This window comes from Bubalus bubalis, chromosome 3 (assembly GCF_019923935.1).
Source record: "Bubalus bubalis isolate 160015118507 breed Murrah chromosome 3, NDDB_SH_1, whole genome shotgun sequence".
NCBI lineage: Eukaryota > Metazoa > Chordata > Mammalia > Artiodactyla > Bovidae > Bubalus > Bubalus bubalis.
The window spans coordinates 156,324,417-156,612,774 of NC_059159.1; the positions used below are offsets into that span (position 1 = coordinate 156,324,417).

Below are 288,358 nucleotides of genomic sequence, written 5' to 3' on the forward strand. Positions count from 1 at the left end.
GGGAAAGATTGAGGGCAGGAGGAGAAGGGGACAACAGAGGATTAGATGGTTGGATGGCATCACCGACTTGATGGACATGGGTTTGGGTAGACTCTAGGAATTGGTGATGGACAGGGAGGCCTTGTATGCTGCAGTTCATAGGTTTGCAAAGAGTTGGACACGACTGAACAACTGAACTGAACTGAGGAATCATTCATAATAGCCAAAATATGGAAACAACCTAAATGTCCATCAACAGATGAAATGATAAAGAAAATGTGATGTATACATACAATGGAGTATTACAGAACCTTTTAAAAGAAGAAAGAAATCCTGCCTTTTGTAACAACACAAATGGATCTGGAGGATACTATGTTAAGTGAAATAAGCCAGACACAGAAAGACAAATACATAAAAGCAAAGAGTAAAATGATTGCTACCAGGAACTGCAGGAAGGAGGAAATGAGAATGTATCAATCAAATGGCATACAGTTTCAGTTACACAGAATTAACAAGTAATGGAGATCCACTATACAAAATAGGGCCTACAAGTAAAAATATTATCTTGTTGCTGCTTAGTCATTCAGTCATGTCTGACTCTTTTCAACCCCATGAACTGTATGTAGTCTGCCAGGTTCCTCTGTCCATGGGATTTCCCAGGCAAGAATAATGGAATGGGCTGTCATTTTCTTCTCCAGGGGATCTTCTAGACATAGAGATCAAACCCTTGTCTCCTGTTTGGCAGGCAGATTCTTTACCACTGAGCCACCTGGGAAGCCTGTTGAATACTAAAAGTTTTGCTGAATGGGTTAAAATTTGTGTTAAGTGCTCTTACCATAAAAGGAAAAAGGAAAAAAAGCCAAAAGGGGCAGAAGAAAACCGCAGGTGATGAATAAGTTTATGGTATTGATAGTGATGTTAGTTTTATGAGTATATACTGATTTCCAAACACATTAAGATGTACAAACTAAATATTTACAGCTTTTTATGTGTCAATCATACTTCACTAAAGCAGTTTAAAAAAAAAAGTTTTTAATTCTTAAAATCACCTTCAAAGTTATCCAAGATCTAGACCCTATACAACTCTTCAGCTTCATCTTTCAGCCAATTTTTACCTCTCCCCACTATTCTGCATCATGTGTTCTAGCAAAGCTACACTTCTTTTCATTTTTAAATTAAACTTCTTTTAAGTGATAGAACATTCTGTCTCTCTCTCCCCCTCCCTCTTACTCCCACCCTCTCTCCGTTCCTCTTTCCCTCATGATGAAGCTCTTTTTATATCAAAATCTAAGTGCTAGGACTCTAGGAAGTGTATTCTTTCATGATCCATTTTTGTTTGATTGGATTTTTTTTGGCTTTGGGTGATTAATAATTGATACAATTCTACTGCTAGAAAGAGTTGTACCTTGATTGGAGTCCGAGCTGAAAATCAGTTTCCAATTTCACACTAACATTCTACTTTGTGTTATACCACTGACACCCTCACTGATAAAAGAGATCACATCTATTTACAATGTAATAGTAAAATAAAACAAAAGATACACTATGTTTGCAAAACTAAAAGTTAGAATCATTTTACCATGCTGTCCAGTGGCAAGACAATTCCAAAAGATTTAAGAAATTTAAAAAGTGACATAGTGATAAGAATCTTGACTTGTGATTATATAAATCATATAAATTTTCTGACCAAGAAAAATGCTATCAAGTTTGTACCCTATATAAGAAAAATCTAAATGTCTCATAATTATAAAAATAAATGATAATATATGGTGACAAAGACTCAGGCTTTGAAATATCAACATGATTAGATAAAACTTGGTAACTCTTTGAGGCATTTAAATGAAAATAGATAAATGTAACATTGAGGAAAAAGCTAGTTCATTTTCTTCTTTTGAGGAAACAAGACAATATTTTGTGTGACTTACTAATTAAAAATTTCAAATATCAAAATTTATAAATTAAACAAAAAGACAAAGAATTGAAAGATTTTTCATCACAACACCAAGAAACTACTCTTTATTAAAGCAGTCTTCACAAAATTTCCTGAAATAGATTTTTTCCAATATTAAAAAATATTTTTTAAATCCAGGAAATCTGCCAAGTTAAACAAGACAACACTCTCATTGAAGCAAGAGCAGATGAATTTTTAAAATATCATTATGAAGTTCCTTAAACTTCTTTTAGGAAAGAAGTTATTCTATTTGAAAAGGAAAACTTTTAATAAATTGTTTATAACTAACAAGGGAGTAATGAAAAATACAATTTTATGGTCCCTTTTGAATTTAGCTTCCTACACTGAAAGGTTATCTTGATTTCATTGTTATTTCTGGGGGATAGGAAGAAAGAGAGAGGGAAGAAAGGAAAAGTATCATAAGACTTATCAAAATTAAACTCTAAGTAATGAGAAGAAAGTAATCAATAAACTTCTTTCACAAGATGTTTTCTGCTAACATCTTGCATCTGCTTTAAGCTAGTTAAGCAGGAACTACTGATTCCCTGTGCTGTGCTGTACTTAGTCACTCAGTCATGTCTGACTCTGTGATCCCATGGACTGTAGCCTGCCAGGCTCCTCTGTCCATGGGGATTCTCCAGGCAAGAACACTAGAGTGGGTTGCCATGCCCTCCTTCAGGGGATCTTCCCAACCCAGGGATCAAACCCAGGTCTCCCACATTGTAGCAGATTCTTTACCATCTGAGCCACTAGGGAAGCCCAATTGAACTGGGGTCTCTTGCATTGCCGGTGGACTCTTTACCAGCTGAGTTACCAGGGAAGCCCTGGAAGATTGTACAGACCATAACAATAAAATCTTCATTATTCTTACATCATTTTTCTACAATTTCATATTCAATACCCATAAAGCCACTATTGATAATGCCATCCTTCTACATTCACATGATAATCATCTATACAGACATATTTTGCTTTATTGTGCTTTGCTTTAATTCACTTTGTAGATATTACATTTCTTTTTACAAATTGAAGTTTTGTGGCAACCCTGTGCTAAGCAAGACTATTGGTGCCATTTTCCAGCATCATTTGTTCACACCATGTCTCTGTGTCACATTTTGGTAATTATTGCAATATTTTGAACTTTTTCATTATTATTATTCATTATAGTGATCAGCAATCCTTGATGCTACAATTGGAACTGTTTGGGGGCATCACAAAACATACTCATGTAAGGCAGCAAACTTAATTGATATATGTGTATACTCTAACTGCTCTATTGACAGGTTGTTTCCCTGTCTCTTTACCTCTCCTTTGGCATCCCTATTATCTGAGACACAATGATATCGAAATTAGGCCAACGAATAACTTTACACTGCCTTTAGTTTTGAAGTGAAAATTAGAAAACTAGCTTAAATCAATAGCTAGAAAAAATTAATTTTAGTGAAGAAGGCACGTCAAAAGCTGACAAAGGACAAAAGCTAGGCCCCTTGCACTAGTTAACCAAGCTGGGGATGCAAAGAAAAAATTCTTTAAGGCAATTAAACAAGCTACTCCAGTGAGCATACGAATGATAACACACTGGTGACATGAGGAAAGTTTCCTGTGGCCTGAACAGATCAAGCCCACAACATTCCTTTCAGCCAAAGCCTAATCCAGAGAAAGGCCCTAACTCTCCTTGATTCTATGAAGGCTAGGAGAGGTGAGGAAGATGCAGAAGAAAAGTTTGAAACTAGCAGAGGCTGTTTCATGAGGTTTAAGAAAGGAATCCATCTCCATAATACTAATTTTTTAAAAAGCTCAAAGTGAAACTGCAAGTGCTGATGTAAATACTGCAAGTTACCCAGAAGACCTAGCTAAGCTAATGAATGAAGGTGGCTGCATAAAAAACCGATTTTCAACACAGACAAAACACTCTTATAATGGAAGATACCATTTGCAGTATTCATAGGTAAAGAGAGGTCAATGCCTGTCTTCAAAGTTTCAAAAGACAAGTTGATTCTCTTATTAGCTGCTGCTGCTGCTGCTAAGTCGCTTCAGTCATGTCCGCCTCTGTGCGACCCCACAGACAGCAGCCCACCAGGCTCCTCTGTCCCTGGGATTCTCCAGGCAAGAATACTGGAGTGGGTTGCCATTTCCTTTTCCAGGGGATCTTTCCGACCCAGGAATCGAACCCTGGTCTCCTGCATTGCAGGCAGATTCTTTACCAACTGAGCTATGAGAAAAGCCCTCTACAATGATGCTTGAAGCCCTATGCAAATGGTGGCTGAGCCAATACTTATTTACAGTTTCAACAATCCTAGAGCCCTTAAGATTTATGCTAAATCTATTCTGCTTGTGTCCTATAAATGTAACAAAGCCTGGATGATAGCATATCTGTGTACAACATATTTACGAATATCTAAGACCACTGTTGAGACCTACTGTTCAGAAAAAGAGGTTCCTTTCAAAATATTAAAGATATACAATGAATTGAATGGTGTTTTCATGCCTGCTAACACAATATCCTGGAGAAGGAAATGGCAACCCACTCCAGTATTCTTGCCTGGAGAATCCCAGGGACAGAGGAGCCTGGTGGGCTGCCGTCTGTGGGGTCGCGCAGAGTCGGACATGACTGAAGCAACTTAGCAACACAACATCCAGTCTGCAGTCCATGGATCAAGGAATCACTTTAACTTTCGAGTTGTATTATTTAAGAAACACATTTCATAAGGCTATATCTGCTATGGATAGTGATTCCTCTGGTGTATCTGGGGAAAGTCAACTGAAAATCTTCTGGAACTGATTTGCTATTCTAGATGCCATTAAGAATATTCCTGATTCTTGGGAAGAGTTCAAAATCTAAAAATTAACAGGAGTTTGGAAAAGCTAATTCCAACCTTCATGGATGACTTTAAGGGGTTCAAGAATTCAGAAGAATAAGTAACTGCAGATGTGGTAGAAACAGCAAGAGAACTAGAATTAGAAGTGAGCTGGAAGATGTGACTGAATTGCTGCATTTTCATAATAAAACTCTAAAGGATAAGGAATTGCTTTTCAAGCATGAACAAAAAAAGTAGTTTCTTGACATGGAATCTACTTCTGGTGAAGATCTATAAAAACTATAGGTGTTTTTATAGGTGTTTAAGATATATAAAAACTATAAAAACAACCCACTCCAGCATTCTTGCCTGGAAAATCCCACAAACAGAGGAGCCTGGCAGGCTACAGTCCATTGGGTTTCAAGAGTTGTAAACGACTTAGCAACTAAACCACCCACCACCACATATTGATGTAACAGTAGAGTTTGTGCAGAATTAACATTATCTTTCAATAAGAATAATACTAATATAACCTGTCAGTATTTTCCCTTGACATCTATCTTCAGTTTTCAAAACAAAACACAGAATATTTTTGATGTGCTTTTTACAAGATAGCAAAGTAACAAATCCTAGACTATGTTCCATATAGTTGCAACAAAGATGCCTTTCTGCATTTTCTTTTGTGTGCATCATTCAGTCAACACTTTATGGTTTGGCAGGAACACTTACACTTCACATTTTTAAAACAAATAAAGAGTTTTTGTGCATGTGCTCAGTCATGTCCACTCTTTATGGAGTTGGCTTAAAGCTCAACATTCAGAAAACGAAGATCATGGCATCTGGTCCCATCACTTCATGGGAAATAGATGGGGAAACAGTGGAAACAGTGTCAGACTTTATTTTGGGGGGCTCCAAAATCACTGCAGATGGTGACTGCAGCCATGAAATTAAAAGATGCTTACTCCTTGGAAGGAAAGTTATGACCAACCTAGATAGCATATTCAAAAGCAGAGACATTACTTTGTCAACAAAGGTCCATCTAGTCAAGGCTATGGTTTTTCCTGTGGTCATGTATGGATGTGAGAGTTGGACTGTGAAGAAGGCTGAACGTCGAAGAATCGATGCTTTTGAACTGTGGTGTTGGAGAAGACTCTTGAGAGTCCCTTGGACTGCAAGGAGATCCAACCAGTCCATTCTGAAGGAGATCAGCCCTGGGATTTCTTTGGAAGGAATGATGCTAAACCTGAAACTCCAGTACTTTGGGCACCTCATGCGAAGAGTTGACTCATTGGAAAAGACTCTGATGCTGGGAGGGATTGAGGGCAGGAGGAGAAGGGGACGACAGAGGATGAGATGGCTAGATGGCATCACTGACTCGATGGACATGAGTCTGAGTGCACTCCGGGAGTTGGTGATGGACAGGGAGGCCTGGCATGCTGTGATTCATGGGGTTGCAAAGAGTCAGACACGACTGAGCGACTGAACTGAACTGAGCTGAACTTGCAGGACTGTTTGCAACCCCAAGGACTGTAGGCAAGGCTCCTCTGCCCATGGAAGTTTCCAGGTGAAACCTATCCAACCCAGGATCAAATCAGTCTCTTTTCCTGCACTGGCAGGTGGATTCTTTACCACTAGTGCCACCTGAGAAGCCCCATAAGAGATTTTGTACATGCATGCTAAGTTGCTTCAGTCATGTCCTACTCTTTGCGACCTTATGGATTGTAGCCTGCAAGGCTCCTCTTGATGAGATTCTCTAAGCAAGAATACTGGTGTGGGTTGCCATTTCCATCTTGAGGGTATCTTCCCAACCCAGGAATCAACTGATACTAAATAAATGAGTGCTAATATTTATAATAATAATGTAAAATATGTTAGCAGAGCTAGGACAATAATAAACATGGAAGTTGGTCTAAAAAGAAGTCATAATGTTTTCTACACAGCATTTATTTAGATTTTTAAAAAGGAAGCACAATCTGTTTTTAATAACAAATAATTCTATTTTATGAGTACTTATTATATGCATAAAGAATAAAATATAAATGTCATCAGCAAAATAGAATTCAAATGATAATGGAATCAAATCTTCAAATTACTGGAGCAAACTAACTGTAAACTGAAGTAACTAAATTATCTTTCAAGACTGAACATAAATTACTTTTTGGACAAAAAATGAGAGCTGTTTATCATTCAAAGAACATACTGAACGAACTATTAAACAATGTACCTAAGGAGGAAGTAAATTTAACCTAATGGAAAGAGTAGAATGAAAAAAGAAAGATAGCAAATAATCAGATCAGATCAGTCGCTCAGTCGTGTCCGACTCTTTGCGACCCCATGAATCGCAGCATGCCAGGCCTCCCTGTCCATCACCAACTCCCGGAGTGCACTCAGACTCATGTCCATCGAGTCAGTGATGCCATCCAGCCATCTCATCCTCTGTCGTCCCCTTCTCCTCCTGCCCTCAATCCCTCCCAGCATCAGAGTCTTTTCCAATGAGTCAACTCTTCGCATGAGGTGCCCAAAGTACTGGAGTTTCAGGTTTAGCATCATTCCTTCCAAAGAAATCCCAGGGCTGATCTCCTTCAGAATATACTGGTTGGATCTCCTTGCAGTCCAAGGAACTCTCAAGAGTCTTCTCCAACACCACAGTTCAAAAATAATAAACATTAACAAAAATAAATAAATAAATATATGAAGAAATATATAAAATTGCTTTTAGACAAAAATAAAGAAAAAAATCTTAATTATAAAAAGACTCAATCTTTGTGAAGACACTAAATAAAAACAGGTGATTTTAATACACACCTCTCTCAAACTAATCAGTATAGAAATGTGAAAATAGAAGATTTGATGTCTACAGTAAATAAGATTAATTAAAATATAAAAATACAAAAAGATATAGACAATAATACATAAAGTACATAATATGTAAAATCTATAAAATTTTATATTCAAACACTAAAGAATACATGTTTAAAATACAAGGAAAGTCTCACTAAATATTAAACAATTAAAATTACTTAAGCACAATTTCTAACTAAAACAACAGAATTCCAATAAAATCAGTTGATACAGGTTAAGTCTGAAAGGAAATTTATAAGTATAAATAAATAGATATTTCAGTCTTTATTTACAACATATATACATGTCATGGGCTTCCCTGGTGGCTCAGACAGTAAAGTATCTGCCTGCAATGAGGAAGACCTGGGTTTGATCCCTGGGTTGGGAAGATCCCCTGGAGGCGAGCATGACAACTCACTCCAATATTCTTGCCTGGAGAATCCCCATGGACAGAGAAGCCTGGCAGGCAATAGTCCATGGGGTCAAAAAGAGTCGGACATGACTGAGCAACTAAGCACAGCTCACACATGTCACACATATACATAATATGAAAATAAGAAAAATTGAATATTGATACTCTAAGCATTCAATTCAAACACTAAGAAAAAAACAAAGACAAGGAATTACTGAATAAATTGCTTGAAAAATTGCCAGGCCAAAACAATTCCCCTTGAAAAGTCTAATAAAATTTAAAGAATAGAAAAACTCTATTATATGCACTTATTTCAGAAAATATAAAAATCAGAAGAGCATCTCAAACTAATATTTTGAGCCTAGTATAAAGTGAAACAAAAACTGTATAAGAATAATAAAAAGAAAAATATGTCACTCTACTCTAAACATAAATATAAAAATACTAAATATTATCAAACATAATCCTGCAATATACTGAGTAATAACACCCGGTGTCTAAGTAGGAGTTATTCCAGGGAATCAAGAAAGTTTTAACATTAGAAAATGTGTTCATTTTCACACAATATTAATAATTCACAGTATCAATTTAAGAAGAAAAAAATAACCATTTTAATAAATGCAGGAAAACCATTTGATAAATTCAACATGCAATTATAATTTTTTTAATCTTGGCAAATTAGAACAGAAACAATCTTTTTCAACCTGATAAGATGTCCAGTCAAAATCCACAGCAAACATCATAGTTAATGATGAAATATTAAATATATTCATTTTAATGTTCAACATGAGATTTTAAATAACTGGGTTTGCTTCTTCTATAACACTGGACTAGAATCATATTTTAAAAAGAAGAAGAAATAAGATTAAGTATTACAAAGGCAGAAATGAAATTATCATTATCCCAGACAATATAATTATATACATAGAAAATGAAGAAAAAATATAAACAAATCATCTGGGTTAGTAATGGTTGCAAATAAAAGATAAATGGGCTTCTCTGATAGCTCAGTTGGTAAAGAATCTGCCTGTAATGCAAGAGACCTGGGTTTGAGACCTGGGTTCAATTCCTGGATTGGGAAGATCCCCTGGAGAAGGGAAAGGCTACCCACTCCAGTATTCTGGCCTGGAAAATTCTGTAGACTGTGTAGTCCATGGGGTTGGAAGAGTCAGACACAACTGAGCAATAACTCATTATTTTCTGGGTTAATAACTCATTATTATCTGGGTAAATCCTGACCATTATTTTCTAGCTTAATAATGGTTGCAAATCAAATATAGATATTCAATAATTGTGTTCCTGGTATCAGTCAAAAAGGTCAAAAAATTATCTTAAATATAATCTCATTCACAGTAACAACATATATGTAAAAATGCCTATGAATAAATCTAATCAAAAGAGTACAAGTACTTTATGAGAAAAAATTGTAAATCTTTACTTAAAAAAAAAAACAGACAAGAAAACCTGAGTAAACAGGAAGCTATATTTTCTGTATAGTCAGGAAATTAAAAAATATTTATCCCCAACAATCTCTCTATTAATGCAATTTCTTTTAAAAGTTAACAGAGTGAGGTTTTCTTTCCCCTCTCTAGATATTAAGCTAATCCTAAAATTTACATAAAGAATAAAAGACTAAGAATTACCATAAAAAAAAAACTGTAGGATGAAAATATTGCAAAATAAGAACAGTAATCACTATACCAGATCTAATGACTGGATACAAAGTTGTAGATATTTAAATAATATAGTATCAGTGAAGACAGAAAACAAAAGGATCAACAGAATAGGATAGAAAGTCTAAGAACATTCTAGACATCTATAAGAGTTTGATAACATGTATTCTCAGAGGGTTTGATGACTGATATGGCATTGTAAATCAGTACATATTAAAGGAACTATCTGATAAATTGTATCACGTTTATTCATGGGATTCCCTGGTGGCTCAGACAGTAAAGAATCCACTACAATGCTGGAGACCTGGATTCAATCCCTGGGTTGGGAAGATCCCCTGGAGGAGGTCATGGCAACCCACTCCAGTATTCTTGCCTGGAGAATCCTCATGGACAAAGGAGCCTGGCGGGCTACAGTCCATGGGGTCACAAAGCGTCAGACACAACCAAGCAACTAAGCATACAGCACACACATTGATTACTTGTATTGACAAAAATAGATAGCAATAGATGTCTACCTCATACTATACCACATGTAAATTTAGAAAGACTCAATAGCCAAGTTCTAAAAAGTTGAATTCTAGAACTTCTATAGAAAATTATAGAAAATATTACTATAGTATATGGGTAGGAATAGTATTTATTAAATAAGACACAAAACAAAAAGTAAGGGGACTTCCCTGGTGGTCCAGTGGTTAAGATTCCAGGCTCCCAATGCAGTGGCCAGGGTTTGATCCCTCATTAGGGAAGTAGATCCTGCATGCCACAACTAAGACCAGCACAGCCAAATTAAAAAAAAAAAAAAAAATCACCTATCCTCAGTTTAAAAAAAAAAAAAAAATAGAAAAGCGAAAAGAATGACAAAATTAGCCTCCTTAAAATTAAAAGTTCCATATAAGAAAAGACACCATTAATAAAGTTTAAACATTAGACATAAATGGCAGAATTTATCTGTAGTAAACACACACACACACACACACACACACACAAAGGTGGCTAGTACAGAATGTTTCTAAAAGTACAAGCTATCCAATAACAACTGTAAAGGAACCCCAATACCAACAAAAATATAAAAGTAATATCACAAGTTACCAAAGAAACAAAAAAAAAAAATTAAAAGACACTGCATACCCCCAAAATAGTTAAATAGTAAATTATAATAATAATATGGAGATAGATGGAGAAACAAAAAATCTAATTTATTGCCATGAGGAAAATGAATTGACATTCTGAAGAGCAAATAAGCAAGATCAGGCAAAATTAATCCCGTAATCCCACATCCAGATATGTATGCAAAGAAAGAATGAAGAAAAAAGCTAGTCTATGCCACCATCTAGTGGTCTCAGAATATAATAAAAAATACCATTGTTTCAGCAATGTTTGCAAAGGAATTCTGAAAGTACCTGCACAGGGATGCACCAACAACTTATAAACATGTAGAGCTCATATATGCAGTAACTTCCCTTACTGACCTATTGGGCCAGCATTGGACTCCACCTATCCTGCTTCCCTCTCCAGATCTGCATGAACCTAACCTTGTGACAGGGCCTCCCTCGTAGCTCAGTCAGTAAAGAATCTGCCTTCAATGCAGGAGACCTGGATTCAATTCCTGGGTCATGCAGATCCCCTGGAGAAGGAAATGGCACCCAACTTCAGTATTCATGCCTAGAGAATCCCATGGACAGAGGAAAATCACAGGCTACAGTCTATGGCTTAGCAACTAAACCATCACCAACCCTCTAACAAAACCAAGTAGAAATATGTTTCTTAATGTCTGTTGTTGTTGTCACTCAGTCATATCCAACTCATTTAGACTCCATGGACTGCATCATGTCAGGCTTTCCTGCCCTTCACAATCCCCCAGAGTTTGCTCAAATTCATGCCCATCGAGTCAGTGATGCCATGCAACCATCTCATCCTCTGTCGTGCCCTTCTCCTCCTGCCTTCAATCCTTCCCAGCATCAGAGTCTTTTCCAATAAGTCAGCTTTTCACACAGGTGGCCAAAGTATTGGATATTCAGCTTCAGCATTAGTCCTTCCAATGACTATTCAGGGTTGATTTCCTTTAGGATTGACTGGTTTGATCTCCTTGCAGTCCAAGGGACTCTCAAGAGTCTTCAGCATCACAGTTCGAAGGCATCAATTCTTCAGCATTCAGCATTTTTTATTGTCCAGCTCTCACAATGCACATGACTACTGGAAAAACCATAGCTTTGACTATATGGACCTTTCTTGGCAAAGTGATGTCTCTGCTTCTTTAATACGCTGTCTGGATTTGTCATTGCTTTTCTTCCAAGGAGCAAGTGTCTTTTAATTTCATGCCTGCAGTCACCATCTGCAGTGATTTTGGAGCTCAAGAAAATAAAGTCTCTCATTGTTTCCATTGTCTCCCCATCTATTTGCCATGAAGTGATAGGACCCAATGCCATGGTCTTAGTTTTTTGAATGTTGAGTTTTAAGCCAACTTTTTTACTCTCCTCTTTCACCTTCAACAAGAGGATCTTTAGTTCCTTTTTGCTTTCTGCCATAAGGGTGGTGTTATCTGCATATCTGAGGCTATTGATATTTCTCCCCCAAATCTTGATTCCAGCTTGTGCTTCATCCAACCTGGCATTTCACATGATGTACTTTGCATATAAGTTAAATAAGCAGGGTGACAATATACAGCCTTGACATACTCCTTTCCTAATTTGGAACAAGTCCATTGTTCCATGTCCAGTTCTAACTGCTGCTTCTTAAGACCTGCATACAGGTTTTGCAGGAGGGAGGTAAGGTAGTCTGGTATTCCCATCACTTTAAGAATTTCCCACAGTTTGTTGTGATCTACAAAGCCAAAGTAGTCAATGAAGCAGAAGTAGATGTTTTTCTGGAATTCTCTTGCTTTTTCTATGATCCAACAGGTTTTGGCAATTAGATCTCTGGCTCCTCTGCCTTTTCTAAATGCAGCCTGTATATCTGGAAGTTCTCGGTTCACATGCTGTTGAAATCTAGCTTAAAGAATTTTGAGCATTACTTTGCTAGCACATGAAAAGAGTGCAATTGTGCAGTAGTTTGAACATTCTTTGGCATTACCCTTCTTTGGAATTGGAATAAAAACTGACCTTTTCTAGTTTTCCTGTGGCTACTGCTGAATTTTTCAAATTTGCTGGCATATTGAGTGCAGCACTTTCACAGCATCATCTTTTAGGATTTGAAATAGCTCAGCTGGAATTCCATCACCTCCACTAGCTTTGTTCGTAGTGATGACCCACTTGATTTCACACTCCAAGATGTCTGGCTCTAGGTGAGTGATCACACCATCACTGTTATACAAAAATAAAATATTTTTTGTATAGTTCTTCTGTGTATTCTTGCCACCTCTTCTTAATATCGTCTGCTTCTGTTAGGTCCATACCATTTCTGTCCTTTATTGTGCCCATCTTTGCATGAAATGTTCCCTTGGTATCTCTAATTTTCTTGAAGAGATCTCTAGTCTTTCACATTCTATTGTTTTCCTCTATTTCTTTGTATTGTTCACTGAGGAAGGCTTTATTATCTCTCCTGGCTATTCTCTGGAACTCTGCATTCAGATGGGTATTCCTATCCTTACGTCTACCTTATATATTTCCAGCACCCTTCAAATGATATCTCTTGTTCTGTGAGGCTGAAAGAATGCTTCTCCAAAATAACAAGACTAGATTGTATTGAAAAGAATATTGTGCAAAAGGAGCCCTTATACACTTCTCTTAGGGTACAAATTTGGAAATTTAGTAAAGATGAATATATATCCCAAAAGCAAATGAAAATAAAAGAAACAATTTTAACTATTAAAATTAACCAAAAAATTACAAATAAAGGTGAATATGTATATAAACCATGACTCAGAAATTTCTCTCCTGGGTAGATTCTCTAGTCATAGTTCTTAATTCCAAAGGACATCTAAGAATTTAAAACTGTCAAACTCACAGAAGCAGAGAATAGAATGGTGGTTGCTACAGGTTGAGAAAAGTAAAGAGGAAGTTTGTTTTTTACTATAAAATGTCAGATATCTAAGATGGGTAAGCTCTCCAGATCTGCTGAACAAATTGTGCTATAGTTAACAATACTACGCTGTACGCTTAAAGTTTTTTATGCGGGGTTTATATTTCATGTTAGTTTTTAATCACAATAAAAACCAAAACAAGACCTTCCTGAAGCGGCCAAAAACATCCAGAAAATGAACAAGGGCAGTCAACTTTTATAAGAAGGAATGGCACTGTGTGAGTTTCCATGATTTTTAAGATAAGGGAAGGACAGTCACCACCACAAAGTGCCTAAAATTCAGAGAGAAAACTTCAGTCTTACTGACCCAAACAAACAGAGTGAGAGTCAATTTCTATGCAGGTTGATAAGAAGTCCAGGGGTCCCCAAGGAGAGAGGGGTCTGGAATTCTCAAGGAGGAAGAAAGGACAAATATTTTTTTCCTCTACATTCCTTAGCATTATATAACAATAATGTATCCTGCTTGAGGACCTTTTCTGGAAAAAAAACCTTCTGGCTAATCTTGTTATCTTAAAATGTAAATTATGGGAGTGGGTCTAGTAAGGTCTTTACAACCTCCCAGGCATTCTTTAGATTCACTGTAATAAGTAATTTAAAAGTATATAACTCCATTGCTAACACTAATGAGGGGGCACTCTTTCTGCCTCCTTCTGATGTTTATGTCAGAAGATTTCTCTATCCCTTTAATACTTTAATAGAACTCTATTACACAAAAGCTCTGAGTGATCAAACCTTATCTCTGGCCCCGGATTGAATTCTTCTCCTCCAGAGGCCAAGAATCATGGCATCTTTCATGGTTCAGCAACAACCTTTCATCTTGGAGGCTCATCCAGGATTCTTCAGCACAAGGTAAGGATGCTTGGAGCTCTAGTTCTTTGTTCTCTTAGCGAACACATTTTCTGCTGTACTTTACTAACCTTACAGAGTGCTTGTGTGAATGAATGCCATGCCCTGCACAAAGCAAGTGAGGAGCCCAGCTCTGCGGTTCCGCAGTGACCTCATACAGCTTATGGCAGAAACCTGTCAGGGGGTTATTCTGACCTGCCAATGCCAAGAGGAACCCAATGTCTCTCCCTTGGGGACCGACCAGAAATGGGCAAAGCGTGTGGACCGAACTCTCCTTTCTTGGTCAAACTTCCCAGTCTCTTTGACCATTTCCTAACTTCTTGGGAACTAGAACTACTAACCTATCTGTCAGATCATAGACTTTCAAGGGACTTGTGGTCTATGCTGTTACTGTGTACTGTTTGTTACTTAGGTCCCAAACTTGGATTGGTAGTCAGGAAGCACCTAGCCTCACTAGGAGTTGAAAGTTTGGAAGCTAGAGGGAGCTCTAGCTCCAAGAGCATTAGGTTAAAGGTTACTCAGATTGGAAGTGCAATGAGTTTCTTCCTTTCATAACACTAGCTCTTAGTGGACAAGAGGAGGCTTTCCAGTGGCTTTTGTCCCAATTCCTTAGATATTCTTTCTGTGGAATCTGTGGGAATAAACTGGAAGGACTGGCCCTAATAACTCGGGGACAAAAATCACTTTTTCCTCACTGGCCAGCCCTTCACCATCTCTTTTGCTATCACTTATACTGGTGTGGTGATGCTTGGAAGGAACATTTCAATTTTATGTTTGTATCGGTCTTATTGTGGTCAGGAATATACTCAGGGCCATGCACAGGCACTCAGGTGACGAAAGTTTCCCCCAGCGGTCTTAGCTTGGGAGACATTCTGGAAGGCTACTCTGATTGCACCCTGGGTGGCATCAGAGGCAACCAAGGTTTTAATGGTGAGAAACCGGACATCATTCTGTGATGCCATCAGGTCTACCCCTGGTGCATCTCCACCCCATCTCAGTGGTAGAACTGGGAGGGATGAGTATGGTGCCTGCATCAGTAAGGGACAGACAAGTCTGACCAGGGAAGGAAAGCTTTGGTGTAAAGTCTGTCTACACCCCCATCTAGAGCAGGGAGGGACACCTCTGATAGAAAGATAGTGCTTGTCGCTTTTTTTTTCCTTTCTTACAGATGTCGGCGAACAATTCCAGCCTCACACCTTTGAACTGTATCCTGAAAAACTAGGATAGATTTGATCCTCAAAGCTTAAAGAAGGCACTCCTGATCTTCAGTGATACTGAATGGCCACAGTATCCTTTAGAAGACAGGGAATGCTGACCTGTTAAAGGATCTCAATTATTACTGTTTTACAATTAGGCCAGTTCTGTAGAAAACAAGGGAAATGGGTAGAAGTAGCATATGTGTTGCCTTTTTTCTCTCTTGGAGGTATGCCAGACTTATGTCCTAAGGGTATAGATTTGGATGTGAAACCTTCAGCTCCCTCCTGTCCTCCTACTTTGCCCCTGTACTCGGGGCTCCAAACTGAGCAAACTGAAAGTCAGAGAACACCCCCAAGAGGGGTTGCCTTGGTCTCAGTAAAAACCCAAACTGAGATTCAAACTGCCCAAGTAGAGGTCCAAACAACTCCTCAATCAGTATGACCTCAGACAATCGAAGTAAGAGAAGCTCAGACAGCAAAAACTAAGGGTGAAATATAGGATGAGATGGAGGACAGGCAACAAAGAGATAAAGAAAAGCAGGTTTCTCCAATCTATCCCTGGGATTGTATGTGCAGAGCAGCCAGAGAGGCTGAGGAATAGCCACACAAGCTGTTGCCTCTTCATGAAGCACCCACCAGGAGAAATAATCAGTCTATGAGAGTTAATAAAACCTTTTCTTTTCAAGAAATACAAAGAATCAAGGAGGATCTGGGAGACTATTTAGAGGATGCAGAAAAATATATTAGAGCTTTTAAAGGTGTTACTCTGCTTTATGACCTTACTTGGAAGGATGTGTTGTATATCTTGGGACAAAAACTGACTCCCAACTCAAAAAGTCAAGTTTGGGGGAAACCTGTTGCTTATGGAGATGAATGGCTTGGTAATGAATCAGTAGGGAAGAGAGAGGATGAATAGCCACCCTCCCCACTGGGAATCAGGCAGTCCCAACTGTAGAACTAGACTGGGAGCATAATACGGCTAAAGGAAGAAGGGATCAGTCATTTTGTCAGATGTATTCTTGAAGGACTCAGGCAAGCACGTGCTAAGACTTTAAACTATGCCAAACTGGCACACATAGAACAGGAGGAGAAGGAAGCTCCTGCTAAATTCCTAGACAGACTGAGAGAAGCCCTTAGCAGATTCACTGAGATTGATCCTGAAAGTGAAGAGTGAAGAATGATCTTAAAAGATAGATTTCTTATTCAGTCAGCTCCAGATATCCACTGTAAGCTATTAAAACAGGCATATGGACCAAATCAGTCTTTAGATAATCTGTTCCAACTGGCTCAGTCTATTATGGTAGGGAATATGAGGAAAAGAAAGAAAGGCAGAAAAAGACAAGGGAACAGGCGGAAGCCCTTGCAATGGCTGTAAGAACCGTTCTTAAACAGCCTGAGAAAAATGCCCAGAGGTGAAAAGGGATGGGGCTGTGATTACTGTGGAAAGAAAGGACACCTCAAGCAGGATTGCCCTCAGGCATCTAAGCCACCCCCGGCTCCCTGTCTGCTCTGTAAGGGACCACAATGGAGGAGAGACTGCCCCCAGAGGCATAGGTTTCAGGAGTCAGACTCTCAAGACAATCAGGACTGAAGGTGCCCCGAGGTCCCCACACAGGTTCCCATACTAATTACACCTGAGGAACCCTGGGTATTAATAACTGTGAGGGGCCAATCCATCTATTTCTTTTTAGATACTGGGGCAACTTACTCTGTGCTTACTGAAGCCCCTGGCCCACTTTCTTCCTGATCCGCTTCCATAGTGGGACTGTCTGGACAAGCCAAAAGGTATTACTTCAGTTGTTCTTTAAGCTGTAACTGGGACTCTGTGCTATTTTCACATGAGTTTCTGATCATGCCAGAGTCCCCCTTACCCCTTTTGGGGAGGGATATACTGAGGAAGGTCCATGCCTCTGTTTTCATGAATATGGAGCCCTCCCTTTCTCTCCCTTTAATTGAACAAAATGTAAACCCCAGAGTGTGGGTTGATGGAAAATCTGTGGGTCAAGCACAAAATGCTATTCCTGTAGTTGTCAAGCTCAAAGACCCGCACTTAATCCCACATAAGAAGCAGTAGCCACTGAAACCTGAGGTTAAGGATGGGTTAAAACCTATCATTGAGAATTTAAAGGAGCAGGGATGGGAATAAAGTAGCGGAAGGTAATCAGCTGGCTGACTGTCAAGCCAGAAAAGCAGCACTTTATGAAACCCCTTCACTGCAGATGCCTTTGATCTGGACAGGTCCTATGGAACAGGAAAAACCACAATATACTGAGGAAGAATTAGAAAGATATGAGAAAAGAGGAGCAAAGATTACTGATAAAGGATGTTTACAGTCTGCGGATGAATGATTACTAATTCCTGAAAATCCTCAATGGAAAAGTTTTCCTAAAGCCTTGGAATTAACTAATTATGTTACTCAGCTCTCAGCTTTTCAACAGGCATTAATGGAATTCTGGGAGGTGACTCCTGACCCAGCCTCTGAGTCAAGCAAGCTTCTATTTGAGCCAGGAACCAAGGTCCTAATAAAAACATTGGGATCTGGGGGCCAATCCCTCAAGCCTCTCTGGGAAGGCCCTTACCAGGTTATTCTTTCTTCTTCCACAGCTGTCAAAGTGCCAGGAATTGATTTGTGGGTACATCACACTTGAGTTAAGAGATGGCACCCTGACCGAACTAAGTGACATCATTTTATGTCTTTACTTTCTGTGCTTTGACTTTATAATTTTCAGATGAGCCTGATAATCTATGTAAGCCTACTTCTGCTGACTCTAAAAGTCCTGGAGTCTTGACCCTCAAGACAATGCCTTCCTGTCCTGGGCTCATCCCTATGCCACATTCCACAATCAGTCTAATTGCAGGGTCTGCGGAGCACTCCCATCTTCATCATTTGAAGACTTCCCATGGTGGGTTTCTCCACTTTGAGGAAAGGACTTTCTTCAACTCTGTGATGATATCTAACAATCATAAGATGGACTGACATAACTATGGACATAATGTGACTTTTAATTTTGATTTTAACTTGGTTTAATGACTATTTTGCCTTACATCTGTAACTGTAAAACAGAGTTTGTATCTAGTCGCATGAAGGCTTTTAAGTTACAAATGGTTGTTCAGGCTCATATGAGTACCATAGCCTCCTCCAACTATTATTTGGGGTCCCTGGATCAGAGACTCTCAATATGAGGGCTAGGACAACATGTTGCCTCAACAATTTAGGGACCATGCCCCTCAACAGCAGGAAGTAGTTATGGAATGAAAACGACACACTTTTCCCTTGGCAACATAATTCTCCTAAAAGAAAAGGGGGGAGTGAGTCAATTCCTAGGCAGGTTGCTAAGAAGTCCAGGGGTCCCCAAAGAGAGAGGGGTCTAGAATTCTTAAGGAGGAAGGAAAGACAAACATTTTTTTTCCTCTACATTCCTTAGCATTATATAACAATAATGTATCCTGCTTGAGGACAGTCTCTGGAAAAAACCTTCTGGCTAATCCAGTTATCTTAAAACGTAAATTATGGGAGTGGGTCTAGTAAGGTCTTTACAACCTCCATTCTTTTGAGTCACTGTAATAGTAATTTAAAAGTATATAACTTCATTGCTAACACTGGTGAGGGAGCACTCTTTCTGCCCCCTCCTGATGTCTATGTCAGAACCTTTCTCTATCCCTTTTATACTTTAATAAAACTCTATTACACAAAAGCTCTGAGTGATCAAGCCTCATCTCTGGCCCCGGATTGAATTCTCCTCTGGAGGCCAAGAATCCTGGCATCTTTCGTGGTTCAGCAACAACCTTTCAGAAGTGTATGGCAGGATTAGGGGGCAGAAAATCAACAGAAGATAAGTGGAGTGAGCAAGGACAGTTGGGAAGCAATGGCAGGAGGGTGTTGAACATCCTTGAGGTTGTGTATCCACAATGTTGGTTATCACACCCTTATATCTGCTTCACCCCAAAAAAGAAAAATTGCCTCACACTGATATTCCATTCCATAAAACTGGCTTTGTGATACATTCTGACAATGAAAACCAGCTTTTACTCACACGAAATAAAATGAAGGGAATCTCTGACCTCAGTCTTCCAACTTTCAAAAAGAAAAAAAAAAAGTGAAAAGTTGCTGAGAATCCAGCAAAAAACTGTTTAGTCTCCATTCTTTTATGTTTTTGCTATTTATAATTTAAAGATATTATGAAATTGATTAAAATTACTTAGTAATATGATAGTGGGAAAATACATGCACTACATTGTTAATTATAAAAAAGCAGGTAGTAAATCAAGAAATACAGTGTGCTCTCAGGTATGTAAATATATATGGAAATATTAATATTTATCCTATAATTATGTATGACTTCCATTCCTCCCTTTGGTTTTCCTGAACTTATCAAATTTTCTATACTGAATATGTATTGTTTGTATAATCAGGGAAGCAAAAATTCAGAGAAGGAAAATTAGTATTAGTAATTTTGGTACAATTAGTTCTCCGAGATAGCAATCTTAATGCATCCGAAAGTTACAACTTTCTATATTATTTAAAAATTCAACTTTAAATCACTTCTGGGATTAGAGAGTCTCTTAGCAGAAAACAAAGGATTTAAATTGGCTACCAGAACCACTGTGGGGCCTCTGGAAATATTTAAGGCTCAGAGGTAGGAAAGTATTCATGTGACACATTAGTTTACTACTGCAAATTTATAACATGGCACTCTGTTTTGGCAGAAAGCTTTACTTTTTCCTTTCCTTTACCACTACGTATAGTTGTCTGTTACTGTGGTATACTTGGATGTGAGTCCCAGAGCATGCCTGTAGCTCTAGAAGGAACACTAAGACGTCATTCATTGAGGAGGAGCAGCAACTGTCACAAGAAGTTAGTGAAACCCTGATGGAAAAGAATGTTTTCCCTGTTTTGAAAACTGAAACCCCAAATAGCCATGCTATCTTTTATAACTGAAGAAGATGAGGATCCTATACTGAAGATTTAATACAGAACATTAGAACAAATTTAAGAAGAGATATTTCCAGAAAGGAAAAGATGAATGGAAACTAGGAATTATGAATAACTTATTTTATTTTTAAAGTGCTGAATACAGCAATGAAAAAAACTAAGGTAATCCTGGGTGAAGAAAATATCATGGATATATATGAACATAATTTAAATAAGTCACTTTTATCATGGAAAATGAAAGGATAGCAGCCTAGGGATACAGATAAAACTAACATCTATTGTGCACACAATCTATGTCAAGAACTTTCAGGTATGTTACATCAATCCTAAAAAAAAAAAAAAAAAGAAAAATACAAACCCTCTAGAAATAAGTACCATTACCCCCATTTTAAATGACACATCATGATGAGAGATTGTGTTTTGCCCAAGTTTATACAGCCAATACGCCAAGGAGCCAAGACTGAAGTTTAGGTCCTTCAAGCCAAGTGCTTTCATAATACATAGCTAAGGGGAAAATGGAGTAAGAGGATGGAGACACAACAGGCTTTCTGAGACACAGACCACTATACTCTAGCACAGCCCTAGAGATGGTCAGAGAATGAAGAACACAATCGCAGTAGTGAGTCCAGCTCACTGAATTTTCCAGCAACAAAGAAGTGTTCTTGGTTTCCACACAGAAATGTGAATGAGAAAACCCAACAAAATTCTCAAAACCATGTAGGAAAATGAGAAGATACTTTGTTCTGAATAGAGCACTATTGCCTATTATTAGCAACTTCGGGGCTCAGAAATTTGGACATGCACTCAAGATCTAGCACTAGTACTGTGTGATATCACAAAGAACACATTATTTTATAAGTAGAAGGAAAACGTAGCTGAAAGGAAAACGTAAGCAAGCAATACTTAGTACATTGGATTTCTTTCTGAAGAGAGTGGCACAGCTTGTTTCAAGAGGTTCCACGCATTAAAATCAGAAAGTCAGGTATGTACATGTGTTTTACAAACAACTACTACTTTCTTCTATCAGTAAACATAGCAAGAAGGGTGAATACTTCATGATCCAAGTCCTCAAGCAAAGTTTGCTTCCCTGCTGTAGGCAATGTCCAAAGATGAACATCAACCTAAAGTATGATCCTTCGGAGAGAGATGCACAAAACCAGAGAGCCAGAAAGCTGAAATTTTACCTCCTTTTGCCAGAGATAAAGAAGCCAAGGTAATAGCTCTCATGAATATCCCTCACACTCTCACCATGGATATCTCCTCTGCCTTATCTTTTTACTGTGTAATACAATTGGATGCCTCACAAAATGCACCCCATACTGCCAACCCAGGCCATTCTAAATAGCAGACTATTTTGGGGGGCTCCAAAATCACTGCAGATGGTGACTGCAGCCATGAAATTAAAAGACACTTACTCCTTGGAAGGAAAGTTATGACCAACCTAGACAGAATATTCAAAAGCAGAGACATTACTTTGCCAACAAAGGTCCGTCTAGTCAAGGCTAAGGCTTTTCCAGTGGTCTTGTATGGATGTGAGAGTTGGACTGTGAAGAAGGCTGAGCGCCGAAGAATTGATGCTTTTGAACTGTGGTGTTGGAGAAGACTCTTGAGAGTCCCTTGGACTGCAAGAAGATCCAACCAGTCCATTCTGAAGGAGATCAGCCCTGGGATTTCTTTGGAAGGAATGATGCTAAAGCTGAAACTCCAGTACTTTGGCCACCTCATGTGAAGAGTTGACTCATTGGAAAAGACTCTGATGCTGGGAGGGATTGGGGGCAGGAGGAGAAGGGGACGACAGAGGATGACATGGCTGGATGGCATCACTGACTCGATGGACGTGAGTCTGAGTGAACTCCGGGAGTTGGTGATGGACAGGGAGGCCTGGCGTGCTGCAAATGGGGTCGCAAAGAGTCGGACATGACTGAGCAACTGAACTGAGCTGAACTGAGAATTGTGTTCCAAGAATTAAGACTATGTCAGTGTGTCTGCTCAGGAGATAATTCTGTGAAGTGATTACCTGAAATCAAAACATTAAATGACATTATGTCAGTCTATATAATAAATCAACAAAAAAATTCTCCAATTTCCTTTCCATTAACTGTTTTTATCCTTTCTTGAGTGTTAATGAAAACTAGGGACAAGATTTGGCAAATCCTTGCCACTATTTCCTTCAAAGAAAAACTTTTTCATATTTCTTATGTTTACAGTCATAAAATATCCATTCCTTAAAGGGAATTTGGAGAATGAGAAAAAGTTAATAATAATTGTTATTATTATCCAAGTCCCACATGCTAGAAAAAACAAGTTAACATTTTGCTGTGACTTTTTTCAGCCACATGTACATAAATTGTGATCGTTTTATAGGTATGAAACTTCCATTTTAATACTATACCATGGCCATTTTCCTTTCTCTTTACTCTTCTCTAAGATTACAATTTTGTTTGTATGACATGTAAGGATGTGTCTTCTCACATGTGTTGCATGACCTACAGCCAACACAAACCAGAATTCCAGCGGCCTAGAGGGAAAAAAAAAAAAACAAAACTGTTTTAACTATTTAAATCATGATTGAACTTGAAACATGAAAGAACATGCAACATCATTATTTTTTCTTATTCTAGTCTATTGGATGGATCACTAAGGGGAAAAACTGTTAAGTAATAATAATAGTCTAATAACAATCTTTTGACTATTTTTATGCATATACTGCAGAGTTTCATAATTTTAAACTATGTGACCAAACAATTTTTTTAAAAGACAATCTTTATTATCTAAATTATGCATCCTCCTATAACTATATTAGTAAGAGATTTTCATTTTACCAAGAATGAGTACTGTATTTTATAAAATGCTTTTTGGCATCTTGTTATGTTTTGTTAGTTAACAAAATCATGTGTTTTGCTTTGGTTTTTACCTAGCTGTTTAGTACATTATATTAACAGATTTTCAAATATTAATTTGAAATTTCATGAATTCATGAAATAAATTATATCACTTTGGTATATAGCTTGGATATACTTACGATTCTTGCATATATATGCATAAGTAATGATGATTCCATAGTTTTAGTCTACCCCTGACAATTTAGAATAACAGACTAGTTTGAGAAAATGTTTTTGTAAAATATTCCATAATTTTTTCATATTGAAACATGCTATGTAGCACAGAAATTGTTTCTTAAAGGAACAAAATAACTCTCACAACATTCTGCATTCAGTACCCATTTTGAAAAACAAGACCTCACAATGGGATCCCTATTACCTACTACAGTCTATATGGCACAGTTTGAAATGAATAAATGATATAAAGTATGGAGTGTTGAGACAGTGCATACAAGGGGCATCCTCCTCACAACAGGAAGTGGGAAAGCTTTCCTTGAAAAGTTAATATCCAAGATAAGAGGGACGCTTCTAACAAGAAAACACTTTGAACAAAGCATAAAGAAGAAAGAGGGTAGTAGTAGGAGGAGACTGATAAGAAACTCAGCGTGGTCACTGCAGGACACTGAGGGTGACAGCAGCGCCTCCATAATTTGCACGTTAGAGGAATCTAGGAGTAACAATGTGACTGGATGAGGAGCTAGATCTTTGGTTGAAGTTGTATTATATGGCCAGCACAGTTTTTACATAGATATTTCTCTGTTAGAATATTTTGTGGGATTGCTGATGAAGATTATGGGGAAAAAATTTTTTTTCCTTAACAGTATCACAAGAGGAAAAATGGTGTATGTGAGAAAAAAGGTAACTGAAGAGGTCTGGATAAGCCTACGTGATGGATTGATTCAGTATTATTGGTGATGTTACTATTTCCATTTTCTCTGATTTTGACCTAAATTCTAAAAAATGGTGTCCTTCACCTGGAACCTTTTTTGAACAGAAAGAAAAGGAGATGTTCTTCCTTCACCTTTATATGTATATGGAAATACACATTTAATATTACTATATTACAAAAAGTAAACATAATTATATATCACATATATATGCCATGTTGGAACCATTACTTTTAGGTACTTAACAGATTTTTATCAACTTTAATTCTAATGACAACTTGACAAATAAGTATTGCTTTATCCTACTTTTCCATTTGAGACTTAAAAATTGAACAAATTACCAAACTTATATCTGGGTTAAATGATATGGTGATATATTTATACTCCTACATTTAAAAGTAGTTCCTCCAAAATCTTATCTGGCACTTTCCATAAGAACTCTTGGAACATTAGTAGCCTTGACCGTGCTGCTGTGTAGATCTAAGATGTTTTGGATTTCTTAAAGCCTTATATCTATCACCAATACAAGTAATATTAATATAATATCTCTGCTCTTTCTTATTCCTGTAAGTGTTCCAAGAGTCAAGCACATTGCTTCAGGATCTTGAGATGAAATCATCCTGGATTTAGACTGAGCCCTAAATCCAATGACTGAGGCCCTCATAAAAGAGACACACAGAGGTGAAGCTGCGTAAAGACAGAAGCAAAGGGACTTCCCTGGTGGTCCAGCGGCTAAGACTCTGTGCTCCCAGCATAAGGGGCCCAGGTTCGATCCCTGGTCAGGGATCTAGATCCCACATGCTGCAACCGAGTTTTCGTACTGCAACTACAGATCCTGCACTACAACTAAGACCTGGTGCAGCCAAAAAATTAAATAAATATTAAAAAAAAAAAAATACAGAAACAGAGACAGGAGAGATGTGGCCACAAGCTAAGGAACACCAGGCACCCCCAGAAGCTGGAAGGATCTTCCTCTCTAGCCATGGTAGGGAGCACGAGCCTGCCAACACCTTTATCTCAGACTTCTGGCCTCCAGACTGTGAGAGAATCCATTTCTTTTAAGCTACCAAGTTGGTGGTAATTTGGTTTGGCAGCACTAGGAAACTGATACAGTATGTCTGTGCTTCTATATGAAACATGGGATTTTTTTGTGTTCCCCTAATCCCTCTAATGGAGAAGGCAATGGCAACCCACTCCAGTACTCTTGCCTGGAAAATCCCATGGACGAAGGAGCCTGGTAGGCTGCAGTCCATGGGGTCGCAAAGAGTCGGACACGACTGAGCGACTTCACTTTCACTTTTTACTTTCATGCACTGGAGAAGGAAATGGCAACCCACTCCAGTGTTCTTGCCTGGAGAATCCCAAGGACGGGGGAGCCTGGTGGGCTTCCGTCCATGGGGTCACACAGAGTCGGACATGACTGAAGTGACTTAGCAGCAGCAGCAGCAGAGGGTGGTGTGGTCCCTGTCAAACATGCTCTTGAGACTTTTAAACAAACAAACAAAAAAACCAAGAGTCAGGCACAATACTGGAAGTGAAGATGTGCTGAAAATCTACATTATAAATGTAAATTTTCCTGAGTCATGTCCTTTTATAAACCATGAAGGTGAGTGACATGGACACAAAGAAATGGGAAATTACTCAGCTGTGACTGAATTCTTCCTGGTGGGGCTTTCCCAATACCCAGCACTCCAGTTTTGTCTGTTCATGCTCTGCCTCATCATGTACATGATCATCTTCCTAGAAATAGCCTCCTCATTTTCATCAGCATACTGGATTCTTGCCTCCACACTCCCATGTATTTCTCCCTTGGGAACCTCTCATTCTTAGACATCTGTTACACGTCATCATCCATCACCTCAATGCTCATTAAAAGCATTGGGTCTGAGAGAAAATCCATCTTTTTCATTGGCTGTGCTCTGCAGATGGTTGTCTCTCTTGGGTTAGGCTCCACTGACTGTGTCCCCCTGGCTGTGATGGCATATGATCAATACGTGGCCATCTGCAACCCCCTAAGGTACCCCATCATCATGAACATGGTGCTGTATGTGCACATGGCTACATGGTCTTGGATCATAGGTTGTCTGACTTCTCTATTACAGACAATTATAACAATGATATTGCCTTTCTGTGGTAATAATATCATTGATCATATGACCTGTGAGATCTTGGCCCTTCTTAAATTCATCTGTTTGGCTATTACCATCAATGTGATTATCGTAACAGTGACAAATATTGTTATACTGGTGATTCCTGTACTATTAATTTTCATCTCCTATGTTTTCATCCTCTCTTCCATCCTGAGAAGTAATTCTGCTGAAGGGAGAAAAAAAAAGTCTTTTCTATACTGTTCAGCCCACCTGACTGTGGTCATCTTATTCTATGGTTCAGCCCTTTTTATGTACATGAAGCCCAAGTCAAAGGACACAAACACTTCTGATAGATAATTGGACTGTCTCATGGAGTGGTAACCCCAATGTTGAACCCCATCATCTACATCTTGAGAAATAAGGAGGTGAAAGAAGCTGTGAAGAAAGTCTGAGTCAACACTTGCATCTATGGAAAATGTGAAAGGACACGAGGCATATTATATCCTCAGTATGGGACCAGATCAGGTCTTCTGTATTCTGAGATGATGTCATAGAACCTGGTGTCAAGAAAACTTACCAGCTTATAAGTCCAAAGATGAGATTCCCATTCTTTTAAACACAGAATGTTCATGTAAACCTTCTGAACACTGTCTTGTTGGCAGAGTTTTTAATTGTTTTCAGCTCAGGCAATTGGGCCCATATAAAGCACATGGCTTTTCTCTTCTCTCTCTTCCTTTCTCTGCTCTCTTTTCCCTATTTCCTCCTACTTCTTATCCTTTCCCCTCCTCCATCTACTTTCTTCCTCTCCCTTTCCTCCAGGAATGTTTACACTTCCCTACTTTCTGGTTTTCATTTGGTGGCTCAGTGGTAAAGAATCCACCAGCCAAAGCAGGAGACACAGGTTTTATCCCTGGGTCAAAAAGATCCCCTGGAGAAGGAAATAGCTGCCCACTCCAGGATTCTTGCCTGGGAAGTCCCATGGACAGAGAAGCCTGACGAGCTACAGTCCATGGGGTCACAAAAGAGTTGGACACAACTTAGCAACTAAACAACAACAACTTTTCTAAAATTTTCCATCATTCCTCTCTGATAATCTTTCATGCTTCTGTATTGCTTAAGCTGTCAATACACTTTGCCCACAAATAATAGACATAAACCACCCAAAGCTATTATAAACTATTGACTATATTCCTTATACTGTATACATCCCTATGACTTGTTTATTTTATAACTTGTACTTTATACCTCTTAATGGTTGTTGCTACTCTTATCACCAGGAATATCCTATTGAAGTCATTCTTATCTAATATAATATTGACTTCAATAAAAGAACAGACATAAAATCTCATAAATATCCATATTCAAAAGACCACTATGTTTAATACCTTTGCTTAGGCTTACAAATAATGTAAAGGGACTATGATCAGTAAGAAAAATAAACCAATATTAAATATTATTGCTCTTGGTATCTATTAGCTATTAACTTCACATGGGTCCTCATAAGTCCATTTTCCTATTTAGTTACTGCCCTGCTATAAGATTGATAGTGTTTATTTACTTCCTTCTTGCATGAGAATACACACTTCTCTCAATAAAAATGGATGGACACCTAACTCAAAGTGTACTCCTATATAGGATTCTTCCCAAAATGGTAAGTGAGTGAGCTCCCCCTCAAAACTAACTACAGCTTCTACTCTTACAACCACAGGAAAGAAATTCAGGAAGTTTTTAAAGACCAGCATTTCTTCACAAGCAATGATTTAGAAATACTGAAGTCTAATCCACAAGCACCTTGAGTGATATGTAACATTTGTGAAAATACATCAAACATGATCCTACTTTGTTCTCCTATAATTTATTCTCTGCACAGTAATTAGACTGTTGTTTCTAGAAAAGTATATACTGAAGTTCTGCTGCTGCTGCTGCTAAGTCGCTTCAGTCGTGTCTGACTCTGTGTGACCCCATAGATGGCAGCCCACCAGGCTCCCCAGTCCCTGGGATTCTCCAGGCTAGAACACACAAAATCAACCTATGGTATTTTAAAAATCAGAATAGTGGTTGCCAATGTGGGTGAGTGGATAAAGCAAGAATTAACTGGGTCAGAACATGAAGGAACTTTTCTGAGGCTATGTTTATGTTCTGTATTTTAATAGGAATTTGAGTGACACAGGTGTGCATCTGTTAAAACTATTAATATTATGTTAAGATTTGTGAATTTAATGTATGCAAATTTTAAATTAAAAGAAAAAATTGTGAACAAATATAACTTTAAACTCTAGTTAATAATATATATGCTGAAGTATTTAGGGGAAAGGGTAATGATTCCCACAGATTATTTTGAAATGCATCAAAAATCACATGGATTGAATGGAGGGACAGAGAGAGGAATAGACACACAGCATGAGATAAGCAAATCTAGTCAATATTTGTGGCACAATTTAGTTGGTGAGTATTTGATCCTCAGTGTAAAATATTTCAATTTTACTTCATGTTTGAAATTGTCCATAATATGTATGGTGTTGGGAAAAAATTATACAAACACTGTCAGGAATATAGCTCTTGACTAAATGTATCAATGAATAAAGCAAAGGCAGAAATTGGATCAAATATACTGTCATTGTAAACTCTCTTAATCAATTTAGGAAAAAGTTCCACTATTCTAAAAAGGAGAACTTTTTAACAGGTTATTTACAACGCTTACAAGAGGGAAATTAAAAATAAATGTTAATGGTCCCAGTGAAACTTAATTTACTACAGTGAACTCTTGTTAGAGTTCAGTTGCTATCCCTGGGGGATGGTGTAAGGAGAGGAGAAAGAAAAGAAATATATCAGAAGATTTACCAGAATTAGGTTAAAGGTAATAAGGAAAAAGAAAATAGCAAACTTTTTTGGCATGATGTGTTGTTTGCCATACTCCTTCATGTGCTCTTCAGTAATTTTGATTCCCCGAGAATATCAGATTGTACAGATCTTAACAAGAGAAAGCTCATTCTTTCTACAGCATTTATTCTGCAATTCCACAAAATTTTAGACGCCACTACCATATATTCACATGATAATCACTTAGTAACAGTGCTATTCTTAAAACAATCAATTTACATAATCATTCAGGACTTCCCTGGTGGCTCAGATGGTAAAGCGTCTGCCTACAGTGCGGGAGACCTGGGTTCAATCCCTGGGTCAGGAATATCCTCTGGAGAAGGAAATGGCAACCCACTCTAGTACTCTTGCCTGGAAAATCCAATGGACGAAGGAGCCTGGTAGGCTACAGTCCATGGGGTTGCAAACAGTCAGACACAACTGAGCAACTTCACTTTCACTTTCATTTTTCCCAGAAACGTTTTGGTCTAGAACTTGACTAAAAACTTAAGAAGTTTATGTTCATTCAAACACTGTAAATTGAGTAAATGATTTCTTTCCTATGCTATTAATTTTCCTATAACAGATGTGACACAAACAATGATTATAAATGTGAAGGCACTATAGGTTAAAGACAACATACATTAATAGTGGCTGTATTATAATAATGATTCAGGTGATTAGAGAATATAAGTTTTAATATGTATGCCAAAAGATTGTGGCTCAGGATGGCAAAAAATCTGCCTGCAGTGGGGGAGACCTGGGTTGGATCCCTTGGTTGGGAAGATCCTCTGAAGGAGGGCATGGCAACCCACTCCAGTATTCTTACCTGAAGAATCCCCATGGACAGAGGAGCCTGGTGGGCTGCAGTCCTTGGGGTCGCAAAGAGTCAGATACAACTGAGTGACTAAACACGCATGCAATATACACAATATTATATAAAAATGGAGAATGAAACATTACTTGATACAATGAACACTATTGGTATTCGTGATAAAGGACTATTAAAAATAAATCTTATGCCTGTGATCAAAAGGTTTGAATTTCAAAGCATTCTGAAAAATAAATGTACTTCTCAAAACTGAAGAACAAATGAAACAAACTATTGAAGTAAATCAATCAACAATTACATGACAAAGTCTATGCATCACACTGATCCTGTTTCAGATGGAAATAGTGTCTTCATAAGAAATAAATGCACACAGACTTGGATATCTATGTGTTTAATGTCTTAGATTTTTTTCATACAGTAGTGTAAAGTTCAAGAACATAAGCCACCCTCCCCCACCCCTCCCAACTTTCTGGCATAGGAAAAGAGACAAATATCAAAATAATTACATAAAGGCACAAGGCAAAACAGACTTTAAGAATCCTTGTGCTCTACATTTCTTAGCTTTGGGCTAGGCTAGGATAATTTATCACATTTTAAAACTAGTTGTCTTACTCTAATCATGAAATCATCTGAAGTCAAGAGAATGATTTGCAGAAGTTTAAAGTGTGTGCAAAACTGCATTGTTTCGATATGTATGCACAGCATTAGCATTTGCTTAAATCTCTTCTCAAAGATATCAAATTATGAAATACAAACTTACTTTCTTTACAGTATAAAAAGATACTGTGAAGAAGAGAATAGATAATCCCTTGAATAAGTTCTTGGTATTGCCAGGGTCCAGCCCCGGCTGATCCAGGGTATTCGAAGGAGAGACAGCGTAGGCGAGGATCAGGAAACAACTGCTTAATTAAATGTTAATTAAGGATATAAAGAGTAATAGAATGAGGATATCTCAGTGAAGAAATTCAGTGGAGAAAAGAGGCTGAAATAAGGATAGCTCAGTGAGGTCAGTGGAGAAAAGAGGCTGAATAATTGAGCCAGAAGGTGAGAGAAAGAACGACATGGGGAGACCAAATTTTGGTGAACAAGGCCCGCACTTTATTTTCCAAAGTAGTTTTTATACCTTAAGTTATGCGTAGAGGATAATGGGGGAAGGGGTAGAGTCATGCAGTAAGCCAGGCTTTCTTCCTGCAAACTTATCATATGCAAAAGTTTAGGTGATTTGCATCATCTTCTGGCCTGGAGGCCTGTTAACATTTTAAGACCCTTTCTTCAGAAAACTTTTTTTTCTCTAAAGGTGATTTAGTCAGGCGCCACCCTCCAAAAGCATTAAAGTTGCATTACTATAGGGCAAAGGTGTGGTGGGCTATAACAAGAAAAAGAATTAACTCAAGGGTCCAAGGTTACAAACATTAAAGCTACTACTTACACCAATTATATTAATCAATACACTGCCAGGGACACAGCAGGTAAGGGATATGGAGACTTAGCAGCAAACATTGGCCCAACAAGTGAAAAACCCTTCACCAATACAATTTCTAATCAATCTTTTAACTGCTCAAAGGACTCTGTATTTAGACAGTTTAGAACATCTCATGCCTCTCACAGTTGGGAGGCTCTGAGCAATCACATGTGGCCAGAAAAACCTATTCAGGCAGGCTAGAGGACTTCCAAAGGAGTTTGTAGATTGAAACACTATCACACCCAGGAATTATTAATTGGAGCTGTAAGTTAACTCTTTTTTCAGAGAGAGGTAGTGGGGGACAGCCCCCCTCCCCCCCCCGCCCCCCCGTAAAGTCAGAGGTGTAGGTAAGAGCACAAAGCAGAAAGTAGGCAGACTCTGGTTTTGGGGGTAGATGTTCGAGAATTTCCAGGGGGACTCCTGAGGCTTGGTCCCGCCTTTGCGTATGCCAAGCCTCCTTCCTCATGACCTTTGCCACGGGCGGAGTTCCTCATACTGGCTCCTGGCAGTGATAGACTTCCAGTTGAGCTATTCCAGATCCTGAAAGATGATGCTGTGGAAAGTGCTGCACTCAATATGCAATATGCAATATGCACTCAATATACAATATGCCGGCTCCCGACAGGTATAGATGCTACAGAAGATACTTTCCTCTTTGTTTTTTTGTACATAAAATACAGTTTAAGTTTTTACAGTATGATTTCGCTGGCACATTTAAATTTCAAAATCTAAAATTTGTAAAAAGTAGTTTTGATCAATGTTTGTAGAATATGTAATAATGTTTATAATAAAGGAAAGGTGATTACAGAATAACATATAATAAATGCATAAAAGCAAAGTGAAATCACTCAGTAGTGTCTGATTTTTTGCAACCCCATGGATCATACAGTCCATGGAATTCTCCAGACCAGAATACAAGAGTGAGTAGCCATTCCCTTCACCAGGGGATCTTCCCAACCCAGGTATTGAACCCAGGTCTCCCGTATTGCAGGTGGATTCTTTACCAGCTGAGCCACCAGGGAAGCCCATAATAAATGCATAAGCATGTTTATAATTAAACATAATGTAATAGCAAAATGAGGGTCTAAAAGGGTCCACAAAAGTTTATCTAAGAATGTCATGATGCTTTCCACATAGAATATTTATAGCAGTTTTTAAAAAAATGAAATAGTCTATTCTTAATAATGAATGATCTCATTATATTTTAATATCATGCAATATCATAGAGCATTTATTTTTCTCAAATGCTTCAAAATTGAGAGTAAAATGAAATGAGTGTAGATGCACCCCAATGTTTATAGCAGCACTATTTACAATAGCCAAGACATAGAAGCAACCTCAATGTTCATGGAGAGATAAGCAGATAAAGAAGATGTGGCATGTGCCCCCCACCCCACACACACACACTGGAATACTACTCAGCCATAAAAAAGAATGAAATAATGCCATTTACAGCAACATGGATGGACCCAGAGATTATCACACTAGGTGAAGTAAATCAGACAAAGAAAGACAAACACCAGACGATATGGATTATAAAATATTATATGGAATATAAAATATTATATGAATGAACTTACTTTAAAACAGAAACAGATTCACACACATAGAAAATAAACTTATGGTTACCAAAGGGCAAAGGGAGTGGGGGAGGGAGAAATTATGAGTTTGGGATTAGCAGATATAAGCTATTATATATAAAATAGGTAAATAACAAGGTCCTACAGTACAGCACATGGAATTATATTCAATATCATATAATAAACCATAGTGGGAAATTTTTAATGACATCAGTGAAAATAGAGGCCCAAAGTCAATGAAATAGTATGTTCAAATTGTTCAAGCAAAACCAAAAACCTAGAATTCTATACTAAATTTAACCATCTTTCAAGAGAAAAGACAAAATAAAGGCATTTTTATTTAAAAAATAAATAAATAAATAAAAGATTTTTCCATAAAGACAACTCTAGAAGGAAAGAAACTGTTTCTGGACAAAAGGAACAGAATGAAAAAGTAATAGTAAACAAAGAAATTAGTAAATATGTGAGTGGATCCAAACTGTCACTATATTAAATAGTAAGAGAGAGAGAGAATGCTCACAAATGGGGAACATAAAAACAAGATAAAAAATGAAACCTGAGATATAATGAGAGGGATTAGAAATAAGAGATAAACATGTTAAGGTCCTTGGTACTATTTAGGAGGATTGCTGAGGTATTAGAAATTGTGTTAAGTCAAGCATCTTAAAAAATTATGACAATCATACATGTATGTATATGTTTGTGTGTGTAACTTTGTACTTAAACTGTAAAGAATGTTTTCAAATCCAAAAAAATGTTATAAAACATATGCATTAGGAAAGAAAGTCTCAATAAATATCTAACAAGTAATATCATTCAAACCACAATCTATAGCCATAATGTAATATTAGGAATCAATATTGAAAAGAGAAACCCCCCAAATGTTTTTTAAACGTGGAAATTTTAAAACACATTTTATATGTTTAAAAAATGATGAAAATTTCAACATATTTACTACTTAATAGGACTATCAAAATTGATGAGATAAAAACATTTTATAATTTTAAATAAATATATTGGAAAATAAGAAATATTGAAAATTAATACACTAAGAATCCAACTCAAAGATTTATTAAAAGAAGAAATGAAAAAATCTAAAGACAGGTAAAGCCAAATCAGTAGTTTAAAACTTTAACCAGGCCCAACCCATTTCCCTAAGCCATTTCTATAAGCCTAAAATAACATTGAAATGGAAACTGAACAGGGACAATATGAGAAAGGAAAACTTAAGAGCCAATCTCACTTACAAACATAGACAGAAAAACTCTATACAAAATACTAGCAAACAGAATCTAACAACATTCAAAATAATATCTAACATCCAGGTAGGAGTTATACCTGGAAGGTAAGACTACCAAGGAAGTCTTAACATTATAAAAGTGTTACTGCAATTCACCATAATATCAATTAAAGAATAAAAACAAATGATTTCAACAAACTCAGGAAAAGTCTTGATAAAATTTAATGGGCATTCACAAATTTTTAAAAATTAAAAACTGAGCAAACTAAAAACAATAAAATTTCTTTAACTTAATAAAGAATATTTATTAAAAAATTTATAACTATCAAGTTCCCATGAAGTTCCAAAAAAACTCAACATTGCATAGAAATCCTACCCAGTTAGAGAGAGAGAGAGAAGGAAAGGAGAAAGGGAGGAAGCAAAGAAGGAAAGAAAGAAAAACTGGAAGGAAGCAGGAAGCAAGGGCAGGAGAGAGGGGAGGAAGAAGGGAAGGAAAAAGGGTATGAATATTGGAAAACAAGAAATAAATTTTTCATTATTTTATGAAAACAAAGTTTTCTCACTAGAAAAAAATCTATGAAAGGAAAATCTTAAAATTTAAATTAATAAGAAAATCTAGCAAGGCTGCTAAATACATGATCAATATACAAAGTTCAATAGTGTTCAGTGCAGCAGTTACAACTGGTTAGAAAATACACTTTGAAAAGCATCTTACAATACCAACAAAAGTAAAGTTCTCACAAATAAATCTATGAAAGCTATATAATAAATTTTTGAGGAAAAGCATTACTCTTCATTAAAGCACACAAAAGAACACCTCACACAAATTGTGAGCTTTATTTTGTTCCTGTTAAGAAATTTAAGAATAATTATGTCAATTTATCCCAAATTTCTCTATAAAGTTAGTAAAATTTCAATCAAAATGAAATTTAAAATTTTTTTATTTTCTGAAGTTTACCCCTAAATTCAACTTGAATAGTAAAGATCAAGAATAGCCAAGACAATGTAAGAATAAAAAATATAAATTTACTGTATTCGAATGTCAAGATGGATGATAAAGCTACAATAATTCAGATAGCTTAGCTTTAGTATAAGTAAAGAAAAATACATCAAAGAAACAGGGTACTCAAAAATGGCCTTGACAATGTGGAAGTTTATACCCTAAAAACATGGTATTTCTGTAGGGAATGAATGAAGTATTTAATAAATTATGCTTTGGTAATGGACTACTAATATCAAAGGGAAAAATAAAAATCAAATTAAACCTCCATCTCACACTGTGAGCAAAATACATTTGAGACAGATCAAATACCTAAACACCAAAGCAAAACTGTAAAGTATTATAGGAAAATGTCTTCATACACAGGGATAGGAAAAGTATATCTCAAATGAGTCCAAAAAAGCACTAAAACATAAGAAATGACTAATTAAGAAACATCTATATGGCAAAAATGCATCATCAAGAAGGTTTAAATACTAGCACAAATGGAAGATTGTGTCAGTAACAAATACACCAAGAGAGGATTAGTATGCAGACTTTTTTTTTCTTTGTTATCAAATTACTAAGATAAACAACATAACAGTAAATAGGGTAGAGGATATAAACAGGGACCCAAAAGAAAAGAAAATGGCATGACATACAAAATTATGAGAAGATGCTTAATTCACATGAAATCAGAAAAAAATGTAAATTAAATTAATGAGATATTTCTCAGCCAAAAGATACAAAAATATTAAACACTTAACAAGAACTGTCAAGAATATGGAGAAAGAGGAAATCCTATTCACTGCCAGTGAGAGTATAAATCAATTTAAAAATCAACAAAAAAATATGAAATTGACTCACTAATTCCACTTACAGGTATATGACCAAGGGGACTCATACAGTTATTTATTGAAGCATTCTTTATAAAATAAGCATGCCAATATGGGAAAGAATAAGTTACATATTCTATAACATGGGATTATGAGAGAGCAATTAAAATGGGTGAGCCATCTCTAAACTACTCATTCTGTTACCCCTTGGCAGTCACTTGGCTTCTTTGAGCTTCTTGTTTGCTATTTTTGTTTTACTCTAAAAATGGAAAATCAACCTCACTAGGTGAAATGAAAAAGAATAATTAAGAAAAAAATAAGTAAAAGATGTAATATAACAGCTCCTATGTAATATAAGGTCGGAGAAGGCAATGGCACCCCACTCCAGTACTCTTGCCTGGAAAATCCCATGGACGGAGGAGTCTGGTAGGCTGCAGTCCATGGGGTTGCTAAGAGTTGGACATGACTGAGAGACTTCACTCACTTTTCACTTTCATCATTGGAGAAGGAAATGGCAACCCACTCCAGTGTTCTTGCCTGGAGAATCCCAGGGATGGGGGAGCCTGGTGGGCTGTCATCTATGGGGTCGCACAGAGTCGGACACGACTGAAGTGACTTAGCAGCAGCAGCAGCATGTAATATAAGGTACATTAGAATCTAATGTTCTCTTGTCTGTGAAATAGGTATCACCAACATTCTTTGAAAGAAAGAGTGACAGGTATACAACATAAGATTTGAGAATAATCAATGTTCATTAAAATCTCCTTAAAAACAAGAAAGGGAGCTAGATAGGAAAGAGGGCCAACCAAATGAGGGCCTAGCTCTCACTGACAAGCTAATCACAAATGAGACTCTAGTCATATGAATCTACCAACAGACCCCATTCCAAATCACTTATAGGCTCAGGATTACTATTCAAAGGAAAACACTATGAAACAGGAATTATACTGAAGCAGCCTGTAAAGTTATGACTTTTCACTATTTTTAGTTTTGTGTGTGTATGTGTGTGTGTGCTGAATGGAAGTTTCTGAGACACCAAGGCAGTGGAGAAACTGGGAACACTATTTTTTAATATTCAGCATCTATATAAGATGAAAGTCATCTTGAATATGAAGCCAACTTCAGTAATATTATTAAGCTATCTTGAGAAGTCAAATTACATTTTTTTCAGGAAAAATTTTAATCCAAGTAGTGCTGATTTCCCATAAGCTATGAGTCTGTCAACTTTCGTAAGAGATAGAGGGACATTTGAGCTTCAATTATAAAGTGTGCTTGGGAAAATCTTAGACTGTATCCTGAAGGACTTGAAAAGGTGCAAAATAAAAAACAGGTCCCCTGGGTTTGGATATACCCTACAAGCCTCTTACATTAATGCTTTAGCCCTCAATACAATGTTGAGAATAACTTTTAAAAATAAAAAATTATAAAAATGCTGCAAAAGCAATTAAAGATAGTCAAGTAAAGCTAAAACAGATTAAAAAGTGTGTTGATTACTCAACTAGTAGGTGTCCATGACAATTTGCAAAGGTGAACAGAATTTCACTGGAGAGTGTCAGATAATGTATATTCATTTCAAAGAGGAATTTCTTGGGGAAAAATATGTGTCACAAACTAAGCACACTAGTGCCTAAAGATAACAGCTCAGAAGGTTGCAATGCAGGAACCCGGGTTTGATCCTTGCGTCAAAAAGATCCCCTGGAGAAAGAAATGACAACCTACTCCAGTACTGTTGCCTAGAGAATTCCATGGACAGAGGAGCCAGGCGGGCTACAGTACATAGGGTCACAAAAAAGTCAGACACGACTGAGCAACTAACACATACACAGGAAAGAAGTCACCCATATTTTGTAATAAAAATCCGAAACAAGTAGCAAAAGGTCCAGAAATACCTCCGCTTTACCAACTGCAGTTTTTCCCCCAACTGCAGTTGTGAGGCCCAAGGATTATTCAAAGCAATAGACTTGCAAAACCTATCTTAGGAAATAATTGCTTTTTTATTGAACGCTTTTAAAGGTCATTGGCACTAGAATTCACTTTCAAATGCAAAACTTAAAGTCAATTAAGGATTTCTAAAAAGGGATGTATATAATACATTAAACTCATGTTTACATGTTTTAGTAATAAAAACAATTTACTTTATTAATAGAAATAATGTTAAATAAATTCACATTATATGTAATTTTGAGCTTTCACAAGTCTTTCCTGCTGCTTAGTCTAAGAATGCTAACAGCAGAGAGACTGATACAGAAACATCAAGAAATTGACAAGCTCAAGAAAAGGCATCCAGTCTTCTTCCTTCTCCATAGCACTTAATTTAAAACTCAACACACAAGTGCTTAATACATATTCACCGATATGAACAGCATATTTGCTAACAAACACTAAATGAAAATTTGTTACTTTACTACCATTTATTTATATTTATAATAAAGCAACTCATAAAAGTTTTTAAAGTAATTCATCTTTACTGAAGGTGTTCTCTTCAGTGCATAATATCATATGACAAAAAAAGAACTGAGAGAACTCCACTCTAAATACCCATAAGTTAAGTTACAGGAACTCAAAAGTAACAAAAGTAGCTCACACTATGCAAGGCCTAAAGAAAGAAACCAGTTTATACCACCACCTAGTGACCACAGAATGCAGCACAAAGAAAGTACTTACCAGGGACATCACCAGAGTTAAGTAACTGGAGTTTACATGTAAAGCTACTGCCCACCTATGCAGCTGGGCTAGTGTTGAATCCACCTCTCCCACTTCCTTTTGCAGATGTGATGAGCCTGACCTTTGGACAAAACCAAGTACAGACATCATCAAGTGGACTGTTGCCTTTACCCACCTCATATAATTTTCTCCACCCTTTAACCAATAACTATTTGTTATGTACAGGGTAAATAATGCACTTTCACACTCACTGATCCAGATGAGCAATAATTAAAAGTGGTACTGGCTGGGCCACTTAGCACTTAGCAGCAATGACCCTGAGGAAATTATTTATCTCTCAAAATCTTACCATTTAGATAAAAGTTTAACTACAACACTTTGAGGATAATTAAAATCTGTGAGAAACTGAACAGGAGACTGTCTTAGGCCCCTAACAGTATTTAACAATGTTTATCTAATTCTAAGTTGTAGCCATAAATTTCACTCCTATCTTGTAAGCATTTTCCACTTGGAAATGTTGGAGATTTCCTCTATCTTGCTCTCAGTTAGATGCAGTTAATGATGACACTCTCAGTTCAGTTCAGTTCAGTCACTCAGTCGTGTCCGACTCTTTGAGACCCCATGAATCGCAGAACACCAGGCCTCCCTGTCCATCACCAACTCCCAGAGTTCACTCAAACTCATGTCCATTGAGTCGGTGATGCCATCCAGCCATCTCATCCTCTGTCGTCCCTTTCTCCTCCTGCCCCCAATCCTTCCCAGCATCAGAGTCTTTTCCAATGAGTCAACTCTTCGCATGAGGTGGCCAAAGTATTGGAGTTTCAGCTTTAGCATCATTCCTTCCAAAGAACACCCAGGGCTGATCTCCTTTAGAATGTACTGGTTGGATCTCCTTGCAGTCCAAGGGACTCTCAAGAGTCTTCTCCAACACCACAGCCTTGACTAGATGGACCTTTGTTGGCAAAAGACACTCTAGGGGATGGTCAAGCCACAGCATTGAAGATGTCTAGGTCCTTATGTATAGAAGAACTGCCTGCCATCTAAGTAAATGCACTGTTTGCTCATTTGAAAAAACAAAATTCATTAGTGTTTGAGTCACATTACACTTTTGGTGTCAATTTCTAACAGCAAATTAGCCTAGATTATATACATTATAATATATATGTAATATGTATTACAGCCTAAACTATTTATCTGTATATGTATGTGTATATATATATATATATATATATATATATATATATATATATCGGAGCAGGCAATGGCACCCCACTCCAGTACTCTTGCCTGGAAAATCCCATGGACTAAGGAGCCTGGTAGACTGCAGTCCATGGGGTCGCTAAGAGTCAGACACAACTGAGCGACTTCACTTTCTCTTTTCACTTTCATGCATTAGAGAAGGAAATGGCAACCCACTCCAGTGTTCCTGCCTGGAGAATCCCAGGGATGGGGAAGCCTGGTGGGCTACCATCTCTGGGGTCACACAGAGTCGGACATGACTGAAGAGATTTAGCATAGCATATATATATATATATATGGCACATATATTAGCCTATACAGTATACATTAGCATTATATATATATGTGTATATATAGTATATGTTCTTGAAGTGTGAATGAGTGATAGTCGCTCCATCGTGTCTATTTGTGACCCCATGGACTGTACCTCTTCTGTCCATGGAATTTTCCAGGCAAAGAATACTGGAGTGGATTGCCATTTCTTTCTCTAAAGATACTGCCAAATATCAAGATCTCTGGCCTTCTTCTCTTTTTAGCCTCAAGAACTTGACAACAAAGATTAGACCTCACAGGTCGGACACAAGAAGTTTCCTTGTAGAGAAAGTTGACAAGAAACAACTTATAGCTAATAACAGCTGGGGTGATGGATATCTAATGAAGGAAACTACCCAGTCAGATCACCCTACAGTAAAGCTCATGACTTGGCAAGACCCACCACACTCACAGAGCTTTCAAATTCTTTATAGTCCCACTTTTAAAAATGAGGTGACAGACAAATATAAAAACATTTCAGGAAAAACTTCAGTACCAGAGAGAGGAAAAAGAATAAAATATATGGAAAACAAAATAAAACTCAAATGAAGACTTGAAACCATTTTTAAGCCCCCAGAGAAATAGAAATATTAAACCAATGAAGCAAAAAGATGATAATACTTCTGAAGACAGTAGGGGAAAAAAGCATTCTGGGAAAAAAGAGATTAAAAAGAGCTTTTGGAAATAAACTGGACATTTAAATTAGACATTTAAAAGTTTATTAGGTGAGTTACAAAATAAATGTGGAACATTTCACGACCCCCCTCCCCCCAAAAAAAACCAAAAAAAAAAAAAAAAAAAGATTAAAAACTTAGTAGGAACAAAGAAAATTAGAGGATCAAGTTGGAGAAGGCAATGGCAACCCACTCCAGTACTCTTGCCTGGAAAATCCCATGGATGGAGGAGCCTGGTAGGCTGCAGTCCATGGGGTCTCGAAGAGTCGGACACAACTGAATGACTTCACTTTCACTTTTTACTTTCATGCATTGGAGAAGGAAATGGCAACCCACTCCAGTGTTCTTGCCTGGAGAATCCCAGGGACGAGGGAGCCTGGTGGGCTGCCATCTTTGGGGTCACACAGAGTCGGACACAACTGAAGCGACAGCAGCAGCAGCAGAGGATCAAGTGGAGGCATGATGCTTGAATAATAAAAATTCCATAGATAGAGGAGGAAGAAAAAAATCCAAGAAACATAACAAATTTCTCACAATTTAAGAGTTTCCAGATTTGGGGGTGGTAGTGTTGGGAGAAAGCAAATTAGCCAAGACGTTGTGGTTAGGCTCTCTCACCCCATGTTTTGTAAATAATGACTATGAAACAGTTGAGATCATTTATAGCACTACACATGCAGTCATGAGCTTTATATAACAGCTGAGATCATTTATGGCACTGCACATGCACATCATTCACTTGATCATGAGCTACTTTGTGCAGCACAGCTGTATAAGCTTCACCTGGAGAAGCCCTAAAGGTTGTGTGTGGTTATGTTGTGTTATGTTATGTCTGCTGCTAAGGCTGCTATGCCAGTCAGGAGAGGATAAACCCATCTGCAGTTCCTACAGTTCCTCACATTTTCTGCCAGCCTCCTAGCTCATGCTTTGCCTATCATGGGTTCATCAAGCAGTGTGCACAGGGAAATACAGTAAGACAATCGGCATCACAAACAGGATCAGCAAGACAGCTGATCAATTGAATGAGACACAATGGATGAAAAAAGATCTATCCCAAGGAATATCACTGTGAAATTTCAGAAATTTAGGAGTGAGAACATAAAAGCTTCCAGACAAGTCACACAGAAAGGACCAAGAATTAAAATGGGAAGAATGTCTCACCAGAAGCTATAAGGCAATGGAGCAGTACCTTAAAAAAAAAAAAAAGGGAAAAATTATTTCCAGTGTAGAAATTTACATCCACCCAAACTATAAATTAAGGAAGTTGACAAATTTTTAGAGCTGAAAGCCTCTAAAGTTTAATCCCCATATACCCTCTCCTAAAATTAAGAGGAAAAAAAAAAGATATAAGATCCTGGAAAAAGGATATCCTCTTGAAGGCCAATGAGATTTCCCAGGAGATGAGTGAAAGGAGATCCAAGAATTACTACAGGGCCACTTTAGAGAACATTTAGTCCACACTGGACCAAGAGACCAAAAGACTCCTTAAAGATAACTCTAGAAGAGAAAGCTTAAAAGCTGATTAACAGTTTCAACCATTTTGAGTTTGGGCAAAGAATTTGGTGATTAATAATTAAAAGGTAAAGAAGAGAAACAAATGAAAAAGAAATAAAAGAAACAATCACCTTTCTGTGATTAAGATCATAGGTGTATGCCACACCGCAGTGGCTTAAACTAGAAGATGAATTCTCTCCTAAAATAAGTCCAGAGACAGGCAGGCCAGGGCTCCTAGTATTCCATGGTGTCAGAACTTAGGCTGCTTCTTTTGTTGTTCTGCCATCTCCAGCACCTGGCTTCTACCTTAAAGTCCAAGAACTCATTATTTCCAAACTCCAGCAAGCAGAAATAAGAAAAAGAGTGAAACAACCCCTCCTACATTGTTTTAAGATAGCTTACAGAAGGTCATAAATGTGCTCAAATATCCCACTGGCTAGGACTTAGTCACATGGCTGCACCAAGATGCCTGGGTTCTATTGGTATTTTTTTAAGGGGATTTGGGAAAAGAATGACTATTGGGAAATAGCCAGCAGCCTCTGCTACCTCCCTCCAGCACTCTCTAGTCTCCCTAATCTACTGTTTTTCCTTGTTTTAATCTCTGATTTTTAATCCTTGTTTTAATCCCTGCTTTTTCCTTCATTTGTCTGCCTCCCCTAACCTGGAAGTTCCAAGGACACACAGACTTTGTGTTTTGTTCACCTGTGAACTCGTTTCTGGAAAAGTGATTCAGTCAGCATAGAGGAAATTTAATTAATACAGGTTGAATGAGGGAATGAATTGTTAATTCCAGCGTAGAGGAGGGAGGTCTAAGAAAATTAATTTAAACATAAAGATCCAGTCTGGGCACAGATAATGCTTTGTTTTGTAAAAGCATCCTTTCCTCTGAAGGAATGATTCAAGTCATTGCACAAGGCACAACTAACCCCACTAGTCCTGATAATATAAGAAATATTACACTAATGTTTGCAATAATGTAACTATTAGCAAGAATAACATCAACATTGAAAAGTGAAAGTGAAGTCGCTCAGCCTTCTCCGACTCTTTGCGACCCCATGGACTGCAGCCTACAACGCTCCTCCGTCCATGGGATTTTCCAGGCAAGAGTTCTGGAGTGGGTTGCCATTTCCTCCTCCAGAGAATCTTCCCAAAGAGGGATCGAACCTGGGTCTCCCGCATTGTAGGCAGATGCTTTACCGTCTGAGCCACCAGGGAAGTCTTAATATGATGTAAATGATGTAAATTAATGATGTAATCAGTTAATTGATTTTTTTCAGCGTGAACATTATTAGGTGCAGGAAGGGAAATTAGTTGGGGGGAGGGAGTGCTATATACTAGAGACGTAAATTCTCTTCTTCCATAGAGCGTCAAGAGATGCTATCTAAACAGAAAAGAAAAAAAAAAACAAAACAAAAACAGCAGAGTATGCCTATTATTTTAAAAGACAGAAACAGGCATTAGAAGACAAAGCTCGAAATGTTAGAAGGTAGTTATTCTGGTGAGCAATAATCAGGGATAGGGAAGACTAGACCAGAGGTTTTACTTTTAAGGGTTACAGAATTTTAACAATGTATGTTTATCTTTGAACTGTTCATAACTAGCTCGGTACCCCCATTCCTCTGAGCTCCTGAAAATTACAATGTAAATTATCTGAAGCCTTACAACTTCAGGCTGTGGGTACTGACGGGGAATGAAAATGCACTGAGAAAAGTGATGGCTCCCTGGTCACACAACTCACGTTCCACACGCGCGCTTTTACGAATTAATTGTACGCAGGCGCGCAAGGAGACGAGGTGATGGACCCAGACAAGTGGTATAGGAACGAGGACGTCAACATTCTGCTAATTCTAATATCACTTCTGACGCTGAGGATAAGAAGGTTTTAGAGAATAAACGGAGAGGGTCAGAGCTGACAAAAAACGCTTCCGACGCTCGGCTGGTGGAGGACGTGGGCTGACGGGGCGCTCAGCCCCACCCCCTACCCCCTCCCCCCTCTGGAGGAGGAGCCGACCCGCCCAGAGCCGGCCTCCCGCAGTTGTGCAGGAGCTGCTCCCTGCCAGTCAGGAAGACACAAGAGGAGGAATTTAAGGAAGAGTGCCGGCCGTTGCCCTTCTCAGCGCTCGAAGCCGCATCATGTTTGCCCTCCGAAGGAGCTTGACTAGGGCCCTGGCCGCTCCAACGATGGCGCCTCAGGTACTGGCCGCCGGGACTCGCCCAAAACGTTTCCTGGGGGAGGGGAGCAGAGGGCGTGGGCGTCTGCGGCGGTAGAGCGCGGGCCGCGCATGCGTCAGTGTCCCAGACCAGCCCGCGTGGTGCTGCACGAGAAGTTCTAGCAAGTCTCGGAATCCGGAGGCGGGGTCCCTGGGACGCGCGGAAGGACGAAGGGAGCCCTTAGGAGAAGACCCACTGCCAGGGTCGCCTAGCCTAGGTGCCCGTTGGTTGTGAGGACTCGCCTGAAGCGCCAGCTGCTGCGTCTTGGCGGACCCGCGAGGTTGCAGTTGCCGCATTGGGGCCTGTACTAGGCACTGGTCCAGAGGCCTCTCTTACTATGCTTTGACAAGCCCCTCCAGACTGAAGGAGCAACAGAACAATTCTCCCCCTTTTAAATGAAATACACAACCTCCCAGCATTTTGCAGGCAGAGAACCTTAAAGAGAGGGCCCAGGGTTCGGGTGGTGGAGCATTTGCCCAGCTGTCACTGTCTCCAGGGATTGGTGCCCGAGTCAGCCACTGTCAGGAACCTCGTAGCAAATATGATGATGACAACTTCATTTAATCTGGATGAGAAATGTACAAAATAGATTATTGTGATTCAGCTTTAACTGTCAGGGATTGGCCTATTCTGTGAATCTAACCTAGAGATTTTTCCTTTTGATGTTCAGGCTTTTACTTCCTTCTCAAACTGACTTTCTGGTAGAGACTAAAGAGAAACCACTGATGGCTCCTTCACCCGAGATTATCATTACAGCCTTTATCCTGATTCTCTCTACTGGGGCAGGATCAAGAATTATTCCTTAGAATTTTATTCTGTACTTTGACGTTATTAAATGTCAACCAGATGTTCTCTTATAAATGAATTGAAAGTCACTACTAAGGAGAATGAGCCCTAATTTAGAGAAAAGGAAGCACTCATGATTCCTCTCCCTGCAGTTCTAGTGGCCTTGCAACAAAAGTCACTTCATGACCTCTCACAAATCACATACTGTTAACCTTTCCCTGAGCTTTCCCTATTGTATATTTCTTCTGCCAGTGATAATAAAATGTGTGCCGTTGATCACATATTTTGATCTCCAAATATGAATTCCCTGAAAAGTTGTTACATCTACTCCATTGACCCATTTTCTGATATCTGATATATTTTATTTATAATATTTTTAAACTATAAGTAGTAGGCAGCTTTTATTTGCTTAACATTGGGTTAGTGAAGTTTGGTAAAATGGCACCAAAAGAACATCTGCCAAATGCAGGGCCAGCTGCACTTGTTTTTGATGGCAAGCGTAGTCAATTGGGCAATAAGAATATGACTCATCATAGACTTGGAATGACCTCAAAAGAGATTATAATTAAGCCTTATACACAGTTAAGTAAAATATATGTATTATTGTGTTTGGTAAATAAAATATATGTCACAGCATGAAGCGTACTGCTTTCTTTGACATATCAGGTAGTCAAAATAAGGCCAAAATTCATCAATAGCTTTATAAGTACCTAAACTATTTTAATAGATAATTCTGGTATAATCAACTTCAGGAAATGTGCACATGCTAACAAAACTTAAACAGGATGGATATGTAAACTAGAATATGAGTGTGTGTGTATATTTGTGTGTGTGTATATATATATATAGAGAGAGAGAGAGTATGTATTTGTATATACCTTTGTATACACACAAACACATACAATACACAAAGCATTTCCTACTGAAAGTTAAGTTCACTCAGAGAACCAAATTAGAAATTTACATTGTGAGCATATGACTATTACAGAAGTAACTAATGGTTCTTAACTGATATTTACATCAACCTGCTATAATTGGGTGGATTAAATGCCCTTCTGCAGATTGCATCTGTAATTAAAACCTAGTAACTATTCAGACAATTCTGACACTGATTTTTTTTTTCCCTAGGGTTTACACAGGGTATCACCATATTACAATACAATTGGCTAGATCATAGTTTCCTGTTACATTAGTTAAACTCCTGTCCTGTTTTTGACCAGTGGTCTACTTCATTGGATTTAAAAAATACTTTGATCTGACCAGGAATTTCCATTATTTTAAGAACCTTAAAAAAATGGATTTTTGCCAGTAAACACATTTTCATTGTGCTAGCCAAAATACCAGTATATTTAGAAATTGTTTTAAATGTTTCAACTCTAACATGTACACTATTCAATAAAGATGGAATATTGGATAAAAGGTAATAAACTATTTGTAAAGACTATTAGGATCCTAATTGTAGTCCTTTGGTAAAGAAAGTGCCCCAGTGCTTTCCTGTGAGCAACTTCTCATGAAAAAGTGACTAATGGTGGACTTCCTCCTAGGAAACAGTAAGCTATAGAATGTTTAAAATCGGGCATCTTTATTGACATATCTCTAAAATTCTATGGAGAGAAGACAACAGAAGTCCAAACAGATTATAAATTTAATGTGTGTCCCTTGTTTCCAGACTCAGATTTGGTTGTAACATAATATTATAAACCCTTATTTCCCAGAATATTTAAATTTTCCTTATCTTTCTTCAGGTGTGTTCATCTTTTGCTACAGGCCCCAGACAATACGATGGAACATTCTATGAATTTCGTACCTATTATCTTAAGCCCTCAAAGATGAATGAATTCCTGGAAAATGTTAAGAAAAACATTCATCTTCGGACAGTTCACTCTGAATTGGTTGGATACTGGAGTGTAGAATTTGGAGGCAGAATGAATAAAGTGTTTCATATTTGGAAGTATGGTATGAGTCAATAGCTTAAGCATTTAGTACAGATGTCCTTTCTGTTAGATATTACATGAGACTTAGTTCTTGGATCTATGTTACTTTAAATAACATACAGGTTAAGTAAAACTTTTAAAAAGCAATACCAAAAATAAATTCAGTGATTATTCTTCTCAACAGTACACCTAACAGCCATCACTAGAACCTTTATATTGTGAACTAAACTTTAATTCTAAAAAAAAAAACATTTAGAGTGACTTATTGTAAAGATTTTTTATGAAAAATTTAAAGCAGTGATTGCAAGAACCCAAGTGGGTTAGGGTCATAAAGAAAAGAATTATTTTTCTTTATATTGAAGCTATATCTGGATATTAATGTTTTAGCGAAAATCATTCACACATCTAGGGGACCTTAGGGAAATAGAAGTTGATAGTGGATTCCTGGATCCAGGAGATCCACTGGAGAAGGGATAGGCTACCCACTCCAGTATTCTTGGCTTCCCTGGTAGCTCAGATGGTAAAGAATCCACCCGTAATGCAGAAGATCTGGGTCCGATCCCTGGATTGGGAAGATTCTTTGGAGAAGGGGACAGCTACCCACTCCAGTATTCTGGCCTGGAGAATTCCATGGACTCTATGATAGTCTATGGGGTCACAACGAGTCGGACACAACTGAGCAACTTTCACTTTCAGGGGATGATAGTTAACTTCAAACCACTCATCCACCTGTAAGATTCAATAATTCTGTTGTTTTCAGGACCATGTTTGATTTTTTTGTGCCCCCAGAGTTTCAAGGAATTCACTGTCATTATACTAGTCTATGGAGGTAAAAGAAAAGGGACTGAGTGAGTTCTTCTGATACTGAAGCTGACCAACCACTGGTTTAGAAAAAGGAGAACGATTACAAGAATCCCCAGAATATTTATTGCTGCAGTATCAGATCTTTGTGAAGTCACATAAGGACTTGATGATACCTAAATAATTTTTGGAGAAGGAAATGGAGAAGGAATTCCCACTCCAGAATTCTTGCCTGGGAAACCCTATGGGCTACAGTCCATGAGGTCATAGAAGTCAGACACAACTTAATAATTTCATTTAATGTCTGGACATCAGTGTCCAAATAGTCATAAAGTAGTTTTATATGTAAAGGGCTTCCCAGGTGGTGCAGTGGTAAAGAATCCGCCTGCCAATGCAGGAAATGCAAGAGAATCGAGTTCCATCCCTGGGTCAGGAAGATCCCCTGGAGTAGGAAATGCCAACCCAATCCAGTATTATTGCCTGGAGAATTCCATGGACAGAGGAGATGGGCTGCAGTCCATGGAGTCACAAAGAGTCGGACACCACTGAGCATGCACTCTTACTCATTCTGTATTTAACGTGGCCATAATTTAGGGGCTCTCCCTGTTGTAATAGAACAAACCCCATTAAAACACAACTTATGTCTTTATGCACCACCAGTTGAATCATGTTCCACTAAGAAAATTACTAGTAACATCCTGTTATAACTTACATTAGCTCTAAGATAACTGTTATTCCTTATCTACACAGCATAAACCATAGAAGACTCTTTTACCATTAGTCTTAAAAAGTCCTATTACTAAATATAGTAGTTCTAGGCCTATATGTTAGTAACATGTAGGTAACAAACAGGAGAAATAGTATCGGGTAAAAAAGAATGGGTGACAAGTAAGAGAAGGAGCACTATTTCTTTAGAAGCTGTTCAGAGAGGCTGAAAAGCAAATCTTAACTTCATTTCATGTTAATTTAACTTCATGTTAAATTTAATTCAATTGTACATTGACCTGACCACTCTTCACCATCATCACTAACAAAGAAAAAGTGTTTTTCTAAACTGGCACTATAATTTAAATGCCTCAATAAAATTAGTAAGTATAGTTAACGTATATTGAGTACTCACTAGGCATCAAACACTCTGCTGTGCTGAGCTCATTTCATGTACTAATACATTTAATCCTCATGTCAGCCCTGGAATTAAACAGACACAGAAAGATTCAATAACTTACCTAACTCGCACAACTACCTATTAAGTGGATAGAGCATATAAAGCTCATTACTGTATGACATTATCATTAATTGATTACATTGCTGCTCCCGCTTAAGACCATGAACAATTGGGAACAATGTTGGTATTGCCAGTAATATAGCACAGTTCTTATGTGGCCTTGATGTATGTTTATAAAATTGAATGAAACCCAGAAAAAGTAGAGGTAGTTTTAAATCAAACATTTTTATTTTTCTTACTCCTTCCTACAGACAATTTTGCTCATCGAAGTGAAGTTCGGAAAGCCTTGGCCAAAGATAAGGAATGGCAAGAACAATTTCTCATTCCAAATTTGGCTCTTATTGATAAACAAGAGAGTGAAATCACTTATCTGGTGCCATGGTGCAAATTAGTAAAACCTCCAAAAGAAGGTAAGTGCTTCTGTCTTACTCACTTTGAACTTTGATGAAGAAACTACTTAAGATTTTAAACTATAAAAACTAAACTTCTGGTGGGAAAAATGAAGTTACTCTTTTGCTTAATATAGGAATATATGTTGATTGTTGAGATAAAAATAAATTGGAGCTCTTAATTTTAAAAATGAGCATTAAATAATGAACTATTTTTCCAAATTTGTATTGTACTGATGCTTAAAATTTAGCTGTATTATAGAACAAGTTGTCATGGTCACTAAAGGTTGAGAATTTGGGCCTTGGGAACAAGGAACACATGTGGATAAATGAGGGATAATGTATGATATTTTATCATAATTAAAAAAAAATATAAACTTCTAAAAGTATCTTCTATAAATCACTATCAATCTCAAATCATTAAGTATAAATTTGCTTATAAAGTTGACTGTTTGGGGGGAATGAATTAACTGAAACTGCCAAGCTATATTACTGTAGTCTAACGTTTGTGTCTTCCTCTTTCTTATTTCTCAGTTTGAAAATAATTCCTAAAGATTTGTCTTCTTCCTGATTTCACTTCTTGCTGACTTAAAGAAATTATTACCTCAATCCAGTTTTAACCAAAGGTCAGATTAGAAAAAGCATAAACTAATTTAAATGATATTTTATTCCCCCCATTATTCCCAATTCTGTAGTGCATTTTAGATTACAAGAGATTGAAAAGTCTTATTTAGATCCTTATCTGCCTAGATCCCCCTCAGCTTTTGGCACCATCTAAATGAACTGCTGGACTTCAAAGATAATATCAAGTCTTGGTTCTCTTCCTCTGTGTTACTCATGATTCTTCAGTAACTTGCATGTTTTTCCTCTACTTCTCAAATCTACCAGTCCTGTGGTTTCTTTTTGTCCATCCACTCTATACTTCTATCCAAAGGTAAAATTCTTTTCAAGTATTTACCTGGATATTTAGGAATAATAAAAAGCATCTCCTTTAGGGTTCATTTTCCCTCAAAAACTCTGAGGTCCATTGTTTGCCTGCTGTTGCTGGTAGAAATGCAAACCTATAGGAGGCAATTATATAAAGCAAAAAAGTAGTGAAAGTTGCAAAGAAGAGTAGAACTGTAAGAAAGTGGAAAATACTTTCTTATTCATTTCTATTATGAAAGTGTAGATGCAGGCAGCTAAAAAGTCCTATTCTATGTTCTATTTTATTAATTTTATAGGTTAAAAATATTTTAGATAATAACTTACCTGTATCTTCTAGTCCCTTTTTCTTTGTTCTGTACATTAAGCTAAAACAACTTGTCCTGAAACTGAAACAAAGACTTTCTAAACATAAAAGCACAGAAAAACAGTGCACATTATTAATAAATATGTCTACATAAACATGTATATATGTATGATCCTCCAAATCTATATATGTAGATTAGCTTTTCACCAGAACCAAACTAGACAGGACTACAAACTGTTTGAATGTGTTCTGTAAAATATTTTTCTCCCTATTCTAGGAGTCTATGAACTGGCTACTTTTCAGATGAAACCTGGTGGGCCAGCTCTGTGGGGTGACCCATTTAAAAGGGCAGTTCATACTCATGTCAATCAAGGCTACACAAAATTAGTTGGAGTGTTCCATGCAGAATACGGAGTACTCAACAGAGGTACAGTTGTCCATCTCCTCTATGAAATTACAAAGTATACTGTTGATCTACTGTTAAGCTCCTTGGGTCAGTTAGTTTCTGTTCTCATTATTGAGTGTATTTTACTTTTTATTGCCAAACTACTAGTTTTTTTGTAATTTTAAGAGTTAAGTAAACCTGTTTTCAATCTTATTTAGAATATCAATACCTTATGAAGCCTTTTTCAAATACTGACCTGCTCTTTTCTCTGATATATCAAAATGATAAAATTTTTAAAAACTGGAAAGAATCTCAAGAAATCACCTGTTCATCGTTTTCTTAATGTACTTTTACTATTTTTTTCTAGTTTTATTGCAATATAATTGACATATAATCTTCTATAAGTTTAAGGTGTAGAACATAATGATCTGACGTATGGATATATTGTGCAATGATTACCACGATAAATTTAGTTAACATCCATCATCTCACATAGTTACAAATTTTTTTTTCTTATGATGGAAACTTTTAAAATTAACTGTCTTAACAACTTATTTATTTTATACATGAAAGCTTGTACCTTTTGTGATTTTTTTTGAAAATACTATTATTTGACGTAGGGAGATTGTTTTGGGGTGAAAAGTAATATATAGTTATTATAATATTAAAAACACAGACAAACCCAAAGAAATAAATTAACCAATCTCTCACTACTTAGATACACATAGTATATATATCATACTGATTTATTTAATAAAAACATCTGTTTGGGATACTTAACTTTTAAAGTTGAAAGATACTCCAAACAGAATTTGAGTAGGTTTTTTTTTTGTGGCAAACTCAGAAAATGTTTATAAAGTTTATCTGAAATAATAACTGATTAAGGCTTTTAATATTTGAAAATCCATAATATCCAGTTGCTCATGTCTAATGGACATCTGAAACCTAACATATGCAAAAACTGACTTAATCATTCCCCAGAAATTCAGACTCTGTTAATATATTGTAAAAAAAGAAATAAAAAAGTTGGATTCTGCAAAAACACATGTTGGTCCCAGTTGAGAAATACAGAAGAAGAGAAAAATTATGATAATTATTAAATGGCCATTTCATACCATACACTAAAATAAAATCAAGGTGGATTATAGATCTCAGTTAAAAACTGAATTCATAGAATTATGGAAACAAAATATAGATAAATTTATTAATATGTGAAAACAACATTTGTAAGCCAAAAACAAATGAAGAAACTATGAAGAAAAAAATAATCAACTGATGATTTTATTATTCAAAGGCTCAAATTTTGTGCATTTATGTGTGTGTGTGTGTATATATGTGTGTGTGTGTGTTTATATATATATATAAATAAATCCAAAAGAAAAGCTTATGCCAAGATGACATAGGTGACTAATACATATTAAAGAAGATGCAAATTAAAACAATAATAAGATGCCATTTTTTACCTAATAAAAATGTATTAAAGATACAGTATTAGAGGGGCCAGGGAAAAACAAATACTGTTGTACTGCAAGGCTTAAGCTCGTCCCCCTCCAGTAATTTGGCAATATAAATAAAAAGCTTTACTATTTCAATTGTTTTTGCCTACATTCTAGGAAACATGAATGTTTTTACTTCTACGAGAAGGAAATTTGAAAGGACATAAAATATAGTCATATTTAAATGATCAGATTAAAGGTTTTTTAAATCCCTAATTTACTATAATGAATGTGTATACTTTTTTATTTAAAAAACTACTGAAATATGTGTACACACATCGTTTAATCTTAAATTCATGCTCAGTGTACTAGGAGTATGAAAATATAATATGCTGAGTATAAATCAGTACTTCACTTCTTGAGGATAGTGTATAATATGTACACTGTATATTTGTAAGTGTGTTCACTTCAGTTCAGTTCAGTCACTCAGTCGTGTCCGACTCTTTGCAACCCCATGAATCACAGCACACCAGGCCTCCCTGTCCATCACCAACTCCCGGAGTTCACTCAGACTCACGTCCATTGAGTCAATGATGCCATCCAGCCATCTCATCCTGTCGTCCCCTTCTCCTCCTGCCCCCAATCCCTCCCAGCATCAGAGTCTTTTCCAACGAGTCAACTCTTCGCATGAGGTGGCCAAAGTACTGGAGTTTCAGCTTTAGCATCATTCCTTCCAAAGAAATCCCAGGGCTGATCTCCTTCAGAATGGACTGGTTGGATCTCACTGCAGTCCAAGGGACTCTCAAGAGTCTCCTCCAACACCACAGTTCAAAAGCATCAATTCTTTGGCGCTCAGCCTTCTTCACAGTCCAACTCTCATATGCATACATGACCACAGGAAAAACCATAGCCTTGACTAGATGGACCTTTGTTGGCAAAGTAATGTCTCTGCTTTTGAATATGCTATCTAGGTTGGTCATAACTTTCCTTCCAAGGAGTAAGCGTCTTTTAATTTCATGGCTGCAGTCACCATCTGCAATGATTTTGGAGCCCAAAAAAATAAAGTTTGACACTGTTTCCACTGTTTCCCCATCTATTTCCCATGAAGTGATGGGACCGGATGCCATGATCTCCATTTTAGATACTTTTTGCTTCTCTCAGTTTAAATTCTAGTTTATATTAAGAAAATAATCAGATCCAGACTGCCTGGGTTTGAATCCCAGCTCTACCAATTAAAACTCTATGACCTTGAGTGAGTTACTTAACCTTATTGTGCCTTATTTTCCTCATCCAGAAGTGATAATAACCTGTACCTAAGGTTATTATGAAAACTAAATGAGTTAACACATGCAAAATTTAAACCAGGCCCAGCACCATAGCTAGCACCCAACAAATGTTAGTGGCAAATGTTCTTATCATAGATGTACATGTACTGCTGCTCTAATCAAGTTTATATCAGCATTGTTTATAGTAAGGAAATTTTGGAAACAATGTTGTATGACCTTCTTTATGTAATACACATGTGATACATAAATAGATATATAAATATGTGTCATATATAACTATAAAGATATATTCTTATACATGTTTATATGTATTGTTTAGTCGCTACGTCATGTCTGACTCTTTTGCAACTCCATGGACTGTAGCCCACCATGCCCCTATGTCCATGGGATTTCCCAGGCAAGAATACTGGAGTGGGTTGCCATTTCCTTCTCCAGGGGATCTTCCTGACCCAAGGATTGAACCTGCATCTCCTTCCTTGGCAGGCAGGTTCTTTATCACAAAGCCACCAGAGAAGCACGTGTGTGTCTGCGTGTGCGTGTGCGTGTGTGTGTGTAAACATAAACATGTATGCATACCTGTTATCATCGAGCCACTACAGAAGCCTGTGTGTGTGTGTATGTGTGTGTGTAAATACAAATATATATATGCATAACTGTGGACAGAGTTACACCAAGTATTAAAACAGTTTGTTCTGGGTGGTATAGAAATGCTTCGTACTTTCTCTTTCTCTGCATTTTCCTATATAGATAGTATATATTATAAAAATTTATGCACAAGAACATTATCCCAGTATTTCAAAGAATATTGAATTAGTGAAAATAATTTAATTGGCCAATAATAAGGGGTTGGGATGAAATGTTGTTACAAGAAGTAATTTCCATAGCCATTAAAAATTAATGTTATTTCCAGAGGAAGTACAAATTGTTGATTTTTAAAAATCTGTTACTAAGTATAATATACAGCAAGATCCTAATGTGATTTTACTCCCATTTTTTTAAAGCAAATGCACTTAATAGAATTTTTCCTTAGACACTTAATATCCTACTTTTTTTTCTTTCCATCACCCAAATATTCAATAGTAAGCACAACTTTTTTATAATCTTGCTTTTTTAAAATAAAGTTAACGTATTAGAAAGTCATACAATTTGGATCTTGGCCTAATTATGTCTTTAGCTGCATTATTTTACTTCTCTTTTCCAGCTTTTTCTTTCTTCATCTACAAAACTAGTTTGACTAATTATAAATTTCTCTCCCAAATCTCTGGCCCCTCTGGCATCTTATCAGTAACATACTTAGCATTACCTGTGATAATCACTATTTTGATTGAAAGAATAGGACTTTCAGTTTCTGGTTAATGTTTCTGTCTCTTATTGGTAGTAACACCACAGTCTTTAACATTTATTTCTGGTTTATTTCTGCAGTTCATGTTCTTTGGTGGAACGAGAGTGCAGACAGCCGTGCAGCTGGGAGACATCAGTCTCATGAGGATCCCAGGGTAGTGGCAGCTGGTAAGCTATTTCACTAGGAATGAGTTATTCTGACAACAAATCGGATTTAGTCAATAACTTTATATGCCTTCTTACAAATTTATTTCCAGTTCGGGAAAGTGTTAACTTCCTTGAGTCTCAGCAGAATATGCTTCTGATTCCTACATCATTTTCACCATTGAAATAGTTTTCCAGTGATATACAGAGCATTTCATGAACTGTCATAAGATGTATCTGCTATCGGTGCTTAAATTCTCCCAAGAGACTCTCACTTTATTTTGAAGGAGGTGGTAAGTTAATTTGCTGTGTCCTTTGCATATTTAAAAGCTACATCTGTCCATTGTCACTACCACTTCAGGAAACAGTCTGTTCATTTTCCCCTTGGCATTTTAGTGTCTGTCATATATTAAAAATACTTGCCTTTACTACCAGATCTTGATTTTTCATTTGTTTGAGAATATCTCTCATTCTCTCTTTTGATAACCCTCTGCTTTTGTAGCATTTTCTTACATTCAAATGATTATTACATTTCCATATCTATGATAATATCTTTAAATTATTTGTATACATTATTACCTTTTTCATCATGTCTGTTTTTCTGAAATTTTAAAAGTTTTTGTCCAGTCAGGTTTATTTTATAATATCAAATGGGGTTCATAAAAATATTAAACATATTTCTTTACTATGGAAGAGTACAATGTTATCTGTGTCATCTGTATTAATAATGTTTATCACATTAATTACTTACTTGGTTCTTAGGTCCTGGTATTAAACATCATTGATGAATCATTGGTTTATATGCTGCAGTATCTTCATTTATAGTCAGTTTCACTAATTTTTACTTCATTTTGGATCACTTTTAATAAAGATATTTGGTCATCTGTTTTAATGAGATATTTTTGCTTATGGAAATGTTTGCCCTAATAAAAGTCTACATATACAATCTGATTCTTTTTATTGTGTTTTATATGTGTATCCTCATTTCTGGAGCTGTTGTTGTATTGCCATAAGGTAATGAGACAATAATAATGTACTATCTTTATTGTAAATATTAAGTCACCTCAAGTAAATACCCTGCTAGTAACCTTAAAAGAATTTCTTCAGTACCATCACAGATAATATAATATCTTCCTGCAAACAAATTCAGTGTTTGAGTGCCTCAGCCTTCTTAAACTAGATTTGGTACTACCAAGCTCTCCTGGTAATCTGTACTTACAGCTATGTTATTTAATGTTTCTAACACATTGCAAAAAGAATATAGTAAATTATGAATTAGCTCTCCATGGGGAAACTGAAAAAACAGGGAGCTCAATCACCTCTCAGTTACCTGGTCCTCAGGAATTTGGAGGACAGATGAGTTTCCTAGTAAATCAAAGAACACCCTGACTCTGAAGTTTCAAATCCATCAAACATATTGGAGGCATTAGCTTTGAGTTTTAACTGAGAGTCTTCTACCTCAGCTTCTTTGAAAGGTTCTCAGGGAATGAGGTGGTAGTTGTATTAACTGCCATCCATGTGGACATATTTGCTCTGGTGTGAGATCAGCTCTGTTTTTAATGCCGTGTTTGGTGACATGAAAGTTTACAGCTCTGTTTACCTTTTCTTCTTTCGTTCATCTTTGGATACCTAGAACACTTCCTGCTGAAGGCCAGAGGCTCTTTTATTCATCCAATCTAGAGCCCTGATGGGGGTTTATGAAGTAGCATCAGATAGGTGGTCTTACCATGTCCCAGACAAATTTGGAGAGCCAGTCGATGACAGGCTTCACTCCAGTGATGAACTGCAGGTGCTTCACTTTGCTGATGAGCTTCTGGATTAGGAACACAACAAAGCTGGCTGGGAAGAAGGACGTTACAACAGTGACACAGATGGACATAAGCATGTCCACTGATGAGCTCTTCCTGCAAAGAGAAAGTTAATGAGGATCTGAGGGATCACTGATGCAATTGAGGACTCACTAGAGGCGGAAATACACATGCACACATGTCTATCTGAAGAATATCCCAGGGATATTCTAAAAACACCTGCTCAATAAGTAAAGTTATTTTATTCAGAGTTAAAACATCATTTTCAAGTCAAAAACCTGACAGCTTTGGCAAATGCAAAACTGATTTCTCTGAGTCCAGTACCAAAGTGAAACTATTGAAAGAAGTCTGAGAGGGAATTCCCTGGGGAGGGGGGAGGGTGGCGCCCAGGTTCCATCCCTGGTCTGGGAATGGCCTAGCCCAAAAGTGAATAAATAGATAAATAGAATAAAATTAAAAAGTTCAAGAGTTTCAAAACTAACAGGTTTGAACCACCAATGTCTAGTGATGGTTCCGTTTGGTTCACTATTTTTTACCTTCTAAGAGCAGTAAGTTGTAAATTCTCAGACACAAAGGACTGCTTTGGTTTGAAAATTTAAATGTAGAAATATTAGTGTGAAATTACCCAAATAAGTTAAATTCTTCTGGCTGTAAGTAAATTGGGAAGCAACAACGTATAGCATATTCAGTTCAGTTCAGTCACTCAGTCATGTCCAACTCTTTGCAACCCATGAACCGCAGCACGCCAGGCCTCCCTGTCCATCACCAACTCCCGGAGTTCACTCAGACTAAACGTCCATCGAGTCAGTGATGCCATCCAACCATCTCATCCTCTGTTGTCCCCTTCTCCTCCTGCCCTCAATCTTTCCCAGCATCAGGGTCTTTTCAAATGAGTCAGCTCTCCACATCAGGTGGCCAAAGTATTGGAGTTTCAGCTTCAACATCAGTCCCTCCAATGAACACCCAGGAGTGATCTCCTTTAGGAGGGACTGGTTGGATCTCCTTGCAGTCCAAGGGACTCTCAAGAGTCTTCTCCAACACCGCAGTTCAAAAGCATCAATTCTTCAGCACTCAGCTTTTTTTATAGCCCAACTCTAATCGAACAGAAACAAAAATTCTAACAGATGCCTGTTACAAGAACAGTCTTATACACCCATTATGCATGGTCATATAAAATTCCTAGTGACTACACTGATATTTTGTAGAAGATAAGCAGAAACAATAATTGCCATGCTCCATGAAGCAATATAGGATCTACACTTTCAGGTATTAACTAGAGCTCAGTCTGAACTGGTATAAGATCACTAAATGCCAGTGATGACTTTCTACCTAAAGTCTTAAATAATAAACTGTTAGGTGATCCTGTTTACCTGTCAGCTACTCACAATTACTGTTTACTCACTGAAACAATACTTATAAACATATGGAAACACTTAATGGGGAGAAATAACAGTTATGGTACATACGTCCCTTGATATTTCAAGGGATTGGTTTCAGGACCCTGGAAGATACCCAAATCTACAGTGATCAAGTCCTCTATAAAAGAGTATACTATTTGCATACAGTCTATGTACATCCTCCTTAGATTTCATCATCTCTAGATTACTGGCAATACCTACTAAAATACAAATGCTATGGAATTAGTTGTACATAAAATGTAAATGCCAGGTAAATAGTTGCCTGTGGGCAGCATATTCATGTTTCCTTTTTTGAACTTTCTGGAATTATTTTTAAATGTTTTTGATCCGCAGGTAGAGAACCTGGTAAAGTGGAACACGCCAATGCATACCAACTGTCTACTCCAACACTGGATTACTGGGGAGTATTAAAATGAATGGCCCATCTCTAAATGACTTCGTTACCTTTGGCTCTTAGCCTCTCTGAGTTTGTTGGTCGCTATTTTTGTTTTAATCTGTAAAATGGAAATATCAGCTTCACAAAGTGAAATGAAAGAGAACAAGAAAGAAGAAACTAAGTACAAGTCATTAATACACATGACAGCTCCTACATGAATTTGATGTACTCTTATCTGTGAAATAGGTATCACTGATGTTCTCTGAAATAGAAGAATAAGATATATGGTTTGAAAATAATGTTTAAAAAAGAATGTTTATTAGAAATTCTTAAAATAAGAAGGGCAGCTAAATAGAAATGATGAAAGAATTAACCATCCAAATTAGGGCCTAGCTCTCATTGAAGAGGTAATCACAAATGAAACTAGTCACATGAACCTACTAACAGACCTCATTCCACACCAACAGGCTCAGGACCCTTATTCAATGAGAAATACCATGAGATAGAATTTATATTGAGGCAGCCTGTAAAGTTATGACTTTTCCCTAACTATTTTCCATGTTTATTTGTGGTAAGTGTGAACTTCCAATGATTCCAAAAACTTGGGTAAATTGGGAACTATATTTTTTAATGTCCAGTGTCTATATAAGAATAAAATTATCTCAAATATAAAGACTACTTCAACTAATGCCATTAAGTTATCTTCAGAAGACAGCACACTGATTTTGAGGGAATTTTAATCTAAGTAGTGCTGCTTTGCTATAAACAATGTCTCTGCCAACCTTCACAAGAGATAGAAGGAACCCTCGGCAATATCCTGAAGGACATAACAAGGGGCAAAAGAGACAACGGGTCCCATGGGTTTGGATACATCCTATTGGCCCCTTGCATTATTAATACTCTGGTCCGCCATAAAATGTTGAGAATAATAAAGCATAACAAATTATAAAGATGCTGTAAAAACAATCCATGATGGTCAAGTAAAGATAAAACATTAACAAGTTAACTGATTACTCAAGTGATTTAAAATAAATGTAAACAACTAGGGTTTAAAATCTGGCCTTAAACCCTGGATGTGCCACTTAGCAGCAGTCAAAATGAGAAAATTACTGCTCTTTCAGAAATTCACTTTCTCACTTGGAGATAAAGCTTAACTCACAGGGTTTTGAGGATAATTAAAACCTGTGAGAAACAGAGGAAACTTTCTTAGCACTTAGCAGTGTTTTCCTTCTATAACTTGCAGTCATGGATTTTACTCCTCACTATCTGGTAAGTACTATCTCCTTGGAAATTCTCTCTTCTGCTGACTAGATGCAGTTGATGATGGGGCTCTAAGGATGGAAGAGTCACAGGGTAGAGAGTACTGGGTCATTAATTCACCATGTACAGAAGAGCTACCTGCCAACTAGGAAAACCCATTTTAGATCTTAAGGATCAAGAAATTAAATCCTGTTATGTTTGAGACATACATGTTGGTGTCTATTTATTATAGCAGTTTAGCATATCCTATTTAATACATTCTTGAAAGGTTGAACGACATTCCAGATTACCAGATATAATTTGACAGTGTCAAAACTAGTCTTAAGTAAATTATGTGAGTAATTATCAATCAAAGACCGAGATAGTCGGCATTCTACCTTCCTCAGCCATAGGAAATTGGCAGTAAGGCTTAGAACTCACAGATGGGACTCTGGAAGATTCCTCATGGGGGTAATTGGCTAGGCTAAGAGAAATGACTTACACATTGTAACAGTGAGGCCATTTCCCAAGCGCTGAAATGATCCAGTCAGAAAACCCTACAGTGAGGACCACTGTTTGACAGCCCCTTTCCTCCAGGTACTCAAAGAGCTCTCAGCTTTCTTTTTGTCACTGTCCAAAATGTGAACTGACTGGCAATCAAGGATCACAAACATAAAAATATTACAGGAAAAACCCAGTATCTAGAGAAAAGAAATCAGTGAGAAAATATAATAAAACTTGAAAGAAAAAGAAATACTGCAGGAAGAAGGCCTTAAAGCAATGACTAAAATAAATGCCTGTAATTAATGTCCAAGATACAGAAATATTTAAGCCATGAAAAAAATATTTTAAAAAAGAGAAAAATATTCTTGGGAATATCAAGAAAGACATTTAGAATTCAATAGACAGAAGATAAAATTTCAGTACTTAAAAAAGTAGAGATACAGTAGAAAAAGAAAAATGAGAAGATTAAGTGGAGGCAGAATGTTTCAATCAGAAGTTCCAGAGACTGGCAAGAGAAGGAAAAAACTCCAAGAAACACAAACATTTTGGGGACCTGTAGAGTGCCCAGATTAAGAGGGTACCCTGAGTGAAGGACAGTGGATCAGATCATAGGTTTAAACAACTAGAAAATGATTTCTCATGGAAAAAACAAGTACAGGGACAGGCAATACAGGGCTCCTAGTATGGTGTTCCATGATGTCAGAACCTAGGCTGCTTCATCATTCTGCCATCTTCAGCATATGGTTTCCCCTCATACTCCAAGAACTCAAGACATTACATCCAATTTCAGCAAGCAGAAATAAAGAGATGAAAAGGGCAACAACCAACACTGCTTTAAGATCAGTACAGTAGGTCATAAATGCATTAACATATCCCACTGGCCAGGACTTAGTCACATGGCTGCACTAAGCTGCATAAGTTCTGTTGCTAACTTTCAAAAAAGGTGGGTGTAAGAAGAATTGCCATTGAAAATAGGTACCAGTCTATGCTACCTCCTTTCAGCACTTTATATACTACTTGTTTTTTTCTCATATCCTACTTGTTTTTCCTCATCATATTTACTAATACCTTCCCTGGTTCACCTGGTAAAGAATCCACCTGCAATGTGGGAGACCTGTGTTTGATCACTGGGTTGGGAAGATCTCCTGGAGAGGGAACGGCTACCCACTCCAGTATTCCGGCCTGGAGATTTTTATGGACTGTATAGCCCATGGGGCCGCAAATAGTTGGACAGGACTGGGCCACTTTCACTTTCAACATATATTTCCTTCATTTGTTCACGTGTTTCCTCTAACCTGAGGAAACCAAGAGGACACCAACTTTGTCTTTTGTTCAACTTTGCACCCCAGTTTTTTGAAAAGTGCATGAAGAATAAAAGAATTTAAGTATACCGGTTGAATGAGAGAATTGAGACTTCTAGAGGGAAAAAGTCTAAGAAATTAAAGATCCAGTCCAGGTACAGATGACACTTTTTATCTTGTTTGATTAGATATGGATGCCTATCAACTAGAAAACTGACCCATCATCTTTGGGATTACTAATTTTAAAAGCCTCCCTTCTTCTGAACACAAGATTCAAAAGTCTTTGCAAATGCACAATCAATGCAACCACAGACCATAGCCCTGCAGTAATTCCTTAGCCTTAATAGTATAAGTAATATCACTTCAGTGTGTGCATAAATGTAATTATTGTGTAACTGGATTTAGTTATGTATTATGTGTCTAGTTATGTGTGAAACAAGGTAATGTAATAATAAAAGTATAAACATCAATACAGTATAAAAGTAATTATTCTTAATGTGATTAATCAGATGAGGGAAAGGAAGTATATTTGGGTGGAGTGGTATGTAACAGACCTAAATCAATTTCCAGCAATAGGAAATATGTATAACTGAAAATATCAAGAAGCACCAGGAAGTGTATATAATTCATAAAAAGGGAAAAGAGCATTGAAGAAACAGCTGAAAATTATGAAAGGGGTTACCCTGCAGACCAATAACAGGAATAAGGACAGCATCACAGGTCTGTTCCTTTTTTTTTTTTTTGGCTCCTGTTTTCAAAGCTTACAAACTACTTGATTTCAAAATATGAATGTATAAATTTAAATTTTCATTATCTAGTTCGGTGCCCCCATTCCTCTGAGTAACTGAGAAATCCTCTCTGTAATTAGTGCTGAATAAAGTTAGACTGGAGGTGGTGATATGGAGAGAGAATGCACTGAATGAAGAGTGAAGGCTCATTGATCTTTATCCACACATAAATCACCAGAGTAAAAATTAACCCTGGTTCGATGCATGATACAGGATGCTCGGGGCTGGTGCACTGGGATGACCCAGAGGGATGGTATGGGGAGGGAGGTGGGAGGGGGATTCAGGATGGGGAACACGTGTACACCTGTGGCGGATTCATGTTGATGTGTGGCAAAACCAATACAATATTGTAAAGTAAAAAAAAAAAATTAACCCTGGCAAACACGACCCATATTTTAAATGCAAAGTATAAAGAATGCTCAAACTACCTCACAATTGCACTCATCTCACACACTAGCAAAGTAATGGTCAAAATTCTCCAAGCCAGGCTTCAACAGTACATGAACCATGAACTTCCAGATGTTCAAGCTGGACTTAGAAAAGGCAGAGGAACCAGAGATCAAATTGCCAACATCCACTGGATCTTTGAAAAAGCAAGAGAGTTCCAGAAAAACATCTGCTTTATTGCCTATGCCAAAGCCTTTGACTGTGAGTATCACAACAAACTACAGAAAATTATTCAAGAGATGGGAATACCAGACCACCTGACCTGCCTCCTGAGAAATCTGTATACAGGTCAAGAAGCAACAGTTAGAACTGGACATGGAACAACAGACTGGTTCCAAATCGGGAAAGAGTACATCAAGGCTATATATTGTCACTCTGCTATTTAACTTATATGCAGAGTACATCATGAGAAATGCTGGACTGGAAGAAGCACAAGCTGGAATCAAGATTGCCAGGAGAAATATCAATAACCTCAGATATGCAGATGACACCACCCTTCTGGCAGAAAGTGAAGAACTAGAGCCTCTTGATGAAAGTGAAAGAAGAGAGTGAAAAGACTGGCTTAAAACTCATTATTCAGAAAACTAAGATCATGGCATCTGGTCCCATCACTTCATGGGAAATAGATGGGGTAACAGTGGAAACAGTGACAGACTTTATTTTGGGGTGGGGGGGGGCTCCAAAATCACTGCAGATGGTGACTGCAGCCATGAAATCAAAAGACATTTGCCCCTTGGAAGGAAAGTTATGACCAACCTAGATAGCATATTAAAAGCAGAGACATGACTTTGCCAACAAAGGTCCATCTAGTTAAGGCTATGGTTTTTCCAGTAGTCATGTATGGATGTGAGTTGGTCTATAAAGAAAGCTGAGTGACAAAGAATTGATACTTTTGAAGTGTGGTGTTGGAGAAGAGTCTTGAAAGCCCCTTGGACAGCAAGATTGAACTAGTCCATCCTAAAGGAAATCAGTCCTGAATATTCACTGGAAGGACTGATGCAGAAGCTGAAACTCCAATACTTTGGGCACCTGATGCAAAGAACTGATTCATTTGAAAAGATCCTGATGATGGGAAAGATTGAAGGCAGGAGGAGAAGGGGATGGCAGAGGATGAGATGGTTGGATGGCACCACCGACTCAAAGGACATGAGTTTGAGTAAACTCCGGGAGTTGGCGATGGACAGGGAGGCCTGGTGTGCCAGAGCAGGGGGTCGCAAAGAGTCCGACACGACTGAGCGATTGAACTGAACTGATGACACGCACAGGAATCCATACTGCCTTCCCAGTCATCTTACACACTTGCATTTTACACGAATTTTTACTAATTGTACACAGGTGTGCATGGAGATGTGAAATTCAGCTAACTCTAAAGTCACACAGTTGACACTGGGGGTAAGATCCGTCGAAGGAACAAAAGGACACCAAGGGTCAAGACCGACACCAAATTCCTGGCTCTGGGCCAGAGGCAGATGCCTCCCTGACTAGGCTGACCTGCCGCCCAGTCCCCACAGGACAAGCGGACCCTCCCCGAAGCTTCATCTACCCTGATGCAGGGAGCACCCTGCCAGCCGGAGGTCACAGGAGGAGGAACATGAGGGAGCATACCAGCCGCTGCCCTCCTCAGAGCTCGAAGCCTCAACATGCTTGCCCTCTAGAGAAGCCTGACTAGGGCTCTGGTCGCTCAGACACCGGCGCCTCAGGTACGTGCCGCGGGGACACCCACAGAGATTCCTGTGGGAGGGGAGGGGCCGGGAGAGTCTTCTGACGTAAGCGCACGGGCCGCGCATGCGCTTACGGGCCAGAGGCCAGACGTCTGCGAGTTCCATTCGGCCGTGCAACGTATAGTGCAAGTCTCAACCTTGGGGTTAGGGACCCCGGGACGCCTGGGATGAGGGAGGAAAGGGTGGCGTTAGAGGAAGACCCTCTGCCAGGATCGCCTCGGACCGGCTTGCAAACTGCCATGGACAAGAAGCTTTTCTAGCCTCGGTGCCCAGCGGCCCTGAGGACACCCCTGAAGGGGTAGCTGCTGCCTTCTTGCCACCCCTAGAGGTGGCTGTCGCCTCAGTGGCCTGAGACACGTTTTCATCCGGCCTCTTGACTTGTCTTTTGACAAGCCCCTCCAGACTGAAGGGGGAAGGAGAAAAAGGTCAGCCAGACGCCGGCAACAGAACTGGCCTCCCCGTTTTAAACGAATACACAACCTCCCAGCATTTTGCAGACGCAGAACTTTAAAGACGGGGCCGGGGGTATAGGAGATGGAGCATCTGCTCAGCTGCCCCTGTCTCCTGCGGTCAGTGCCCAAGTCAAGCAGGGCCAGGAACCTCACAGGACATAAGATGACAACCTCATTTAAACTTGAGAAATGTACAAAATACACAGCTTTAATTGTGGGGAATTGGACTAATGCGCGAATCTAACAGATTTTTCTCCTTTTGATGTTTAGGTGTGTAGTCCTTTCTCAAAGGATAGGGGAGGAAGGGGATTTACAAAGAGACAACCTTCTGTAAAAACTGAAGCAGAGCCATCATGGTCCCTTCACTTAAGATTTGCAATATAGTCTTTACCCTGAGTCTCTCTACTGGGGCAAAGCAAAAAAGTATCCCTCACAATGTTATTCTGAATTTGACTTTACTAAGTGTTGATCACATGCTATCTGACAGGTGACTTGGATGTTACTGCTGCTGAAAATGAGCCCCAACTTAATATAAGGGAACTTGAAGTACTCATGATTCTTCCTCCAGGACAGTTCTGGTTCCTGCTGTGCAACAAAAATCACCTCCAGGCAAGCACACAGACTTACCTCACAGCTGTTTAAGCTTTCCCTGGGCTCCCCCTGTTGAAAATAACAAAATTATGGGTGCCTTGTCCATATATTTGTTTTCAAATACAAATTCCTGAAAATCAACTGAAAAAGCAATAGTAACAAATAACCTACTAGCTCATTTTCTGATGTATTTTATTTATAATACCTGTTAAACTATTATACCGAGAAGTTGTTTATTTGTGTAACATTGTCTACTTTTATTTGGATAGAATGACACAGCAAACATGTCCACCAAATCAGGGAGTAGCTGCAGTTGTTTTTGGTGGGAACACCTCCTTTCATTGTAAGCTTAGGCTTACACTAGGAACTTAACTTGTAGCACTAGGGTACTAGGGCAGAGGAACTGGGCACTTGGGCACTAGGAACATAACTTGTAGCAGACAGAAGCAGAATGAACTCATATTATAAATAGGACATTATACATAATTAAATCACATACATAGGCAATTGGGTGTCAAAACCAAAAATATATCGGTGAAAGGAGCCTACTGGTTTAATCTGACATATCCCCTAGACAACATAAGCTCCAAATCATCCATAGCTTTGTTTGTACCAATACTTGTAATAGACAAATCTGATTAATCAGCTTCAGAAATTGGCACAGGATATCCGAAACAATCAGACTTATAACCACAAATGCCATATGAGTGTGTATATATACATATTATTTACACACACATAGGCATACATAGAGGATACTTTCTGGCAGGGCATTTCCTACCTAAAGTTAAGTTCACTAAGTCTCTGGATATTAAACAGAGCAAAGTTTATGTAGTAAGCATCCATCTAATACAAAAAGAATTAATTAAGGCAATGGCACCCCACTCCAGTACTCTTGCCTGGAAAATCCCATGGACAGAGGAGCCTGGTAGGCTGCAGTCCATGGGGTCGCTCAGAGTCGGACAGGACTGAGCGACTTCACTTTCACTTTTCACCTTCATGCATTGGAGAAGGAAATGGCAACCCACTCCAGTATTCTTGCCTGGAGAATCCCAGGGACAGGGGAGCCTGGTGGGCTGCTGTCTATGGGGTCGCACAGAGTCAGACATGACTGAAGCAACTTAGCAGCAGTATAATTGGATGGTTTAAATGTCCTTCATGTTGCATCTGTAATTAAACATAATAATAATAATGATTAGCAAGGAGAGATAAAGCCTTCCTAAGGGATAAATGTAAAGAAATAGAGAAAAAAAATAGAATGGGAAAGACTAGAGATCTCTTCAAGAAGATTAGAGATACCAAGGGAACACTTCATGTGAAGATGGGCTCAATAAAGGACAGAAATGATACGGACCTAACAGAAAGCAGAAGATATTAAGAAGAGGTGGCAAGAATACAAAGAAGAACTATACAAAAGAGATCTTAGTGACCCATAACCATGATGGTGTGATCACTCACCTGGAGCCAGACATCCTGGAATGTGAAGTCAAGTGGGCCTTAGAAAGCATCACTACGAACAAAGCTAGTGGAGGTGATGGAATTCCAGTTGAGCTATTTCAAATCCTAAAAGATGGTGCTGTGAAAGTGCTGCACTCAATATGCCAGCAAATTTGGAAAATTCAGCAGTGGCCACAGGACTGGAAAAAGTCAGTTTTCATTCCAATCCCAAAAAAAGGCAATGTCAAAGATTGTTCAAACTAATGCAAAATTGCACTCATCTTACTCACTAGCAAAGTAATGCTCAAAATTCTCCAAGCTAGGCTTCAACAGTATGTGAACTGAGAACTTCCTGATGTTCAAGCTGTATTTAGAAAAGGCAGAGGAACCAGAGAGCAAATTGCCAACATCCACTGGATCATAGAAAAAGCAAGAGAGTTCCAGAAATACTTCTTCTTCATTGGCATCCAGTCCCATCACTTCATGACAAATAGATGGGAAAACAATGGAAACAGTGACAGACTTTATTTTCTTGGGCTCCAAAATCACTGCAGACAGTGACTGCAGGCATGAAATTAAAAGACACTTGCTCCTTGAAAGAAAAGCTATGACAAACCTACACCACATATTAAAAAGCAGAGACATTACTTTGCCAACAAAGGTCCATCTAGTCAAAGCTGTGGTTTTCCCAGTAGTCATGTATGGATGTGAGAGCTGGATCGTAAAGAAGACTGAGAGCCAAAGAATTGATGCTTTTGAACTATTGAAGGTATTGAAGAAAACTGTTGAGAGTCCCTTGCACTGCAAGGAGATCCAACCAGTCCGTCCGAAAGGAAATCAGTCCTGAAATTCATTGAAAGGACTGATGCTGAAGCTGAAGCTCCAATACTTTGGCCACCTGATGTGAAGAACTGATTTCTTAAAAAAGATCCTGATACTGGGAAAGATTGAAGGCAGGAGGAAAAGGCGATGACAGAGGATGAGATGATTGGATGGCATCACCGATTTGATGGACATGAATTTGAGCAAGCTCTGGGAGTTGGTGATGGCCAAGGAAGCCTGGCATGCTGCAATCCATGGGGTTGCAGAGTCAGACATGACTGAGTGACTGAACTGAACCAGCTGTTTCATTGACTACAGTAAAGCCTTTGTGGATCACAACAAACCATGGAAAATTCTTAAAGAGATGGGAATACCAGACCACCTTACCTGCTTCCTGAGAAATCTGCATTGGCAGGTCAACCTGCCTGCCAATGCAGAAGACATAGATTCGAATCCTAGTCCCAGAAGATCTCATAGCTAAGCCCAGTTCAGTTCAGTTCAGTCGCTCAGTTATGTCCGACTCTTTGCGACCCCATGAATCTCAGCATGCCAGGCCTCCCTGTCCATCACCAACTGCCGGAGTTCACCCAGACTCATGTCCATCGAGTCAATGATGCCAAACTAAACCCAGGTGCCACAACTACTGAGCCTGTGCTCCAGAGCCCAGGAGCTGCAACTACTGAGCCCACGTGCCACAACAACTGAAACCCACATGCCCCAGAGCCCGTGCTGTGCGACAAGAGAAGCCACTGCAGTGAGAAGCCCGCGCAATGCAACAAGAGAGTAGCCCCCACTCACCACAACTAGAAAAAGCCAGCACAGCAACAAAGACCCAGCACAGCCAAAAATAAATAAAATTATTTTTTAAAGAAGATAATAATGAGATGCCATTTTCACCAAGTAAAGGTATCAGTTCAGTTCAGTCACTCAGTTGTGTCCAACTCTTTGCAACCCCATGGACTGTAGCACGCCTGGCTTCCCTGTCCATCACCAACTCCCAGAGTCCACAAAGAGTGTTCAGACATACTCATACATCATACATATCATGTATGTTATATAAGCATAAACATATATTCTGTGTGTAGATAAGTATATAAACATATAAAATATATACACATATACATAAATATCGGAGAAGGCAATGGCACCCCACTCCAGTACTCTTGCCTGGAAAATCCTATGGACGGAGGAGCCTGGTAGGCTGCAGTCCATGGGGTCACTAAGAGTCGGACACGACTGAGCGACTTCACTTTCACTTTTCACTTTCATGCATTGAAGAAGGAAATGGCAACCCACTCCAGTGTTCTTGCCTGGAGAATCCCAGGGACAGGGGAGCCTAGTGGGCTGCCATGTATGGGGTTGCAGAGAGTCCGACATGACTGAAGTGACTTAGCAGCAGCAGCAGCATACATAAATATGGAAAGTGAAAGTTGCTCAGTTGTATCCCTCTTTGTGACCCCACAGACTGTAGCCTGCCAGGCTCCTCTGTCAATGGAATCCTCCAGGCAAGAATACTGGAGTGGGTAGCCATTCCCTTCTCCAGGAGATCTTCCCAACCCAGGAATTGAACCCAGGTCTCCTGCATTGTGGGTGGATTCTTTACCATCTGAGCCACCAGGGAAACCCAAAATAGAAAAGTGGTAGGATTAATCCTGGGTGGTAGGATTAGAAACTATTCCTGCTTTCTCTTTTTGTTTATCTGCATTTTCCAAAATCTATACAAGTAACGCGTTATAAGTGTTTTTAACTTTTTAAGTAATTTAAGTACAAGAACATGTATTTCAATCTTCTTTAGAATACCACACTATTTTGAAGAGCACAAATAATAAACAATATGCAGTTGGCATAAAAAGATGTTATAATTATGAGAAGAAATTCAAACAAGTGCTAAAAACGAATATCATTGCCATAGAAAATTCTCATTGTTGACTCTTTAGAATCTATTACTAAATATAACAGCAAGACCTTTATTTTCTACTTCTTATCTTTACAAAGAAATACAATAAATATTAATACAGATTTTCCCTGGGAGGTTAAGTTTCGGCTACTTTTTAATTGCTTCTGGGCATCAGTCAAATATTCAGTAAATACAATTTTTTTTTTATAATCTCGCTTTTTAAAATAAAGTAAAAGCTTTCAGTTTCTTCATTTATAAAACCAGTTTGACTAATTCATTTACAAATTTCTCACCCAAATCTCTGACCCCTCTGAAATCTCATCACCAGCATACTTAGTGCTACCTTTTTGATATTCATTATTTTCATTGAAAGAATAGGACTTTCAGTTTTGGGTTAATGTTTCTGTCTTTCTTAGTGGTAGTAATGCCACAGTCTTTAGCATCTATTTCTGGTTTATTTCTGCAGTTCATGTTTCCAGTGGAACGAGAGTGCAGACAGCCATGCAGCTGGGAGACATCAGTCTCATGAGGACCCCAGAGCAGTGGCAGCTGGTAAGCTGTTTCACTAGGCACAAGTTATTCTTACAACAAATCAGATTTAGTCAATGACTTTATATGCCTTCTTATGAATTTCTTTTTCAGTTTGAGAAAGTGTCAATTACCTAGTGTCTCAGCAGAATATGCTTCTGATTCCTATGTCATACTCACCACTGAAATAGTTTTCCACTGATATAAGAAGCATTCGTTAACTGTCATGTGTCTGCTAATCTGCTTCAATTCTTCAAAGAGATTCTCACTTTTGTCTGAAGAAAGTAGTAAGTTAATTTGCTATGCCTCTACATTTTTAAAGCCAGCTCTGTCCTTTGTCCCTACCACCTGAGGATAGTTCTGTTCATTTTCCCCGAAGCATTTCAGTATCTATTATATATTAGAAATATGTAGTTGCCATTACTTCTTGATCATGATTTTCATTTGTTTCAGACTCTCTTATTTTAATAACCTTTTGTTCTATAGGATTTTCTTATATTCATATGATGATTTTACATTTCTGTGCCTGACAGTGTTTTTAAATTATATACAATGGCTATGGGTTTTTTTAATCATATCTGTGATATCTGAGCTTTTTAAAAAGATTTTTGCCCAGTAAAATTTATTTTATGATATCAAATGGGATCCAGAAGAATATTACATCAAATACACTTCTTTATCTTGGGAAAGTACAATATCACCTGTTTTAATTATGGTTTTCACATTATTTGTCACTTTCACTTGGAAAATAATTTTTTAAAAACTTCAGAAGACTTGTTTTATATCCTGAAATGCATTCATTTACAGTTTTATTAATTTTTGTTCATTTTGGATCATTGTTTAATGAAGATCTGTGGGACATCTCTTTGTTTTAAAGAAATCTTTATGTTTATGGGCTTCCCTGATAGCTCAGTTGGTAAAGAATCTGCCTGCAATGCGGGAGACCTGGGCTTGATCCCTGGGTTGGGAAGATCCCATGGAGAAGGAAAAGGCTACCCATTCCAGTATTCTGACCTGGAGAATTCTATGGACTGTATAGTCCATGGGGTCGCAAAGAGTCGAACATGACTGAGCAACTTTCACTTTCATGTTTATGGAAATGCTTGCTCTAATAAGAGCCTACATATCTGTTTTGTTTTTTCTTAATTTGCATTTTATGTTGATATTATCAACTCTGGAGCTTCTATTGTATTGCTATAGGATGGTGATGGGCTTCCCAGGTGGCACTAGTGGTAAAGAATCTGCCTGCCAATGCAGGAGACATAAGAGATGTGACTTTACATGCATTCACCCATAGGATGGTAACACAGTGATAATTTACTAACTTTATTGTAAATGTTAAGTTACATCAAGAAAATAGCAGATAGTAATCCCAGAAGGAGGGTTTCTTTAGTACTGCCACAGACATGCTAGTTTTCCTTGAAACACCTTTAATTTCCATTTTAGTTGTGTACCTCTGTCTTCTAAAACTTGGTTTGGTAAATCCAAGCTCTTTTGATAGTCTGTATTTATAGCTATATTATTTTAAATTTCTAAAACAGATTGTAAATATAAAATAGTATATAATGAATTAGCTAAGGGAAATTTGGAAAACAAGATACAGTGTGTTAGGCTCCTGATAGAAGAAATGTCTAAAGGATTAAAAAAAAAATGTCTAAAGGATTAAAAAAGGAAATGTCTAAAGGAAAGGTGAGATGGTGTTCAGGTGCTATCTATACTATAAGCAGACAAGAAAATAATCCAAAGAGTTTTGTAATCCAACTATTGTCATGTTTTCTGTTTCCCTTCAAAGAAAAACCTCCTTTAGAGTTGTGTATGCTCACCATCAGGCTTCCCTGGTGACTCACATGGTAAAGAATCTGCCTGCAATACAGGAGACTGGGGTTCAATCCCTGGATCGGGAAGATCCCCTGGAGAAGGGAATGGCTACCCACTCTAGTGTTCTTGCCTGGAGAATTCCATGGACAGAGGGATCTGGCAGGCTACAGTCCATAGAGTTGCAAAGAGCTATGACTGAGCAACCAACACTTCACTTCATACTCACCATCTTCCCATCCTTACCCCGTATTCTTTCTTGAACCAAATCCAATTAGGTCTGTATCTTTGTCAGTCTGCTGAAATGATTCTTCTGAAGATCACCAAAGACCTCTTTCTTGCCAAATTCAGTTGCCCTTACCTTGCTCATCTTCTCAGCAGTAGTGGACACAGTTGACCACTTCTGCCTTCTTGAAAGTATTTGATTCTGAGCTTCAATACATGGTATCTTCTGCAATGCTGGAGACCTGGGTTCGATCCCTGGGTTGGGAAGATCCCCTGGAGAAAGGAAAGGCTACCCACTCCAGTATTCTGGCCTAGAGAATTCCATGGACTGTATAGTCCATGGGGTCGCAAAGAGTTGGACACAACTGAACAACTCTCACTTCTTCACATCTTTCTCTCAGATTTTCCTCCTCTTCACTGGCCAGTCCCTCTGTTCTCTTTGCTGGCTTGTCTTCTAAATGTGGGTAGCATCTCAGACCTCAAGCATGTCCTCTTCCTTCTCTCCAGGTAAGCTCCTTCACTCCCAAGGCTTAATCATATATATGATTGACACATTTTTATCTTTTTTCCCATATTTGCCTCTGAGCTCCAGACTGAAATACCAACTGCCTAGTTTGACAAACTAGAAATCACTTTGATATCTCTCTTTCCCTCATCTCCTTCATGCAGCCTGTCAGCAGATCTTGTTGGCTGTATCTCTAAATAGATCCTCAGTGTTACCATCCCTCCCTCTGTCGCTATCATCCTGGTCCAAACCACCATCATCTCCTACTGAGCACTGCCCCCATCCCCCTACTGTCTTTTCTTCCCATATAACCAACAAAGTTCTTTCTGAAACAAAGATTGGATCAAACCACTACCTTGTTTAAAACTCGCCAGTGGCTCCTCATTGCACTCATAATAAAATCCAAGTACCTTAAAGACCTGGACGACGAGGCCCCACAAGTTCTGGGTCCTACCATCTCTGATTCCATCCCCTATAACTCGGGACACTAGAATTCTCTCCAACTCAGCAAGTTCTTTCCCACCTGTGGTTTTTGCACAGAGTGTTCTTTCTTCTGGGAGCATTCTTCCTCAGTTAACATTCTTCCTCAGTTCAGTTCAGTTGCTCAGTTGTGTCTGACTCTCTATGACCCCATGGACTGCAGCACACCAGGCTTCTCTGTCCATCACCATTTCTTGGAGTTTTCTCAAACTCATGTCCATTGAGTCAGTGATGCCATCCAACCATCTCATCCTACATTCTTCCTACACACCTTCCAATGTTGGCTCCTGTTTGTTTTGTTTACATTTGAACTTAAATGTCACTCCGCAGAAGCCTGACTCCTGTCACCACGCGATATTTTCTACTTAGCACTTAGTGCTATTACATTTATTTGCCCACACATCCATTGTGACTATAACTTCTTCAATGAAATTCAAGTCCATTAGAGCAGGAATTCTGTCTTCTTCAACACAGTATCCCCAGAACTGTAAGAGTATCTGGTGCATGATAATGTTCAGTAAATATTTGTTATGTTATTGCAGAATGAGACTGAAGTGATTTTACAAGGACAATTTTAACTGGATACCTAACTTCACCAAAAGAATCCTCTGCTAACTACTAGCGGTGTCACTCTGGACAAGTTCCTTATTCTCTGAGCCACAGTCTACTCCTATGTCAAATGGTACTACTTACCTCATAGGCCAGGTTCTGAGGATTAAATGAAATATCTGACAACACAGTAAAACACTTGAAAAGGGTAGCTAATCATCTCAAGGTTTTTCGTATTCAATGTGCACATTAGCATTCCAGTTTCCAGAGCTTTTTTGAATCTGTAAATGTTTATATACAAAGAGGGTACACCCACGACAGTCCTTGTACTTTTGGTTGAATAAACAAAAGCTCCGTTTTGCTGCCTTTGTGCTTCCTCAGTATCAAGGAAGCAATGAAATTTTTATTAAATGGCTTAGCTACAGAGTAATTGTGGAGATCTCTGCAGCTTCATGATCATTAAGCAGAATAAGTTTACCTAAAGCCTCTTAAACTGAATCATGAAAGTTCCAAACACCCTCTATTTTCAAGTAGTCCCCTTGATTCTCTTGTGATTAACAGGACTTTTAGTCTTTTCTAAATTTCTGCTTTTGATCCAAGTATCCTCCCTTCTCCAAGCAGACACTTCTTACTTCTGTAATGACTTTATAAGCTTTAACAGTAGGTGGTGCTATGAATGCACGAAAATAAATTAGTATAGACCACAATAGAACCATCACAGGTTTATTTCGTGACTTATAACAACATAGAAATATGCCTTTTTTTTAATACTTTCTATAAAGTTATTGACAATACAAAAATTTTTTTTCTTTTTTTCTTTTAATGAAAATGATTTAACTTAGAAATCTATTGTGAAACTTTTGTCTAGTTTTGCAATTCTCAGATATTCCAGTGCAAAAATAGATCCCATTACAGACAGCATAAAGTGCTTGGAATGAAGGGTCAATGATAAAGAAAAAGCACAAAAACATGGTTTAATCCTAGGGTATAAGAAGGGAGAACAGAATTCTTAAAACTTATGGAAGTATAAACATTCTATAAAAAGGGATGCAACAATTCTGAAGAGAATTAGAACAATATTTCTATAATACTATATTACTAGTAAATGGTAACAAGAGTAGAAATTAATATCTCAATGTCAAAGTGGTTCAATATAATATGACACATGGCTCTTTGGAAAAAAAAATTTACCTGATATATACAACCACAAGAAGAAAACAGACAAATCCCTTTAGTCAATGATTACTATACAGTGAATGCTGTGCAACATTTAATAGTCACAATGCATATGCCTTCAGTACAGATACTGAAATACAGTAGTTTGAGGTTTGGTTATTGGTTTTTTAACAATGACCTATGCCGGGTATCTGTATATAGAGGGCTTTGTTATTGTTTTCTTTTGTATTTTTTCATATTCACAGTTAATAAGGCTTCAGGTGTCCAAAAGAAGCAAAAGCAGAAATCTCTGAACACTTACAAAAAATTTTTTTTGTTAAACTCACATGGTTACATTTCCACAGGGATGATATAGAAATTTTACTTGACTGAGCAGAGAGTTGGTAAAAATCTCTACTATAATTAGGCTTACCCAGAAAAATTTTAAAGACTGCAATTTGGATATCTAATAACAGTACTAATGAAGTAGATGAGTAGCTGCAGATTGTTTCTAGCTTAAGATAGCCTTTAAATCCATATTGAAGTGTTGCATTTTTCAAAGTAGTTCACAGTATCTTTTGATTTTTTTTTAATATGGCCTTGAAGTAGAATTATCGAAAAAAAGGAGCTGTTCATGGTTTTAATACAATACAGATTTAGGACATGATTCTGCTGAAATGGGGAATCTAGCAGAAGCTTGATTTTGGAAAATACTAAACAAGGAGAAACAATCATTCTATGAATTTTATATCATTAAAGAGCATAAAATATGAGGTTAGGCCAATAATTATTGGGAAAATGTCTTTATTACTTGTTTATCATTTTAGAAAATATTGTCAATACTCTCTAACGGTCATTTTCTTTTCTCCAAGCAACAAGTTGCATGATAACATGCAGTAAATTTTAAAAGAAAAAAATGTATACTTGGAATAGATCTGAAATCTTGTACTTTAGAATTAATACCTAATTTTTTAAAAGGAAAAGACATTAGTAATGATATTAAAAGATCACTTTAACTTCAAACAGTATTTCTTTCATAATTTTGTTGTCTCAAGACAGATAACATTATTTTTAACAAGTATTTACTGACTATAAACAATTAAACTGACTTGGAAAAGTCTGAAATAATTTTCATGTTGGGGGGGCATTTGCTTTTTTTTTTCCCGGGATAGTGACTGAAGAGATAAAAAATTGAGATTGTCAGAATGGGGTATGTGAGATTTTCAAAGCCAATATTCAAAGGTACTAAATGCCATAAGCACAAGTTTTATGTTATTCAACAAGTTTTGAAGCTAATCTTGTGACCCTATGACATAAACTTTCTTGCCTTTTACACTGTTGTTATTTTCAAAAAGTGGGCTGCCCAATATTCTTTCAGTGGGTTCCCATAACCACAACAAAACCTGTATTTGTAAACCAGTTATCTGATGAACATGGCACAGGAAATCTACTGAAACTTAATTTCTCCCCACGCCATCCATCCATACTCACTCAGTTATAACATACACTCAAAGAATACTTGACTAATGAGCTTATACTAAAAGTATGCTTAATGATCTTAAAGATGCTTAAATATAATGTTGTCATGACATCTTGGCCATCATACTGTTTTCAAGTCACTAGGCATTAGTCAGATAATCCATCTGCAAACATACGTGAAAAATTAAAGCTAGTGAGGCAGTGTGGCCATACTCCTCTGTGCCACAGGGTTCTACAAAGAGGCCACTCTAAATTTTCAGAAGTCACTATTAGAACTTACAATTCCAAATAAGGTTAAAAGTACAAAGATTGTTCTCAAAATACAACTCCATCTTTTCATATTCTAGATTAATTCAAAAAGCCAGAAATAATACTATGCTTGTGTCAAAGGACAAGATCTTGAGATGCACTGTACCGTGTTAGTAGACAAGCAAGACAAATGGACACAGACTTCCCTTGATTCCAAATACATCATCTCTTTCATCACATGCCATGGCCTCCCCAGCTTGCAGCCCCAACAATGTGGTTGCTGATTCTTTGCTTCTCACCTGCATCTAAGTATACTTAGAGTCCCAGAAAGATAATCTTAGAGACTCATGGTTCCAAGCAAGGGACAACAATGAAACCAAGTTTTGCTTTTGCATGTCATCATGCAGTTTGCATGCCACCATCACCAGAGCAGCTCAAAGAGGGAATCAAAGCAGGACTTTCCCCACACATGGCACCATTTCATCACCTGGTATTTGATGATGTCAACAGACTGAGTAGCGCAGCTTTCACTAAAGTGTGCAAGGCATACCATGGTGCTTCAGGCCTTCTGAGAAACTTGGCACTAGTAATTCTGGCATACTCATTGCCAGCAGCGGCTATGTCACCGGGAAGCCAGTCTCTTGGCATGGCATGGCGTAATGAATGAGCATATGCATGCCTTTGATTTTGAAAAATAATCACTGGCCATGATTACTTGATGAATTATTGTTGCAACCCCAGTAAGAATATAAAGGAACAAAAAAAGTATGTCAAACTCATATGTCCACTGGGTTCCATACTAGAGTTTCACATGAGTATAAGGTAATAAACTAAATTCAAGTCTTTTTCACTCGAGAGCCATATGAGACATAGGCTACAAAGGCACTGCCCTTGTAATGGAATTTTGTTTTCATTGCATTGAATTGCATTGCATTGAATAGTATCAGTACAGTATCCAGTTTACTTCTTCCCACAAAATCTTCTAGCTCTTTCCTCTGGAACACTTCACATGGTACAAAGGAAGGTCTAGTTCCTCCTTTCTTCCAGCCAGCCTATATGGACAAGATTCTTCATACATAACTTTCTTTCACTTTCTCATCCTGCAGGAAAGATGTGAGGACTGCAACGTCCACTACTGTCTGGTTTTTGTGTAATGACAGGTCCTTTAAGTGGTCATCGTCACTTTGGTCCTTGGCGAAGTTTACAAATACCTGTCAAAATAAAGACAGACCATTATAAACACCTCTAACTTGCGCTCTCTTTATTCAAGTTGCACTTTTCCCCATGTGGAAATTAGGTCAAATAGAAGAATCTGAGATTGAATAAATAGATTAACTAGAAAACTTTGTGTAGGAGGGAGAAAGGAATGATTGAAAAAGCATTAATCATTAAAAAAGTAAAAAAGTGCCCTTATATATTGCCCCTCCAAATCAACCAACTGCTCAATCATCTATTTACTTTGACTCATACAGACTTGATTAAACAGAAGGGGGATGAAAACTAACATTTGCTGAATATCTACTAAGGGCCAGGATCTCTTTTGTACCTGATGTCATTTAATTTAAATGGGATGCTGTACTTGGCCTAATACCTGCCCATGGTAGATACTCAATAAATTGAAGTTTTTATGATCAGTATGACAATTAATTCTCATAATAACCCTATGAAATCAGTAGCATCATCTCCCTTTTCAGATTCAGGGAGGTTAGGTAAAAAGCATAACTAACAGTAGACAATCAGGAGTTCATGCTCAGATAATCTATACTGTTCTAGGGCCCATAATGAAGGGGGAGGAGTCCTCACCCTGAAAAGCAAATCTACTTTTGATACTCAAAGCTTACTTGGTCAAGTGTTGTCTGAGAGACAGAGTAGTCTTCTATGTGGAGTCGCTTTTTGCTCTGGGAAAGGATGCTGAAAATCCTGGCCAGGGAAGACAGTGAAGATGGAAGCTGGTACTGAAGCATGTTTCGGTGCTTCTCCTTCAGGACGCTTCCTGGAAAGGCGAGTTCAAAGAACTCCTGTACAGGCTTCAGGTCAGGGTTCGACCCTGCTATTCGAACAACTATTGTATAACCATCTCCAAACCTGAAAGCAGGAAAAAGAAAATCCTAAAAACAGGGAAAAAAATAATCCTGAAAGCAGGCAAAAGAAAATCAAATTGAAGACTCTGGGGAAACTTGTCAAAAGAATACTTAACTCTTGGGTCCTGAAAGAGAAAGTGGTCCCTGTCAGACCCAGAAATCAGTTTCAGAGAAAAGGAACCAGTTGTCATATACTGAATACCTATTCTATTTGAGCTGCCTTGCTGAGTGCTTTAGACATGACTTCATTTAATCCACACTTGGACCTGTGAAATGTTACAGAGAAACTGAAACCTAGAGAGTTGGTCACTTGCTCATGATACAAAACTCAGAAGTGGTAGGGCTGGGGTGTGGACCCAACACCAGTCAAACCAACTGGTGTGTTTGACTCCAAAGTCTATGCTCCAACCTTACTGGCATGTATAAATCTTCCCATTACATCTCGATAACAAAACCAGAAAGTAGCTATTCCTAGAATACTGACTCTCAGAGAGGTTAAATAACTTGCCCAAGTGCATACAACCAGTAAAAGGTAAAGAGAGAATTTGCACGCAGCTCTGTTAGACTTCAAAGTCCTCATTCTTTGCACTATACCATTTTGTTCAGTTTATTTCCCTTTGTTTTAGAACCACCATGTATACATTCACAAAAGAATAAATACACAATTTCTCATTATGTGGGATCCCAAAAAAATTGTCTTTGTTACCTATTTTTCAGATGTTGAACACTGCCAAGACACCTGAACCGCCCATTGACCATAATTGCCATCCTAGTGCAGAGAGCTTCACATTCTTCCATACTGTGGGGACACAGAATGAGGTTTAGTCTGAGAAAGATGCTCCTGTAACCATCAGAACATCACCATGACATCTGGCGTTTCAGAGAAACAGATTCTTAGCTTCCTAGAATATAACTGCATCCTGCTAGAAATTTCATGAAGATGTATGGGAAATAATGCTCACTGCCATGTTGTTTACAATTGTGAAAAAGCTGAGAATGATCCAAGTGTCTACACAAAAGAGGAACGGTTAGGTAAATTAGGGTATATGCTAATGGAATACTATTCACTAGTAGCTATAAGAAATGATGACACGTCTCAGACTTGGAACACTGTTCTCAATGTTGTTAAGTGAAAAAGAATTTGGTATATATGCCAAAGCTTGCATTTTTGTTTGTAAAAAACATATACACTGTGTATAGATTTGCAGAGGAAAACTTTGCAAAGATATATTGCCCAGTGATAATAACAGTTGTCTCCTGGTGATACATCAGGGGACCATAATTTTTTTTTTCTTTGCCTTTCTGTGTTTTCTGTTCTTACACAGTGATCATATATACTACTTGGAAAAGCTAAAAATTATACAACAACGAAGTCAAGCCAACTCTTCACTACAGACCTGTGAGAGGTAAGCACTACTGATCTCCCTTCCTTGATGATACTTAGGGCACAATTCCACAGGAAGCGCCGGGCTTTAGGGTCCATGCCTGTGGTTGGTTCATCCTGTGAACAGAACAGAATAAGTCTTATTATGTGTTGGAAAAAAATCAAAGATAGGTTTGGTCTTAAATGCAGAAGTATTTTAGAAATAGCCTAAGGTTTAACTTACCATTCTATTTATTTCCTGATGGATCAAAAAACCAGACCTTACATAAAAGAATATTTCATACTTGTTTTTAACCAGTTCACTTTTATAACTGTCACTGAAGTAGAAAACTCAAATTTGATTTTTGTGAAATTAAATTTCTCCAAATAAACAGAAAGGAAAAGGGAAAAGTCATTTAGTTTCAATCATCTTTTCATGACTGACAAGCATATACTAAAAATTATTTTTGTCTGAAATGCTACTGAAGTCAGTTCAAAAATTGAATAAATTTATTTTTTTTTCTTTATTCTAGTTCACTCTGGCTTAGCCTGTTATACTCTATTGCTGGTCTTCAGTTCCGTTCAGTTCAGTCACTATTTGTGTCTGACTCTTTGCAACCCCATGGAATGCAGCACGCCAGGCTTCCCTGTTCATCACCAACGCCCGGAGCTTGCTCAAACTCATGCCCATTGAGTTGGTGATGCCATCCAAAGATCTCATCCTCTGTCGTCCTCTTCTCCTCCTGTCTTCAATCTTTCCTAGCATCAGGGTATTTTCTAGAGTCACTTCTTCACATCAGGTGACCAAAGTATTGGAGTTTCAGCTTCAGCATCAGTTCTTCCAATGAATATTCAGGACTGATTTCCTTTACGATTGACTGGTTTGATCTCCTTGCAGTCCAAGGGACTCTCAAGAGTCTTCTCCAACACCACAGTTCAGAAGCATCCATTCTTTGGCACTCAGTTTTGTTTATAGTCCAACTCTCACATTCATACATGACTACTGGAAAAACCATAGCTTTGACTAGATGGACTTTTGTCAGCAAAGTAATGTCTCTGCTTTTTAATATGCTGTCTAGGTTGGTCATAGATTTTCTTCCAAGGAGCAAGAATCTTTTAATTTCATGGCTGCAGTCACCATCTGCAGTGATTTTGGAGCCCCCCCCCCAAAAGTCTGTCAGTATTTCCATTGTTTCCCCATCTATTTGCCATGAAGTGATGGGATTGGATGTCATGATCTTAGACTTGCTGCTCTTAGAGAAACAAATTCTAAATCTAAACACTCTGGATAACTTTAAAGCCTCAGTCCAAGGCTTCTTCCTGTAATAACTTCAGTGCCCTTCTCCTCTACAGAAGAAAAAGGTCAAAGGCCACTGTTGGTCTGATCTTCTGTTTTCCATTTATCCATATGTAAGGAACTATGACCCAAAGGTGCTACTTAGGAATCCTGAAGCTGTAACAACATTCTCCATCTCCAGAGGATGAACACATAGATGGCATTCAGAATGGTCCAAAGAAAGTTAAATCCTACACCCAGCCTCAGTAACAGTTGTTGGGATTCTCCATGCTGGAGAAACAAGGTCCCTGGAGAATCTCCCCCTCTGGAACATCTGAGGGTAAGGCAGATACACCCCATGTGTGTTATGAAGAGGGATGGGGAGCTTCCCTCTGGTTCTCTGAGGCTATTCCTCATTGGGTGAGGTGGGGCTTGCCATTGCCGAGCCAGTCATGCACATCCTGGACATCCAGGACTTTAGAATAGAGATGCTTTCCATTCAGGCCAGAACAGGGTTTTCCATTCAGTCACACTCACCAGAAACACCACTGGAGGCCCACCAATCAAAGCCATGGCTGTTGAGAGCTTGCGCTTATTGCCTCCACTGTAGTTCCCAGCATATTTTTCTCCATACTTCACAAGGCCCAGTTTCCGAATCGCCCACTCACCAACCTAAGAATGACAAAAAAGCGCCATTTGGGGATTTTATCATGCTTTCTTACACTTGTGTGTGAGAACTCTTTCACTGAGTAGGACCAGATTCTACACGATCATGACCTGGACAGTGTCTGCAGCACAGGGAGCAGCACTCCCTCTCTGCCCTCCAGAGTGAGCCTGATCTCCCATCCCTACCCCACCGCCGCAACTTCCCTCTTTGAAAGTAGCTGCAAAGAGCCAGCACTTCCTGTCGCTGCATCCATAAGCAAGACCAGCCTGAAGCCAACAGCCATGTGTGAAGGTCACAGCCAAAAGGCAGGCTGTCAGGATGCCAAAGGAGGCAGGCTGGCTTTCCGGTGCCCACAGTACCTTGCCTACTTCTTTCTCCGGGACTCCTCTCAAAAGGGCAAAGAACTCCACGTGTTCTCTTCCAGTCAGCAGCTCTGTGATGGCATCAAACTGAGGGCAATAGCCCATGTTCTGATGGACTTCGTGGATGTCTGATAAGATACTGCAAAGAAAAGCAAAACTGGTCAGGCTTTTAAGCATTTTGGTACTCTGGTCAGACCATCTTGCCTAACTTTCTATACAGTGTGCTTGTGCGTGACGAACAGACCAGTGAGCACACTTGCTTACAGCTTCAAGGAACAGCCTTTCTGCCCTCAGGATGCCAGCCCCTCCTGGAAGTCAGGGTTCCTGCCTCCATCCTGCCTAGTCCTTGCCCCTGATTCCCCCAACACCTCAATCTGCAGGCTTGGTCCCATTTCAGAATTCCCAAGTCCACCCCAACTGTGGCGCTATCTATATCAACAATCTTAGTCACGCTATCCAGGGGCTTTAACAGGAAGTGTCCATTCCTGATTTGATTCTGTGACCCAGTCATATGCACCATGTGCTCTGCTGCGTCACTTAAGCCAGAGGAGGCCCAGCAATTTGGGTGACTTCCCTCTGCTTTTTGCTGCCTATACACTGACTTGGCCACAGCATGATCCAAACCCCATAGTCCTGCTAAATATTCAATGCAGAAACTCCCCTGGTTTTGAAGGTTTTCATGATGAGAACCTGATGATAACAAAAAATGTAACTACAGACACAATTTTACATATACTGGTGGGGGCAGCTTTTAGGCCCCATGAAGCCAATCTAGGGTTAAGGATCCCTGATGTAGGAGGAAGCTCAGTGTCACATCCAGTCTGATAGCTGCACTTCAGTCACCTCTGGGGAGCCATGGGTTCAGCCTGTCAGCAGTATTCATTCCTCTCTGCACATCAGTTAGTAGGCCCAGGTCCAGTGTTTTCCAGAATTGAAGTGCTCACAGACCCTTTACCTAGGCCTCACAGCTACACTGCTCATACCAGTCTTCAGAACCAGGCAATGTGATGAACCTTAGTTTGGACCAGTTATTGCTACTATTGCTATATACCCCAGGAGCCTGGTACTAGAAACAAACCTGGGGAAGCATGTATGTAGCCTCAGGCCTGCTATTCTAGAAATTCTGTTCTCTTAAACCGCCTTTACACTGTTACTAAAACAAATGTAAGATGAAGAGAAAAGTCATGAGTACATTAAGTTCCTTGATGTTTTCAATTTTACTGGCTAGTAGCCCTTTGTCCAAATTGTGAGTCATCCCCCATTTGTACATTATAAAATAAATTGAGTGGGTCACAACTAGTATTATTAAAACGGCATGGCAGAGAGTGGAGTAAGAAATATTGAATGCACTACAAGCAGTAAGAGTAGGTAGTATTTTACAAAATTATTTAAGCTGTATGCCTGTTTACATGTTTTTGTGCATTTACTTGACTGAGAGGTAAAATGTATTTGCTATTATGGGACATGATCAAAAAGTTTGAAAGCCACAGATTTGTACCATTTCTCCATATAAAAAGCCCAGAGAAGTTCCACATATTTAGAATGCTCGAGGGTTTCACTTTCAAAGTTGCCTAGCAGGACTGTACTGTAGGCATACTGTACTCCTTAAGATCAGACTGCTCAGTGATCTCTGCATTCTCAAATAATAGCCCAGTGGTGATATCCATTGTTGCTATAAACTTTAGCGGGCAGTTTCAGAAGTATATAACCTTTTATCTTGATGAAACAATCAAAATGAATACAAGGACATATTTAGTGAAAAACAGAAACAAATATCCAACAATTAAGGAACTGGTGAAATACATGTCCAACAATAAGGAAATAGTGAAATAAACTACAGGTACATGTACATAGAGGCATTTTATGCAGCGATGTAAAATTCTACATCTTAGAATATGTAACCCATTGGGAAATAGTCATCATACAGTCATTAGCAAGAAAAAACTAATTTAAAAATCTAGATCTAATATAATCTCAATTTTATAATATATTTATATGTGTATATAAAATAGAGATTTGGGTTGATGGGAATGTTGTAAAGTTGTATTGTGATAACGGTTGTACAACTCTGCATATTGCCTAAAAGTCACTGAATTGAACTCTTAAAACAAGCAAACTGTATGGTACGTAACTTACACCTGAATAAATCTGTTAAAAAAAATAAAGTGAGACTAAAAGGAAATGTAAATAGTCGTTATCTGTAGGTACTGGAATTATGGATTTTTATTTTCTTTATAGTTTACTATATTTTAACATTTTTACAAACTATACAGTGCTGTTATATCAACAAAATCACAATATATTCATTTAAATAAAGTTTAAAAAAGTCTTATGGCAAAATACAGACTTGTTTTCTCACCTATTTTTGTTAAGGAAAGCATCTCCTCTGGTAACAGTGGTATCTCCCGTTAACATCTTGAAAGTTGATGATTTCCCAGCTCCATTAACACCCAGAAGTCCAAAGCACTGAAAATGATTGGGTCAGTAATATTAGCAAACTACTAAAAATCTGAATATAAATGACTCATAGTCACTTCAGCTTCATTTTTATGTAACATGATCCTAAAATGTCACTCTTAATGAAGAGTAAAATATTTTCTAGGTTTTCAGAAGTCATATGGATGTTTAATCATATATTTTATAATGGAACCATTTTAAATGTGGATGTATTTGTAAATATTCTTTGAGTTGTTGGGTTAAAGCCAAAGTTAATGAGTAAAAAAGAGTAATGAAAGCCAACAAGTCAAATTTCACCATCAAATCTAGCTAAAGGGCATATAAGAATACAAACATAAATAAAGAGAAAATCTTTTTTAAAATCTATTTGAATTTCATCATCATCTTGAATGGATCACAAAATCACTTTCTAGATGAACATACTTTTCTTAAATTGTCTGAGATTATACAAAATTGTTGATACACGAGGCCACTAGTTTTGATGTATGCGTGCATGCGTGCTTAATCACTTCAGTCACATCCGACTCTCTGCAACCCCATGGACCATGGCCCGCCAGGCTCCTCTGTCCATGGGGTTCTCCTGGCAAGAATACTGGAGTGGGTTACCATTTCCTTCTCCATTTGATATATGGGGCCCTCAAACTTTCAATGACTAACTGCTCAGATCAGATCAGGTCAATCGCTCAGTCATGTCCGACTCTTTGCGACCCCATTAATTGCAGCATGCCAGGCCTCCCTGTCCATCACCAACTCCTGGAGTTCACTCAGACTCACGTCCATCAAGTCAGTGATGCCATCCAGCCATCTCATCCTCTGTCGTCCCCTTCTCCTGCCCCCAATCCCTCCCAGCATCAAGGTCTTTTCCAATGAATTAAATGGAGTAGCCTTTTTAAATCACTTTTGACTTCTTACAGATGTTGTTGCTTGACTGGAGTAGAGACAGTCTGAATTAATAGGGGCAAACACAATGTAGATAAAGTGCCTTTACCTCACCAGGAGGAATGCCAACGCAGATCCTGTCAACAGCGGGTTTCCTCTTTCTCCTGTATACCTGCAACCAGCACAATGCAAAGAGTCATGGGCTGCAGTGACTCACGGCTAGCCCAGGCAACTGTGGAAGAGGGAATGGTGACCTAAACACACCACGAAATTCGACTCATTGGTAAGACCAAGTCAGATACTTGATGTGCCAAAGCCTTGGTCTGTCTCTGTGGCAACTGGCTTTTGAATAACCCTGATGCTCAAAATATAAATGAATTTCTTTGTATTTTTTTAATCAAATATCAGACTTTAAAAAATATATTTGTCATTAACATCTACATAATTTTTATTTAATATAAAGACATTGCAGATATTTTTAAAATTAAATTCTATGGGATAAAAATTTGTTATCAAAACATTGCAAATATTGAACATATTACAAAAAAGTGAATTGTTGTTATGGCACCAAAAAGAGTGGAAATAGATCCTCCTCTTAATCAATGGGGATTTACCAAATTTTTTGAAATTCAAAATCAATCATTTATTCTCCCAACTTCAGCTTTGACTCGATATACAATATTAGATGTTTTAATAACTAACACATAAATGTAAGCATGAAAAACAAACATACTCAAGAATGAGAATTCACTTTACAATTATTCTCGGTAGGATTTCTTTAATTAGAGAAGTCTCCATGGTGTATTTTAAGTAAAATTAAATTGACAGAAACTTGGTATAGATGTACATTTTAGGAAGCATGCTCCTTTTATTAAGTGAGTCAGCAAAATGCTAGTTTCTAACATATAAAGCTGAAAAAACTGAAGGCAAGTTGTAGCCTGTCTTCACTGTCTCACCTTAGTCAACTCCTTGATTTCCAAGATGTCATTCTGTCCTCCACCATCAAGAATTCTCTGTCTTTCCCTCTTCACATCTTCATCCTCATCATTCAGAGGAGGAAGCTTTGCCTTTACAGGTCTTAGGGGGAAGAAAATTAAGAAGAAAAAAAAAATCAACCTTTCAAGTTATTTTCTAAGTCCAAGACCCAGTTTCTACATCAGTCCTATAAAATCCTCACTCCAGCATTGTCAGTACTGTTGGTCAGGGGATGCCCACATTGGGAGAATCAGTTTGATTATCTGCTTTGAGTTCAAGTCAACCCAACCACCAGTGAGTGTTTCCCTGTGCTCCGTCCGCTGTGACCCTCAACCAGGTGCTCAGTGAGTTCTGCAAGAAAGCTCACCTGGGCCTGATGAAGAATCGGTACTGGATCAGCACAGTGATGAGGAAGAACACCACTCCTTCCACAGCCATGGCGAAGAGATTTCGTCCCACTAAGTCCCAAGACAGTGGTGAGACAAAGCGGTTCTCCCCTGGACACAGTGCAGAGATCCAATCAGAATGGAGGCACCAAAGACCAAAGCCCTTGCTCAAATTCAGGCTCAAATTTACCTATGTTTTGAATCCAGGTCTCCCGCATTGCAAGTGGATTCTTTACGAGCTGACCCACAAGGGATGCCCAAGAATACTGGAGTGGATAGCCTATCCCTTCTCCAGCGGATCTTCCCAACCCAGGAATTGAACCAGGGTCTTCTGTATTGCAGGCAGGTTCTTTACCAACCGAGCTACCAGGGAAGCCTGTTTCTACAGGTTTATCACCCAAGATAGGGATCTGGTCATGGCACACATGGTAAAGAAACCACCTGCAAATGCAGGAGATGTAAGAAACACAGGTTCAATCCCTGGGTCAGGAAGATCCCCTGGAGAAGGGCATGGTAACCCACTCCAGTATTCTTGCCTGGAGAATCCCATGGACAGAGGAGCCTTGCAGGCTATAGTCCATAGGCATGCAAGGAGTCAGACATGACTAAAGTCACTTGGTACATCACCCATGATAAGGACAAAAAAATAAAGGAGTCACCAGTTTCCAAGTCTGACTTAGGGTACGATTTTAGGGAAGCGTACTGCAATGCAATATCAATCAGAATTTCAAAGTCAACATGTATTAGATCTATAACTTCATCCAAGAAATCTAATGCTTCCTTTTGAATGAGACATGCCAAAAATTCTTTGTGAAAAGGCAAGCAATCCAGGGTAATTTTTAGGGTCAGTATTTTAACAAATTATTAGCTTCACTAAGAAAGATTAGAAAGCACATTAAAAGATGCTCGTTTCAGTAGCATATAATGTAATCTAGGGGTTTCCCTGGCGGCTCAGATGGTAAAGAATAGCCTGCAATGCAGAAGACCTGGATTTGCCCCTGGGTTGGGAAGATCGCCTGGAGGAGGACATGGCAACCTACTCCAGTATTCTTGCCTGGAGAATCCCCATGGACAGAGGAGCCTGGTGGGCTACTGTCCATGGGGTCTCAAAGAGTCAGACAGGACTGAGCGACTAAGCACAGCACAATGTAAGCTAGTAACTCAATTCACCTCGTTTTATATAGATATTCCTTAAATTCCTTATATATCTCCTTTGTACCTCCAAGCTTAAAAAAATAGTCCCTCTTCTATGCCCATTAAATAACATGGCCCACCTAACTATATGAGCAAGTCGATAAAGAATAGTAATGTGGGCACAGGAGAGAGATTTTTAAAGACTCTAAAGGTAGAAAGAGCTGCAGTAAATTATCTTTTTATAGACTGTATAAAAGGTAATATATGACCCCATCTGCAGGTCCATGATTTTCCTAATAGAGCCAAAGTTTGCATCTTTCCTTTTGATTCTCTGGCCTGTACCTAATTCTCAGAGCTGTGGTTTGATTTTTCCAGTGACTTTGACAAACCCCACCAGTGGTACCAGGCACTAGGTGCAAGCTAAAACCAGTATTTTCCCTACCTCCAAAACCATGTTCTCACCTTTCAGACAAATGGCTGTGTCAGACAAGACCCAAGCCACAGCCAACTGTGCCGACACGAGCCCTATCAGCAGAGGGAAGTCCTAGGCCCAGTCACCAGCCTTTTTCCAAAATAAAGGCCAAAGTATCAAGACCCACACAAACTCCCATCCCTATTAAAGCATCCTGTAGCCACAGCCGTCACTCACCAAACCTTTCCAAGGCGTCAGCCATTGCCTGGTTTTTCACCATGTCAATGAGCCCCCGTCCCAGGCAAAAATGTGGGAAGATCAAGAACACGGACTTCAGGATATCATTGATGTTATTCAGCTTCTAAAAAAAATAAGAGACAGACTGTATGTCTTTTGTGACTCAGGCTAAAAATTGACCAAGGTCTAAAACATAAGAGTGAAGAAAAAGTTTGATTCCTTGAGGTCAAACTGAATCTTTGATTCAGATACCAATAAACAGCAGCAGCCGTAACTAATGATATATAATGTAGCAAAATTTTTGCTCTTTAGAAAATCTGGAATAATGCTACAAGTATGGGAGGAAAATGAGCAAAGTTTAGAAATATGATTGCATTTAATCAAAGGCAAATCCAACACAAAACATTTGCTTAGCATTTTAAAAGCAAACTGCTCATGTTTGGGTCAATATATTTCAGTTTCAGGATTTTGTTGGAATTTAAATAATTCTTCTCAAATACATCAATCCAGCAATGGCCAAATACCTAACAACTAAGTAAGCTGCTAAGTGCTGGATGCACTGGGCTAGGGTATAGGAGAGATAAAGATGAATAAAAAACAGTCTCTACTCTGAAGAAAAGAAATATGGAAACAGGAAATTACTACATAACTGGATGTGTTGTCCTGGAGGTATGAACTGTGTGAGCTTTGGAAGCACAGAGAAGAGAGAGTACCTGCTATACGGCAGGTAAGCAAAACTTCAGGTTGAAGCTTAGTTTTGACAGAATTGGGTGGTAGCTCACATTGTTGGTGAAGAGCTCCAACAACAGAGTGGCCACACTGCCACTGCCACTGATGAAGAGGTCACACTGATGAGGACCATGTGGGCTGGGCTGGGGATCCTGAAACAGGCCTATGGGACTACGGAGGGTTTAAGGAACCATTCATAGGAACCAGTCGAAGCCTACCATGTTGGGAAAGGGTGTGGTGGGGACTGTCCAGGAAGGATTATACACCTCTGAAAGGCCTTGTGGGTTAAGTTAAGGTGTCTGGACAAAAGCAATGACAACAGGAGTGGACAGGAAACCTTGTTTGAGAGAATCTGTAATTGAAGGAACTGGCAAGGTCACCAACTGAATGTGGGATAAATAAGCAAAAGCAAAGCATATAAATAGCTCTAATACTGCCAGCTGGGGTGACTGGGGAGATGGTAATGCCATCCAGTGTGATAGGAATGGCAAGAGAAAGGCTGGGTTCTGAGGGGAAGATGACTGGGATGTGACCAGTCTACAGTATCTTTCAGTTAATCTAAACAGAGCCACCCACTGGGCAAGTGAGACTGTGGGGCGAGAGTTCAATGGAAGAGTCAGGGCTTAAGGCACAGATCTGAGAGAGAACAATGTGAGACACTGAGAGGTGGTGGTAAAAGCTTCCAGAATGAACAGCATCACCCAGAGACAGTACCTACAGTGGAAAACAAGGTGGCAGAGGACCGAATATTAGAGAAAGCAACATTTAAACAGAAAGGAGTATAAAAAAACTTGTCAAAAGAAACAGAAAGATTTGATCAGAGACATATGAGGAAAGGAGAAGCAAGAGATGCTATGCAAACCCAGGAAAGACAGACTGCAAAAGTTCAGACTGGTCCATGCGGTCAACGCCACAGGCAAGAAGAATACAATCATGATAAACACTATCCTCTGGCTCCAGATATGGTCATCCCAGCATCTCTTTCCCCCGAACTCACATTGTTGGTGAAGAGCTCCAGCACAAATGTGGCCACACTGCCATTGATGCCGATGAAGAGGTTCACGCTGGTGAGGACCACGTAGGCTGTGCTGGGGATCTTGAACACGAAGGAGGCTGGGTACATGAGAGGTGTGATGGACCACCTGGTGAGGCACAAAGACACATGTTGGGTGTCCTCCACCTTCTTTCTGACAGAGGATTCCATATGCCCCATCCAGAGGTGCCTTACCCATACAGCAAAAGTAGAAGAGCGAGCACAGGCAGGTTGGTGGAGGACACATAGGACTTCTGCTGGAAGCAGATGAAGATGATAATGACCAGCGTGGCAGGAACCACATAGTTGCACTAAAGGTGAAACAAGGAAACCAAGGTCACCCCTAAGTCAAAGACACAGCACATCTCAAGTCTTCACCATCACTGGACAAGAAAGGGCAGATAAACATATTGAAGAATAACTCTGAATTAATGAAGCCACAAAAACTATTAATCAAAATACTGGACAGCACATTTTGACAAGCCTTTTACCCCCGGCTGATTTTATAAACTGCATGTCCTTTCTGTCTTTCCAACAGATAAGCCAAGGTGTCACGCTCAGTAAACTTACTGAAGGATGGATTTGCAGTCAGAGTAATTTCAATTTCACAGGCAGCAAGTAAGCTGCCATTACTCTTCCCGAAGATGATTGTGTCTGTTTCATCATTAATGCTATATTACAGTCTGCCCAAGTTCAAGCTCTCTTGTAATCTATTTATGAGGTAAGCACTTATAACATCAATGTCAGGACAGTTTCATCACACCAAGACTAATTTTAAAGTCTGTCCTGACAGTGTCTCAAGCATTAAAATGCAGAAATAAAGACTTGGCCACAAGACAATTACAGGAATTCACAGCTGGCAGAACAGAGCACAGGCAGGGAGGTAGCCCTGGGCTTGCCAGCTGTTAGGAGAATTTGTAGCTTCAGACTGCAGGGCTCTGTGCCTCAGTCCCATCCTACTCAACTGTGTTTTTCAACAACTTAGATGAAGACACGCTTGCAGCAAATTTCAGAGGCTCTACAGCAGGGAGAGATGGATAATATACAGGAAGATAATAGTGTTCCTGAGTCAGGGACTTGATCTTTCATCTCTGAATCTGTGATGCCTGGCAGAGTTAGATATAGTGAGCAGTCAGTATGTATGTGCTTACTCAATAAAACAATCATTGGATTAAGACAAAAAAAAACAAAACAAATGGACATCCCGTAAAATTCAGTTTAACAGGGAAAAAGTTTTATATGTGCTTTAAAAAACCTTTATGTTTATAAATAAAGCTATATATAAAGGTTGAAAAAAGTCAACTGCATTAGTAAACAGTGAAAAAGACCCCATTTAACAATACCTATGAAGCAGAGGTTTCAGTTCTCTACAAGTTGCCAATAAGACCACACTACTTCCAAAATGCAATATCCTTGGGCTGAGGAAGAGGAGTACAGGATAAAGATCAATTACCTCTAGACCCGTAACCATTTGGATGACAGACTGATTATAAGGCTAATTCTAGGCTTTGTTCTTCAAAGAGCACATTAACACTATGAAGTATGGGCCACAGAGAGGCAATCAGGTCAGAAGAGTGACAAGTCTGAGAGGCTTGCTATAACCAACACAGACATCATCATCATCACTCACACTTCTACAGTGCTTTAGAGATTACAAAGTGTGTTCTCATATCATCTTATCTGGGAAGATTTAGGTTAAATGATAGGTGTCTTCAAATATTTGAAGGTATATCCAATGGGAGAAGAATTAAATTTTCTGTGTGGCCTACAATTAATGGAACTCATAGGGAGATACATTTCAACTCTGCTTTATAAAAATAATTTGAACTTCAGAATTCTTTGACATCCTCCATATTGGCTCAAACAGAAGCATTATATTACAGCTGACATGAAAACAGATTTGCAATGGATGGATCAGCTTCCAGTAAAACAGAAGATGTTTTCAAATGACAGATTGAATTCCTGGTAAGACAAAGAATATCCTGACTCTGGAGGTTAAAAATCTATCAGACAAGTTAGAGGCACTGACTTAGAGTTCTGACTGAGAGTGTTCCACCTCAGTTCTTTAAAAGGTTGTCACTTAGGGAATGAGGTGGTGGTGGTATCAGTTGCAGTCCCTTTGAACTGATTTTCTCTGGTGTAAGATCAGCTGTGTGCTGAAGGTCATGTTTGGTGACATGAAAGTGTACAACTGTGCCTGCCTTATCCTCTTTCATTCATCTTTGATTAGCTAGAACATTTCCTGGTGAAGGCCAGAAGCCCTTCCATCCATCCAATCTAGAGCCCTGATGGAGGTTTTTGAAGCAGCAGCAGACAGGTGGTCTTACCATGTCCCAGACAAAATTGGAGAGCCAGTAGATGACAGGCTTCACTCCGCTGATGAACTGCAGGTGCTTCGCTTTGCTGACGCGCTCCTGGATCAGGAACACGACAAAGCTGGCCGGGACGAAGGACATCGCGAAGATGACACAGATGGACACAAGGACGTCCACGGATGTGGTCATCCTGAAAAAGACAGTGCAGCTGAGGGCACAATCAGAGCACACACACACACGCACATGCACGAGCACACACGTGCAAGCACACACACACACACAAGAATGTCTGAAGCATACCCCAGGGAAAAAGATCTGTTCACTACATATATTTAATTCAGGGGTAAAGATGATTATTTTCAAGCAAAAAAAAAAAAACTTGATAATTCAAATGCAAAACTGCTTCTACTGAGGTCAAAGAGAGTCCACAGCCAAAACAAAACTATTGAAGGAAGTCTAAGAGTGGCCTAACATCATTCACTTTATTCTACTATTCTTGATCTTTTATGACAAACAAGCTGTAAATTTTCACACATAAGGGAGTAGTGTAGCTTGAAAACTAAATAAAGCAGAAATATTAGTGTGAAACTATTCAAACAACAATTTCTGGCTGTAAATGAGTTTGACAACAAAAGAGCATGGCGTATCAATCTAACACAAAAATTCCATCAGATTCTTATTATAAGAACAATAGCCTTATAAGCCCATTAAATGGGATACAATATAAATTATTTCTTTATATAAATTGCATATAAGCTTGGTATAAAGATCCTAGTGACATACATTGATATTCCATACAAGTGAACCAGAAACTATAACTGTGCCATAGTCCATAAACAAGAAAGGAACCTAACATGTATTGAATATCAACCTTGTGCTGAAGGCCGGACTTGTCCATTTACATGAAATGCCTCACTTAATACCATATATCTAGAAAGTTTAAAAAACCAGATTCAAACCCAGATGTCTATGATTTCAAAAGCTATACACTCTGAACTAGATCATTCTGGCTTTAACTCCATACACACAATACACACACTTACACACGCACACATGCTGTCTGTCTCTCTCCCGCTCCAGAAATTAATAAACACACAAGCTGATAAAAGTGTGTTTCACTAAGTTTAAAAATAGTTGTTTTGAAACAAATGAAATTGATTTTTTAATTAAACATTAAGAGTGAGTTAAAATATTTTAGAATCATATTAACAATTTAATTTACTTTAAATGAATTCACTAAATGTACGAATGGCTTTAATATATCAGAGGCATCTATCTTGTGTAGTTTAATCTCTACCCAGCCAACTCATAAACTGATCATTTTTTGTCCAGAGCCTGGACCAACCCAGACATACATAACGTACCTACTTCCCCAGCTGTTACTCTACAACCAGCTTCACACTTCTTTCCCCTGCACCACAATTCCCCCAACACCCTCCCCTCTCCCAAATCAGACACAGCAACACTTACAGAGCCACTTCCGAGAGCTGCTGCTTGGTGAGGTTCAGCGGGTGATTGAAAGCAGTAATCCCATACTGGCTGGGGTTTGCTCCCTTCTGCAGGTTGGCCCGGAGAATGGCATTGTTGATGACATTCAAGAAAGAGCTGATGGCGTGCCAGCCCTTGTTGTTGAACCACACCTGAAATAAAACATACCGGCTGCAAAGTACTGCTCCTAACCCCTGTTCCCAAAGGCAGGTGCACACACACAAAACATGCACATAAACTCCAGAAATTTCCGTCACAGCTGAAGACAAAACATGATCAGAGAACATGGTAAAGAGGCAGGGTGTGCCCAGCACTGACCGTGAGGTCAGGCAATATGCTGACTTTCTTTAATGTATTTAATCTTCACCAAAGCTTTGAGGTAGACATGGTTATTGCCTCCATTTTATAGATTAGGAAACTGAGGCTTAAACAGGTTAAGTATCTCAGTCATGTTCAAAATGGTTCCCCTGGTGTGACTGGCAGCAAGTTCTTTTTACAGCCTTACCGATAAAGTTACTAGACTTTTCTGTCATGAATCAACATTATCATGAGCTGACACTTCAGGGCAACACAGGAATTATTGTTCATCAAGCCACTGGAACAAAGAGCTTTACCTTGACGTTATTTTTTGTGTCCAGTCCTGTCATGAACCTTCCCAAGCTGCTGAGAAATCGGTCTGCAGAACTATCCTGTAAACAACAAAAAGCTGCCTGAGCTGGGATGGTTCACAGGGGAGGAGCAACAGGAAGTCTGGAGTCTGTGGACAATGGGACAACCTTGTGAAGGGAAACACGGCTACTGCCTCATTCACTGAAATGCAACTTGAACCCTCTAAATAATAACTGGCTCCTGAAAAATAAGTGACTGGAAATCTAAAGCACTGATGTTGCCACGAGTCATAGGTCTTAAAGGAACCAGAGGGAAACCCTGTGATTCAAAGTCCCAAGAGGCAAATGTCAGTCTGTAACTGGTGGTAAGGGCTCTTCACCGTGTTCCCTTGACATCATCCGAAAGCCCCCCGCTACAATTAACATGTAGATGCATCAGATATGGGGTCTGTGCCTCAGGGGAGAGATTCTAGGACAATCCCTGCTGTCTGTGACCCTGGAATTCATATCATCTGACCCCCAATTCCAACTTAGAAATGGGAAACTTGGGATACAGATAAAGAAAGTGAATGTTTATCAAGTCCTAAAACTAGCTGCCAGTTTAAAGAAAGTGATTCATTTCCTGTTTAACCAATGACTGTTTTAGAAAAGTATGTTTGATGCCCAGTTTCTCTGTTCACTGGCTATACTTAAGTTATTCTGAGAGATCTAAAATCTCTGAACTTGCTTTTTTTCTCAAGCATTTTTTTTGTTTGTTTGTTTTGGCTGCATTGGGTCTTACTTCCCTGACCAGGGATTGAACCCAGGCACCCTGCATTGGAAGTGCAGAGTCTTAACTACTGGACCACCAGGGAAGTCCCTGCACTTTCAAATAGTAAGTACACACTGAGTGACTCAGTCTCGGCTGACCCGCGATCTCTATGATCGGTTATGGCTTTGTACTTGAAAATCTTAAACAATAAGCTACCAGGTAATCAGATCTACCTGTCAACTACTCCCATGTACCAGCAACTCATTTTCTGTCTGACATGTCTTAGGATGCGCACTGTACCTTGACCACCTTCAAGTGTTTCTTCATTCGCTTGATGGCATCATTAACTTCTTCACTCGGAGGAAGTGACTGAGAATTACTGGCACCCAGGGAAAATCCACCATACCTAAAAGAATAGCCTGACATTAAAACACAGGCAGTGTGGGGCCCACTGTCACTCAGCAGCAGACACTGCCTGAGGATGTAATGTTCAATTAGAGGAACTGTATGTTTAAAGTAGGACCAAAATAGGACTCAGAGAAAGTTTCACCTTGGTCTTCTCTAATGGATCCTGGCAATCTCTTAACTCTTATACAGCTTCTGCCCAAGTTGGAAGGACCTGGGTCTGATTATACACAGAATGAGACATCTGAGATGTTGTGGAAAGAATGCTCATTCATCTCACAGATGCTCCTCCCACCCCTGGTGGCTCAGGCCTGAACATGGGTCTCAAGGCAAGCAGATGGGGAGTCATGATGAGCAGGGAAGACACTGGCCAGAGAGGCCAGGGAGGGCTTATAGATGGGCTGTGACCCTTTCATATCAGGAGAACCACAGAAGGTTCTGCATCCACTCTACTCAGTTATTCAGTAGGTCCTGGCTCTTGGGGAAAAAGGCAAAGAAGAAAGGTGAGACATAGGGTCAAAAAACAAAGTTCTGAAGCAGTCATGTAAGGCATCTCATTTGTCATGAGTAATAATGGGCTTCAAGGATGCTTCCTTTGTTTTTTTTCCCCAGTCCCATCTGCTTCTTCAACACTCAGAGGGATACAGGCAGGGGTGGTGGTGTAGAGTGGAGAGGAGAGAGCCTGACTGCAGAAGAGGAGAAAATGATTCTTACTCTCCTGATGGAATTCTGGTCTTATTTCCTAACAGAAACATTGTTATTTTAAAAAACTCAGAAGGATAAATGAGTTTAAATGCAATGAACATAGATGGTTTTGAAGCCTATTTCATCTAAGACCTTCTTGGTTATTACAAAGACCTGAAAAATAGTTCTTGAGCCCCTAGGTCTCCTAGGAATCTGATTTGATAATTTTAATTAGCATAAGTTTTCCCCTCACATTGTGCTTCCTGTCAAATCCCTAGAGACCCACAAGGAACTTCTAAATCTCCTCAAGGAGATCAATATGCGAAAATTCCAAAGGCCTCTGAAGTGGCAGCTGGGCACTGAGCTAAGGGCAAAACCATCCCTAAACCAACAGCCTCCCAGGGTCCAAGAAAACTGCATCAAAATCATCCTCATGAGCTTTAGGAGTCAAGGAAACAAAACGAAAAGCACAGAGGAGTCAACTTACCTAAACTCATTCACCCAGATCTTGTTCTTTAAGCTGTAGTGAGGACCAAAGACAAGGAAACCAGAAATCAGTCCAAAGAAACATTGATCCTTTTCCTGACCATACAAAAGTTAGAAATATCTACCTGGGGATACAACAAAGGGACAGAAATAACTCTACAATCAGGCTGGTGTGGTAGGGTTTTGCCAATGGAAAGAAGGCCTAATCAGCATGTCTTTTCTTCTCCCCATATTAAAACCTTATTATTTTTATGAAGGTCATGCCTTATATTAAAACAATTAAAAAACCAACAAAGATGTGATCAAACTACAAAGTTTTTAAATTCAAAAATAATAGTTCAATTATGGCTAACATATGGAGAGATTATGCTTCTTTCTTGGAAACTAACAGTAACTGTCATTCAAGCATACCCTTGTTATTAAAAGTCACTAGAACTCCCAACTTAGGGGACCAAATATAACCAAGCTGATGGGAAGGAAGCTAGAACAAACTTTTTCTGGGCATCAGCTAAGTACAGTACAGCAGTCCCCTCCTTAATTGGAGGGGACACACTCCAACACCCCCCAATGGATGCCTAAAACTACAGATAATACCAACCCCATGTATACTATTTTTTCCTATCACCTGTCATTTTCTTTGAAGGTCAATAGGGCCACTATCATGTAAAGTAAGTTACTTGGAAATAAGTTCTGTAATACTGTGACAGTCCATCTGATCACCAAAAGGGCCAGGGCAAGGAGCATTTACGGTGTGTGGATACGCTGGACAGTGGGATGACTCCCATCCCAGGAGGGACACAGTGGGATGATTCCCATCACACCACTCAGAGAAGCATGCCATTTAAAACCTATGAATTGTTTGTTACTGGAATTTTCCATTTAGTATTTTCTGACCACAGCTGATGATGGGTAACTGAAACTGAGGGAAGCAAAACTGCAAATAATGGGGGAGCGGATGCACTCAGGACTATGCAGTGATGCCCCAGGAAGCTACATGGCTCTTCTAAGGCTCCACAGAGAAGTCCTGAGAACTCAGGGCTCTCTTGATAATGCCACGTATTTATTACTCATTCCATCCATGACAGCTACTTTACATGTATCATTTCATTTAATCCTTACAACAAACTACTGAGAGCAACATTATTATCACATTATATACAGCCTAAGGCTTTAAAAGGATAACTGGTCGCCATGGTCAAACAGCTAATAAGTGGCAGAATTAGAATTTAAATCCAGATTTATTTTCATTCTGGAGCCAGGAAACCTCAGTCTTCAAACTGAATATTCATAATACTTCCCATTACCTTTTCTAATCTGAAAGAATACCCTAAACTTCAAAAGGACAACATCAAGCCAAACTGTGATGTTTCCCACCACTACTCAATCTCCGATTTTTTAGGACTTTAATTCCTCTGATCAGTAACAGCTAAGCAGGGGCCAAGGATTGTAAATGATGACCTTTTGGCTATGATCTGCACGTATGTCTTCACCAGATAATCCGAAATGTTTCTTCCCGTGAGGTTTTGAAGGATGTCGGCAGTATTCTGTTTTCTCTGTCATCAGAAAAACCAAGCACGTGTGTCTTTATGGGCCACAATTGGAACAGAAAACAAATCAAGAACAAAAATGACACATGTTTCTCAAACATGTGCCACAGTGCAAGCAGACCCTGCCCACAGGGCCTGGACACTGTCATCAGCCCATCACCAAGGCCTGGTCCATTCTGCCCTTTATGCCAAGTCAAGGTGATTCCCAGCAAATTACTCTGAACAGCTAAGCAATAGACCATGAAGTATCATTCTTCACCGTTACAACAGATTTCTAGGGAGCAGCACCATTGACTAAGCCTAGTGAATTTTCTTCATTGGAGTTACACTGATGAAGAGATGAAGTGCTATTTTAAGGAGCAGTAACCACTAAGGACTACTTTTTCAACACTATTTAAAATTCCTTGTCCTCATCCTACAACCTGGATGCTGATAAAGCGGCAGAGAGGCATCACAAGCAAGCCTCTTCCTGAAATTCTCAGAAAAAAATGATTCAGAATTGCTTCTCTCATTCATAGTCTCAGAGGATTGTCAGAGTTATAACCCTCAAAGAAGTTTTACGGGCCAGCCTCCCTAATTCAGCAGTGAGGAAACAGGCCCAGGGACTCAGAGTGACCCATCCAAGGTCACCAGCTCCGCTAGGGCAGAGGTGGAGATGAAGCTGCGTCTGTCAGTCTGTCCTGGGACACCACCACTGCAGGAGAGGCTGCAGCGTGACTTCCACAGACCACTGATCGGGAGTGTTGTCTCTGGCTGTATCTCAAACAAGGACCTAGGCTGACTTCAAAATATGTCATCCATTCCCTCTTCCCAGTCCACCCTATACCTCACTTACTCAGTCACACCCTGAAAGGACTCACTTGAGGAGGAGGCAGCCCCCCTGCCCCCAGGGGGCACACAGGCAGCATCTTCTTGATTTTGTCGCTGCTACACTGGCAGGTGGGGGAGGGGTTCTCCATTGTCCAGTTTCCATTTCGGAAGAGGTCCGTGATGGTCTGGGGGACTGGGGCAGTGGTCCACTTCTCCTCTCCCACCAAGCAGGGCCTTTCTCTGCAAAGGGACACCAAGGATAGGCTCACCCAAGAGGGTCTGGCCTCTCCTATTGCCTCAGAGCACAGGACCAATCAATAACAACTGCAAATACACATATATCCCCTCACCACCTGGTTACTGATCCGTCCCACAGACTTGTCAGCTACAGACTCATTTTACAGTTAAATACCATGGAACACAAAGAAGGCCTAAGTGCTCATACACTGAACTCAAGTCAACCCAATCACCAGCATTCAATCACTCACCCGCAGGTTCACTCAACAAACATTCACTGAGCATCTACTATGTGCCAGACACTGTCCTACATATTTGAGAATCTGGGGTGAAAAGACACAGTCTCTGCCATCATGGAGTTTGAGTTCCCAGGAAAGATTAATTAACAAATAATATAATCTTTGATGGCCAAAATGGAAGCAAAATAAAGGGAGAATGACTGGTGAGAAAGGACCACCTGAAGAGGTCATATATTTCAGCCAAAACCTAAATGATGACAGAGAACAAGCCAGGCAGGGATTGGGGGGAAGAACATTGCAAGCAGAAGCAACAGAGCGCAGGGGAAAAGGTCCCCAGTGTTCTACGAATAAGGAACAACAGGAAGGCAGCGGGGCTGGAATGTGATGTATGAGGAAGAGTGATGGGAGATGAGGAGAAGAGGGAGGCAGGAGTCAGAAGACATATGTTTTATGCTGAAAATCTGGGGAAGAATGTCAAGATTCACTTTTACATGTCTTAAAACAAGTAAAGAATTTGGGGGAGTGAACCAAGGTGAGAGTTGTTGGCTCACAAAGAGCTAGGTTGTTTGCGAGCATCCCAGCTGACAAGTCAGGCATTTATGTCTGAGTTCTGAACTACCGTGAGACCATCAAGTCACTTGCCCTCTTGGAGCCTATTTTCTCCACAAAACTGTAAAATGACTTATTTCAATAGGTCACATTTCAACAAGGCATTTCTAATATCCCTCACACTTCTAAAACTCTATGATCTGAAGCCAAGCCACAGCGTTTAGATAATTCTTACATCAAATAAACAGTTTTGTGGATTGCTCTCTGCTTCCAAGTGGAATCTCATCACAAGTCTTATGAAAGTTGTCCTTCTCCACCTTGGTCATCTTGTTCTTTAGGAACTGATATTAACCATCAGGATTACACTTATTAAGTCCAGGCAAGAGTACTGGAGTGGGGTGCCATTGCCTTCTCTGTATTAAGTACTAAATACTAGCAAATGTTCAGTAAGTATCCAGAGTTAATTAGAGCCAACAAGTATACAACAGCTATATGTTTAACGAGCACACATTAAAACTTGCACACCCAGGTGGTATGCTCACTGGTCTGTCACCTGCAGGCTCACTATCTTCCCTCTAAAACCTGGAATTCAAGTTTGCCCTTCTCCAGGCAACCCACTCTAGTACTCTTGCCTGGAAAATCCCATGGACAGAGGAGCCTGGTAGGCCGCAGTCCATGGGATCGCTAAGAGTCGGACACAACTGAGCGACTTCACTTTCACTTTTCACTTTCATGCATTGGAGAAGGAAATGGCAACCCACTCCAGTGTTCCTGCCTGGAGAATCCCAGGGACAGAGGAGCTTGGTGGGCTGCCGTCTATGGAGTCGCATAGAGTCAGACACGACTGAAGCGACTTAGCAGCAGCAGCAGCAGCAGTCTTCCTAAACTTTCCCACGTTCTCCATAATCCTTGAATCTGTGGTTAACAACCTCAAGTGCAAATTCTACCCAAGCCTGGAAACCTGAACCCGCTTCTACCTTCACTGAGCTCTCAGAAGCTCCTCATCACTCTTCACTGTTTTTACTCACAGAGGTATCTGGACATGCCTTCTCCCCATATACAATGACAGTCAAATGAGTATTTCACTGAATTTATTTATATGCTACCTACTTTTTTTTAAAGGACTTTGAAGGAGAATATGACAAAAATATGCAACTCTGAAAGAAGAAAATGTCCATTTTTATAAAAATTATGTCAACTTTTCAGGCTTTTAGAGTGAAGAAACTGATTAGCAAAACTGCAAATTATACGTAATAGGAGCCTATCTCTGCAGTCAGGTATAGGAGCTGGGGGAAAGGGATCATTATGAAGTACTATCTAAATTAAATATTAATGTCTAAAGCAGAAAACCAAGGTCTATAGTCATTTTCCTGGCAGGATGCTAGAAGAGTCTACTGGTCTGTTACGTTTGTTCCTAGATGCTAGGGTTAAATCACTACATTAGCTCCTTTAAAATAAAAACTGTTTCAACGGGTAAATGATGGTCATCACCAGGTGGCATACAAGTGGCAAAAGCAGTGCAGAGATAAAACCAGGTGACAAGCACGAGAAGCCAGCTGTGGAGCGGCTCACAGCTCAAGTGGCACTCACGGGATCGGGTTTCCTTCCATACATCGGGTCCCAAAGCCAGGCATTCTGGTGAGAGCATTTAAGAGTTCCTGGGTGCTCACATCCTCAGGTGCATCATTACTGTAGATACATGAGAGGCAGCCAGCTTAGCAACTCATTTAAACCATGAATGGGAGAAGAAAAGGCACTTCTTTTTTTTTTTCAAATTTAACACTTTATTAAGTACTTCCCGTGTGCCAAATCTGCCAAGCTCTTAAAATAGAAACACAGAACCCACCTACAAGTAACTCAGCCTCTGGTTGTTTATTTGGTGTCAAAATAACATACAGCACTCCAAAGTGGAACTTGTGTAAATAAGTGATAGATATGGAGGGGTGCATACATGCACCCACATACATTTACATATATCTATTTTAGTGGGAAGTACATGAATTCATTACCTGTGGCGGATTCATTTTGATATTTGGCAAAACTAATACAGTTATGTAAAGTTTAAAAATAAAATAAAATTAAAAAAAAATCAGTATTTCAAAAGTACTTTCACAATTAATCATTAGGCATAGACAAGAGGGGTTTTCTAGGAAAAGGAAGGCAGATTTTATGGGCTTAACATTTGCGTGGACAACTGGAAAGCACAAATAATGATGGGCAGAAGTTATAAACACAAAACAAGCCCATGCTCCACGGCCCTGGGCAACACAAGGTCAGCAGCTGGGAAAGAAAAGAAGGAGGTAAACCTGCACAAAATAGGAAGAAAGCACAGAATCAGGGAACAGGAAGCTGATTTGCATGCTTATGTTTCTTTTTTCTTTTTAAAGCTTCCCTGAAGCTTCCCTTGGACATCACTGGCACACTTCTCCATAGAAAGGTTTGCAAATACTATGGGACTGAGGAAAACTCCTGCATAAGGAGATGGAGAAATTCCTTTGTTCTTTTGTTTGAAGCACTGGATTGTCACAGAATAGCTGTATTTTTGTCTAAAAAAAACAGGAGCTATTATATGTAACCTAAAGATGAAATACTCTTGCCTGGAAAATCCCATGGATGGAGGAGCCTGGTAGGCTGCAGTCCATGGGGTCACGAAGAGTCAGACACGAGTGAGCGGCTTCCCTTTCACTTTTCACTTTCATGCATTGGAGAAGGAAATGGCAACCCACTCCAGTGTTCCTGCCTGAGGAATTCCAGGGACAGGGGAGCCTGGTGGGCTGCCGTCTATGGGGTCGCACAGAGTCGGACACGACTGAAGTGACTTAGCAAAGATGAAATAATAAATATGTGAACTGCACCATGCAGAAAACAAGAACTTGGAGGTGTGAGGGTCTGAGTGTATGGAAACCCTGTGTTCAACTGCAAAATAAAGACTTAGTATAAAAATCCAAGTATATTATAGTTCAAGAAGATTCTTCTGCATTGGCAGATTATTTACATAAGGCATGTATGTTCCTGACAACAACGAATAGAGAGGAAAGGAGTTCAAAGCCCTGCTACTTCAGGTTTGGTTCACTGCTGTTCTCGCATTTAGCATGAGCTTGTGTGAGGGCTGTAGCCACAGCTGATCAATTCGTGACCTTGAATAACCGAGTCCCCCTCCCCTTGGCCCTCAGCATAGTAAACACTCTGGTCAGCCTGAGCCCTCCTCTCCCCCTGGATGCAGAAGGCAAATGCATACCTGACAAATGTGTACTGTTCATTGTACATCCAGGGCTGAAGTTCCAGGCTGGGGTACTTGCCAAAGGGCGGCACAATCAAGCTGAACACCAGGGCGATGCAGACAAACACAGCTGGCAGGACAATCTATAACCAGGAGGCAAGGAGGGAGAATTGCCAGAGAAGGACAAAGGTTAGAAAGAAGACCACTTCGAGTCCAGGTAGCCTCAGACCAACCAGCACTGGGGTGTGTGCAGGGCCTAGTTCCATCAAGACATTCTTGGCAGGTTGGAAGCAGTAGAGGCTAAAATCTAAACCCCTTCTCTTGGGTGAATTTCTGGAAGCTGGCAATACAAGGCCTGAGCTTGTGGCCACCTGGCAGGGGCACCAAGCTGAGGACTTCACAGAGTAAACAGTAGTCACATGTCAGGGTGACTCAGAACACTGGGTCCCTCTTCTCCCTGAAAACCCGAGGAAGACCACAGTGGCCATGAGCCCAGCTCAGCTCCAAGGAAAATCGAGAGCCCAAGCATGGACCAGAAGCCAGAAGAACTGCAGCTTCATTCTGTCTCTCCTTCTTTCTGTCTCTCTCGTGTATCCATGTGAAGTCACAACCCCTATGGCCTCAGTCTTCTTGTCTGTAATCTGCAGACACACTAGGTTACCCATTCAGCTCCCATACTCTGAGAAAATCACTATAGAGCACTGCCTCCATGGAAAGGGAACAGCTGCCATGTCTTTATCTGATGGCCTCAAAAAGCACAATTAATCCTTACTAAACCACCTTAAGGGGGTTTCCCAAGTGGTGCTAGTGGTAAAGAACCCGCCTGCCAAGGCAGGAGACATAAGAGATGCGGATTTGATCCCTGAATCGGGAAGATCCTCTGGAGGAGGGCATGGCAACCCACTCTACTATTCCTACGTGGAGAATCCCATGGACAGAGGAGACTGGCAGGCTGCAGGCTACAGTCTATGGGTCACAAACAGTCGGACACGATGGAAGTGACTTAGCACTTGAACAACCTTAAACTTTGTGCCTTTTCTGAAAACAACTTGTACATATTTTATAAGCAAACTCTAAGCTCCTTCCATTTATTCCTGAGAGATTTACCCTTAAAAAAAAAAAAAAAGATTCAAATAATGCTCCTGGTTCTACTGTTCTCAAGTTTCAATGGAGAAAATTAATCATTATGTGATTAATTCCATGGGAAAATACTGTATGAGCATTATCTCATTTAAATATCACTACAACCCTAACTAGTAATATAATTATCACCAATCAAAAAACAAGGTAATTTGGGTTCAGAAAGACTAAGCAACTTGCCCAAGGCCACACAGCCAAGAAGTAGCAAAACCAGAATTCACACATAAATCTATATGCTCCAAACTCATATTCTTTGCATTACCCACATAACCTGTGGGAAAGAATCTCTGTAACTTCTTTATACTTCTTGATTTTATAGACTGGAATAATTTAATCCTCCCAACACAGGTTAGCATGCAAACAGAGTATAATGAGTCTTTTCTGTTTACCATTTTTTTTCTGACCCCTAGTTATCTTTTCTATCAGTTTGCAGTTAAACATCAACTTAGAGAAAAATCAAGTCCCCAATAAGTTCATATGTTGAGTGTATCTGGGCATACCATCTCTGAAGTTTTAAAAGTTTAATTTGCTCATCCAGTTTTTCTAAACTTTGTCCTTGTTACACTCTCCTCTAAGAGAAAATTAACACACACAGAAATTTCTAATTTGAGACCCATTCCAAGTACTTACTCATAACATATCATAGGTACTATTATCATCCCCATTTTATGGATAAGGAGATTGAGGCTCAGAGAAGTAATCTGTCAACAGATATATAAGTACAAGAAGCAAACTGGGATTGAAATACAGATAATCTGGCTCCAGTGTCCATCTTATAACAACGATGCTACCCTGCTTTCACTAGTTGGGAGCCTGTAGTCCACCAAGGAAGCCTGAGTCCTTGGCCAGGAACACACTTCTCACCTGAGCAAAGAATCCTTTCCGACTCCGTCTGGCAATCAGCAGTCTCTTCCACAAAAGGGCCACAAACTGCTGCTGTGTGAGCTTCCAGCCCTTCACCTGGTAGGAACCTTTACCATCCATCCCACTGAGCAGGTCTGTTTCTCTGGATTCTGCAAAAAGCCATCACTGAAGGTCATAGATTATATCAGGCATTTTTGACATCCCCAACCTCCTCGCTCCAGCATTGTTGGCAACCACCTTGGAGGCTTGTGTTTGGAGGTAGAAGTAAAGGAATGAAAGGCTTTTATGACACATTCACGTCCATGGAAAAGGTATGACCCCAAATGTACCACACTAGCAGGCTATGCCTTTGGTTCTTGTCTGATGAGCACAGAAAAATGAAGGTGCCTTGAGACAACTGAAGAGATGTGTGCACACATAATAGTTACATCAAGCCATTCAAATGAATCAAGTCATCCTCAATTTCTTACAGAATAGTCTGTAAAACAGGCCATGTCTGTAGGCTGACATACTTTGAGAACACATAACAGCAACTTATCTCCTGCCTATTATATCTCTGCCTAAAAGGTGGACCCATTCAGGTGATCTAAGTGCTAACAACATATGAAGTTACGGAGAACACGAGTTGCACATTCAACGTGGCACAGGGATGGGAGAGCCAGGAAGGTTTCTGTTCAGAACAGTTTTATAGAAATCCTCATCTTATACAAATGATTTCTCACTGCAGTGACCTGACGTCTCACCAATATTTGCTTGATTTCTTGTCTCTCCTTCTCCATCCCAAACACACAGGGATACAGTCTTCGAAAACAGCTAAGTTGAAGGGTACAATCAACTCTAGTAGCAAGTTCACCTGACTCTTTCAAAATCATCCACCCATTCAAAGAACATTTATTCCAAAATTAAACACCTAATGAATGTGAGAAAACTGGGACTCTATGGAAAAGATAATAAATGGATTCAGAGGAATAAAGGGCTGTCTTTTGATGTGTATCTCGAGTGAGAGGTCTCAGTGCAGTGCAGGAAGTGGGGAGGACAGGCTCTTTCAGGTCTGATCATATGCACAGCACCAGAAGGGGAAAGTGGCTTTTCTCATTCTCTCTCTTCTCTTTAGACCCTGTAGGCATCTATCATCCTGGTTCAAGGGCCTTGAAAGATAACACCAGAGAACACAAGAGGGAAATTCACTTTCAAGCAACAAAACACAGATCTCGCCCAAACGGACCTGGATCTATGTCAGAATCATTTGGATCCATAGCATCGTCTTCAGTAAAAGGGCGAAGACAGCTCTGCTTGTCCCCAAAGACTCGTCTGTTTCGTCTTGCTGGTAAGGTGCCATCTGGGGACAAAAGGAAGGAACCCCACGTTTTATTTGTAATAAAAAAAAATTATCTAAATCTTTAAAAGTCTATACAGTAAAAGTAAGAATGCCATAAAACAATTTGAAGGGAAAGGCAAAACCCTGGTGAGTTAAGAGAGCCTACAGGTGGCACAGCCCAGAGGGCATACAGTCCCTTTGGAGGGTTACCTGAGGTCTCGGCATCCACTCCACTCTCTTCAGCCACTTTGAGAAATATCTGAAAAGTGAGAATGAGAGGATTATAATAAGCACCACAGTATGAGAGCAACTGTCATGGTTATTACATGACTGAACACGCTAGCCCCTAAAGACATAATGTAAAAGCTTCATTTATTGATAACACTTTGTCAGAGTCACTTGGGAGAGAAGCCATTTATTTATACCAGAGAACATTTCCCCAGTGGTGAGAGCTATCAATTCAGAAAGTCATTTTCAAATTAAAGTTATGACATCAGGACACTGCATAAGGCGGAATTTGTTCTGAACCTACAGGGAATGAGCCAAGTGGCTTCAAGTCTTTGGCCCGAAATCTTTGAGCAGGCAAGCACCAAAATAGGCTATCCAAGACAGGATGATCAGGAGAAGAGGCGTTCCCTATCACTAGAAATGTTATGGCAGGGTTTCCAACATCAGAAGGCAACCTGAACTAGACAGGTGATTCCCAAACTCTGATCTACAGATGCTGCCCAGGAAGCATGCAATAAAAGCACAGACATTAAGGTCTTACCTCCAGGAATTCTGATTCAAAGACCCTGGAGTTGAGCCTTGACATTTTTAGAATATTCTCAGAAGATTCTGCTGCACAGGCTAACTTGGGGACTACTGGGACAGACAACTTTTATATCCCTTCCAACCCTCAAGGTTTCTCTAAAGAGAGGCACTGCTTACACAGTAATAGAGTATGGGCTTTGGAGCTCAAAACCCCTGATCTGAATCCGCTCAGCATCCCTTCATGTCCATTTTCTCATCTTGTTATGAGGATTAAATGAGTTACAATGACTGAAAACAACAAAACACACCCAGGTTAGCCCAAGGCATAAGTAGGTTTTCCATAAATGTTGGACTTTTCCTAGGCATGGTCATGCCTGGTCACACCAGGATCAATCCTCTTATTTCTTTCCTACCATCTCCCACTGAAATCTTAAAGGTTTAACTGGGACCAACACTGTCCAGATGCCAACGACCTAAGGGCTCAGTGCCTAGGTCCATGGTGATCCTACTCCCAGTGGGCATGCAGGCTGCCTGTCTGGCCCCAGGATTGTGGGCCCTGCTCAATTCTGACATTTAGTCACTGAACTTACTTCTTCCAGAGTAGTCTCTGAGATGCCGTAACTGGAGATGCCTAGGTCTGAGAGCCGGTCGTCAATTTCGTGGAAGAGTTCCACAAAGGCTCCCTCTCTGGCAGCCTCGTAGGGCAGCACGTAGGTCAGCTCATGCCCAATGTCTTCCACCAGCCGGGCCTCAGCCACATGCTTCCTGATGAGGTTGGAGATCGCAGAGACATCTGTAGGAACCACAGCACAGATATGATACGGCTTGGCCAGCTCAGAGGCCCCCTTCCTTCACCCTCTGCCTGCTCCTCAGAAGCCCACTGCCTGCACACCACAGCTGGCCCAGATACTGAAATCATTCCACAGGTTCATCTCTGGCCCAAAGGTTCCTGGGGACATGGACTGGGTCTTATTCACCTTTGCATCACCAAAGCCGGGCACCGTGTAGGCCCTCAGTTTATGGTGGGTAGGTGGGAGGTGGCTGGCTGAATGACTTTCTGAGGTTGAAAGCCTAGTGTCTATTGCCAAAAAGCTAGGATTCTTCATTGGAAAACTTGACTAAAGGAACCTTAAGAGGTTCTTCATCTTTCTCTTAATCTATTCAAGGAGGCTCCTCTATTTATCTCAATAGAGGGTTAATCAAACAGTTTATGGAAAGAGAGGTCTTCCTGGGAAGAGCCAGTTGTTAGGGCAGAGAAGACTTGGCCAAGGTAAAGGCTTCCATTCCATATGTGTCACTGGGGACATTGGACATCTAGACATCCCTCCTGAGCGAGGTGTCCAGTGTCCAGCCAGACCCATTCATCTCAGCTGAACGGGTGGGGAACAGCCACCCCCTACCCCAATCATCTCAGCTATCCGGGACACTGCCCTGCTGGCTCCCAGACCAAGCCCCAGGCTCCCAGGCAAGCGTTAGGCCAACCCGCCACTAAGCTGCGCCTGCTCCCGCAGCCACCCAGCCCCAGCCCAGCAGCAAACCTTGAGTCAGCGCCACCAGCCTCTGCACCTCTCCTCCTGTGCCTCCACTCTGCCCAGCTGGGGGAAGCTCAGACACCACCTGAATAAGAAACCCCAGAGTCCTTACCGATGGTCAGCGTGTCACTTTCATGGTCGCTGCCCAGGCCAGCATCAGAACTGCTCTGAGAAACACTGTCCTCCTGATGGCAAAGAAGGAGGTGAGAATGGGTCAGGGACCAAGCAAGGTACAGCCACCACCACCTTCACCAGGGCGGGGCTTCCGAGAGGTTTCTGTGTGTGAGAACTGGAGCAAAAAGTTTCTCCTGAGGGGCATGCAGCCAGGCAGTCTTGGCTTCTGAAGCCACTGTCTGATCTAACATGTGTGTGTTGTGTGCACAGGAAGCAGCGCTCTCAAAAGAACTCTGGCCTGCTGATGCATACTGTAAGGACCTCCCTGATGGTTCAGTGGTTAAGACTCTGTGCTTCCACTGCAGGGGGCATGGGTTCAATCCCTGGTCAAGGGATTAGATTCCATAAGCCATGTAGCATGGCCAAAAAACCCCCCACAAACCTATGAGGGCTGTAACCAGGCCCTCGCCAACAGTCTTGGGCATGGGATTTACCTGCCTGGTTGTGTTGTTCAGAGCTTCTCAAACTTTAATTTGTGTCTCTTCACCATAGGACCTTGTTAAAATGCAGATTCTGATTTAGCAAGTCTGATTTTGGCCCATGTTTCTGCATTTCTCACAAGTTCCCAAGTGATCCCAATGCCACTGGCCTCAGACTAGACTTTGACTCACCAGATACTAGTTAAAAGGTAAATAAGTGGACAGGAGGTCAAGGATGGGATAAGTATTTTGAGTGCCACTGTTGGAATACACAAATAAATCTCAGGCATGTACTGCAGTACAGGGGAGAATGTACCTTGTTATTGGGTTCTGGTCCCTCCTCTGTAATGCACTTGTTGGATGACCTTGAATGAACTAAATCCCTACAAGCCTCACTTCCATCATCTAAGATAATAAGTGCAGTACCTTCTTCCCAGGGTTGCTTTGTACTCTGAGACGATGTTTTAAAAAAAAAAAAAAGATAGGCCTACAAACGATAACAATGCTACAAATATTATCATGATTTTTTTTTATGTCCAGAGTCTGCTAGATTGAGTGTTTGGCATGAAATCAGTGCTCGATAAATATTTGCTGTTTTGTAGTTTAAAAGTTTAGGTCAAGAAGATTTAAAGGTAATGAGCAGACTCAGCAGGGCATTCTGCAGCCAAGGCTCTTAACTCTTGGCAAACCTCTCTTCTTCAACAACATTAAGTCCTCTAAGGACCTTCTCCTACACTCACTGTGTCTCCATTAGAAAAAGGAAATGGGATTCAGCAGAGCTAACACGATGGGAACAGAAGTCTCTGTAGCTTTCCATGTAGGAGGTACATGACTCCACAGGGCACAGAGCAGAGAGCCGGTGGCCTCAAGGTGGCAGACTGGGGCAGGTATGGACAAGCCAGTCATAGCCAAAGAGTCCTGATTCCCCGGACGCACTGAGACTGCAACTCACCTTCTTCAGGTATGACACAGTGCTACTGCTATTTCTGCATGAGCTGAGGGAAGACTCCACGTCCTTCTTGACGAGGGTCAGGTAGTAGCCTGTCCCCAGCTGGTTCTTCAGGAACAGGGAGGAGCCCACGCAGCAGAGCTTCCCGTGGGAAATGATGGCGATCCTGTCCCCCAGGATGTCTGCCTCATCCATGTGGTGCGTGGAGAGGATAATGGTGCGGCCTGCGAGGCACAAACACAGGGACATAGCACAGGTGAGGCTGGCCATCCTCACTGCTCACAGGGGCCGAAGCTACAGAAATAAGAGCAGGGGGGACTCCTGGGAAAAAGATCCCAAGGCTGTGTGCTTGTGACCCCCAGGCTGGTAATGTGAGGACAGCTCTGCATCCTCATAGAACAAAGGGCAGGAATGTTTATCTGGGAACTAGCTTCAGGCCAGCAGTGTGCTAGGTGGTCTATGTGTTAGTGTGCTAGGCCTCATTTAACTAAATCCTTCATAAGGTGGGCTTCCCCAGTGGCTCAGTTGGTAAAGATTCCACCTGCAATGTAGGAGACCTGGGTTCGATCCCTGGGTTGGGAAGATCCCCTGGAGAAGGGAATAGCTACCCACTCCTGTATCCTTGCCTGGAGAATTCTATGGACAGAGGAGCCTGGCAGGCTACAGTCCAGGGGGTCGCAAAGAGTCAGACACAACTGAGCGACTTCCACTTTTTATAAGGTTATTAACCACCATTATAGATAAAGACACTGAGGCAAGTTTAATGGCTTTTCCAAAGTCTTGGGCCAACTTGAGCTGACTCCAAACCTGTGCCCCTTGTACCACACAGTCCTATGTATCTTCTACCCTGGTGGCTCAGCGGTAAAGAATCCACCTGTAATGCAGGAGCCCCAGGGAGATGCGGATTCAAGCCCTGGGTTGGAAAGATCCGCTGGAGGAGTGCATGGCAACCCACTCCAGTATTCTTGCCTGGAGAATCCCACAGATAGAGGAGCCTGGCAGGCTACAGTCCATGGGGTCACACAAACTGACTGCAACTCTCCCATCCACTCAAGTGTTCCTCTACTTTGTCAACATGCAAGCATAGTGCACCACGTGGGGACAGAGATATAGGTCGACACAGCCTCGGCTCTCAGGAATCTGTCTGCAGGGGACCATGATTATACTAGGCAAGTGACAGTTCTATGTTGGAGGGGGCCCAGGGAGCTCACAGAGGACACCCTTTGTCCCCATTTCCCTCCTCCATGCAGGCCCCTAGGGATTGAAGTGCAAACTTGAAGTGTCTTGTAAACCAGGCCTCCTACTTGCAGACCAGGGCTGAGCTCAGAGTTCAGCTCCATATTCTCCTTGAGAAGCAATTCTGGTGCTCTAGCAGGAACAGCCCTGAGATACAGCCAGTCTTTGAGAGCCCCTCCCTCCCCCCTTCCTCCCCTCTCCCAGCCCAGAAGACAGAGTAAATACACATCAGTGACCTTGTCGGTACTTCAGCAGCAGCTCCCATATCCCCCTGCGGGAGTAAGGGTCCACACCGGCTGTGGGCTCATCCAGAATGACAACCTTGGATCCCCCAACAAAGGCCAAGGCCACAGACAGCTTTCTCTGCATTCCACCTACGGCGAAAGGAGACAGCCCCCAGACCAGCCCAGTGAATGACGGCAGAGAGGGAACAGACAAGTGGAGGCATCCCCCTGGGGACAAGTCCGGGATATGTTTCTGACCCACCCTTCCCCTCCCTCGAAGCAGGGGACCCTAGGGCAGCCATATTTTGTGTGTGTGTGTGTGTGTGTGTGCATGTGTGTGTGTGTAGAAGGGGAGGTGGAGGAGGAAGGCAGCTCTGGGCCTCACCTGACAGCTGACTTGTTTTGCTTTTCAGTTTGCTGGGCGGCAACCCAACATCCAAGGCCATCTGCTCCATCTCAGCTTTCACGTGCTTCTCGGAGAGCCCTTTCAGGCGGGCATAGAACCAAATGTGCTCCTCGACAGTCAGCCTGGGGACAGGGGGGCAGGTCACTCTGGGCCCCAGGACACACAGAACACAGTGCCTCCTCACCCAGAACATGACAGGCACGTTTTTCTTTCCCCACTTTTTTATTTTTAACTGTATTCATTTTTGTAAGATAATCTCCAGGAAGGATTCAAGGCAGAATCCACAGTAAGCAGCCACATGAGCCGCTCAAGAAACAACACCAAAATTGTGACAGGTCACATCCACTCTATTCCCCATGGGCCTGATGGCCACCCATCAGGCAGCAGCAGGTCCTCAGAGAACCTTTCTCCATGGCCCACCAACCAAGGAGCTGCCCCAGCCTTAGCCTGGAGCAACTCCCTTGAACCTCAAAGGACCTCAGCCCTGACAGAAGAAGGACCCCTGTAGAGGACACAAGCCTGAGCTCCTCACTTAGATAAGAGAAAACCGGAGCCCAGAAGGGGGTGCCCTTGCCCAAGGTCACAGAGCTCAAGTCTCTGTCTGCTCACCACAGGGGCTCCCTGATTGCTGATGGGCAAGCTGAATGGGAGTGAAGTTCTGAGCAGGAAACATGGAGCCCACATACTGAGGGCCCTGGGGTGCCATGAGGTGAAAGCTGCGGCAGCCTCAGGGAGGGTGTGTGGGGAGAGAGGCTTCCTTACTCTAGAAGGACAGTGATAGACAGCACCATTTCCCCAGCCCCCATCCACCGGCTGGACCAATGTAACACCTCCCACCCCACAACTCACTTTTCCAAAACTGAAGGACAACCAGGTCTCAACATGTCCAGGAAGGTGAGGCCTGCCACCCCTAAAGGTGGTAAAAACGCTTAAGTCCAACTCTGCCCATCACTCCTGACACACCTCCATAGAGGAGCTGCTGGTACTCACATGTCAAACAGCACGTTATGCTGGGGACAGACCCCCAGGTTCTGCCGGATGGTGCTCATCTCGGAGCGTATATCTTTCCCTAGGATGTAGGCAGTGCCCGAGGTGGGAGGGAACAACCCAGTCAGGATGGACCTGAGGAAAAAATGTGAAAGTACAAGAGTCAGTGTTAGCCCTCCTGCCCTGGAGACGATCCATTCTAGGCTGCAGAGCCCAGGCGGAAAGCAGAAGCAGCAACCCCCCACCCTCTTTCCTTCCTAAGAGACCCCAAGGGACACCCATACAGCAAAGGACTCTTTGCCTCAGTGAACAGATAGGGGTGGGCCTATGTGTTGGAAATGACAATTTTAGCACACACATTTTTTAAATAAAGATTCCAATTTGCAATGGGAAGTACACTTTAAAACACACATTTTGTATGCCTAAAATCATGTTCAAGTCAAATGGACAAAGTAGACCCAATTATTTAAAGATGAAAATAATTTGTGTGTTAGGATTTTTTAGATTTTAAAGATTTTTAAAGATTTTCTACAATTTTTGCAATACATTAATTGTACACTTAAAAAATATGTAACAGGAAAAAGAGGTTACCTCCCCCACCACCAACATATCCTCTGAAATGGTTGATGGGCTACACTGAAAGCCACTGAGGGTAACTCTGGTGTGTTTATGGCCCGTGTTCCCTTCTGAAACTGCTCATTATTAAGGTTCTTATAGGTCCCAGAGAAGGCAGTCTTACAGCCAGCTGCCCAGCTGTTCCTCACATCTGCTTAGAGACAGAGTTTCCAGAAATTGCCTCCTCCCTCCAACACAGCCTATCTTCCTTTTCACATTCTTGCCTCCCAATCCTGACCAAACCAGCCCCAAATAAACCCTTTCTCAGATCTGTCACAACCTCAGGTTCTAAAACACTGCAGAATTTTGAGAACCAAATGGGAAAGGTCATCAAAAGGCCCTAGCCTATTTTAACCCGAAGATAGGAAAATCCAGCATTTGGAAAGCATTCTCGTGATTAGGTGATATTTTTATACTCATCGACTCCTCATGCACTCTGCCCTTGCCTGGGTAAGCAACGCAATGTCCTTAGGTATGAGTTTCTGACTATAGGAAAGACCCTTCCTGCAGCTGATTCTCAGAGAGCCACATCCTCTTCTTACATGGTGGTGGTCTTGCCAGCTCCATTGTGGCCCAGGAAGGAGGTGATCTGCCCCTCGTAGAAATTCAAGGCCAGGCCATCAACCGCCACCTTCATGCCATCCCGGTAAACCTTCATCAGGTTCTGAATGGACACACCCAGTTTCAGATGGGTGGGTTCCTCCTCCATGCAGACTGTGAGAAGACAGGACACAAATGAGCCCACAGAAGACACTAACAAGTGGGAGGTCAAGACGCAGGGTCTTGTAATTTTACAACTGTCCTTTCTCCATGGCTATTTCTGGTTTCTCAGGCAAGCAGGCAACAAATCTTTAATTAGGGCCTAACTGGGCACTAGTGTTGGTGATGGAAATACAGTAAGAAAGGTGCAGAGAGGCTGGGGAAGAAGAGGAGGGATGGCAGGAGGAGCAGCTGGATCAGCAGGCAGGGGCAGGTGGTAAGGGATCTTGTAAGCCATACCAAGGATGTCACACATCACCACTGGCGAGTGGGGTCAGGGCAGAGAAGAGATCAGCAGAGGAGGGACTTCTGAATGATTTAGGAAGCCACACTGGGCACAAAGTATGTGTATATGTGTGTGAGGGACAGGTGGAGGTGAAGGGAGAGATCAAAAGTCACTTTTTTTTTTTTTAATGAAGCCAAGAAAGCAAAAGAAATGTTCCTTAGCAACTCAGAGAACAACTCCCCCAGAAGTCAACAGCACTGGACACAAACACAGTCAAGAATTTGGAAAGGGGCACCTCATGTGATGTCTCTGCCCCCAAGGTGGCTTTAGACTTTTCAGGGAGGAAGCCACTCCTTGCCCCCTCAAGGAGGACCAGGAGGGGCAGTAGCACGGCAGTCAGGGGGATGCAGGTCAGCAAAACTCACTTTCCGATGCTCCCTTCTGGCTGGAACCAGGGTGGCTCTTCTCATCACTTTCCTCACCAAACCAGTAAGACTTAGTGCAAGGGAAATACCAGGGCCTGGGGATTCCATACTGGCCTGAAATCCAAGCACAGATGTGAAACAAACTCTATAATGCCCCAGCAACCCCCAGGTATCCCAGCCAGGTATCCCAGACACAGCTTCCTTGATGTCTCCCCCTGACACAGCTGTTGGGAGACAGGACAGAATGGAATGGAGGTGGGGGAGGAGGGGCTAACATTTGCTGAGCTCTACTATGTATGACAAACACCCTGCACTTCTCTGAATCTTTCCAGCAACCCCATGAGGCGGGTTATCATTCCCACTTTAGAGATGAGGAGACTGAGGGATCAGTGGCCCACTCAAGATCACTCAGCCAGTGAAGTGAAGGACTCAGAATCTGAATCCAGATCTGTACAATACAAAATTGCACATGCAGTGTGGGACATTCAAGTAGTCCAAGTAGGGATGGGTAATCAATATCCCATGGCCACTCCTTTGGAGAAAAATCAGAAAGTGAACCAGAAAGGGTTAAACCTCACTCTCTCAGAATTTGATCTTCTATGAAAATATACCCAAGGGAGGTCTCAGTCAAGAAGATTTATTAGGGAAGTATAAAAATGAACTTTTATGACTTTTGATTAAAACACAGGCAAGGGCTTAGCACCAATATGTATCTTGTTATTCACAAGCTGTACTCAGGAAACAGAACCTCTGCTGGTGGTAACTCGGGGGAAACAGAATTCGAGACCTGGTTCAGCTTGAGAGGACTCTCCTGGGCAAGCTGACTCAGTGTAACTCACTTGGGTTCACCTCCCAGCACCTACTTTTACCAGTTATGTGGCCACAGGTAAGTTATTTAACTTCTTTGCATCATACTTCTCTCATTCGCAAAAACTGGGCAGAACAGCAACTCCCTCACAGCAGTCTTATGAGTATTAAATTGAACCAAAGCATCATTTATAAGACACTGTGCAGGTGCCTGGCACACAGTGCTCAAGAAATAAGAGTTAGGTCAGTAGTAAAAGCTGTACTTTTAGCATCAGTAGCTTCTTCTTAGACATAATTTGTTTGCCATAGGTCTAAAGCCCTAACCACTTTCCAAGGAGACCTGGGCCCTGCAGAAATTCCAGCACAAAGTGAGGAAAATGACACGGTTAGAAATTTCTTTTTCCTGGATGAAGACAAAAGCAGTGTGGAAGTCCAGTGTACCTGGAAACACAGCCTCGATGTACCACGTCATCACCCCATAGAGAAAGGTGTCAAACAGCATCATGGAGACGGAGGTGGTGAGGTTGAAGCCATCTTCCTTTGTGGGGCTCTCAAAGAGGTTGTCCCACTGTACCCCAATGCCCTGCTCCTCGAAAAGGGCGAAGTACTCACAGCCGAACCCAAAAGCCACAGGAGACATCAGGCTCTGTACAAAAGAGGCAAAATTCATTCATCCATCTCCTTGTCTCTCATTTTCCTATCACTGCTAATGTAAATGCCACCTGGAGAAATGTGAATTTGCAAAATGGATCAATTACAAGATATGGAAATATTCATCTACAGAGTCCCTTCAGGGGAGTGGGCTCCTTGACAGCATATAAAGTGATTCTATTTATAAGCACTCATTATGCACACACAGTTCAGAAATGCATATATGATGGCATATAAAACTTTTAGAATTTTATGCTTCTAAAGATGCCTCAAGGGCTCAGCAACTGTACCTTATACACACATACACACACACACAGGCATTTTTCAGGGTCCTCTCAAGCTCCCGGCTCGGTCAGCAATGGGCTCAGTGTCACAGGAAGCTGTCTGGGGCTGCTGATGCCTAATGGGTCCAGACAGAAACACTTGGAGCATCTTATAGAAAACTCAGAAAACAACTCGCTCTTACTGGGACTTGCATACTTTCAAAGGTCTCTCCTCCTCTGTACAGGGAAGGGAGTAAAGGCAGAGATTTGTGGGGAGATGGGGCACCTGTTCCTCAGTCTTGAAGTTTAGAAAATGTTACTCAAGTTAAACTCCATACTGGACACAAGGAAGATAAAGGTCCAGAACGAGCCAGCTCTGACCTCAAGAACTTTCAGTTCTATCTGTGACTGTGACTTTGTGTTGAGCTTAACATGGCCAACAGAGCTGAGAGATAAAAGGCAGATAAAAGGGAATGCTCTAAAGTCATTCCCCAGGGCCATTTACCCCCAGCTGGCCCATGGTGCAGTCTGGCTCCCTCAAAATTATCATTCGATTCAATTCAACCAGTGTGCACTCAGAGGATTAAAGATAAACTACTGAGTAAGACACAGTCCCTGCCTTCAAGGAGCATACAATCTAGAATTGAGGTTTAAGTCCCCGTGGAAAGAGAATCTTCTGTTCTCAGCTTGGACTACAAAGCAGAGGTGAAATACCAGGGGTGGCTGCGACTGCAGGTATTGCCGAAGGGCCAGAGGGACTCACCATGAAGATCTTGAGGGTAAAACCCACGTAGTCTTGCCATGCCACGCACAGGACGTAGGGCAGGTATAGCATGAAGTAAATGATGCCCCCACAGGCGGCCGCCAGGTTGGCTCTGGAGAAGAGCGTGCTGATCAGGAAGCACTGCAGGATGGTCACCGTGGCAAACACAGACAGAAAGACAAACACCACGCTGGGGTCGCTGTAGGGAAGCAGGTTTCCTAACTGGGAAGAAAGAGACCAAGTAAGACTCTCAATAAGCAGTGATCCGTGGGAAGCAGACAGGGCTTATTATAGTCATCTTAAAAGACAATATAGAGAAACAGCTCTGTTCATTTTTCTGGTGAGTGAAATGAAGTCTACAGAAGGGAAATGACCAGCCCAAGACCACACAGCAAACCAACAGTAGAGTCAGAAACAGAACAAAGTCCAGGCTTGATATTCACCAAGGTTCATCTCAATAGACAATTCTGTTCATTGTTTCTCCAAGAAATAATATCACCTTTTATAAGGACTATGAGCACCAAGAAAGAATTGCAGGAGATAGCATCCTACTTGACCTCTCTCTCTGAAAGCCAAGGAAAATGGCCAGGCCACCTTAACATCCCCTGTGAGAATGTGCCATGGGTTCTGGAGCCACATAACCATCCAAACTCTGTGGACCTGTCAAGTTTCTCCCAAGTAGTTGGTTTTGTTTCACAAGGACCTACCAGCACACAACTGGAAGAGCAGCTCACACCCACCAGCCACAAGACCCCCATCCTGGCCACAGAGCTCAGGCCTGGCAGTCAGATATCAAAGCATGAGGGGGGCTTGATTTCAGCAAGAACAGCTCTGCCATACTGCCAGGTGACCTCAATGAAGTCCTTAACCTTCCTTGGCCTCATTTCCTTGTATGTTAAATGGGTTCCTTAGTGAGGACGTCATAAGACAGCATGCTGCTGCTGCTGCTGCTGCTAAGTCGCTTCAGTCATGTCCAACTCTGTGCGACCCCATAGACGGCAGCGCACTAGGCTCCTCTGTCCCTGGGATTCTCCAGGCAAGAACACTGGAGTGGGTTGCCATTTCCTTCTCCAATGCATGAAAGTGAAAAGTGAAAGTGAAATCGCTCAGTTGTGCCCAACTCTTAGCGACCCCATGGACTGCATGCAGCCCACCAGGCTCCTCCATCCATGGGATTTTCCAGGCAAGAGTACTGGAGTGGGTTGCCGTTGCCTTCTCCTAAGACAGCATACGCATGTGTTTTAAATAGTGTTTGGCAATCAGTAAGTGCTCACTTGTAATGATTAGTAGCTAGTTTTCAATTGTTAGTTCCTTTTCCTTGGTACCCCTCTGCTTTTATTTTATTTTATTTTATTTTATTTTTAAACCTGAAACACTGTATTAGTTTTGCCAGACATCAAAACGAATCTGCCACAGGTATACATACGCTCCCCATCCTGAACCCTCCTCCCTCCTCCCTCCCCATTCCATCCCTCTAGGTCGTCCCAGTGCACCAGCCCCAAGCATCCAGTATCATGCATTGAACCTGGACTGGCAACTCGTTTCATACATGATATTACACATGTTTCAATGCCATTCTCCCAAATCTTCCCACCCTCTCCCTCTCCAACAGAGCCCATAAGACTGTTCTATACATCAGTGTCTCTTTTGCTGTCTCGTACACAGGGTTATTGTTACCATCTTTCTAAATTCCATATATATGTGTTAGTATACTGTATTGGTGTTTTTCTTTCTGGCTTACTTCACTCTGTATAATAGGCTCCAGTTTCACCCACCTCATTAGAACTGATTCAAATGTGTTCTTTTTAATGGCTGAGTAGTACTCCATTGTGTATATGTACCACAGCTTTAAACATTTATTTTTAAAAGATGTATTCTTTAATGAAACAATTGAGAGAAAATTGGCACGTACGTCTATTAAAGTAAGGGGTGGACACAGAACCGCACTGTACAGAGTCCCCTTCATGGAAAGGCTTGCTGACTGGCTGTCAGTGGACAGCCTCAGGCAGCAACTGCTCTGGGTTTGTCCCAGCTGCAGAATGCTGCCCGGCCCTGGGGCACATCTTTCCAGTTACTAATTGAGGGACCTGGGACAATGGATTGTCAGAGAGGGAGGCCGTGGGGTAACCTAAAGGGCTGGACATTTCAACTCCATGGCCAGAGTGCCCAGGGGCTTAGCCATGCACCACAGTTAAACTCCTGTCTGTGCTCAATCCTGCATTCTCTCTATTCCTTGTATATACATCCCTAAGAAATAAACATACACCAAACTCTATCTCAGGCTCTGCTTCCAGAAAATCTTAACCTACAACAGTATCTATCCTTCTGATTATGGTTTTTAGAAATTCTGGCAGAATCATCAACCAGTACATACACCTAGGAAAATGAGTAACTCTCAGATACTGTCACAAGCCATTGCCAAGCAGACAGCACGGTGTAGTTAAGCACATGCTCACCTAGGACATGAGGCTCCTAGGTTCAGTCCAGCCTAGCTATACTAACCAACTGGGTTGACACTGGGCAAGTTGCTGCCCTTCTCAGGGTCTCTTCAAGTTTCATCACTTTTCCCAATTATAAAATGAAGGAATTACAGGAACTGCACCTCTGACCCTATCCCTCCCAAACAATCTGTGCTTTTCTTCTGATCCGGTAGCCCGGGGGGGACAGGGAGGAGCCAATGAAGCAGTCTTACTTTCAGGATGACCACCAGTAGGCCGGCGCTCACGAGCAGAGGGATGAGGCTGCTGATGAACCAGCTGAACCAGAGGATACTGTTGTCCAGGCCCATGATGCGCATGGTCTCCTTCAGCCGGGCCTCCTTCTCGTACACAATGCCCTTGATGATCACAGCCACTGAGTAGATCCAGGCCAGCGTCATGAAGAGAGGCATGGACCGGCTCATGACCCGCAGGAAGCTGGAAGGGTAGGGGAGGATTAAAGGCCAAGAGTGAGCCAGGCTCCTGGGCCAACAACTCTGGGCCGGCATGCAAGAGAAATCACCAGGACCAAGCCCAAGATGGGCAGACCTGTGCACCCTGACAGGAATGCTTCGTGAGTGGGGCAATGCAGTGATTACAAACTATTAACAAAGTGATGCCAAAGTTCTTTGAGGGCTTGCTTTAGTAGCTAGATAACTATCAGAGGTCATTAAACTAAATGTGATTTTAAAGTACTAAAACAAAGCCAACAAAACCAAAAACCCAACTCATTGTCTCATGAAAGTTCAACATCTTCAAAGCCATCTCACTATCAGCTTGCCTTGCACAAAAGTTCAACATCTTCAAGGTCATCTCACTATCAGCTTGCCTTGCACAACTGTTACGACAGATGGTGCAGAAACACACTTTATGCAGCTCCTGTCAGTAACATTTCAGATTTCAGATTCCAAACTAGAAAACGAAATGCAGCGAAGTCAAAGGGACACAGAATCTAGACTCTAAAACTCAAGGTTCAAGTCTCAGCTTTACCACTTATGCACTTACAGGGTATGTGACAACAGGCGTGTCCCCATCTTAGTATGTCCTTTCTAGAGTAAAGCTTTGCTTAGGGGCGTCATTGGAAAATACTGGCTAATCTTTCTGAAAGTGAAAAACAAGATAAATCCAGGTGACCTGGAAAAGCTAGAATGAACCCTGCAAGCAAAAGGGTGGTTCAATTAGAAGCTAGGAGAGATACAAGGAGAGTAACCCTGCTACTTCTGCACTCTGATCTCTACACACACACACACACACACACACACTCTCACCCTCACACAACAGAGAATGAAAGAGTTTCCAGAATTTGGAAGAGACATGACATACTTCAGATGCCTGCAATAACTACATCTCTGCCCCATTCTTGCTCTCTCACAAGAAATCATGAGCCATAGAACCACAGTCCCCACTTGGCAGCACAGTGACTAAGCACTCAAAGGTTATCTAAAAAGTCTAAGATAAAATGGACTTGTTCAGTTTTATTTGCATTGTTTGAAAATGTGGCTTACCACTTTCTGAGAGAAGAAGAAAAACTGATGTGAAGTTAGCTTTTCAAGGTCCATAACACCATGCCTCTGTATTTGGGGGACATGTGGATGTGTGAATATATTTGGCATGTGCTCGTCCTGACACATTTTAAACTTGGAGATTGGGCCAATTTTGACCAAAAGGATAGGGTATGAAAAATAAAAGTTCTAGTAACCGTAGACCAGAAAGGAGCGAGGATTACTGGTGTGTGGTGTGTGTTCATGTGTGCCTGTGCCTCAAACTGTCAACTACCTACATCTAGCATCTTATTTCCTGAAATCTCCACACAACTTCAAAAACAGCTGCTTTGCAGTAGCCATAGTCTTGTTTTCATCAATTTTCTGACCAGTATCAACACACATATAAAATAAATTTAACCAAAGCATTCTGTTTCCTCTCTTGGCGTGTGTGTGTGTGTGCATGTGTGTGTGTGTGTGTGTACACACCCCACCTGGGGACAGTGCTAGCCAGTTAAGTAAAGGTGGCAGCTTACTGGTAACTTACATGTCATCAACATAACAAGGGTAAGGCATCTGCTGCATGTACACGCCAGTTTTCTTCTCTGTGCCCGTCAGCACCCTGATGATTGCCTGCTCCACCACATCCTGCAAGTAAGCGAAGCCTCCCCAGACATACCGCATATCTTCAAAGGGGTCAGCCCGAGGACCAGGGTCCCAGTACCTTAAATCAAGCCACAGATGATTGAACATTCCTTAGAACCACACAACAAAAAATTCAATCACCCACAAGCCTACAGAGCCACTGTTTTTATTTCTGCATCGTACTTTGTGGTCTCAGTGACGCATGCGTGCACACTAAATTGCTTCAGTCTTGTCCGACTCTTAGGGATGCTATGGACTGTAGCTCCTCTGTCCATGGGATTCTCTAGGCAAGAATACTGGAATGGGTTGCCGTGCCCTCCTCTAGAGGATCTTCCCAACCCAGGGATTGAACCTGTGTCTCTTACGTCTCCTGTACTGGCACGTGGGTTATTTACCACTAGCACCACCTGGGGAACCCTCAGTGATGTGTACATGTTTTTAAATAGATATAATCGGAATGAGCAAACCACTAGCTGGTTTGGTTTTTTTCCCTCCTCCATTGCTTCCTAACATTACTACAAGTGGATGTGTCAAAATTCACTTTATCATTTTTTATCTTGGTTATTTGCCCCCTTTTATAGAAATGGATAGCATTAGCACAGGGAACCTAATGTCTTTTCCCTTCTTTCTTTGTTCCAGTTGATTTAATTCCTTAGGACTAATTCCCTTGAATGGAAATGCAAAAGGAAAAGACAAGGTTATTTTACGACCTTTGAAACAGCTGTCTCCACCATGAATGTGCCAGTTACACCAAAATCATGCCGCTGATTTATCTTTGTTTGAAATTTTTACAAAATTATTAAAGTATCTCCAATCACATTAGCTGCTCTTGACTTCTCTAAGACTGGCTGGTACAATGCGATTCCACTTACCCGTCTTTGATCTTATTCGTCCTCTCCACATTGTCAATGTCCATCCGGATCTTGTACTTGACATGATGCGGTAACTCGACACTGCCGGGAGCAATTCCAGTGAACACGACCCCAGCCCAGAACTTGCGCTCATCCAAGAGCTCCATGGACTTGTTGATGAGCAGAACCTCTGTTGCTACTGGTTCGAGCTTGTTCAGGTTGACGCACTGAAGGAAGAACAGCCATCATGAGAATGCTGACGGCCAGGAAAACAAGCCGTGGCCAAGGCAGCGTCTATGCTAAGAGAGAAGCGCTAACTGCATGTCTTATTTAATCTTCATCCTCTCACATCATTCTCCAATATTCAATTGAAAATGGATTATTTGGGTTTTCACCTTAGCAATTTAAGAGAAATGTTGAATGTATTTTAGAGATAAGTTACTCACTGATTTTTGTGGAGGGAAAGGGATTTAAACAATGATCAGGCCTCATTTTCTTCTGCTTTCTTCGTAATTTGGAGTCATAACAACTAATCAAACAGACCAAAAAAACTTGCATTTGTCCCTATTAAGTCACATCATTTTTAGGACTCAAATTTTTTTAATGTAATCAGTCCTATTAGATTGTATGTAAGTTTCATAAGTATTTTTTAAGGGACTGCTTTGTTGCCATTAGGTAGTTGGATATCAAAACATAGGAAAAAATAGAAGACAATGGACAGAGATATTCTTGAGTCAGACAGAATAAAGCTAGAAGTTAGTTCTGTGTCTGTCTTATTCATTCAACTAACATTTTTTTTGAGTGCTTTTTCATATACCACCTGTATTTTTAAGTGTCTTTTCATACACAACATGTATTAGGTTGGAGGGATGCTACTGTAAATAAGATTACACAAAATTTCTAAACTTTACTCCAGTCTGAATCATATTGCATCATCTCAGAGAAAGAAGCCAAAGCCTTTTCTAAATGGTCCATGGAACAGTTCCTCACCTCCATGAAACGAGAGATGGTCTGGATTGCCTGGTTGGTCTCATTGAAGGCTTCTCTCCAGGTGTACACAGAGCCGTTGGTGGACTGCACATCCTCTGGGTGCTTGGCCAGAAATGCCATGATATCTTTGGCCGTCCAGTCTGAGCCTTCCAGTCGCTGTTCCCAAAAGTCATCATTGCCTCTGCTGTCCAACAGTGTCTGCCATTCCAATGACAAAGTACAACTAAGTCTTGATGAGCACTATATGATTTACAAAACCCTTTCACATGCATTGTCATTTTTATATCTTTATAAAAACTGTGAGGTAGGTAACAGTGTTTCCATTTTATAGGTGAGACCACTGAGGCTGAAAAAAATAACTTTTTACCAAGGATGAATCATACACTAATAGGCATGGAGTTGACCAGTCAATATCAGTCCAGTCTGAATCTAGTTTCCAGTATAGCTTAACAGTAAATGCTATTAACTACAGTAACAACAATAATCATACTTATAATCTATACAATTACTGTTGGATTAAACACTTCACCTCATACAACATCATAAGTAAGGTATGTCTAATAGTTTCCATTTCACAGATGAGAAAACAGGTTCATAGAAGTTAAGTCCCTAACCATAAGGTCACACAGCTAATATGTAACAAAGTCAGGATATGAGACACGGGCTCTCAAATTCTATTGCACCTTCCCCCTGCATTATATCATCTTCTTCTTTTGAGACCCAGGCTGATAACTCCTCATAAAGACCTTAATTTCTAGACTAAATTAAGACAAACCTGTTTAGCTTAGGGAAAGAATGCTGCTGTTAAACCAAGTGAAACCTGATCTTTCCCAATTACAGGATGCATGGGTCATGATGAAAAGGAGGCCTGTCTTCCATTTCTTTTTCCTTAGCTGGCTGGCTCTCCACATGGGTCAACATGGAAGAGCAGGAAAATCAATCAGGTGCTCAACCAGCAGGTGCAGAGGACCGGGGCAGAGGCCTGCAAAGATATGCTGCCAGAAAAATGGGTCTGTTTCAACCTCAGCTGATGGAAAAGAGAATCAGCCACAACTCCTGTCATACCTTCAAGAAGGCAGATGAAACTTTGACTCTACTGAAATGGAATCTCTAAAGGCCAAACTCTGCTATTCTTAAAATCAGTCTCATTTCTACTAACATTATAAGCTTTTCCCCATGTGGCTTCATATTTATTATCTTAATGGGAGCATAATAGTTTTTATAGGGTATATAAACTATAATTTCATTAACTATTCCCATACTGCAAAACATTTAGTCTATTTCTAATTTTTCACAAAAAACAATTATTATAGCAATAACATTCTGTTTTGTAGGGTGACTTCTTTCTTTAAAATTATTTCTGTATGGGATACATCCCTGAGGGTGTGTGGAATGGAAGTACATGGGATAACACACTTTTTATGGTTCTTACAATTTTCATTCCAAATTGCTTTCCTACAGGGAATAACAAATTATATTGTCATCAGTTAGGATATGTATTTTTATTAACATAATAGATACAAAATTGTATCTCACAAAGGTGCACAGGGGGATGGGTTAGCGATTCTGAAATGATTTTATTTGAGACTTGAACTGAACAAATAAAACCTGAGTGAAGACATGCGGTATTTGAGGTGAGGTCTGCCCTGCCCAGTGCGGCTTCTGAGCAATACAGCCAAGGAGAGCAGCAAGGCCTGAGAGACGTGCCCAGTGGGATCACTGACTACATGATTCTAGGGTATGAAGATCACCCTCAGGAGCAGTGTCCATGCAGAAAGCAGAGGCTGAAGGTGAAGGAAACAAATAGCAGCTCAGAAAGAACAATTGAGTATCAGTGGGTTCCATGACCCAACAAAGAAGTGCCTCCAGATCTGTGGGTGCCTCTGGATAGAACAGGTGCAGACAGAGCCAGACACAGCAGAAGATAAGAGCTATCACAGAGTAGAGGGGTGGTTGCCAGGGGGCTGGGGAAACACAGAGGTCAAAGGGTATGACATTCCCATTATTAGATCTGAGGATCTAATGTATAGCATGGTGACCATAGTTAGTGATACCATCCTGTATACTTGACACTTGTTAAGAGGTAACCAGGTGAAGGAAGGGACATGTTACTTAGCTCCAATGCGGTGATCATTTCACAGTGCAAACATATATTAAAACACCAAGTTGTATACGTTAAATACATACACTTTTAATTTGTCAATTGTACCTCAATAAAGTTGAAAAAAAGAAAGAGCTACCCCAACAGAACCAGAAGTCTCAGGCACTGCCTCATGTACCAGATGTGAGGCTGCAGGGGTTGCAGAGGACTGAGAAGCCCAAGCTTGTGGAGTGAAGTAAACACTCCTTAGTAGAGAAAAGAAAGCAGGTGGAGGAAGCTCCTTCGACTTCCACCCACAGGCTGATGAGTCCCTAACTGGTGTCTCCAGCCTAACCAACCAGTTACACTCCAAGCCCTAGTATCCACTGACTTGTTGGACATCCCTACCATCCATCAGCTAGAAATTAAGAATCACCCCAAAACTTCCCTCTCTTTCACCCCTTCACAACCAATCAGTCACCAGGCTTTACCCCACCAGGGTAGCCTCTGCCCTGGTCTCTGCCTTCCATCTTTCCTCTCTTCAACCCACCTGTCAAACCAGAGTAATGTATACATTGCCGAAAACCCTTCCATAGGTTTGGTAATGGTGTGTCAGAGCTTAAAGTAAAGTCCTTGGCTTGACACCCAAGGCCCTCTCAACCACACACTGCACCTTTCTCCCCAGCCACAGCTCCTACATTTCCTACTGCACATCCTGGGTTCTCCAGCAGGATCTCCAATGAATGCCACGGCCATGTTGACAAGGGCCTCATCCCACAAGAACTGACAGCCTGTGACCTTCTGGAGCATCCAAGTCAAACTCCCTATTTAAAAGCAGGGGAAGCATCTATCTGCCTACAAACTAAAATTCATGGAGTTCCTTCAACATGGCCCCTCATCACCCTCTGAGACTCAGAAGGAGAGAAGTCCAACAAGTAGGAATGTAGATTCCAAGGAGATGACCAGAAGAAGACGCCTGAGACCACACCAAGATCTATGACACTGTTTGTGGCTGAACCACATGAATCCCTTTTGGAGGAGAGACTGGAGCTCAACAGAAACCATCCTTGATAGGTATAAGTTGTTGTTGTTATTATTAGACAGGAATTATTCACTGGATCCATACAAATTATTGTTCATGCTTCCCTGACTAAAGTCCCTTGGTTTTTAAAGGCTCCCAATTTAAGAATTAAATTGCAGGACCAGTGCAACAAAGATGACTCAGCTTTCCCATCACTGGAAGGTCCCCCAGGGTATGGTCCCTCCTAGGGCATCTCGGGAGGGTCCTCAGCCTGTGAGAGGACCTCTCTGGGTAGATATGCCACCTGTAACACCCAGCTGCCTTTCTGATCAATGACGTGTCAAGACAAGAAACCTGGCAAAATCCATTCGTGCTTAATAGCAGCAGGAACAAAAGGAAGAGGCCTCTCTCACCATGGAGACAGGAAATAGTCTAATGATTCTCTGATTCAGCCCAAGGCAGGATGATGTGATTAAATGGCACTCAGGCTCAAGCAAAGGAGACATTTCATTCTTGCTCAGGCTCCTCTGCTTCTGAATCCAATTGTCTTCAGAGCACTTATCCCTTTTCAAGTGGTTCTGAAGCACTAAGTGAAATTCCCCTCCACGTAGTAACAGCGGCTCCTCACTCACACAGCGCCTTGGGGAGCAAGTATCTGTGATGAGTCTGCAGAACAGGCTTTTCCTCGCACACCTCTGTCCAAGACCTACCAGGACACAGTAGGGCTGAGTAAGGTGCTGTGGCTCTACAGCCAGAAAATAATTAAGGTCTTGTAATCACCAAATTCTTCCTCCAAACACCAGTCCTAAGTTTCTTGGAACTCTGATTTTGACTATCAGATGCCTTGATGCTGATGTGCATGAGACGGTGTAATCTGTGCACCATCACCTGTACCTCTGCCAAGTGACAGCCCTGGGGCTTGAGCTGTGCTTAGTCCCTCTGTACTGGGTTCAATGTAAATAACTCTCCTCTCAGTCACTTCTTGGGAAGTAAAGAGCATCAAGCAGGCATACAATAATCAGAGGGACACTCACCCGGACAAGGTCCATTTCTGAGCTGCTCTCCATAAAGGTCCAGATCTTGGGGCTGAGCTCTTGCCACATGCCTTCTAGATCATGAAACACAGCCAGTTCCTGGAAGGTCTTATTCACCTGGAGTCAACCAGGAAGCCAGGAGCAGCAAAAAATAAAAGAGGGGCAGACACATGAGAAACTCAGCTACTCCCTGAAAAGACACTTCATCATAGAAGCCCTTTTCCTGTCCTTCCCATCCCCAAGAAGTGCCTGCCTGCAGCAGGGATTCAAACACCCAAGACTGGAGAGCTGGCCCTCAACAGTCAGCTGGGGCCTAGGTCAGACTGGAGGTCCTCATTCTTGGAAATCCCAGAAAAGTATACTCAATACACTCCATCTGAAGCCACCTTTATATTTTTGTTCTTAATTCTAGGAAGAGTTTGTTGAGGGTTTCTTGGGCCCAGGTGGCTTACCTCAGTCATAAGCTGCCTTGTGACTGGAGTATCAGGTGTATACAGGATCTTTCCAACAAGCAGGGGCTTGAGAGCTTTCCATATGATGCGAGAAAGAGGACTGGACTCCAGATTCTTCATCAAATCATTGCAATAAGGAGCTGTGAAAAGGATGAAAGGCAAATATTTGTATGCATGGTCATATATTTGTAGAAACTAACAAAAGCTTTAGAACCAGCTGGTCAGTCATAGGTTTAAATCTCAGCTCTGCCACTTAATGGTTATGTAACAACTTCAGATTTGTGCCTCAGTTGACTCCTCTGTAAAATTAAAGTTAATGACATCTACTTAGGAGAGACATGGAGAGGATTAACTGAGACGATACCTAGAACAATGCTGGATAAATAATCAAAGTTTATTATAACACTGATGATGTCACAACTGAGACAATATAGAAAAATACTTTTTACTATGCACAAGCCTACAGTTGTAACTCTAGATGACTTAACGCCAGCCTGCAACACTTTGCTTCCACTGGAAACAGAGGGTTGAATTTCAGACTTTAGTTTTCAAGCAGAAATAAAAAATCTCCCTTCAATTACTAAGTCTCATAACAAGTACCTGTAATAAATGTAATGAACATCCCAAAGTGAAAAATACGAAGTCATAATAGATAATAAGGTTTGATTATCCAGAAAGATTCCCAAATTTTTAAAAAATTTCACTGTGGGTTCTTTTAGATTCCAAGTATCCTCTACATGCTGCAAAGACAGTATTTAAAAACAAAAACAAAAAAGAGGACTTGCTCACAGTTGTAGCTGTTGTGAAAATGAAGGCTCCCTCAGGTTGACTTACAAAGAGAGGGAGCAGAGGGGATGGCATTTCAGAAAACTGCCTACAGCGCCCTTCCCTTCAGGCTCACAAAGCAACCTGCCACGGCTGGAGTGCTTCACTCCAGAGAAGAATAAAAGGTTCTTATGTTACAGTAATGCACTAAAAGCCACCTCACTCAGTGTCTGAAAGACACACCTGCGGTTAGAAATGGAGAAAGGCTCACTCGCATCATGTTTTCAAGGAAAACAATGCCATTGTCTACAGCTGTAACACAGGCTCCTCGCTGCCACAGGCACAGGACGCACATCACCACAAAACTGCCCAAGCGTGGGGAGCAGATAGGGTGTAACAAGGTTCTCTAATGACACCTTGTAGCTAAGAACCGAAAACAAACAGCAGATCAAATGCCTGAGTCTGATGGCACACACGCCACCATGAACAGGTATTCTGGAGGTCATGTGTTTAGGGACAAAAAGCATGGAGCCAGGCAGACCGGGTTTCATCCGGGTTCTTGTGAATTAACAACAGTGTGACTTTGACCAACTCACTGAACCTCTCCAAGCCTACAAAATGTGGGGCTATAAAACCTTCCTTGCAAGGAATTCCCTGACAGAGGTCAAGGTTCCATCCCTGGTTAGGGAACTAAGATCCCACAAGCTGTGATCCCGCACAGCCAAAAAAAAAAAAAAAAAAAAAAAAAAACACAAAAAACCTTCCTTGCAGGGTTACCATAAGGGTTAAATGAGTTAACTTAAAAAAAAAAATGCAAAGGACATAGGAAATGTTCCCTAAATGCTATCTTTCATTATTGTTGTTATTGTTAAGTTTTTATTATAAAGCATATCTCAAGGAGAGCAGGGGGGAAAGGGAAGGGAGATGGGGAGAATGAGAAGAACCTTGAGCACTCTGGGAACCACCTTCAGACATACCCCAGAAAACTGGAGAGAGTGACGTTCAATCATTCATTCACTTGATAAAAACACTGTATGCCTGGGACGTGCCAAGTCCCCTTTCACACAAGTGGGGATAGTTCGCTGATTAGGAGAAGATTCCCTCTTCTAGGAGCTCTGTCTGGATGGCAAATAGACATGTAAACAAGTACCCACTGCTGCTATGTAGGACGAGGGTAAGCAGGAGAGAGGGGGCCCACAGGGCTGAGTCTGGGACAGAGGTGGTGCCAGGGCCTGGCTGCGTAGACACTCACATGTAGAGTTGTCATAGACGGTGCCAGCATCGTCCTCCGTGCCGTTGCCCCCGAAGAGGGCCTTGTAGTTGTTGTCCTCGTACCAGTTCAGGGACTTGATCTTCAGGCCCCCGCCCTCGGGATGGCCGCAGATGATGCGGGACACGGCCTGGTAGATTTGGGTGGAGGAGCTGGAGCTGTTCACGTTGGTCAGAAACATCACCTCCTGCCGCATGTCACTCCAGCTCCTCATGCTGAACAGCTAGGGGAGGGAGCAGGCAGAAGAGGAAAGGAAAGAGGGGGGAAGATTGAAGACACAGAAGACAAAGAAACAGGTTAGTTCCTTCACCTCTATAAAGCCTTATCGCAGAACATAACTTGTCTGACGTCGCCTCTCAGAAGCCTGGTGATGGGACCGCCAGAGCCATGCTAGCCTCTGTGGTAGAGGTACTGCTGTCATCTGAGAGACTGTTTGAGATGCAGATTCTGGTCTATCTAGAGTTCAAATCCACTTTGTCACCAGGTGCCCAGGTGATTCCCATACACATTAAAGACTGAAGTACAGCCTAGAAGTTGGTGGAGCCCCTGGTGATGGGCTTTATCTCATTCAGACTATCATCAGGTTTATAGAAAAGGATGCTTTCCCTGAAGAATTATGTGTTCACATGTGTACATCAGGAACCGCTCACATCCTCGGTCATGGCCTCATTTCTAAAACACCTCAAACTCCAGTGTGGAAACTGAGGTACCCTCTGCCCCTTGGCAGAAAAGGCAATGTGTGTGAAATCCCCACCCTCGTCTCAGCTAAGTGCCAGGCACTGGGAAGGAACACATGATGGGAGCTCGACTTTGAATCTCAGCCACGTCCTCACTGCCTCACAACCTTCGGAAAGTCACTTTTCTGAGGGACCCACCTCTCATCAAGACGATGAAGCTAAAACAGAGCGTGGCAAGAACATCACACAATATCCACTCTCCAAGAGGGCCCTGCACAGAACAGCCGCTGCCTGGAAGAGGCAGAGGCCCCAGGCAGCCGGGGGCTGAGTTTGGGACTTACGTGTGACCAGCTCTTTGTCTCACACACAAATGTACTCCAGCACCCTGTGGACTTCTTGGCCCAGTGGCTCTTATGATTAACTATTCACAGAGCACTTTGTATTTCCACACATTTCACAATAAATCATTAATATACCCTTCCATTCCTTGCCCTGTCACTGTGTGTCCAGGCTGAGGTGTGGCAAGCAGAGGAGAGGGGTTGCGGGACGCCACTCTTGCTCTGGAGGCAGTCTAGGCTGACTCCACGACCCAGTTTTCTGTCTCACAGAGCCCGCTGATCCCTGTGAGTGAGAAGGTCCTGGGTGCCACAGACCCTGCCTTTGCCTTCAGCCTGCAAAGCGGAACCAGGTGCTCCGGGGGTGGTCAGAGGTCACAAAGATTCTTCCCTCTAGAGAGGTAGGCTTTGACACCGAGAAAACACAATTAGGTGGCCAGCTTTTCCTGACTTTATCTTCTGAGGTATACAGACAGGGAGGGGGATAGGCAGTCAGACCATCTTTCCTTTTGCTGGTGGGTGCAACAGCCCTAGAGATTTTTGAAGGACAGCACAAAAGCCACTCACTTGTCTTTCTGGCCACCACCATCCTGCCATCCCCCGATCGAAAGGACAAATCTCTTCCAACATAAAGTCAGCACATCTTTGATAGAAGCACTGTAAGCAACTGAGTTCTTCCAAATTCTTGGCTCTTCCCAGAACCTGCCTTAGGGGCAGACTCCTACTTGTTCTAACTTCAGCTCCTGCCCCATACCTCCCCATGAAGCACCTCCCACCACAGGGAAGGCAGCCGCTCAGCCTCCAACCCACAGACGGTGGCATCTGATCATCGTCTACGGAGTGAATGAACTACTGAGGCTTTCTCAATTCACTGCCATGGCTTTCTCCTGCCCTTGCCCCATCACAGTCTCTTCTCAGCCTAACATTGGAATAGTAAACAACTCTCATCCTCTCAGTCACACCAGACACCCCTGATCCAGACCCTCCATGGCCTCCCATCTTACTCAGTGTAAATCCAGCCTTTCCAGGGCTGCACAGCACTCACCTCCTGCTCTAACCTAATCTCGGACTCCCCTCTCACTTGCTCTCTTTGTTCTGGCCACACCGGCCTCCTCCCTGGTCTTTACATCTCTTGATCATGCCCTACGTCAGTATATTTGGATCTACGGTTCCTCCTGCTTGCAGTATCATTTCCTCCATGTTCAGATGGCACCTGACTAGACAGGACTTCATGAATCACCCTCCCCTTTAAAAATACCACCTCAACCCCGCCACCCCTCTTACCCAGCTTCGTTTTCCTTCACTGCAAGCATCCCTGCTGTCCCATTATACACGGAAGGGCTTATTTCTATCTCCTGCCCCACTGCAGTCCCACAGCAACAGAGAAGTTAGTGTGCTCACTGCTGAGTCCCTAGCACCCAGCTGTGCCAGGGTCCTAGTGGGTGTGGACAGATAACCAAACACTGCTCCCTGCCCTGCCTCCCCAGGCTCACCTTCCAGAAGTGAAGCTCATGCCCACTTTCATCCCTCTGGCTCTGAAAGTCCCCCTTCCCTCACAACTGCCAGCCCTGTTAGTCCAGTTTCTTTCTCTGAATAGTCTTCTTCCAACTCTATTCCACTTACCACGAGGGGGTTCAGACAAAAAAGTGCTAAAGCTGCAGGAATGTGGGCTTTAGAGGCCAACCATCCTGGGTTCAAATCCCAGTCTTGCCAATTAACCTACTAGGTGACTGTGGGCAAACAGCCTAGCTTTTCTGAGCCTCGGGGTCACCTGTGCAATAGGCATAGGAGGCCTCATCACATTTGTCGTGTGGATCACACCGGGAAACCGGGGGAAGCTACAGGAAACATGGCAGCTTACCCCCCGTTCCTTTCAAGGGTTGTGGTTTAGTCAAAACAACCAACTTTCTTTCCAAACACTGAGCAGATCAACAAGTGCACTTATGTATTTATCTTCTCTCATTTGTCCCAGAGAAACCCTTAGATAATGAGTCACTGGTGGCAAAAGTGACTTGACTTTGTGTTCCACTGAGAGAAGTGGGTGGCCCTTGCTGCCCAGGGCCAGGGAATAAGCAGGACACAAGGAAGCAGCTGCCAAGAGAAATGTATATTGTTCAGCTGGAGAGTTTCTACCATGTGAGCAACAGAACATCACATGCTTTCAATTATTTTTTAACCCTAGACAAAAGGCAGGCCAGTGATGTAAGAGGAAACAGCTATAACCAGACTGTGAGTTTAGAGGCAGCTTCAAATGTTAGATCCCTGCTCTGCCTTTTCTAGGGCTGGCAGAGAGCACAGGGCAAGTCACTGTCAGCTAACGGGACTCAAGAGAGATGGCAATGGACTTGCAGGGCAGTTTCTGTTTCTCATTCTGCCTCCTGGAAGAACCCCAGGAGACCCAACTTCTCCACCTACAGAGAGGTTACCAGCATTCATAACCAGAGTAACAGATGGCATCCTGGAAGAGGGCTTCTCCTCCTGAAAGGAACCTGAAAGCCAGTCCTCTTCAGTCAGACACACAGCAGCAGGATTGGCAAAAAAAAGGATCGAAACTGACACGCTAGGTAACATGTTGACAGAGCTGAACCTTGGTGTTTTCTGTACTTCCCAAACATTCTGCTTTCTCCTTTGTGAACATGCAATACTTTATTCTTGCTGTTGTTGTTCCGTCGCTAAGTCATGTCCAACTCTTTGCAACCCCATGAACTCCAGCAGGCCAGGCTTTTCTGTCCATCACTATCTCCCTGAGTTTGTTCAAACTCATGTCCATTGAGTCAGTGATGCCATCCAACCATCTCATCCTCTGCCGCCCCCTTCTCCTGCTACCCTCAATCTTTCCCAGCATCAGGGTCTTTTCCAATGAGCCAGCTCTTTACATTAGGTAGCCAAAGTATTCTAAGTATTTATTCTTAGAAGACATAAAGTGAGCTTTGATATTTGAGAAAAACCATAAAAACACCAAAAAATGAGTTAAAGAAGCAGTTCATAATAAGTCTGGACCAAATCTGAGAAAATTTTGCCACAAATTATTCCCAATGTTTTATACATAAGGCCTGTGTGGTTTCTGACCATCACTCCCTGGCTCAGCTCTCTACACCATGGGCTCCAGACCATTGGTTCCTCTTTTCCAGTCTACTCTGAAACAAGGCTGGGTGTCAGAAAGGCAAGCACATGCTGACTGGGAGGCAGAGAAGTGCTTAACTGCTAATTTTGTAAGTCAGGCCCTCTGATCTTATGACAAAGGTGATTCTGTTAAGTAGGAAGTTAGGTAATTCTAATACACTTGTAAACATGTGGACCTGAAAGGCAAATTCAACATTTATCAGGAGACTCTATTCCCAAAGTTGAACTCAGGGGCCAGACGTTCACAAGGCAAAGATCCAAATTAGGGGTACCAGCTTCTCCCCTTCAGTTAGTAAACAAACATTCTGGTAAAAAGACTGTCCAGCTTTATTACCAAAGAAGAAATAAGGAGAAGTTGCTGTAAGACAAACACAGTATGTGGAGGACGAGGAGGAATCATCTCCTCTACTAATGAGTCATTAACTCGGGACCAAGAGTAACAATTGGAGAAAGTCCTAGGCTAGACATCGGGCCTTTAGCTACTAGCTAATTAACCCTGAGACATCCATGAGTCTTGGTTTCTTCATCTTTAAAGTAAGGAGATCAAACCAAGTAATTTTAAGGTCATAGATGCTTCTAAAGTTGATTTTACATTTTTTATGAAATTCATATCAAGTGGACTCTCTGAATCAAATTCAGGGTGTAAAAAAGTCATAATGGATGATCTGCCCCCTCAGACTGAAAAGATAAGACTTACCTCTTGGGCCAGATTCCCAAGACTATCCAACAAAGCTTTTGTGGCTTCACCCAGCTCCTCGGTTGGGAAGAGAGATGTAGAGTTTAGTTTTGTCTGCAACGAGAAATAAATAATCTCTATTTAAAAATAAATAAGTTGATTAAAACTATTCACAATCTTCAATTTGAAACACAAGAAACCCACTCTTAACCAAAATAAGACACTAAAATTATTCTAACTGTATGTTTATAGGTTATTCATCTCAGATAAGAATTACTAATTTTTTGATGAATGCTTTTAAATGGTGTAGGAATTTGTATTTCAAACTAGTTGATTACATAATAGATAAAAATGTCTGATGTGTATGTGTCCAGTGTAAAGCTGACCATAAATTCCCAACTCTGTCTATGGTTTTGCTAGAAAGACAACATGGGAATGGCCTTGAGAAACAAGTTTGTGATGGTTCACAAGAAAGGAAGAAAGGATAACATTTAAAACTGCCAAAAGCGTGGGAAGAAGGAATTCTTTTATTCTACTCGTCAGCACTGTCTCTAACACTGTAAATTTACTTACTTCTAAATATATTAAAACTCATTTTAATATATTAAAATGTATTGTTTTCATATATATTAAAATTAATTTAAAATAATTTTCAAATATCTGCTTTATGTTTAGTTTGAGTCAAATCACTATATTTACTCATTGACATACTGCCATTATATGCCACTTAGCTGCATAGCCAATATAAGAAAATAATTAATTTAAGCCCAAGGTAAGATAGGTTAGGACAGAAAGTCTAAGCTAGAGAAGAAAAAGAAAAATGATGCACAGACTCTGAGGCCAGAATTGGTTTTGAAGTTTTCAGGCTTCCAAAGAAAAAAAAGGGTCAGTTTCATCACTCTTGTTTGTCCAATAGGAAAAAAAAAGAAAAATCTCAGGGAAAAGCCCATCCTTTTTTGGCAATTCTATAAGCATCATTTTTCTCAATACCAGATCCTTGGATATCCAGAGAAAACTGAACTATATTAATACTTGTCTCTTATCTCAGAGATTGCTGTGAAATCCTATGGCAGATGACACAGAAGACGGCTGAAAGTATGAATAGATGGAGTTCATCATTAGCTCTGGGAAACAGCAGATGCAGAAGACTAAGTATCATGATCATCATAATATCCTAGCATAACCCCAAATGTTCGTTTCTGATAAAATCTGTCTAAAAGTTCTATGGATAATTTTGTCCAGCACGATTAGTGAGCTCTCCTACAACAGCTCACTCACCAGAGACCAGCCTTCCCACACTCCCAGCCCTCTGATGGGCCCAGCCTTTCCTATAAATGACACACTCCAGTAGGTCTCTGTGACACAGCTCACAGGCTGTGTTAATGTTCATTCCTTCCATGAAGCAATCATGAGCAAAACCAGGTGGGGGGCTTTTTGTTTGCTTTGCCTTTCTCTCTTAAAGTTCACATTATATCTAAAGGCTACCACACTAAAAGCTGAACCTACACAGAGACCTTGGTAAGGAAAACTTACAAACTGAGAGGTCTTAATTGGGAGACATAGGAGGTAAAAACTATTTCCTTTCACTTTTGGGGGCTTGGATGCTATAAAATACAGAGAGGAGACTGATGTAAATCAGATTTAATATTACAAATTAATAAGGAAAGATAGGCTATTCAACCGGAGAAGGCGATGGCACCCCACTCCAGTACTCTTGCCTGGAAAATCCCATGGACGGAGGAGCCTGGTAGGCTGCAGTCCATGTCACGAAGAGTCGGACATGACTGAGCACCTGCACTTTCACTTTTCACTTTCATGCATTGGAGAAGGAAATGGCAACCCACTCCAGTGTTCTTGCCTGGAGAATCCCAGGGATGCGGGAGCCTGGTGGGCTGCCGTCTATGGGGTCGCACAGAGTCGGACATGACTGAAGCGACTTAGCAGCAGCAGCAGGCTATTCAACCAGTGTTGCTGAGACAAGTAGTTACTCATCTAAGAGAGTAATTTTTCCATCTCACACCACTATATGAAATTAAATTCTTGGTAGATTGAACAGCTAAAACTAAAAATGAAAGTTAAAAGATATATGGGAAAAAATGTATTTATGAACTTGGGGTAAGGAAGGTCTTCTTAAAATACAGAAGTCCAAATCAAAAATGGGAATTAAACTTCTGAAAGTAAAAACTACGCACCAAAGACACCATCAACAAAGTGAAAAAACAAGCCAAAGACTAGAAGAATGGATTTTTTTTTTAATTTTAGAATTAAAAATGGAATACCAAGCATCAGTTAAAATTAACCAGATGCCACATTTAACAACATACATAAATCTCAAAAACATAACATTGGGTGAAAAAGACAAGCTGCAGATCAGCATGCACACATATATAATGTGAACAGATGCAAACCAATCCAGTATATTGTTATTAACTGAATGTGAATATATAACAGTTGGATAAAAATATGCAACTCCAAGATACCAGCTATCTTTGAGGAAAGAGGGGAATATACAGATGACAGCAACTATATCTGTAGTGTCTTATTTCTTGAAAGGAACTATTTCATAATTTTCTTTTTAATTCAAGGAAAAATAAGAAAAAAGGAAGAGGGAAGGAGATTGGCAGGAATGAAGGATAGGAATATAGGTTAGGTTGAATACATGTCAGATTCGAAAGATGTCTAACTTCCTTGAACAAAATTAACCCCAGGCAATATGCCTTGAAACGAGGCCACACAATGAAATCTGAGAACCAAGTGCCTGCACCAACTATTAACTGTGGTCTCTTGCTCATATTTACTTGACAAAGGCAGACAGAGCTTGCCAATAGTACTTCCAAAGAGCTCCAGTAAGCCATTCATAGTTTGGAATTTCTACTACTATTTTTCATAACCAAAAGCATTCCTTTGGCTATAAATTCATAGAGGTCCCCATTGAGATCTCCCGCACAGGAGGCAAGATTTTCTTGTATGAAGGAAAACAGGGAAAAGGGGAAAAATTAAATCTTTAGTGAAGACTGTACATTCTGTGTTACACTAACAGGAATTCATGTATTATTCAATATTTTTAGATCATAACTAAATACTATAATAGCATTATAAGAAGAACAGACAACAGTATTATATTACCCAAAGCCCCAACCCATTTCTGTAATATGTGTTAATCACAACATTGCAACATTTCCCAAAACCATGACATTCTGGAGCACTGGCTCCATAATGACAAAAGTCATTATGCCATCCTTTCTGGGTCTAATAGATGACTTCTTTATATTCTTTTTATCCTCCCTAAGTTTTTCCTTCCACATGAATTCTCTTTTTCTTTTCTAAAATTGAGGTAACAACAGTTTATAACATTATATGACTTTCATGTGTTCAACATTATATTTCTATTTCTGTGTATGCTGCAGCATGTGCCCCACCAAAAATTCAGTTTACATTGTAAAAGACTGAATTTTTTTTTAAAAGGCAATAACTTATCAAAGGCAATTTGATTTTAATTTCTGAGTTGGTGTTTTATTTCAACTCACTGTCCAGCACAGTCCCTGGCACATAATAACTAGGCACCCAAGAAATGCAGAAGAAAAGTAAAAAGCAAAGGAAAGACCACATTAGGAGGGTGAGAAATGGACTAGTGTGAGTCTTGCTTCAAAGATCATTCAAATTCACAAATATACCGTTTCTTATTCACCTCATCAAGTCACTCACATCTGCAGCCTTAATTAAGGTGGCTCCCCTTGCTCCAAGGATGAGGCCCAATAGCCTACAAAGGCTAAATGAACATTTCCCTCAGCACCTCTATAGTGTCATGTCTTACCATTCCTCTCCCCATCAAACTCCCCGTAGCTACATCTGATCCACTCTGAACTACTCAATCATGCACAGTTCCTCTAAATGCCACCTTCTCTTGCCTCTTTCCTCTGGGCCCCATGCATACATCATGTCCTCTGCATGGAAGATTCTTCTGTCTTTACCTGGCTAACCTCTACTCTTTAGGTTCCAACTTAGAGGATGTTTCTTTCCTAATCGTCAAAGACTAGGTTAGGACACCCCATCAGAGGTCTCCTGATGCACAGCACCCAGCAGAGGCTATCACTTTGAACAGCATCTCTTCCTTTCTTTGTCCCTCCTCTCCCCAACAGCAGGGAACACAGATCTGTACCTTGTTTACCACTGTCTCCCTGACCCAGTGTGTGGGGATTTCCTGAAAAAATGAAGTGTTTGTTTATAGATGATAGCTGTACAAAGGAACAAGTGGGAGAGATGACTATTAATGCATTAGAAGTGGTAGCCAGATAGAAATACAAGACAGAGCATCTGTGAAATTAAAATGTAATTGGAAATCCTTTTAAGTTTAAAAAAATCTTATCCACACTCAAAATTTTACAGGGACTCCACTACTACAATGAGATGTGCTTGTACATATATTTGAATAGTATTCTCAATATAAGACACAATTTTGTTTCCTCCCTGCAAATGCATGTTTTAATGTGTTCATTGTACATTTCAAACTTCCCTGAAATACTCTCATAAAGTAGACTACAATCTCTGCTTCATTTTGCCCATATTCAGAAAAGCCAACTCAGGGCTAGGATGTATATGTTTTACTTCAAATTGAAAATAAGTAAGCCACATACCAGGTACAAAGACTATTATCACCCAAAGCAATTACTGTCTCTTTACAGTCATTTACATGACAATAAAAATTGTCCTTTGAGGAACATTTTAATAATTTTTATTGAAGTAGGGAATTATAACTCATGTCTAAGGACAGCACTAATCTTTTAAAAGCAATTCAACAATTTAAATAATAAATTTTAAATTATATGTGATTAACACATTAAAATATTTCATTTTTGCTATTTCTAAACTAGTTAAATATATCTACTACCACATAATTCAGGATCAAAAGTCAAGCCTTTATCTTAGACATGGCAAGAAAGAAATTATACTATTTCAAGTAAACTAATTATACTATTTCAAGGAAAAAATAGTATATTTGAGGCAAAAACATCTGTCTATTTGGAGTTGAGTCATTATATTAACACACTGCTTAGTTCAGTAATTTATCCCCAGTTCTGTGCTTCCCTTGTTCTCCCAGGAATTAGGTGAACAGAGTCTAAAACAGTAAATCCCTGAGACATGTCATTCTACAATTTACCAAATGATAGCAATTGCAATTGCTTGTCAGGCAAAAGCACATGTTGTAAACAGGTGGGCAGTAAAATTATACAAAACCAAACAAAACCTGATACTTCCCACAAGAATCTGTGTTCCAGGCAGGAGGAGAGGGAAAACCAAGTGTTTTCTCCTGCAAAACATTGTCACTGCATGTGACAAACTGAGAAATACCTAATCCCCAAAACCTATGCGCCAAGCTGAGTCCTTATCAAAGGGTCTAGAAGACGCTAAACAAAACCCTTCAAGATAAGAATAACTGTTCACTCCTCTTATGCCTGCTCCTTCTATCCCTGCACAGTCCAGCTGTGAGCTCACTAGTCCTCTGGGCACTTCAGGGCACCACTCACCTTACCTCCTTTGTCCCATGAACAGAGTTCCACCTTTGCAAAAGCAGACTACACACATCAGAAGATACAGAAACAGAACACTTTGTTCCATGGAGACAGAACTTTTCTGTTTTGGGGTGAAGGTACCACCAGAAGTCAAGACAATCTAGTCACACGGTTGTGCGATGTCTAAGTTGTTCCTGAAATAAAGGTCAGTCTGTATGCCTGTCCTTGCTAACTCAAATCAGACACCGTTTCCCTTACCACAAGGACCAGACACCATCTTCACATCACTGAGACAGGACTAGAGCCCAGGTCTACTTAACCACACAGACTTTCACTGGGGATCACGATGTTCCATGTTGAACAAGACTGTTGTCAGGGAGCTGCTGGGAAGGGCAGCCCTCACTTTACAGAACCCAGAACCTGTGAAGAATTCCTCAAATTCCCATTCTCAGCCTTAAAGTCGGTTCTCAGTGTCCACGGGAATGAAAGTACCATGTGGACCTTGTCTGCCTTGTTCATGGCTGAAACGTCAATGCCTTCAACCAGTAACTGGTACAAAGCAGACAGACAGTAAATATGTGTTCGTTTTGTTGTTTAATATCTCATACCTTGCTTAGAGATGCTCTGTTTCTACCGATCTATTCAGTTATGCATGACAAACTTTAATGAGTAGTGTTTACTGTGCTTTAGAGTCACTCTCAGAATACAAGCAAGAAAGTACACAGGGCTGGAACAGGACTAATAAAAAAAGCCAAGGACACTGAACAAACACTTCAAAGACTTAATGAAATATTGTTCCAATGTATGTTCCAATCCAAAGGCAGTTATGGCAGAATGAACACTCTCCCTGAAGCTGTCCACATGCTAATCTCTAGAATATGTCTATCAGTTATATCATACGATAAAATGTACTTTCAATTCAGTTCAGTCATCCAGTCATGTCCGACTCTTTGCGACCCCGTGGACTGCAGAACTCCAGGCTTCCCTGTCCATCACCAACTCCCAGAGCTTGCTCAAACTCATGTCCACCAAGTCGGTGATGCCATCCAACCATCTCATCCTGCCATCCCCTTCTCCTCCTACCTTCAATCTTGCCTAGCATCAGGTCTTTTCCACTGAGTCAGTTCTTTGTATCAATCAGGTGGCCAAAGTATTGGAGTTTCAGCTTCAACGTCAGTCCTTCCAATGAATATTCAAGACTTATTTCCCTTAGGATGGACTGGTTGGATCTCCTTGCAGTCCAAGGGACTCTCAAGAGTCTTCTCCAACATCACATTTCAAAAGCATCAATTCTTCAGTGATCAGCTTTCTTTGTAGTCCAACTCTCACAACCATCCATACATGACTACTGGAAAAACCATAGCTTTGACTAGATAGACTTTGTCAGCAAAGTAATGCCTCTGCTTTTTAATATGCTGTCTAGGTTTGTCATAGCTTTTCTTCCAAGGAGCAAGCATCTTTTAATTTCATGGCTGCAGTCACCATCTGCAGTGATTTTGGAGCCCTCCAAAATAAAGTCTCTCATTGTTTCCCCATCTATTTGCCGTGAAGTGATGAGACTAGATGCCATGATCTTCATTTTTTGAATGTTGAGTTTTAAGCCAACTTTTTCACTCTCTCTTTCACTTTTATCAAGAGGCTCTTTAGTTCTTCTTTGCTTTCTGCCATAAGGGCGGTATCCAAATGTAAAAAGTAATGAACATTAATGACTGATTCCTAGCACTGATTTATAGAAGAATGTGTCTACATTACCAGCCACTGTTTTCAAGCACATAATTTATATTACTCCCATAAATTAAATTATTAACTTCTTTTTATTGAGCATCTAATGTGTACTAGCCCTATGCCAGGCTCTTCATATATGTGATCAATAATCACAGCAAAGGGCAAACTACATTATCACTATGTGAAAGAATAGGAACCTGAGGCTTAATTTATCTAAGGTAGCACAAGTGGTAAAATGCTGAGGCAGTATTTGAACCCAGAAACAGCTGACCCCAAGCCTATACCCTTTCTCCCCTGCCACACTTCCCCACTGTTGTCAAAATACTGTAGTCCCAGTGGTCATCAAAGGACTGAAGGAGAACCAGGAGAAAGAATCAGAATATCTTGACTCAAAAACAGAGAAATAGCCACACCAAAAAACAGAGACAGAGAGAGAGAACAGAAATGTTTCAAAGCATGTCTCTCCTCGAAATCCACTTTTGGTGCAGAAATACATATTAACAGAATAGTTTCTGTCTCTCCCACCCCTAATGTTGGTTGCTGCTCCTATTGTATTTCTTGGCACAGTTTAACTGTCTGTGTCCAAGGAGGTCTCACAACACACCCATTAACCATCACCAATACCAAAATTCCAACCAAATGGCAGAAGCAAAAGGCTGCTTAATATAAATCAAACATCAATCCCAGTGATCCAATTAAGGCACTGTTATAAGAGTCACATTTCAAAATGTTTGGAAGTCATTTCATCCCAATGGTATCTCCTAAAACATCTTTTACACATCCTGGCCACTCACCATGTTCTAATTCAAGAGCCCCATTTTCTGATTTTAGGAAGAGAGATCTCACAATAACAGCTGACAGGCAGGAGCAGAACCTGAAATGCTCCTACGCCCAAGAGACGTGCAGGAAGCATATGGCAGCCGCCCTAATCAACACCTGCCGTGAACCAACTGGTCCACAAGGCTCCACCACAACACGACAGGGTGGGCTGTGAGGTAGCTGAGAGTTCTGACAGCACATTTCCACGCTCCCAGTCACACTAATTTTCCCAACTAGGGAGAGATTTTTCAAGTCAAACCCTAAGCTGTTGACTGTCAGATTATGAAGGCTTTGCTGTCTTTCTACTCAGAGCGTAATTCAGAAATGACATAATTGGAGGGATTTTACTGGGCTGTACACACAATAGGTGTTTAATGAGTAAACAGAAATGAAACAATGAATGGGCACCAGAATAAATTTATTTTGTCTTCTAAAAACACCCATCTTTCCAAAGTTCAAATCATCCCAGCTGAAAGGGTGAACATTTCTGTCTTGTAGCGAAGCAAAGCAAAACAACCAAAATAGTCCAAGGAAATGGGCTCGTATTTACAACAACCTTTCATCCCAGCTGAAAGGGTGAACATTTCTGTCTTGTAGCGAAGCAAAGCAAAACAACCAAAATAGCCCAAGGAAATGGGCTCGTATTTACAACAACCTTTGACTCATGATGCAGAAAGTGCCAACAGGCTGCAAGTGTCTTCACAGGTGAGCTTATCTGACTATTTAGGCCAGTTATCTGGGGCTGCAAACATCTCTGTAAATTATACTACAGAATCACAGACCACTGGAAAAAAACAACTCAGTACATTTTTTAAAACACTGAAATTAGAAAATACTATTTCTGGAAGGGAACAAAAACAGATCTTAAGTATTGCGGCTAAGCCCTTCACACTGATAGGGGCCACAATAAAACCTGCCATGGAAGCAGCAGAATTCAGTTTTACTACTACCTTCACTTCAGGCAGAGAATCAAACAGGATACAAGGACTCTTCGATGGTCAGTCAAGAGTGTAAACTCTGGGATGTGTTTCTAAGGAACATTCTAGAAGATGATCCAGGTACAGGGTCTAGAAACCGAACCTTCTTAGTACCCCCAGGAGGGCCCATCTTTCTCTAGAGAAATCATGGTGTGCAAAGTCCCAGAAGTTTCCAATGTCTTTCTATTATAACAAGGAACATCTCTTTCCAGGCATGTTCTTCTTCCAGGGCTTTTCTCCTGGTTTTAAAACAGCCTACTGACAATCAGGGAGCTGTCTGGTAAGCAGGAAACCTGAACGCTGGATGGATGCTAAAGGATGTTGTTCATAAGGCATTTTACCAGAGCTCCCAGAAAACCTAAAGAAAGATACTTAATCTGGAACTAGGCACAGCACTGACAACCAGAATGCTCAGACTTAGTCCTATTCTTGGATTAGAAATGAATGTGTATTCTCATGGACTGCTTCTTTGAACGAGTGATTCCCAACTGATAATCAGACTTTGTTGGTATTTTTTAACCTCTGAAAGCAATTTTGTCATTTTTTAAGTTACTTATTACATGTGCTCCCATTCAATCCCAGGGTTTTCCCACTGAGACATCTCAGTGTTTCCTTTCTGATAGGCTTTTTTAAATGGACATCCATCTTCCCATTAATGGTTTTGAGACTTTTTTTTTTTAATCTAGAGAACTCCTTCTTCAAATGAACCCTTACAGCATTAAAAACCATAAAAAAGTAGGTCTTCTCTGAAACAGACTTGCACTCAGAGCCACACCCAACTCACTCTTCCCTTACTGACTCTTGGGGAGATGGCTCAGAATCTGAGCCAATACCACAGAGCCAATCACATCTCCACTTCCAGCCAGCCCTATGTTTCTACAAAAACAAAGTCCTGCTGTCCAGGGAAAAATGTCACATTCTAAAAGCATTAGTACTCAAAGCTTCCCTACACAGCAAGCCTACTCACCAGGACTGGCTTCAGGATATCCAGGTTGGAACGAAGCACCTGTTCTGCTGCATTCAGCTTCTCCCTTGGCAGGCTGCAAAACCTAGAAACTTCTTGGTCACCAAGTCGAATCACCTCTCCCAATTTTGATCCATTGCACAGGTTGCTCAAATGTAACTGGTAGCCTTGCAAAAACACCTATAAACATTTCATGCAAACAGAGAGAAGTAAAACTGGATTACACTGATGGGAAGCACGGTCCTTGAAGCCTCTTGGGGGAACTTCATATCAATATTGCTTTGAGGAATGGACACTACTATACCCTGTCCAGAGCACTGGATCTCTACCAAACTTCAGGATGAAGCAAGGCATGATGCTACCAGAATGTGGCATTCGACTCATCACCTTCACACTCTTCTCCTTGGGAAGGGAAATCCTGAGTCCAATTCTTTTTCTCAAAAGTGCGACACATGACTCAGCAAATAGGAATCTGGAGTCTGAACTCCCCAAACCACTCTTATTAGAGAAAATAGAAAGTTCTCATTATTTTGAAATAAATGATATTTTAAACTGGGGTTGGGCTAAATTGCGGGGGGAAAAGTATTTATACTATTTATTTGTAGATAAAGATATTTAACTAATGCAAATAACTATGTTCAAACAATTTCAGAATGTGGAACTCTTCCTTTTACTTGTATCAAAGCAGAGTACTAGAAAGTCAAGCCTCTTATCTCATTGACAGATAAGAATGACTTAGAACTGGCCTATACATTATAGCAAAGAACTTCTCCTTGGCCATATCTTATGTAACTAGCTTTACTGGATCTAAATAAACACTTCCTCACATATGGCCCTTACTGTCCGTTAGGCAAAAGTCAATAAGATGAGAGACCTTGTTTTTTCATGTTCCTTTTGTGTCCTCAGTGCTGGAACATGTGGACAATAAATATTTGTGGAACAAATGAATGAACGATTCAGACTCTATTACCCTGTTACAACATTCTCTGTTTGTTTCAATTAAGGCAGCCTGACCTGCTGGTGGTACAACCTCCTGGGAGTGATGGACCAGAAGCTTCTCAGGACCCATGCAGCTTTCTAACACTGCAGAGCACTTGGTCTGTCATGGTTTCCATTAGGTTTCCACCTACTGCCAGATACTCAAGTACACACTGCTTTTCCTCTTTTCTCTGACTAGCCCTTGCTGCCAGCCGACCTTTAGTATTTGTGTTTAAGACAGTGATAACAGTGACTACAGAGACTAATTACCTTGAATGGACCACTTCCATATTTAGGATGCCCCTTATTTTAAACTAGTGGGATGTGATAGATAAGAAATTGGCAGGGGGCAATGGAAATCATGCTAATGATTTTTATAAGCCTGCTGCCTTTGGCCCATCTCCCAACCGCACAATTAGTAAACACAGGCATATTTTCCTAGTTTCATAAGGGCAAGCAGTAAGCACATTTTTCTAATTTAAAAAATTCTATATCATGTAAAGCAAAGATTTTATTTTGGTACATAAACAGTTCCACTACTTCTGCTTATGGCAAAGTCAAGCTAGTATGTAAACATGAGACAGGGTAAGGAAGCAGTTCCCATTTCTGCCAGAGAATAAGCTTGAGAAGGTCCTCTGGAAATCAATAACTATGCAATCTGGGCCTGCTGCCCACTGCATAGGAGCCGGATGATTATCTAATAATGCCGGAGGAAGGTTCTTTAAAATCTAAGGTTAAAATCTTACATAAACACTAATATTACTTCCTGATTTTATAAATTGATAAAAAAATTAATCATATTCTTCTTAATAATAGATACTTTCTATTTTATTTATTTAATTTTAAATATTTTTACTTATTTATTTTTATTTAATTTCTATTTATTTATTATTTCTATTCTATATTTTCTAGATATCTTTCTCATCTATCTTTAAAAGAAACGTTACAAATAGATAGCCAGTGGGGATTTGCTATTCTGATGCAGGGAGCTCAAATCTGGTGCTCTGTGGCAATATAGATGGGTGGGAAGGAGTGGGAGGTAGGAAGAAGGTTCAAGAGGGAGGGGACATATGTATACCTATGGCAGATTCATGTTGATATATGGCAGAAACCAACACAATATTATAAAGAGTTATCTCCAATTAAAAGGAAATAAATTTAAATTTTAAAAAAGAAAGCACTACATTTTTAAAATCTGTTTTAGATTTTATAGACAAGAGACACTTTAGGTAACAATCCTCAACCCAAGTTATTGTTTCAGAACTGTGAGGTTTTTTTTTTTAATTCATCTTAAATTCATCTTCCCTTTAGGAAGACATTATCAACACATGCCTGGGCTTCCCTTGTGGCTCAGCTGGTGAAGAATCCACCTGCAGGAGACCTGGGTTCGATCCCTGGGTTGGGAAGATACCCTGAAGAAGGGAAAGGCTACCCACTCCAGTATTCTGGCCTAGAGAATTCCATGGACTGTATTCCATGGGGTCTCAAAGAGTCGGACACGACTGAGCGACTTCCACAAGCAAACAAAATAAAAAAACAAAATCAACACATGCCAACTGACAGACAGGCAGGAAATCAGTTTTATTTCAACCAGTTGGCCCATGATGCGAGGCTGCACCTTCCACTCTGTGGATGGTGTGGCAGGGCCAGCCCGAGCAGGGAGGTAAAAATAGGTGACGCTGCACTGGAGCCACCAACCTCCTTCAGCACTGTTACAAAGACAGGAGTTTATTCATTTCCTTCCAGGTGCTCTTGTATAATGTCATTGCCACGAGCCCCACCAGGGAAGGTGAAGATTGCAGCTTACCTTGCGGAGACTGACATCAGCCCCTAGCATCTTGTCCACAGTTGGCTTTGGCAGGGAGAGGTTGTGATGCAGGAATCCAGAGAAGGTTTCATTGTCTACCAGGAAGTCCTGAAGTTTCAAGCCTGCAGGAGAAATAGTGTTTCATTTTCATTTCATGAGTAACTAAAAAGAAAAAAAAAAAAAGCACAATGGAGCAAAATATCCTAATATTGCCTCGTTTTAAACCAATTGAGCACACAGAGAAATGAGGTTCAGGGAGTTTTGCCTTAACATCAGAGACATGAAAAGAGTGCTTTCTGAAGCTGTGAAGTGCGGCACTGCTGTACACATACACATAACCTTTTCTCGCTTTACCAAGAATAAGTAAACAAATCTGAGATTTGTGACCCTGACCCCACAGCTCCTATCTCCCCAATGCCATCTCAGACAGCTAAACTCAGAGATATTTAAAACCTTATTCCTACAAGCCCAAAGGGCTGGTTTCTTCTTGATGCAAAACAGTGGTTCTGAAACTTGAAGAGGCATCAGAATCACCTGCAGGGCTTGTGAAAACTGGTCCCCTACCCCCCAGAGTTTCTGATTCAGCGGCCTGGGGTGAGGCTGGATAATTTGCATTTCTAACAAGCTTCCAGGAGATGCTGTCACCCGCTGGTCTGGGGCCCACCTTTAGAGAACCACGGGTGCAGAGCATTATGCATATCAAAGTGCTTTCACAGGCCTGATTTCATTTCAGTTCCAGACGTGGAACACGTGATACAGAGCTCCCACACCCAGGCCGGCCCCTGCTTTAAGAAAATATGTACGCATACATTTAAAAAAATCAACACTACTGAATGATTGTATTGCTGCAGGGTTTCCTACAGAATCACTTTAAATAATAAGCCCTCCAGGTATATTTAGAAAAGGTTCCAATCCAGTGTAGTGAAGCATAAAAAGCACTAGCCGGAAATCCAACTTTAGTCCCTAGAGTTGGAGGCTGTGCCTGAGTGGTATCACTTGGATATTTCATATCATCTTTCCAAATTTCAGCTTCTTTATCTCCAAACAGTGAGGTGACCAGATGCTTTGTGGGTCCCCCTTACTGAAATGCTCTCATTTTCTCTGCCATATTTCATTTGAGTGTCCACTTCTCCTTCTGCCCCTCTCTCACAATAACCCAACATCAGGACCTCACGACTCGCCAGGCATCACTGAGAGACTGCAGCGCACAGGCCCTGGCATGAACTGACCTCTAGGGGGCAAACCTAGCAAACTCAAATCACTTCACTGATGAGAAACAGACGTCTGATCTGAAAACAGGGCTGTGAGGTGAGGCTTAAAAAGAGGACAGGAGTTAATCCTGGGAGCTAAGGGGGTGATGTGCAGAGATAAAGTAGAAGGAGGTCTCAAAATCCAGCTAGACTCTCATCTGTGCTGTCTGATTCAGGTATGGTCTGCTAAAGTAAACTTTTAATAATCTCAGTTGGTAAAGAATCTGCCTGCAACACAAGAGACCAGGGTTCAATCCCTGGGTCAGGAAGATCCCCTGGAGAAGGAAATGGCAACTCATTCCAGTATTGTTGGCTGGGAAATCCCATGGACAGAGGAGCCTGGTGGGCTACAGTCCATGGGGTTACAAGAGCTGGACACGATTTAGCTACTAAACCACCACCACAGAAGGGTACACAGAGCATGACTCACATCTCTAGAGAAACAGTTCTCTGGCTACACCTTATTTGGCTAACTCCCAGTTATTCCCCATGACACATTTTAAGAAGTGGTCCTGGCCAAGTGAGTGTCCCTCCTGAGAAAAGATGCTCCTGCAGGCTGCCACCTGCCTGGTGCTCCCCATAACATATGATACTGCCTTCTCACTATTGCATTCACTTCTGTAGCTGCCAAACCTCAGAGCATTGAAGATTCACCTAGGGACATGCTAAAATGTAATTTCTTGGGCTGGATTCCCAGAGATCCTGAAATAGTAGCTCCAGAGTGGGGCCTAAGAATCTACATTTTAATAAGCATCTTCTGTATTTCTAATGCAAGGGTTCTGAGGACCATCCTTTTAGGACTGTTGTTTTATTTGCATATTATCTCCCCTAGACTATGCCTCTGGGACACAGAATATGTCTTTTATCCTTGCATCCCAGTGCCCAGATCAAGCAAAGAATTACTGATCAATGAATGATGACTGGAAAATAAGTACCAGGAGATGGGATCAAGGCTGGGAAGATTTCAGAAGTATCTGAGAAGCATCAAAGATTTCCTTTCAGCTTTACAGGTCCAAGAATGGCTTGCAGATATTGGGGCGACCCCCAGGCTGCACCCCAAGATAAACAGGGCCCCTGGTCACTAGAACTGCATTCCCAGAGACACAAAGTGACACCCTAGGTGTCCCAGTATCCCAAAGGTAGAGGTACACAGGAAGAAGACAGGATACTTAGTGGCTTCAACTGCAGTCTGACCTGGAAAGCCTGACACTGACTGTTGTGGAACAATGAAAAAACTACCACACTGAGGGTGAGAAAACTTGGGCTCCGCATCCATTTACTTGCCAGGTCATCTCACCTAGCTGTGTCTCCACTGCCTCATCTGTAAAGGCAAGGGTGGGAAAAAAAACTTCCCTGAGACCCGGGCAGAACAGAATATGCACGTGAGCTAACCTGGTCTATGACCAGGCAGGCCACTCCTGAGAGTGAAAAGCCAGAGCAGGAATCGACACTGTGCTAGACAAATTCAGAATAACCTCCTTCCCCCAGAGCAAGGCTGCTGAAGGGTGGAAGGCTGACTCCACTGCACATGCGATGGGTCTAGGTCACAAGCAACATGCTTTAGTCAACGGAGCATGCGCAGTGCGTTTACGCGACGTTTCAGCTAAGTCAACAGGCTCTGCTGATGAGAACATCTGGATGTGATCAAACCCCAACCACCTCTCAGTGAATCCTCTGGATGAGGCAGAAAAGCCAAGAGGCCGATTAAACAGTCAACAACCTTTAGCAGCGCACATGCACAGGGTGGTGAGGTAGCTATACGGGGGGGGGGGGGGGGGGGGGGGGGGGGGGGGCGGGGGCAGCAGAATGCCAAAGATCCCTGGATACGAAGAACCCGCATTCTGGTCACACGGATACCACACACGTGGATTCAGATTTGCATGCCACCAACACCAAGCTGCAGCCAGCATGGGCGCAGGAAGGCAGTGCAGTGCGCACTGTTTCTCAACCTCAGTCCCCATGAGACTCCTGAGGGGGCTTTGCAAAAATCCCAATGCCCAGGCCACACCCCCTAACAACTTCTGCGTGATCAGAACTTTTGGGGCTAAGACACAGGCATCAGAATTTTATCCACCATGATGATTCCAACCAAGTTTGGGAAACATTAGTGAAATGAAAAGTTCAGGGGTATGGGGACAGAATAACTTAACTTTGATGCTGGACTCTGCTGTTTATGAATTGCATGGCTTTGAGAAATTCATTTTGCCTTCCAGAGCCCAAGATTTCTGACCTAGGAGGTAAGGGTAACAGTACCCACTTTTCAAAGGTATGAGGATTAGAGATATTTGCATGTAACGCATGAATGCTTCCCTGGTGGCTCAGATGGTAAAGAATCTGCCTGCAATATAGGACACCTGGGTTCGATCCTTGGGTTGGGAAGATTCCCTGGAGGACATGGCAACCCACTCCAGTATGCTTACCTGGAGAATCCCATAGACAGAGGAGCCTGGGGGCTACAGTCCATGAGGTCACAAAGAGTTGGACATGACTGAGAGACTTTCACTAACACTAGCTAATGCATGAATAGTGAGCAAGGGGTTCATGGTAGTTGCTCAAAAAATGATAATAATCTTGTGATTATTGAGAAGGGTTTACTTCACTCACCTTGACCAGTGTACCACAATGATGTACAGAGAAAAGGCAGGGACACAGACATTTCCCTCAAGGAACGCCCAAGGATGATAAGGGTGATGAAAAGGCAAATCAATAGAAAAAGCAGAGCGAAGGATGACAGAGCCAAAGGAAGGCAACTCATGGAAGCATTTGACCCAGATGAGGCTTATCTGTTCCAAGGGGGGAGTCAGGCTGAACAGACTGAAGCCAGGTTCTGGAAAAGAACAGAGAGCCAGAAATCTCTAGAGGTTGTGGCTGATGAGGAGAGGGTAAGGAAGACCTCCCATGATGCAGGGACCAGGACACCCTGTAGACATAGTGCTATGTACACATGGTTTTCAATGTTTCTGAGTGAATAAACAAACACACAAGCAGATAAGCATAGAAGAGCTTCCTCAGAACCTAAGATGTGGGGAGTAGGATGGGAAAAGGAAGAGGATGAGGTACAATGTGAGGCCAGAGTACGGTGATTTTGTACCTGTGGTCTCAAGTTTTCTCCACTTTTTTTCTTGGCAGGAAAATGAGTGGAGAAGCCAATAATATCAAGAAAGCCCAATATCTGAAATGGCCCTTCTCCTCTTGCCCTAGCTGATTCCTACCCTTCTTTAAGATTTGGGCCATGAGTCATCTCCTCCAGGAAGCCTGTCCCGATGCCCTCAAGCTGGGTCAGGTGGCCATTCCTCCATACCCTAATAGCCTTTTATGCATGCTTCCCCCGAGCTACAGTTGTCTGAGACCACGTCATTTTTTCCAGAAGAACAGAAGTGCTTGAGGGCCAGGACTTACTCAAAAGGACAGCAGTGCCTGGCACTGAGGAGGCATCCCGTCAGTGGTGGATGAACACATAAGAGTGAATCACGTAATGAATTGAGATGACCTGCTGTGGGTAGGGACGGGTGAAACAAGACATGCGTGTGAGACGAACCAGGTCAAGACAGTGAACCTCCTCAGCTGCATCAGCCCAGGGTCAGGAAGACAGTCAGGCATGTGGGAGCTGGAAGCAGGACATGAGAAGTGTCCATAACAGGATAAATGAGGATGACAAGCATCCACCTCACTGCACTGAGCTGAGGGTTAAAAGAGAAATGTACCTGAAGTCGCAGCATAAAGCCTAGAACCAAGGAAAGTCCTCAATAAAGATGGCTAATACCGTCATCACTTTCAGGAAAGACACCTCATTAGCTTCAACGCTAGTCTGATCCTAAAGTATATGCTTTCAGAATAGATAAGAACAGAAGTGACTTTGCCAACCAAGTCAATATTGAATTTATGATCCAAGGTATATGTGTGTGTGTATGTGTGCATTATGTATTTGCCTGGCTGAGTTCCTGAGTCAGAGAGAATTATGAATTCTTTCTGCTGACACGTTATAAGGTGAAGAAAAGGTTGAAGCTGACTGGTTTGCCTAATCAGAACTTAAGAAAAGAATAAGGAAATCTAGCATTTTACAGAGAATCAATGGGAATAATCACCTCTACAACATCACTGCAGGGATGGCATAGATAGAAGATGACTAGTAAGAAAAACCAGTCATTGGACGCTAGATAGAAAACACTTAATGGAAAAGACAGCTACTTACTTGGCCATTTAACTCTTTCCACGCTAGCTGACATGACCTCAATTTTCCTATCTGTAATGTGTGGGTTATAGAAGATCTCAGGGATCGTCTTATTGTTGGTACTAAAAGGTACACTTGGGATTAAACTAAATCGGCATTAGACTTGGCATTAGAAAATCTAAATTCAGGTCCCAGCTCAGCTGTTTCCTAACTGTGCAATTGTGAACCTCACTTTTCTCCGTTTCTGAATCTCTCTGGGTCTCAGTTTTCTTAGATGTAAGATGGGCTAGTAACATTCATAGGTTGTTGTGAAAACAAAGATCAAGAAAGTGAAAGTAGTCTTTTGGAGGGAAAGAGCCTCAGGAGTTTACAAGGGTAACTGAGAGGCTATAAATACTGTCACAGAATATGGTCATCAGGGAACTGGACCGGTCACTAAATTAAATATGGGTCCCTGCTGCCCAAAGAGAAGATTGAAAGTCACCATCCAGCAAAAGGCCCCAAGAGCTCTCCTGTTGCCATATCTCCAATGTGGACCAAAATACTTGATCAGCTGAAATCAGCCTCCTTGGTTTTGCCTGGAGAAGCCAGCAGTGGTCTGTCCTTTTCCAGAGAGCTTTGCTTTGTATGCAGGGAGGTAGGGCAAAGAAAAGGAGGGGAAAAAAAAAAAAAAAGAAACCAATTCAGGAGCTTGGAGTCCAAAGAACAAAACAAGTGAAATGTGTGTTTGTGGGCTGAGGACAAACAGGACAGAATCCTCAGGTCCTTGCCAGTCCTCAGGGCCGGGCCTCTCTGAGCAGGCTAAGGAAACACTTTCATGGCAGGGGAGAAGGGTGTGGCGGGGAGGATCACTGCACCGGGGGGATACATGGGGTGGGCGTGGGGGGATGCTTTCATGGCCACTTAGTGTTCCTTCTGCTTCTTCCCAGCCTGCCTGAGCAGAGCAGAGAAGCAGGGAGGAGGGAGGGCAGCAGCCCAGGAAGGCGGAGGAGGGCAGTCCTCAGCAGAGCCTGCAGCGGGGTTACTCCCGGTCAGTGCCCTCCCGTCCCCGGCTCCAGTTTCAAGATCGCTGTAGTCTCTTTTGTTTAACATGAAAAGAAACCACAGCGATCAGCTGCTTGAGAAGTGGGTGGAAGAGGCAAATAAAAAAGAGAGAGAGAGAGAGAGACAAGTAGAGAAAGATCATGTCAGCTTCCAAGGCCCAGATACTCTTCTTAAAAGGACCCAAGGAGGGTCTCCCAGCCCTGACCCTATTCCAGGGGCAATGACCTAGAGAAACTGCGGCCAGATTCTCACTCCTGGCTTTATTCGTCTTAAGCAGGACCTTGTATAAACACGACTGCGAAACATCTCTCTGCCAGAAAAGAGCTGGGAACAAACATACTCAGGTGTCTTCTGGGGTATTTTTTGTTATTTCAGTTTGTTTTCCTGATGCTAGGGCTCCACTTTCTTCTTCAAGGATAGCCCCCGCCTGCTTCACTGAGACAGCTGGACCCTCCCCAGGAAAACCAGGGCTTCCCTAGGAAGTTCAGGGTTCTGGAGAAGGGGGTAAGACAGGGTGACCTGGCTGCTCCCTGGGGTGACTCCTTAGAGCAGATGAGAGGAGGCTGGGAGCCGGGGTGCACACAGCTTCGGGAACTCCTGCTGTTCATCTGGGCCAGGGTTCCCAACCCAGAAGTTTCCTTCTCTACAGTGAGGGCTTGCCAAGGATACTGATACACTCTTGAAAGATCCCAAGTTCTAGAGTCTGGCTAACCTGATTCCTATCTCAGTTCCAGAATTTTCCAGTTATGTGCCCTTGGAGGCTTAAACTCTCCAACCCTACATTTTTCTGTAAATAGAGATCAGCTATACTAGGGGGTGGATTAGGTAAACAGTATAGAATGCCCTGAATACTGACTCACACATACTGCAAGAGAATATTTGTTGTTGTTCAGTTGCTCAGCCATATCCAACTCTCTGTGACCCCATGGACTGCAGCAAGCCAGGCTTTCCTGTCCTTCACAATCTCCTGGAATTTGCCCAAACAGAAAATACAAGTGGAGAAATTAAACAAGTTCAAAACAAAACAAATGTTGATAAAATCGTAGATGACACAAGTGAAGAGTTCCTTAGAGAAACTACAATATTTAGGGTTGTGCTTCCTGATCCCTGCAAGTTCTGGGAAAGTCAGAGTCTTCTGAGACCCACGGGACCATCACAGCTCCAGGAACTACATAGTCCTTACTCTACATAGAATGGAATTTGATTAATTTGATTAATTAATTAATCAACAAATTTCTAGACAGCTACTGAAGTCAAAACACTAGAGCTGTAGTTCCAAGTAGTAATATTTCTCAGTGCTCCTTGAAGGCAGGAATCTGTAATAAAAGAGATGCTGTACAAAGACAGGATCCCTGCCCTTGCCTTCCAAGAAGACAGGGACAGAAGGTCAGAACAGAGCTGTGAACCTCCCAGCCCGCTCTGCCACTACAGAATCGTTCAACACTGAAATCAGGGGATGGGAAGAGACCTGACACATCTTTCCTGGATCCATCTGCTAAGGCAACGGCATACCTGTCTTACTGAGAAGGGGTCAAGGTGGAAGAAGTGGTCAGGAGCCCCTGGAACAAGGATTCATGACAGCTGATAAGAAGCTGAATGGTAAGCAGGCCCCCAAACAGCCAGTGGAGACTGTGGCCCCAGAGGGAGAGAGTGGGCGAGCTGTTCACACTGGTCAGGAGCTCTGTAAATGCAGCGGGCCTGGGAGGTATAGTCAGGCTGGCTTGGGAGGCCCAGAAGGAAAAGAAAGATAACACTGAAGAGGTAGCATTAGTCCCAGGGAGTTCTAGACCTAAAGAGAAAGAGAAGAGACAAGAAGCCATCATCAGACAAAGCAAAAAAACAGCTGGGTGACCACCGCATGGAGGCCCCTTTGAAGGCCAGGGAGGTAGAAAGGAAGGGGAGGATGCCCGGAAAAGGCAAGGAACAGAGAGAAGGTGAGATCAAAATAGGAGGAAACATAGTCCAGAAACAGAAAGACCAAATCAAACAGAATGGGCCAACAGAAAATGATCTGGGAAGAAAGAGAAGAGTTGGAGGAATTGAGGTGTTTTGCTTAAAAATGAGGCCAGAGGCTCTTAGCACCATGAGTGAGGGAGGGATCAGAATCAGCCTGCAGGGCCCTGAGAAGCCAGGGAACAGAGGAAAGGAAGATAAGTTTATGAATTAGGGGCTGAGAATGGGTTCTTTCCAGGCCTGGATTAGGAAGAATTGTTCACATATAAGGTATAAATTGTTTAAGTTTCTCTTATTTTTAAAATTAATAATACGTCTTAAGGGACATGGTAGTGCTATGTTGGCAGCAAAAGGGGATCAACATGTACTGAGCATCAGACACATTGTATGTATTATTTTCTACAATCCTTAAAACAAGCTTATGGGAAAGGTATTATTTTTCCCATTTTTCAAATAAGGAAACAGACCCAGAGATGTTAACATCCTGCTCAAGGCCACAGAGCAAGCAAGTGGTAAATTTGAACCCAATCAGCTCTGGCTTACACACCTTTAGCTCTTTCAACTATATAGGAATTAAGTAAATCATTTTATTCTTTTAAAATGCTTTATAATGATTTTGCCATCAAAAGCTGGCCATGCTACTCGTGGAATAAGGCAATGTGGCAACATGAGATGGTGCAAAGATGCTGCACCTGGAGATCAGACAGACACTGATTCAATTCACGGCTTTACTCAGTCACCTTGGGCAAAAGACGTAACCTGTGAGTCTCAGTTTCCTCATCGATAAAATGGGGATAATAATACCAAGGCGTTGTAAGACTTGAATGTAATAACATATTTAAATGTAAAATGGCATCATTACCTGGTACAACTTAGTCTGTTGGACAAAGTGTCACTCTAAGATCGCCCCTCTATACCTAAACGCAACAGTGATTAGAGTGCCAGAAATGGAAAGGTTTCAAGGAGAAACAAACTGGAGTTCCATATTGCTCTTTGCCACTCACAGAGTAAATAAACCTCATACTGGAAAAGCAAGAGACATGAAACACTATTCTTGATGTTAACAATCCAAACTCTCTAAAGGCAGTCTGATACAGTGTGGTACATGCCGTCCAGTAGTCGAGTACAATTGTGCTTTCTATTCTTGTCTGGGCAGAGCTGACCTTTGATTCAATTTAGTTTGAGCAATATTTCCATACAGCAGTACAGCACTGCATCCCCCTGATGGCAGCCCAAGCTGGGGCCAGACCCTGCCCTGGATGGCAACCAACAGGCTGGGTTTTGAGATGCTGCCTGGCTTTGACAGGTCTAGGGAACTTCCACATTGTGAAACTCTAAGGTCTCAAGTCAGAACTTCTGATAAGTGCATATGGATGTGAATTGCAATCAGCCAAAAATTTCAAGGATTTCCAGTTTGATGATATAATGTTGACACACGGGTCATCTGATCTCCCAAGATGACCCATAAGGGGCCCCACAAAGTTTGAGGCTGCAGCCTCTACTTCAGCAGCTTCTCATATGGAAGGAAAGGGGTTAGGCAGGGAAGGAGAAGTGGCTGTGAGTCACAGGATGTTCTTTCTACACGGGCCTTGGGGAACGTTCCACCCATGTCTATTACCATGAAGTCTGGCATTTCTCTCGGAAGCCCTCTTGTCTCCGCTCTGATCCCAGTCCATCCATGCCCAGTATCCTGCGACCTGAGAAATTTTCTGGCTACCCTTGGCTGCTCTCTATAGACTGTAATAACGTACTAGCAGGGAGTCAAAGTCTGGAGTTCTAGTCCTCTTCTTGCCCTTTGCCAGCTGTGCTTCCTTAGGCAAATAACTTAGCCTCTCTGAACTTTAGCTCCTTTGTGTACACAAAGAGGAACAAAATTCCCTATCTCACATGATGGTCATATAATGAACTGAAGTATAAATAAGGTGCTTATGATGTGACAAATATTGTGCTAAATGCTTTATGCTTATTAGCTCATGATTCCCCATGATAGCCCTAAGGGAGGACTGTTACCTCCATTTGAGAAAACTGAGACACAAAGACAGAATTATCCAAGGTCACACAGTCACTAAGCAAAGCCGGGATCTGGACCAAGGCAGTCTGGCTGCCAAGTGTATGTTTACAAGATGATAATTTTACAACCTCCTTCCGTCAACTCCCTGCCACAGCCAGCTACCTTGCCATGTCACTAAAGCCTGTCCTGCCCTCAGGGGATCAGGTCTTTCTGACTTTCAAAGATTAAAGTAGAATTAAAGGTCCATGCAGTGAGTTTTCAGTATTACCTGTAAACCCAACAGCCAGAAAGTTATGATTCATTTCCCTAAGTAAACGCCAGCATAACCCTCAGGACTTATTTCACAAAACTCTTAGTCAGAGCCACATCAAAAAAGCCAAACAAGCCAGATTTGTAACATGAATACATAGCAAATAACAGCCAGACCACTGACACTCAAAAGTCTTGCTGAAGGGATGGACAGACTCAAGAGCCAGGTCAGGATCAGTGCTGCCCCAGGCCTCCCCTCCAGTCCTTCCCTCTTCTGACCCTTGACCTCAACAATATGGGATGTCTTCCAAAGGGACATCGCCAGTGCAGCGACAGAGTGCCCAAAGTTCTTCCTTGCTCTTCTTTCCTGGCAAAGTTCTCATGAGCTTCAGAGGATGCTGTGTTCTGGAGAGAAGGCATTACAGAAGCCCTTGAATCAGGAGCTGTGGGGAGACAGTTGTAAACCTGGTCCTCATCAGGGGAAGCTGAGCTAAGGCGCCCAACTTCATGGAGCACTGTTCTCATGGGAAGTGTCATTCACACAGACTGCAGTATACATGGCATCCTCAGAAACGTGTGACCTGGCAGCCTAAGTAAAGCCTGAAAGACCTCCCTTAACTGTCCCCACCTACCTCACTTGGTCCAATTCAGCAGGTCCAGAAAAGTGATCTTCTGAAGTTCCACATAGCACCTACTGAGTGAGTGAGCAAAAGTGCTCAGTCGTGTCTGACTCTTTGCTACCCCATGGACTATATAGTCTATGGAATTCTCTAGGCCAGAACACTGGAGAGGGTAGCCTTTCCCTTCTCCAGGGGATATTCCCAACCTAGGGATCGAACCCAGGTCTCCCACATTGCAGGTGGATTCTTCACCAGCTGAGCCACAAAGGAAGCCCTAGTACCTACTGGGCTTCTGTTAAAAGGACTGCTATGGCTATAATGTGAGACAGGGCCAGACACATAGAGACCTAAGATCTTGCCTGAGAATGAAAGCTGCTGAATCTCATGCACAGGGGAGACTAGGGTCTGGCCCTCCAGCTACAGGACAGAAGCCAGAGCCCTGTCCACTGCACCAGGCCACAGTGGATAATGATAGAGAAACAACAGTGCCTCCTCAAGCCAAGAAGGAGAAGACTCTTGAGAGTTCCTTGGACTGCAAGGAGATCAAACCAGTCAATCCTAAAGGAAATCAACCCTGAATATTCACTGGAAGGACTGACGCTGAAGCTGAAGCTCCAATACTTTGGCCACCTGATGTAAAGAACTGACTCTTTAGAAAAGCCCCTGATGCTGGGAAAGATTACAGGCATGAGGAGAAAGGGTCGACAGAGGATGAGATGGTTGGATGGCATCACCAACTCAATAGACATGAGTTTGAGCAAATTCTGGAAAATAGTGAAGGATAGGAAAGCCTGGCATGCTGCAGTCCATGGGGTCACAAAGAGTCGGACACGACTGAGCGACTGAACAACAACTTCACACCAAGGAATTGTCCCTGGACCAGCATAAGAAATGGGGAGGCTGAGGGAGCATCCAGGGTTAAGAGACAAGGGACAAGAGCCCAGGAGACAATAGCCCAGCTACCTACGAAAATGAGAGACAGTGGCGAGCTGGGGAACTTCTTGCAGGAGATGTGAGGGTGGCCCACCCCAGGAGGTGCGCCTCCCAACTTCCAGCCAAGTAGGAAGTATTGACCACTGAAGTGAAGTGAAGTGAAGTCGCTCAGTCGTGTCCGACTCTTTGTGACCCCATGGACACCAGGCTCCTTCATCCATGGGATTTTCTAGGCAAGAGTACTGGAGTGGGTTGCCATTTCCTTCTCCAGGGAACTTCCTGACTCAGGGATCGAACCCAGGTCTCCCACATTGTAGACAGATGCTTTACCATCTGAGCCACCAGGGAAGTCATTAACCACTACATATGGTATAAACTCGAGAGGGTCCAAGCCCATGTTGCCATAGAGATGAAGGAAAGTTGTAGTCCAGATGCCAGGATTCGAGAAAGGAGCAAGGCACTGGAGCAAAATCAATGTTTGAGCAGAAACATCCAGCAGGAAGTAAGCTAATGAGTCCATTAGGTATCAGTGAGCAACTCATTTTAAATAGTCCTAAAGGAAATAAGGACTTCCCTCGTGGCTCAGATGGTAAAGAATCTGCCCACAATGCGAAAGACCTGGGTTTGATCCCTGGGTTGGAAAGATCCCCTGGAGGAGGGCAACCCACTCCAGTATTCTTGCCTAGAGAATCCCCATGGACAGAGGAGCCTGGCCGGCTATACTCCATGGGGTCACAAAGAGTTGCACACAACTGAGCAACTAAGCACAGCACAGCACAAAGGAAATAAACAGTAAAAGGCGAAGAAGAAAGCAAAGGGACACCTCCGTCCCCAGCCCAGTCCTGATCTGAGCAGCTCTGGCCCCGTCAAAAAGGCCTTAGTTCTGGCCAGCCTGCTGGTCATTCCATTGGAAAATGCCAGCTTCCCAAGAGGAGGCAGTGGACTGGATTGGTGCACAAGCCTGGAGGGCGGTGTGGAGGAAGAGGCCAAGGAAGAAGACAGTCCTTTCCATCCCCTAAGGTCTCTGGAGGGGCAGATGCTGCTGTGTGAAGCCTGAGGCTGACACAGTTTAGAGGGCTCTCTTTAAGAAAAACAGTATTTTTTAAACATCCTACTTCGGCAAGTTTTGATTGCTGAGATCCCTACCAGGACCTTGGAAAGGGGTTCTGAAAGTGAAATTCCTTTAGCTTCTCAGTAAATCCACTTCAATCCACTTCAAGACTCATAGCAGGCTTTCCAGGAAATGGTAACTCACTCCAGTATTCTTGCCTGGAAAAATCCCATGGACAGAGGAGTCCATGGGATCCCAGTCAGACACAACTGAGCGACTTCACTTTTTCTGGAAAGTAAACCTTGTAGAAGAAAGCAAGCCAAGACTGTTCTTAAGACTTTTTTGTCATTATTATCAATTGAAACCCCTGGGGACCTGGGTTCACACGATGGATCAACTTGAAAATGACATGTGCTGGGATTTTATACTTTTCAAGGTGCTTTCATTTGACCCTCAAAATACTCTGTGAAGGAGAAAGGACAGGTATCATCCCTCACCTTCATTCCGCAAAGATTCACTGGCTGCTTGCCTTGTGCCTGATTGTACTGTGCTATCTTGCTGATGCTTGGGACAGAGTTACAAACAAGGCCCAACCCTGCCCTCCAGGGGCCACAAGCAGGGGCCAGCCCACAGCACTACTCAGTCCCAGGTGATCCCTCACCCAGGTACCAAGTTTCCAAGAGGCAATATGTTCAGGTTATTTCACCGAAGTCCCAATTTCAAGGCAAGGGAAGCTGAGGCCCAAATAAGATTAACAAACTGGCAAAGCCAAACAGGTAGCCAGAAACAGATGGGGAGGTAAACTGACTCAGATTAATTCCATGTCAGCTGTGTGCTATGACCTCGCTATCAGTCATCCATCCACACAATGTCATCTGATGTAATGTTCAACAACCCACAGGGCTTCCCTGGTGGCTCAGATAGTAAAGAATCCTCCCGCAAGGCGGGAAAAATGGTTTCAATCCCTGGTTTGGGAGGATCCCCTGGAGGAGGGCATGGCAACCCACTCCAGTATTCTTGCCTGGAGAATCCCCATGGACAGAGGAGCCTGGCAGGCTACAGTCCAAAGAATCGGACACGACTGAGCAACTAAACACAACCCACAGAATACCTGATCTCCATTTTTCAGGTAAACTGAGGGTCAGAATAAATCAAAGCATGCCCAAGTTTCACACTTAATGAGGGACAGAGCCTGATTTTGTTCCCCAAAGGATTCTTTTTGTGGGGGGAGCAAAGTCAGCAAAGACCTATTTTTACCATCTTGGTGACATCACACCTCCCAAACAAATCTTAATACAAAACCCAAAATGCTTTCTTTTACAGCAGCAATTTCCAATCTCCCATCTCTACAAAACTACTCACACAAGTTTCACCACACCCACATAAAATGGTATTGTCTTTAAATTAACTTTAAGTAAATTTTCCCTATTTAACAGCCTCCTAAGCAATAATACTGTGAAATTATTTTGAGGTGAGTTAAAATTAAAAGTTGTCATCTGTGTACTGCTCAAAACCATCTCAGATATCATACAAGATTCACTTAAAGAAACGCTCTTTCTTGCCAGACTACATCTCACAGAGACAGAATCTAGACCTGTCACTTTTTCTAGAGCTTTTGAGAACTTGTGCAACTTTTACATTTCCACTGGGTTGGAGTCATGACGGGGACTTAAGAAGAGTGAATGCTCCTCACCTAGACTCCCAAACGTAATTTAATCCCTGTCCAACCGGGACGGATATACATTTAGGAAGAAAATAAAATGTCCAAAAAGTTCCAGTGATGAGAAAACTGAGTGAGGCCCGTCTGTAAAGCTTCCTGCATGTGCTTATAAGGATGGTTTCAAGGATATGACAGCTTGACTATGACTTAACTCTTGAACTGGAGATCTTCCCAGGTGGGAGATTAATGGAACAGCTAGAACAGAACGAGAGAGCACTGTAGAAAGAGCACTGCATGGAGCAGCAGAGGTTTAGCTGTATTCCATTCCCGGAATATCCCTCCGGTAGCTATGCAAATTTGGGAAAGTCCCTCCCCCACCCCTGGCTGGATCACAGTCTTTTTTCTAGAATAGAAGTTCCATATGGACAGGGGCCATATTTGTTCTGTACACCTCTATGTCTCAGCACCTAGAACACTGGTTGGGACATACTAGTGTTCAATAAATACTGGCTGAACATTTGATTCAATCAACCCATTTGTCTATAAATGAACTAACAGACATCTAAGGTCTAATCCAACAAGTGGAAATAAAACAATGCCCTAGCCCAGCAAACCATGGGACTAGAAAAAAGTATTTGAGCAGACATCCCCCTATCCACAAATAATCCGTGGATGTATCAATGGAGTTAGCAGGTGAAGTGAAAAGGAAGAACAAGACAAGTCCTCTAACCAGATCACAGGAGCCTGGTGGCCAGCACAAAGACAACATGGGTTGGTAGGTCTGTAACAGCCTGAATGGCACTGTCCAAAAGGGCTGATAGTCTCCAGTAGACTGATCCAAACCTCCAACGCTGGTCCCACAACCACCAACGACTTGGATGAGAACACAGAGAGCTATTTATCAAATTTCTACATGGCAGGGAACAAGCAGCACTAGTAAATATAATACACGGCAAAAACAGAATCTGAAGCAGTTTGAGTAGGAAGAGATGACATAAGGAATCTAAAAATGTAATTCAGAAAAGAGATAGATATTCTCCCTTTAGGTTCAAAAAGCCAACAGCACAATTCAGAAATGGAGAACAAGTAACTTGCGATACTCTGAATTTAAAAGGCTCTGCAGCTCAGGTTGACTGCACGTGGAGAATGAGTCAACTGTGTGACGTGGATGCCAAAAAGCCTCATGCAATCCAAGGCTACATTACAGAAATATGGTGCTCAGAGCAAGAGAGTGAAAGTCCCTTCCTGCTCTGTGCTGGAAGACTGTTGTAATTTCTGATAAATTTCAAGAAAGACAAAGAAACACTGAAACACAACCAACTGCCTCCTCTGAGAGGCAGAAATCAGGAAGTGGGGGTTGTGGTAGACATTCCAGAAGAGGAATGGAGGACTTTTAGCCTAAAAAGACAACAGATTTCAGGAAGAGAGGGAAAGAAACACAAGAGTTGTCTATAAACACTTCAAGGGAAATAGGTTAGCCTCTTTCTCTGGAAGGTACAGAAGACCAGTGAATATATTCTGATAATTAGAATACCAATATTCTAATATTGGGAATTGTGCCAATACCCAAAATGAGCTGCCGTGGGAGAGGCAGGTCCCTGCCACCTGCCACCCCTGGGGTAGGCAGAGAAAGTTGATGAGGGCAGGACTCCAACCAAAGATCCTTTCCATCTGCAGTGTGACAGCACAAGAGAGCTGAGCCCATCATGCTCTGAGTAGGCTTTCACTGCAGAGAAACAGAGGTCTCCAAGTCAGGATCTACACTGATATACCCCAGCCTTGGACTCTCTGAAATGTAGTGCATGCATGTGTGCGTGCTAAGTCACTTCAGTCGTGTCTGATTCTTTGTGACCCTATGGACTATAGCCCTCCAGGCCCCTCCAGGCTCCTCTGTCCATGGGATTTTCCCGGCAAGAATACTGGAGTGGGTTGCTATGCCCTCTTCCAGTGGATCTTCCTGACCCAAGGATCAAACCCACGTCTCTTACATCTCCTGCATTGGCAGGTAGGTTCTTTACCACTAGTGCCACCTGGGAAACCCCTCTGAAATCTAGAGTGTTATTCAAATTAAGCAAAAAGTTACTGATTCCACCTAGGAAGAAGCAACATTTCTCTACATCTCCCTCTGGACTGAGGCTGGGCTCAGTGCTACAAGAGAGCCAAGAAAGGTGGAAGCTGTGGGGCAGAAGTGGCCCCAAGAAGTAGCTGCAGGGCAGACAAGGGTGAGGAGAGATAAGCTGTGACAGGAGACAACCATAATCAGAGATCTCTCTTCAGAGCTGTGGAGAGAAAGTTGTTTGAATGCACGTTTGGCTTCCTTTCTCAACCCTGACTCATGTCTCTAGTTTATATGTGTCTTAGGAAGCACCCACCAAGATGAAACTACTCCCCGCCCTGTCCCCCATTCACAGTCCCTTTCTCCAGCCATGCAGTGGAAGGCAGAAGAGCAAGGCCAGGTGCTCAGAAATACATCACTGATGCACAGAAGTAAAATCGGCTCCAGTTTATTGAACATCTACTATGCGCCAGACACTGAGGTTCCCAGTTCACACTGCAAGTTACCTATTATTCATAGCTGAAGAAATTCGGGCTTGGAGAGGTTAAACAGCCTGGCCAAGATAGCACTCCAAAATCATCCTAGCTCATATTCATCAAGTGTTTCCTTGGCTCTAGATGCAGTTTTTAAGCAGTTAAATGTTTCAACTCCTCTACTCCTCACAACAATCCTATGAGCTAAAGTTCTCCCACTGGCTCCATTTTACAGCTGAGAAGTGTGGCCCCAAAAAGCCCGAAAGGACTTATTCACAAAGTCACCAAGCTACCAAATAATACACTGTAGCACTCTTTCCTCTGGGTCACACTGCCTCTGCAGGAGAAGAAATAACCCTGACTGTCTCTGGTCCACCAGGCACGGGGCCCCCAGCAGATCAGGAAAGACAAATGCCTTGACTGGTGGTGGTTGTTTCTCTGCGTCCTGTGCTGGGACAGACAGGTGTGCAGGATGGGGACCTACAGGGCAAGGCAATGGCATCCAGATGGCCTGGCTGTGCACCTAGGAGCAGAGCAGCTGCGAGCTCCTCAGAGCTGACCCGGAGCCCAGGCATGGTCACACCTGTTTTTCTTGTGAAATGACACCTCCCGCTCACCACTTCCCATACAGTTTGTCTCCAGGTAAAGCACAGTCCAGCCACCCAAGATAAAGCTCTTTATCAAGCCTGGTTTAAACTCTAGCACTTTACACTATTTCTGTTTTCACCAAGTGGACAGCAAACTGGGAGGCCTCTCAGCAAAAGCCAGACCACCTATTCCTCCCAAACACTGAACTAAGAAAAGAGCACTTTCCTGGAGCAGTGGTGGCAGCTGACTGGTGATGGGGTAACTTATCACTCAACACTGTTTAGAACCACCAGTGCATGCAGATGATAAAAAGCGACTGACTCTTAGTCAGCTCCATTACCGCTTTTGAATTCTTTACAGACCACGCAGGCCATCACAACCTGCACCTGGGGGCATGCTCCCACCAACCCTGTCCCCCTGTTGGCCGCTGCCTGGGAGGCTGCTCCATGGTGACTTCTGCAGCCAGCACCTCAGCCGGCAAGCTGCCTGCTCTCAGCCACTTCCTAGATGGCAATAAACTGCCCAGGCCCTCACCAGATCAGAGATAAGGATGTCACTTTTTAGAGAACAGAGGTTCAAATGCTCATTGACTAAATCAAATGACTAGGGGGATGATGAACTGAGTTTTTCTTTTAGAAGTGAATGCTTAACTTTCACTTATCCATATCAAGTTGCAACTTCATCTGCTCTTATATGCACAGAAGCATCCCCTGTCTACACATCCACCCATTCACGGCAACCATATGGCCAACTCCATAAAATGAGGTTGGCAGCAACCTGCACCCCTAACTGTCCGTAAGCCAGGCCAGTGCCATTCCTCTCTAGGGGGTTTCTTTTATGTCCCCAGAGGAGGCCAGGGCACTCATAATCTCTGTATTTTCTTCTCAAATACATCCTGCAGAGAGGCCTTACAGCCTAGCCACTGAGGAGGAAAACCCCACAGGGAAGAGCTAAAAGGAACAAGTGCCAGGACACGTCAGCTGCTGTCTCTCCCTGGTGCAGGTTCATTTCCAATTATGATCCGATTCACAGACGGTTTTTGCTTACGTGAGCTGAAACGCTCGATCTGGTACAACGTCTTCAAAACTTTGCGTATGTCCTTCATGCTGGTGTCTCTGTGGCTGTACAAGAGAAGCCGCCGAGCGTCTGAGAACAGGCGAGACACACTGCAGGGGGAGCAAGAAAAGCAGAAACGTCCTGGTTAGACCAGCTGTCTCTTCAGTTTGAACAAAGTACCTGCCAGGAACACCCAGCTTGGCTGCAGGGACCCTGTAGGCCACCCCTGACCCACTCCAGCTGCCCCCTCACCCAGCCTCTGAGATGCTATGCTCCCACCCACCCATCCACCCACCCACCCTGCCCCAAACACTCATCCTCATGTATCCGCACAACCAAACTTTACCAGCCTTCAAGGCCCAGTCCGCATGCTGCCTCTGCAGGAAGCACTCCCTCACATGCACAGGCGTGCACACACACACACACACACACAGGCCCCCAGGACCAACTTATCCACGAAACACAGCAGACACAGTGCCTAAGGCCCAGGATACACTTAGGGGTCCACAACATTTTTAAATTTCTTTTAAAATCAGGAAAAAATTTCTGAATGAATGCATATCATTAATTTAGCCCGGAATATACTCATCTTTATATACCCAACACAGTTAAAAAATAAAATTTTTAATGCTGTTTCACGGAAAAAGGGGCTCATGAAAGTCACGAAGCCTAAGGCCTATGCACGCTGTGATGGGGCCCTGCCTGCCTGGTGCAGTCTCCTCAGAACTGTCCTGCTGCGTCTCCTGCGGCCTTTAGTCCTTTCTAACTCCTGCCATGGTTCTGTGTCTTCCAAGAATCTTCAATGGCTCATTTGGCAAACACTTATTCAGCCCTACCTATGTCTGTTGTTGAAACCATGAGCCAGGAATACAAAAGTGATGAAAGATGCCCTTCAGGGAGCTTACACCCAGGGCCAAGAAAGACCTGTAGACAGAAGGACGGACACTGCAGTGTGACAGGGCACCCATGAAGAAAGAAAGGAGATCCGAGAGCAGAAAGGACCAAGCTCCCCTAGCTTTGGCTGTGAGCTCCCTGAGGACAGGCCACATCCTCTGCACACCTCTATATCCCAACTTCTGGACCAGTTGTCTCCCACACACAATAAACGTTTGCTAAATAAGTGTTTGCTCACTAATGCATGAGGCTGACGTGCGTGTCTCCCTTCTCTACTTACCTGCCAGGGTTTTTTTTTTCTTTTTTTTTAATTAATTTATTTTTTTATTGAAGGATAATTGCTTTACAGAATTTTGCTGTTTTCTGTCAAACCTCAACATGAATCAACCATAAGTATACATATATCCCCTCCCTTTTGAAGCTCCCTCCCATCTCCCTCCCCACCCCACCCCTCCAGGTTGATACAGAGCTCCTGTTCAAGTTTCCTGAACCATACAGCAAATTCCCATTGGCTAACTATTTTACATATGGTAATGTAAGCTTCCATGTTACTCTTTCCTTACATCTCACCCTCTCCTCCCCTCTCCCTACCTCTCTACCTGCCAGTTTTTTAAGGAAAGGCCCCCAACCACAGAACTGTCAGCTATATAAAAAATGTACCAAAATGAGCTTACAAGGTTTTAAATTTTGGCAGCAATTCTCCCTGGTCTCATTCTTTGGACTTTATCACACAAACCTTCACAAAAGCACCTTCACTCAAACCCAACCATTTAAAATTCCCCGGAGTCTGAGAAAGGAAAGAAGAAGTATTAACGGACAAGTTTGGGAAAGAAAACCTGATCCGGTACTTACATGGACTTGTTAAAGTTTCCAACAATTCCCGGAGCCTCACCAGGAGTTGGATAACGGAAACAGGGGTTATTGGCATTACAGATAATCCCCTGAACCCAAGGAAGTGTTCCTGCAGAGGGCATGGCTTTGTTTGGAAAGTGGCCTGTTGAAATTGAGGAAGAGAAAAACACAAGGAGAAACATTAATGCTTTGAAGGATTTGGGATTTGATAGCAATCTTTTTCTCTTTTGGTTCCACCCAAACATTGTTCCATCCCAAACTTGTCCCATTCTCTGAATCCCAGAAATCTGCCACCATCGACTGATCATAAGTTGGAAATGTGGCATCAGATAGCAGTTCCTAATCTACCTGACATCATCTGTAGGGTTGGATTCATGACACCAGCTTTGGGGAAGTGACCAGATCATACACAGAAGGTGCCTGGAGGGCAGCAAGTATGAGATCCTCATCCCTTCACCTTTCGCCACCCACTTCACCCTTTCGAGACACAGAGAGGCCCTGGTGATGACTTAATCCTCTTCCTTCATATTTGAAAGAAGAAACCATGGTGAGAAAAAGTGGCTGATGAAGAACACTCAGGGACTCAGTGGGCAGGACCAGGGGTAGAACCCATGCTTCTGTGATCTCAGTCATGTTCCTTCCCTTACACCTGTGGCCTCCTTTAAAACTCAATATTAAAAAACAAAAAACCTAAGATCATGGCATCTAGTCCCATCACTTTATGGCAAATAGAAGGGGAAACAATGGAAGCAGTGACAGATTTTATTTTCTTGGGCTCCAAAATCACTGTGGATGGTGACTGCAGCCATGAAATTAAAAGATGCTTGCTCCTTGGAAGAAAAGCTACGACAAACCTAGACATTATATTAGAAAGTAGAGACATCATTTTGCTGACAAAGGTCCATATAGTCAGAGCTATGGTTTTCCCAATAATCATGGATGTGAGAGCTGGACCATAAAGAAGGCTGAGCACCAAAGAATTGATGCTTTCAAACTGTGATGCTGGAGAAGACTCCTAAGAGTCCCCTGGACAGCAAGGAGATCAAACCAGTCAATCCTAAAGGAAATCAACCCTGAATATTCATTGGAAGGATTGATGCTGAAGTTGAAGCTCTAATACTCTGACCACCTGATGCAAAGAGCTGACTCATTGCAAAAGACCCTGATCCTGGGAAAGATTGAGGGCAGGAGGAGAAGGAGCAACAGAGGATGAGATGGTTGGATGGCATCACCGACTTAATGGACATGAATTTGAGTAAATTCCGGGAGACAGTGAAGGACAGAGGAGCCTGGTGTGCTGCAATCCATGGAGTCACAACGAGTGGGACATGACTTAGCAACTGAACAACTCCCTTATCTGTTGGCTCTTCTCAACACTCCCATTACTGTCCCCTGTGGACCTCTGTTCACCTTCTCCACTAGTTCCCAAGCTCCTCAAAGGCACTCGATGAAGGTGCTGACTTAGGATCAAATGTCATCTGTGAAGCTACATTAGTTGCTGTTGCTGCTTCTCTATCCACCAAAACAACAAGCCCCCTCTTGCAGGCCATCTCCTCTCTTTCCTTTCCCTTCACTACAGAGGAGCTTCTTACAAACAGCAGGACTGCATGTACAGGGACTGGTGAGAGGCATCAAAATACAGTTTGGTTCATGGACATGAGCCATGGAGCTGCTTAAGCAGATCAAGATAAATGTGCTCTGGAACCTGGGTCTCTTAACTTGAGACCAAGCATGTGTGGATTCCTGTGACAGAAAGGCCGAGGCTCCAGCACTCATCATATTCTCAGGATAACCTGTGACCCCCAAAGAGTTGACAATCATTAAGAACCAAGGCTGTAGGTGGTGAAGAGCCATAGAGCTTCACAGGGTTTAGGGTTAGACCAACAGTCTCTGCAACTTGCTAAATAGTGACTTTGGTCAAGTCAGTGACCCCTTAAAGCCTCAATTTCTTCATCTATAAAATGATGATAACAATAGAATCCATTTCACAGAGCCATAGTAAGTATTACATGAGTTTTTATAGGCAAAGTATGAGTCCCTGGCACAGGGTAAGGATCAGCGAATGGGCCCATTAGAGTTACTGCAGCGCTTGGTGGCCAGCCTACAACAGTACTTCCTCAGCTCCTGCCCAGCTAGGAGCACTCCTTCCATCTCACAGCCCCCACCTCCCTCTAAGGCATAAACCCATTTTTTTCAGTTTACATTTCCATGCAAATGGGCTAACAGAGTCTCCCCAGAAGTTCACCCATAGCCAGAACTTTCGACATTTTGCATTTCAATACTGGGGTCCTTTTATCTGTCTTTTTCTTCTGTCCACATACCAACCAGAGAAGCAACATCCAAAACAAGGATGAAACAAGATCTGGTCCTCTGCAGGGACTCTGGCCTCTTGAGCATTTACTCAGTTAATCCCCTTATCTCCCTGTTAATAGTTCAAGGAAAACCAAACAAGGTCCCTTGCCTAAGTCAGCGGCTCCTCATTCAGGGGAGATTTATGTAACCCAACCAAATACTCGAAGGACCAAGGGATTGTCCCCTTTTAACCTCCAGGAAATGCTGGCACCAAAGCCAGGGTGGTGCTGGTCCAGCACACTGACAAGGTGCTTCAGCCCACAGCCCAGTGAGTGGGCACACCCTTCCCCGTGTGCCATGTCCCATCTGATTTCCAGACAAAACCAGGATGAGGATTTGGCATCAGGTACACAGGATGATGGACTCTCATGATCCAGGGAAGTGATGAGGATCTTCATGGGTCTGGGTCAAACTGGGAAAGATTAATGGGGAAGAATTACATACCAACCCCTTGCTCCCAGAGACAAGACACCTCTGCAAGCATCAGCTTAACTCTCTGCCCTTCCAGCCAGGTCCCTAGAAAGTGCTGAGAACAAGAAGTAAAGCTGCAAGAACTGCATTGAGGGAGGGCAAAAGTCTTATCCCAATAAACTGTGGAAAATTCTGAAAGAGATGGGAATACCAGACCACCTGACCTGCCTCTTGAGAAACCTATATGCAGGTCAGGAAGCAACAGTTAGAACTGGACATGGAACAACAGACTGGTTCCAAATAGGAAAAGGAGTACGTCAAGGCTATATATTGTCATCCTGCTTATTTAACTTCTATGCAGAGTACATCATGAGAAACACTGGACTGGAAGAAGCACAAGCTGGAATCAAAATGTCAATAACCTCAGATATGCAGATGACACGACCCTTATGGCAGAAAGTGAAGAGGAACTAAAAAGCCTCTTGATGACGGTGAAAGAGGAGAGTGAGAAAGTTGGCTTAAAGCTCAACATTCAGAAAATGAAGATCATGGCATCTGGTCCCATCACTTCATGGGAAATAGAAGGGGAAACAGCGGAAACAGTGTCAGACTTTATTTTTTTGGGCTCCAAAATCACTGCAGATGGTGACTGCAGCCATGAAATTAAAAGACGCTTGCTCCTTGGAAGGAAAGTTATGACCAACCTAGATAGCATATTCAAAAGCAGAGACATGACTTTGCCAACAAAGGTCCGTCTAGTCAAGGCTATGGTTTTTCCTGTGGTCATGTATGGATTTGAGAGTTGGACTATGAAGAAAGTTGAGCACCGAAGAATTAATGCTTTTGAACTGTGGTGTTGGAGAAGACTCTTGAGACTCCCTTGGACTGCAAGGAGATCCAACCAGTCCATTCTAAAAGAGATTGGCCCTGGGTGTTCTTTGGAAGGAATGATGCTGAAGCTGAAACTCCAGTACTTTGGCCACCTCATGTGAAGAGTTGACTCATTGGAAAAGACTCTGATGCTGGGAGGGACTGGGGACAGGAGGAGAAGGGGACGACAGAGGATGAGATGGTTGGATGGCATCACCGACTCGATGGATGTGAGTTTGAGTGAACTCTGGGAGATGGTGATGCACAGGGAGGCCTGGCGTGCTGCGATTCATGGGGTTGCAAAGAGTTGGACACAACTGAGCGACTGAAATGAACTGAACTGAACTGAACTGAAAAGTCTTATCTTAGGTATAGGAATTTCACAACATTTCTGAGAATCGATGGTCTGGATTCAAAGAGATCTGCGTCAAAATTCAACAACTTGCCCAAGATCACAACTTCAGCAAGTGGCAGAGCCAGGAAGTGGGATCCAAACAAATCCCAACTTTTCTGATTCTAAACTCAGTGTGATTTCCACTACACTGCCTTCCTCGCTTGTGATAATTCCAGAGAGAGACTAGACTAACAGATGAAAAAGCTGAGTTTTCCCTAAAATGGTTACATCAGCAGGGCTTAGGGTAACATTTATATAAAATCAAATATGCATTTGCTCATCAACCTTTGAGGTTCCAAACAAAAAAGCAGAATTACCTCCCAGGCCCATAAATAGAGTGTATATTTCATTGTATGTGCTTTTCCTTTTTGGTAAAATCAGAAAATCACATCTGGTAGAATGTTTTCAGGTGTTTGTTTTTTTTTAACTTGAATATGTATAATGTGTACTAGCAAATTAGCAGATGAATAACTGTGAGTATGTGCCCTGAAAGACATGGGATCAGATTAGGAACACAATTCAAATGTGACCCCAGCTCCACCACTTCCCTGAAGAACTGTATCCTGTACACCTATGGGGCTGGTTCTTTACCAGCTGAGCTACTAGAGAAGCTGCTTGCTCCTTGGAAGAAAAGCTATGACCAACCTAGACAGAATAATAAAAAGCAGAGATATTACTTTGCTGACAAAGGTCCATCTATTCAAAGCTATGGTTTTCCAGTAGTCATGTATAAATGTGAGACTATAAAGAATGCTGAGCACCAAAGAATTGATGCTTTTGAACTGTGGCATTAGAGAAGACTCTCGAGAGTCCCTTGGACTTCAAGGAGATCAAACCAATCTATCCTAAAGGAAATCAGTCCTGAATATTCATAGGAAGGACTGATCCTGAGGCTGAAGCTCCAATACTTTGGCTACCTGATGTGAAGAACTGATTCATTGGAAAAGACCCTGATGCTGGGAAAGATTGAAGGCGGGAGGAGAAGAGGATGACAGAGGATGAGATTGTTGGATGGCATCACCGACTCGATGGACATGAGTTTGAGCAAGCTCTGGGAGTTGGTGATGGACAGGGAAGCCTGGAGAGCTGCAGTCTATGAGGTCACAAAAAGCTGGACACGACTGAGAGACTGAACTGAACTGAACTGATGGGGCTGATGGGCTGTGGATGGAGCTGGATAATGACAGGAAAAGTCACTGGGGCCATGGAATAAAGGTCCCAGCTAAACTCCCCCACAAATGCTGATCTTTCAGATTGGGGCATTTTTGCAGTGTTAATCCATCTAGCAAGCTCAACCAGGAGAGAAAGATTGAGACTGTGGGATAACACTCACAACCACCATGAAAAAATAAAATGAAAGTGTTAGTCGCTTCTTTGCAATCCCATGGACTGTAGCCTACCAGGCTCCACTGTTCATGGAATTCTCTAGGCAAGAATACTGGAGTGGGTAACCATTCCCTTCTGGGAATCTTCCCGACCCAGGGATGAACCCAGGTCTCCTGTGTTGCAGGCAGATTCCTTACTGTCTGAGCCACCAGGGAAGCCCCACAACAAACATATGGGGTAAGCATTATTCCCCTTTTATAAAAAGAACTTACGTCACTTGCCCAAGGTGACCTGTGTTGAAGCCAAGAGTCAAACCAGGTAACCTGACATCTAGAGCATGTGTTCTTAGCCACTATTGTATTCTCTATGCTCATTGAAAAGGCCGTCATCCAAACATATAATTGGGAGTCAGATGACCTGAGTTTTATTGCATCACTGTCACTTAATAGATATACCTCAGGCAAGCCCCTGAACTTTTCTGAGTTCCTAGTTACTTATTAAGAAATTAAAGCAAATGATCACAATGATAAAGTCCATTATATGAGGTTGTTATGAGAATCAAATGGAATAATATTAGTCGATCTGAGATATTCTACACAAATGCTGCTTAAAATTATGGGTCCCATGATTTACAACTGTGTGATAAAAACATAATGTATGTGAAAAAGCCTGGCAGGGACCAGATGACAGTGATGTTAAGGTATTGCCTTAGGGAGCTTTTTTAATCACCCCTCTCTGAGCTATCAGTAAGACTATTTTATTTTCATGATTGAAAATGTATGAAACAGATGTCGGCTATTATTATAACTACTATTATCACCATTCACTAGGGCTGAAAATGGTTTCCTGAGTTGATGGCTTATCAAATAATCGGAAGCCTAGCTGTTCTGTTCCAAACCATTTTCCGTGTTTCCTAAAGATAGAGTTATGGGAAAGGTCACATTTAGTCCCTGCCCTTTGCCTGAATTTCAGTTGCCAGTGGTAAGCCTCAGGCGGGATGCTCAGATACTCACATTCATGTTGTTCATAGGGTGGATAGCTCAGCCTCACGGAGATCAGAATCAGGAAGATGAATAGAGGCCAGGCCACTTCAAGAAACAGCTGACACTGAGTAGGAAACAAGACAAAGCACTGTGAATTAAACAAACATGGATGCCGAACACTATTGAGCATTGGGAAATCCATGAAAAGATTAATTAAACAATGAACCTACTTATCCGGCCTCTCTTACCACACTCTAAGCTTTAATGATATTGAACTGTTTATAGTTCTCACCTAATACACCTTACTATTATTCCATACCTCTGTGTTTTCCCTAAGAAAGGGAAGATGCCTCCCATCCTGCTTCATCTGGCTCACTTCCACTCACCCTTCAAGACTCAACCAGGCACAATTTCCTTTACTAAAATCTCAGGCAGAGCGGGAAGCCCTTCTGCTGTGCTCCCAGAGTAACCCATGAATCCTCCTCCCATAACAGTTTCCCTGAGCCCCTGAAATCGTGTTTTTGTTACTGGCTTCCTCACTACAATATGAGCACCCTGAAAGCCAGCACTGGATCAACTCATCTTTGCACCTCCACAGCCTTAGCACAGTGTCAGGTATGTTATGACCATTTGGTGAAAGAAGACTTTGCAAACTGCTGTGCTAAATACCCACCAGCTCAGCTCTAAAGGAACAAATGAAGTTGCCCCCTGTGGGGCTGAGAAGAAGGCTCCAAAGGACAATGGAAAGTCACACTCAGTTCCATGTTGACCTGTGTGCCATCAGGGCTGGAAATATCTGGGAAGAGTGCAAAGTCCTTCCCCATCCGTCAAAATCCAGTCACCATCTTCTCCAATGGGTTAGATGACCACTGAACGTAAGTAAGTGTTATTCACCGGTTAAAGCAGTGGGGTTTCTCTAAAGGAAATCTGCTTCAGTGAGCTACCAGGGATAAATAAGCACAGGGACAGGATAGAAATCATGAGACATAATCTAACTGAACCTGTGGTGTTCAGACAACTAGTTCCACTGTTGAAGCCTCACTTCTATCATTCCTTTCAGCTCTAGACTCCGATGTTCTAATTAGGAAGAACACCAAAAGCCCAGGAGAGTCTCAGGCCCTTGTGGGTGAGGGTAACTACAACTATGTCTTCAGAGACATAAAGCCAAGAGAACACAGATATGAAATCTTTCCTTTTATTTAAATAGATTTTTTTTTGATCCCCAAGTCCATATATTTTTATTGTGGAAAATTTGAAATTAAAAAAATACAGAAAAGTAGACAAAAATAAATATAAATCACTGTTAATCCTACTTCCTGGAGATAATCCCTAGTAAATTAAGCTAATAATGGTTCTCCATTAATATTTCTGTCTTTCTTTTCTATTCATACATAAATAATATTTTTTCTCTATAAAATTAAGATTATACAGCATATATAATCTTGTATTTTGCTTTTTCATTGAATATCATACTGGGAGTGTTCCCCATGACATAAAATATTCTCTTAAAATATAGATTTTAATGGCCACTTGATACTCCACACTATGAATAGATCATAATTAATTTAACCTTGCTTCAGCTTGGTTTCATCTTTTGTTTATTTGTTGTTGGATTTCTGGTATTTTAGATTCCAAAGACCTTTGATATGGTTATACATTAAATTCTTTTTTAAATCTTCTTTATAGAAGGAAATACATGGATGAGAGCAGTGGATGTCCTAGGATGGTAAGAACATGCATGGGTGATTTTTTTTAAAAACACTTTCCTGTGTTTTCTAAATTTTCCATAATGAGCATGTATTACTTTTTTTGTAGAACAAAAAACACTGCTACCATATAACTATGAAGAATAATTTGCTCTAGATAGCACATCAGGAAAAAACAGACACATAGGTCCTTCTTTGGAAGAAAGCATGCTATCTATGGGATTTCCAAGACCAAAGATGGGCTGGTCTTGCTAAGTATTTCTGTAAATAATCCCAAAGAAGCAACACTCAGTGTTGCTTTCAAATGACATTCTACCAACTGAGCTGCAGGTCCCTTCTCCAGCTCCCCAGGTACCCTGAGCCTCTATCAGCACTTGGCACAGCAGGAGTTTCTCCCCTAGTGTCACCTTCTTCTCTCTAAGCCTGCCTCAAGATAAGGGCTTTAAAATGTATGTTGAGTGAGAGAATGAACTGAAGTTTACAAAACAATAAGCTGGAAATGTAAGTCAGTTGAGCCCTTTAGGAAAGCAACTTAGCCATATGTATTCAAAAGATATGTTTATCCCCTTTGACCAAAGAATATTCCTAGAAATTCATCCCACAGAACTAAGTTTAAAATGTCAAAAAGCTACATATATTGTTATTCGTTCATTTAGACAGTATAATTGGAAAATATTGGAAACAATTGCACAGCAATAGGGAAATGATTAAATTATGGCACATCTACTTAACTTTATACAGTTATTACAACAATGTTTATGAAACACAGATACTATTAACCATATAACAGTAAGTGAACGAAGCAGAACACAAAATTGTATGCATTCCAAGCTTACAGCTAAATAAAATCACTTACAAATATTAACAAAAGGGAGTACAAGTTTTAAAAAGCAGTTTAACTGTGAATAAATTCAGAAAAGAACTTCAAAAAGTAAAACCAAAATTAAATAAAGAGTATGAGTAAGATAGTCATCAACCTAGAAGCTCTGAAACTGCCATGCACACTTTGGGGATAAATAGTAGCTACCACTTATTTAGAGTCCAGTGTGTAACAAGCACCTTATAAATGGATCATTTCATTTAATCCTGCAAACAACCCTGAGAAGCATAATCATCTCCATTTTATATGTGACAAAACTAAAGCTCAAAGGGTAAGTCACAGAGACAGTCAGTGGCAGGGTTGAGAGGAACAGCTAGTTTTGCCCAACTTTGGAAACCAGTGGCTCAGCTGAGAAATAACCCCACTAAGTCATGATCAAAGCATATCAACAGGTTCCACAAAGGTAAAATGAGCTCATGGCCTACAGATTTATAATAGTGACAGTCAATATTGAGCACCTACTCTGTACAGGGGATTTTATATACACCTCGTCTCTAATATTTAATTTTCACAATAACTCTGTGAGGTAGCTGGTATCATTAGATTGGGGCAGGTTCTGAGCCATAGCCTGGTAAGAGAGCACACAAGAGTTTGAACCCAGATCTACTGACTCCTACATGCTTTTGCACCCCTCATGCTGCCTCTCATAGAGCTATGTTTGGGACATATACCTTTCAAGACAGCCACTTAAAAGGAGTCCGGTGTTCACCAGCCCTCCTAGGCACTGATCTGACTCACTGAATCAAGTCTTAGGTTCCTGGACATCTCTGCAGTCCCACATCTAGAACACTGCAGGGGAACCGATGCTCAAAATATGTTGATTGACCGGGAAAAAAAAAAAAAAAAGTGGATCTTTCCCATGGTACTGACAGCAAAGAGTACAAAGTATATCTTGCAAATCATTCCCAGCAACTGGGTGTAAGCAGATTAGGCAAAGAGGTAAGAACGAGACCGACAATAATGATAGCTAATACTTAAATAGGTCTAACCATGATGCATCAGTGCAGGGCTTCCCAGGTGGTGCTAGCGGTAAAGAACCTGCTTGCCAATGCAAGAGATGTTAAGAAAGGTGGGTTCGATACCTGGGTTGGGAAAATCCCCTGGAGCAGGGCGTGGCAACCCACTCCAGTATTCTTCTCTGGAGAATCCCATGGACAGAGGAGCCTGGCGGGCTACTGTCCATAAGGTCACCAAGAGTCAGAGACAACTGAAGTGACTTAGAATTCATGCATCAGTGTTCTCAGTGCTTTACATATATAAACTCAGTTAATCATCAAACAACCCTGTTAATACTATCATAAATCCCATTTCACAGATGAGGTTCAAGGAGTTAATAAATGTGGATACAAATTCAGTAAATAGTGCCAGAATTCAAAACCAGTCCAGCTCAAGGGTGTTTTAAACCACTATGTACCCCAATCTCCTTATCCCCTGCCCCATTACCAGAGTATCTAGATTTTTGATCCTTATAAGCCTTACTGAGCTGAGACAGTAACATGTATTAATGAAGAGACTGTCTCCAAGAGACACTCAAACCAGAGAACTAATAAAAGACACAGTTCTACCCATGCGCTTTTACTCTGAACTTCTAAAATGATTTCTGTCACCGAACACAGAATTTGCCTTCTAAACTCAGGGAGATGTTCCAGGTTTTTCTTTACCAATAGCTTCCCTCTTGAAACTTAATTTGACTTCTGGTTCCACATATGGAAAGCCATTTTGGTTGCACTTATTATCAAAATCAGATTTCATCCCCCATCTCTAAACAGCATTTTTACTTCAAGTAGGCCTTCATAAATAGCTTGGAAATAAGACAGATACTTTATGGTTTAGTTCAGTTCAGTTCAATCATTCAGTCGTGTCCGACTCTTTGTGACCCCGTGGACTGCAGCACACCAGGCTTCTGCAACTCCCAGAGCTTACTCAAACATGTCTGTTGAGTCGGTGATACCATCCAACCATCTCATCCTCTGTCGTCCCCTTCTCCTCCTGCCCTCAATCTTTCCCAGCATCAGGGTCTTTTCAAATGAGTCAGTGCTTTGCATCAGGTGGCCAAAGTATTGGAGTTTCAGCTTCAGCATCAGTCCATCCAGTGAATATTCAGGACTGATTTCCTCTAGGATTGACTGGTTGAATCTCCTTGCTGTCCAATGGACTTAAGCATCTTCTCCAATACCACAGTTCAAAAGGATCAATTCTTCAGCATTCAGCTTTCTTTATAGTCCAACTCTCACATCCACACATGACTACCGGAAAAACCATAGCTTTGACTAGACAGACCTTTGTTGGCAAAGTAATGTCTCTGCTTTTGAATATGTTTTCTAGGTTAGTCATAGCTTTTCTTCCAAGGAGCAAGCGTCTTTTAATTTCATGGCTGCAGTCACCATCTGCAGGGATTTTGGAGCCCAAGAAAATAAAGTCTGTCACTGTATCCATTGTTTCCCCATCTATTTCCCATGAAGTGTTGGGACCAGATGCCATGATCTTAGTTTTCTGAATGTTGAATTTTAAGCCAACTTTTTCACTCTCCTCTTGCACTTTCATCAAGAGGCTTTTCAGTTTCTCCTTCACTTTCTGCCATAAGGGTGGTGTCATCTGCATATCTGAGGTTATTGATATTTCTCCCGGCAATCTTGATTCCAGCTTGTGCTTCTTCCAGCCCAGCGTTTCTCATGATGTACTCTGCATATAAGCTAAATAAGCAGGGTAACAATATACAGCCTTGACATACTCCTTTCTTGATTTGGAGCCAGTCTGCTATTCCATGTACAGTTCTAACTATTACTTCTTGACCTGCATACAGATTTCTCAAGAGACAGATCAGGTAGTCTGGTATTCCCATCTCTTTCAGAATTTTCCACAGTTTGTTGTGATCCACACAGTCAAAGGCTTTGGCATAGTCAATAAAGCAGATGTTTTTCTGGAACTTTCTTGTTTTTTCAATGATCCAACAGATGTTGGCAATTTGATCTCTGGTTCCTCTGCCTTTTCTTAAATCCAGCTTGAACATCTGGAAGTTCATGGTTCATGTACTGTTGAAGCCTGCCTTGGAGAATTTTTGAGCATTATTTTGCTAGCATATGAAATGAGTACAATTGTGTAGTAGTTTGAGCATTCTTTGGCACTGCCTTTCTTTGGAACTGGAACGCAAACTGACCTTTTCCAGTCCTGTGGCCACTGCTGAGTTTTCCAAATTTGCTGGAATATTGAGTGCAGCTCTTTCATAGCATCATCTTTTAGGATTTGAAATAACTCAGCTGGAATTCCATCACCTCCACTAGCTTTGTTCGTAGTGATGCTTTCTAAGGCCCACATGACTTCACATTCTAGGATGTCTGGCTCTAGGTGAGTGATCACACCATCATGACTATCTGGGTCATGAAGATCTTTTTTGTATAGTTCTTCTGTGTATTCTTGCCAACTCTTCTTAATATCTTCTGCTTCTGTTAGGTCCATACCATTTCTGTCCTTTATTGAGCCAATCTTGCATGAAATGTTCCCTTGCTGTCTCTAATTTTCTTGAAGAGATCTCTAGTCTTTTCCATTCTATTGTTTTCCTCTATTTCTTTGCATTGATCGCTGAGGAAGGCTTTCTTATCTCTCCTGCTATTCTCTGGAACTCTGCATTCAGATGCTTATATCTTTCCTTTTCTCCTTTGTTTTTTGCTTGTTTTCTTTTCACAGCTATTTTTAAGGCCTCCTCAGACAGCCATTTTGTGTTTTTGTATTTCTTTTTCTTGGGGATGGTCTTGATCCTTGTTTCCTGTACAAGGTCATGAACCTCCGTCCATAGTTCATCAGGCACTCTGTCTATCAGATCTAGTCCCTTAAATTTATTTCCCACTTCCACTGTATAATTGTAAGGGATTTGATTTAGGTCATACCTGAATGGTCTAGTGGTTTTCCCCACTTTCTTCAATTTAAGTCTGAATTTGGCAATAAGGAGTTCATGATCTGAGCCACAGTCAACTCCTGCTCTTTTTTTTGTTGACTGTATAGAGCTTCTGCATCTTTGGCTGCAAAGAATATAATCAATCTGATTTTGGTATTGACCATCTGGTGATGTCCATGTGTAGAGTCTTCTCTTGTGTTGTTGGAAGAGAGTGTTTGCTATGACCAGTGCGTTCTCTTGGCAAAACTCTATTAGCCTTTGCCCTGCTTCATTCTGTACTGCAAGGCCAAATTTGCCTGTTACTCCAAGTATGTCTTGACTTTCTTCTTTTGCATTCCAGTCCCCTATAATGAAAAGGACATCTTTTTTGGGTGTTAGTTCTAGAAGGTCATATAGGTCTTCATAGAACCATTCAACTTCAGCTTCTTCAGCATTACTGATTGAGACATGGACTTGGAGTACTGTGATTTTGAATGGTTTGCCTTGGAAATGAACAGAGATCATTCTGTCATTTTTGAGACTGCATCCAAGTACTGCATTTAGGACTCTTTTGTTGATTATGATGGCTACTCCATTTCTTCTAAGGGATTCCTGCCCACAGTAGTAGATATAATGGTCACCTGAGTTAAATTCACCCACACTTTTGTTACACACACTCTATGGTTACACACTTTTGAATCTTACTCTATTATGAATTCACCTCCCTCCATGCCTGCCTCTACCACAGAGTGGAAGAAATGGAGAGGAACACTGTTTTTGTAAAGGTGCTTCTTAACAAAGTCAGAAACTCAGAAACCCTATTTCAGATTGGTATTAAAATTAAACTTCTGATGATTAAGTAAATAGCTACACTGAGCTGCTCTGGGGACTTGCCCTCTCCTTACTCCTCAGCAACAACATGGGGATACAATGCACAAGCATTTCTAGAGCAGGGTTCTTCTCAACTCTTGACACAGGGGGGCCAGATAATGGTTTTGAGGGGCTCTCCTATGAATGGTAGAATGTTTCCTCCATCCCTGGCCTCTACCAGTGGACATCAACCACCCCTACCCAGGACTGTAACAACCAAACAATGTCTCTAGACATTATCCAATGTCCCTGGGACATTAAAATACCACTAGGCTACTTTTAGAATTTGATAAGGTAACAGGATTCAATGGGGAAAAGAAACTGATGAAAATATGGAAGACTATTCTGAGAGGTAAAGAAGTGAACATGAAACAGTGAACTTCCCAAGATAACAGAAAATTCATCAAAGCAATGGCACACTCTAGGCTCTGTCAGCATCACAGTGAACACTTATCAACATACACTTCAATTAAATTAAACTGAAATCTTGAAAGATCAAATCAGAGGAATGCCAAAGGGAAAAACAAATATGAAAGCCAGGCCTACCCTCCCGGAACTGTAAAGCCTCATGCAGTGACAGTGGATTTTTCAACCGGTTTGATCTTTGGAAGGACATCTGACCATATATGTCAAGGGCCACTTCCCTTTGACCTAGTAATCATACTCCTGAGATTCTGGCCTAAGGAAATAATATAAAAATAAGAAAAGGCTATATGTATAAAATCTTTATAGTAACTTACTTATAATGGCAAACACAAGAAATATCTCAATGTTGGCAATAATGCATGAGGTTATAAAATGAAAACTGCATGGATCCCTGTATTGCTACCAGGAATGTCACTGGCATTATCCCATGGTAGATTTGGGGTCAAAACTTCCAGTCCCTCCTCTTAATGATGTACTAATTAATTTACAATACTTCCTTCATCTATGAAACCGAAATTGTAATGAATATCTCTCAGGATTTCTGTGAAAATCAAGAAGATAACAGGTACAAGAGTACTTTCAAAAGTATAAAACACAACCTACACATCAAGAATCATAATTATTATAATATGAAGATTATTTGGAAACACACACATACATGCCATGCTAAGATGCTTCAGTCATGTCTGACTCTTCGCGACCCCATGGACCATAGCCACTCAGACTCCTCTGTCCATGGAATTTTCCAGGCAAGAATATGTGCCCTCCTCCAGGAGATCTTCCCAACCCAAGGATCAAACCTGAGTCTCTTATATCTCCTGTACTGGCATGTGGGTTTTTTATGGTGAGGCCACCTGGGAAGCCCAAAAACAGAGCACAAAATGGTACATGTGTATGCTTAGGCTGTCATCCTTCAAGTCCCCTCAATGCCAAGGACCACACAATCTGACCCTCTTCATCATGACCCACCTACCTCAGGGACTCCTTTTGCACATTATATAAAATTCAACTGTCCTTCGCCAGCTCCATGACCTGACCCTGCCGACTCCCAACTCACCCGCAGCCAGTCTTCCTTCAGTGCCACTGGTGCCCCAGTCCCTTGGCTCCAGGACATGCATTAGGCACGTGGCCTTCACACCCTGTCTCTCTGCCAGGAAGCCAGTGCCTGGATGGCTGAGCTCCTGATCTTTCCCTAGCTAACTGCTGCTTAAACATCAAGGCTCTCAGCTTAAATGTCATGACCTTTCATTCTAAATTAAGTCCCTACCCACAGCCTAGTGGTAACTGACATAGTAGGATGGGTTTTTTTTTTTTTTTTTTCCTTCATAGCACTTACCACAGCTATGATATTTCTACTTATGTGACAACATGCTTCATATCTGCTTTCCTGGCTGAACTGTAAGCTCTATGAGAGCAGGGATCCTGCCTGTCTGCTTCACCACTGTATACCCAGGACACTGTCTTACATGCAGTAGATGTTTAGTAAATATTTATTCAAAGGAAACAATAAAGGGCTATATGTGCTAATTGTCTTCATTCCATAGAAGGGGAAACTAAAAATCAGGGAAAATGAGTTTCCCTAAGCCATTAAGGCAGATAGTGGCCAAGCTGGAATTAGAATTGAATTAAAATCAGATAGTAATTAGAATTATTAGCTGGATTTGAACCAGCACTGCCAGGCCAGAACTAAGGACAGGGAAGAAATGTATCAGGTGAAACTGGAAGCTGGGAGAGAATGCTGAAAGTTTGCATCTACACTGTAAAATTCTCCAGTGGCTCTTAAATGAGGACTCAATTTATATTTATTTGATTGCTTATTCCTTGTCACTGAACATTGCCCAAATATTGGTACTCTAAAATATGCAGAAATTAAAATTATCTATTTCCTCAGCCACATGGCTAAACAGATCTAAGTGAGAAAATTAATAGCAAAGGCAAAAAAGAAAGGCCATACAGCCACATTCTGTCCCATCTGTTCCACAGGGACCTTGGTCTTTGGCTCAGCCTAAAACCAGATGGGGATCCGGAGAACTCCAAAGCCCCTCGCCTTTCCTGTCCCAAGCCCTGTTTGTGCTCACTGACCACCACCCACACAAGTTAACTGTTACTTTGGACCCAAACTGAGCTTTGCACCCCACTTACGCAACTCATTTTCAATGTATTCTTTGCCTAACAGGAGCAGCAGGAGCAGCAGAAAGCTACCCCTGGCTGATGGTCCCCATGAGTCTGCAATGGGGGCACAAGAAAAGAGGTCCCCCAAATTCATTAGCAAATGAGGACACAGAGTGAACGAGCAAATGGCCACCTTTCAAGAAGGTGGCTCTGGGGTCTACTGTTCAGCACCCAGCTCCTACATCTTCCTGTCTCCCTGCACATGCGGCCCCTCTAGCAGGGGCGCCTCCTCAAGATCTAAAAACTAATGGTCCATTTAACACATTCACCCCTCACTGAGCAAATGCCTGTTAAGCATATCCCCAGTGCCAGGCTATGGAGCCAAGCGAGTACATCCAGGATCTCTGAAGGGGGAAATTAAGCAAGGATTCTGTACACTGTAGGTGAGAACTGTCATGGAGCTACTAACTCCTTCCCCTGCCTACAGGGCAGGACATGTCCTGAGCTAACAATGTGGAACCAAGACCCTAAACAGGTTTCACTGTCTACAATCAATATATCTATAGATCCAAGCTATTTGGACTGGGAAATAGCTACGGACAGCACTTGAGATCCATGGGTATTAAACCTCCTGTGCAGATAAGGCAAAGCCTGCTCAAAAGAACTTGTGCCTCTAGGGCCATCAGGAAATTGAATCTGGTGCTACTTCCATGACTGATCCACTCTGGACCCCCTGCCCCACACCTGAAACCCCATTTCCATCAACTGTACAAGGGTCAGGTCAGATCTTTCCAACCCTGACAACCTAAACTTCTGCAACCTGAAATAAACCACCTTTTTTTTTTCTAGTTCGGCAAAACACATTTCCTGTAGACATCAGGAAGGGAGGTAAGGCAGACAAGCTAGCAGATCATAGGTGCATGTCTAAAAAAGTCCTTCTGTGTCAGGATGCTATGTCTTACTTCCCCTTCAATAAGAACTCTGCCACAGGGCCAAAAATTGCCTTTTATGAAGCCTGCCTATCTCTCTAATTGTGGCTCTTTTTAAACAGATAAGCAATATTGAGCAAGAAGCAGCAAGACTAACACACACTAGCCCAGTCTGGATGGCCCAATCCCAAGTTCTGTTCTGGGACCCTGTGCTCTGGATTCCTTAGTTGACCGTGGGGAAATCCCTTCCCTGCTTTATCTGTAAAATGACAGGTTTGGGCTTGAGACCTTGCCTTACTAAGATGATACAGTTCTTTCCACTACTCACTGGCTAACAGACACAGCACAGCAAAGACAGTTCACCATCACATGGGCTGCTGCCAACATGATAAGAAGAGACAGGGGACCTGGACCACAGAGTAGCTAAGAAATGAGATTAGGAAATGAATACACCAGGGCCTGGGCACAGCTGTGGGAGGCAGGGACAAAGGTAAGGAAGAGGTCAGAAACTTCAAGATGTTGAGACTGAAGGTAGAAAAAATAATAATACCACTGAAGAGCAATCTGACATAGTGATTTAGAGAACCAACTCTAGAGTCAGATTATTTAGAACTGAACACTACATATGCCCCTGATTAGCAGTATGAACCTCAGACAAATTACTTATATTCTCTCTGTGATTTAAGTTCCCCAGTTATAACACAATAGCATTCTGTGTTATAAGGAAACAACAGTACTTTGTGGATCTTAAAAGGATTAATCTAGTTAACAATTCACTTTAGTGGCTAGTACATGGAAGTGCAATCTAAGTGTTTGCTTTTATTATATTTATACTATATATATATTATATATTGTTATATTTTAATATCATTATTATTATTATCAAGAGAGATAGGATGCATAAATTCTAGTTCCTACTGTCTCATTAAGTGACCTTGGGATTCAGCTCCCTACATATACTATAAGGGACTGAAAAGTCAGTGTTTCTCAAACTAGTATATATATACAAATAATATATATAATTTCATGAGGGATTATATGAGTTCTCTGTCAGAATTTTAAACATTTTGTGTTTTCATTTCAATGGTCATCTAAGGAAATATGAATAAACATACCTGGATTTTCTGAATGCCTACTTTACAACCAAGTTCTGGCACAAGATCACGAGTCTAAGTTTCTATTTGTGTTTGCCATTGTGTTAGCACCAATATTCCCTGGTGGCTCAGATGGTAAACACGTCTGCCTACAATGCGGGAGACCCGGGTTCGATCCCTGGGTTGGGAAGATCCCCTGGAGAAGAAAATGGCAACCCACTCCAGAACTCTTGCCTGGAAAATCCCATGGACGGAGGAGCCTCATAGGTTACAGTCCATGGGGTTGCAAAGAGTCGGACACGACTGAGCGACTTCACTTTAGCACCAATATAATTGCAGTAGACCAATGAGAAAGGCACAGATGTAGAAGCAATTTGTGAATGATGAGACTGGACCAAATGAAAGCAAATGATATCCAATGAAAGTCGCTGGAAAAATTGGAAAGTCATTGGAAAACTGACTTGGAAAAATTCCAAAGTCATTGGAAAAGTGCATGGTAATATACTGTCCAAACTCAAACAAATAAGTGTTCACTACCATAGTCACACTGTTGCCTTTAAACAGTGTCAAATATGGCTTCAAACAGCGTCAGTCGCCTTACTACATTAACAGTGTTAATTTGAACTGTACTGGTTCTGCAATTTTGTTTGCACTTAGTTTATAAGTCTGTATAGGTCATATGTTTGCATGGCAGTCTATAAGAATAAAGGGCTTATATCTAGTTTCACATACGTACATATTCACGTAACATTATAATAAAAAATGTTTAGTGAACATGAGGGGACTTTGACATATTTGTTCTTTTAAAGAAGGGCCAGCATTAGTCTAGTTTCAGAAACAGTGAATTAAGTTATCTCCAAGATCCCTTATGGCTCTTTGAGTCTAAAGAGGATGGTCATTTCTGTTGCAGCTTCATGAGGACAGCCAAAAGGGGATGTAGGCTTAGAATTCAGGAAAAAATGCAGGGCAGGAAACAGACATTTAGAAGTCAACTATAGAGAGGTGCAGCTAAACGCAGGAGACCAGACAGGATCTCTAGGGGTGTTTAGGGAGGGAGAAGCCAAGAGCTGATATCGGAGCTTCACAGAAATCTCCAGGCCTTATAGTTTGTACCTTCTCACAGAAAAATATCATTTACCGAGTGTTAAAGATGGTATTGGAGAAGGCAATGGCACCCCACTCCAGTACTCTTGCCTGGAAAATCCCATGGATGGAAGAGCCTGGTAGGCTGCAGTCCATGGGGTCGCGAAGAGTCAGACACAACTAAGCGGCTTCACTTTCACTTTTCACTTTCATGCACTGGAGAAGGAAATGGCAACCCACTCCAGTGTTCTTGCCTGAAGAATCCCAGGGACGGGGAAGCCTGGTGGGCTGCCGTCTCAGGGGTCGCACAGGGTCGGACACGACTGAAGCGACTTAGCAGCAGCAGCAGCAAAGTCTCAGGGTTCTTGAAAGGATCACTGTCTCATCCAGAAGTGAATGGCATAGTACCCTCCACAGAAATAAAACAAATCCGTTTTGTATTCCTCCAGGCTCGCAGTCCAAGCTGAAAGGGGGAAGTCCATACTAAAAGATTCAGTCTCTGACCTCTAAGAGCTGGGCCATGAACTCACTTCAGCTGCACCACCCAGACCATTAGGAGCTCTTGAAGAGCCAAGCAGCCCCCAGGGCTGCAGCAAAAGTTAGGAGTAAGATGGCCAAGGGGCATGTGTGCCAGGTTCCAGCGGTCTGAACTTAGGCCTGGGCACTAGCACAAACCAAAGCTATGATCGCCACCTGGTTGCAAATCTGCCTCCTATGATGAGACAGGGCTAGCTAAATCAGGACCCCACACAGTTGGGTCCACCAGGGCCAGACACATTCCATCACCTTAAGAAAACCAAGAAGAACAATACTGTAAAGGAATTATCGTCCAATTAAAATAAGTAAATTAAAAAAAAACACACACAAGAAGAATCTTTTTTCCGCCCCCTTCTTCACTCCCAACTCAAAATCCGGAAGAAAAGCACGGGAGAACCCCCAGAGAAACCCGGGCTTACTGTCTGTCTTCTTCTGAAAGTGAGGTTCTTCCACAGCAGCAATCTCAGCTGAGGCCAATAAGCCATGTTCCCTCAGCCAGCACCACAGCAGCCTGCGCGAGGCTCGGGGCCCGGGAAGGAAGTGGCTGGAGCTCACAGCAGGGACGCTGTGGCTGGTCATTAACTGAAAGATAAAGCAAGAGGGGATGTTAGTTTTTGCTGCAAAGCCATACGCTAGTGAGGGCTGTTGCACCAGCCCCCTCACCTGAGCCCTCAACACCCAGTTCTGTCTCGTGACTGCCTCTCCATAAAGCATGAGTCCCCGGCTTCCAGCCTTGGGTCTCTGGTAAACAGGGATGCTGGAGCTTTTCTGGCGTTAGCCTGTGAGTAAGTCATTATTATCCAAATCACTTGAGCTCCACTGATGTGACCACTAGGAATGAAAACTTGAAAACAATGAAAAATTGAAGGCAGACCTAAGTGATCAATCTTATGTGCCCAAAACACCAGAGCTGCAAACGGCATACTGGAATCCCAGAGACCTGCCTCCCTTCTCTAAGAAAATGCTCTCCTTCTCAGAAAATGTCAGCAGCATTTATAAATTTTGCCTTGAACCTGGAGTGACTTAACACTATTGTCTGAAATTTGCTGCAGACTACATTTTCATCTCACCACAAAGTTGAGTCCTTCCAATGATAAATGGCACCACTGATAGAGAGCTTCCTAATCTGAAACATCACAGCGTGTCTTAGATGACTGTGAGTACACACCAAGGAAATCCCACAGACACCCGGCTCCTAAGTGAGGAGGACAACCCCTAGTGTTCTATGTGTGTGGAGAGAAAACAATATCCCATGGAGTAAAACAAGGCAGCCAAGGCAGGCAGAGAGCATCACCCGTGCAACTGACAAGTTCCCACTGTCTGGACATATGCACACTCCTGGCCTTGCTCCACCTGTACCTGCACACAGGGCCCACCTAGTCCTCGTCAGGTGTCACAGATGCCTCCTTGGAGGACTGTTTTGCCATGCTGGGGGAAGGGGAGGCTCTCATATACAGGGGATACAACCTTCTGTGTGTCCCAGCTGCCCCTCAACAGCAGTACTTCTTTAATGCTGGAGTAATCCCAGTAGTCACAGTAAAATTAAAGCTAGGGAAAAGGCAGAAAATAAAAACTGGAAGAAGGGAGGGATACATAGGTCAAAGCTAAGCCCTGATACCACTTCACAGCCAGGAACTCTTAGCAGAAATAAGAAACCAACTTTACCTCTAAAATGCTTCATTTAATCATTGTGGTCTCTGGAGGAATGGAGGTGGGGATGGGAGATTAGGCAGGAGGAACAAACAGCAGAAAGGGCTAAGAGTGTAGTGTCCGCTTGTGGATACAAAATTAAGTACTGGACTAAAAGTCTGTGAGTCCAAACGGACCTCAATGCAAAGGTCAACCTCTAGCAGGACTTTACCCTCTTGGCCCCCACACCACAAGGACTTGGATTAAAAACTTCTACAAAAGAAAAGGGAATGTAAGCAGTCTACAGTGTCTGAAAAGAATCACTGACTCTACTATTATATATTTTAATTCACTCATTGATAAGCCAACAAATCAGGGATTCCTCTGAAAGAGTCAAGCCTTAGGACCTTTCTTTTATCACTTGCTCAGCAAACCTGTAGATGGACACAGATGCCCCTCCCCCAAAAAATTCTCACTGAAAATAATTAAACCAGCACTGTATCCATCCACAATTTGTTATTTAAAGATGGCCACTGGTCTCTCTGAGCGCTGAGAGCCAGAATTTGGTTGTGAGCTTCGTGCTTGTAATCCTAAATCATTTTGTAAGTGGCCTGGGACAGGGCTTGCATTCCAGAAACACTGAAATAAATAATTAGCTAGATTTTCCGGATGCAAAAGGTGCTCTCCAGGAATCACTTAGTTGATTTAGAAGCTACACGCATCTTTTCAGGTCCCCAAGGTAACAATGAGGAGGTTGGAACATAAGTCTATAATTTAAAAAAGAAAGACAGCTTAGACAGGAATTAGGCCCAGCTTCTCAACTACATGCCCTTGGCCAAAACTTTATGCCCTCGGAGCATCAATTTCCTCAGTGTAAAATGGGGGTGACAATACCTACCTTGCAGGATATTCAATGGATATTCAATTGTCAATGAGACAATATAAATAAATATATAAGTTCTCCAGCAAAGTACACAGCACACTGTAAGTGGCAAAGAAATGAGCTCCCTCCTCCGCACTTTTCTTTCTCTGGTCCATCCCTACCTCTTACAGAGAAATGGTTATCTCCTGTCCAAACATTCTTTTCTACTCCATTATTTTTAGCAACAGCAGCATTTTTTAGCAAACCCATCATGGGTTTCTGACAAGGTAGGAGGGGCGAAGTAGGGTGGTGGCACTCCTGGGCCTGTGGTAACCGATTTCTCAAGCTTGATTAACTGATGAAGGCAAGTTGTCCGCAGGGAGGGGGCTCTATGATCACCACACACTGGGGACAGCCGCGAGGGTTGCTGGTGACTCCTGGGATATCCAGGAAAGTGGCACTGAATCTAGGCTGAAATCAGAATGGCCTAGTGTTAAAGACCCTCAAGCTCAAACCAGGACACAGAATCCCCTAAATCTGAGTGGAGAATCTCAGAAGAAAAGAAGACACACCTCTGCAGAATGTGCGTGAGACAAGAACGGCAGGGAGGAAGCTTTCTGGAGAGTGTTTTCCTAAAGCGGGGTTTCTGCATTTCCAGACACGGATCCTGGCTTCAAAGACCCTCCAGGAGACACGCAGAGACTTCAGCAAAAGTAGCCTATGCAGCGGTAGAAGGTATTGCTCCGGCTTCGCTGGGTACTTGCCCCACTTTCCTACCCACCTTGGCATAGCCCTGGGCCTCTTGCATAATTCCCTCCTCCCACCTCAGAACATGGTGACCACTGCTGGGAGCAATTTTATCCAAAGAGGAGGTTTTGGCAATGCCCAAATCCTCTGCTCAGGTAACTGGGGCCAAAGGGACATTTCTACATCAGTTTTCCAAGGAAGCAAACAAACAAACCAAAACCAAAAAGAAGGCCGTACTATGTATTGACCAGATTTCTCAATGCTTCAAAGCTAGTAGCACACTCATTTCTGCCCCTGTGCACATTTCCAGTTACTGGTTGGAAAGCATCCCACTTCACAGTCATGGCCAGTCAATAGGCCACCCTCTTCCGGCTCCTGACGACCACAACAGCCACTTCCCTGAACTCCCTGCCTCCAGTCTTGCCCCCTCCATCCATTTATCACAGAGAAACCAAAGTGATGCCACTAAACCAAAGCTCCAAACAAGCCACTCTCCCACTTAAAACTGCCTTTGTCAGCGCCCCACTGCCCTGGGGATAAAGTGCAGTCCTCACCTTGGTTTAGCTGGTCTCCCCAATGACTCCAGCCTCCTCTCTCACCACTCCCCACTTTCTAAACCAAGCCCCAGAAAACTACTCATGGCTCCAAATGGGCAGCCCTCTCTCCCACCACTGGGCCTCCTGCATGTTCCCTGTCCTGAACTGCTGCTTCCAGCACTGTCAGCCAGGCCGAATCTTTCTCAACCGTAGGATCCTGTCCTGATACCTCCCCTGACAGGCATCTGGTTAAAAACCCCTCCGAGATGCACTCACGGCAGCCTCTGTTTTCCCTTGCATCATTTTTGCCACTTTCTGAGTCCACGGGATAATTTCTCTTTCTTCATCACAGTTTTCCCCAACATGCAAAACAGTATAAGGCACAGAGTAAGCCTTCAGGGAATATTTGCTTAATTAATTAACTAAGAGATGGACATGAGAAATAGGGATTCAAGATGGAAGGGTGGTGGCACTCTGGGCCTGTGGTAACCGATTTCTCAAGCTTGATTAACTGATTAAGGCAAATTGTCTGCAGGGAGGGGGCTCTATGTTCACCACACACTGGGGACAGCCGCAAGGGTTGCTGGTGACTCCTGGGGTATCCAGGAAAGTGGCACTGAATCTAAGTTGGCTTCCCACAAACACCGGTTTAGCTAAGGATGGAGCAAGCCCTCCCAAGGCCAGAGGAGCCAAGAAACCTGCTTTTCCCCACCTTCATTTCAAGTCCTAGGCATGTCCTCTTCTGGTCTCCACATCAGTCACCCAGGTGAATCACCCCTTGCCAAAATTTGACATAGTTTCCACACCCCAACCTTTTTTGTACAGTATGACCTCATGGAAGTGACCAATTAGATCTTTGGCCAATTTTTTAAAAGAAATTTTCACTTCAAATGCCACTGGTATTTTAAAATTATTAAATACCTAGAGAATACCACAGCCTGCTAAACCATGACCTTCTCAAATAAGCAATTACTAGCTGCAGAGAAATGAAAATTAAAACCACAATGAGATACCACTACATACCCACTGGAACTACTACAAGTTTTTAAATTTTAAAGTATGAGTAGCAACTGGCACTATCATATACTGCTTGTAGGAATGAAAATGGAACAGCCACTTTGTTAAATACTCTGGTGGTTTCTTGTAAAATTACACACAGACTTATGATACAGCCCAACCATCCTGTCCTAGGTATTTGCCCGAAAGAAATGATGGCATTCGTTCACACAAAGAGCTGTATGTGAACATCCATAGAAGTCTTACACAGAATAGTCCAAACTGGAAGCAATCCAAAGATCCATAAATCAGTGAATAAATTAAAATGGAATATTGCTACTGCTGCTAAGTCACTTCAGTCGTGTCCGACTCTGTGCGACCCCATAGACGGCAGCCCACCAGGCTCCCCCATCCCTGGGATTCTCCAGGCAAGAACACTGTAGTGGGTTGCCATTTCCTTCTCCAATGCATGAAAGTGAAAAGTGAAAGTGAAGTCGCTCAGTCGTGTCCGACCCTCAGCGACCCCATGGACTGCAGCCTACCAGGCTCCTCTGTCCATAGGATTTTCCAGGCAAGAGTACTGGAGTGGGGTGCCATTGCCTTCTCCGAAAATGGAATACTACTCAGCAATAAAAAAGGACCACACTACTAATACGTTCAACAGCATGGGAGAAATCTCAAAAGCCTTATGCTAAGAGAAAAAAGTCAGACACAAAAGACTACATACTATATGAATCTACTTATATGACATTCTGGAAAGGTGAAGCAATGGGGACAGAAATCAGATCCCTGGTTGCCAGTGGGTAGGGGAGAGGACAGACTGTCAGAAGCACTGAGTGATAGATATATTCCACACCATGGTTGTGGCAGTGGTTATACATATACTACACAGATGTATCAAAACTCTTCAAACTATACCTGTAAAAAAAGCTAAATTTAACCACATGTAAATTATATGTCAATGATCTCCTCCCCTCCCAAAAAAAAATGTCTTCTATGATAATAATTAACATATTCCACAAGTCAAATCATGCCTTGGAAGAAATAAGAACTGTATGGTGTAAAGCTTGAGTATTGTGTGATTCTCTAGGAAAGTAAATGATGACTAAAATCTTCAACTCCTGTTCATTCCACAAACTGCAGCCTTCACTCTGCAAGGTTTCCATTACTACTACTATTACTACTACTAAGTCGCTTCAGTCGTGTCCGACTCTGTGCGACCCCATAGACAGCAGCCCACCAGGCTCCCCAGTCCCTGGGATTCTCCAGGCAAGAACACTGAAGTGGGTTGCCATTTCCTTCTCCATTAGCTTCCATTAGCCACAGCAAATATTTATTGAATACCTATTATGTGCAGGGGCTGTCCCAGACATTGGAGATTCAGCAATGAACAAAAGTGTTCTCATGGAACTTCTAGCAAGGTGGAAGAAGACCTGACAAATAACAGTAGGACTGTTGTTAAGGCAGTGGGTAATAAGAATAATGAAGAAAAATAAAGCAGAGCAAAGAGAGTAATGATAGGTGGGTAATTCTTTTCTTTAGATTAGTGAAATGAGAATGTGCCATATGCTACTGGCAAAGGGGTCACCAAGTGACAGCTGGAATTGTGAATTCTTTTAACTTTTCCCTAAATCAAAATATGAAATGCCAGGCAGACTCAGCAATTGTGGCAAAAGAAAAAGAGTAGAGGTTCACAGGAAGCCTGGTGTCAAGGGGACAATGATGACCGCAGTCAGTAGCTACTGCACTGCTCCTCCAACCCCCATCCTTGCCAAAATGTTCAGCCCTTTTGAATTCACACGTAAGTTTCAAAGAGAGATGAGAGAAGAAGAAAGGAAGAGAAAAAAGCAGACAAGCTAAAAAGACAAGGTGGGAAGATTTTTTCCCACTGACTGACGTCAAAAGGAAAACAGGAACTATATCCCATGACTGCCTTCTACCCTTCCAAAACATTAAATCTGTCTACAGAAATGCAGTAAGGAAAAAAAACGCACATGTTTTCACTACCATCCAAAACTCAGTTTGTGCAGTAACAAAGGGTTGGTTGGTCTTTTTCCTTCCTACAAGAGCACTGCAAGCACATAGGCTGAGCTTCCATCTAAGGGGGGCAGGGAACCTCCTACCTGCTCACTCCAAGAAAGGCCAGTCTCCACTGGGAACCACACAACTGCCATTTCTCACTGGAGCTGAGAAGTCGGCCCCTCGAAGCAGAAGAGGACAAGCTTGCACAAGGCCAACCCCCATCTGATAGAAAGAGGTCATTGCAGCTTTGGAGACCCACTCCCACCACACCCCAATCTTACAGAGAAGCCAAGGCCCACCAAAAGCAAGGGGCCTGTCCAGACTCACCCCCAAGAGTTGGAACTGGCCTCCAGGTTTCTCCAGAAATAACTGTCAACAACTGCTCCTAGCTTCCCACTACTGCATTCCTCCTACAACTCTGTTTATTCTTCTGAACACACTTTTCCTATCAGTTCTACCCAAATAGCTCATATACACAGAATATGCAGCCAGCAACTGACTTTCATTTTTCAAAAACAGTGGTTTTATGATAGCTCTTTCTCTAAACAAATTAATAAATAAGTATGTGTGTGTTCTTCTTTGTTAGACAAATTTCCCTATAGTTTCCAGAAGTGAGACAGAAGTTGAAATCTCTCCTGATGAAACTGTTTCTGGATGTCCTATGCCAATAAATAACTAGCCAGTAACAAAAGCAAGAGGTAGATTTAAGGCAGAATATAACTATATAACATATGAACTGTAGTAAATGTGTTGGCGCTAAAGCTCAACTAATGACCTCTTCCTCAGATGCTGATGCAAATACAAGGATCACAGGTACTGCTGCATCTCATCTCCAGAGAGATGTAGAGCTTTCTGTAGAATTGAAGATAAGAAACCTGTAAGACCACCAGAGCATGCTTCTTTGGAAAAGGTCTGTTTTTTAATTGCCTCTCTAAGTGTATATCTCCAGATCAGTAGCCACATTTATGGAAAATGATAGTGAGGTTAAAACCAGGCGGGAACAGGCTCTTTGCACCCATGGCTGATGGATGACAGGGCATGCCTGCCGTGGTGGAAGAAGGCGACTTAGAAAGTCTCCCCATGATTTCTCCCAAGATAGCCATCAACTTTATTAAGCCTGAAGTTATTTTAACTGCCTTAGTTTCTTTTCTGGCCTCCAGTTGTCACCGAGCTCTCTACCCATAAGGCCATTCATGCTAATCCTTAAATTCTATCCCCTCACACTCTCCAGACATACCTTAGACTCACAACTCAGGGAAACTGTCCTTAGTTGCCACTAAACCCTTAGAGGCCTGCAGAAAGGTCATGGGCTGGTACTTGGTGACCCCTGAAACTGTGTTCCTACTTATACCATAACATCTTAATACTCAAATTTAAAGAGAAAAAATGATGTAAGAAATCCTCCAAGATAAAAGTCACAGATAAAAGGAAGTGATTCTATCATTCTAGAAGATTCCTGTCATTCTAGAAGAGGCTCTGCTATCACAAAACCTGTTTTAAAAATACAGATCCAGTACTTTCCTGGTGGTCCAGTGGGTAAGATTCTACATTCCCGATGCAGGGGGCCCAGGTAGGATCCGTGGTCAGAAAACTCAATCTCACATATTGCAACTAAGACCAAGTACGGCCAAATAAATAAATATCTTAAAAATATATATCTAATGAATTTTATTAATTATAACAATTTGTAACTCAAGGGGAATTTTAAGTACCAAATGTATCATACTTGAGTATTAGTAACAGTAAGTTTATATATAACTGCACATTCTTGTTTCACCCTGGAACATATATTAAATTTCCTGGATGAAAGTATTTGCTAATGGCTAATTTTCAAAATGAGGGCTATGATAGGAATACACAAAAACTGAAAAGTTAGAAGAAATACATGAATATTGTACAAATCCATAACGAGCCTTTGAGAAGCACAATCCTCATGCTGTCAACAATTCTATTTTAAGGGGTTTCAAAAAGTTTATTTCTATCATGTTGCAGATATTTGGACAACCAAAGATCCTATTTATCACTCTCAACAGTCCAGTTGCTAGCAGCTAAAACAATCTCAGAACTTCTAAAACTGATAACCAGAGTTTCTGAAAGCAAATCCATCCTGTCCTCAAGTTCTTGTTTCATCATTGTAGAATTATGGAGAAATTCTGACAAAATGTTAGAGACAGCCCTTCTTACACTGCTGATTTCCACTAAACAAACACAGAGCAACCCTGAAAGGAAGACTTCAGCAAACAATACAACTATTTGCTTTTTCCCTGGTTGCAGGTGTGTAGCATATAGGAAAAAGGAACCTTTCCCCTAGAAATGAAATACCTGTCAACATTACATGACGTAGAAAACACTTTTTTCTCAACCACAATCATAATGCCAAAGTTAGAGGGTCCTGCAGGGAAGGAACTATAAAAGTGACAAACATCCTGAGTGATACAGAAACACAAGCAAGTCTGTCTCCATGGGCAATCCTTCATTTGCAGAAAACTTTGACTGGATAATGTTCCCTGTTGTTGGAGGAGGGCTTTCCAAGAGCATTTTAGGATAAAAGGCTTAGTGACTATATCAGCAAAAACCATTTTGTTTGCTTTACATCTTGGAAGGGTCAACATCTTCAGATGTTCAACCTTCTCCCAGCCTAAAAAGTTTATTTTTATGAAAGTGCTCAAAGGACTTGGGGACAGACAAACCCAAATCCTTTCACTGCCATCCCCTTCCTGTAGACCTATGTCGCCGTGCAGCAAGCTTCCCCAGATGTCCTTAATTATTTTCATGAATTAAATAGCCTGGTAGACAGAAGGGAGGTTTTGGAGTCAGAGAAAGTGGGGTTTGAATACTGACTCTGCTACTCACCAGCTCAGGGACCCTAGGCATTGAGTCCCTGTATTCTCTCCATAAAATAGAGCTCAGGGACCCTAGGCATTGAGTCCCTGTATTCTCTCCATAAAATAATGTATATAAAACATTATTTGGGACAAAAGAAGTATCCAGTAAATGGCAGCTATGATTAGTGCAGCTGACTTCACAGTGTAAAGTACTCAGCATGTGTGTTAAGTCATCTCCGACTCTTTGGGACTCCATGAACTCTAGCCCACCAGGTTCCTCTGTCCATGAGATTTTCCAGGCCAGGATACTAGAGTGGGCTGTCGTTTCCTCCTCCAAGGGATCTTCCCAAACCCATGTCTCCTGTGTCTCCTGTATTGGCAGGTGAATTCTTTACCACTGAGCTACCTGGGCTTCCCCAAAGCACTCAGGTAGGGCACAAAGTGGGCAGTTTATTAATATTAAAGCAATCTCTCTTCTTCCTTCTCTGTCCACAGAAGGGACTATTTCCCCAACGGCCTTTCCAGAACACACTGGAACTTTCTGCATGCCCAGATCGGTGGGAGATGTGAAAGGGTTTTGCTGGTATCCTGGTACCATTTCTACCAGTGTCTTACCATAACTCCCCCATTTGGGGACCCCTACCACATACATATACTATTCTTCTGCTCTGGGAGCAGTCAGCTCTTCTGTTCCACATAGGCTGCCTTCCTCCATGTCTTCAGCACCTCACTCAGTTTTATTCTCCAGACTACTTCCTCCAGCTTCCAGGTCAATTACCTGTTTGTGATCTGGGCCTTATATCTATTCCTTCATCTCTTCAGCTTTCCCACCATCTCCTCCAGTGTACTAAGTACTCCGACAGTCCCTGCTACACAGTAAGTTAGGCCACAAGCGACCATCTCAACATCTCACTGTCCTACGCCACACTGAGCCCAGAGCCACTTGGTGCTTGTACACATTTGTGGAGTGAAGGCTTCTGAAGTCAGACCTCAGGGATAAGAAAAATTAGTTAAAGCAGGTTCACCACGGTAGCAAATCAGAAATGTCATAAAGGACAAGCTCAGGTAGCCCAAAACCATGACAAATTTTCCAGCTGCGTTCAAAGAAATTCAGATTAAACAGGAGTGCATCTAATTTGGTCTTCCCCAAAGTCACTCGAATTTGTTGGTAAGGGTGTTCATTTTCATGGACTTCTTGTGAGCAAAGGAGAATCAGTAATTTTCCCAGACTGAGGCTCCAGACCCCTGTAAACATGCCAACTAACAAGAACACCTCCCCTAGGGGTTCAACCATGAATACAAAACTGTCAACATTGGTCAGGAGCCTCAAACTCTAAACTCACAGGCTCAAGTCAAGAACTCACTCAATGAAGCTTATCAAAAACTGTATACTATTTTTCAACCTCAACACTTTATTCCTTTTACTTTTGCCAAAACAAGTAATCTCACCTGTGGCTCTTTTCCAGTTCTAGCTCACATGTGACCAAACCCAGCAACCTTGTCCAGAACCTCCCCTTTCACCAGCCAGCTCTTGAGATAGTGCTAGCACAGGTCATTTGTCCAAGATGCCTCATGTGTCCAAGGTGCAGCCCAGGGAGAACCAGCTGACCAGCTAGGTGAGGACGTAGTTGGAGCTCCAGGACAGGCACAGAGGCACAGGGTCGAACCTGCCCTCCCAACTTCAAAACTGAACTCCTTCTCTTGAACTAACAAGCCACTTTGTTGACTGCCTTGCTAAATTACAGAGGAATAAGATCACAAGTTGACCTGAAAAACAAAAAATGAAGGATGTTAGCTATTAAAAAGAAAAAATACTGGCAACGTGAGCTCCATTATTTGAGGTCTGGAAGGATGTTCCCAGTGGAAATTGATCTGAATTATTTCAGTGTTATCATGATTCTGAGTACTTCTTCTTGAAAATGCTACTGTCATTAAGATCTTCACAAATCAAACATTTTATGTGCCAGATAACAAAATGCTCAAGGAAAGATGCAACTAAACTATTGAGTAGAACTCCTGCTAGCCTCTTTTATCAACTGCAGTTGACAGTGGCATTTTAAAATGCACAAACTCTCATCTCCCAAGCGACTGTATGCTAAGTGTCTACATTACTTAAGCATGGAGTCCCCAGTGCAGTTCCCCCTGAGGACAGTGTGCCTTGCTGGTCTTTGCAGCCTCCAGGGGGACATCCACTCCCCTCAATGGAGGCCATTGGAACCTAGTGTCAGACAGCCAAGGAGAAAGCCATGCTAAGATCATGTGAAATGGGACTAGAGTTGGAAATGGGAAAATGGCACTAATTCCACTAAATTTGCAAGTCCTGTAACAGGACTGACAACTGAAGAAACACTACTTGACCAAAGGCTTTCCTTATCTTGAACTCGAGGTACTTCCTATAATTAACACAACCATTAAAGTTAAAAGAAAACTAAAAAGCTTTAAAAAACTGCCGGTAATCACAATTAATCCTAAACAGCCAAAATTAGCACAAGGTTTTTCTACTTTTGCATGAAGAAAATGGTCCCAGGGAAAGACTCAACCTTTGGGACTTTTGTGGGCCTTTCCTTGATTTGAACTTACAGCCAAAGAGCAGTGTTTATTTGAGAGAAAAAGAAAATCCAGTTGAAAAACCCATTAAGATTCAAATTGGACCAACAGAATAAATGAGGCTAGTTCAATCTTAAAGATTCAGTGTCCACTGGAAGCTGAAAGGACAGACCTATAGACTAAATTTTTTTTCTCCTAAAGGGACACTGTAAATACCACCCTAAATTCTGATACAGTAGCAAGAAGCTTGGATTAAAGAAGCAAAAAGTTAAGATTTTAAATTCCTGTTACTGACTGCTAGGGAATGAATTTAGGCGAGCCATTCTACCACTCTGAGCCACAGAATATAAGGAGACTGGAGTAGAAGATCTTCTGGGGACTTCCTTAGTAGTCCAGTGGTTAAGACCGCCTTCCAATGCAGGGGGTGCAGGTTCGATCCCTGGTTGGGAAGTTAAGATCCCACATGCCTGGCCACCAGAAAACCAAAACCAAACTGTAACAAATTCAATAAAGACTTTAAAATTTTAAAAAAGATCGTCTGAGTCTAAGAAAACTGCCTGCAGCTTGAGTTTCAGACTCAAGTTTGAACCCCCAGCTCTGCCATTACTGAAGTACGTGAACCAGGAACAAATTATTTAACTAGTCTCTGTATCAGGTGTACCATCAGAAAAACGCGGCAGCCTCAATATTTCCCCAATTGCAGGAAAGTTTATGAGATGAATTTAAGCAATATTTAAATTCCACTTAGAAGATTTTAGGGGATGGTCAGGCACAGTATTAAACACTCAATCACACAATGAGAAAATGCTCTTTTCAGCACTTTAGATTTGTAAAAACTGTATTAAGGAGAAAGTTTCTGTTTGATCTTTTCAATGCTTCTATAACATGTGCTTAATTTCCCTTTTTTAACAAAGTAAGAACAAGTTTCAGAGTCAGTGCCTTTAGAAAGCAAGCTTATTTTATCAGATCAGATCAGATCAGATCAGTAGCTCAGTGCAACCCCATGAATCACAGCACGCCAGGCCTCCCTGTCCATCACCAACTCCCAGAGTTCACTGAGACTCACGTCCATCAAGTCAGTGATGCCATCCAGCCATCTCATCCTCTGTCGTCCCCTTCTCCTCTTGCCCCCAATCCCTTCCAGCATCAGAGTCTTTTCCAATGAGTCAACTCTTCGCATGAGGTGGCCAAAGTACTGGAGTTTCAGCTTTAGCATCATCCCTTCCAAAGAAATCCCAGGGCTGATCTCCGATCTCCTTGCAGTCCAAAGGACTCTCAAGAGTCTTCTCCAACACTACAGTTCAAAAGCATCAATTCTTCAGTGCTCAGCTTTCTTTATAGTCCAACTCTCACATCCATACCTGACTACTGGAAAAACCATAGCTTTGACTAGACGGACCTTTGTTGGCAAAGTAATGTCTCTGCTTTTCAATATGCTATCTAGGTTGGTCATAACTTTCCTTCCAAGGAGTAAGCGTCTTTTCATTTCATGGCTGCAGTCACCATCTGCAGTGATTTTGGAGCCCAAAAAAAGCTTATTTTATAGACAGGCTTTAAAAAACAATTCATTTTCATTCTAATTATTTTTAAAATTACCTTTTATTTCAGACAACTGACATCACTTTTCAATTTAGAGAACCAATATAAGGTTAACTTTTTAAAAATATATGTATTGATAACTATAAAAGTGTGAGTCCATTGAAAGAATCTGAGGGCTTTACATGCTGCCTGCCTCCAGGTTCTAGTGAGGAGTAAATGAGGTAATGGAGGGGAAGGCCCAGCCCACACTGTGCTCATCTACCTGCGGTCAAGGGGCAAAATTTTGTCAGTGAGGAATCAGAGGAGAAGGTACAGTGTAAACAAGATCCATCAACCACGAAGGATGGATGTAAGATTCCAGAACAATAAGCTCAGAGAAAGCATGAAGGGGTTCTTAAAGTAGAAATCAGAGAAAAGAAGAAAACCCATAGAGGGAGTCAGTTAACAGTTACTGAGCCAGACTATGTGCTCATCACCAGTGAGAAAACACGGTGCAGTGGATGCCTAGTACCGTCCAGGACAAAGCTATCAAAACGGCCAGAGTCTTATTTGGAAGAGCCTTGAATGGCAAGATCATTATGGTGTCAGATCCTTAACGTCTTTTGACATTTGTTCAACACCTAGTACTCAACATGGTGTTCAAAAAATATTTGCTAAAGGAATGAATTTCAGTTTAATGGTATTTTTTGTATATTAGCCATAAACAGATACACACACATACATTTTAAAAATATGGTATCTTCCTCTTCTTTCCTTCCAATACCAGAAATCACACCTCACTCCAGCTGGAGTAAACTGCCACTTCCATCCCAAAGCCTTGCATCGGGGAGTGGAGAAGAGTCTACAGATCAGTCTAAAAGCCATTATTCTGGGCCTTTACATCCTCTCTGCCTTTCCAAGGAAAGCTGCTGCTTCCATTAGTGTTACCTTTATGTCAAACTTGGACCATCTAAATACCAGATCCAATCAAATTCAAGCTGCCATACCCTTGAGGACTTGCTTCTTCCAAAAAACAAGCTTGGTTTGACTCTTGACAAAAACTATTCCCAACCTGGCATCCTACAGAAATTTTGCAAAGCAAAAGTAAACAGGGATATGAAACCCAAACAACTTCTTAGCAGTTCCTTCCCTCTTCCCATGCCTGTTTCAATCATGAAAACTCTTGCTTCTTTTTTTCCCTTCTGGTTCCTTCCAGTCCTAATTTGTTATGATCTTTGAAACAACTAACTCAAAGCAATACTTTAGAAAACTTTGTGTCTTGTCCATCTGCACCCAGTGAGAGTCTTCTGAGATATTTAGAAATATCCTTATAAGGTTAGTCTATTTCTCATCCTTTCTTGGAGGATGAACATATCTCAAAAGTCAGTTAGCTTTCTATTATATATTGGCTTAATAGGATTGCACTATAAAAAACAAAATCTACACTCAAAATGGAGATGCCCAGAATGGAGAGTCCAAATGAATATTTTCTTTCAGAGAGAATCTCCAGATGGTGAGTCGGAAATGAGACAAATGTCTCATCATGTCTTATTCCATCACGTTTGCTCCACTGAAACTTACTGAGATCACCAACCACTTTTTTCTTTGCATTTAAGATAAAATTCTTTTTTGGGTTCTATGAATCAAGTCTTCATCCACCTAATGTGGATAAATAGGTAATTCCAACCCCATCTCACTTCTTCTTCCTCTCCTCCCACCATCTTCTTTTCTTCCGTCATCATGATCATCAAAACACTCCTATGTATTCCATGGGTATTGCCACTCTACCTCTCAAAACCCACACAATCTGTTACACTAATACTGAGAATGTCCCTCAGGACATTTCTCTGGGAAGCTCCTATCAAAGAATCACTCTTTTTCCTAAATACACATCTGCTGCTGCTAAGTCACCTCAGTTGTGTCCGACTCTGTGTGACCCCATAGACGGCAGCCCACCAAGCTGCTCCGTCCCTGGGATTCTCCAGGCAAGAACACACGTCTAGAGAATACAAAAGCTTGAATGGCTCTTCAAAAGTCATGTACTCAGCCTCTTTCATCAAGAAACTAAATCTTAGAAAAGTAAAATGACTAGCCCAGGGTCACATGACTGCTTAGTGGGTTTCTGGAATTACATGTAGAATATAATTACATCAAATTGTATGTAATTATATGTAAAATTTGGAGTGTACATGCCTGTGTATATTTTTTCTGAAAAGGGAATCCATAGCTTTCAGCATATTCTCCATGTAGTCCAGAATACTGTCCCAATAAATAATAACCACTGATTGGTTTTATATATACAAAATTCTTCCCAAAAAGTGTCTGGTGCTAAACACCAGTTATCATAAAACATTTTGACTTCAAGAGTAGCCAAATAAAATGTTTTGACTTCCAAATGCTTCTTAGAAGTTGGATTTAGCATAGAAAATGTTGCAATTCTAAACAAATACGCATATATGCATACAGACCCACACACACATAGAGAATGTATAAAAGAAAAGATTCTATACATAAAAGGTTATTTTGATTTTTAAGTAATTAAATTCTAAATTACTTAGTGAATTATCTCATTCTTATTTTTTAAAAAATAAATTAATGTGCAAATAAATCTAGTTTAATGTGAAATGTTAACAGACTAGATTACTTTTTCAAAACACAGCTGCCTCAAAAAAGAGAAATGAAACTGAGTGGAATCAGAATTGTTTGTTCTACAAAAAGTAAGCTGGTCTAAGTACACACTAATATTTCTCAACCTATCATAAACCTAACCTTAATTAGTTATTTCTCATATAATTCTACTTCTAATGCTTTTCTGTGATTATCACATCATTTTAATTCATCTTTCAGAATATAGAAAACCAACATTAGTTTCCCATTCTCTTTGACTTATTCAAGATAGCATTTATTGAATCCCCTTCCATATCAAGGAGAGTAAATTAAGGACTGGGACCTTAATCCTAGAGAATTAGGATTCTCTAGGATTCTAGGACCTTAACCCTAGAAGAATCCTAGACCTCCTCCTAGAGAAGCATACACTCAACAACAAGACAAATGTTAACTATAACCAAAAAAAAAAAAAACCATGCAATTAAACCCATGACATGAATAGTGCTATGATCCAATCCTATGGGAGCAAAAAAGAAAGGGATAATTAATTTTAACTCAGTGTTGGCAGGAAGGTGTGAATCCAGGAGAGCTTATGAGAAGGATGGCATTTAAATCAGGTCTTAGAGTAAATTTTCAAAATGGAAAAAGACAGGCTTTCAAGTTTTCTTTTGTTTTAGGAACCAAGTCTGATGCTCCTCGGAGTAAATGCTCTTTGCTTTAAAACAGCTTACTGTCTCAACAGAATGCAGAATAACCAAAGGCTCTACCTGAAAACAATTTTACATACAAGATTTTCTTACTCTGACTTCAGATATTTCTAAAATGTGCCTCTCTAACAACATCTGTGCTGCTTACCTATCCAGGGAACTATTTTCAGTCGTAAATACCCAAATGAAAAGTGAGACTGATTCTTTGCCTTTAGCAAGTATTTCATTTGTCAAAATTCAATATTTTAACAAAGCCCTTATCCTGTTATTGGTAAATTCATGGAAACCAGACTGCCTGGGATGCAACCTCAGCTTCACTACTTACTTACAAACTCCATGGTCAGGCTACTTACCCTGTCTACACCTCAGTTTCCCTGTCTGTAAAATGAAAATAATAACAGAATCCACCTTATGCGGTTCTCAACAGAGTGAACTAAATTATTACATGTAAAATGCTTGAAACACCCAGCATAAGGTAAATCAATAATAAGCATAACTTTTTACCAAGAAAAATCTTTTCTAAGGGTTTATGTCTAAGGTGCTACACCAATTTAATAAGAAGTTTCCCATTCTGTCTCACCTTTATTTAAGCTGACTTTGAAAATGTATTTGCTCAGAGAAAGATGCCATAAGAAAAGAGCTAAATTTGATTTCTAGACAGTAACGTCAGTAACAGAAAAACAGGTTATTTCAGAAGGTCTCTGACATACTGAGGGATAAAACAAACAGAAATCATATTGTACAATAAGCAATTTAAAAAATTCGCCAAAGATTGACAGCTAAGCTAACGGTTCCCTTCCCTTTTTCTTTTGTTCCTTATCCTTTTACAACCAAACCGTCTATCCATTTTTTATGTATTACACGGGGAAAGATTTGGCGATCATTATAGACTTACAAATATTTGACTGAAACAACAGTAAATTTTTTATTTTAAACCAAGAGCTAAAGTTGAGCAAATTTTACTGTCTGTCCTTTCCATGGTGTTGCAATCCCTATGCAATCAATGTCCCAACACGCTCAAGAGAATTTGTCTGGCCCACTCACAGCAACAAGGGAAATAACATACAGGCTGTAGATTCCGTGAAGGGCTAGAGCAGATATATCTACTAGAACTCAGCGAGCATCCTCGCAAAGTCCTGTGACCACAGCAACTGAACTGTACCACCTCACTGCTTAGTGTGGGAGTCAAAGAACTCTGGGGCTCACTGGATAGGTTCAAGACTTAGTTCTGCCAGTTGCAAGGTGTGTGGCCAGAAACTCTCTCTGTTTCTTAGTCTGCAAAATAGGGATAACAGGTGGATTTGTGGTTAAAATTAAAATAGTATTTGAAAAGCATTTGTAATAGTATTTGGCACCTGGTGCTATTTAACAGTGTCTATTAAATAAATATTGCAGTAACTTCCACACTTATGATAATTTCTACAAGCAGATATGAAGAAGGTTTCAGTTTTAGTGTAAGCCCTCCTCCAGAACAGTTAAATTAAAACAAATTTTCAGCAAGATCTTTAAAATTTGATATGGAGGTAATTAATCATAAAAAGCATTAAATTTCCATTATTTCTTTACCATCTAGATGGTAAATAAAAATGTATTTGGAATTTAGAGTATTTTAGAAGTGCTAAAACAACATGTCTATTGGAATTTTCTAGACTGTCAGAGGTTTAGGAATTAAGGAAGAGGTTATTAAGAAATCTAAGACAATGTCCATTTAATTTTTTAGGAGCTGAAAATAAAAATACAAAGATATTAACAACTTACAAGCATGCGGAATATAGCATAAGCAACTTAGCTTATGGGAAGGAAGATCCCCTAAAAAAATTTTTAACAAAAAATATTACAACTTCTCTCCATATAAGATAAATACTACAGAAGATAAAAAACTGTGTCACTGAGTTTCATTTGGTTTCATTCATTTTTAATAATGTAAGCATTAAGACTTTTTAATGTAAGCATTAAGAGCAGAGGTTGGAAACAATCATACCCTAATCACCCTTTTCCAGTCTAAGCTAGTCTCACATGAACTGTAAATATGCCCTAAGTCAAAAGGTGTCCAGGGTTCATTATAGGCCTCTATTTAGATGTAAATTGAGAGCTGAGATTTTAAATACTCATCTGAAGGGGAGACACATATCACAAGCGTCCATTTCACAATCAGATACATCATTCTGGAACACCAGGATGGTCCTTGCAAGGGGGCTCAAGAATTACTCTGACTGCAGTAGCAATTCTTACCCCTTGAACTGTGGTCATCGAAGCCTGTCACTCTGATTCTATCGCTTTTTCTCAAGTAAATACCAGTGTGCTCTGTGTATCTAATGTTTTCCCAAAACTCTATCATGAATTAACTTAATGCATAAAGCATTAAAGCTCCTATAAAAGGAGCATTTGGGAATGGATACATGTATGTGTGACTAAGTTCCTTTGTTGTCACCTGAAACTATCAAATATTGTTAATCAGTTATACTTAAAAGTAAAATTAAAAGTTTAAAAAAAAAAAAAAAGGAGTTCTTGGGGAACAGGCTGACAAGGAAAACTTTGTACTTGAAAATGATTTACCATCAGAAGAGGTTCTACTCCAGAACCTTCTCCCTTTGCTCTCACACTTTCTTTGATTTAGGATAAGTGTCTCAAGAGAATGACATGAACAACAGAAAGCTTCCATTAATTTCGTAGTAAGTATGAGGAAAATGGGCTGAAATAAAAGGGGAGATAAAAAACTATACTTCTTTAGTTGAGTTTTAAATTTTGTCTGAAAAGATCGAAATCCCACACTACTGTTTAAAGGACCATTAAAACTCTGCTTTTGAACTTGCAAAATTTTATGAGGTGTTCTTTGATGGGAGGTGGGAATCGGTCCTTAGGAAGTGACTTGCTGATTTTTATCACCAAGGAATTTTTTTAATATCAAATTTATCATCTATTATATGAATGTATATACCACGCACTCACTTCCTTGTTTCACCGAAAAGTCCTGGTTTTAAAAGCTGATGGTATCGCTTTTGCAAAAGACAAGGGCCAATTATTTCCAGTGCTACATTTCTTTCTCTCCCTTTTCCCTTCTCTCTCTCTCCCTCTGTTTTCTTTTATCTTGTTTATTCCCTTCTTTTTGATGAGTGCTGAAAAACAGGCACCTACACACAACCCTAGCACTGGCCCACGCCCCAAGAACCTTCCATTTAGCAACTCTCTGGGAGTTGGGAAGCATTCTAAAACACAAGCAGAAGCACTTTCGCCTGATCCCCCAGGTTTCCTCCCAGTCTACAACCACCCGTTTTCACCGAATCTCGGTCGGAACCACAGCAGGCGACAAAGCCTCTTACAGCCTGGGTTCACTCCGGCCAAGGAGCCGATTCCCAGGCCACCCGGCCAGGAGGCGCTGTAGATCAGTTCCCACCCCACTCCGTGGCTACCAGCAGCCGGCGCCCAGCCCTCCCTCCCCCCACCACGAAGCACAGCCCGCCCGCGAAGCTGCGAGCTCTGCACCGCGCGCCGGGGTTACTCTCGGTCATTCTGCTGCACCGTCTCGCCCTAGCTTCTCCATCCGTGCCCTGTCTGAAGCTGCTCCAAGAGACACGCAGCAAAGGGCAGGAAGATGGAGGGGTCGGGGGTGGGCAGGGGAATGGTCACCTCAGCTCCAGGTTTCCGCAGACCCCCCTTCTAACGTTTGTTAAAGAAACAAAACTCTCGTCCCTCCGCCCTGCGCGTCTCCCCCACCCCCATCCCCAGCCTCCCACAGCGTCAGAGACAGTAGCTCCAGGAAGCGTATGGAGACTATGGAACAGGAACCCCTGACTAAACAAAGCCCCCGAGGCCTCAAAAGACCACTAGCGCTAAGGACTCTGTTTGGGACACCTCCCACTCGCATTCTTGGTGAGCCAGAAAGCGCTGCTCCAGTCCGGGGGCGCGGGGGACCTATCCCCAGATCAGAGCCCAACTCGGACTAGCTCCTTAGGAACAGAGGGGATTCTGACGGCTGGCATTTTTCCCGGTGGGCGCCAGCCGACCCGCAGCCAGAGGGTTCCAACCGGCTCAGGCGCTTCCAAACAAAGGGAATAGCTCAGTGCCAGACCTGCCACTCTCCCTACTCCGGCAGCAGCGCCTCCAGCACCACCAGAAGCCCCCGATTCCACTGCGCCCCAGCTACTGCGCTCGGGTCTCCGCGCGCCCAGAGATGCTCCCCGAGCTCCACCGCGGGCGAACCCTGAGCGCAGCGATGTCCCGTCTTTAGGTCGCCAGAGCTCCTCCTAGGACGTCCTCTCCACATTTATGAGCCCCTGTTTGTGCTGCAGGAGGAGATGTGGGGGTTAGGACTAAAGTCCCCGAAACCCAGAGCTTCCCAAAGTCCCCTCGGCCCGAAACGAAACAATAACGTCCAAGTCGCTGAAGAGACTCTTACCTGTTTTCCACTTTTGTGTTTGTGGCTCTTTCCCCAACCCCTTGAAAAACCCTTCGGGAAAGAAGTGGGGTAAAGGGAGCAAAGCACCCCGAGAAATTGGCTGTGGCGGCGCTGGTTGCACGGCGCACCCTGTTCTGCCCACCTGGGCCCGGGGAGAGAGAGGTGTCGGCGCGTCTCTGCCGGCCCCGGCAGCACTCACTCTGCCTCGGAATTACCGGGGTTTTGCCGCGACTAGTTCCTTTTATAGATTCGGCGGCGCTGAGCGCTGGGGTTACTATCGGTCAAAGCCTGTTCTCTCCCTCCTTCCCCGCCCCCTTCCCGGCCTCTGTTTATGTAGTTCAGTCACTCAGCAGAAAGCACGTGGAGCCGCGTCCCGCCCCTTAAACGGGCGACGTCCAGCGGCGCGCGGGGCTGGGGGCGGAGGGCGCCAGTGGGGTGCAGCCGGCCTACCCCCGGCGTAGGTCCGCGCCCCTCGCCCCAGCCCGGCCCGCCAGCGCAGGAACGGGGCAAACGCCGGTCTTGTGACTGTGCCCTCCAGAGACTCTCATCCAGGTTCAGGGCAGCCAACAGCACGAGTGAAAATCGCTTTCTCTAAACTAGTTCTTTCAGCAACTTGTGTTTCCTTTGTTAATTTACTCAGCTGGAGGGACTTGGGGGCGGAGAGAGGAGAGGAAAGGGGAAGAGAAAGAGAGGCTAAAACCCCTAAGGATGCCAACCCTTTAGTCTTTTTTTTCCTTTAAATGCCCAGAGTGGGGAGAAGATGGACAGTCCTCTGGACAATTGGCTGGTTTTGTTTTCCACTGCAAACTCTGACTTTGGAATTCAAGAGCCTTTGGGGTTCCCAATTTGGGGCCTCCCAAGTCCCAGGAGGACCCCTGAAAACTGTCTTTCTCCTTCCCTTGGCAAACTGGGAGAAGGAGGGAGGCCACAGAAAACCGAGCAATGTGGACTAATTTCCTTTTTATTTTCACCATGTCAGTCAGCAGTAATAGATAAATACACGTGGGCTTGTATTTTGGTTTGTACAGGTTCGCAAAGTACCGCTAGAGAATCGCAGTCTTGTAAAATTACATAACCATTCCAGTTCTCCAGATTCTTCCTCTGGCTTTGGCCTTGACAGTCAAGAGCAAGAGGGCCCATAACATTTGAGGAACAGAAGCAAGTGTACAAATGGAGGCCCACATACTTTAACTCTTAATATTTAACTCATAAATAAAGCTAACAAACTGGAAAATAAGTTCCTCCTACTTAACAGAGATACCTTTGGAGCAACTGGGAAGGGTGGATTCACAACCAGACTCTTTAGGCCTTGACTTGAGTTTTGACAAGAAAGTGGTAGAGCAGGAGAGCAGGCTCCTGGACAACTTTGCTTCCCATCCTCAGTTCCATCATATTTCAGAAGAACCTGCAGATGTGCATCTGGACCCCCAGCTGCACAAGCCCCTCCAGACCATGATTTGAATGCAGGTCCACATGTCAGTGGTTCTGTCAACACTAAGGATGGATCCAGTGAGGAGCCCCATGCAGGACCTGGAAGAGCATTTAAGGACCTTAGGACAATTCTGGGGTCTCAGCTACTCATAACTTAGTGACCTGGACCCTGGGTCCTGTGGACCATTCATCCTTAGGAAGGGATGAAGTTTGAGGTGGGCCAGAATCAATCAAACCTTCTGAAGCCCAGGGCCCACAAGAGGAGACCCTGGTCCCTAGGTTCCAGGGTCAAATCTGACAACCACATGATCCACTAACTTTCTGCCTCCATTTCTTTATCCACAAAAGAGACTATACAAATGCTCTCCCTGACTCAATGAAGTTTTCTGAAAGTAAATTTTGTTCATTTGAGCTCCTGGGAAGAATGGCTCCGTAAAATTAAGAGCCTGTTGATAGCTGCCTATTAATGTCATTTTCTGGTACCAACTATGGCCTATAAAGAATTTTCCATGCCAAAATTTTAAAATTCCAAGTCTAGCAAAGAGTTCAAAATAATCTCTCTGACCTCTAGATATAAAGGAAAGCTCCTGGAGGAGGTGTTATGACTCCAAGTGTGATTTGTGGAAGTGATTATGACTCTCTGACTCTCCATCCCCTGTCCCACCCCACCCCACCACCCACCTATCACAGTGCTTAAAATCCCACCACCAGAATCATTTCTGAATCAGTTTCTGAAATTGAAGGCTATAGTTTCCAAGAGCACCCTACTAAAGTAACCCCTCAGGTTGTTTTCCTGGGGAATGACTGACAGTAAGTCCTGTACACATGAGACAAGGATAGGCTGTTGGAGAAAGGAGATGAGGCCAAGAAGGAGATGAAAGCACCAGAGAAGAAAGCCATTGATTCTAAATACATAGGTCTATGGCTTAAAGCTCAACATTCAGAAAACAAAGATCATGGCATCTGGTCCCATCACTTCATGGGAAATAGATGGGGAAACAGTGGAAACAGTGTCAGATTTTATTTCTTTGGGCTCCAAAATCACTGCAAGTGGTGACTGCAGCCATGAAATTAAAAGACACTTACTCCTTGGAAGGAAAGTTATGACCAACCTAGATAGCATATTAAAAAGCAGAGACATTACTTTGCCAATAAAGGTCTGTCTAGTCAAGGCTATGGTTTTTTCAGTGGTCATGTATGGATGTGAGAGTCGGACTGTGAAAAAAGCTGAGCACCGAAGAATTGATGCTTTTGAACTGTGGTATTGGAGAAGACTCTTGAGAGTCCCTTAGACTGCAAGGAGATCCAACCAGTCCATTCTAAAGGAGATTAGCTCTGGGTGTTCTTTGGAAGGAATGATGCTAAAGCTGAAACTCCAGTACTTTGGCCACCTCACGTGAAGAGTTGACTCATTGGAAAAGACCCTGATGCTGGGAGGGATTGGGGGCAGGAGGAAAAGGGGATGACAGAGGATGAGATGGCTGGATGGCATCACTGACTCAATGGATGTGCGTTTGAGTGAAGTCCGGGAGTTGGTGATGGACAGGGAAGCCTGGTGTGCTGCGATTCATGGGGTCACAAAGAGTTGGACACAACTGAGCGACAGAACTGAACTGAACTGATGGCCCCAAAGTCAAATGTAATCATTTCTAACTGAGAATAACCTTATGGTATCAAGAATCTGCTCATCTCAGTACACACTGTAATGTCTGAAATAAGCTTATCAGCTGTGTTCGTTTCTACCAATAAAAGAGCCTAAATCCCCAAAGAGACTAAGTGATTTGGCCAAGGGACACAATCACCTAATTCTGCCTTCATCAAGCCCACCCTTTGCGAGTATGATAGGTTCATATGAAAAAAAAATGCTGAATTTCAAAAGCTAGAGGTTAAAAGAATGTGTCCCTTGGGGGAGTATAAAAGTGTGAATTTCTCTCCCTCAAATGTCACAGGTCAATTTGTTCCTGAGTATGCTTCAGTAGGCTTCCCCCCAAGTCCTTCAGTTCCTGCTAACACCGACACCAACACTCCAGGTCTCCACCCTAGGTGACTCTTTCCAAATAAGCAGAATGGCCCTTCTTCATTGCTATCTCTGGCGAAGCTGATTCTGGCAGTGCAGGCTGAGTGTCTTGAAGTTCTACTCTGACATGACTCTGGCATCTTCTAATTACAGAATTCAGGTAGCTGTGGTCTTAGAGACCCTGGTAGAGGTCATGGCTCTATAGATTATCATTCTATTGAGACCTTTTAAATTAGGAATTACCCAAAAGGCTTTGCTTGGAAATTGCTTTGATATATAACACTCGTTAGCTGGTTCACATAAGTGTACTTAGTCACTTAGTCATGTCCAACTCTTTGCAAACCCCATAGCCTGTAACCTGCCAGGCTCCTCTGTCCATGAGGATTCTCCAGGCAGGAATACTGGAGTGGATTGCCATGCCCTTCTCCAGGAGATCTTCCCAACCCAGGGATTGAACCCAGGTCTCCCACATTGCAGGAGGATTCTTTATCAGCTGAGCTACTAGGGAAGCCCCCATATAAATGTGCATGTAAAAATTATTTAAAATATAAATTATTTTCATCACACATGTATTTTTGGTATGCATACCATGCTGTTTGATTCCTGGAAACTCTGGGGGAAAAAAAGAGAATTATCGGAAGTCAATGAAGAATAAAACAGAAAGTATTCTAAAAATAATTTCCTTAACAGAACTTGTTACAATTAAGAAGACCTGATAGCTGGGCTTTTTGAGAATTCCTGAAGAATGACAGGTGCCTCAAAATTAACGAAGAAAAAAAGACAATTCTTCTTTTATGTAAAGTGGAATTAAAGGACCTACAGTTCATATTTGAGTCAGTTTAATTCCAATACATGGTTAGAAGCAAATTTTCAAGCTAAAGATAGTAAAAAAAGAAAAAGAAAAGGAATCACCATTATTTGTGGAGTAAACCAGGTATTGCATAAGCTTTCAATATTACAAGTTCAACATAATCAGACCAGTACAATCCCCTTCTTTATTAATGTGACTCTTATTGACACATGCAAGATTCAAAACCATTACTGCTTCTGGTCCTGAGTTTGTTCTGCTTGTCATTGAGATGAACCAGTTAGTCTGGATTATAGAGAGATATATTCCCCTGATTTACCGGTTGATCAATGAACTATAATTCTTTTTAAAAGCCATCCTTCTAACCTTTCTCCCTTCAAGCTCTCCTGCTTTTAAGAGCCAAACTGCTGAAAAAATTTCTTCAGTAATCCCTCTCTTTTATTCAGTCTCCAGCCCATTTCAGGCAAACTTTGGCCCCCACCACTTTCCAGATCCATTAATGACTTTCTCAAAAAGAGAGAGAGTGGTATATATGCTTTCATTCTTATCATTATAAAGTATTTTCATGTAGAAAAATAGAAAATACCTCAAGCACAGGAAGACCACTGAATGGGTAACGCTGATGATCTCCTTTAAGTCCCTGGGCTACCTGATCTCTGGTATTCAACATTAATGACATCTTCCTTCCTGAATCTAGTTCTCTTGAATTTCCTGAATGTGGTTCTCTTCTGACTCTCCTGCCTCTTTCATAACTCTTTCCCTGACTTTCTCTGTCCTTATATAATGTCTCCTAATACTGGTTTTTTCTCTCTCTTTTTTTTTTAACACAATCCACTCCCTTGGCTTCAGGTAAACTGGGTATCCCCAGCTCTCACCTCCTTGCTGTGCTCTGGGATGGTGCCCCCCCATACAGCATGGAGCATCCAGCAAGACCAGTGGTGCGCTCATTCCAGCTCATAATTGCTTACTGTGTATGTACATCTCTTCCCGACTCTGCAATAAGTAACTTTCATAGAGTGAACTTACAATCGGCCCATCATGGGAATATTAACACCACTGAAATCTGATACAATCAGGGCTTTCCTTTCTTCCTGTCTTTCAGTCTCTCTTTTTTCTTTATTTTTGGAAAGCCAGTTTTAACATTTACCAGCACAACACTGAACAAGATATTCTGCAACTAAATCGCAAACCAATTTTTTAATCTTCCCTTCAAATCTCCCTCCTCCATATGCATCTTGTGTTTTAATTTCATTCAATGATGGATCCACATATTGACTGTGGAAAATTATAGTCATACTTGTTTGACTTTTCCTCTCTGTGTCCCCATCTTTTTCTTCTCATTCTAAAAAGCACCCAAGCCAATTGAATCTCCTAAATATCTCTTTACTCTGCCCTGTCCTCTTCATCCTCACTTGTCTAAAATCATGCCAAAGTTCTGGGTAACCTCCAAATTGTTATCCCTACCTTTAGTTTCTTCTTCTTCCTATTTATCTTTCCTGCCATGATCGAGTAATTTTTGCTTGAAGGGAAAAATCTAATCAAATCAACACAAAGCCAAAAAGTATCTAATCAAATCTCCCCTCCAAAAAACTTCCTATGGTTCTCCATTGCTTACAAAGAAGCAATCCCTCAAAGTTCCTTTAGAAAACCTACAAAGACTTTTGCAAACATTACACAGAAGGCCTTTGGATCTTCTCCATTTCCCCATTCCTTTCTTCCTTCTGCCCACTTCCCACTCCACAAACACTGTATCTCATATAGTTCCCTTACTTGAAAATTTTTCTTCTCATCTCCATCCCTGGCCTCCTGTATAAGATTATTGAAGGAGAGCAATGGGATTAAATAACTAACTCTGCTGTGCTATTTTTCAAGAAGCAGGAGACAAAAGGGACAGAGAAGAGAGAGGATTAGAATTCATTAGATAAAAAAATATATGGGGTAGAGAGTAGATGAAAGAGAGAAAGAAATACTATAGATAGATATTTTTTAAGTACTCAAGTTAATAGGTAACTACCCTCCTGATGAAAGTGAAAGAGGAGAGTGAAAAAGTTGGCTCAAAACTCAACATTCAGAAAACTAAGATCATGGCATCTGGTCCCATCACTTCATGGGAAATAGATGGGGAAACAGTGGAAACAGTGTCAGACTTTATTTTGGGGGGCTCCAAAATCACTGCAGATGGTGACTGCAGCCATGAAATTAAAAGACGCTTACTCCTTGGAAGGAAAGTTATGACCAACCTAGACAGCATATTAAAAAGCAGAGACATTACTTTGACAACAAAGGTCCATCTAGTCAAGGCTATGGTTTCTCCTGTGGTCAGGCATGGATGTGAGAGTTGGACTATAAAGAAAGCTGAGCGCAGAATTGATGCTTTTGAACTGTGGTGTTGGAGGAGACTCTTGAGAGTCCTTTGGACTGCAAGGAGATCCAACCAGTCCATCCTAAAGGAGATCAGTCCTGGGTGTTCATTGGAAGGACTGATGTTGAAGCTGAAACTCCAATACTCTGGCCACCTGATGCAAAGAGCTGACTCATTTGAAAAGACCCTGATGCTGGGAAAGATTGAGGGCAGGAGGAAAAGGAGATGACAAAGGATGAGATGGGTGGATGGCATCACCAACTCAATGGACATGGGTTTGGGTAGACTCCAGCAGTTGGTGATGGACAGGGAGGCCTGGCTGCGGTTCATGGGGTTGCAGAGTCAGACACGACTGAGGGACTGAACTGAACTGAACCCTTAATTAATAGTGCAGACAATACCCTTAAATTTGAAAAGAAAATAATTGGACTCTGGGGATTAAAAGAAATTAATCATTTTTTATAACAGAAGTGATGTATTTGTGTTCTTCTCTCCTCATCCAGAATGCTTTTTTGACACTTAAGAATCCATTTTGCGGGCTGTGATTTCTGGGGTTAGGGGCCATTATTTCTTAGCCAGGAGAATTTTTTCTCTCTGACATATTAATAAGAGAATAAGTCATTAAAAAACAAAGAAATCCTAGGAAATGTTCCAGATTACCGTTCTCTTTTGCGCTGCTGGAGAGGCAAGCCTCTTTTTCCACTTCAGCATTTTGAAGACAGTCCTTTTAGGAGTGCAAGGTCTTCCCTTTATTGTCCCCTTGGTGGTCTTGTGTTGGTTTGACTTGTCCTTGCACCAGTGCCTTTCATAGCTTCTGAGGTTGTTTAGACAGAAGGAATGTTTGTGCCTCTTCAAAGACAACACGGTCCAGATGTTGTGCTGTGACCAGGCCATGGAAGCAGACCTTCATTTCCCTTCTTTGTTGCCATGCCTCCAGTGACTGATGTCCAGTGAAATCTGAGCAATTTCTTAGCCCAGTTACTTGTCCCAAAAACCTCCCCTTGCAGAATTATCCACAGTATGTAAGTTAGTGGGGGATGAGCTCCATTCCCAGATGCCTAGGGCTTCCCACAGAGCTGAGCCTAAAGCTGGTTCCTCTGGATTGACTCTTTTGCCCTACAGAGCTCAGCAGCAGGAAGTCCCCACATCTGTCTACTTACTGCTGGAGATGGGAGGCCCTCAGCACACTGCTAGGATGAGAAAAGAAAGCTCAGTGGAGGGTCCAGTTCTGACAAATAAGGAAATAAACTCAGAGGTTAAGAAAATAGGAAAGTGCTGCAAAAGTGAAGATCATAAAAACTGAGGGTGGCATGTGAATTGGCCCAACATTCTGACAGGCAGTGTAGCAACATATGTGAAGAACTACTGACCCATTAATTTTACTTGGAGGAATTTACCCTAGGGAAATGTCCAAAAATCCGGTTAGAGACTTATGTTTGCCACTATGTTTTCTCCAGAAGTGAGCTTTTTTTTTTTTAATATTGATTTATTTGGCTGCACTTGGTCTTACTTGCAGAACTTGGGATATTCAATCTCTGTTGTGGCATATTGGACCTTTGTATTTGCAGCATGCAGAATCATAGTTGTGGCATGCCAACTCTTAGTTGCGCGTGTGGGATCTAGTTCCCTGATCAAAGATTGAACCCTAGCCCCCTGCATTGGGAGCGCAGAGTCTTAGCTCCCGGACTACCAGCGAAGATCCCCATGAGTGAGTATTTTTAAAATAGTTAATCATCTAATGGTTAAAAGATTCTAAAGTAAATTCTGGTAAACTCATATGATAGAATCCTGTATAGCCATTAAAAATAAAAATAATGTTTTCGAACATAGAGATATGGGAAATGGCGTGTGACAAATGTTAACTGAAAAAAGCAAAGCTAATAGTTATGTGTAAATATGATTCATAGTCTGTAAAAATAGTAGTATATTTGTAGTCTTTTCTATTGAATATATATGTGCATAGAAAGGAATGGAAAAAAAAAAAGAAAAAAAAAAAAAAAGAAAGGAATGGAAAGAATGTCACCTAAAGGTTAACAGCAATTTCCTGTGGATGGTGGAATTAGGAGAAATTTTGTCATACGTGTCTGTATTTTACAAAATTTCTAGGATAAGTATATGCTATTTTTTACCTAAGGAAAATGGCATTAAAGATGGAGTCTGTAGATTAGCAGTGAGGAGATAGTTTACAACTGCAGAAAGGCAAACCATAAATTACCGTATGGAAACAGTAAACTCTAATGTATTTTAGAAGAATGTACACTCAGTAATGAACAGAAGAGAATATGGAAAGATAAAATGGTTAAGACAGAACTTTTTGGTGAGTATCTTTATAAATAAGTGCTGCTGCTGCTGCTAAGTCGCTTCAGTTGTGTCCAACTCTGTGTGACCCCATAGATGGCAGCCCACCAGCTACCCTGTCCCTGGGATTCTCCAGGCAAGAGTACTGGAGTGGGTTGCCAGTGCCTTCTCCAATGCATGAAAATGAAAAGTGAAAGTGAGAGGATTTTAAACCAAACCTAGTCGGAGAAGGCAATGGCACCCCACTCCAGTACTCTTGCCTGGAAAATCCCATGGATGGAGGAGCCTGGTAGGCTGCAGTCCATGGGGTCACTAAGGGTCGGACACGACTGAGCGACTTCCCTTTCACTTTTCACTTTCATGCACTGGAGAAGGAAATGGCAACTCACTCCAGTGTTCTTGCCTGAAGAATCCCAGGGACAGGAGAGCCTGGTGGGCTGCCGTCTATGGGGTCACAGAGTCGGACATGACTGAAGTGACTTAGCAGCAGCAGGAGTACAGTGCTAAGTGAAAATTCCTTATTTGTCTAATGTGTCTGTGTGTCCTTGGGCATGTTACTTCACTTCTCTGTGTCTCAGTTTACTTATCTGTCAATGGTAGATAATAATAGTAGAACCTACCTCTTACAGCTTCTATGGGTATTAGGTGAGTTAGTACATGTGAAGTGCTTGTACTGTGCCTGGCACATGGTAAGAGCTCAAAAAAAGACAACTATTATTGGGAATTCCTTGGCAGTCCAGTGGTTAGGACTCCCTGCTTCCACTGCAGGGGGCACGAGGTTTGATCCCTGGTCAGAACTAAGATCCCACATGCTCCAAGGTGAAAGTAAATTAATAAAACACAGCTGTTGTTATTATTAATACCATTTATTATATTACACTATTATTATTTCAAATAACAATATAACTTTCTGCAATGTCCAATAATAACGTAATAAATATGACTTCTTTCCAAAATTCCAATCTGTGAATTTTTAAATTGATATTTTCAATTAGATTAACCAGTATAAACTACTTTGCCAGCTTACAGTTCAAATACGATCATATCTCTTTTTCATCTTTTATTTAATCACTCAAATCCCCACTTGCCTATTAGCAGGAAGTCCAGTATCTTTTTCTTGAGATTTCCATCTTCTCCTCCCTCCCCCAGAACTGCCTAAGAGCCCTGGGGGCTTCCACTGAGATCTAAAAAGAGCCAATTAGGCTCTAACTTTCAGCATCCAATAGCCCTGTCCACTAGCACACAGCAGTACCACCGAAGTACCACTGATTTGTGCCTCCAAGTCCCATGTTACTCTTGTTCACTGCTGGGATTGTATCTGTGCTGGTCCTGACCTCGAAACAGCCTCCATGAGTACCCTGCTTTTGGACACCCAAAGTTTATGCACTTGAGTTTTTATCAGAAGTTGCACACTGGCAGCCCATAGTCACATCCAGCTCTCAGACACATGGTTTGGGCTAAAGTGTGCTGGTATTTCATTGGAAATGGTTGATGAGATTGGAAATGTCACACAAAAATATTTATTTCTTGCTCCTCTTAAAAAGGTGGAAGCTCTGATCACCCAAGGCCTATTCCCACATAGCAATAACTGGCTGATACTGAGAAAAGGTTTTCTCGAGGACTTTCCCAATGGTCTAGGGCTTAAGGATCTGCCTGCCAATGCAGGCATTTATTATGTTATATCCCTGGTCTGGGAAGATCCCACATGCCATGGAGCAACTAAATCCGTGCACCACAGCTACTGAGCCCATGTGCCCCAACTATTGAAGCCCACATGCCTAGAGCCCGGGCTCCGCAACAAGAAAAGCCACTTCAGTAAGAAGCCCGAGCACTGCAATGAAGAGTAGCCCCTGCTTGCTGCAACTGGAGAAAGTCTGCGTGTAGCAACAAAGACCCAGCACAGTCAAAAATCAAATAAATAAATCTTCAAAAAAAAAAAAAAAGAGGCTCTCTGTCCAAAAAAAAGAAGTGTCTCTAGGTGGAACATGCCGTCTCTACCTTGGCCAAATCCCCACTAATTCCTGTTTTTCTTATTTACTCTTCTGCACTACCTGCCCAGCTCCTATAGTCTTCTGAGTTTGTGGCCCTTTGACCTGGAAGTTCCTGGGGGAGTATGATAGAGGGGAGAGGCTAGTCCACTGTACACCCTGAGAACCTGTTGGGACAAGTGGTGGAGCTTGTCAGTGTAGTCGGCAATGAATGACCTAAATCTTGGCAAAACGAAAGCTAGATGGGGGTTCTTATTTGCTATCTTTGCATCAATAATGAGTCACATGTTTCCTTAAAGATCAAAACCTTGGTTTCTACTTTTGCTACTTTTAATTTGATTTTTTAACACCTTTGGGATTGTAACTGAACACAACTTGAGTCACAAAGCAATAAAAGGCAGTACCATCTCTAACAAAAGCAAGACCACCTCCTCAAAAATCTCACCCTTTACTAGTATCAAAGGCCTAGTAAAATCAGCAGGGAAGAGTCAGAGAGGTCAGAAACAACACTCCCTTTTGGTAACTAAAACTGAGACCAAAGAACACATTCCAAACCCATGAGAGCCCAAAGTTTGATCCAAGCCACTTTGTTTATTGAATTAAACCCTGGAGATAAACATAGAAAGCAAGATGAAAAATAGTCAGCACTCCACTGGAGGTGGTCAATAAGGCAAAGCTGGAGAAGAGGGCAGCTGGGGAAACAAAAGCATTCCCAAACGAATCTTCAGTATGTGGGACACGGTTCTGAATGACTTAAGATTCAATGAGGTAATGACAATTATTTCTTGGGCAAGTTGTTTGTCACCTTATATTTCTATGCAATGACTACAGTGTGTCATATAAAATATGATACAATGAAAATTAAATGTGCATTTTCACTCTTCATTTTCTTAAAACCATACAAAGGCAAACAGAAATTTGAGACTATGAGACTTCAAGGAAACTGTAGAGTCATAGTAATTCAATTCTAAAAACAGATGCTTGACAAGAAGCTATATTTAAATCAACCATCAATCTATCAGGACATAATTTATAAATTTAGTAACAGATAATCTTTCCATTTTATCTTCCCAATCACCATATACATAGAATCATACTTTATACTAAACAAGATGCATTTTGGTTTTTAACCATATAAACACCTTGAGGTTATGGTCCTTGAGTCTAAGAATTACATTTCAAATATCAAAGACAACTCCTCAAGATGAGGAAGTGTGTTAGTGACCCACACATATCTGGAGGGTGAAAAGTTCAACAGTGGAAATAATATTGCTAGTGTCAGCAGTCCTAGCAATAAACAGCCAAATGCTGTCTCTTTTATAGTAGATTTGGTCAGGATACTTTTGTGGAGTATGTCATGTTTGAATACGTCTGCTTTGACTTGGGAAAATTTTGTCAGGATCTAAAACTAAAACCTTAAACTTTTGCATGGGTTTTTGTAAAAGTCAAAATAAATGTTAAAAGTACATAATACATGCTCATAGTCAAATGTTCAGGCTATAAAAAGTATAAAGATTAAAAGACTATGAAAAAGGTACAAAGAAGAGAGTTAGAATCACTATAATCCCACTACCCAGAGATGACTTCTGTCAATGTGCCTGGTGTACATTCTTCCAGATATTTTTTCAGTGAATAAATGTGTATTTGGACATACAATGGGTTGGCCAGGAACTTCATTTGGGTTTTTCTGTAAGATATTATAGAAAAATGCAAACGACCTTTTTGACCAACCCAATATTTCTCATTTTGCAAAACAGTTTCATGCCATATATATTATTTGTAAATGATTTTTACATAAACATACTTTATATAAACATTGGAGTAGCAAATGGCCACCCACTCTAGTATACTTCCCTGGAAAATTCCATGGACAGAGAAGCCTGGCAGGCTACAGTCCATGGTTTGCAAAGAGTCAGACATGACTGAGTGCACATGCACACACACACACACACACACACACATATATGTCAAACATATATTTGACACCAGCCTTATGGCAAGAAGAACAAAGAGCCTCATGATGAAAGTAAAAGAGGAAAGTGAAAAAGTTGGTTTAAAACTCACATTCAGAAAACTAAGGTCATGGCATTTGGTCCCATCAATTCATGACAAATAGATGGGGAAACAGTGGAAACAGTGACAGTCTTTATTTTGGGGGGTTCCAAAATCACTGCAGATGGTGATTGCAACCATGAAATTAAAAGATGCTTGCTCCTTGGAAGAAAAGTTATGACCAACCTAGACAGCATATTAAAAAGCAGAGACAATACTTCCAACGAAAGTCCATCTAGTCAAAGCTTTGGTTTTTCCAGTAGTCATGTATGGATGTGAGAGTTGGACTATAAAGAAAGCTGAGTGCCAAAGAATTGATGCTTTTGAACTGTGGTGTTGGAGAAGACTCTTGAGAGTCCCTTGGACTGCAAGGAGATCCAACCAGTCCATCCTAAAGGAAATCAGTCCTGAATATTCATTGGAAGGACTGATGCTGAAGCTGAAACTCCAATACTTTGGCCACCTGATGTGGAAGAACTGATTCATTGGAAAAGACCCTGGTGCTGGGAAAGATTGAAGATGGGAAGAGAAGGGGACAACAGAGGATGAGATGGGTGGATGGCATCACCAACTCAATGGACATGCGTTTGAGTAAGCTCCAGGAGTGGGTGGTGATGGACAGGGAGGCCTGGCGTGCTGCAGTCCATGGAGTCACAGTCAGTCAGACATGACTAAGTGACTGAACTGACTAAACTGATATATTTGCATATTACTAATAATTTGGAAATTATTCTCACTAAGTAATATGTTATGGACATTTTGATTATACCATTTTAAATGTATATATGCCACTGTATTAGGAGGGGAAGCACTAGATAATGTCAGAATTTTTTACTTTAGACTTTCTAATAGGTGTATATTGGTATGAATATGCCTAGTTCTTCATCCTTTTATCAACATTTTTATCAGTGTTAAAATTAAATCCAATCTAATTTACTATTGTTTTGATTTATATTTTCTTTGATTACTAATAAGATTGAACATCTTTTCATATATTTATTGACATTTTTGTATCCTAGTGTTCATCCTTTTCTTCTTTGTTAAACTCTTGTAAACCAAGTGTTTTAACTCCTCAAATGCTACTCGTATTACAAATACTTTTCCAAGATTGTCATCTTTTTTTTAACTTTGTTAAGTCTATAAATCTTTTCCTTTAGGGTTTTTGGCTCTGATGTTTACAGATTCTTTCTACATTTCAAGATTATGGAAATAGTCAATAAAATTTCTTCAAACACTCATATAAATTACTAAACATTTGATTTATTTTCACCCAGTCTCCTTCACCCCAGCTCTGTGGGGAGAGTCTCGGAAGTGGGGTAAAGGTCAGGGCAGCCAGTTTACACTCATTGTTTGAAAATGAAAGCTTTTTTTCAAAAATATTTCTCTATCAGCAGGGATCAATTTTCTACAGCCACATCAAAACATTACGTAAAATGTTCTGCTGAGCTTTAAAGTAAAACAGCCAAGACATTTCATGGGTAAGGAGATTGTTCTGATTGGAGAAGGACAGAGGTGAGAGTGGAGACAGGCTCTTCCTGGTGAAACTTTGCTAAAAATTCCATCTCCTTCCCCAAAAAAACCCCAACCCCAAGAAAAAGAAAATGACCTTTTAAATTAAATCAAGAGTTAATGACTAGAAGTCCTGATTTAGATGCTGCATACCTCAAAGAACAGTTTTAGTGACTAAATAGGATTAACACTGAGCTAAGCAGAGATGGCCTTAAAGGTGATCTGAAGGATAAACACAAAGATGGTTCCAAGGCAGGGGGTCCAGTGTTGGGGAGAACTAAGGAAACAAACTATAGAAGAGAAAAATATTAATATACAATAGAGTAAACTGAACATAGTAAAGAAAAACTATGATTGAAGAAGGAGTCTTATAAGGATCTGCAGCAAAGCAGATGACCAACTATGAAAGCATTGCAGCAGGAGATGGTAACTCTCTGATGGAGGAGAAGGAAAGATAAACGAAGTTGAGGGGCCTGAGTCACAAGGAGCCAAGCGTCCTTGATGAGATCAGCAACTGTTTAGGAAAACAGTAGAGCTATACTTCAAGCAAAGGCAGAAATTATAATCAATTGTCATTTTCACTCTTTAGTAAAATCAAGCAATGGTTTCTCTACATTTTATAAATTATGCTCAAATCTCTCTTTAAAGACTCTAAGAACCTCCAAGGCTCATTAGTTATGTCAAAAATTCCAAACTCCTGTCAAGTCCAGGATAGGAACAGCATATCTTCCAACAGGTTTTACCTGAATACCTGCCTACCTGGTAAAATGAAAAGGGAGGGTGTTACAGCTGATCCTGAAAATAAGGGTGTTACTTGTGTGTGTATATATATACATACATATATATATGCTTTATCATCAACATCACCATCATTAGAGTCACTGCTTAATTTGTATGTTAGTATAATCTCATTATCAAAGAGTCAAATATTTATAAAATGTCAATAATTTATGCAAACAAGCCAAAATAAGTGAAAGGATTGACAAAACTACTAGGATAATCAGAACCAAAAATTAAGTTCTTTACATAAGCCTGAAGACAGAATCTCTGAATGCCCATTGTTATCTAATGATGGGAATGTTACCTGAAAACTGGGTTCACCTCTTAGTGGGTGTCAAGCCATAAAAGTGAAGACGGATTTATTACTTGCAGCAAATAAAGAGAACAGCAGGGATCTTTCCCATGGCAGAACTGGGGAAGTTTTAAGCTAATGGTACATGCACCTTCATGAAGGGGTTTGGACAGAGGACACTTCAGCTTAGAACTGGGGCAAAGGTCGACAGAGTACAAGCTTTAGTTGACTGAAGTCAGGAGGGTCAGAATAGATCAGCATCATTATTCCTCAGGTTCTGACCAGTCTAGGATCTCAAGATGTAGTTACCAGTCTCCACTCAGGTGGGAACCTTAGTTCCTGCAGAACTCAAAGATGTGTATCAGATTCTGATGTATGTCCTTTGAGGAGGAATTAGAGTGAGAGAGAATGTTAGTCACTCAGTTGTGTCTGACGCTTTGCGACCCCATGGACTATAGCCCGTCCGTGGAATTCTCCAGCCAAGAATACTGGAGTGAGTAGCCATTTCCTCCTCCAGGGGATCTTCCTGACCCAGGGATTGAACCTGGGTCTCCTGTACTACAGGCAGATTCTTTACCATCTGAGCCATCTAGGGTTTTGTTTTATTGCTAAATTCTAGTTTCTTGACTGTTTTTCCTTTGTTCCTGTATTCCTTCACTTCCCTTAAGATTTATTGAGACTAGCTCAAGGGCAAACACTTTGGCCAGGTTTAGATCACAAAATGGCTTAGGCCAAAATTGGCTTATCTTATGTAAAGAAAGTCATGCCTAATTCTCTTTCTCTGGGGATCCCCTACCCTATTTGCTTATAGAAATACTTCCTTTAGACTTGTTTTTCAAGAAACATTTATAGCACACTTTTTGCTAGATGCTACCATGATTTGAAGGAGCCCACTAAGCTCTTTGAAGCAGTTTAGTAAGGAGAGAGAAAACAATTTCAACATTACCTGAAACAAACTGTTAATAAATAACCAAAACCAAACAACAACAAAAAACATAGGCCCAAATGGTGTTACTTGTACCCATGATACCAAACCTAGATTTAACATCTAACCTAATTGCAGTTTCAACTTACACCAGAAATGTACTCAGTCAACCCATCTGAAGTTTTCTATTCAGCACCAATGAAGTAATCTACACCCTCTCTACACCTAAGACAAGAAGAGTGAGTCTGCATGATAAAATTTGCTGTTTCCTTTCCACATCCCACCAAAAAGATTTCCTATCCAAAAAAATAAATCTTTCTTTCCTTTTGCTAATAGCTCCCTTGCCCCACCCTTCTTCCTATAAAAGCCTTCTATTCTGTATAACCCCCTCAGAGTGCCCATCTACTTGCTAGATGGGATGCGGCCCCATTCACGAACTGCCCAATAAAATCAATTAGATCTTCACAATTACTCAGTTGAACTTTTGTTTTTTAACAAGCTTTGATAAAGGGATAAGCCAGGTGATGAGGAAGCACAAACAAGCAACAACCCAGGATACAAAGTCTGCGTGCTAAGTCACTTCAATCATGTGCAACCCTTTGCAACACTATGGACTGTAGCTCACCAGGCTTCTCTGTCATTGGGAGTCTCCAGGCAAGTGCACTACAGTGGGTTGCCATGCCCTCTTCCAAGGAATCTTCCAAACCCAAGGATTGAACCCACGTCTCTCATGTCTCCTGAATTGGCAGGCAGGTTCTTTAGTATCACCTGGGTACTTGGTGCTACTATGAAAAGTCTGAGAAAGTGTCAAAAAGGAGTTAAAACATTTGAGCTGAGTCTAAAAGGCTGACAATTTCACCAAGCATAGATGGAAGAAAAGCTTTCCAGGGAGGGTGTATAAAGGCATAAAATTACCGGGAGTTGAACAAATCAAGATGGGTACAGACAGTCTCCTATCACGGCCGGAGCTCAGGAAAGTCACGCAGCTCTGGTGGCAGCACACAAGGCACAGAGGCTGGACAAGACCAGCTCAAGAGGGCTGAGACGCTCTGCCACAAGGCTTGGTTCACTGGAGCCTTCACTTGGTTCAACTCTCTTCCTCTATTTTCCTTCGTTCTTTCGGTTTTATTAAAATATAACTGACATGCAGCACTGTGTACGTTTAAGGTGTATCCCTGGTGGCTCAGATGGTAAAGAATCTGCCTGCAATGCAGGAGACTCAGGTTCGATCCCTGAGTAGGGAAGATACCCTGGAGAAGGGAATAGCAACCCACTCCAGTATTCTTTCCTGGGAAATTCCATGGACAGAGGAGCCTGGCAGTCTATAGTCCGTGGGGTCACAAAGAGTCGGACACAACTGAGTGACTAACACGTGACACCGCAAGGTGTACAACATAGTGAGTTGACTTACACATACTGTGGAGTGATTACCACACTTGGTTCACTGCCATCATCCCATATAAATACGAAGAAAAAAGAAAAAACAGGTTTTCTTCCTTATATCTCCTCCACTTCTAATTTGGCCTGAAATAGTTAAAATGAACAACATTCCTTTTCTACATTTGCAAAACAGACAAAAACATTCCTGTTCTTAAAGAAGTATAGCCATTAGTGTGAACATTGAAACTAAATGGTCTGCTTTCAAATCCCAGTTTTGACCCTTCAGCAGCTGGATGGTCAAGTTATTTTCCATTTCTGTGGCTGGGTTTTGTCATTTATGAAGCAAGGAAAACAATAGTACCTGCCCTGGTTTGTGCTAAGGATTAATGAGTTAACATACATTGAGATACTTGGAACATAGCTGATAAATAGTCAGCATTCAATAAGTATTAGATATTACTGGGTTATTAGGTTGTATTGGCATATTCAGAAACTAGTAATATGCTTTTAAAAAGTTTCTTTTTCATCTTGTGCCTTCCCACTGGTCCTCTGATTAGACCACATGTGATTTTTGTTTGCTTTCAGCATCCATGCTGGGCAGCCTCAGGACAACATCCTTCCTTAAAAAATACTTCTGAAACAGAGCAGTCTGTTGTATCATCAGACTGGTCTTGTTTGATCACTGTCCAGCCTGGCTGCTAATAAGAAATGAATGGACAGTTCACAGCCAGTTCAGCTGTACCACCCAGATCAAAACCTGGGCCAGGAGAGGCTGCTCACTTGGAGAAGTCTCAGCCTAGGGCCCCCAGATTATGGCATGGGGGAGGTGGACTTTTTACTTTCAAAAGCAGTGACACCATGCCGTAATAACTACACTGGAGGCAAGACATTTAACTTTCTGAAACAACAGCTGGCCAACTCTGTGGGGAGTAAAAATAATAAAAACGGTGTCAGTTACAAGCACGGGATAGAAATCAGTCTATCAGGGAATAAGCAGATAGCTGTAAGAGGCATTTTTGAGTTTGTTCCAGTTCAGTTCAGTTCATTTCAGTTGCTCAGTTGTTTCCAACTCTTTGCGACCCCAATGACGCCAGACTGCCCTGTTCATCACCAACTCCCAGAGCTTGTTCACATTCATGTCTGTTGAGTCAGTGATGCCATCCAACCATCTCATCCTCTGTCAACCCCTTCTCCTCCTGCCTTCAATCTTTCCCAGAATCTTTTCATATGAGTCAGTTCTTCACATCAGGTGGCCAAAGTATTGGAGTTTCAGCTTTAACATAAGTCCTTCCAATGAACACCCAGGACTGATCTCCTTTAGGATGGACTGGTTGGATCTCCTTGCAATCCAAGGGACTCTCAAGAGTCTTCTTCAACACCACAGTTCAAAGGCATCAGTTCTTTGGCACTCAGCTTTCTTTATGGTCCAACTCTCACATCCATAAACGACTACTGGAAAAAAGCTTTGACTAGACAGACCTTTGTCAGCAAAGTAATATCTCTGCTTTTTAATATGCTGTCTAGGCTGGTCATAGCTTTTCTTCGAAGGAGCAAGCATCTTTTAATTTCATGGCTGCACTCACCATCTGCAGTGATTTTGGAGCCCCCCCAAAATAAAATCTGTCACCGTTTCCATTGTTTCCCCATCTATTTGCCATGAAGCGATGGGACTGCATGCCATGATCTTAGTTTTCTGAATGTTGAGTTTTAAAACAGCTTTTTCACTCTCCTCTTTCACTTTCATCAAGAAACTCTTTAGTTACTCTTCACTTTCTGCCATAAGGGTGGTGTCATCTGCACATCTGAGGTTATTGATATTTCTCCCGGCAATCTTGATTCCAGCTTGTGCTTCATCTAGCCTGGCATTTTGCATAATGTACTTTGCATTTAGTTAAATAAACAGGGTGACAATATACAGCCTTGAAAGACTCCTTTCCCAATTTGGAACCAGTCTGTTGTTCCATGTCCAGTTTTAACTGTTCCATCTGGACCTGCATACAGATTTCTCAGGAGGCAGGTCAGGTGGTCTGGTGTTCCCATCTCTTGAAGAATTTTCCAGTTTGTTGTGATCCACACAGTCAAAGGCTTTGGCGTAGTGAATAAAGCAGAAGTAGATGTTTTTCTGGAACTTCCTTGCTTTTTCTATGATCCAATGGATGTTGGCAATTTGATCTCTGGTTCCTCTGCCTTTTTTAAATCCAGCTTGAATATCTGGAAGTTCTCAGTTCATGTACTATTGAAGCCTGCCTTGGAGAATTTTGAGCATTACTTTGCTAGAGTGTGAGATAAGTGCAATTGTGCAGTAGTTTGAACATTCGTTGAAATTGCCATTCTTTGGGATTTGAATGAAAACTGACCTTTTCCAGGCCTATGGCCACTGATGAGTTTTCCAAATTTGCTGGCATATTGAGTGCTGCACTTTCACAGCACCATCTTTTAGGATTTGAAATAGCTCAGCTGGAATTTCATCCCCTCCACTAGCTTTGTTTGTAGTGATGCTAAACACAAATGGGTGCAGTTAGATGCCACCTTGGCAACCTATATTTCATGCTCAAATATATGATTTACAATGAACTTAATAAAGGCTTGATGTCCCAAAGACAATAAAATATCAATTTAAGAGTTGTCTCTTAAACATTTAAAACAAAGTCCCAAAGTAGACATTCACAAAAGCTGCAGCTGACATTCCCTTTCAATTCCACCATATCTGGCCATAACCTGACATTTTATCCAAGAGCACTGTAAGAGAAAGAGGATCCCAGGTTCACGGGCCACTTCTGAACTCCAAGACAGGAGCCACATGGTGCGACATTCTCTAGGACTCTGTGTGATCACTAGTAATTTCTGGAGAAAGAACTCTGGTTTTCTTAATATTTAAAAGAACCTCAGCATTCATCTTTCCCAATGAGGTCATTATAAGATGAAGGAAACTGAAGCACAGAGAAGTCAAGTGACTTGCCCAAGGTTATTATCAGTGACAGGGCTAGAGCCCAGGATAATTGACTCAAGGGCTTTTTGCTGGACAGGTTGATTAAGTCATGTGAATGCCAGCAAACTTATAGCAAACATCATTTAGCTAAATAGCCCAGGCTTCACCTGCCTGTGAGTACAAACCAGGTCATATGGACAAAGTCTCCTAAACTTTGTCAGTCCCATTCCTCTACCTGCTCATTCAGGAATTTAACCCCCTCCCAAAAGGTCCTTTGCTTTGTCCTGCTCATAGACAGACTGCAGTGCACCAGCTCCTTATGGGAGATATAGGCTCTCTGTTAGTCCAGCTGCCCTGCCCTGGATCTTCCCTGATGTTCCACTGGTTCTGTTTCTGCAGACTGACCTCTGATCCAGAATGAACACTGTGGTCTGGGGGGACTGGGGTGCGGCTGAAGTGGGAAAGGAGGGCACAGGGCATGTGTGGCTCAATGCGCGCTGCCTTTGGCCACCTTTGTCCTAAAGCGGGACTGTGTGTACCCCAAGCTTCCAGTCTGTCTGAACAAGGACTCTGTTACTTGCTCTGGCATCAGTCCCACAGGGGCTCACAGCCAGGCCCTCAGCCATAGGCCAAAGCGAAGGGAAAGTCTGAAGCAATTACCCAGCCAATTCTTGCTTTCTTATCCTTCCATGGTCTTTATCTTCCCTCACACCTCTCCACCAGAAACAAAACAGGAGCAACAACATCCAACATCTCCTTCCTCAATCACCCCAAAACAAAAGTGCCCACGCGTATGTGTCTGAACTTGTACAATGAGGTCTTTGAAAGGATGTAATTGCCTAACCCTGAGCACCAGAACATCTGAGCCCCAGATCTGTCTCAGAGAAGATAAACCTCTACAGCTAATGGAATGATACCACGAGCTGATCATAAGCTTAAATAAATCACTGGTGGATTGGGGGTGGGGAGAGGAAACGCCATTTTAAGAGATGCTTGTCTTACCTTACATTCCCTCAGGAGTAGAAGCTGAGGAGAAGATGGGTGAAAGGCAATCCCAGAGTGCACCAGTGAGAAAGTATGATGACAAAGAAAAGAGAAAAAACAGTAAAAGGTATGTTAATAAGTAGGTTGTTAACTGTGAGCTATGAGGGCTCAGTTCTGCTGAAAATCCTCTCAAAAACTATGAGTAACTTGCCTCAGAATCAGAACCAGGACCTGGGAGGAATGAATGAGGCAGTCAAGGTGCAAAATTCAAGAAGAGCAATCACTCTTGTTGAAGAGGAATATTTTCCCTCCACTCTTCTAGGTTCCTCTGGATGACTTATAAGTAAATTGACATAAGACAAATTAACAGGAGAAAACCCAAATGAGTGTATGTACAGGAACTCCTTAAGAATATAAGGCCCAGGAACAAGTTAGGCAATCAAGACTTATATGCCATCTGAGAGGAAGAGAAGCGGGTAGAGGTTTGGGGCTTGAGAGAGAAGGAAGATGATTTACAGGAAGATGGGGAAAACAAATGTTTGGTAAATAAATGTTTGCTCTGCCATGCAGACAATAGGACACAAAGAAGACTTTGCCCTCCAGGCCCTGTCAAGTTCCCCCTGTAATCCTGAGCTCATATTTGTAGATATCTCTATTGGTAGTGCCCTGTCTGGATTGGTTTCTTTATCTAAATTCTTTCAGGTGGTTAAGAGGGAGGCAAAAACAATGACTTTTCCAGTATTCTGTTTCTTAAAACAATCATCCTAAAATAATTCTCCTGTCAAAGAGACACATCTTAGGAGTGGGGAAGGATATTTTCTTCCCCTATAGTCCCACCACTGCAAGTTCCCCAAGAAGTTTCACAGTCCAAAAGTTGAATTGGTAGACTGTTTCATCTTAATGAATCAGTCTCTTAGTCCTGAAAAGAAGTTAGTTCAGTTAAACTCATTTCAGGAGACCGTGATGCAGTGAGGTTCCCCAAGATAGGCCTATGGGAGAAGCAATCGGGTATTTAATTAGGGGCATTTCTATGGAAACAAAAGAAAAACAATGGTTAGTGTTTGGAGCAGACCATAATCTTATTTTCAAACTTCTGAAGGCAACCAGTTGAGAAGATTTCTAGATGTCCAGTTCAAAGCATTTAGATGAAATGAGGGCAGGCAGTGACAATCAGATTTCCCTGATTTGTAGATTGATTGAATGTCTCTAATGATGTTATCAGACATACTGGTAAACATGCTGACTGATTCACACAGCAACAGGCACAAAGAAAATTGTCTAAACATGAAGAGTTATTTACAACAACCAGGGCAGGGAAGCAACCTAAATGTTCATCAATAGAGGAATGGATAAAGAAGATGTGGTACGTATATACACGAATATTACTCAGCAATAAAAATGAATGAAATAGTGTCATTTGCAGAGATATGGATGGACCCAGAGATTGTCATACATGAAGTCAGAAAGAGAAAAATATCTAGATATAGAAAAGTGATACAAATGAACCTTTTTACAAAACAGAAATAAAATCACAGATGTAGAGAACTAACTTATGGTTCCCAAGGGTGGGGTGGGTAATGGGATGAATTGGGAGATTGGGATTGACATATATACACTATAATGTATAAAATAGATAAGTAATGAGAACTTGCTGTGTAGCGCAGGAAACTCTACTCAATGATCCGTGGTGACCTAAACGGGAAGGAAATTTAAAAACTAGTGGATGTATGTACATGTATAATTGATTCACCTTGCTATACAGCAGAAACTAACACATTGTAAAGCAACTATATTATAATAAAAATAACAATAACCATGAAGTATTGTGATGATTTCTCTGAAGTTTATAGCTTTGACTAGCTTCAGTTTGTAGGACTGCAGGAAAAGGGCAATTTTAGTTCTCAGTGATTTCAAGTCAAAAGGATGGGAGAAATTGGGAACATTAACTTGGAAATTTATAGCCAAATATGAGACAACTAGAATAATCCTCAGGATCTAGAACAGTTCACATGTAGAAAACAAACCTCAAAGACAATGGACAATATTAAAATTTAATATCCACAAATGTATCACTGAAACATAATTTTTCTCTCTAAAATGACAGCCAAATTAAGACTAATTTGTTTGCAAAAACAGGTCTAGCTTCAATGCACATGGCCTAGTCATTTACAAAAGTGAAGGAAGAATAGTAATTGGTCATATAGACTTTTACATTTACTTTGCTGGAATTTTTCAAAGGAATTTCACATTGCACATGCCTTAGTGATGGAACAACAGCAATGCTAGGAAGCCAAGTCAAGAATTTGCCACTAGACTTACCTGCACTACCTATAGATTTGGATGAATTTCTCTCTTCTTGAGGTGCTCAAAACAGCTTGCAGTTCCTGCACCTCCCAGGAAGTAACCTTCTTTACTCACCTGGTGAGACTGCTGAGAACCCTAAGCAAGGTACTAGGCTGTTTTTCCAAGGGGCTTTTAATTGGCTTCATAAAGTCATCTTTAGTTCCTTAAGGCTGTCTGGCAATATCTGAGTCTAAGCATGCTCTCTCAAATAGGACATTGCAGTCAAAGCCCTGGCGATACACCCAATGTTTCTTATTGTGTCCTATTTCAAGAAGAACAGACTCTTATTGAACTTATGCAAATAACTACATTGCCATGAAAATAAGAATATTCATGGAGAGTTCCTGAATTCTGGAGGAATCAGGTAGGGAGAAAAAGATAGATGTTTCCATTCTACTTATAAAGATATAGTTTACCAAATTACTCTAGGTCATAGTTAGCTTCTTTATAGTTAGCTTAAGAGGAAAGGCTTCTTTATATTTGGAAAACAAAATATTTTAAAAAATCAGCAGTTTCAAATAAAAAGAAATTGCAAAAAAATTATAATCATCTTTATCAGTTCCTTTAGTCCCATGTAATTAATTATTATTGATCTTGATCTTTTATTATCAGATTTATGAAGTTATCAATTTCTCCATTAGGATTCTGTGAATTCTTACCCAGTTCAGTGGTACAGTCTGAAAGTTTAGACTTCCCTGGTGGTATAGAATCCACAGAGGACTCAGATTTGATCCCTGGTCAGGGAAGATTCCACATTTTGTGGAGCAACTAAGCCTTTGTGCCACAACACCTGAGTCTGCATGCTGCAACTACCGAAGCCCGTGTGCTCAATCAGAGCCTATACTCTGCAACACGAGAAGCCGCCACAATGAGAAGCCCATGCACCACAACTAGGGAACAGCCCCCACTCTCTGCAACTAGAGAAAGCACCCCCCCATAGCAACAAAACCAAAAATAAAATTAATTAATTAATTTTTAAAAATCTGAAAGTTTATCAGAAACTTGTATTCTGGAATATGTGTGAGAAGTCCTCTCCATGAATCTGTTTGAAGATGAAGCGTTATTTGCAAAAGCATCAGAGTAAAATGACTCCTGTCTATAGGTTATAGTGAAAATGAAAGTGAAGTCGCTCAGTCGTGTCTGACTCTTTCCGACCCCAAGGACTATAGCCTACCCGGCTCCTCCGTCCATGGGATTTTCCAGGCAAGAGTACTGGAGTGGGTTGCCATTTCCTTCTCCAGGGGATCTTCCCAACCCAGGGATCGAACCCAGGTCTCCTGCATTGTAGGCAGACGCTTTTACTGTCTGAGCCACCATAGAAGTCGTCTATAGATTATTAAAGACCTTAAATGCCTATTGTTAGAGTTCATTTGATAAGGAAGTGTAGTTATCTTTGTGATGTACAACATTTTAAGATAACTGAACTTAAGATGACAACATTACACCAGGACACACTGGATTTTTAGTAATTTCCCATAATTTTTGAAACATTTATAATACAGATACAACATATAGAAGGCTTAGTATTACTTCTTATTTGGCAATGGTTTCCATGTAATTTAACATACCAAATAAGATTAATTAGCTTAACTTCTCCCTTTTTATAAAGAGAGAGAACACATATTTCACAATGTTCCAGGAAAATTCTTGAAAATTTCAAAGTTAATCTGAGATCAAAATGAACTTCATTTAGAATTTGGTTTTGGGAAGTCTGTCAAAAACATTAAAAGGTTTTAAAACAGTTGGTCAAATGGAATTATAGATGACTGTGAAAAATATTTAGTTATCCACTTGATCATACTAAGATTTTATAGGCAAATACAGAAAGTTACATAAGCAAACTTACTCTTAATATCAAGCAAGCAAATATCAAGTAAGCAAACTTACTCTTAATATCAAGAAGACTTGGTTTACTTAAGTAATCAAAGACTTGATGAAGACAGAAAACACAGGAAATTATTTTGACAAAAGATAGTATCCTTGTTTTCTAGGCAGGCAGTTTTTAAAAATAAAGAAAAACCTTTTACATTTCTTATCGAGAGCAGACCAATAGTTCAATAACACTATCCTTTTAACAGAGAAAACCCAATTCTAATTTTGCACTCGATTACCTCTGATATTAACATTCATTTACTTAAATAAATTCATTCCAATTTTATCTAGTCCTGACCACACATACAATTTCTTTCCAAATACTCCTTTTTCCACAAACCTTCTACAACTTTCTGTGTCTAGTTCATCGCTTGTTTTCTTTTCCATTCAGAAATAATCAGTTTTAGGACAAAATCACTTTCATATCACCCAACAAAGAAAGTATCTCCATATCTCATACTTTTTCTTACCCCAAAATATATTCTACTTTCCATGTATACAGAATTGCTTACCGCATCATTTCTAGTAGTTTTAATCATGTACTAGAATACTTAACCCTTAGAAAACTTAATTTATAATAAAAAACGAAGACGTAAGCAATTGCGAATATACCAGCATTCTTTTTATTGACAAATGTATGAATACATTTACAAATTTCTAGAAACATATGTTTCCTCATAGCAATGTTTTCAAATTGGCCCAAAACAGGGCCAATTTGAAAATAAACGTCTTTAGTTCCTCTCTAATAAGAGGTCAAAAGTAGGTAAACTTAGACTTATTCAGCAATTAATGTTTCAGTATTTTATCTTATTTGGAAGTGATTTAGATATTCAAGGAATTTAACTCATTAAGTTTCTTAATTTAACTCAACTTAGCAGAACACTAAAGTTTCTAGTAACCAAAAAGATTTTGGAAGCTATTTTAAAGTATATATGCAATGATATGTAATTATTATTTAAAACATTGATCCTATTTATAGCTATTTAATTTTATTTATTCTAGATGATTATATTTAGATTACCTACAGAAAAAAACACTTCCTGAGACATTAAACAAAGTCAACCATCAACACAAGCTTTTTTTTCTGGCTGACAAATTTTGTAATAGAGATAACATGAATTTATTTGACTTTTAGTAAATCTAAGTAGAATAAAAGTAACAAAGCACTGGTAATGCTAAAGACATGCTTGTTTTCATGAAATCAATAAACTTGCTTTTATTTTCTAAAGATTAATCCTAGATCACAATAACTTGAAAAACATTTGATTCATGTTGATGTATGGTAGAAACCAACACAATATTGTAAAGCAAATATCTTCTAATTAAAAATAAATAAATTTTAAAAAAGAATCACTTCCCTAGGCATTCCCTGGTGGTCCAGTGGTTAGGAATCTGCAAAGGGCATGAGTTCAGACTCTGGTAAGGGAACTAAGATCCTGCAAACTGTGCAGCATGGCCAAGAAGGAAAAAAAAGAGAATTCACCTCCCTGAAGTTTGTAGAACATTTACATCTCAGAGGCACAGGGAAGAAATGTAGGTTCTCCAAGAAAGGCTTTGGTTGCCTAAAACCAGAATACTTTCCAATAAATCTGCGAGTTGAGTTGCTTGCGAAAGGACAAAACTATCTATCCACTTATGTTGTAATGCTTTTCTTTCCCTTTGGGTGCATTTAACTTAGGGGATCCAACTAGTCTATCCTAAAGGAAATCAGTCCTGAATATTCATTGGAAGGACTGATGCTGAAGCTGAAACTCCAATACTTTGGCCACCTAATGGGAAGAACTGACTCATTAGAAAAGACGCTGATGCGGGGAAAGATTGAAAGCAGGAGGAGAAGGGGACGACAGAGGATGAGATGGTTGGATGGCATCACTGAACCAATGGACAGGAGTGTGAGCAAGCTCCAGGAGTTGGTGATGGACAGGGAAGTCTGGTGTGCTGCAGTCCATAAGGTCGCAAGGAGTCAGACATGACTGAGTGACTGAACTGAGCTGAACTGAACTTAGGGGGATGAGGTGTAGGATTTTCTTAGTAGGCTCTGAATATCAGCTGTGGTCATGAGTTCAGTCAGACCAGTGGCCATCTATTTTGTTTTCTGCCTTTTATAACGAATCTTTCAACAAAGCTATTTGGCATTTAGAAGCCTTTTGAAGTTTCCTGCATACCAATTAAAATAGGTATCCTTTTCTCTTTGTTTGATTTGGGAGCCCTTGCTTTTAAGTGCACTCTTTAAATGATCTTATCTAATTGGAATGTTCCTCAAAATGGCCATTGTAATTCTAGGTTGTAATTTCCTTGAGGGCTGGCTGCAGTTTGGTAAGGCCCTAGTTGCAGCTGGGGTTTAACTCACATTTTCTGTTCAGCTATATCTAGCTACAAACAGGGTGGAACCCACATTTTTGTCTGGCCATCTTTTTTTTTTTTTTTGGTAGAACTAAACCATAGTTTTTAGACATTTAAAATTATTTTTACTTGCCCAATTTCCAAATAGTTCCTCTTGTTCCTTTTCCTTCTTATTCTTAAGTGCAGGACAATTGTAATTCCAATGTTCTGATTTTTCATAGTATCTGCAAATATCTGAAGGCAAATTGGAACAGGTCTAAGTAAACTTTTACTTTAATTCTAATTTCTGTCCTTCCACCTTATTAAGGATGTCCCTTAGGCTAGCTGTTATATAAGATGATTATATAAGACAATTGTTCACAGTGAGAGGTCTCTAATTTTTTTTTGTTTCAAATATAGCCAAACCATTGGATCCATCATCTGGCCACTCTTTGCGACCCCATGGACTGTAGCCTATCAGGTTCCACCCTCCATGGGATTTTCCAGGCAAGAATACTGGAGTGGGTTGCCATTTCCTTCTCCAGCAGATCTTCCCGACCCAGGGATTGAACCTGGGTCTCCTGCATTGTAAGCAGACATTTTACTGCCTGAGCCACCAGGGAAGTCCATAACTCATCAATGGCCAGATGATGGGCCCAATGGTTTGGCTATATTTGAAAGAAAAAAAATTAGAGACCTCTCATTGTAAGCAATTGTCTTATATAATTATCTTATATAACAGCTATTGATGAGTTATAGGACCTCTTAAATAGTGACTCAAACTAATAAATCTTTTTATAGTTTAAACAAAGATGCAAGAGGCATCCCACAGGAGAGTGCAAAAGATGCAGCCCTTAAAAGATCCAGAAAGTTCACTCCCAGAATTAGTCTAAGAAAGCAAAGACCTTGTCACATGAACTAAGAACAGTGCAGTGCAGATGGTATCTCTAGTTTCCCAGAAGAATATAAGACATCTCCAGTCACAAACCCACTAATCTGTGGCAGCAGGTAGGTGCTATTTGACTCTTCCAGCACTAATAAGACAACAAAGGTTGACAAGACAAGGTCCCATATTGGACTTATGACAAATTCCCACTGAGAGCTAGCACCATGGAGCAAAGAGACACAAGTTGCAAGCCCAGGTTGTTAACTATGCTTCTGACAAACTGGCTACAGCTGTTTGGAATCTCAGTCCACTACAATGACCACCAAATACATGCTGGAACATGTACCTTTCAGCTGATGGAGATCAGAGTACTCTCACTGGTCTTAAAGCTAAGATCTCAACATACAGAACAAGACAAACAGTACAACACACAAAGAAAAGCAGTGACCATCTTTGGGATGAAAAGTATCAATAAAAATCAAGAGTAGTCATTAACCAAACTTTCACCAGGGTTGCTGTGACTTAAGGAACTAGTTCCACAAATGTTTTCTCCTGCTAATCTAAATTTAGAAAAAGAAAATAAAGGACTCTTAACCATTACGGCTTTCAATAGACCCTGCAGGCAGAGATTTGGGAGACTGATGTGGTAAGAATCTTACAATATGTCGGCTGAATCTCTTAGCAGTAATAGCCTCAGAGCAAGTAGTGTCAGTAAACAAAGTTAATCCTGCCAACTATGCCAACTGTTGGGGAGAAAAACTTTTCTTATACCTTTCTGGGTCCTTCTGGCTGGCCTAACAACTAAATTGACATAAGACGGATTAATAGGAGAAAAACCAAATGTATGTACATATGGGAACTCCATGAGAATTTGAGATCCAAGGACAAGTTGCTATGCTATGCTAAGTCACTTCAGTCGTGTCCGACTCTGTGCGACCCCATAGACGGCAGCCCACCAGGCTCCCCCATCCCTGGGATTCTCCAGGCAAGAACACTGGAGTGGGTTGCCATTTCCTTCTCCAATGCATGAAAGTGAAAAGAGAAAGTGAAGTCGCTCAGTCATGTCTGACTCTTAGCGACCCCATGGACCGCAGCCTACCAGGCTCCTCCGTCCATGGGATTTTCCAGGCAAGAATACTGGAGTGGGGTGCCATTGCCTTCTCCGAAGGACAAGTTAGGCAACTGAATTAACATGCCATCTGACAGAAGAAGAGGGTAGGAGGCTGGGACTTCAAAGGGGAGAAAAACAATTTAAAGGAAGATGTGAAAAACAAATGTTTGGTAAACATATGCTTTTATGCCACTCAGGGACAATGGGACAATGTAGAGGATTTTGTTTCTCGAAGCCCTACCAAATGTGGCCCATATTCTTTGTAGATATCTCTGGTGCTAGTGCTCTTCCTGGAACCAGGACTTTTATCTAAATTCTTTTAGTCAGTTAAGGGGGAGGTAAACAAAAAACAAAACAAAATTTCCTATATCATCTGTATTTCCTAAAAACAACCGACCTAATATAAATCTCATGCCAAAGAGACACATTTTGTGGTGGCAAATTTTGCTCTTATCATGCGAAAGCAGAGATAGCCCTGCCCAGAATTATTCCATGAGTGGCAGGGAAGACTGGTTTTATCCACTGATTTCCATCTCCCATTGCTTGAGAATTGCCCTGTGCCCCATGGATACTGATGCCCGTGGACTTCTGGGCTGAGCCAGTTTGAGGCTCTGTAAGCTCTTCATGGTGCCAAGAAAGCCCCTACACAGAGAAAAAAGAACCAGGTGCTTGGGTGGGAATCTGTCTATGCTGTGGAAATTATCTTCAGCAGGAATCGGTGAGCATGGATGGACAGAGGGGATAGAAGCATGGCATCAGTTGCATCTGCAACATGCCTTACAAGTACCAGCAGCTTCTTAAAAACACATCAAAATTATGAAGTTCACGTGCAGACCCCAATATTGTTAAATATTTGGGCCACCTATAACTCAGATAATCTCTCAAACCCAAAGCAGGTTGAAGGCAAAAATATTCTGCACTTAGAGGTACAGGATTTCAAATATATGACCTTTAGAAAATTAACACGACTTGCAGCATCACTTGGGTCTTAATAGTTTCCATAGAAGAAAGGTCATTTTTAAAATCCCATTCTTCAGGACTTTGGCACATGTAGTGGGTTCCATATTTATCTCGAAGGATATGTGTGCTTATACCTATCTTATACAAAATTCAGAGTGGGAGAAATCCCTTTATCTACATTTTTTTGTTCCTCTTTCAAACTAGACCTTGACCTCAGGGAAAGGAAGTCTTAACAAAAAGAAACACAAAGAAAAGAAAATAATTGTTCACACTTATTTTTTCCACATTGTTTCTCTTCAAATTCAACTATACTATAGTGGGCACTCAATAAATGAATGAGTTAATAGATTATTGATAACTAAGGAAATTATTGGACCAGGTCATTATAATAATGGATTGATAGTAAGGGATTTAGACATTAAAAAAAGAATTGTGTAAGAAGTAGGGTCTCAAATTTTCAGTGCTGTAACTGGACAAAGGGGAGTCTAAGTTGTTGGTAGCAGAGGGAGTCTTCTGATGTGTCTTATGTGTGAGTTAACTAGAGGTCTCTAAATACAGAGACTCACATCTTTCCTGTATTGGGTTAGGTTACACTTAGTTACCTCTTTCTTGGTTTATTCACTTTTTGGTGGAGTATATCCTTCAGGAGCTTCTTGAAAAAACTTGCATCAAAAGTACATTTTTAAGGATCTTATATAACTTTATTTCAGACAAATTTTATTGGTAGTTTAATTGAGTATAGCATTTAAGATTAGAAAACATTTTTCCTAAAAATGTGGAAAGATTGCTTTTATGGTTTTCTAAAGTCTGGGGTTGCCATTGAGATGTTAGATGGCATTCTGGTTCCTAATGCTTTGTGTATGATTGGTATCTTTTTCTTTCTCCTCTCCTTCTCCCACTGGAAGATTTTAGGAGCTTCTCTTTGAGACAATGTTCTGAGATTTCACAAAAATGTTCCTTGGTACGGGTCTTTTTTAATTCATTGTGTTGGCCATTCATGTGGCCCTTTTATCCTGGAGACATAGACTGCAATTCTGGGACATTATCTCCTATTTGATAACGCCCATATCCTCCTTCTCCTTATTTCTTTTCTTTCTTTTTTGCTCTTTTTCTGGAAGCTGCTTTTACTCAAATTTGAACTTCTTGGACTGATCTTCCCATATTTTTGCCTTTTTTTTTCCCATTTTAATCTCATTGACATTTTGTGTTACTTTAATGGATATTTCCACAATTTTATTCATTGAACTGTCTACTTAAATTTTTTTTGCCTTCATATTTTTAATATTTTGTGTATTTTCTGACCGTTTCTTTGTTATAGAGTTTTATTTTTGTTTCACGGTTACAAAACAACTCATTTCTCTGAACGTAGTAACTAAAAGGTTTATCCATAAATGTTTCTCCAGCCACTGTCTTGTTTCTCTTTTTCCTTTGACTTGCTTTTATCTTTTCTGTTTGTCTGTCTATGTCTTTTAGAGAGTCAGTATATGGACTGGTGGATTTCACTATATGATGATTGTACCTGTCGATGGTGATTGTGTTGGGGGTACTCCAAAAGATGATATCACTTGTTATTTTCTTTGGGGTAGACCAGAGAGAAGTTCTTTAATTTCCCATCTGGGAGGTATATTAATTACTATGGCTATAGACGTTCTAAGATCCTTTCTTAAGGAGAAGGCTCCCAGTTGTTAAGAAACTGGGGGAGCTCACACCACCTCATAGACTTGCAATTAATCGCCCTTCCACTGTGTCTGGTGTTCCCAAGACTGGCATCTTCAGTCTCCTTACAGGAGAGGTAGTTCATTCTAGTCATGAAAGAAGGAATCTGGTGGCCAACTGCTCTTTGTGCAGACTTTTCAACCTATTTCTTCATATTTTCAGCCTTACCCCAGTGCTTTATGCCTCTAATTCTTCAGCCTTTTGAAGACTGCCACTCATGTCAGCTCCCGTCTGGTTGGCCAGCCCCTCTGTTGGTACCTAGGTTTCTTCTTGGTAAGACTGTTACCTCTCATCTACCAACTTTCCATCTTTCAGAATTTTGCAGATTTTTGCAAATTTTTGCTGATTTTGCTGAATTTTGCAAATTTTTCTCTCCTGCTGTCATCTTATCTCCTTTTCCTTGTGAATTTCCACCTTTCTAAATTTACAATTGTGTTAGTTTGGGTCCTTTGAGAAGCAGATGTAAAAATTGGCTTATACATACAAGAGGTTTATTTAGAGGAAAGGGGGGCAGCAGAGGCTTCCAACTGCCATGAAATTTGGATGTCTGCAGGAAAAAGGAGGGAAAGAATTGAGGATTGTGTAGGAAGAATATAGAACTACACTGTGGTTCTAAGAAAGATCTGATCAGGCCAGGGAGGAGCCGTCAAACCAGTATCCTGCCACTAGAGGAGTCTCGTAGTAATGAGGTTGCACTGTTGTGCTTAGTCACTCAGTTGTGTCCAACTCTTTGCGGCCCGATGGATTGTAGCCCACCAGGCTCCTCTGTCCATGGATTCTCCAGGCAAGAATACTGAAGTGGGTTGCCAGGCCCCCTCCAGGGGATCTTCCCAACCCAGGGATCGAACCCATGTCTCCTGCATTGCAGGTGGATTCTTTACCATCTGAGCCACCAGGAAAGCATCATAGTATGAGGTTGTATTAGTGACCCTTTGTTGTTGTTCAGTCACCCATGGACTGCAGCACAGCAGGCACCCCTGTCCCTTACCATCTCCTGGAGTTTGCCCAAGTTGATGTCCATTGCATCAGTGATGCCATCCAGCCATCTCATCCTCTGATGTCCTCTTCTCCTTCTGCCTTCAGTCCTTCCCAGCATCAGGTTCTTCTCCAATCCTACTTACCCTAATAATCCTAGCATGTACCATCAGGAACAGCTCACAGAAAGTGTGGCCTTGGCATCAAGGCAGTGGTAGCAACTAAGGGGTAGCAACTAAGGCCACTGGTGAGTTATGCTCCTAAGAGCAGGGGATCTGAAGAGCCCATTTTCCTGGAAGCCGTAACTGTCATTTTAGTGAGGTTTGAAAAGGGAATGGAGACAAAAGCATATGGTTGGTCTAACATGTTTAACAAGAAGTCTAACTTATTTTTAACACCTATAATGTGCCTTCCACCCCCACCACTACACTAGGATTGTTCTTGGCCTAGTTAGTTTTGAAACTCCAGGTTGCTAAACATAACCATCATACTTCCAAAATTGTTTATTACTAATGGCCCTACAAAGTGCAAAGGGGAGAGTGAACAAGATAAGAAAAGAAATAAAATATTGGAGGATGGTGGTACTGAAGAAGCTAGAGAAAGAGGCTTGTGCACAAAGAAAAGAGGTAAAGGAAGAGAAATTTTGGAGAAAGAACAGAGATGGGTAAAGATTTTCATCTTTTCAGTAGGTAGTATATAACTACATCCCCACTTGCCCACAAAACCTTCAGTTACGTTCCATATTACTTATCAGTTGATTTTCACAGTGACATGGGACACCCCATTGCTCTGAGATTAACCTCATAAAAGGTACAGGAGAAAAAGAGGATGTCAGGGGCCCAGTTGTCTTAGTTACCCAGGGGCCTCTCTAACTCTCAAGCTACTTGACTTCTCTACAGCCTCTATTATTGTTCACTGTTCTTGAAACATTTTTCCCTTGGTTTTCATGATGCCACACTTCCTGGCTATCTGGCAACTTGCTTAACTTATTTTATCATCCATTTTGTGGGGTTCTCTTCCTCTTCCCCATTCTTTCAAAAAACTGGTGCAATTCAGGTTTCTTTTTTGCTTTCTTTTGATTCTGTTCACCCAAGTCTGCAATTGCCATTTACAAATTCAGTATTCTGATGACTCTTGAATCTTTTTTTCAAAGCCCAGTCTTCCTGTATAAGTTCTATTCACATATCCAACAACCCAATGAACAGTCCCACTTGAATGTCCCACAATCACACCAAATTCAAAAGAAAATTCATCAGCATCCCATAAGCCTATCTCCCAAAACTGTTCCTCATGTCCCATAAAAGAGTGAATGATATCACCTGCTTATGCAAGGCAAAAGTTTTATTCTTACCCTTGACTCCTTTCTCTCTCTCCCAACAACTAACCATTAATCACCAAGTCCCTTCAATTCTAACTCTTCAGATCTCCTGGCTTTGCGTTTTCTTCCCACCCCCATCATGACTTTAACCTACTCCATGATCATCTCTTATTTGGATACTCCAGCAGCCTTTGAACTAGTTATCTACTGCCTGCTTACCCCAAGCTCTCCTCTATGATAAGCTCTCTACGCTACAGCTGAGTGGGTTTGTTTTTTTTAATAAACTACAAATCTGATCATATCATTCCCTACTTAAAACACTTCAATGACTCCTTCCTTTGACTGCAGGATAAAGTCCAAACCCATAAAATTATTTACAAGGGCTTTTGTAGCCACCTCTTCAGCTTCATACCATGTCAGTCTTTCTCATACTTTACATCTGGTTCTCCCAAACTACTTGTAACTATGCCAGCTTGCTCAGTTTTTATTACTATTATTATTACTTTCCTCTACATGTACCGCTCTTCCCATCATGCTGTCCCATTCTCCTGACTAATCTCAACTAACTCCCCAGGAATGAGGTTTATATAATTTATTTTAGGAAGTCTTTTCTGCTCCCCACCACTGAATTAACCCTAGGTTTTACCCAAGCCCAGTGCTTACCCTTTCTACTTTCCCGTTTCATGGTAACTTTCTATTTTCTTATTGTAGTTTTAAACCATGTTGGCATATTGACAATTGTCCTATCCAGAGGTGGAGTCTAATTCTCCTCTTATTGAACAAGAGTGAGATTTTGCCCGGAGGAACGGAATGCACTGGAAGTGAAGCTGTGTGACTTCTGAAGCAAGGCCAGAAAATGCAATTTCTGCTGGTTTCTCTTGGGTTCCTCATTCTTGGACCTTGATCACCACACAGTGAAGAAGTGGAAGGACTATACTGATGGGTCATATTGCAGTGTTATAGCCATAGCCGCAGCTAGGATGTCAGCCTACAGCCAGCATCAACCTCCAGACAGGTTAGTGAAGCAAGCCTTCATGTGATCCCTGCCCCTTTAAATTTCCCCAAAAGATGTGGAACAGAGATGAGCTCATGCTCTGCTCTCTGCCAAAATTAGGGATTTGTGAGCAAAATAAATCGTTGGTTTTGTTTTCAGCATTAGGTTTGGGTAGTTTCTTGGGCAGTAATATATACTAGAAACACTTGTGCCTCTTCCCAGTAACTCTTGAAGATAAGGGCAGTGGCCAGTTAACTAATGTATCTGCACAACCTGTCATATGATGCGTGCTATCTATGTAATGAATGTGGATGGAAGAATAAGATATGGATCCACCTTCTGAAAAGCAATTTCAGAGGATGGACTTCATTGACAAGATGGAGGCCATCTTTGAGATGGGATTATTTTGAGGAAAACAAGTACCACTGACATAAATCTCATGTCTAAAAGTGGGTTTCTGCTTCCCGCACCATTTCACATTCATAAGAGAAGAAGCAATATGCCCCAGCTACACTTGACTACAAGGTTTGTCTCAGTTATCCAGAATGAGGAAAATTACATTCCTCTATAAAGTCATGGTCACCAAATGTAGGTCTAAGGAACAATTTGCTAAAGTTACTTCATTTACTCTAGATAAGAGGGGTGCCTTAAAGGACCATAGAAAATTTAAGAGTTATGAATTGTCAATCAAGAGCAGGGCCCTTAATCACTCCCATATCTTCAGGAGACTTCCCTGGTTTTCCTGGGATAATTCATAGCTACTGCTTGTCAACTCCCTGCTGAGAATATCATCCTCCCCTTCTTGGTCTACATAAAACCTTGGTTTCCATTCTTTACTAAAGATTCTTTCAATGAATACGTCAGTGTGTGTGGGGGGGAGCCAGGTATGCTCTACTAGCCAGCTTTACAGGTTAACACTTTTGGTAAAACTGGGAAAAGCACCCTCTCCACACACTATCTAGTAGTGTTTTGTTCATTGCACACCCAGCATACACCTTCTCTGAGGCGAACCAGTGTCCAGGCTTCGGTCTGGCCAAACCCACGTCAGATAGTCATGTATCAGCTGGTTACCAAGTACCTCTGAATGGGTCTGAATGCTTCCAGCCTACATTCAGAAATGGCTACAGGAATCCTCAAGATTTTAATATTTGCCTGAAAGTCTGACCAGAAAGAACAAAAGCTGTTGTTAATTGTAATTCACACGCGTAGCTGTTTAGCGAGTCAGTGCATCACAGGAAAGGAAGTTACATATCCCTCCTGTGAGAAATATCTTTGGCAGAATTCTGTCATTATTTATAACTTAGATTCCAGGATTCACGAGGAAGAGATGGGAGACTGGGTGCTCACAGATGAAAGAAAAGACACTGCTTCAGAACCAAATGTTCAGTCTTCTCCGACACCAATCAATATGTAGTTTGATTGCTATGCTGCTGGTAAGTCGCTTCAGTCGTGTCCAACTCTGTGCGACCGCAGAGACAGCAGCCCACCAGGCTCCCCTGTCCCTGGGATTCTCCAGGCAAGAACACTGGAGTGGGTTGTCATTTCCTTCTCCAATGCATGAAAGTGAAAAGTGAAGTCGCTCAGTTGTGTTCGACTCTTAGTGACCCCATGGACTGCAGCCCACCAGGCTTCTCCATCCATGGGATTATCCAGGCAAGAGTACTGGAGTGGGGTGCCACTGCCTTCTCCGATGATTGCTATAGTTATTACTAATGCAGTATAATGTGTATGTATATATGTTTTTTCAGCTTATTAGGTTATTTAAAATTGAATGAGGTTTCAGAGTTTTATTTTATTTTTCCATAACCAGTTAGAAGATCTGTTCTGGGTCCAATTAATACATTAATTTAATTCCTTCCTTATACATTCAGGAAACATTGGGAACACCCATAAGTATCAGGCACAATGTTATTCATTTGAGAAACATAAATGGATAGGGCAAAGTCTTGCCCTCAGGGAGTCTGAAGTCCTATGAAAAAGCTAAACTTCTAAAGGAAAATCTTAGGATGATTTTAGAAGCACATGGGATCATAGCCTATCAGGTATTTCAATAGTCACTGAATGAATAGTCTTTATAAACACATAATAGGTATAAAACTAAAACATTTTAATTGCATCAAACAAATTCTAATACCTTTTGGCCACTGTTCTCTCTTCCCCTGCATGGCCTTAGAGTATGGTTAAATGCTTAGCAGTACCAGTACCCTTTCTTCAAGTTAATATCTGTGTATAATGAACAAATAAAACAGAAGTAGAACTGCTCTGCTTAAAATGTGAGTAAGGGAGGATCTCTGACATCTTCTGATTTGATCTCCCCCTTACAAGTAGGGGAAAGGGCATGGCAACCCACTCTATCATTCTTGTCTGGAGAATCCCGTGGACAGAGGAGCCTGGTGGGCTACATTCCATAGGGTTGCAAACAGTCGGACACAACTGAAGTGACTTAGCACACACTTGTTCATAGCAACCCCTAAGAAAGCTTCACAAGAGCCCAAAGATTCCACAAGGCACTGTCTGAAAACAATACACTAAGCAGATGTCCAAAATCCCCTTCGGCTATGAAAGTCTGTGCAGATGCAACTTAGTCACTGGACTGATGACTGAGTGACTCTAGATTCCTAACTTCATTTCTCAGTTCTCAGCGGGCCGACTTGTAGGCACAATGCCCATTTGTTCCCTCCAGACTGTGAGCTCAATTTATGTAGAAAATGGATTTATTCAACCTTGTGTCTCCAATTCCTACAATGAGGCTTGGCACTAAATTAGCGACAACAGTGAACATAGAATGATAAGGACAAACTGGATTGCCCTGGGGGAAGGCATGGTGGGAGTAAGGGGGAGAAGGAGCACATGCTGCTATGTCTCCCCACCCCAAAACATGTTGAAATCCTAACCCTAAAAGTGGTGGTGTTAGGAGGTAGGACCTCTGGGAGGTAATTAAGTCATGACGGTGCAGCCTTCTCTATACCATACTTATGAAAAGGATTCCAGAGAATTCTCTCATCCTCTCTCTGCCTTGGAAGAATACACTAAAAGACAGCAGTCTGCAATTTGGCTGAGGCCCCTCACCAAAACCTATCCATGCTGGCACCCTGACTGCAAACTTTTAGCTTCCAAAACTGTGAGAAATAAATTTCTGTTGTTTATAAGCCACCCAGTCTGTGTTATTTTGTTCAGATCAGATCAGATCAGATCAGTCGCTCAGTCGTGTCCAACTCTTTGCGACCCCATGAATCACAGCACGCCAGGCCTCCCTGTCCATCACCAACTCCCAGAGTTCACTCAGACTCACGTCCATCGAGTTAGTGATGCCATCCAGCCATCTCATCCTCTGTTGTCCCCTTCTCCTCTTGCCCCCAATCCCTCCCAGCATCAGAGTCTTTTCCAATGAGTCAACTCTTCGCATGAGGTGGCCAAAGTACTGGAGTTTCAGCTTTAGCATCATTCCTTCCAACGAAATCCCAGGGCTGATCTCCTTTAGAAGGGACTGGTTGGATCTCCTTGCAGTCCAAGGGACTCTCAAGAGTCTTCTCCAACACCACAGTTCAAAAGCATCAATTCTTTGGCGCTCAGCCTTCTTCACAGTCCAACTCTCACATCCATACATGACCACAGGAAAAACCATAGCCTTGACTAGACAGACCTTTGTTAGCAAAGTAATGTCTCTGCTTTTGAATATACTATCTAGGTTGGTCATAACTTTCCTTCCAAGGAGTAAGCGTCTTTTAATTTCCTGGCTGCAGTCACCATCTGCAGTGATTTGGAGCCCAGAAAAATAAAGTCTGACACTGTTTCCACTGTTTCTCCATCTATTTCCCATGAAGTGATGGGACCGGATGCCATGATCTACGTTTTCTGAATGTTGAGTTTTAAGCCAACTTTTTCACTCTCCACTTTAACCTTCATCACGAGGCTTTTTAGTTCCTCTTCACTTTCTGCCATAAGGGTGGTGTCATCTGCATATCTGAGGTTATTGATATTTCTCCCAGCAATCTTGATTCCAGCTTGTGTTTCTTCCAGTCCAGCGTTTCTCATGATGTACTCTGCATAGAAGTTAAATAAACAGGGTGACAATATGCAGCCTTGACGTACTTCTTTTCCTATTTGGAACCAGTCTGTTGTTCCGTGTCCAGTTCTAACTGTTGCTTCCTGACCTGCATACAAATTTCTCAAGAGGCAGGTCAGGTGGTCTGGTATTCCCATCTCTTTCAGAATTTTCCACAGTTTATTGTGATCCACACAGTCAAAGGCATTGGCATAGTCAATAAAGCAGAAATAGATGTTTTTCTGGAACTCTCTTGCTTTTTCCATGATCCAGGACATACTCTTTGATCACCACCTAGCTACCTACTTATCTGAACATACACAGACACACACATAAGTACACACTCACACACTCCTCACTCTTATTCAGAACAAGAAAGGAGTAGAATGCCCTACTTGACTCTTTCCCTATCACAGATAACTTGTGTTCTGGGGCCATTTCCTATACTTTTACTAATTGTTTAAACCCCTAGGAAGCTAACCTATTCTTATTTCATCCTCCTGTTTACCTCCAACCTTTTCATCTTCTCTCTTATGCTCTAACTAGACATTCAGTACATGCTGTTCCTTCCCCCCTATTTGTCCCATGATGGGATCTTCAGACTCAAATCAACACAGTCAGATCTTCAGAAATGGCTTCACTTTGTTAATGTCTTTCCTAAAATCAGACATGTGGTTCTAGAAACAATTCTACTGATGGATGTGATCAATAGAAACTACAGTGGGATGACCATTTTCATCTGATACAGATACTATTCTATTATTCAGCACCCATTTTATACAGTTGACTCACATTATTTTCGAAATCCTTTAATTCTTTCTGGAGTTATTTCTCCACTGATCTCCAGTAGCATATTGGGCACCTACCAACCTGGGGAGTTCATCTTTCAGTGTCCTAGTTTTTGCCTTTTCATACTGTTCATGGGGTTCTCAAGGCAAGAATACTGAAGTGGTTTGCCATTCCCTTCTCCAGTGGACCACATTCTGTCAGACCTCTCCACCATGACCCGTCCGTCTTGGGTGGCCCCACGTGGCATGGCTTAGTTTCATTGAGTTAGACAAGGCTGTGGTCCATGTGATTAGATTAGCTAGTTGTCTGTGATTGTGGTTTCAGTCTGTCTGCCCTCTGATGCCCTCTCTCAGCACCTACCGTCTTACTTGGGTTTCTCTTACCTTGGACATGGGGTATTTCCTCAGGGCAGTCACCCCTGACCTTGGATGCTGCTCCTGACCTTGGATGCTGGGTAGCTCCTTTCCGCCACTCCTGTGCCACGCAGCCGCCACTCTTGCGTCGCACACCAGTCCATCCTAAAGGAGATCAGTCTTGGGTGTTCATTGGAAGGACTGATGTTGAAGCTGAAACTCCAATCCTTTGGCCATCTGATGTGAAGAGCTGACTCATTTGAAAAGACCCTGATGCTGGGAAAGATTGAGGGCAGGAGGAGAAGGGGACGACAGAGAATGAGATGGTTGGATGGTATCACCAACTCGATGGACATGGGTTTGGGTGGATTCTGGGAGTTGGTGATAGACAGGGAGGCCTGGCATGCTGCGGTTCATGGGGTCACAAAGAGTCGGACACGACTGAGCAACTGAACTGACTGACTGAACTGACTGACTGACTGACTTTTGAAATTGATTTAAATATCCATGTCTTCTCTTCATGAACTAACAAGAAGTCGATTACCCCCTGCTTTATGTGTACATTTTTTTAAGGCACAGATTTAGGACTTTACATCTGTCTTTATTAAAAACCTTTTATTAGTTTGGGGTATTGTTCCAATCTGCTTTTTTTCTTCTTAAAAAAACTTGATTTTGATATTCATTGTATTCAGTATCTCTCAAAAATGTGCAGATTTCATTCAGGTTATTGATAAAATGAAGGAACAATTAGAGTCCTCTGACGTACCACTGTATACCTCCCTCAAGGCTGTCCTGGTCCATAAACCACTTGTTTAAATAGCAACAAATCAACTGCATTACCATTTCGGTGCGTTTTCTCCATCTTATCCTCAAGGACTATTTTAACCTTACTGAAATCAAGATACACTGATTTTAAGGAATTTCTTTTTTCTATCAGTGTCAATCCTATCACAATCATAATGGGAAACAAGGTTAGTTTAGCATGACTTGCTCTTAGTAAACCCATGCTGTTTTCCTTGCTATGTGCTTACAAACCATCTGTTTCACCATCTGATGCCAGAGATTGTATATCAAACCCATCATTTTCATGAATTTACTTTTTCCTATATAAAAGTTAGATTCATTGCATGCAGAATTGAATTTTATTTTTATTAACAAATCATAACATATTTGGGTAAGACTTTGGATATAATGTATTTGCAAACAAAAATATTAATGTCTTTCCAGGACCTTGATTTTATCACAAATTGAGAGTTGAGAACAATACAGGATCTCATGCATATGCTGTCCCCATAGCTTACCATGCCACTGTCTCCATCCCTCTGTTTATATAATGTTACTGTCAGCCCCCCTTGACTAGTCCTCTAATACTGGTGACAAGCACAGTGGCGGACCCCAAACCAGCAGGCATACACAGTGATTTGATACAATGATTTAACAACTGGATGGGAAAGCAAGGTGACATAATAGGAAGAAGTTAACTATACTAAGATAGCACCAGCCAAATAGCAACTATCCTAGTCCAGAGTGGATGCACAATAAATACTACCAATGAAGGAGAAGGAGGCAGGAAGCAGCCTGTATTTCACCCCATCCTTATCCCTGACAGGCAGCATTATCAATCCCATACTTCATGGAATGGAACAAAACAAATCCATATCCCCAAACCCATTGTTAAAAAACCAATGATAGCCAAGGGAAATTAAAGGTAAAATCCAGCTCTCCTACTATCTGTTTTTATAGTTAATATGTTCTGGGTCACGAAGAGCAAGAGTAGAAAGGGTGATAGAGAGTTAGGCAATGAATTCCTGCTGCACCTAGAGCTGGCTTGTCTGCCTCACGGCATTTGCGTGCATCCCAACAAACCCACAGGTGTTGCTTTCCTTCGTATGCCTCCCTGTTTTATGTTTCAGGAATTTTATGTTCCTTTATGTATGAGGTTGACCTTTATAAAAGAGGATGCTTAGAGTTTTTCTCATTTTTATGTGCTTCACTGTACTTCCCACACTCTAGCTGTCTGTTCTCTTTCAGGGAAATCCTAATTGATCTCCTTAAAATAAGTTCTTCTCTTTAGTTCAGATTTTATAAAATTTCTAGAAAAACAATGCATCTCTCCCAGAAAAATTATTGCCAAGCAAGTCTCCTCTGTAGAGTCAGACTCATGATCATCACCAAACAGAAAACACTTGCAAAGCTACCCCCAAAATTCTTAAGCAACTGAGGGTTAGGACCCAGAGAAAGAAAAACAAAAGTTGCTTTAATCAGGAAAAATATTTTGAGGGATATTAGAAAGGTGTGGGGAGTCTGGCATAGTAAATTTTACTTGACTAGAATATTCATGGAATAGGCTCTGGTTTTGTTCTTACTCACTCACTTCGCTTTAAAACCCTTAATTTAAAAGTTGCTATGCTGCTTTATAATTCCACTTGCATGTCATTCTGGAAAAGACTGAAGAGACAGAGACAAGATCACTGGTTTCCAGGGTTAAAGATGGGAGGAACAGTTGACTACAAGGGGGAAGCACAGGCTACTCTGAGGGGTAACAGAACAGTTCTGTGTCTTAACTTTGGTGAGGTTGCATGGCTCAGGCCATTTTTCAGAACCTATAGAAATGAACACTAAAATGAGTGAATTTAGATGAGTATAAAAACAGATGACGTAGAAGTTTAAGTTGCTGTATGAAGCAGAAAGAAGACTGCTGGGTTGGAATTCTAGTGATTTACCATCCACTTCTGTTAGCTGCATTCCCCTTTCTAGGTATTTTTGTTTTTATTTACTAGAAATCATTCTAAAACTACTCTAGAAGACATGTCTGCCTTAGGAAGTAGAACATGCAGGGGGAGAATGTCAACTCTCCTTGGCAAGCATCAATGTCTGTGCCACATCCCAGGGCACAACCCTTCCCAGGTGAATATTCTCCCTTTCCTGTCCTCCTCTGGTGCTTTGCGCCTCCAACAGCCAACATATTTTAATGGATTTTACTATAGTATTAATGCACTTATTTACTCATACATTTCATTATAAGCAAAATTAACAATTATGTTCTTAGATGCACTTAATGAGTTCAGTAATCAGGCTCTTGAGAGAGCAACATATGGTTGTTTGTGATTAGGGCCAGCCACACAGAGATGTCGGTACAGAGCTGTCCTCCTGCGCATGCTCTCTGAGCTCTGCCTGTGTCTCCTGTAAAGGCTCTTGTGATAGAATCGATGTCTCAAACAGAGAGGCCAGAGAAATCCTCCCTACCACGATCATCTTTAGAGTGTATTTTTAACTCCTGCATCAAAGAGCTCTTTGTAACAAGAATATTTATTGCTTTTCCATCATCATTAATGATTTGCCCTCAGGATTTCTACCTGACTAGTCCCAGCAAATTTTTACGTCTCATTTCCAATACCTTTTCTCTGCCATCAATGTTCTCAGTCTTTAGTTGGTCTCCTGAACTATCCAATTGTTCTGTAATATTTCACTAGTTTTTCTTATATGAGTTTGGGGATTCAAAATTTTATTTAAAATTTATACTTTTCAGCCATGTAAGCTTCTTATAAGTCTTAATAATGTAAGCTGATACACAGTCACTATTTGGTAGCATATCAAGTGAAACCTTGCCCAGCAGAACCTTGAGGCAGCAAGTCTAAGCACTATAAATTATACGTAGAAAGACTGCAGTACTTACCATATTTTGTTTGTTTCAGGTGGTACGCAAGTTCCAGGGTTCCTGGCAGAGACTGTAGAACTCTGCAAAATGGGAGGAGAAAGAACCTCCAATGAGGAGCTGTCTTTGACTTCTCCATCATCATCCTCCTTCACCTCCTGCTGGGTCTCATGTCTTGTCAACTCCCTCACTTTTCTGCTCTACTCTCTATCCCGACTGCCCTGCCCTTGAACAGGCCTCCACTCTCTCTATTCCTGGATCAGAGCTACTACTCTAAGGAGCTTGGCACATAGAAAGTACTCAGTAAATATTGGGTGGATGGATAGATGGGTGATGGATGATGATTAGGTGAATGAGAAGGAAAATGGGAGGGAAGTAGGGGAAAGAAAAAAATGGAAAGAAAGAAGGAAAGAGTTCTTTCTTATATCATGTGGATGGATTGCTTGCAAACCAGAAATGGTCATGTTGTGAAGCACATTTAATTTCCTAGCTCTCTAAATGGGAGAATGAAACCAAAGACATATGTTCTCCCCACCCCATTCACCTAGGATTCCACTATGCATGTGAATAGTTCACATCTGATGATTAATAATACTTTACATTCCACCAGCAAAAAAAAAAAGAAAATAGAGAAACCACCACCTTCTAACATCTCCCTGGGAAGATGATGAGGCATCTGGTGCAGTTTGCTGACAGGCCCCCTCTATCCACACACATGGCTGCACAAGTCACCATGATCCTCAGTATCAGTTGCCTGACTTCCTGTCCTTTCAAATTAGAAAGTCCCCCCACATCACCTCTTTGAGAGGGCTAAGTCCTTCTCCTAAATCTCCTGAGAGTCTGAAACTGTGAAGCTATCCTCATCAGGAAAGAGGCAACCTGGGCTGTAAATTGATTAACTAATGTAATAAGCTAGAAGATAGAAACCCACTCTTAAGACCATCACTCTCCTGTCTTGGTGGAAATTGAATCCTCACATTAAACTCTGTTGATCACATCTCTATTAACCAGGAACTTCTTTCTCTAAACTGCTGCTATTTATTTCAGTTGTATGATACTAGAACTTTATCATATTTACACAGGTGAATGCTTTTGGCTTCACTCCTTACAGGAAAAAGAGTCGTGTCCAACTTTTTGCAGCCCCATGGACTATACAGTCCATGGAATTCTCCAGGTCAGAATACTGGAGTGGGTAGCTTGCCCCTTCTCCAGGGGATCTTCCCAACCCAGTGATAGAACCCAGGTCTCCCACATTGCAGGCAGATTGTTTACCAGCTGAGCCACAAGGGAAGCCCTTACAGGAAAAAAAAACCATAAAAAATGAATTCAAGTATGTATGTGAGTGGGTGTTATCAGCTCCCGGTACTGCCTTTGGGATTTTTGATTGGTAGAGCTCTATACTGTGGGCTAAAATGAACTACTTTCCCTTTCCTACATGCAACTCTAACGAAACAAGCTTCCCAGGTGGTCGCAGTTGGTAAAGAATCCGCCTGCCAATTCAGGAGACCAAAGAGACACAGGTTTGATCCCTGGGTCAGTAAGATACGATGAAGCAGGACATGGCAAACTGCTCCAATATTCTTGCTTGGAAAATCCCATAGACAGAGGAGCCTGGCAGGCTCAGTCCATGGAGTCTCAAATAGTTGGGACACAACTGAGCACGCACATATGTATACATACACACTTCCCCTTTCTGGGGTGAAAGTCTATTGAAACAAATTATAGCTAGCTTTTTGCCCATAGAAAACCATGTGATTAAAACTAGCTGAGAAGGTGGGAGAGGGCAAAACAGGTGAAGGAGGTACAAACTTTCAGTTAGGAAATAAATAAGTCATGGGGATGTCATGTACAGCATAGGGATGTAGTCAATAATATTGTATTAACACTAACTTTGTATGGTGACAGATGGTTACTAGACTTGCGATAGTCAATTTGTAATGTATAAATGTCAAATCACTAACATAATATTGTCTGTCATCTTTAAAAATTAATTAGAAAAAATTAAGTACAAAAAAATTTAAAAGAAAAACAAACAGCTGAGAAGTTAAAAAGCCAACTGCCCGTGGCAAAGGCTTATTAGACTTTTCCTAAAGACAGAGAAACTCTTTGCTACCACCTTCAGCCAAAGCCTGTAGTGAATACCCACTGCATGGCTCATGAAGGTGGTGGAGACCCTATAGTCCTGGACTCAAACAGCTCCAACAATCTGGAGGTTAGGAAAGGGGTGAACAGTGTAGCCAAAGATGAAGACCCAACTGCCTATACAACTGGCACTACTTGAGTTTAAGCCTTTGAGGCAAAGGCTGTCCTTTAAAAACTTATCTGTCAGGTGCTCAATAGAGCATTGTATCAGTGTGGGTGCCAATGTGGGTGTCTAATTAATAAGATGTCTATGCTGATAAATATAAAAGCATTCCAAGGTCATTCACATCACTTGAGAATCCAGGAGGACCTGTGAGTCAAGGCATAAAGGTAAAGGTGGTAAAGAGCCAATATGTCCTACTAAGTGTTCATTCCAAATGCTCTTGTTTTAGGGAGAAAAAGACTGGATACACTTTTCAGTAGCCAATGATTGTGACTTGTGCTGCCCAAATAATAAGAAAGCAAGAATTAAGAATTTTCAGCCAAATTAAATTTTCACAATTAAGTATCTTCAGTAAAGCAAGGTATATTATGCTCTGTGAACATGGATTTCTTACCATTTCAAACCTTTTAAAATGATTCTAAAAGCACCTTTTCTTTTTTTCTTAAATTAGATATAGTTGCCATATAACATTATACTAATTCAGGTGTACACCATGATGACTTGATATGTATATGTGGCAAAATGATCACCACAAATAAGTTCATCATCATACATAGTTACAGAATTTTTTCTGTAACTATGTGATGAGAAGTTTAAAGATCTACTCTCTTAGCAACCTTAAAATAAACAACACAATATAATTAGCTATAATCACTGTGCTGTAGATTACACCCCTAGGACTTATTCATGTTATAACTGAAAGTTTGTACCTTTTGACCACCTTCACTCATTTTGCCTCATTGGAAAAGACCCTGATGCTGGGAAAGACTGAAGGCAGGAGAGGGGACAACAGAGGATGAGATGGTTGGATGGCATCACAGACTTTATGGGCATGAGTTTGAGCAAGCTCCGGGAGTTGGTATTGGACAGAGAAGCCTGGCATGGTGCAGTCCATGGGGTCACAAAGAGTAGGACACAACTGAGCAACTGAACTGAACTCATTTTGCCTACCCCCAAAAGCACCTTTTCTAAAACTTAAAACCAGTGGAAGAAAAGCAGGGGCATGAAGAGACCCTCGTTTAAGAATTTGGCTCAGCTGCAATCCCACTAGCATCTGGGATTCCAATGGATTAATTTACCCATTTTGATTGGAAGATGCCTACAGAGAGATGAGGTGTTTAAGTGCTTAAAACTGCAGCTTTTATCGGCATCCACCAGAGATCAGCAGTAGAGAGCCATGCTCTCAGCCTGCACCCGTCCTACTCCTAGAATAAGAATTTGCAGCCAGATTTAATTCCTCAGTGCCAGCTAAGCATGTTATCTCCACTAGTTCCATTGCATTGTAGAAATGTGGAGATAGAAAGCTGGGCAGATGGCTGTCAGCAAGACTCCAACATGCCTTAGTCCTCAGTGCCAAGGGGTCCTACAGAGACTGATGGCTCACTGTGAATTATAAGGAAACTCAGAAAGTTATCTGAAAACGTAACTTCAGTTCAGCAAATAGGCCAGTCCATCTTTTCCATTTCTTATTTTGGTGGAAAATTTCAAGAAATAAGGAAATATGTTATAGACACATTTGAAGTTCCTTCCGATTTTACTTCCTTCTTCTTGAATTTAGTGTTTCTTAATCCCATGTATGCTTTTTATACTTTCTCTACATATGAAAGTATCCATAATCAATAACTAGTATTGCATCATATGTTCCAAACTTTATGTTAAGTGGTAACAGATTCACATCATATACATCATTCTATAACTTGTTCTTGCACTAATTATGTTTTCCATACATGTTGACAATGCAGTTGTAAGTCATTCATTTTCACTGCCTTATAGTAGTCCATTGAATTTGGTTTACTTATCCATTCCTCTCTTGAGGGACATTTTCATTGTATCCTATTTTGGGCTATCATCATCATGAATGAATATTTTCCAACATGTTATTTTATGCATATGTACAAGAGTTTCTCTAGAATATATATCCAACGTGGAATTGCTTTGTAACCTTGATTTTTCATGATACTGTCAAACTCAACTAATTTATACTAACATCAGCAGTAGACGAGAGTACCTGTTGCCCAACATTTTTGACAACATTGGATATTATTGGTCTTATTAATTTTTCCAATCAGATAAACATGAAATGATGTCTTCTTGTTTTAATTATAATTTCCTTGATTACCAGGAAAGCTGAGCATCTTCTCACTATTAGCTATTCTGTTTTCCTTTTCTAGAAATTGCCATATCTTCATTCACTATTATATTGTATCATTACATTGTATCATTTGTCTTTAAGTGATTTCTAGTAGTTAAATGTTCTGAATACTAATCTTACACCTCTGAGTTGTAAATGCCTTCCAAGTGTGCACCTTGCCTTTTCACTTGTGTTTTCTAATGTACAAAGTTTCATTTGTTTCTTTACTTGCTTTTATTTTTATTTTTGGCTGCACCATGTGACTTATGGGATCTTAGTTCCCTGACCAGGGATCAAAACCAGATCCACAGCAGTGAAAGCCTGTTTTAACCACTGTACCTCCAGGGAATTCCCTCTTACTTATTTTAAATATAGTCAGATTTACCTATGTTTTCCTTCATGGTTTTAACTGTATGTAGCTTGTTTAAGGAATCCTTTCAAAGACCAAGTTAATAAAGATATATAGGAGAACATCTAAATTTTTAGTTTTCCTTTTTACATTTAAGATTTCAATTCATCAGAATGTATTTATTTATTAATTAATATGTTGAGAGACATATGTTCATTTATTGAATAGAACATCTTCTCCCAGTGACCTATCACTTAAGTTCTTCTATATGCCCAGGCCCTGATCTGTTCTCTATTTGCCTATTCCAGCAACAATACCACATTATCTAATGACTATAGTCTTAATATGTATTAAGGCACCCCACCTTATTCTTAAAAAATTTGCTAATTCATGAACCATTGATCTTCCACACACATTTTAGAATAATCTTGTTAAGTCACACACATAATTCCAAATTCACTAAATATTTGTGTATGTAAAGATGCATACACTAAAAATGGAATAAGAATTTGATTTGGATTACATTCAATGTATAGATTTGTGAAGAATTAATAGCTTTATAAAATAGAGTCCTTTCATCCATGAATACAATGTATCCATCCATTTATTTAAATATTTTCTTAATGTTTTTCAATAAAACATTATATTTCCTTTCATTAAAATACTGCACATCATTTTTCAGATTTATTCTAGGTTTGTTGCTCTTGTTAGTGGCATCTTTTGTCAAACTGAAGCTTGTCCTTTGTTGACAGTGATGGGAATAAATTTGATTACTGTATATTGCCCTTATTTCCAGCTGCTTTTTCTAAAAAGTGTTAATACTTTGCAGGTTCTCTTGAAATTTTCTTGTTCACAAAAACATTGTTTTAGATCTTATTCTTTTTTGTCTTACTGTGTTGGCTAAGACTTGATAAACTGAATGTTTAATTGAAGAGCTGATAGCCATAAAACATGTTCTGTTCATGACTATAAAGAGAACATTTGAGGTTTGGGAAAATTTTAAATATTACTAAATATCATGAGTATTGCTTTCTCCCCTATTTAATGTTTCAGAATGTATGGAGGGTTTGTTTAGAGCGCAATAGCTAATCTCTAATCTTTTAAAAAATCACTATACACCAACTATTATTTCCAGTTTTCAGTATGCCTATTACTGAGGTCCCCCACACACAAAGAACAAACAAAAATTATACAAATTATTAATTTTTGGCCAAGTTGGCCAATTTCACGTTGTCCTCAAATGCCACACTACACAGACTGGCAGCATACGTAGTCATAAACCTCAGCGGGCTCAAGTTGAGACACCCCCCAACCCCCAGAACACTCTTCCGCATTCAAGTTCTGAATTGATTCCCTTTGAGGCCTTTAAAAAGTTTTTGTTTGCAAAAAACAAAAGTTCATTGTTGGCATTTGGAGGTGGCTTATTAGTGACTGTGAGAAATCAGGGTTAGAACTTGAGGTAGGAAGACAAAAGGAAAGTTCTTAAATTTTATTGCTGTAACACAGTAAAATTAAGTCAGTTCTCAATACAAGAAACTTTTGTTCAAGAAACCCAGTATAGCCATGAGGACCTTGGACCCCAGTAACACTATTCTGGTAACTATTCATGCCATCTAACAGTCATCACTTTTCGCTTCCCTATAGCAGGAAGCAAAGAGTAGCAGTTTTAAACCTCACTCCACATCCTATTAAAAAATCAGGTTACAATTAAAAATAGATTTTAAAATCTACACCTTAAAACATAATTTCAAGTATGCTGCATTTTAAAAACATTTCATTACAAAAGTTAAAACTTAGAAAATCAAGTAGAACATTTATCAAATCAACAAATAAGCTTTCACTTTTTCAAGATGATTTACTGCAGGATTTAACAGATTCCTGTATTACTGATTGTGCTGAGTCTTTACCAAAAAAATAAAATAAAATAAAATAAAAAAAGAAAGTGAGACTAGACATCAGCCACTGCCACTTTCAAACTAGAAAAGAAAATAAAGTTGCTCCCACATAATTGGGAAAATAATTTATCTTACAGAAATTTAACACACGAGCTATCTTTTAGATTCTCATTTGCTAAATCGACAATTCAGGATCTGTGAAGTAAGAACAAGATGCTGAATCTGAGAGGAGTCTCTAAATATGCTAGAACTACAGTTATTTTGTTTTGCGTTGTTTGTTTAGATGCAAAATGAAAAGACACTACCGCTTCCCACGCTGCCCAGTTTGGGATAAAGAGCGCAGGGCCGTCTCGCAGCAGTTGCGGCGACGTGGTTTTGCCGCTTTAAGCCGAGTCGGGGGGTGGGAGGAGAGGGGGGCGGGGCTCTGGCCCGCCCACAAGAAGGCATGGCCGGTCCGGTGTCTGCTGGGAGCTGTAGTTCCAGGCCCTAGCCCTTCTTGACAGGCTTTTTCCTACCTCCACCGCGTCCCGCCGCCTACAGACTCTGAAGGTGCTGTGGATTTTGTGCTCTGAGACACAACCGGAGATAAAAGGAGAGGCTATAGGTTCTGTCGAGTGCTGGCGGCAGCGGCGCGCATGCGCAAGCTGGCCTTGCTCCCCTTCACCTCTCCCGGCGCGTTGCAGGGTGGGGGACATTGGTAGGACACTAGCCCAAGACCAGTTTGAGATGGTGTGGCTTGTGGGCCGCATTTGTTAACCAGGAGATGATGAAAGCTGTCCGATTTTCTTCCCTTACCTCATCCTGCCTTTCAGGACTCTCCCACTACCCTTATACAGTTTGTAGAATTGCAACCGCACACACATCCCCGCCCTCTCCTCTCTCTCCTTGGGAAACCTTTCCCGCTATGTTGTGAAATCTGTTCGAGCTTCTCAGCCAAGGCCTTTTAGCCCGCCTGGAATTCAAAGTGCCCCTTTCTTGCCAAATCCAGGTCATGTGAGGCAGCAAAAGGCTTGAGCCACAGGCCCCACAAAGCAATACCCTCGGCAGTTCTCTGAAACTTACCGTCACGCCAATCCTCCTGCAAGGCTGGAACCAGCTAGGTGATAGATTAGATAGATGGATAGATAGATTAAGCGCTTAAGTCTGAAAAGGGCTTCCAGAGCTTTCTTTGTTCTGGAAAGGGACATCAGTACTGTATACGGATAGACACTGAGTGACCCAGGAACTCACGAACTCACGAATGTAACTAATGACAAAGCCTCAGGAGTACAGCCTCCAGGAGTTCTAAATCCACTGCTTTTCCCACCACTTCACAGTTGTCTCACAAACAGTTAGAGGAGGTAACCAGCTAAACTTGATGCAAGTTGCCTTTCAGAATGATCAAGCTCTGGTTGACAAAAATCACTCTTAAATTCGTGAGCAGTTGCCCTCAAGGAGTAAGCCCTCCAGCAAACACAGAGGAGGGAAGTTTGCTGAGGGAAATGTTTAAGATTGAACACATACTTTGTGCTGGGCTCTGAAAAGATATGCATCACATTATAGCTTAAAATGTGCCCCTCCCCAGGGACAGGTTGGACCATAAAGCACCCTGTATTTCCCTTAGGATAGTATTAATCACACTATGTCTTGTTTGCCTGCTTTTCTTGAGAGTCTGCAACACTGTTTTGTTCACCATGGTGTCTGCAGTGCTAACATGGTGGTGGTCTCTTAGAAAAGGTCCAGTGATGACATGTGTGAATCCGGTGAAAGCACAAGCCTTTTAGGTCTGTGCTCCAAGTCTGTTAACAAAAGTGCAGATGCGAGTAGAGATGCAGATTTATACAACATTTGGAAAGAAGCAGCATGAAACTGCCTGGAGAGGCCCCTGAAGCCTGCATGGAGGAGGCAGTATCTGCTAAGCTTTGGAAATGCCCCTCACTGACTTAGCAGATAGGAAGTTTTCACACCAAAGCCTCTCTATGAGCTTTGCCTAACAGGGAAAGCTGATAATGTTTAAGAGCCAAACAGGACCGAAACACAGAGGCTACCCTCTTCCAGGTGGTCATCTGGAGAAACCATGCTTTCCAGGGACCCTGGCTTTCTTCAAACATCTTTGGAATGCTCTTTGTGGAAATGCCTTTTGAGTTTACAGCACATTCTTTTGCACCTCCTCAGCACTGGAACATCTCGTTCCTTCAGGGATTTGATATTTGGGAACAGCCAGAAGTCACTTTGAATGGAAGTCTAGAAGATGAGAAAGAGAGTCATGCTGCATAATAGTTGTTGAAATTTGGGAGAAGGTGTTTTTTTGTTTATAGGGTCTCATCCTGGAGAGTGGATGTTTTGAGTGGATGTGTATTTTCCTGAGAGATCATGTTTTAGGTTCTATCAGATTCCTCAAGGACTTCATGATTTAAAAAAGATTAACAACTACTGCTGTAGAGTTATGAGATCACTTCTTCTGGGACCTGTAAGCTCCTCTGAAAGAAAATCACGTGGAAGGAGAGCAGAGGGCAGGTTTCAGCTGCTCCTCTAATCTGATGTGTGACCTTGATGGGTTTCAAAGCTCCCAGAGCCTCAGTGTCCCCACATACAAAGTAGAACAAATAGCAGCATCCCTGGACTAGACATGTGATGCAGTCTTCCCAGGTGACTCCTTCAAGTGATAGCCCTAATTTGGATGTGTGTTAGTGCTACTGTGCTTGTTCAATGAGATCAGACTCTAGGGCCAACAAAGAGGCCAAATCAGAGAGGAAAGGTGGGAGCTCAAAAACTAGCAAGACTTGCTGAAATTAGTACAAATGGACAGGGAAGGGCTCATCAAGAAGGGGGAGCTTGGAAAGAGGGAAGGGGGTGCTAGGGCATCACCCTTCCAGGGGCAGGAATCAGACCAGAGAGGCAGCACAGGAGTCCAGAAACAAGGTTCTGCCATATGACTGAAAGTTCTGTTCGAAAACTCAACCTCCTGAAGGGCCAATTGGAATAATCAGAATTTAAGCAAGACATTTATTTGACAGGGACTGAATTGCAGGCAGCAGGGGACCCATTCTAGGTACAAGGTGACCTGTGACTAGGTCAGGAGCCACAATCCTCAGGATTGGTCCCAAAGCCTGCAGCAGAAGACTATGCCTCCAGCTGTGGGGGCAGAAAGCCTGGGGGCCAGCTGGAGCTAGGAAAAGCTGAGGAGCCAGTCACTTCAGTCACCACAGCCTAGGGCTACTCTTCTCTCCCACCTTCACTTTCTCCTCTCTCCCTCCTTTTCTCCCTCACTTCCCTCTTTCTTCCCTCTTTCTTCCTAGTCTCTGTGAGAGGGAAGAGATTAAAACAAAACAAAACAAAACAAAAAAACACCAAATGATGCTTTCTGACTTTAAGGAGTTTGCAGATTTGAGAGACATCTTTCCCACTTAGAAGTAAATAATTAAGTGCTTAGTTGGGCACTAAAAAATAAAAATCCTAGGAGGCAATGAAGAGTAAAAAAAGTTAGTGTGAGTGTGTGTGTGGTGGGATGGGGGGTGGGGTCCATAGTTATTCTCTGCTTTTCCACAGAAAGAAGAGAATTTCAAAGTCACTTCCCCAAAATGGAAAAGTATGGAGGAACTCTCTGGTTTCTCCCTACTCCCAAGGGAAGGGATGACTTAGCAACTGGTGAATCTGCCCTGCCTTTTCCCTCTCTGTGTGTTCTTTTAGAGCTAGCCTGTACACAGAACACCTGCATTCATGTCTGCCATGCGAGCGTGGCTAAACCGGCTTTGCAGGGTAAGCACAGATCAGGAGGGGCATTTCAGGAACCCATCTGGCTGCAGGTCAGGCCACATTGTTCAGGTCAGCTATATTAATAAACAAAAATGATATTTTGATATCCAGTGGTCTGCCTCCTGGTCTTATTTCTCAGTCACTTCCAAGCTCAGAAGGAGAAAACAGGCATGTTCCTTTTCAACCTTCCCAGCCCCCAACGCAGGGCAGAGGCCTTGGTTTAGGTCAGTCTGGAAGGAGGAGTCAGGCCCAGTGGTCACTCTGCATTGGAGCCTCAGGGACCTTTTTGTCACAGGGCTCTCAAGCCATGTGATCTGGCTACCTTGAAAACAAATTTAGTCTCTTAACTTCAAAAAACCCCTCTGAATCCACAAGACTGAACCTTGAAGAAGAGAGAGGAGTGAATGGGGGATATCCCTGCTGTGTTCTTTTGTACAATGGTCAGAGTCAGGACCAGACACATGGCGTGAACTGAGGTTAGACACACAGGAAAAGCTGCTTCCACAGGTTTCTCTACTCTCTTCAGTTGTATGTACGTGTGAGCCTTCTACCTTTGGCTTAAGTGGTTTTCTCTTCTTGGAATTCCTTCTCTCCATTATTTGCACCAATCAAAATCCAAGAAGAAGCAACTTCTTCCTGAGTAATGCTGTTTCTTCCTAATTGAATACTTTTATCCTTTTGGTCTCCTAACAAGTTCCTTGACATTCCATTCCTCTAGCTCCAGGACTGCAAAGTCCTCCACAGTCTGGTCTCCATCTCCAACACATCTCGACTCTTGCTTCTTACTCCAGCTGTGTCGTACAACCTGTCTCACATGCCCTTCTCTCTCTTTACAACTACCTGGCAAAGTCCTTCATCCTCTAATATCCACTCCACTCTGTTCCCCTCAGACTTCCCTGACCCCAGAAAGAATTAACTGTACCTTCACCCTTATGTGACTTCATGATTAACATGGCACCTAACACACTCTACTGAATTTTTTTTTACTACACCTATAACCTGAACTATATTATGGGTTCTTTTTACCAGAGGAATCATGTTTATTTCATCCTTGAGCCTAGAACTTAACAGACACTTCAATAAATGTTGAATAAATGAATGAATGGACTAATGGTTTAGTTTACTTACATATGTATCCCTCCCACTTTAATATAAGGTCTTTGAGGTTAGGAATATTGGGTCATTTATCATTTATTCTTAATAGCTACCTTCAGTTCAATTCAGTTCAGTCACTCAGTCGTGTCTGACTCTTTGTGACCCCATGAATCACAGCACGCCAGGCCTCCCTGTCCATCACCAACTCCTGAGTTCACTCAAACTCACGTCCATCGAGTCAGTGATGCCATCCAGCCATCTCATCCTCTGTCGTCCCCTTCTCCTCCTGCCCCCAGTCCCTCCCAGCATCAGAGTCTTTTCCAATGAGTCAACTCTTCGCATGAGGTGGCCAAAGTATTGGAGCTTCAGCTTCAGCATCAGGCCTTCCAATGAACACCCAGGACTGATCTCTTTCAGAATGGACTGGTTAGATCTCCTTGCTGTCCAAGGGTCTCTCAAGAGTCTTCTCCAACACCACAGTTCAAAAGCATCAATTCTTCAGCGCTCAGCTTTCTTCACAGTCCAACTCTCACATCCATACATGACTACTGGAAAAACCTTAGTCCCTGGCTTATAATAGGCACCTAGTAAGTATTTTCCATTGAATGGGTGGATAGGTGAGCAAATAAAGTTTTTTGTAATATCTCCAATCTGATATACCCTTTTCCTTCTTTGAAACCTCGAGCACTTTCTTGTTTTCTCCTGTGGTATTTTCTTTAGCTTGCACTTATCTCCATGTCTACTCAAGAGTCAACTCCTTGAAGGCAAGAGTTGAGTCTTACTTCCCTTATTATCCACTGCGGTATCTACTGCAATGCTGGACATATAGCAGGAGCTCAAAATTGAGCTTTTGTGAGAAAGATAAAAGTACCTGTCATTCAGAGGCTCTGTTCCAGCCACAAGATGACTAAGTATATGACATACACACATTGGGTCATCTAACTCACCACTTCACCTCACACATACTTAATGTTGCCAACTCCTGGGTGATGGGAAAGCAGAGTTGAAAAGAACATGTTGTTTCAATATTATGTTAGCTGTAATTCTCTTTACTAGTAGATGCTCAGTAAATGTAATTTTCAGGTTAATAAAGTATATGAAAATGAAAGTGAAAGTCACGCAGTCGTGTTCGACTCTTTAAACCCCATGGATATACAGTCCAAGGAATTCTCCTGGCCAGAATCCTGGAGTGGGTAGCCTTTCCCTTCTCCAGGGGATCTTCCCAATCCAGGGATAGAACCCAAGTCTCCTGCATTGCAGGCGGATTCTTTACCAGCTGAGCCACATAGGAAGCCCAAGAAGACTGGAGTGGGTGGCCTATCCCTTCTCTGGCACATCTTCCCAACCCAGGAATCAAACCGGTGTCTCCTGCATTGCAGGTGGATTCTTTACCAACCGAGCTATCAGGGAAGCCCAATAAAGCATATGAAGCCCATCAAAAAGACTTCCCTGGTGGCTCAGATGGTAAAGCATCTGTCTACAATATGGGAGACCTGGGTTCGATCCCAGTTCCCAGTTCCCTGAAGAAGGAAATGGCAACCCACTCCAGTACTCTTGCCTAGAAAATCCCATGGACAGAGGAGCCTGGTGTCCATGGGGTTGCAAAGAGTCGGACACGACTGAGTGACTTCACTTTCACTTTCACTTTTCAAAGGACACAAAAGAACAGCTGAAGGATGAAAATCATATCAGCCGATAAGAACACATGGAAAGGCAGATCCGTGCACTCCCCCTCAGGGCAATGGCTTAAAAAGAATTAAAGGGAATGCTTTTCTTCACAAAAAGGCAGAGGGACTGGAAGAAATTCAACTTCAAAACATTAAAGTCCCTATAATTTCACCATAACTAAATAGAGAAGAGCAATCCTCAATATTAGAAACCATTATCAATTGTGGGGATTTTTCATCCATTTGCTTTTTCGCATGGGCTTTCATTTCTCTTCCTTCCTCTCTTTCCTTTTCTTTTTCCTCTTCTTTTTCTTTCTTTCTTTCAACATATTTTCACTGAGCATTAACTATGTCTGTGGTACTCATTCTTCTAAGTGCTTTATATTTATAATCTCTCATAACCCTGTTCCAATTCTGTGATATAGTTATTAGGATCATCACTTAAAATGGGACAGAAGCTGGGGCTCAGCTTAGTTGCCTAAGGTTTCAAAGCCAATAGTTGCTGGGATCATAACTTGAAGCCATATTTCATAAACTCTGAAACTTACATGTTGTTGCTTAATTCCTACATTGTAATGCTTCTCTATACAGTTCATTGGTTCTGTTCTCACATAGCTTACAGACAACTGGAAAGATAGCAAATTTAATCAAGTGCAGGATCAGAGATTAGCAAGAGACAACATGGAACACAGAGAAGGCCATTGATGTCAGAGGGGAAGTATGAAGATTAGCAATGGCTCCTCAGGGGAGGAGTCACAAATTGAGAACTGAAGGATAAGTGGAAGTCTACTGATGAAGCAAGGGGCATCACCTAGGCAGAGGTACAGCAAGTACAAAGACCTGGGGATGGGAAGCAGCCCAACACATTCAAGGAACTGTAAGTATTTCTTTGGGTAAACATCTTAGTCATTGTGTTTTCAAAGCTGTGTGTGTGTGTGTGTGTGTGTAACTCACAGTGATTATTAATTGTCTTACTTTTGTCTAAAACTGCTGAAGTGTGAGGTTGAGTGGTCATTGAAATGAATTAGTGTTTTCGTGTTGGTTTCAAATGCTCTTGTGGGGACCGGTGCGTTCTGATGTCCAAATGACAGAGTGAAGTAGCCAGTGCCATGTGCCCTGTGAAATCAGAGAGCTGTGAGAGTGCACTAGGACCCTCTCAGGACTGAAAAGTCCCGAATGTGAAGGCCTATATTATGTTTTTTAAAAATTATGATTTATCATTTCCACAGAATATATAAATGTAAATCATTCGATTTTTATGTCAGTTGTAAAACTGAAGCCAATTTAAAAATAATTTCACTTGTCACCTTTAAGTTGGCTGGTCCATGGGGATCCATTCATTCTCTCTAATTTTGTATACATTTGAAATTTTGCATAGTAGCCTAAAAAATTTTAATAGACTTTTTAAAGAGTAGTTTTAGATTCATAGCAAAATTGAGTTCAAAGTAGGGAGTTCTCATCTACTCCTTGCTTACCTGCCCCAAAACACACAGTCCTGTTCCATAATTTTTAATCTAATATTTAAATCTGATGTATATCATAGATGCTTTATTTATCAACTACATAGTATTCACTCTATCAACATCCTGTACAATAACTTTTAATTTAATATTTAAATCTGATGTATATCATAGATGCTTTATTTATCACCTCATAGTATTCACTCTATCAACATCCTGTACAATAACTTTTAATTTAATATTTAAATCTGAGGTATATCATAGATGCTTTGTTTTTTGTTTGTTTTTTACTTTTTTTATGTATTATCACTTTTATTTATTTATTTTTTTAATTTTATTTTATTTTTAACTTTACAATATTGTATTGGTTTTGCCATATATCGAAATGAATCCGCCACAGGTATACATGTGTTCCCATCCTGAACCCTCCTCCCTCCTCCCTCCCCATACCATCCCTCTGGGTCATCCCAGTGCACCAGCCCCAAGCATCTACGGTACATATACACAATGGAGTATTACTCAGCCATTAAAAAGAATACATTTGAATCAGTTCTAGTGAGGTGGATGAAACTGGAGCCTATTATACAGAGTGAAGTAAGCCAGAAAGAAAAACACCAATACAGTATACTAACACATATATATGGAATTTAGAAAGATGGTAACAATAACCCTGTATACGAGACAGCAAAAGAGACACTGATGTATAGATGCTTTGTTTATTTATCAAATACAGAGTATTCACCATTTGCTTGGCATTTTGCTAGCTCTTAGGGCTACAACTGGAGAAGGAAATGGCAGCCCACTCCAATATTCTTGCCTGAAGAATCCCAGGGACAGAGGGGCTGGTGGGCTGCCGTCTATGGGGTCGCACAGAGTCAGACACCACTGACGCAACTTAGCAGCAGCAGCAGCAGCAGGGCTACAACAGTGTGCAAAGCAGACATAGTCCCTGTTCTTCACGTTTTTATAAGTCTTGTTGGAGAAACAGCCATTAAAGAAATAATTTTACAAAAACTAGTTCCAAACTGTGATGAAAATGCTACAAGTATGTGTTCTAGGAAAACTCCCTTACCCGGTAGTAAGAGAAGACTTTCTAAGAGAAAATCAGTAGGTAAACTGATATAAGAGTGAATGAGGCAAAGATGACAGAGGAAAACATTTTAGGCAAAGTAATGTCTTCACAGATCTTAAGAAAAGAAGGAGCCTGGCATATTTTAAGAGCTAAAAGTTGGTAGGCAAGAACAGAGAGATGTGACTGAAGAGGCGAGCAGAAGCTAGAACTCACAGACACTGTCAGCTATATTAAAGTGTAGCCTTTTGTCTTTTTTACCCTGAGTGATGGGAAACTGTGGATGGAAAAACAGTGGAAACATAAGAGAAGGCATGAATGGATTTTGCGTTAAAACAAAGGCCCTGACTGCATAGTAAGGAATAGATGGGAATGGGGTTAAGAGTATACCTGGGGAGACTCGCAGAGAAATTATTGGAATAGACCCAGAGATGGTGGTGATGTACTAAAGTAGAGAGACAGAAATGACCTGATGGCATATGTATCAGGTAAAGTCAACAAGATGTGGTGTATGCTTTTAAAAGTTAGAAGGGTGCTGGATTTCTGGGCTTGCAAAACTGGATGGATTATGATGTATTTACTGAGATGGAAGTAGGGGTGAAGAGAAGATCAAGAATTTAAAAGGATTCTATATCAAGCTAATTTTTCTATATAACCAACTCTGTGTTAGGCACCATGCTATTAATAAATGACTCACATTTGGTATCAGAGAAGTTCTTATATCTGATGCAATAGGGACTGACAGCAAGTGGGTTGATTCCCATACTACCACAGCTCAATGCACCTTGAGACACTTGATTTATTGTCCTGTTATCATGTCAATTGCATGTTATTTATTACCTATGCACATTCTATTGGTATATGGACATCTGAAGCTCTAAGTATTGTTTCCAACTCCCTCCCCTATTATTTTTTCATGTGACTCATTAGGCAACTCCCACACCTATTTTCTTCTCTCAGGACTGTGTATTACTGCATTAACAGGTTGATCTGGGCATTTCCCCCTCCCCCACGAGGGTCAGTTTAAAGCCCTCTTGATCAGGGTAGGTGTTCACTGGCAAACATGTTTGCAACCCATACATGGTAGAAGTTCATGTTTGATTCATTACAACAATTCCTCAATCCATTGAGTGGTAGCCCTCCCTGGCCTCAGGCACTGCAGTGATTTGCCCACTGTTATAAGGAGCAATCCTCACATTCCCATTTTCCATTTCAAAGCCCTTATCAGAACAGACCATGGCATCTTTCCCATCTTCTCCTTATTCTAGACGCCTCCTCTATTACCCTGAGGCCCCTTTGTTATTGGTTCTCTTGAGTAGCAACCAAGAGAGTACCAGGTGTTTTCACAGATGTTGTGCCCCATTTATCCCCACAACACTTCTCCCTAGTTCCTGTCCCCAAGCCTGGATGAAAGTAGTCGTCTAACTCTTTGTAGAACTAATGAATGAACTGTGTTACTAGAAAAACAAAGAATGCCTTATTTGGAGGGAGATTCTGTTTTTTAAGATGAATTGCAATGTTTTTTTAAATTTGCATAAGTAACAGCTCATCTGTAACCTATTACCAATTTTAAACTATTAATTCATTTATGAGTATAATTCATTCAAATGACTTACTGTAAGTATGAACCTTATATTCTCACATGAATTATTGTTTAAATCAGAGGTAAGATGATGCCAAAACATCATTAAAAGGAAAAGTTAGGGCTTCCCTGGTGGTCCAGTGACTAAGACTCACACTCCCAACGCAGGGGGCTAGGGTTTGATCCTTGGTCAGGGAACTAGATCCCACATGCCGCAACTAAGACCCTGTGCAACCAAATAAATAAAGATACATTTTTAAAAGTAACAATTAAAAATGAAAAATTAAAGTTTTCCAAAACAATCCAGATTGTTTTAGCTTTGATTGTCCATTGAACATAGCTAGATGACTATTTTATGACTTTAGTACCTTTTCTAGAGCTGCATTGAACGATATGTTTCAGACAAATGGTGCCATATCATTGCTTTGTGCATTGTGGTAGCACTTTTATATTTTTAAAGTGCATGACAATCATATTCCTTACTATTTCTGCAAAGCCTTCCTGTGAGGTAGCTTGGCATTACTGAAGCCAAGCAGAAAAGTGAGTGTGCACTTATTGGGAAGATGCTGATAGGACCCAAATGAAATGTCAATGGACACTGTGCACACCATTCAAAATGGCACAGTCTGTCTAGATATAGATATGTTTCAGCAGAACTATCAAAACCTCTTTCCATAACATTTGAATTTCCAACCTGAAAAGTGAATCCTAATTTTGAAGGAAATAAGTGATTATTATAGTAGATCTTTTTCTAAGTGTTAGGATTTATGTTGCTATTTAAAATTTCAGTTCAGTTCAGTTGCTCAGTCATGTCTGACTCTTTGCGACCCCGTGAATTGCAGCACGCCAGGCCTCCCTGTCCATCACCAACTCCCAGAGTTCACTCAAACTCACATCCATCGAGTCGGTGATCCCATCCAGCCATCTCATCCTCTGTTGGCCCCTTCTCCTCCTGCCCCCAATCCCTCCCAGCATCAGAGTCTTTTCCAATGAGTCAACTCTTCACAGGAGGTGCCAAAGTATTGGAGTTTCAGCTTTAGCATCATTCCTTCCAATGAACACTCAGGACTGATCTCCTTTAGGATGGACTGGTTGGATCTCCTTGCAGTCCAAAGGACTCTCAAGAGTCTTCTCCAACACCACAGTTCAAAAGCATCAATTCTTCGGCGCTCAGCCTTCTTCACAGTCCAACTCTCACATCCATACATGACCATTGGAGAAACCATAGCCTTGACTAGATGGACCTTTGTTGGCAAAGTAATGTCTCTGCTTTTGAATATGCTATCTAGGTTGGTCATAACTTTCCTTCCAAGGAGTAAGCGTCTTTTAATTTCATGGCTGCAATCACCATCTGCAGTGATTTTGGAGCCCCAAAAAATAAAGTCTGACACTGTTTCCACTCTTTCCGCATCTATTTCCCATGAAGTGATGGGACCAGATGCCATGATCTTCGTTTTCTGAATGTTGAGCTTTAAGCCAACTTTTTCACTCTCCTCTTTCACTTTCATCCAGAGGCTCTTTAGCTCCTCTTCATTTTCTGCCATAAGGGTGGTGTCATCTGCATATCTGAGGTTATTGATATTTCTCTTGGCAATCTTGATTCCAGCTTGTGCTACTTCCAGCCCAGCATTTCTCATGATGTACTCTGCATGTAAGTTAAATAAGCAGGGTGACAATATACAGCCTTGACGTACTCCTTTTCCAATTTGGAACCAGTCTGTGGTTCCATGTCCAGTTCTTACTGTTGCTTCCTGACCTGCATATAAGTTTCCCAAGAGGCAGGTCAGGTGGTCTGGTATTCCCATCTCTTTACTTAAGCACACAGAAATTTAAGTTTATCAAGACAATGTTTAAATCAGTACTTCAGCTGTAAGAACTCACTTGTTGACCAGCGCTATTTCCTAAGAGTCAGATTAAAGTTAAGAATCTCTTGTGGCAGAGAATCTGAATTATTCAATGAAACAGTTTCAAGATACCCTCAAATTGCCTGGAATTTACCATCTTAAAGATCACATTTTAGTTAATTAGCCAAAACCATTCACCTATCATGACCTATATTCAGACCGGCACACTCCTAGAATCTGTTGTGATGGAAGGGAAAGCTCCAGTCCATAACAGACTGAGAGAAAGATAGGGCAAACACAAAGAAGTAAAGTGAAATTCTTAGTAGCAGATAGGGATTGTTTTGCCTGCATGGAACAGAAAGTTGAGTACAAAAGGATTAATCAAATTTCTTTCTCTTGTGAGCACTTGGGGTTGTATGGAGGCTCCGTAATGCCATCAAGCACTCAGACTCCCTCTGTCTTTTTGCTTCACCAGAATCCACATATGGGTCAAGGCAGGGGGCCTACCTCCAGCCTCTCACCCTTGTTTTAGACAAAAAGAAGGAGAAGGAAGAAGGGGAGGAAGAAGAGAAAGGGAACAGCACAGGTATCAAGAAAACAAGACTTTTCAGTAACTGCTCAGAAGACTCCCCAGCAAATCCCCAAGTAGCCTCACTTTACCCTCACCCCAACTCTACCCCCAAAGCAGCTGGGAGATAGAGAGTAATGTGTTTGTTTTTTCAAAAACTGGGCATGCTGCCATCCCAAACAAACTGATGTTCTGGTAATAATGAAAAGAGGGTGAATGGATATGAGACAGGAACTAGCAATATCCACCATGCCAGTTGTTTTTAACATGAATTACAGAGACACTTAAGTGTATGATGCAGAGAAAGGAAATGGTGAGTAGTAATAAGAACAATTGGAGGAAGATGCTAAAAAGGTTTTGTGGCGATTACTATGCCTTCAGGCAGCCTCTTGAGGTTGTTATAAGATTTAAATTTAAATTCCTCCAAGTATACATAAGGAGATATATTTAAGAATGTTCATTCATTCCAGAATTATTTGTAACAGCCAAAATTTGGGAAAAACCTAAATGTCCATCAACGGAAGAATAAATTTAGGTTTGTAAAAGTATGAAATACTTTACAACAGTTAAATAAAATTTGACAAAGCTCTGTTGTAGGTATTTGTTATATTCATTTTGCTTTTCTGTATGGGATTGAAATGTTTCATAATGTTATAAATTAGCAAAATAAAATAAAAGTTGGGCAGTGTTTCTCAACATGTGGCCCACAAATGCTCTGCACCAAAATCACTGAAGATATATGTTAAAATACAGATTGCTGGGGGCCCCTCCCCTAGTACCAGAAACTCCTGGCCCAGGCCCAACAGTCTGTATCTCAAAAAAGACACCAGAGGAGGACCATTGGCACAGGGTTTGGATGAGAAAACAAGTTTAGGGAAATAAGGAAGACCTCTGGGCTGGAGATGTGACTCATGGAGAGCATGGAGGTGGACCAAAACCACTCTACTTCTCAGAGGCTCAGGTGGAGCACATCAGTTGCCACCCCTCCACACAAGCAAGGAGAGGAGTTCAGTGGTGAGCAGGACCTGATAATTAGGACTAAACTGTGAGCAATGAAGAATCCAAACATCAGTAATGCAGGACTTGCATTTCCTGATCACAGGGAAGGAGTCTGGAGGCAGTCAATGCAGAGGGTGCAGCTCTCCACGACATCCAAAACTCAGGCTCATTCTCTGCTGTCGCTTTGGTATGCTTGGCATGTCACACCTGCCTCACAAACTAAGGTGACTATTGAGCTTCGGCCACCATGACTACATTGCAACCAACAGGAAGGAGGAAAGGGAGAAGTGGATACGTCCTCTCCCTTTAAGAATTCTTCCTGAAAGTATCACAAAATGTTTCTGCTCACATCCAGAGTGTAGTCCTATGGCCATCCATAGCTGGAAGGGAGACTTGGACTTGTTGTCTTTATTCCGTGGCCAGGTACCCACTAAAGATGGGGTGGGGAGGCTCTGTCACAGGGAGAAAGGGGTAGAATGGATAAAGTCCAGCTGAAAAGACTCTGGAAGCTGCTGTGAAGCCTGCAAGATGAGCCGTACTGGTCAGGTGATATCTGGGGGTCACTCACAGGCTAGATTTTTGCTCTTCAAAGCACAGTCCTCAGGCCAGCAGCATTAATGTCACCTGAAGACTGTTAGAAATGCAAATTCAGGCCCCACTCCAGCCCTGTGAATCAGAATCTGCATTTTAACTTTCTGCCCAGCACTGAGCTAAAAGATGTCAAAGAAAGGTCAGAAACTGGGGAGACTTGTAGCATAGGACATGAACTAGAAGTGATAAAGTGGTGGCTTGGCTCCCATAAGGTGGAAAGCCCCCAATGGAAGTGAATGTGGAGACAGGCTAGAGAGATGAAGGTTCAGATGACTTAGGGATGTGAGTAGGAGAGACTGTCAGCAAAGGAGAATGAGGAAGGGGAAGAGAAGAGATGCTTGGGAAACTTGGAAAGAACATGGCCTTGAAAACACACTTTAAAAGAGTTACAGTGAAATACAGATTCAAATGCCCTGTACTGTGAATCACGCAGCTCTTAATCCTTGTAACACCCCTGAGTGGTAGGAACTTTGATTCCCATTAGAGGTAATGAAACTGAGTTTGGGAGCTGTTGACTTGTCAAGGTCACACAGCTAGACATTAACATAGCTTACAGGAATACTTTGTAGAGACCAGGCCAGTTTCCAAAGCACTATTATATGCATTATCTAATTTAATCCTCACAATTACTCTGTGAAGAACACAGAAAGTGGTTGTTATTTTAATTTTGCAACTAAGGGACTCTAGGTCTTTGATTCTCGGTCTAATTTTTTTTTTCATTTTTTCCCCTGGTTTTCTTACATATGATGATAATGAAGAAGGGACAGGAGTGAGGGGGTTCACCAGACCTGAATTTAACTGTATGCGAGTTTAGCCCTATAGTAGACCTTCCCGTGTAACTAATATTGTTATTATTATAATTATGATTGGGCTTGTTCAAAAAGAAAGCAGTATTACAAAAGTAGCTTATTGGAATGAGGAGTATAGATACGGAGTGGGAAATTGAAGCTATTGTGTCAGCAACAAAGGAAGGAATTCTAAATAAATGCTGCACAGCAGGGACTCTGGAGCCAGATAAGCCAAGTCCTCTTGCCAGCTCTGCTACTCATGAGAATGGTAATGCTGGACAAATTCTTTAACATCCCCTTGCTTGCACTTCCTCATTCTCAAGATTGAGAGAAATAAGACTTTATTGGGTAATATGAGGATTAAATGTGATAAAGTATGGAAATAAGCCCAACACTTGGAAGAAAACAAATGTTCAACAATTACAGCTATTATTAAGTCTGGTTATGGATGGAATGAGGTAGAAGTTAAAGCAATAGCAGGTTCAGGTGGTCACTAAAGTAGGAATAAAATAACCTACATTAACTGTTTTTAATGTTTATCAGTTTATAGACTTCATATCAACTTTAATTAAAAAAAAAAAAAAAGTATACTCCATCTTCCTCAGGCCCCCAGTCTTTACACACTGGGTACAATTAATTTGCCTTCTGATGATGCTGTGTTTATGACTGATGCTTCCAAGTTGTATATTTTTAAATTCCTGTATTTCCCACAAATGTATTTTGTAATTCTGAATCTGTGAAATGAATACAAAACAAGTCATCACAGCTCTTTACCTTAAATGTTCATGAAGTAAAAGAAGGGAAAATGCCAACAAACTCTGAGATTGTCTCATGAGAATCTTTGGCACAACTTATGAAGGTGACAGATGTTCTGCTTCCTAGAACCTTTTTGTTCCACCCTGGAAATCTATATTTTCCTTTAGTATATCGATTTTTTGTTATAGAGCAGAATGGCTATTAAATATCTCTATTTGGGAGATGAAGTTGCCAGAATGTGAGAGGGGAAAATGCATCAGTACTTAAAGGAGGGTTGATGGGATGGGTGGAGAAGGACTCAAGAGAAGGTTGTCTGCATCTGGGAAATTATTTATAATTTGACTGAAGGATAAAGAGACTTGCCAAAGGAAGAAAGGGAGGGAGCAAACGAAAAAAGCATCCAATCACAGGTAAACCTTTTAATGGATGAGGAAGGTACTTTAATAGATGAGAAAGCACTTTCCCCAGTGGCCAGCTGGCTCACCTCATCTCTCTCTTTGTATTGCAGCACAGTGGAAAGATTCAGTGTAACTAATTATGAAATAAAAGATAGTGAACCAGCTGATGCTACTGATTTCTCCTTTGGAGTGAGGTTAGATATTCACTACTGAAATGTAGCTGGAAATTGAGATGACTAATTATGAATAATGCCCTAATAATGGCTTCTCAGCAATAGGAATAACATTTCTGTAGTTTATTTATATTTCAAAACATGCTCACCTGCAATGTCGCATTTTATCTTATAAATAACCCTGTGAGGTAAATGTCATTTTATACTTGAGAAAATTGAGGTTTAGTGAAGGTAACTAATAGCAGTATCCATACAAGGGTCTGTCTTACCATACTACCTTTCTCTGGCTCCTCCAATAAATGTCAGTTTACAGCTACAGTTTCCACCAAAGGCTTTGGGATGGGGGGGGACCCATCTCTGCCAAGCATTTCCTAGGTTTTAATAATGTTTTTTGCTCCAGGTCAATTCCATGGCCCTTCAGAATTCTCAAAGGCCTTCCGAGCCCACTTGAAGTTGCCTGGAGAACCCGCAATGAGGCCAGGTGCTTCGAGTGGGACAATCATGCCAGCAGCCACACTACAGCTTCCCGGGGCTTTGGAGGACCCTGTGTCCTTGGTGTCCCTGTTTCCCTGCAGTTCACATCTCCTGCAGCACCCTCTCACCTGTCTCCCTATACCCACTAGGCTGCCCTCTATAGTCATCCTAAGTATCCCATCCCTCAAAAGCCTCTCTTACTTCTACCTCCTTCAGGACATTTCAGCCAGTGTTTGGAGAGCACTCATTTATTGCAAATTACCTTCTCCTTAAGGGAATTTCCAACACAGGGAACAAAGGACCCAGGGATGGGTCTTCCTTAACCATAACAATATAGGCTTCTTCATGTGTGGGCAGAGAGCCTCCAGACTTGAAGCAACTTCTCCATTTCCTCCTCTGATAACTTCCTGGTCTGAGGGAACCTCTTCTATTACCAGTGGTCAATAAGCTTAATATTGGGTTTACATGAAAAGGAGAGGGAGCAGCCTTGCCTCAGTTTGGCAGTACAAAGTAAAGCCAATTACAGCTAAACATACTTGGATACCTCCTTCAATTTCCAAAGGTACCTAATATTTCTTGATTAGCTTAGGCTCTAAATACCAGCTTCTTCAGAATTACTCTTTTTGTGGACTGTTTTCATCTGTACATTGTGTCTCCCAAATGTTTCAGTTCAGTTCAGTCGCTGAGTCATGTCCGACTCTTTGTGACCCCATGGACTGCAGCACGCCAGGCCTCCCTGTCCATCACCAACTTCCAGAGTTTACTCAAACTCATGTCCATTGAGTCGGTGATGCCATCCAACCATCTCATCCTCTGTCATCCCCTTCTCCTCCCACCTTCAATCTTTCCCAACATCAGGGTCTTTTCAAATGGGTCAGTTCTTCGCATCAGGTGGCCAAAGCATTGGAGTTGCAGCTTCAGCATCAGTCCTTCCAATGAATATTCAGGACTGATTTCCTTTAGGATGGACTGGTTGGATCTCCTTGCAGTCCAAGGGACTCTCAAGAGTCTTGTCCAACACCACAGTTCAAAAGCATCAATTCTTCAGCACTGAGCTTTCTTTATAGTCCAACTCTCACATCCATATATGACTACTGGAAAAACCGTAGCTTTGACTAGACAAACCTTTGTTGGCAAAGTAATGTCTCTGCTTTCTAATATGCTGTCTAGATTGGTTATAACTTTCCTTCCAAGGAGCAAGCGTCTTTTAATTTCATGGCTGCTGTCACCATCTGCAGTGATTTTGGAGCCCCAAAAAATAAAGTCTGTCACTGTTTCCCCATCTATTTGCCATGAAGTGATGGGACCAGATGCCATGATCTTAGTTTTCTGAATGCTGAATTTTGAGCCAACTGTTTAACTCTCCTCTTTCACTTTCATCAAGAGGCTCTTTAGTTCTTCTTTGTTTTCTGTCATAAGGGTGGTGTCATCTGCATATCTGAGGTTATTGATATTTCTCCTGCAATCTTGATTCCAGCTTGTGCTTCATCCAGTCCAGCATTTCTCATGATGTACTCTGCATATAAGTTTAAATGTTTAACTCAATCTAATATACACACAAAATTTATCAAAGTGTTCTCATATGTAGCAAACTTTACTGAAATTTCAGGGAAAGGGAAGGTTATGTTACAACACCCAATCAATTTTAAATTTAATATCAGTCACCCCTATTCTTTAAACGGCCTTTGACCACATCCACATATTAGGATTCAGCCTTCTGTCAGTATCCTTAATCCTCCTCTCTCTTCCCTTTCCATACTATCCTCCTCAGTCCCTCCCTTCAGATTGCCTGAGACTCCAATTTCTTCTTGTTCCATTACACAGACAAATCTATTACGTTCTTTCCAGTCCACTACTTAAAAAAAAAAAAAAAAAAAAAAAAAAACCTGGCTAAAACCCTCAAAGACCACCACCTCAAGTCACATAAATACCTTGCTGAAGATGGGAAATCATCCTTTATAAGGACTTCATCAAATTATTGGCCAAAGATTAAACTCATCCTTGCTCTGTGTTTGTATGGAGGTGGGAAACAGCAAGAGGATGGTTACTAAGCATACATTATCTCAGTAAATTCTCTTAGCAATGCTACAAGGTAGGTCTGTTCTCCTCACTTTATTCTGGGAAAACTGAGGCTCAGAGAAGTTAAGGAATACACTAAAAATGACCTAGCCGGGAGGAGATAAACAGAGTCAAAACTATGTGAGTTTGACTCAGAATCCCTTATAGTTGTCACTACACCACATTGCCTCTATATTGCACTTGGCCTTGGGAATGTAGAATGTACCAAGGTGGTGGCCAAGGTCAGAGGAGCCAAATGCAGCTCCTCTACAGGCCCTTCATCTTGGATAAACCCTAAGCTCATGACGGTCATCTTATGGTAAGTGTCCATGTCTTCATAGATGGTGCCCAGATCTGAGCTCAGCCTTTCAGGTAACCTATGACCACCACACAGGAGAGAAAGACCCTTCACTTCATTCTTTACCCTGGATTTCTAGTCACACCACCTGGGGTCCCTTTGGCTCCTTGAATCCACATTCATTGCTGATTCATCCTGAGTTTTCAGCCAAGAGAAACCCATAGAACAAAGGACCTCCTTGAGCTTTGGAATCAGTCCCAGGGTGAATCCTTGCTTCACCACTTCCTGTGAGAACTTGGGCAACTCTCTTTTTTAGGTCCCAGTTTCCTTGGTTGCTCAAAAAGAGACAATAATATTATGCACCTTATAAGGCTGTTAAAAGAATTAATGAATTCATGTATGAAAGGTGCTAATGCATTACCTGGAACATTGTAAAGTTCAATAAATATCAGCTATAATAATAATAATTATAAATGCCAATCCTCTTGTCTATCTCCAATCAAATCTGTTCTCAGCACTTCTCCACACCACCACCTCCATGAGTGCCTGAATACACACGTATAAACACACACACTCCTAAGGCAGAAGGCCTGGCCTTAGGAACCCCAGATTTCATTTTATCACATGCTAATTGTGTGACCTTGGGCCAGATGTTCAACCTCTGTTAGCCTATTTCTTCCTTTGCAAAATGGAAACCATTACTTTGTACTCTTTTAACTCACAGTATTTTTATAGGGATTACATAATTTAGAGATAGAAAGGAGCTATATACTTATTGGTTCTTTATTTCCATCCTCCACATAAAGTATGTCAGTAATTTTTTTTTAAACTGAGTGCTGGACTTTATACTAATCTCTGTTAAAATGTATAGACTCATTTAGGGTTTATCAGATTAACACTGTTTTAATGGTTTCTCTATGTTCCGCCTTCACTTTTTTTTCATGTGATACATTTATCTGCTCATGAGTTTTAAAAATCTATTCACATTAAAACGAAAGCAAAAGACCCCTCTGGGTCTTCCCAAGTGGCACAGTGGTAAAGAACCTGCCTGTCAATGCAGGAGACACTGGTTTGGTACTTGGGCTGGGATAATTCCCTAGAGGAGGAAATGGCAACCCTGTCCAGTATTCTTTCCTGAAAAATTCAAAGGACAGAGAAGCCTGGCAGGTTACAGTCCATGGGGTCACCAAGAGTCAGACACAACTGAGCACACACACACACACACAAGACCCCTATCCCTGCTAGTCACAAATTTTCTTTTATTCAGTAAGAGAATAAACTGGCTGCATTGTACACAGTGCTGGAGTTAAAGTCAGAGTCAAAGAAAGATAATTAGGGGGAGGTGCTCTCATGACTATTAGTACATAGAGGAAATGATCTATGTACTTAACCTTAAATGTCACGTCTTGAGACAGTTGCACAACCTTTCAAGAAACCTAGAAAACCTCAAAATGTCCAGTCATGGAACAACCTTGTAACTCTAATGGTAATTCTCTTTAACAGCATTCCCTGCTGGTCCTATCTGAAATGGAGGAGACATGACATTAGGGAATTGAAAATCTTAGGACTCCTCACCTAAACTTTAATGTTGTAGGGCCAGGGGGACCATGAGGGCTAACCCTTACATTTTTTTTTTTTTTTTTTAATCTGGGAATCAGCTTTATTTTTTTTTTTGAAATTTATTTTTTTTAATTTTATTTTATTTTTAAATTTTACATAATTGTATTAGTTTTGCCAAATATCAAAATGAGTCCGCCACAGGTATACATGTGTTCCCCTTACACGAGAAGATACCCATTCTGGAGACAGAAACGGGCTTATTTTAAATCACTCCGGTCGGTGGCAGAGCCTGGACAAACCCTGGTTGGCCTTCACTCTTTTGGGGTTGTACCAAACTACAGGAACCAGAGGAAGGAAGCAAGGGGATCAGACCACAGGAAGAAAAGAAACTTTTTTTTTTTTTTTTGCACACATCTGATTCTTATTTTATATTCTAGATCATGTTCCCTGCTCCTAAGTCGGTGGGATGTCAGAGAAGGAGGATCCCTGAAGCAGAAGAGACAACAAAGACCCCCTGAAAACCGTCGACGAGATTGTGTGTTTGGGAACGGAAAACCTCCTTAGATGATTAAAAGCATTTCTGCGACTGCGGTTTCTGAGCTCGAAGTCTTTCCCTCTCCCAGCGCCGCGCACGCCCCGCCCGGTGCCCGGTAGTAACCCCGAGACTCGCGGCGGCCTCGGCCGTCCTCAACATAGCCATTTGAGAAGTGGAAAGAAAAAAAAAAAAGAATGTGTTCCTTTTCACTTCAAACCTGTTGTTAGGTTCGGGCCCCTCCCTGACAGAACTGGGAATATTAACTTTGTGCCTATGTGGCTTTTCCGCGGGCGTGTGCTCCATTCAGAAACCCAGGACTCCTTTCCTAACCGCGTTTTGAGAAAAACGATGAACTGAGAGGACAGAGCTGAATCGGGGCCAGCTGTAGAAGAAGGTGGAACGTGAAGATGTCTGATAGGAGGTGGATGAGAAATTAAGAGGAGTCCGCCGAGGCAGGGAGATGCTCAGGGGGCCTCGGTCGCCACCATCCCCCTCCCTAGTCTGAGATTGTGCCTAGCCCCTTACAGACCCAGATATTAGCGCACATCCGCAAAGCCCATACCCTTCATTTCAGAAGGGAACAGAAACCAACAGAAAATAAACGCTCTGGCCACCCCACTGCGACTGGGAGCGAGCTGTGCGCAGGCGCACTGGGTTCCGCGTTTGCCCTCGAGTTACCCAGCGCGGCTAGCCCGGCGAACTAGGTGAAAGGTAACTAGCAGACGCTGCTCCGGGCTGCTGCCCCGGCGCGCGTGTGCTGGCAGGCGGGCTGGCGCGGGCCTGGTAGCTGCTTCCCTCCGTCGCAGATTTCTCCAAGTCTGCACGTCATGGAGCTGCGGGGGTGGCAGGGAGCGGCTCAAGAGGCAGCTGAGCGGCCGGGCATCGAGCAGATTTGGAAAATGCTTGTCACTCAGTCTTGCATGGGGAAATGAGTTCCAGGCATGGTGCAGGGGAGAAAACCACCCCCTGAGCGCCATGCATGTGGTGGACACCGAGCTGGGTGTTATCTTCATTCTTGCATTCCAACAGACAAGGTAACTTCCTATTTACAAAAGAGGAAACTGAGGTGCAACGAGTTTTTGTAATTTGCTCAAGGCCATCCAATCATTAAAGGGTAGTTTCCACAAATGGTCACTGGTTTGCAGTGAGGTTTTTTGGGCCATAATGCTAATAACCAATGTGTTAGAGCATTTTACAAGGCACCCTCCTGGTTCCATCCTTACCTGAAAAGTATGAAACTAATACTCTTTCCCTTTTGCATATGGGGAAACTGACTTAATTTTTTTTTTTTTTCTGTGATCACACAGAGACCAGCAGAGTTGAGATCGTGTGTCCCATTTCAGAGGGATAAAAACCTCAAGGTCAAGTTCCCCCACCCACTGTCCCAGAGACCTATGTGAGAGCTTCAAGCTTTATGGGATGAGCTGACCAGGCATGAGGAAGACAACGATGTTTTCATCATTGGAGGTTTCCACTGATGTTTCCATTACAGAAGTATAAAGTGACCCTCCCACCCCTTCTAGCAGATATATGTCTTGTTAGCTCATCCAGTGGAAGAAGGACATGGCAACCCATTCCATTATTCTTGCCTAGAGAATCCCGTGGACAGAGGAGCCTGGTGGGCTGCTGTCCATGGGGTTGCACAGAGCCGGACACGACTGAAGCGACATAGCAGCAGCAGCAGCAGCAGCTCATCCAGGGCAAGGACAGAGTGCGCTGTTCATGGTTTGTTGAAAATGGTGTTTATTGGGTGAGTTTATAACTGACTGAACACATGTTCAACCCCAGACTAGACCAGAGGGAAATTGCAATAGTGTCTGGCAAAAGGTGAAGGGACTGTTTTCCTGTGACTCTTCCCAGAGGAGAACTCTTGCTTTCATTCAACACACATACTGAGCCTGAGCACCCACACTGCTGTACACACAGGTGGAAAACAGGATGGGGGCTTCAAAGGGCAGGAATGCCTTGCTTTCCTGAAAATTCCATTCTGAGTCCTAGACATCTGGGAATTGGCCAACCTCCATGCATGTGGAAACCATTGTATTTCCTGTCAGCTCAAAAGTGCATCTCCCAGGGAAGAGCATGGAAGCAAATCACACTCCTCCTACCCCCACCTGCCTCAGAATCAGAAAAATGATAGCAGCTCAGCTCCTCTCCACAAGAGGCCTGGGAAACAGGCAACTGCTGAAAGGGAAGTGCAAGGGGAGCAGAAAAGGCTGCAGATCTGCCAGTCAGCCCCCTCCCACCCTCATCTCTTTCCAAGAACCCCCTTCCTTAAGTGTTCAGTCAGGGAATTGGAATGTCACCGCCTTGTGCTCCAAGACTGCGCTGCTGCTCAGGCTGATAAAGACAAAGGCTGTGATTGGACTGTGTTTTGCCCTAACGTAACCCTGCATCACAGCCTCCCCGAGGTGACTAGGGGAGATCATGTGCTGCCCGATGTTGTCAAGATGCCTCTGAACCGCCTGCCTGGTGGTGTTGGCAGGAAGAAAGCTGCTTGGGGACTGACATCATCAGCTCATGTGCTGAGAACATTGGCCACAGTGAGCCCTTTGCTAGAATAAACACTTTTACTTAAATTCCCATATGATCCTCCACAGATCTACACAGTAATCCCCATTTTGCACAGGATAAAACTGAGACTCTTGAGAGGGTAAATGGTTTCCTGACATCACACAATCTGCAAAAGGCATGGCTGAAACTCAACTTTT

General features: G+C 41.3%; 3 protein-coding genes, 3 long non-coding RNA genes and 1 other non-coding gene across 10 annotated transcripts in view; 5 read left to right on the forward strand and 2 right to left on the reverse strand.

The window, feature by feature from the left end:
* Window positions 1-14,380: 14,380 nt before the first annotated feature.
* On the forward strand, window positions 14,381-15,909 carry LOC123332441. The gene is made up of 2 exons (XR_006549232.2): window positions 14,381-14,520; window positions 15,686-15,909. It is a non-coding gene; the product is annotated as an uncharacterized LOC123332441 (long non-coding RNA).
* A 10,135-nt stretch (window positions 15,910-26,044) lies between these two features.
* Window positions 26,045-26,986, forward strand: LOC112583964 (olfactory receptor 13D1). The gene is given in 4 exon segments (XM_025282158.3): window positions 26,045-26,156; window positions 26,159-26,854; window positions 26,857-26,949; window positions 26,952-26,986. Coding segments are annotated over 4 exon segments (936 nt in total).
* Window positions 26,987-44,726: 17,740 nt separating this feature from the next.
* Window positions 44,727-56,276, forward strand: NIPSNAP3A (nipsnap homolog 3A). Its single transcript, XM_006069071.3, has 6 exons — window positions 44,727-44,866; window positions 47,416-47,626; window positions 49,882-50,040; window positions 51,528-51,677; window positions 55,780-55,866; window positions 55,956-56,276. Exons 1-6 carry the CDS (start codon window positions 44,807-44,809, stop codon window positions 56,030-56,032), a joined length of 744 nt encoding a protein of 247 aa, XP_006069133.2. The 5' UTR covers window positions 44,727-44,806; the 3' UTR covers window positions 56,033-56,276.
* Window positions 56,277-75,452: 19,176 nt separating this feature from the next.
* Window positions 75,453-212,506, reverse strand: ABCA1 (ATP binding cassette subfamily A member 1). 4 transcript variants are annotated; one of them, XM_025282161.3, is made up of 51 exons: window positions 212,224-212,473; window positions 201,898-202,215; window positions 191,251-191,413; window positions 177,354-177,447; window positions 170,988-171,129; window positions 169,233-169,351; window positions 150,127-150,248; window positions 147,345-147,521; window positions 137,368-137,460; window positions 132,518-132,758; window positions 130,501-130,640; window positions 130,049-130,165; window positions 125,914-126,111; window positions 124,945-125,150; window positions 123,975-124,151; window positions 122,162-122,384; window positions 119,470-119,691; window positions 118,234-118,438; window positions 116,986-117,099; window positions 116,118-116,289; window positions 114,964-115,095; window positions 113,953-114,095; window positions 113,580-113,717; window positions 112,111-112,331; window positions 110,572-110,650; window positions 109,624-109,826; window positions 108,491-108,539; window positions 108,188-108,301; window positions 106,963-107,111; window positions 104,977-105,101; window positions 103,329-103,427; window positions 100,764-100,953; window positions 99,815-99,909; window positions 98,358-98,390; window positions 97,082-97,187; window positions 96,037-96,111; window positions 95,405-95,574; window positions 93,947-94,124; window positions 91,815-91,930; window positions 91,584-91,728; window positions 89,858-89,981; window positions 88,056-88,185; window positions 87,670-87,790; window positions 86,823-86,885; window positions 85,737-85,843; window positions 83,375-83,516; window positions 82,886-83,020; window positions 81,107-81,210; window positions 80,416-80,508; window positions 79,470-79,713; window positions 75,453-78,839 (listed from the first exon to the last, which is right to left on the reverse strand). In XM_025282161.3, the coding sequence occupies exons 3-51, from the start codon at window positions 191,314-191,316 to the stop codon at window positions 78,699-78,701; spliced, it is 6,792 nt and encodes a 2,263-aa protein (XP_025137946.2). In that variant the 5' UTR covers window positions 191,317-191,413; window positions 201,898-202,215; window positions 212,224-212,473; the 3' UTR covers window positions 75,453-78,698. The 4 variants fall into 4 exon arrangements, with proteins under 4 accessions (XP_025137946.2, XP_025137947.2, XP_025137945.2 ...); XM_025282162.3 differs by lacking the exon at window positions 201,898-202,215 and having other exon boundaries at window positions 212,366-212,506; XM_025282160.3 differs by lacking the exon at window positions 201,898-202,215.
* On the reverse strand, window positions 96,812-96,884 carry TRNAG-UCC. The gene has a single exon. It is a non-coding gene; the product is annotated as a tRNA-Gly (tRNA).
* Window positions 151,466-154,635, forward strand: LOC123332936. The gene is made up of 3 exons (XR_006550116.2): window positions 151,466-151,552; window positions 153,590-153,613; window positions 154,506-154,635. It is a non-coding gene; the product is annotated as an uncharacterized LOC123332936 (long non-coding RNA).
* A 58,337-nt stretch (window positions 212,507-270,843) lies between the features above and the next one.
* LOC112583966 overlaps window positions 270,844-288,358 on the forward strand; it is a 17,661-nt gene continuing 146 nt past the window's right edge. Inside the window, exons 1-3 of the long non-coding RNA XR_003108315.3 lie at window positions 270,844-271,371; window positions 285,550-286,681; window positions 286,955-288,358. The exon at window positions 286,955-288,358 is cut by the window's right edge and continues 146 nt beyond it. This is a non-coding gene — a long non-coding RNA (uncharacterized LOC112583966). The remainder of the gene's footprint in view (window positions 271,372-285,549; window positions 286,682-286,954) is intronic.

What these genes read in the sequence shown, in the direction of transcription:
- NIPSNAP3A (XM_006069071.3), top strand. Translation starts at nt 44,807, where the DNA reads ATGTTTGCCCTCCGAAGGAGCTTGACTAGGGCCCTGGCCGCTCCAACG. An exon ending in CTCCAACGATGGCGCCTCAG is followed by an intron (nt 44,867 to 47,415) that starts GTACTGGCCGCC and finishes ATCTTTCTTCAG; the next exon opens with GTGTGTTCATCTTTTGCTAC. An exon ending in TCCCAGGGTAGTGGCAGCTG is followed by an intron (nt 55,867 to 55,955) that starts GTAAGCTATTTC and finishes ATTTATTTCCAG; the next exon opens with TTCGGGAAAGTGTTAACTTC.
- ABCA1 (XM_025282162.3), bottom strand. Translation starts at nt 191,316, where the DNA reads ATGGCTTATTGGCCTCAGCTGAGATTGCTGCTGTGGAAGAACCTCACT. An exon ending in GCTGCTGAAGTACCGACAAG is followed by an intron (nt 112,332 to 113,579) that starts GTCACTGATGTG and finishes TGTGCCTCGCAG; the next exon opens with GCCGCACCATTATCCTCTCC. An exon ending in TGGAGCTCTTCACCAACAAT is followed by an intron (nt 89,982 to 91,583) that starts GTGAGTTCGGGG and finishes TATTTTTTTTAG; the next exon opens with AAGCTGAATAACATCAATGA.